The following is a 229810-nucleotide window of genomic DNA, read 5'->3' on the forward strand; positions in this document are numbered from 1 at the left end:
GTCCAGGCGGAGGAGGGTCTTGGAGAATGAGCTGCTGCCCTCCGAGGGAGCAGGAAGATCCAGAAGGAGAGGGGTCCAGGGTGGGCAGCCGGACAGAGCAGGTCCTGGCAGTTCTGTGTGGCCACGAGCCTTGATCAGCCCCCAGACCTGCAGCTGCTGGCAGGGGGACAGGGCTCACCTCCCAGATCCCTCCTGGGGGTCTTCACCTGCCACCAAGTCTGCAGGGCCCTCGGGAACCAGGGCAGGAGGAGGGAGGGCCGGGGAGCGCGGCAGGACCTGGTGCTGTGGTCCCCACCCTCCTTGTCCCCGCGGTCCCTTCCCCTGGCCTGAAGAGGCTTCCGTCCCTGAGTCTGAGTTGTTAAAAATAACCCGCCTCTTCATCATCCCGACAGCCACGCTCTGGGACAGTGTGTTCCAGGCCGGAGCCCATCTCTGGGGACCGAGCAGTGGGGCCAGAAGGGCTGCAGATGCGCCTGCCCCTGCAGAGCTCCGCGCCACACCTCAGTCCTGCTGCCCCTGAGAGCCTGGGAGCTGAGGCCAGGCACAAGCCGTACCGATTCCTGGGGGCTGTGGTGACCTGGAGACACCGGCCATAGGGTCCATGGGCCTCTCCTGGTAGCCTGGCACTCAAGAGGACCCTGTGGCTACCCAGGGCCACAAGGTTTCCTCTTCTGATTCCCAAAACTATCTCTGGCTGAGACTGCAGGGAGCTTGACAGGAGTCAGGAGAAGGAGGGACTTGGGTACACATGGAGCCTGTGTCCTTGTCCACTGTGGTCCCCTGCACATAGGAGAGAAAGAGGGCAGTGGCAGTGCTCAGGGAGGCAGAAAGACCTGGGTTCAAATCCTGGCACCGCCCTACTACAGTGTGACCCTGAGAAAGTTACTTAACCTCTCTGGACCTTCATTCTCTCATTGATAAAAATAAATAGATGCTCAGGGTCCCAATCTTGTAAGGTCGCAGTGTGGCCTAAATGAATTTAAGATGATCCTAAATGCAGTGTCTGAGGTAGAGTGAGAACTCAGTAAATAGTAGCATCATTATTTATAGCACCATGGTGGTGAGCCGTGGCTGTGGAGGGAAATTTCGGTTTCCCTGCCTCTCCTGGCCTGGAGCAGCTGCCTGACTTCTGATCCCTGATTTCCTGGACTGGAAAATGGACGGTGGCCACTCACCTCCTGGAGTTGTGGCAAGGCCCCTTGCGGTGGGTGCCCGTGGGAGGTGCAGGGCGGTGGGAGGGGAGGGAGGGCAGGCTGGAAGGGGCAGGGCCAGGGGAGGCCACCCTGGGGGCTGCAGGAGGCCCTGCCCAGCCCACGGCCCACCAGCAGGCCCTGCTTCCCCTCGGCTGTCCCACGGTCCCCAGGGCGAGGAAGGACGGAGGCAGGGCCAGAGAGTGACATGGGGCATCCAGAAAGGGGAGGCTGGAGACCCAGAGAGAAGGAAGAAGGGACAGGGACAGGGAGGGTGATGGGGGAGGAGGGGCCCAGGGACACGGAGCGGGACAGGAGAGAGAGCATCTCTGAGACCCGAGTGGACAGGAGGCAAGAAGGAGGGGCCAGCTGGGGACCCAGGGTCAGGAGCTCCACAGAGCCTGGGAGCTGGAGGCGCCCAACCCCACGGCACACGCTGGAGGCGCCCGACCCCACGGCACACGGCACACGGGGCTTTTATCTAAGGATGGCTGATAGTGTCGTCATGGCAACAAGGGAGCAGGGAAGAGGAGGGAAGAGGCGGAGGCCTCGGTGGGGCTGCGCCTGGGGTGGGGGTCTTGGAAGCCTCCCACCCCAGAGCCAGCCTCAGCCTCAGCCTCACTGGGGCCCCAGGGCTGACCTTGGGATCCACAGCTGCGTCCCCAGGTCTGCCTCCCCTCCCTCTTAACACCCCCAAGGCCCAGGGCTGGCAGCATTCCCAGGCACGACCAACAGCTCAACGCACCCCTCCCCACGACCCTCAGAGTGAGGTACAGCAGGAGCCTCTTGACAGACGGTCAAGAGTCAGAGAAGTCAAGTAACTTCTCTGAGGTAACATAGCATATCAGCCAGGATCTTCGCGCTGTTCTCTGCTCTGCATAGGCCCTCCCCAGGTGATTCCCAGGACCAAGAGACAGGCTCTTCTCGAAAACCTCGCCCTCCAGCACTGGCTGAAAAGGGTCAGAGAACACAACTGTGGAAGAGAGGAAAATGGGAGGCCCTGGCTCTACGGACATCATAGAGGCTCAGGCCATTTTGTCCCATGATTTCTATTGTAAATTCCTCCATGCCCCTCCCCCCCCGCATCTTGGGAGTCAGGGTGCTCATCTGCACAGTTGTGGGGCCCACACTCGGTTGGGCAGGGTCTCCTGAGTCTGAGGAAGTCAGAGGCCAAGGCTCTGATCCTGCCCCCCCCCCACCTGGACAAGCCCCAGCCACAAGCCTGGGGTGGTCACAGCTCTCCTCTGTGCCATCGGCCTCAGACCCTCAGAGCCTCTCGGACATTGGCCTCAGGGTGGACAGGCCAAGGAGGCAGTGGGACCTCCCAGCTCTCAAGAGCACACAGGCCAGGGATTCGGTGGCCTGGCCTCCCCCACAGAGTGCGGGCAGCCAGGAAGTGCCGGGCCTCAGCTGGAGGGGTGCTCCTTAGCGGATCCGGGTCTCTGGGAGGACAAGGCTCTGGCCTTTCACAGGCCGTGGGGCCCAGCCCTGAGCCCAGAGGCCTGGCTGGCTGGCGTCAGGCCAAGGGAGCTGGAGAAGGATAGGACCCAGACCCCTGGGCCTCCCCGAAATAACCCCAGGACTGCAGAAGCCCGGCAGGGTGGCCCTGCTGGAGAGGACAGAACCCAGGGCTGGGGCTTCCAGAGCTGCCAGGAGCAGGGCTGCTCAGGGAGGCTGAGGGAAGAGGCTGAGGGGAAGATTCCTGCAAAATCCAACTGCAGCCGGTAAGGCCAGGCGGAGGACTTTGAGCCCTTCTAGAACTTTGAACAAGAGGAGAGTTATGAAACAGGAAGAGGAGCCAGGGGCCCGAGGGCCACGCAGACTGGGCCCCTCAGCCCTGAACCTGAGAGTTGCCCCTCAGCCCCGGACCCCCTCAAGGGACCCCCTGGACAAGGCCTATCCCTGCAACTATGGTTGGTGTGAAGGGGCTCACTGCACTCTCCTGCTGCCCAGGCCAAGGGTGATCAGAGGGCACAGGCCCACAGGGGCAGGCACCCAGAGGAGAGGGCGCCAGTGGACAATGATGTCCAGGTGGTCAGGGCTCACCTGAGAGAGGCTCTTTGGAGTGAGGACGGAGAGAGAAGGACAGGAGGGAGGGAGGAAAATCAGTCGCTGGTCTTAGGTGCTCCCTAGCTGGGCCTGGGGCCAGGGGTGTGCTCAGGGGAGGCCAGAGGCCTAGGCAAGAGTACCTGGCACCTCCTGCGGCCCCCAGGCCAGGGTCAGCCCAGGGGGCCGTCTGCCTCCTCGGTGTGCTCCTCACGGGCCTGTCCCAGGGCCCGGGGCAGCTGCTTAGGCCTGCCAGGTGACCCCTGAGCCATGTCAGGAAGCCTGGTGGCAGCCCCCGGCACCCCCACCCCCACCACAGGCCTGTCACCACCGCACACCAGCCCTGCCCACCCTTCCTTCAAGGCCCTGCGGGCTGAGATGCTGCCAGGTCTGACTGTCACCAGGGCCCCAGCCATGGGACCCAAGACAAGTCCCTAAACTGCCCAGGGGCCACCTTCTGCATCTGCATGATGATTAGAAGGGCCAGAGGCGACCTTGGACACAGAAGGTTATTCTTATGCTCCAAAGCAGGCCTCCGACACCTGGTCCCTTTTGCCTTCACCCACAGAACCCCGGTCTCCCCTGCCAGTATCTCTGAGGGGTCCCCAGGAACTGGGCACGTAGGGAAGCTCCTGGGCACGCGGGGCCGCGGGGCCAGACCCAGGGAGCGGCAGCCCGAGAGATGTCAGCCGAGAGAAGAAAATAAACACACAGGTTTTTTGGACGCCTTCAGCTGTGATTTTGTCCCCTCCCGTACTCCTCCTCCCCGCCTGTCCTCCTCCCCCGTCCAGGCTGGCTTTGGACACTCAGCCCTCCTCCCTACTTCCTGGAGCAAAGGGACCCTGACATCCCAACTTATTTTTAGTCATCCACCTCTGGAGCTCCCCCGCCCCCTTGGCGGCCTCATTCTACCCTGTCCTCTGTCCCTAGGGGGCAGCCTGGAGCCAGAAGGCCGCTCAGGACCATCTGGTCCCCATATCCCACCCCCCAACCTGGACGGTATGCCCCAGCCCCCACCACGGTGGCCCTGTCCTGCCTGGGACACCTCCAGCCTCTGCAGGGCACCCCCAGCAGCCCCTTCTTCCTGCCTGGCCCAGGCCCACCCCGCTCAGTGCCTGGCGGGCCGCCTCCCCAGGTGCCACCCTCAGTGCTCCATAACCTCGGTGCGGCTGATCTTTCCTCACCGCTGGACGCCTGGCTCCTGCTGGGCCTGTGGAGCCAGCCACCAAGCTCAGCCACTGGAGACCTGGGGCAGGAAGGGACCCAGGGGTTCAGGCAGGTTCAACATGGAGCCCTCCAAATGGCTCCTCCTGGACCTACTGTCCACCTGTGTCAGGCAAGAGGAGTCCAGGGGCAGAGGACACCAACCCCTCCAGGGTCCCAGCTATGCCCCTCCAGCCCCAAACCTGCACCCCCACTCAGCCACACCAGAGCTGTGCTGTGCAAGTCAGCTGCTTGTCCCCCCCAGGGTGGCTCAGGAAATGTGTGACATCTGTTCTCCCTCACATCGGGACTGGAGCTTCAATAGTCCCCTCCCTGGGGACAGTTGTAGATGTGGCTTTCTGCACCTCACGACACTTCCTGGGAACATCCTGGCCCCCGCAGAGACGGCGTCGGGGCAGCGCTCACACGTTCACCACCTGCCAGGTGCTGTCAGATGGGGACACACTGAGAAGGAGACACACGGACACCTGGACGCCCACTGTGGGGACTCGAGATGGGCTACAAGTTTCACTCCTGGAACCTGGGGAGTGACAAGGTCCACCCTCAGCCTGGGGACGGAGGCACCAGCCGCAGAGGCTGGTCCACGTGTGGGTCAGGTGACTCTGAACCACCCTTCCCTCCTACCACCCTTGCTCCCTACCCTCCTGCCCATCTCTGGCTGGGGTCAAGGCAGGCCAGCCCGAGGAGCCCCCACCCATACCTGCCATGATGCCAGCCTGGGCCTGACCCAAACCTCTGCTCGCCAGCTGTGCCCAGATGTGGGGCTCTCCCCAGACTCCCAACACAGCCGTGCAAGAATCCTGGAGTCAACAGGTGACCCTCTTGACTGCCCACCATGGCTTTGCTCACATCACACTGCAATGGACAGCTCTGTCCCCTACCCGCCAGACAGGGCTGGGACTCTGCCCAGAACTGAGGGGCAAGGTGGTCTCACCTCAGGCCAGCAGCCATTTACAAAGGCCTGCCTGAGCTCGCTGCAGCCCCCTCTGCTCATGGAGAGCGCTCTGGGATCCATTGTTGATGTCTGTCATGGGCACAGCGATAGGAGGATATGGAGGCAGCGATCTGACACATTCGCCTGAGAACCTTCCTGCCCAGCTGAACAGGGAGAGAACCTGCTGCAGCTCCCCAGAGGCTTCGAGCCCAGAGAAGTATGGAGCACGGGAAGGTGGGTAGAGTAGGCCTAGAACAGAGCCATCTTCCAGGCCATGGAGTCCACTCTCCTCATATCAGGCCACTGAACAGTGTCAGGGGACATCTAGAACCAGAGACTGAGTCAGCTCACCTTAGAAAGAACCAGAGGTTCCAGAGTAGTCACAACGGCCTTGCCATGTACAGATGCCAAACTCTCACACTCCTGGGGACATCTAATCCGTCATCGCTACCTCCCAACCCTGTCCAGTCTTAAAGTAACCAATGTTATCCCACTTTAAATGTCAGGAAATGGAGCTCAGAAAGGTTGAGCAGTTGGTGTGAGGCTACACAGCCAATAAGCAGAGGCTGGGTAGACTGGCCCAACTCCTGAGCCAGGGTTCTTTTCCTGCTACCACCAGGATGACCCCAATTATGCCCTTTCTCTTCCTGTCACCTCTGTCCAGCCCCATCTCTACCTGCACTCTCAGGGCTGGACCCTCCCACCCCTCCATGTTCTGTGCTTCCTTGGATCTGTGGGATGGTTCCCCGGTTTCTAACTCAGCCAAGACCAGATGGAATCTCCCAGCAGAATTTCTCTAGGAAACTACAGAGAAAACAAAACAAAACAGAAAATGCAAAACCCCCATCAGAGCATGTCCCCAGAGCCCATGGTCCCCAGCCTTGGGTGACTGATGCCAAGCCGGTCCCCACATTGCTGGAAAACTCACCGATCCAATATGGCCCGTGGGGCGAGGCTGCCACGTCCCTGCTGGCTTGGGCTACCCTCTCCGGGGAGGCCCCCGGGCACACATCACAGCCCTGCCCCACTGGCCCCTCGGTGGCCAAGGCTGGGGTCGCACAGGTCATTCCAAGCCAGGGCGCCGGGGGAGCATGGCTTCCCGGAGCCCACCTCCCTCCCTGCCCTCCAGGGTCTCACTTCCTCCTCTCTGTCCCCTAGCTTCCCAGACTCGCTTTAGACACAATATCAAACCCAGGAAAGTGGCCTCTCCTTGTCCCTCCAGTTCCCACGGGCCCTGGTGACACCCTCCAGGATAGCCCTTTTGCAGCTCGACCACCTAGGGACACGTGTGCCCAAGGCAGGACCGGGAGGTGACCGAAGCATGTTCCTGGGGTCTGGAGGCTGAGTAGGCGCAGGGAGGACAGGGGAGGGGGCCTGGAGGGGGGGGCGGCCCAGTGGACGGGGCAGGGGACCTCAGTTACCCCTCCCTCCTCCTGCTCGGTGGCTCCTGGGCCAGCAACCGGGACATTATTTGAAGCCAGTCCCACGGCTTCACCTGACCTTGAAAATGTTGAAGCCCAGAGAGGTGAAGGGATTCGCCCTGGGTCACCCAGAAATGTGGTGGCCCCGCTGGGACGGCCACCAGAGCTTGTGATACAGCTAAGGGATCCTTCGAAGGCTGCTAGCTGGGTGCCCACTCTGATGCCAGCTGCCAGGCCAGCAGAGGAAAGGGGGCCACAGCCTGGACCTGCAGCTGGAGCCGCTGTTCCCAGACGACCTGACTCTGTGGTCACCCTGGGAGGGAACCCTGGGCTTCACCCTTGCCGTCCCTCCCTGCCAGCGTCCAGGGACTCCAGGCCCCAGCCCAGCAGCCTCTCACGCTCCCTCCTGCACAGCTGCAGCTGGGTCGGGTGGGAAAGGGACACCTGGGTCTCCCCAGGCCACAGCCCAGCCCTCTCCCCTCTTGAAGTGGCCCTGGGGAGTGGAGGGGTGGGCGGGGTGGGGGAGCTCCTGCCATCGCAGAATGGAAGCTCTGAGATGGAGGGACCCAGCCTTCAGCCCCAAAAGGGGCCTGCCCCTCCCTGGGGAAGTCAAGGTCAGGACCCTCACACCCGGGCCTGGCCTGGCACCTCCCCCACCTGCCCTGCCCAGAGCTGCCCCCCCCCCCAGGGCTGCACCAAGGACAGAAATAGCCCGACTTTCCGGGAGGAAGGCTCTTTTTCCATCTCCAGCCTGTTCCGGTCCCCTCACAGCCACCACTAGGCCACGAGCCTCTGGGGCCTGTGAAGATCCAAGCTCTGGGTGGGACAGAAGCCAGAGGGGCCACAGGAGGCAGTGGGGGACTCAGAGGAGGGGGAGCAGTCACCAAGGACGGAAGTGGGAAGGGCCAGGAGGAGGGAAGAGGGGGAGCCGCCATGGAGCAGGAGCCCAGGGTGCGGGGCTGCCGCAGGGGCCTCGGTGGAAGTCACCGCTCATCAATGGAGGGCTCCAAGGCCAAGCCAAGGGAGGAGCCCCGGCCAGGGCCAGGCTAGGGTGTGACACTATCAGAGCCCACAGGGAGGGAGCTGGGACTCCAGGCTCCCTCCGGACAGCAGCCTCCCCAGGCCAGATGGAAGGCCCCACGGTTGTGGAGCACCCAAGAATCCTGTGATCTAATTTTAGCCAGGCAGCACCCCCACCCCCGCCTCCCCTGCTGGCGGCAGAGCTGGAGGAAGAAGGCTGGAGCCTGGCCTCCCCAGCCTGGGCATCAGCCCACAGGGAGCTCTCCCAAGACCACACAGGGCCTCCACAGGAAAGACCCAGCAGCACCCACAGAGGCAGAGGGGTGTCCTGAGCCACACAGCTGGGATGAGGTTGGGTTGGGTGCACGGCTGGATTCAATGACCTCGGCTTGTTTTCTGGCCCCAAACAGGAATGACAGTCACACCACTAGGCCCTAAGACCCCAGAGCTGACCTTCTGTCCCCACCGCATGTCTCAGAAGGCCCCAAATAGACCGGTCACTCCAGACGTGGTGCCCAATTCTGCACTGAGGTACAGCTCTGTCCTGCCCAAGAACATGACTCAGAGGACAGCTGATGGGCTCCAGGAATCTCCATGTCTGTAGGGACTCCATAGGGACGGGGAACACTGGGAAGAGGAGAGAGGGAGTCCATGCTGGGGTCCCCGGGGACCCCAGGACCATCCTCCATGGGTAGTCAAGGACACTGAGGCCCAGGGAGAGACCAAGTCCTGACCAGGGCCAGCCCAACAGACGTGGCAGAGCAGGACCTGAACCCTGGGGTCCCCACCTACTGTGATTCCTAGGGGCAGAGCAGTCCCGGCCAGCTCTGCCACCTACAGCCACCAGGCCCCAAGAGCAGAATGGCCGGCCAGGGGGCCAGAAACCAGAGGTGGCTGGTGCCAACTGCAGCTGGGCAGATGCCTCTTCCCCAGCCACGAGGAGCCCTGTTCACGGGTGGAGCTGGGTAGGCAGGGTCCCAATCCAGGTCCAGCACCTGCAATGCATGCAGGTATGGACACGCACACGCACACTATATATATATATATATATATATATATATATATATATATACACACACACACACACACACACACACACACACACACACACACAAGATCATGCCGAGGAACAGGAGCGGGCAGGAGCTTGGCTACCCAGCTGTCCTCCACGTCGGGTCTCTGGAGCAGGCTCTCTGTGTCCAGTACCTTCTGAGTGGACGGTCAAGAGCTTCTCACACCAAATGCTCCAAAGAGAAATTCTCAGAGGTCCCCAATTTCTCAGTAGCTGTCTTGAAGCAGGGACTGAAGCGTATCCCTTGTGAACTGTGATTCTCCCAGAGCAGGGGTGGCTGGAGGGTCTCTACTCCCTCCCTCTTTTTTTTTTTCAATGTGTGTGTGTGTGTGTGTGTGTGTGCGCGCGCGCGCGTGCATACTAGGGCTGCCCTTTTATCAGGGATGTTTTTTTTTTTCCTGATCCCAGGAATTGAATATAAGGACACCTTGCATTGAAATACATCACCAGCCCCTTAAAAAAAAATGAGACCTTGTCTTATTAAGTTGCTTAGGGTATCGCTAAGTTGCTGAGGCTGGCCCTGAACATGTGATCCTCCTGCCTCAGCCTCCCGATTCACTGAGATTATAGGCCTGCTCCTCCACATCCCTCAGGGGCAGCTTATTAAGAAAGGGATCTACAGAAGGTCAATGTGCCAACCAAGGCATCTCACTGCCATCTGGTGAACTACCAAGGCTCCCTGCTCTCATCTCTTCGGTGTTTGGCAGGATTGGTCCCTAGGAAGAAAGGGCTGTCCCCACCCCACTTCCCCATCTCTGTCACTCTGGGCCCACTTCATCAATCCAGTCACCTTCAGATGGGCTGAGGGTGGAATCAAGAGCAGGTCTTACTAACAGAGAATTGCAGGAATGCAGCATGAGAGGAGGGAAAGCCACACTGGGAACCCAGGTTCCTTGATCCAGCTTTACCTGCAACCGTTTTTAGCTGTGTGACTCTGGACAAGTCTCTGGGATTCTGCCCCCCACCTTCCTCATCTGAGAACTGAATAAAGCAGCAAAATGAGAATAAGACTAGACCAGGACCTGACATAAGCAGGCTGCCAGCAGAAGTTTCCTGAATGCAGGAATGTTATTGCTTGAGTCTAGGTGCAATTCATTTCCTTCAGTAAGAAGGTGCAGTATGCTGGGCCACCAGGATTCTAGATCCAGTCCTGCCACCATGTGCCTGTGTGAGGCCACCTGAGGCACATCCTTTGTCTCTGGGATCCATCTCTTCTTCAATGAAATTCATGGATTGCGCTTAACTTTCAGAAATGGAAAACCTGAGACACACATACCATAGCTTACACCGTCTGTGGCCAGCACAGACATGAGCAATCGATCACAGCACTGATGCCTACTGACCCCAGCCTAATAGAGTCTCAGGACCTCCAGACAGAAGATGTCACTGAACGAGAGCTACTCACGAGATGGAACCACAGTTTTTCTGGACCTGAACTTTACAGTTTTATGGTTCGTCCATGACCCATCTGGGTGACCTTGAACCTCAGCTTCTTCTTTTGTAAAAACGACCACTCCAGCAAGGTTTTGAGGATTCAATGAGACAGTGTATTCAGAATGGGCTTCACACAGTCCTGTTCCAGCAAGGCTGACCTGCTGCTCCTGTCCAGAGTGGGACAGGGAGCCCACTCCCAAGCCCCAGGACCTACCCCTTCGGCCAAGGCACAGCAGAGGAGCCTGGGCTGACCTAAGACAGACTGAGATGTTCTGCTGTATGTGGCCTCAGGCCTCGGCACAGGGTGCCCTGGCCACTGGAAGGAGCTGGGAGCAGGGCAGGGCAGGTCTTTATCGTTAGACCTCAGCAAAGCCTATATCCACCAGGGTGGTGGGCACATTGGGGTCTCCGCTGGTCATTCCTAGCAGAGGCGTGGCCCCTACACCTCAGACGCTGGCCTCACGGCCCACCCCCTGGTCTCTCTCCCGGGGTCTGCCACGGGTGTCCCCCTGCCCATGGAGTCCTTGTAGCAGCTTGCCGTCACCTCCCCTGCTCATGGAGCCAGACCAGTCCGGTCGGGGCCCTGAGGCTGCCCTCCCTAAGGCCTAAGGACTGACTCTTACTCCCACTCACAGGACAGCATGAGGACCTCATATGTCCGTCAGGGAATGACCTCAGCAGGCCTTCCAGCTCCCAGGGTGGAGCTGAGTCTTAGCAGGGGACAGCGGAAGGGAAGCAGCTCCATTCCCCGCTCCTACCCCTTGCTGCAGAGAGCGGCTTAATGCCATTCCGCAAAAAATGGCCTTCCTGGCCAGGCGCCGGGGCACACGCCTGTCCTCCCAGCGGCTCTGGAGGCTGAGGCAGGAGGATTGTGAGTTCAAAGCCAGCCTCAGCAACTTGGCGAGGCCCTGAGTAACTCAGCAAGACCCTGTCTCTATAAAGGGCTAGGGAGGGGCTGGGGCTGGGGCTCCGTGGTAGAGCACCTGCCCAGCATGTGTGAGGCACTGGGTTCAGTCCTCAGCACTGCACATAAATAAATTTTAAAAAGGTCCATCAACAACTGAAAAAAAAAAAGGCTGTGTAAGTGTCCTGGGGTTCAGTCCCGGGGGAGTGGATGGCCTTCCTCTCTCCCTCCCTCTGTTCCTCCTACCCATGTGTGGTGGACCCTGGCCAGCTTGGGGCTGTCTCTCAAACCCTGTCACTCATCTAGCCAACCCCCACTTCCTACCTTGCCTCTTGGTGGACTCCTGCTCCTCACCCAGGACCTAACCCACAGGCCCCCTCTTCCAGGGAGCCTCCTTTCTCTCCCTTCCAGGCAGCCACAGTCAGCCCATTGCTTGTGACGATGAGGAAGGCTGCTGACAGGCAGGTGTTGGAGGGCGGGCGGGGGAGGAGAGGACGGTGGCCCTGGAAGAGAGCCCCAGCTCACTGGGCTAACACCCGGAGTGTGACGTCCCAGGGACAATGACGACACTGCTGGCTTATTACAAAATATCCTTTATTGATAAAATAGCTCAGACTCTTTAAAAATGCCTGCATGTCACAAGAGGGCCACAGGCCACATTACCAGGGGTCCCATGCAGCACACACAAGATGGGCCAGCAGATGGTCACATGTCAATCCCTCCCCTGGGCCCAGCCCACCAGCCACACCCCAAGCCCATGTCCTGGCCTCACAGCTGCAACTGGCCAAAGACCAAGCTCGGATCTTTTTGGTCCCCGCCATTCTCCCCCCGAAAACCTCTGCGGCACCTTCCGGATCTGGCAGGTTCGTCAGAGTGCCAACAACCTGTGCCACTCAGCCCACCCCAACCCCCACGCTGGCAGGCCACACGCCAAGCAGCCCTTGGGGAAGAAGGGGCACTGCGCTTTAGAGACTGTTCTGGGCACCAGGATCTCGGGTGGAGGAGAGGACCAAGAGGGACAGGCCCTCAGCCCAGGGCAGCGTGGTTGCCCGGTTCTCCATCAATAAGGCATGGGGTGAGTTACGCGCCACAGGAACCCAGCTGGAGGTCAGAAACCTGTCCACGCACGGCAGCTTGGGGCTCCCCCAGCGGTCCTCAAGGCCTCGCTGCCTGCTCCGGCCTCTGCACCCACTGGAGGCTCTGCCTTCCTCCTTGGGCTCTCAGCTCAGACTGCTTCCATGGTGTGGGTATTTTTAGCCATCTTTGGGGGGAAATCTGCCTGTTTGATGACAAAAGACTTATTCCCTCCTGGGGTGGGAGCCAAGCCATGCAAATCCTCTTGGTGTTGCAGGTGACACATCAAGAAGCTGTCACCGGTAATAATAACTCAAACCTTTGTGGGCCCAAGAACACGTTCTCAAAGAAATCCTGTGACTTCAAATAGCAGTACCGTGAGCTGCTCTCTGCTTCCAGTTTGGGGTAGGAATTCACACACCCCAGGGACAGAACAAAAGTCTACAGGAACTCGGGTGGCGGTAAGCACAGAGGAAAGGGGCTTTTACATCACCGGATAATCACATTTGACGGTTCTCTAGCATGTTCCCCGAGGAGCACAGAGCTTTCTGCAAAGCCTTTCATCTCCGGCAGCAAGTGGGCGGCGAGTTATTGTCACCCTGCGTTTTGCAGGGGTGAGTGCCAGTGATCGGGGATCTCCCATGAGGCAGAGGCCCGGCCTCCAAGCCTCCCCACAGAGGCATCCACGTGTCTACCTGCCTCCCAAAGGAGGGTCGGGTGGGGAAGCCAATGCACGGGTCTGGCCTTTAAAGGAGCCACAGATCCAAAAGCAGAGTCAAGGGGGAGAGATGGGCCCAGAGAATGCCATCCCATAACCCCATCCCAGCACCAGGGAGGACCATGGTGCCCATGTGGGTGAACAGACTTCACTTCTTCATCAGCCTCAGCATCAGGCCCTCCTGGGGGAAGTGGAAGGTGGACTTCCTGCTCTTTGGAGGGATCGGGGAATCAGGGGGTTCAAAAGAAACAAAAACACCCCAAGTGAATGACCTGCCAAGGCACCCAGGGTCCTCAAGAAAGGGAAGCCCATCCATCAGCCTGCAGGGGCCTGGCACAGAGGTTCTCTACTCTGACCTGGTCTCTGCCACATTCAGGAAGGTCCGAGCTTCACCCATCTGCCTGTGCCCGGGCAGGGGATGGAGAAGAGGTCCCCCCAGCAAAGCCAGCCAGGGGATGCCTCAGATGGACCCTCTCAACCGCACCTCTGCCCCTCCCCCTCCCCTCCAAGGGAACTCCTAGGATGAAACCTGTAGGAACTGCGCAGGGACCAGAGGGCCCCAGGGAGACAGCCACATAAAGGAGGGCAAGAGACAGGGTGGCGCTGGCACCAACCCCACACGGGCAGTGGCAGGCAGCTCACCAGGCCGTCTGGGTCCACTGGCGGCAAAGGATCCTTCGGAAGGCACGACGAAAGTCCTGGTTGAAGATGGTGTAGATGACAGGGTTCAGGGAGCTGTTACAGTAGCCAATCCAGAAGAAGAACTGGAAGAGGCCGTGGGGCACCTTGCAGTGCTGTGGGCAGATGGCACCCAGGCTGTAGCTGAAGAAGAAGGGGAACCAGCAGAGCACGAAGACCCCGATGACCACGGCCAGCACAAACGTGAACCGCTTCTCCCGGGTCAGCTGCGCCCGCCGGCGCCACCACTGCCCACCCACAGCACCCGCACCTCTGCCCAGGAGCACCTGTCCACGTAGGGTGGCCAGCACCCGGGAACCCTGTGGCTTCTGCAAGGGGGGACTGCAAACGGAGGCAGAAGATGCTGGCACTGACTGAGGGTCACACTCTTCCTCCTCTTCAGCGTCCTCCTCTGGAGATGCCCCACAAAGGTCCCTCTTCTGGCTCTGGTCTGCCTTGGGGAGGGCAGTCCAGCTGGGGGGCAAGGCCCTGCTCCCAGGCTCTTCAGGGGCCTCTCCTTCCTCTTTCTCCCCAGTGGGCTTGGGGTGTCCATTGGCCTCTCCAGTAGAAGACAGAGGAGAGGGCAGGGTTGGCACCTTGGCCGAGGCTGAAGTGCCCCCAGGGACAGGACCAGACGGCTTTGCCTCACCAGGGCCTGGCCCGCCTTTGGCCCCCGGCCCTCTGCGGTGGCTGCGTTTGGCAATCAGGTAGATGCGTAGGTAGACAAGGATCATGATGAGGCAGGGCGCAAAGAAAGAGCCGATGCTGGAGGCTAAGATGTACCAGGCCTCTTGGTTGAGCTTGCACTGGGGGCGCCCGTGGGGCTGGGGGCCCTGGTCGCCCTTGTAGATGAGGGGCGGCAGCGAGATGATGGCTGCGATGAGCCACACGGTAAGGATAATGCACTTGATGCGACGCGGTGTGCGCTTCGAGTTGTACTCCAGCGCGCGGCTCACCGCCCAGTAGCGGTCCAGGCTGATGGCGCACAGGTGCACGATGGACGAGGTACAGAAGAGCACGTCGAGCGCCAGGTACACCTCGCACCATGTGCGCCGAAAGTACCAGTAGCCCAGCAGCTCGTTGGCCAGTGAGAAAGGGATGATGAGCGTGGCCACGAGGATGTCAGCAGCAGCCAGGGACACCAAGAACAGGTTTTGCGGTGCGCGCAGCGAGCGGCTGGTCAACACGGCCAGGATGACCAGCGCGTTGCCGAAAATGGTGAAGAGGATGAGGAAGGTGATGGCTGCCGCGATGGCAGCTGTAGCCTGCACCGAGTAGGGCTCCTGGTGGTCCATGGTGGGGCCGGACATGGCCAGTGGCACCGCTGCTCTCCAGGCGGACGCACGGCGGGAGAGAGCACCACCTCGGCTCGGTTAGGCGAAGGGATGGTCCCCCCGGCGACGCTGAAGGCGCTGGAGCCCCATGGCCCGGACGAACGGTGCCTAGGAGGTCCGGGGACACCCGGGGCCAGCCACCGCCCTCCTACATCCTCTTCCACCAGCGCCCAGCGTCCCTGCCGTCTGCCCCAGAGAAGTTTTCCAAGTTGTCCCGCGGTCGTCCCCGTCCCGCCCGAGACTGCAGGAAAGTAGCGCTGTCGCACCGCAGGGTGGCCGGATGCACCGCTGGGCGCGGAGCCTGGAAGACCCGACTGGGTGTGCTCGGCGGTCCTGGGAGGAGGCGAAGAGCGAGGAGCTCGCTCCGCTGCCGGCTCTCGCCCGGAGCCGCGCCTGCAGGCACCCGCCGCGGCAGGGGAGTGGGGAGAAGGGCGGGAGCCGCGGGAGGAGGAGGAGACTGGAGGCGGGAGCGGGACGAGGGGCGGGGGCGGGCGGGCGGAGGAGGGTGGGTGGAAGATGCGCTTTGCAGGGGGGCGGACGAGTCCTGCGCTGCCTCCCCGCACCCTGGCCTCCGCCTGGCGCCCCTACCCCTTTTCCTCTCGGCCGCCACGCGGAGGGAGGTCAGAGGGGCCCAGCGTCTGGGACCTTCGGGACTCTGGGAAGGATGAGTGCCGAAGAGGAAGGGTCGGTACCTGCGGGGACCCAGGAGGCCGAGCTGCTCGTCAGCGGGCACTAGGAAGGAGACTGCGAGGCTGGGACCCGAGCAGCCAGATCAAGGGCGGAGGGTGCGAGCTGGTCTCCCCTCCTGTCGCCCAATAAGCCCAAAGGAGAGCGTGGGGGAGTGTTGGGGCGCTGGAGCATAACTAACCACACCCTAGCCATGAGGCAACCCAGCAGAGAGCGGGTGGGAGCGGGGAGACTGTCCCGAATCCCTCGCTCCACCCTGACTGGACTCCAGGGACCTGCAGAGTCCGAGGCGAGCGTCTCCGGGTTGCGAGCGCCCCCTGCTGCCGCCCGCGTGCTGGAACAGTCCGCGCTCCTGGAGGCCCTGAAAAGACCCAGCCCAAGTGGGAAGCTTGGGGGTTTACGATTTCAGTTTTCCTGTTGCTGCTTCACTTTGCTCCATTGCGGGCAAAGGTGGTAAGAAGGAAACTGGCGTGGACTCGAAGCAGCAGCTGAGACAGGCTAAGGTTTGCCAGGGGACATGGCGATCGCCAACATTTTGACCAATGGGAAGAGGAGGTCGCTGCCCTGGTGCACAGCGGGGAGATCCAGTGCCCATGAGGGATAGGGTCTTTTCCTGGCAGTTCAGAAAAAGCCGGTCTCAGGGACAACGGTGAAGGGAGGAGCTTCCCTGCTCCCCCATCCTGCACCCTTGGGGTGGCCGAGGACAGAGGAGTGGGTAAGAAGAAATTGCACACTAAGCCCCCGCCCCACGCCCGTCCTTAAAGAGCTGTTGAGCTACTGTCTGGCTCAGGTACCCTCCTCCCCGGGCACTGTCCCTGCAGCACCAGCACCAGCACCAGCCTGGGCAGCTCGGAGCGCTTGCTTTTTTGTAGCCCCGGAAGCCATAAACCCGGGCTGGACATAGTGATGTGCAGCTCATGGCCCTGCAGAGCATCGTCTGTGTGGGTAGGGATCAATCCATCTCTGAAAGTGGGGTCTCCCTCAAGCCCCCAACATGAGCCAGCCTACCCACCAGAGCTCCACCCCCCGGCCTGCCCACTTCCATGGGAACAAGATGTGTGGCCTCTGGGTGCCCACACAGTCTTGTCCCTACCCAGGCTCAGACAGGGAGCAGCCTAGACCAGTCACCTGGCCACATGCTGCCCGGAGGTTTCTCCTTGATCTCCCGCTGACCCACCCTCCTGCCCTGCTACCTTGCTGACTGCGCTGCTGCCTCGCCCCTGCCCACTCCAGGTCTCACCAGAGAGGTTTCAGGGGTGACTCACTAGTCACCACCCCTCCCAGGCAGAGGAAGGGCCCCTTGTCTCCAGGTTTCTTGATGCCATCACACAGCACGGCTTTCACATGAGCACATGGTATCCAGACAGGGTGCCACGGGGTCACTGCCTCTGCCCCCTCCATTAGAGCAAACGTCATTTCCCTGTCCTCACATCTGGCCCAAGGTTGTTGGGTGGTGTGGGACAGTGGCAGCAGGTATGATATACATGGGCACTGACAGGTCGTGCCCAAGGGATGGTGCCCAAGGGATGTCCTTGGAGAGAGGAGCCCCAGGGAAAAGGTGACCTAGCACATAAGCAATTGCACTTTTTCAAAGGATGATAAGACAGTTGCGGGGCATCTTAGGTGAAAGCCCTTCTCCAGGCCTGAGAGGCGAGGTGGTGGCCCAGATCTCCCCGGCAGCCCCAGCGGCTCCCAGGACTGACCCCCGTGGGGCTGCACACCCTACTTCCCCAGAGGTCCCAGCCTCTCCAGTCCCTGGGACCCCCTTCCCAGAACGCCCTGCGTGACCTTCCCCTTCCCAGCCCCTAGAGTCATCCTCTCCCTGTCATTAGTCACCTGGCGAAACCCCAACCCCCTCCGTCCGACCTCAGTCATCCTCCCGCATCCTGCTGTTGACCAGCATCTGCTTTTTCCGGAGTGAAACACACGGGCATCGACCGGCTTGGCTTGGAATCCACCACCAGCCTCTCCGGATTCCCCCAGGACGCTGCCCGCCCCCTCTAACCTCCCAGCCTCTCCCCACCCCCAAGGCATGCACAACCACCCCCTGCACCCACCTGCCCTGAGCTCAGACTCTTGCCTCTGTTAGAGGGGCAGGTCCTTTGGGGCCTCAGTCGCCCCCTCTCCTCTGTCACTGCCTCCCGTTCACAGGCCGGTCCTCCCGCCCCTGTGCCTCCAGGCTCGGTCCCTGATCCTCCTGCTCTCTCCAGAGCCTCCAGGGAGAAGCCCCTGCAGCTGGCCCTCCACATCCACTCCCGCTGGGTCACCACAGGCCAGGCCTGTTTCTGGCTTCTCTTGGTTTCTCAGCAGGACGGGATGCAGGGGACCACTCCCTTTTCTTGGAACACTCAGGGTTTTTTTTGTTGTTCTTTCTAGATATACATGACAGAGTGTTTTGACATATGGAGTATAACTTATCCTAATTAGGATCCCATTCCTGTGGTTGTGCATGATGTGCAGTTACACTGGTCACGTATTCACAGATGCACATGGCATAGTGATGTCCAGGTCATTCTACTGTCTCTCCTAGTCCTGTTCCCCTCCCTTCCCTTCATTCCCCTTAGTCCAATCAACTGAACTTCTATTTTTCCCTCCCAACTCCCTGACTGTGAGTTAGTATCCACCTATCAGAGAGAACATTCAGCTTTTTTTTTTTTTTCTGGGAGACTGGCTTATTTCACTTAGCACAATATTCTCCAGATCCATCCACTTACCTGCAAAAATCAGAAAGATCTTCTTTATGGCCAATATTCCATTGTGTATATGTACCACATTTTCTTTTTCCATCTGTTGAAGGGCATCTTGGTTGGTTCTATAGTTTTGCTACTGTGAATTGTGCTGCTATACACACAGATGTGCCTGCATCACTATAGTATGATGATTTTAAGTCCCTGGGGTATGTGCTGAGGAGTGGGACCCTGGGTCAAATGGTGGCTCCATTTCCAGTTTTCTGGGAATTCTCATGGTTCTATGTCTTCCTCAGAGCCCACTGCTTCTCAGCTCCCTCTCAGTGGTTCTGGGAATGACATTCCCGTCTCCCCACAAGGGACATTTGGCAACGCCTGGAGATGCCTTTGACTGTCCCAACTCCCTGGCGCAGGGAGGTGACCACTGGCTTCCAGCCAGTAGAAGCCAAAGACGTAGCTAAACATCCCAGGGTGCAGTGGACAGCCCGACGACAGGACCCTTGAGTGGTTTGTTCAGCCCGGTGACTCTGTGACTCCCATTTGCTGGAGGCTGACCACACTGCAGCCTGCTCTCCTGCCTGGCCTCCAGCCCAGCCTGCCCGCTGGGCCCACCTGCTCCCCACCCATCAAGGTCTTGCAGCCGACTCAGACCTAAGCACATCCGCTTCCCCATCCCTGCCATCCCTATGGCTCACAGGGCTGTGGCACTGCTGTCCCCGCAGGCTTGCGCCCTCACCCACTGCACACAGCTGCAAGTGCTTCTGCCTCCACCCACCACTACGCACGGCTTCTGTCCATCTCTGCAGCCCACGTCACTTATTTGCATGACTGCAGTGGCCAACTGCTCTGCTGCCCAACTGGTTTCCAAGGAGCTTCTGGAAGGACTTTGAAACCTCCTGCAGCGCCCCCTGCAGCTCTTGGAATAAAACCTTCCCCAGCTCCACCTGACCTGTCCTGTTCGCTCTCCACCCCTTTCGGAGGCCCAGCACACCTTGCATCTTCCTGCCCCAGGGCCTTTGTACCCGCAGCTCTTTCCTGAACCTTCACAAGTAGCCTCTTCCTGTCCTTCAGGTAATGGCTGAAATGTCACATCCTCAGAGGGCCCTTCCTGACCAACAACCTAAAGGAGGGCTCCTCCCCTGTCACTTGTCAATAGCAGATGCCTTACTTGCCAGATTATTCCCTCAGCCCTCTCTTCACCCTTGATGAGCTTCCTGAGAATATTAACACTTCCTTGTTAACATGGAACCCAAGAGAGCCTGCCTGGCCCCTAGCACTCAGTGTTTGCTGAATGAGTGAATGGACTGATGAGTCCACTAGCTCCATGGCTGGGGACTGTGGGAGGGGAAGCTAGCTCCTGGCTCGGTTAACCCCCCTGGGGCCTCTCATCACCCAGGCTGGGCCCAGAGCTGGCCGGCGCTCTGCAGTGGCAGGTGGCTTCCTGGAGGAGGGCATAATGGCAGCTTTTCCATGACTACCTCCAAAGAGGTAGGCCTCCAGCCTCCCCAGCCCCATCTTGTGGAGAATCCAGATGGAGACCAAGAGCCCCTTCCTACGGGGTCTCCCACCAGGCAGCCCGAGAGCTAGAGCAGGGGGCAAGAGGGCAGGGCTGGACATGGTACAAAGCACACCAACTCCTCTGAGCGGCTCCCAGTGTCTCCAGCCCCGTCTAGGGGCCTAGCGGCCACTCAGAGGCTAATAGATCGCCAAGCAGTCACACTTATTTCTGATCACTGGGGTGCTACCGCACTGCCTGTATCCTAGGGTGGCCCAGGGCCTCTACCTGGGGTCTCCTAGGGTGCTGCCACCTTCTAGGAGCACCCATTCTGATATCAACACTGACCCCTCACCCCAAGTCCAGAGACCTGAAAAGGGGCACCCCACCCTGCCGGGACCTTCCCTGAAGCTAACGCCCAAGACTGGGCCCCTGTTCCGTTTTAGGGAACTCTAGACTGAAACCCCCAAGATAGACTGGGGACAGAGGCTGCAAAGGCCCATGAACATGGCCCTATGTCCCCCGGTACAGCCTCAGCACTGACCACTCCAGGAGTCTGGCCACATCCAAGTTCTCCCCGGAACTGGAGGCCAGATGCTTCCTCTGTGCGCCTCCCTGAGCAGGTCCACAGCCTTCGGAAGATTCTTTCCTCTGGAAAGTGGGTCGACCCCACTCCGGTCCCTCCCAGGGCAGCCAGGAGGGTTGACGGTTCCCACACACGTGGGGTGATCAGCACAGCACGGCTTATGCAGCAAGCACCCAACTTTATTTCTGTTCCCCCCCCAAATAGCTGAGGCCCCCACTATCACTGGCTCCTGCTCCCCTCCCACCCCAACACGGACTTCTTTGACCTGACAGGCTCCAGAATGGCGCCCCTGGGCACTCCTGGCCCAGACCCACCCACTGGCACACAGACTTTCTCTGCTCCCGATGCAGACCTCCCAAGGAAGGCCCGGAGCTTGGGGAGGAGAGGGAAGCGTGGCTGGAGGTCAAGCAGCCCATGGCCACCAGGGCCTCCTCTGACCAAGCCCGTTAAGGGCGAGGCTCCCTGGAAACCATGATCTGGGTGATAAGCATCCAGTCCCCTCGGGTCTGGGTTCTAGCTGGGGTTCCCACTGTGTGGCCCTGGTGGGGCCTCACCTCTTCCTGGTCTTCCCACAGGTGGTGCCCCAAGGCCACTGTCCTCCTGCCCTTCAGGGGAGAGAACTGGGCTCTCGGAGCTTCCTGGAGAGCAGAGCTGGAGACCAGGGCTACATCCTCAGCCTCTGGACATCAGGGACGGGAGGCTGTTCCAGGGGCAGAGCCAGAGAACTCCCCACTGAGGCCTGACCAAGGCAGAAGGAGGGCAGCACCATCTGTCCATGGCGGGGGCCTCAGCTACAGGAGGCTCCCAGGGGCCTTCAGGGCTAGAACTTCCTCACCCCTCAGGATCCTGGCCCTGGAGAATGTCACCTCCCATTCTCTGCATCCTCCAGGACTAGAGCAAAAGTCGAGCAGAGCTAGGCCTGCCTTCCCCTATGACAGAACCTGAGGGTCACTCTGTCCCTAGGCCCTTGGGGAACACCATGGAGAGAGGACAGAGGGAGTAGCCTGGCCTCAGAGAGTGGCCAGGTTGGGGGATAAAAGACAGGGAGGGATGCTGCCCAGAGGGACAGAGGGTTGGTGAATCCATTCTTCCAGGCAGAACCTGTGCTCCCCATTTGGGGACAGAGGCCACAAGCTCAATCTCTGAACATTCCTCTGAAGGGACTTCTGGGGACATAGTCCCCTGGCAGAGCTGGGCTCCCCAGAGCAGACACTGGCTGGTCTCTGGCCTCTGGGAGTGGGTGTATGGTGGCCTCTGGGGCCAGCCAGGGCTGCTCTAGAGCAATGCCAGGCGCTCCTGCTGCGGGGCCTGGGGAAGCAGCCAAGGCTTCCACATGGAGCTGCCTCCAGGCAGGGAGCTGCCCACTGTGTGGGCTCTCCACAGACCCAGCAGCTACACGCTGTCCTCCAGGCCTCAGGCCGTGGGTATCAGGGCTCCTGGGTCCCGCCAACAGTGCCTCCAGAAGTCTTTGCAGGTGTGGCCTGGAATCGGGGGTGGGACTCCGACCATCGCTGTCCTCCTGGAACCCTGCAGAGGAGGGACAGGAGGTCAGGCCCAAGAATCAGAGCGAGAAAGTAGATGTTCAGCTGCAAAGAGCCAGAGTTGGCTCCAGCATGCTCCAGGGTGCCCAGGCCAGCTCACAGCTGGGCGATGACCAGCCAGTCCTGCTGAGCCGCTGCCTGATACCCTCAAGACCCACACTTCTGCAGTCCCAGGGACCAGGACAACAGAGCCACCCCTCCCTCCCCACACGGTCCCTGAAATCGCCACCAGGAGACCCCATTGTTCAGATCCACGACCTCCCCATTGTGCCCCAGGCCACCCTGACCATTAGCCCACCTGACTTATCACCAGAACCTTCGCCTTCCAGGCCCTTCCTTGGGCTGCTCTGTGTATGACCACCCCTGACCTCTTCCATCTGAAGGTGCCTCAAGAGCCATTATTGTAGCCATGGCCAAGCCCCAGGAGGACACCAGGAGGACATGGCTGAGTGCCCTCAGGTCTGGTCTGCACCAGGAGAGGGTCAGGTCCTCCTTGCTGCCCCATCCAGACAAGACCAGCTCCAGCCACTTGCTTCTGTTGGAGCTCTTCCCCACTCTAGGCCCTAGTGATGTGGCCTGTTCCTAGGCTTCTCTCCACCCTGTCACTCCTGCCCACACAAAGGCTCCCAGTCAGCCCACCCTGCCGTCCGTCCTTCAGCAACAGCCAATCCACACACACCAGCCACTCCTCCCACCCAGTCCTATTGTCCTCACAGCCCACACTGTCCCTCTGGACCTGGCCCAGCATCTGAATCCACTACCACCTCCTAGGCCCCCACTCCACTTCCATTTACATGGAAGTCTTGTACATAATGAAATTTGTACATGGTATGAGTTAGGAATTGATTTCTTTTCTTTAGGCAGAAACCTAGCTGTCCCAGAACCATCTAATGACCAAGATGTTATTTCCCTTGTGATCATCAATGTCCCTTATGGAGGTCCCACTTGAGTCAAAGTCATTTCTGACCTTTCCATTCTGTTCCCTGGGCAATTGTCTATCCTTGATCTCCATTTAAAGATACTTTATATGCTACGTATTCTATAACACATTTGGAAGCATATATATTTAAACATTTTGTATACTTTATATGAATACTTCATAAACTATGACAACATGTGTTAAGGCAAATGCCTCTGCTTATTTTTCTTCAGGACTGTCTTGGCTATTATTGGCCTTTCATATTGCTATATAAATTTTAGAATCACCCTGTCAATGTCATCAAAATTGTTGGAATTTTGAATGGGAATTTATTGAATCTATAGAGCTACTTGAAGAGATGTGAATTTTTGAAACATTTTCTTGGGCCGGGGATGTAGCTCAGTACTAGAGTTCTTTCTTGGCATGTGAAAGCCCTGGGTTCAATTCCCAGGAACACCAAAAAAAAAAAAAAATAGTTTGCTTATCAATAACTGATACTTACCTAAATTTGGGGGATTTTGTTTGTTTTGGTACTGGGGACTAAACCCAGGGGTACTGTACCACTGAGCTACATTCCCAGCCTTTTTTATCTTGAGATAGAAGGTCCTAAGCAATTTAGCAAGACCCTAAGTTGCTGAGGTTGACCTCAAACTTTCAACCTTCCCAACTCGGTCTCCCAGTTGCTGGGATTACAAGTGTGCACCATCAAACCAGTTTATGTATTTAAGTATTTTTAAAATGAGTGTTTTCCTCCATTAGAAGTTTTATATAGCTTGGTCACTTTTATTCCTCAGGGTCTTGTTTTTATTAGTAGTATCAATGCTATCTTTCTCGAAAGTTATGTTTTCTGAGGGTAAATAGAAGTATAATTGATTCTGATGTAATGATTACATTTACCTTTTAAAATTACCATAGTCACCAATGTAGATTTTTCTGTTTTTAATATAATTAGTATTAGTGACAATTTTTATTTCCCTTATAGTCCTCAAACTTCTTTTTCTTGCCATATTGCAATGGGATAAGACCACTATTCTCTATATATATTGTCCCACTAGATGGGACAATAGTGGGAAATTTTGTCTTGGTCCTGGTTTAATGTTTTAACATTAAAGATGGTTTTGCTCTAGGTTTTTGGTAGACTGCATTAAGTAGAATGTTTCTTCTATTTCCAGTTGCTAAAAGGTTTTAATCACAAGTGAGTGTTGACTTTTCCAAATGCTTTCCCTACATCAATTGTGATAGTCCCCTTGTCACCTCATCTTCTCCCCTCTGCAACCTCATCTTCTACCACTTTACCCTCCCTGACCCTACTTTAGGACCAGAGCCTTCTCCAGCCCAAGTCACCCTCCCGTGTCACTCACCTCTCCCTTGGGACTCAGGGAGACTTGGGCTGCAGTCATAGAGCCTGCGGACTCGTGTGATATCTGAGGCACTGAGGTTCCATCGCTGGCCAATGTGGACACTGGGGGCCCAGAGTGGTGTGATGGTAGGCTGCCCACGCCGGCTGAAGGCAAGCCTGGAACCCAGGGGTGGGGCAAAGCCAAGTCACACTAGGGCTGGGAGGACAGGGCAGGGGAAGGAGGTTCAGAAGAGGGATGCTCACCTCCCGTAGTGCAGCACCGACGAGTAGTCATAGGGCGCCAGCATGTTGCTGCTCCGAGATTTGATGAAGTTGATTTCAAAGCCTTATTTTTAAAAAAATGCAATCTGGAGATGTATAAAAAGAACCAGCGGCAGGCACTGACAACCCACTTAGCTGTGGTTTCAGACCTTCAGCTTAAGTGTGTAATTTCCTGTACTGGTTATGGCCTTCTGTACCCCTTCCTGCTCACCCCCAGCCCTGGGAGGGATCTAAACCCATACCAGGTGATGCAGAAGTAAGGGACATGTGGCTGGCCAGGGACATGCACCTACCAGTTCTCCCTACCTCTCCTTCTCAAAATCACCTTGTATGGGCCGAATCTTTGCAGACCCCCAGCTTCTATGAAGTCACATGCTGATCAGTGTCCTGGATGCCTTGCTCCATCTACTCCTTGACCCAGCGTTAAAGGTCTGCTATCCCACCCAGGGGTGGCCATGAAGCCCCATCCCAGCAGCAGCTCCACCTTGACCTCTGCCTCAGGTCACACACCCCTCACACCTGCTGGGCAAGTGTTCTACCGCTGAGCTACACCCAGCACCTCTCTATTTTTATGAATATGTTCACATACATCTACACATTTTCCCCAAGGTCGCCTGAGCCACAAACCTTTTAAAGGTTTCTATAATTTTGTTTTTGAGAATCCCCGAAGTTTAACTCCAGAGCCAAAAGGAAGACATTAAATGAAACACAACAACAACAAACCTAAGTGGGAGATGTTTCTGACTTTGATCTGCTATTGGTTTCTATTTTATGGTCATGACCGGAACCTTGTCTTAACAGCCTTTTCAAACGTGGCGTTTCTCAGGGCAAATGTTCACGAGTATTCCAGGAGCACGTGAAAGATGTGGTCTCAGATTGCTGGGTACAGAGTCATCTGTCACTGCCACCCCCCTACAGTGTCTCTCAATCCTGGTCCCTTTGTAAGGTGTTACCCATGTGCTTCTGTCTTGGACCTCAGGTACCTTCCCTGAGCCAACACCACAGCCCCAGGGGAGCTCCCACTTCTGGTCAGAACCCTCTGCCTTCAGGAAGCCCCCCCCCCCGACTCCTCCTGTAACCCCTTGGTACCCTTCTCATATCAGTCAGTTGTCCTTCATCCTACCTCCAGAATCAGGTCACCAAGCCACAAGAGCAGGGATTCCCCCATCCCTGGAACCAGATGCCCAGCTCGCAGCAGCTGCTCACGGGCAGAGCTGGGGCCCACTCCAACACCCGCCTCCTCAGTCCCCTGGGCTCCTGATGCACATCCCTGTCAACATCCACCTGCGGTACTGCCCTGGGCCCCCTCAGCTGGCACATGCACCCTGCCATCTCCCAGCTCCTCTCTTGCTCAGTTCACCCAGATGCCATGCTCTGACGGTGACTGACGGTACCAGTGAGGAGATGAAGATGGTGACACTCCTGCTCAGGCATGATTAGGGGGCAGGCGAAGGCTCAGAGCCCAAGGCAGAGGCAGCTGGACTACTCCTCAGGTATTAGAAGCAGGAACCCCATAGGGTCAGGTAGGTGGCCAGAGCTGCTGCCCTCCTCCCCCGGCACCCCACACCTCCAGGCCCAGCCTGCCTTACCTGGCAGGATCTCATTCCAGTTGACGCGGATGTAGTTATCCCTGTCGGCCCGCGAGTGCTCATGCCAGAAGCCCAGCACATGCATAAGCTCATGCAGGACGATCCCCCGGCCTCTCCGGAGACAGGCGGGCGCCAGGGACACCACCTGCATTCCTCCGCTGCGCCCCACACCCGAGAAGCACCTGCAAGACCAGAGAGACGGCTGCTGGGGCAGCCCCGACAGGGCCAGGGCAGGCCAGGCCCTCCCTCACACCCAGGCCCAGGACAGATGAGCAGATGGCCCTCTTCCTGGACCAGCCCCAGGTTTGCTGTCCTACTCCAGGTCCCTTGACTGCCTGGCCTTCTGTGAAATGGACACAATGAAGTCTCCTTAGCAGCCCAGGTGCCAGTAAGAGATGGGCACTGATGTCATGATGGAGAACACAGGCTGCACCCAGAGCCACTGGACCCAAGTCCAAAGCTTCCACATGCACCAAGGCCTGGTGAGCTAGGATGCAGGGTACCCTACCACCCCCATCTCAGAGGCTCAGAAGATAGGGGACTCAGTCCACCTGGATGCCCACAGCACATGTAACCCCAAGAAAGGACCCAAGACCTGCCCAGACTCACACCAGAGCCTCCGGCAGATGTGGGCTCTGCAGATGAGGGCCCAGCACCTACCCTATCACCAGCTTCAGTCCTGTGGGCCCAGAACCCCTGGGGCAAACCCCTGGGGTGCACAGGGGGAATCTGAGCCCAGGAAAAGGAGCCTGGAAACAGGCCATCAACCCCACCCAGGTCCTACTGTGCTGGCCACAAAAGAAAGCCGAGAGCCGCAACCCCAGAGCACTCACCCTGACATGGGGATGATGGAGATGAAGTCTCTCTGGCCCTGGTAGGTGACAAACCTGATGCAGGTGACACGTTCGAACTCCTCCAGTGCCTCCAGGATGACCTGGCGGCTGGGCTCATCTGGAGGAGACACGGCCTGACTAAAGCCCCAGCTGAGGTCCAGAGCCCTCCAGCCCTGTGACGTCCACATGGGGGCTGGGAGTGGTGCTTCCGGCTCACTCCCCCCAAGCTGTCAGACAGAAGCAGCCTCAGGGAAGAAGGCGGAGCTCCAGACAGACCCTAGCTGTGTGACCATGTGGCCCGCGGGGACCAGACAGTCCCATGTGGACCCTCTCCATCTCTCCCGGCTCAGGAGACCCTGGGAACAAAAGGACCCTCATAGAAGGGCCCTTTGGGGAGGAGAAAGGATGTGGCCACCCAAGGAAAGGGGGGGAAGCCAGACAGGAGCCCAGCGCACGAGGAAGGGGCTGGGCCAGCAAGGGGCACTACACCCCACCTACTCACCATACTTGCTGGAGAGCAGGAAGGGGACCTCCACAGCACCGCTGGCACTCTTGGGCCACTTGTTGCTGGTCACTGACAATAGTCGAAAGGGACTCTGAGGAGAGAGGACATCTCAGAGATGTCTAGGAACACAGGCCACCCAAGTTTTGTGCCCCAAGGGTACCTGACCCCCGGCCACCAGAACCCTAAAGATGTGACAGGTGGGTCATGGTGTGTGGATAGAGAGGCCATTGGAAGAGGGACAGAAGCACAGGAAGTGAACAGGCCAGCCATGTGGATTTTTTTTTTTTTTTGAGGGATTGGACCTGGGGCGCTTGACCACTGAGCCGCAGTCCTTTTTATTTTTTGAGACGGGGTCTTGCTAAGTTGCTGAGACTGGCCTTGAACTTGCCCTCCTCCTGCCTCAGCCTCCCTAGCTGCTGAGATGACAGGTGCCACCACCACACCTGGCACTAGCCATGTGAATTGTGATGCTCAACACCCAACCCTTGGTCCAGGAGGTCACAGAACTTGTAACTCATTCTATTAAGTAGATAAAAAGAAGATTGGTGCCCGAGATTGGCCAGGCGTCCCAGGGCTGTGAGCTCCAGCCAGCAGCCCCACCCTAGCACCCCAGCAGAGCACTCCGCCCTCAGAGCAGCCCTGACTGTGGAAAGCGGATGGGGACAGGGACATTCAGGGTAATGCTAAGGCAATACCCTGGCCCTGGCCATTCCCTCGTTTTCCCGCCAACCAGAACTCTTGCAAGTGTAGGCTCCACAGGTCCCAGCAGTCCTGCCCCAAAGGCCAAAGAAGGCTGCTTGATCTTGCTCGGGGTGGAGTGGGGTCACTTGACCAGCTCCCTGCCCCTGGGCTTCACGTAGCTGTGCTGGCCTCTGGCTCTCCAGCGCAGAGACCAGGTGGGCTTGCTTCCCACCCCACACTGCCCCACTCAGGAGCCTCCTGCTGAGTGGCTGAGAATACAGTGTCGCTCTCCTGAACCCTGTCCCCTCTCCCCCGCAGGCCAGCCCAGTTCCCACCAGCCCCTTCCCTTCTCACTTGGCCCCTCGTCCTGGCTGCCCCTCACCTGGGTCACCGTGGCCACCCAGCTCCTCCCACCCCAGTCTCTCAGCCTGTGCCCCGCCCCCCCCCTCCAGTGCTTCCCGAGTACCCCTCCCCGGCAGGGTACTGAGCAGGGCCCAAGGGCTCCAACCTCCTCCAGGAAGCCCTCTTGGGCTGAGGCTAGTGCCACTTGAGCTGTCACCTTCCCTCAGTTCAGGCTTCTTGTTCCCAATAGAGCAGTCACCCTGACCTTGGCAAAAAGAGGTGTCTCTCCAAGTATGAGAAACAAAGATGTCAAGCCCCCTGGACACCTCGGGGTGGGCACCGAGGGTGCTGTCCTCACATGGTCACACTCACCGGCCGGATGATGTCCCCCTCCACCAGGAAGCTGCTGTCTGGGGTCTCCTCCGGGATGAGCCCTGGGAGGAAGGGAGAAGGATGTGCGTTGGCCCAGGCGGCTCGGGACGGGCTCTGGCAGAGGCCTCCTTCAGCTTTGGAGCCAGAGTATCTCCGAGTGCTGAGACTGTGTGACCTCAGATTGGTCACACGGCCCCTGTGAGACTCAGTCTCCAGTCACACGTGTTGCCTCTTAGCCCGAGGCGTCCATCCCCTGCTCAAACACAACCCACAGCTCCCACAGTCCTTCGGGTCCAGACCCAATGCCAGGTCCTTTGCTGTTAAGAGGTGGCCCCCAGCTGTCTCCCCTCCCCCACTCCTGCCCAAGTCCCTCTCCTGAGGATCTGCTCCTCGTCTCCTGCTCACCTCATTTTCCTTGCTACCTCTACCCACCTGTCACACTCAGGCCCCCAGGTGACAGGGGGGGGAAATCCTGTTCACACCACCATGGATGGGGACCCGCGCCAGCTCCCATACGCCCCTCCCCACAGTGGCTGTCTGTGTTCCTCCTCAGACATGGTGGCTTCTGCAAGTGACCTAAGGAGGGAGCCATCTCCAGGGGACCACGAGGGAAGCAGGAAAGGGCTGAGAAGAACACAGGGGGCTGGTCCCCTGGCAGCGCTGGGCCACAGACGGCACCCCTGCCCTGTCCCAAAGTGGCTCCCTTTGGCCAACGTTATGCTCAGGAAACAGGGACAGCTGGGTGGCTCTGGTGGCCATCACTCACAGGTGCTGTCAGTAAGGGGTGCTGCCAGGGCGTGGGCAGCCATTAGCGAGGTGGCAGGTTCTCCATTAGCTGGTGCCACCAGCTCAGGAGAGTTCTCTCCACGGCCTCTGATAGTCAACGCCAAGAAAGACTCTTGGCGATGGTACCTCCAGACCACCCATGATGACAGAGCAGGAAAAGGTGCCAGGGCTCCTAGTTGGCTCCAAGATGGCGCCCACAGCCATCAGACTCCCACCCACCCCAGGGCCAGGTCACTAGTGCCTCCCCAATGCTTCAGCCCGCGACAGCTGTGACATGGGAACTCCGGTCTTCTTTTGTACCAGTTTTGTCCCAGGCTGCCTGTGTGCACTCAGTTTCAGCAGAGATCTCCAAATGGGGGGTCCTGAGTCTCAGTACCCCTAGCCTGGTTACGCCTGCAGCCTGTCCCTCACAGTGCTTGAGGCATTTTCCAACATGTGCTGATGATAAAGCTTAGCGCCCAGGTCAGAGAGCCCGGTAACCTTTACTTCCCTCAGGCCAATTTTTAAAAAGGCCTGTGGTGTTTACAACCCACTGGAAAAGACAGAGGAAAAGTCCATGTAAGAATTTGCCTTGAGCCAGGGGCAGTGGCACCTGCCTGTAATCCCAGCAGTTCAGGAGGCTGAGGCAGGAGGATCTCAAATTCAAAGTCAGCCTCAGCAATTTAGCAAGGCCTGAAGCAACTCAGTGAGACCCTGTCTCTAAATAAATTAAAAAGGGCTGGGGATGTGGCTCAGTGATTGGGTACCCCTGGGTTCATTCCTCAGTACCAAAAAAGTACCAGAACCTCTACCTACTTAGAGCCCACTCAGCCAGATTCTGCCCCTCGGCTCTTTCTGCAGATCCAAGTGTTGGGATCCAGGTGTTTTTATGTCACATGACCCATGCCATGCCCCTCCAGGCCAGAGAGGACAGTGTCCTTACCTTGGTTAATCGCAGGGATGTCCTTGACCCAGGACACCTGGGTCTCTTCAGAGGTGAGGCCTTCTGGGACCCCGGTGTCACAAGCTCCTGGACATCTGGAGGCTAAGGATGCTCCAAGGATCCAACCTGGTCCAGACAGAGGGATGCAACTGCTTAGCTTCCCAGAGTGCCCCATGAGTGAGGCAGAAGAGGTGACATAGGGTGACTCTGGGATGCCAAACTGTAAGACCCAGCCCTTCATGAAGGATAGGCCCCTGGTAGGAGTATCACCTGGCCTCCCCACTCAGCCCCAGTGGTGACAAGGCCTAGCCAACTTCAAGGAGGGAGGTCCCTTCCAGGACCAACACTTGGCTTAAAAATGCATGAGCTGCTATGTGGCAGAAGATGGCGGCAGGAGTGGGGCAGAACCGGGGCTCAGCTGCTAAGGACAGTGGCCAGGGCAGGGCTGGCCTCAGACCCGCTCTTCAGCTCCTTTTGTCAGCCCAGGCTTTCGGAAAATGGGCTCAGCATGGGTGATTCTTGCCCTGTCCAGGCTAGAGTGGGGACCCCTACCCCAAAATAAGTAGGTCTGTCTGCTGCCAGCTAGGGCCTCTGCTCCCAAGGCTTTCAGGAGGTCCCCACCACAGCCCCCAGGGGCTGACTTCCAGGAACACCCTGAAAGGTGCCATTAAGCTCAGTTAAGATCTCTGCAGCCGCCCTTACCAGCCTTCCCATGGAGCCCTACAGGCTGGGCCCATCAGGAGGGGGCAGGCAGCCAGCTTACCTGGCAAGGCCAGCAGAGCCAGCCCCCAAAGCCAGAGGCCTGCCATGCTCCCGGTGGTGGGTTCCTGCAGCCCCCACAAGCACACGGACTAACCCTCGTGGGATGAAACAGCCTGCTGGCAGGTCTTAGCCCACCGCCCCCATTAAATAGCTTTTCCAGCTCCCACCTGCAGCCCCTCCTCCATCTAGGGCCCCGCCTAGGCACCTCCAGCTGCAGCCCCTCCAACTACAGCCACCTTCACCTGTGGCCCTCCCCATAGCTTCCCCTGCAGCCCCTCCCACTCCTACCTGTGGCCCCCACCACCAGCCCAGGCCTGAGCCTCTGGACCCTGGCCCAACCCCTGATGGCTGAAGGGGATGAAGAGGCCTGGACGTAGACTTGGTGGACTTGGGAGATCCTCTGCCGCCAGCAGAGGGCAGAGAAATGCTGTGGGAAGGAGCTCCCTCGGGCACAGTGGAGGATCAGTGCTGGAAGGTCCTCCTCCTGCAGCTCCCCAGCCCCTTTCCTGTCCCACCCTGGGCTCAGACATGGAAAAGCCACCTGAGTCCCCAAGGTACCCCAGTGTATCTGTGGATGGAGGGAAAGGCCTCACAGGCTTTATAAGTTGTTTTTTTTTTTTTTTTTTTAATCATGAATGTAGAAAAGTGCACCATTCTAAGTGCGGGCTCTATGGATCAGCACACCTCAAACACCACATCACCAGCACCCAGAGAAGCCTGCATGCGGGAGGAAGGAAACTTCTAGGTACTCAGACCCTCATATGGACCCACAGCAGCCCCGCACAACCAGCCAGTGTTGCTATGTCACAGATTCAGAAAGTTCCTTACCTATCTTCCTCCTCTTCATCACTAGCAAGGTCACCCAGGGACCCCATCTGGATTGAAATCCTGCAACAAGTCAGCCCTGGTCAGGAACTGGTGGCACTCAGAACCACACTGATGCCCAAAGAAGGAAGTGACAGGCCTGAGGACCCTGGCTTGGTCCACTAGGGCTTCTCACATTCCCATTCTACCTGGAGTCCAGCGATTCTCAAGACAGAATGGGGATCCCAAGGAAGAGGAGAGAAGGCACCGCCCTGCTGCCCAGCAGGGAGCTGACAGGTGCCCACGCCCGGGATGGGTATGCTGACCGGTTTGTTGTGATCATCATTCACACTGAATCCATGTGGCAAAGCCCCGTGTTGTACACCTATAACAAATGTTGTCAATTACACCTCAATACTATTGGGGGAAAATAACATTAAAAAATGCATGGAGCTGACCGCTTCACCAGAGTGCTCAGAAAACGAAAAGAAGATTCACCCTGTTCGGGCAGAGAAACAGATTCTTGTAAGAAATGCAGCTCACCTGCAGGACATTCTGACAAATGAACTAAGCCAGTCACAACAAAACTGCAAGATCCACTTATTGATGGACCTAGAGTTGTCAAATCCATAGGCAGAAGTTGAAGAAGGGCCACCTGGGGCTGGGGTTGGGGACTTAGTGTGCAATCCGCAGATTTTCCATTTTGCAAGATGGGAAGTTCTAGAAGGCTGCACATGACACTGTCTGCACCCAACAACTACTCAACTCTTAAAAGGGTAATAATCAGTGGGATGACATGGACATCCTTACCCTAAATACATGTATGAAAATATGAATGGTGTAACTCTACTTTGTGTTCAATCAGAGACATGAAAAATTGTGTAATATGAATTGAATTGCATTCTGCTGTCACATATTGCTAATTAGAATAAATAAAATATGGGGCTGGGGATGTGGCTCAAGCGGTAGCGCGCTCGCCTGGCATGCGTGCGGCCCGGGTTCGATCCTCAGCACCACATACAAACAAAGATGTTGTGTCCGCCATAAACTAAAAAATAAATATTAAAAATTCTCTCTCTCTCTCTCACTCTCTCTTTAAAAAAAAAGAATAAATAAAATAAAGGTTAAAAATGGTAATAATGGTACACTGTTGTTTTTATCACCACTATTAAAAATAAGCCAGGTGCTGTGGTACTCACCTGTAATTTCAGCATCTCAGGAGGCTGAGGAAAGAGGATCGCAAGTTCAAAGCCAGCCTCAGCAACTTAACGAGGCCCTAAACAACTCAACAAGACCCCGTGTCTAAATAAAATACCAAAAAGGGCTGGGGATGTGGCTCAGTGGTTAAGTAGCCCTGAATTCAGCACAAAAAAATAAGAATAAAAAACTGGGTCCCTAACTATTGAACACAATGCCCCCCTCAAAAAAGCCAGACACTCAGAATGATGGAAGACAGTTTTGGGGGGAAGGGGCAGAGAGGTTGAGTGAGTCCTGGAGGAAAAAATGGAGTGGGCTGGGTGACACTTTGAGAGGCTTGAAGTGTCATGGTGAGGCTCCCGCATGGCCACCCCCTTGGGCTCAGCACTTCTGCTCCCTGGCAGATCACAGCACCGGCCCCAGCCTCAGCACGTACCCCTCTGCTTCTGGCTTGGGATGGTTCCCTGTTCCAGGTGTCCACAGACGCTATGTCCTGTGCTGGGCACTCACCTGATGTTCAGTGAGGACACGCTAGTGGGGTGGGTATGAAAGCTACTAATCCCTAGTGATATGTCCCCTCATCACACACCGGGCCACATCTCTTCTGGGGACAAGGAATGGCTCTGAAACGGGAGTTCCTATGAACCCCGGCCCGGGTGAGGCCTGGGGGCACAGCCCAGCCTGGACAAGCCCAGGTGAGGCCTGGGCCTGGCCAGGGCAGGGGGTGCGGTGAGAGTTGAGAGACTGCTGCTTCCTTCCAAGCCTTCCCCAAGAATGAACTTGAGACCAGACACTCGGGGAGTTGCTTTTTTTTTTTAACAAAACAATATTTTATTGACACATCCACAATGTTCTTATAAATATAAAGTGCTAAGTTTCCAACCCCCGCCCACAGGGCTGGGAGGAAGTGGGGGAGGGAGCCTTAAATGTCAGTTGAACACAAATAATTTTCCAGCACCAACATGGGCGGGCAAGAAACGCTCACGTATGCGTAAGCAAGAGGTCAGAGGTCCGGAACACGACACACGCCTCACTTTCCAAGTTCCTAGCTCCCCCAGGAGCTTGGCTTGGGCTCCAGGACCCAGAGTGGACACCCCTAGACAGGGCTCCCTGTTGTCACAGCTTGTTCCTTAGGGCTCTCGGGCTGCCAAGGGTTTCAACATGGTGAAGGGACCAGAGAGTCCATGAATGTAGAGTCCAGTCATTTCTACCACAGGAGTGGAGGGGAAAGCAGATGTGCCTCTGCTCTGTCCCCTCCTAAGGGCCAGCCCTTGAACTCCCAGCAGAAGAGCACCAGGTGGGAAGGCCAGTCCCCCAGGGGATGCAACAGGCCTCCAAAGACGAGGGGGATGCTCTAGGCCATCGGGAGCCCACCTGTCCCCACTCGGCTCCTCCTAGAAATTGTGAGGGCCAACGTGGTAGGGAGGCAGGCAGAGGGTCCCTGCCTCAGTGACACAGCACCTGAGTCTCAAACTGCAGCAACTGCCCCATGAAACTGAAGTTGGGGGAGATGACTCCGCGGCGTTGCTTAACAAAGTCGAAGGCCTCATCCAGCCGCACCCGGCGGCTCTGTATCAGGTACGCCAGGCAGATGGTGGCAGAGCGGGAAATGCCCGCTTGGCAGTGGACCAGCACCCGGCCTCCGCTGTTCTTCACCAGGTCTGCAAAGGAGATGGGGACGGGAGTCAGCTCGGAAGATGCCCAGGCGAGAAGGCGGCGCCCTCAATCTCCTCCCCTGAGGTTCCTCTTACCGATGAAGCCTATGGCCTCCTGGAACCAGGCACTGATGTCCACCATCTGGTTGTCCTCCACCGGGATGCTCTTGTAGAGGAAAAGGCCCTCAAAGTGGTTGGGGCAGCTAGCAGAGACGTTGAGGACGGCTGTGATGCCACAGGCCTGCAGCCCTTGTAGGTCAGAGGAGTGGCTGCAGCTGCCCAGGTACAGGTAGGGCAAGATCTCCACCGGTCCACCCTGGAGGAGAGAGGGGGTGGTGAGACCTCCTCAGCCTTAAGGGACAGTGTGAGCCCGACAGGCAGACACGGACTAGCCCCAGACAAGAGGAGCCCTTGGCCAGACCCTGACCAGAGACACATGTCAGGAATGTGAGAAGGACACAAGGGGACACCATACAGATACACACTCACAAATTAGCCCACCCACCTCATTCCCCAAAGCACCCATGAGAACATAACCCATGCCCTTTGCATGCGGCCACACACACACAGGCAGACTCCTCGCTCTCCCCAGAGGCTAGCCAGGGGAGGGAGGACAGTGACAAGAAGCCCTGATCTCAGCTCACCTGGTCATAGATGGGAACCCTGAGGTCGGAGCTACTGGTTTCGGTGGCTGTGGGGGCCAGCGCCGGGGCAGGGGATTCAGAGCACAGATCGGGACAGCAGGACTGGAAGCTGTCGAAGCCTCCTGCAGGAAGAGCGCGGGCAGGTTAGCCAGGAGGGCCGGGCAGGGCTGGCCAGGGCCGGGCGCGGGCAGGCGGGCGGGCTCGGGTCTCACCTCGCAGGAAGCATACGGCGGTGGCCCCGGCGCGGGTCTCGTGTAGCAGCGCCGAGAGCAGCAGGTGCGCGGGGCCATCGGGCCGGAGTTCTGCCACCGAGGCGCTGCCTTCGTCCAGCACCACCGCGCGCGCCAGTTCCCCGCGGGCCAGGCGCGCCAGCAGCGCACGATCCGGCAGCAGGCAGGCGAGGGCGGCAGCGGGCGGGCCGCGCGCGCGTCGCCGCAGCAGCGCGTTCCAGGGCACAGGCCGCGCGGCGCGCACGTGTCGCCGGCAGAAAGCTAGGAAGGGGCGGCAGTCGAGCAGCAGTGTGCGCTCGGCCTCCCGCGGCTCCCGCAGCAGCGCCCCCAGCGCCGCGCACTCCAGCTCCCGCGCCGCCTCCAGCCCCATGCCCAGCCGCTGCCCTTAGCCTCTGCCTCTCTCGCCTCTCGCTCGTCTTCCGGGCTCCGCGGCGCTCGCTCAGCCTGATCTATCGCCTCTGGGCACTCGCTGCCGCGCCCGGGCTTAAGTACTGGGGGGCCGGGCTCCCGGGTCACCATACAAGGGCAGAGCAGGAAGGCGCCGGCGCCGCCCCCGCGGCCTCTCGTGGGGCGCTGGCCGGGCGGCCTGGCGCCCCCGGGGCGGGCTGGGGAGGGGAGCCCCAGGGGAGGAAACCGGGGCCAGTTCCTAAGGCGGGGGTGTTCGCCGGAGTCTTGGGGTCCGAACGCGCCCCTCCCGGATCTTTGCACCCCAGCTCGGAAGATTGCTCCCGCCCTTTGACCGGCTTTAAGCCTTTCAGCCCTTGGGAACTCAGTTTCTCAGATGATGCCCTTCTGGCCTTTGGGGTTCCTTGGTCCCTGATGCCCTTCTGGCCATTGGGGTCCCTGGTCCCTGCTTCCTCTGCCTTTTCCTTTTCTCGGGGTTTTCTTCCTAGGAGTTTGTTAGAACAAAAATCTGTCGCAGATGATCCTACAAGGGAGAATGGGGCGTCCCTACTGGGAGACCTTAGGCAGGAGGGTCTTTCTCTCCCCTGCCCCTCTTACCCCCCACCCCAATTGCTTAGATGAGACCAATCTGCTTCTTGAGGCAGGTTAGTGGCCAGGCTAGCCAGAACATAGTCTCTTGACTCCAAACCCCTGGACTTTGGCATAGTGGGGGTGAGCTTGCTTTCAGAGGGGAAAGCAGGGGCCACTGATGAGTTTCCAGTTATGAGTGAGGCAGAGCTTCTTCCCCTGGGGCCCAGGGAAACCCCCAGGGGCCCAGAGAGAAGCATTTCCCCATGTCACAGGCTGGCTCTGAAGGGGAACTCTGCTGACGCTGCTGGGCTCTCCCTGGGCCTTGCCTGGTGGGAATTTCAAGGGGAAGAAGGAGAACCACTGACAGAGCCTGCCTCCTCCACAGCCCCCAGCCCATCAGCATGACACCCTCTCCCCAGATGGCAGGGGCCTGGGACCTTTGGCAGGAACACTCCAGCAATCAGAATGCAGAACCCAGTGATCGCACCCCTTCTGCCCTCCCCCACCCCAACGTTAGCGGATGTGGTGAGGCCAGGTGTGAAGGAGGATCTGAGCCCTGGGCTGGGGGCAAGAAATGCTGGTGGGTGGCTGAACTCCTAAGCAGAGGAGTTCAGGTAGGTGGGGACAGTGTGGAGCTGGAGCTGATCCAACCAGCCACCAGCTGCGTGGGATTTTAGAGCCCAATCCCCAGGTGCCTTTTATAAGACCCTTGCAGTTCCCCTGCAGGCCCCCATCTCCCCATTTTTCTTGGAGGGCTACATCTAGGACCTGTGTGGGTCCCCAGTCCCCTACGGAATTCCTCACCATGGTGTGTTGATGTGTCCCTGTGTCAGAGCATTATTTATGTGCAGTTCCTATGTGTTTGAGATGGAGCTTGAAACGTGTATGTGCTGGGGGGCACCAGGCATGCGGGGGAGAGAAGCCCGGAGTCGCCAAGGATTCCTGGGCTACCCGCCCTCTGGTGCCTCAGCATCAGATGGGAGCGCACAACAAACCAGCCCTTCTCCCACAGGAGCTCCGAGGCTGTGGGTGATGCAGCCGAGGCCCCTCGCCTCCCGGCTGGGCCAATCCGGAGGCTGATGCAGCAGGGCCCACAGCAGAGCCAGGGAGTCTGGGCCACAGATGCCAGTGGCTGATAGGGGCACTTATCCTTGCCATCGGCCAGCCAAATGACTTAATGCCCGCTTCCAGGGCAAATTACAGAGCGTGCAGGGGGAGCGTCAGGTCCAGTCTTGCTGACCTAGGGGGCCCGCGTCACCTGCCCTGCTGGAAGCCTCAGCCTTCCAGCTCTGTGGTGGGGGGGGGCGGGTGGGCAGCTGGGATCCCTGACACAGGAGTGAAATCTGCTCAGCCTGCTGGAGGCTCCAGAGCCAACTCCCACGCCTCTTACCTCCTGGGGCCTGGCGTGTCCCTTGCAGAGTGGGAGGGCATTGAAGAAGGCGATTTGCACCAATGGCACAGTCCCTGGGAGCCTGCCCAGGGCTGCGTCTATGAACTCTCTTTGAGACGGTCCCTCCTTCAGCTGTGGAACACAGGCTCAGGAGGCCTGATTAGCCATAGAGGAGGGGCTCCCCTTGGCTCTCTTCGCCTGTTTGCAAAGGGGAACCTCCCACCCCAACACCTGGGTGAAAGCCCAAGGCTGGGGTAGAAGAGCCCACGTCCCTTCCCACTTCTCTGACTAAAGATCCCCTGACCCTTGAGCAGGAGGTCTGCTCCCCACCTCCAAGACCCCTGTCACTTGGAGTTGACCTTTGGGAGCCCAGCAGAGAAGAGGCAGGGTCTGGGCACATGGTGGACAGCGGGAGGGGTTAGACTGGAGCCCCACAGGCTGCTGTTCTAGAGGGAGGACCCCACTCCTCATCCCCAGACGGTGAAGGGACCACCGCATGAGGTGGGGTGCCACACTCAATTTCTTCTGGTTTTGTTGGGTTTTTCCCAGCCTGAGTGTCACAGAGCATCTCTACCAAGTAAGTTTGAGGCACCACTTTTTTTTTTATTTTAAATTAAAAACCTGTGAGACACAGCTGGTCACTATGGTGGACGCCTGTAATCCCAGACTCGGGAAGCTGAGGCAGGAGGATTGCAAGTTCGAGACCAGCCTCAGTAACTTAGCAAGACCCTGTCTCAACCTAAAAATTCAAAAAGCTAATAAGTAAATAAAATTTAGATTCCCCTGAAAAAGAAAGAAAGAAAGAAAGAAAAGAAACCCGCGAGAGTCAACTGGACCTTGTGATGACGCTTTGTGATATCCTTTTGGTGACTGTCTGTTGAGAGTGCTTCATCGTCGCCCACCTCCTGCCTTTTGGATTCCCGGTATGTCCACCCAGCCCCACGCAAAGAGGGTTTCCCTTCCACAGTGGTGACGCTGAGAGTTCCCTGCTGATGTGGCCCGGAGGTTTCCTTCCTGCTCCTTCCTAACGCACCCCAAGCAGAGGCCAGGATGTGCGTGGCTTGGCCGAGGTGCCCGGGCAGAGCCGCCAAAGGTGAGAGGCAGGCGCTAGCCCCTCCTGAGGAGGGGTCAGGCCTCAGACGAGGATGCCAGCTCAGTGGCCACCCCCACAGGCTCCTGCCAGGCAGAGGCCCAGAGTCCCTGTGCCCTGCTCCCCAGCACATGAGGGGGACACAGAGGGTCACCAGCCTCCTCCTGGGGAAGGTGTAGAGGAAGCCTCCAAGGCTGGCTCAGAAGTGGACCTGCAGTGGCTGAGGCTGCTGTCACCTGCTGGGGACGAGCCCTGCAACTCCCCACCCACCATGCAAATGTCGGGAGAGGACCTCAGCACTTCCTATCCTGGCACAGCCACATCACTCATACCCATCTGCATTTATTCATTGACTTGGGCCTTCTTTCCAAACCTGGCACAGTGGTGCACACCTGTAATCCCAGCAGCTCTGGGAGGCTAAGGCAGGAGGATCGCAAGTTCAAGGCCAGCCTCAGCAACTTTGTGGAGCCCTGTCTCAAAAAGGTATGGGGATGTGGCTCAGGAAGAGTGCCCCTGGGTTCAGACCCCAGACAGGAAAAAAAAAATTGTATTCCAAGTCCCTTATGCCCTGGGATCTGTTCCGAATGCTGGAGGTGCAGGAGTAAGTCCCAAACCACCGCCTCTGGGGAGCTGAGCTCATCGTTTCCATCATATTTACTTTTGTGATTATGTTGTGTCCTGGCGAGTGATAGTAGTCATCCACTGAGAGTAATGATACCTTTTCCTTTTAAAATAAATTTTAGGTTTGTAAAAACTGAGTCGACTTCAGGAAGACCATTAGGGAATAATAACACAGAAGGTTCTGGAACACCTCGACAGGCTCAGATGCCGGCAGAAGACACCAAGTCGGAGCACCCTGCCCAGGACGGGCCCTGCTGCTCCTCCCGCCCTGGCATGGAGCAGCTCTGGGGTTGGGTGGGGTCTGCTGCTCCCTCCCACATTGGTCTCCTCTAAAGACAGGAACATGAGGCACCCAACGAGGAGGAAGCTGCGGCCGGGAAGGGACCCTGGAGGACAATCCCATTGGCAGGTGGCAAAGGGTCTTTAAGGTGCAAAGGAGCCAGAGATTGCTCCCTTCCACCTTAGGTAGCCACTGACCCATGCTGGGCCCTCTGACACTCCACTGAAGACCTGCGACAGCTACAGTGACAGTCACGGTGGCATGAAGAGGACAGCCAAGGCTCCTGCCCTCTGGGATGACCTTGCAATGGGAGCAGAGACCAGACAAAAAATAAATAAATGAGATCATGCCAGAGAGCGGCATCCCAGGGAGAAAAGCCATGGCTGGAGAGGGGACATGGGACACCCTCACCTTCTGCTGTAACTTGCAGGATGGCGAAGGGCCAGCCCGGGAGGAGGCAGGCAGGAGAGGGCCCCGTGGTGGAACACAGGACACAGCCCGGGTGGCTGGGTGAGAGTGAGCCTGCTGCAGGAACCCTCAGGTGCTGCTGTGTGGTTCAGGGACAGGGGACAGTGGCTTGGGCCAGAGAGCAAAAGAAAATGGAGGAGGGATCCAGGATCAGCAGGACTGTGGACAGCTTGGAGGGAGTCAAGGTGAGAGAGGAGAGGATGGGGCCTGGCCCTCCAGCCCCACCTCCTGGCCCGGCCTTGTGGCTCTGCTGTGCTCCCCCAGCCCCCACTGGGACTTGCAGGATCTGGGAGGGTCTCCCTTAGCACGGAGCAGAGGGCCAAGGCCAAGGTGGCTCCCAGCTCAGGCAGAGGCTTGGGATTAGAAGCACAGATGGGGGTGGGGGGGAGACGCTGAGGAGAGGATCAGGGTGGATCATGGTCCAAACCGGATTAGGCTTCCTTGAAGATGACAGCTCCCAAAAAAGCCACTGCAGCTCCCAGAGTTGTCCCTGGACGGGACGCCCAGAGAGAGTCACATGGGCACACGCACACCCAGGGGTGTGCACAGAGGCCCTCTGGCTCAGTGATCTCATCCTTGGCCCCATGGTACCACTCCAGACCCAAGCCCATCTCCATCACCCATTGGAACATGTTCACTGTGACGTGGCCTCCCAAGCGCCAGCACAGTCCACAAAAGCCCTCCACGAGTGGTCCTGCCATGACCCAAGCGCCCAGGAGCCAGTCCCCAGGTCCTCCGGCCCAACCCTCCTCACACACACCCTTCATCCCCTCTGCAGCCCACCGATCTTCACACCTGACCACTGGCCCCACAATGCCCATCTACAGCCTGTCCATCTTAACATGGAACAGGGCCCTGCCCAGGCACCTGCCTGCGTGTCAGGCCCTGCATCTGTTTCTCAGCTCAGAGTGACAGTCCCTTCTCTCCTCAGTGCTGCCCCATCTGTGCTCCCAGGGAGGAGCAGGCACTCTGTCTACAGGGCGTGTCCGGCAGGGCCATTCCCGAGGGCCTGGTCTCTGCCCTCTCCTCACACCCATACTGACACACGTACCAGACACACACACACCAGGTCACACCCACCACACATGTTCACACCCACCAGGCAAAGGGCGGGCCTCCAGCATCTGGGTCCTTCTATGGAGGGAATGTCACCCTGGGAGATCTCACAGCCACACACAACCGCCCATCACCTCAGTCTTTGATTCGGCAAATACAGCGGTGAGCCCCCAGCCCAGTGTTGGCCCTGTCCCCTACTCCAGGAACGGGTCACCATGAGCTGGCTTTGTTATCCCGGGGACGTACCCTGCTGCCCTTACTTGCTCTGGGAGACAGCCCTGCCGGAGTGCTGCAGCCCTTCCCAAGGACACTGCCAGGAACACCAGGAGTGGCTGTGCCTACTGTCCCCCACTCCTTGCTGACTAGAGGGGCATCAGACCCTATTTCCAGCCTGACTGGTCCACAAAGGGGCCTACCTAAGCAAGGGCAAGGAGTCCCTGCCTCAGTTTCCCCATGGGTTAGTCTGAAACAGAGAGGTCCCTGGAGAGGAGGCACCCAGTGCCCAGCAAGGGCCTCCCGGGCTAGGAGTGGGCTCAGTGGGAGCCGCAGGGTCAGCCCATGACAACAGTCACAGCCAAAGCCTCAGCCATCATGAGGCTCCTCCTGGCCTGGGTGCTGAGGCAAGGGAGGGACACAGGACATGGGGGGCTGGGTGCAGTGCCACCCCTATCCAGGCCCCGCAGGGGACCCCAGGGAAGGGGAGGTGGTGCCCCGGGCAGCCCTCTGGGCTTCAACTGGGAAGGCCTATGGCTGGGGCCACCCAGGCCGCCTCCCCTCATCCACCCACTCTTCTCCTCCCCACTGCCTCTCCCCTCCTCCTGGCCCCTCTCCCTCATGAAGCCCCCAGTCACCACGCACCCCAACTTAGGCTCCTTGGCTCTTGCACTCCCCACACCATTGGTGGCCTCTGCTGTGGAACTTCCCGGGTGCTCTAGTCCAGTCCTGCTGCCTTCTCCGCCCACCAGCAGTCCTCCAGGGGCCCCGCAGAGGAGCTCTGCACTGCTCCCCGACACTAGGTCTGCAGAGGGGCCTGTTTTTCCCCGGGCAGGCCTACCCTCAGCAGAGGCGCCTGTCCATTGGGGAAAGGGCTGAGAGCAAGCTGCCCAAGGAGGGGCCAAGGTCAAAATGCAGAGGAGCTTCTAGCCCTCCCTAGGGAAGGTGCCCAGAACTGGAGGAGTCTTCCCCCTCTGGGGAAGAAGCCCCTCCCTGAGGCAGAGGGATGGCCAAGATGACCTCAACAGTCCCTTCCAGCAGGGGGTGCTTACCAGGGAGCACAGGAGTTGGAGAAACTTCTCCAGGCAGCTCCCTGAACCCTTCTTCCCCCACCAGGCCTCCATGCCCAGGCCTCAGACCCAACCTAGAATGTCCAGGTGCTACTGGGTCCACCTAGGGGACTGCCCCACCTTGGGGACTGCCCCTGTCCCGCACTCCCCAGGCCCTAGAGGCCAGGCCAACCCTTACAAGAAGCCCCACGTGTGGGAGGCCAACCTTACGGGTGACTGAGTTACACTCCCCAGCTGGGTGCTGAGGCGCTCAGTCACAGAAATGGGTGTGTCTTGCTACAGCCCATGGGTGAAGCTATGCTCACCTGTTCCTTTGCAATCTAACCCCTTGCCCTGTTTAGGATAGAATCTTCCATGGAAGTGCCTTGTGTATGTCCCCTCCTCTTACTGTGCCCTTGGCTGTGGCCTACCCAGGTGTCAGTCAACCTGCTGACAGTGGACATCATGAAGATAGACTCAGCCCCCTGAAACCTGACCCCTGGCCTCATTTGAATAGCTTCTCCTCAATAAAAGGGGTCAGCGCGTGCTCTCTCTCTCTCTTCCTGCAGACCCTTAAGGTCAGAGGAGCCGTCACAGCAACCCCAGAGAAAAAGGTATTTGTGTCTCTTGTGTGGTTACTTCGTGCAGCCCAGTTAGCCCAGTTTAACTAGAGTGACCCCTGAGCCTTTTAGTCGCAAGAACAGAAACCCAGCACCCACGCCTGGCTGCAGCAGCCCACGCACAGCCCCCAGGTGTCCCTCGCTCCATTCCAGCAGCACCAGCGTGTGGAGGTCGGCTTGCTCTTGCCAAAATGAGAACCACCTGTCCCTGTGCCTAAAGCTCTCACAGCTGAGCACCTGCCAGGAGCCAGCGTACTCAGCACCTCCCGAGGTCCTCCTCGCTCTGAGAGAGGAGCTACCCATCCCGTTTGGCAGATGAGGAAACAGACTCAGAGACTGGCCCCAAGGTGGGCGGTGCAGAGCCCACCCTTCCTGGTGAGGTCCCTGTCCTCTTGGCAAGGATGCCCTTTCTCTGGCAGCCATAGCTCCTTCAAGGTGAGAGGGGCCAGACACCCCTGGCCCTGCATCCAGCACCTCCAGGGGGATGGTCAACATGACCTCATGGGTCATGGCAGGCAGCAGCCTCACTGGGCACCTGGCAGCCCCTGACGTTGGCTGGCATTCAGACCCCCACCCCACCCCACAGTGGCAGAGCAGAGGTGTGTGTCATTCTGGACCCCAGGTGACTAGAAATTAGGTGACCCAGACCCCACCTTCCAGAAGCGAAGCCAGACTCGGTTCTTCCCCCGCCCCCACAGCAGCCCTGTCTGTCCAATCTGCCCATCAGGCTGCCCCTCTCAAGCCTCAGACACCTTGCAGTCCCCTCCCCTCGCACTCCCCTCCCCTCGCTGTCCCCTCCCCTCGTGCTCCCCTCCCAGGGCCCAGGCCAGGTCAGCTTTCCTAGGAAACCCCCCCCCCCCCGTGGCCCTGGGGGAGCCACCTCCTTAGGGACCCCGCCTTGCTTCCACGGGGCCAGTGTGCTCAGGGCTGCCTCTGCCGGCCTCGGCCCTCTCTGGTGACCCCCTGTCTTTGCCCAGGGGCTGCCATCAGGCCTCCTTTACAGATGAGGGATCTGCAGCCCAGAGAGGGGAAGTGAGTCACGGCACAGGGCTGGCAGGGCAGAAGATGCATCCTGTTGGGGCTGCCCAGAGCAGCTGTCCCTCCCTCCCCCCCCCCCCGCCCCATCGCCATCACAGCCACCCAGGAGGGCCTGCGCTGGCCCAGGGGAGGCTCCTGCCAGAGCCATACCAGCAGCGGTGCCAGGGACAGGCTGGAAGAGCCACCAGGCCTGCCTCGGGGGCCTGAGGCCAGTGGCACCAGAGGGAGGGGGCTGTCATCGGGGCCACTGTAGGAATGGGACCAGGGGACAAGGCCGAGTCCAGGAGCCTGGAGGCCCTGCCCTGCAGGGATCAGAACAGCTGCCCTGGCAGGTGCTACAGCCGCCAGCGGAGGGAAGTAGAAACTCCTCCACAGCAAGAGCAGGACACGCAGAGCGCCTCCTCTTCCCGCCAGGAGGCCCTCTGTGCGGGTGGCAGGCAGGCATGAGTCATGTCACCCAGCCTGGGCCACCAGCACTCTGGGGAAGGGGCTGGAGCAGCCTCGCCTGTGGGAATCGAATGAGCCACCATCCGGGAAGGCATCTTGGAAAATGTGAGGGGCCATCGTGGGTACATCTTTTACATAACTAAGAAAAAACAGACACACGAGGGCAAGACAGTGGGCTGGCCTCCGGGACCTGGGCAGCCCCCACCTGGACAGAGACCCGGGAAGGGGCCTGTCTTTCAGGCCACCCCAGGCACAGGCTGCCTCCTGTCCATTGTGAGTTCCGGTCCCAGCCGAGGACAAACCTCTCCCTCAGGGCTCTCCTCTCAGAACCCCAGTCTCCTAGCCCCTGAATCCCCTCTTTTGGAGGCTCCAGGGTAAGACGAATCAGGGAGAAGCCCCCCATGGTCCACCTCAAGGCCATGGTCAGCAGAGGCTTGTTTTCCACAAAGACCAAAGGCTCCTTCTGTGGGCTCAGGCCCTGAAGGGGCCGGGACTAGGGAGAAATTGGGACTAGTCCATCCCCGTCACCTGTGGCAGAGAGAAGGCTCTCACGGACCCCACACAGCACATGACCGCCACAGGCTTGCTGGGCAGATCAGGGACCAGGCTGGCAAGACACAGGGAGGCCGGCCACAGGGAGGAACACAGGGAGGAGGGGTCACGGGGGAAGTGGTCCCACCCACCTCTGGCACCTCCCATGCACTTCTCTCTCATCCACCCTGAAGTTGTCCCAAGAAGAGCAGCGGACACCCAGGGCCCAGGCCCACGAGGTTCTTCTCCCAGGGGTACGTCTGGGGCAGCTCTTCAGTGCAGTGGCCTGTGGCTATCTGCCATCTGTCCCTCTCTCTTCCCAGACCATCTTCCTCTGCACCGGAATCTGGCTCAAGGCTGATCTGAGTGGACACATCGTCCACACTCCCTTGCCCTCTGCTTCCTGAGGGCTTGGCCAGGAGGCCCCTCAGGGCAAAGGGCAGAGAGAGTGTCTGGGTACTTCTGGCCCTTCCCTGTCCAGGTTTGGGCATGGGATGGGTTTCTCTTGGTCTCTGGATCCCACAGGAGAGCCACTCTGCATGTCCACAGATGTCACAGGGCTCTGATGACACTCTTCCCTCTCTTTATTCCTCTAGACCCCAAAGTAAGAATGCCTTGTGGTTCATTGCAAAACCAGCCTGATATTTTGCTATTTCCCACCTGAGGTGGAGTCCGATCCTCCACACCCTGTCAGACGAGCTGCAAGAACAGCCCCAATCCTGCGGCAGGTTCTTTCTCACACCCTCATGCTCTCGGTATCCTGTGCTGTGTGTTCTCTCCCGCTGCAAAGAAGCCCGACTTGCTCGGCTGCAGGTGTGTTCCCAGTGGTCTTTTGCTAGAAGGAATTGACAGACCAGACTTCACTATGGTTTTCTGCCTCATCCACTCTTTCTTAGCATCCAGAATGAGCTTGTGCTAATTTATGTACCACATCATCCCCCTGCTTGAAACCTGCATTAGTCCATTTTCTTGTTGCTATAAGAGAATACCTGAGACAGGATAATTTATAAAGAATAAAGGTTTATTTTGTCTCATGGTTCTGGAAGTACAAGAGCTTGGCACCTATGCTGCTGCACTTTGTGCTGCTTCAACTGATGGTGGAAAGCAGAAAAGCAAGCAGGTGTGTTCAAAAGTTGGGGACTCAACTCTTACACAAGAGCAAATCCACTACTCCACACCCACTTCCCCAGGCCCCGCCTCCCAACATTGCTGCACTGAGGAATTAAGTTTTCACACATGAACTTTTGGGTGACATGCAAATCATAGCAAAACCCTTCAATGGCACCCAGGTGTAAAGGGAGAGGATTGATTTGGTGGACAGAACAGTTGTTCCAGTTTAAATAAGGATGGAGGGACTCAGGGCTTTTTCCCTGGATGAGGAGCAAGACAAGGGAGTTCACCAGAATGGCTGCTGTGTCATGTTCTGGGTGTGCTGGCTTTTCACGGGGCAAGAAAAAGATGTAGGGGGAAAGTATAAACCCTCATAGTTTGGAGGAAATATAAGGAAAATCTAAGAAAGCCATCTGACAAATATCAGAACTAAAAAGAATTTGGCAAGATAACCAGGTACAAGATCATACAAAAATCATTGCTTTTCTACATGCCAGGAAAAAGAGAGAGAGAGAGAGAGAGAGAGAGAGAGAGAGAAATTGTAATAGAAAAAAATTTCATGCTTGTAATCCCAGCAGCTCAGGAGGCTGAGGCAGGATGTTTGCAAGTTTGAGGCCAGTCTCTGCCAATTAGCAAGGTCCTAAGCAACTTAACAAGATCCTGTCTCAAAATAAGACATTAAAAAGGGCTGGGGATGTGGCTCCGTGGTTAAGTGCCCCTGGTTTCAATCCCTTGTACAAAAAAAAAAAAAAAAAGAAGACCCAAACTATAGCAGGCCTGACAAGCTGGTTTTGGTATTCATCTGAAAGAGAAAATGCACAAAAATAGCAGAGAAATTTTTGGAAGTTAAGAACAAAGAGCAGGGAACATGTCCCACTTCATGCAAAAATAAATGATAAACGTGAGTGATTTTAAGAGGGTGGGGGCTGGGGATGTGGCTCAAGTGGTATCGCGCTCGCCTAGCAAGCGTGAGGCAGTGGGTTCAATTCTCAGCACCACATAAAAATAAAATAAAGATTTTAAGAGGGTGGTCCTGGAGTGGGAACAGACAAACGGACCCATGGAACCAATTAGAAAGTCCGCCACCACTTTCTTTTCTTTTGTTTTCTCTTTGGTGCTGAGGATCAAACCCAAGGCCTTGCATGTGCTAGGCGAGTGCTTCATCTGAGCTACACCCCAGCTGGGCTTCATCACTGTGAAAAAATGTTATCTACATCTCATATCATTTATAAAAATAGATTCTGTGGGCTGGGGTTGTGGCTCAGAGGAGGAGCGCTCGCCTAACACGCATGAGGCGCTGGGTTCAATCCTCAGCACCACATAAAAATAAAGGTATTGTGTCCACCTATAACAAAAAAAAAAATGTTTAAAAAATAGATTCTGGGGCTGAGGATGTGGCTCAAGCGGTAGCGCGCTCGCCTGGCATCGTGCGACCCGGGTTCGATCCTCAGCACCACATACCAACAAAGATGTTGTGTCCGCCGAGAACTAAAAAATAAATATTAAAAATTCTCTCTCTCTCTCTCTCTCCTCTCTCAAAAAAAAAAAATGCAAAATAGTGAATCAACATTCAGGTGTAATCTAATATTCTTTAAAAAAATAGATTCTGTGTGGATTAAATCACTTGAAATAACAAAATATACAAATATTAGGAAAATAGAATACATAATTTTGGGGTAGAGAAAGAAGGCCTTTGGCATAATGCAAGAACAGATAGATTTCACATAAATTAAAAGTTTCCATGCTGGGTGTGGTGGTGCACGCCTGTAATCCCAGCGGCTCAGGAAGCTGAGGCAGTTGGATCATGAGTTCGAGGGCAGCCTCAGCGACTTAGGCCCCAAGCACCTCAGTGAGACCCTGTCTCTTAATGAAATACAAAAAGGGCTGGGGATGTGGCTCAGTGGTTAGGTGTCCCTGGGTTCAATTCCTGGTATCAAAAAAAAAGAGAGGTTTCTGTCTGATCCCCTGCATTACAACCAAAGGTAAAAGACAACTGATGGGCATGGAGGAAATATTTGAAAAACGAAAGGCAGATGAAAGGTTATAATTCACTCATCCGTCAGTTCATTCATTCAACAATCAACTGGGAGGTGCCCACGACATGCCAGCCACCACCTCCCAGGTGCTGGAAACCTGAGCATGAGCAGATGTCAAAACTGCTGTCCTGCTGTTTCTCACAGTCTACCGAGGCAGGGAGGGACAGAAGTGAACACATGATACGTCAGATGGAGGTCAGGGGAAAAATCCAAAAGCAGGGACAGAAGTGACGTCCTCCAGGAGTGAGTGAGAAAGGGCCAGGTGCCGTAGAAAAGGAGGCACTGAAGGCCACAGAGAATTCACAGGACAAGGAATGCAAGTGTCCAGTACTCGTCCGGTAACTCAGTCTACCCACTAGGACAACGTGACACAGTGACGCCCCACCAGGCTGGCATGTTTGGGCACGGGCAGGGGCAGGCAAATGACAAGTGTGAGCCTCTTGGTGAGAGTGTACGTGGGGATCTGGGGATCACAATTCCCCAGAGGACAATTTGGCAGGACTGTCCCACGTTGGAAGCACATGCCCTTTGACCCTACGACCCCTTTTTTTCCTGGGCATCAACGCTGGAAAGACAGAAATTGGTACAAACATTTCCAAAGCAGTATTGGGAGCGGGGGACAAAGTGAAATAAGCCATCTTTACAGTTTTACCAAGTCTCTGCTAAAAATGAAAAGGAGGTCAGTCCAGGCGTGTTGATCTAAAAGGAGCTCCAGGCAAAGTGAAGAAAAGCCGCACAATAACACCCTCCCCCGACGCCCTTCAGGAAAAGCCAAACATGGAGGCTCTGTCGATGAGGTGGCCACACGCATGCACGATGTGCGCAGGAGGAATGACTCCGATGACAAGCCAAAGAAAAAGCACGGAACCCCTGGAGGTTGGCGGGGACTCCGTCAGCCTCCTGGGGTCCCTGGTTCCTTGGTGGAGGCTGGCACAACCCTCAGCTGAACGGTATGGGAATGGGCCACTTGCCCTGTCCCTCCTCCACATTCGGGTCCGCCCTGGAGCAGGAGGCCTCTCTCTGGAAGGCCACATCCTGACTTTCCTTCACCCCCCACCCCGCCCAGGACTCAGACTGTGCCCTGGTGGCAGCCAGGCAGCCGGGGAGGCCTGAAGCCGGATGTGAGGACTCCCACGCAGCCCGGTTCTTTTCCGTGGCTCAGAAGGCGCTGTACCAGGTGGCCGCCCGCCTCTGCTGGGAGACACCTTGCTTCTCACGGCCCCCTCTGTGCTCACATCCTGTTTCCACCCCTCTGACACCGCGGGGCCCCAGCCCGAGCCCCCCCCCACCTCCTGGGTTTCCACAGAGCCTGTCCTGGGGTACGCCAGGGCAGGTCCCAGCCTTCAGGACTTTAGGTTTCTTGGAGTCTGCCTTTCTGAGTGTTGAATTGGGGAGTCAAAACTGTTTTGTATGAGGTCAAATTAGAACAACAGAATAAACAGAAAAACCTATGTCGAAAGCTCTCCCAACAGTCCTAATTTTAAAATTTGAAAATACCATGACTAATAGGAAGTTTTCTTCAAGTTCTGTTGAGAGAGTCTCAAGTGTGTCCAGTGTGGACCCCTGGGCCGGCCTCCTCCTAGGCCAGGGCTGGGTGGGTGGTGGCTGGTCCTACCCTGCCACCTGCCAGGCACAGAGGCCCTCCTGAACAGGGGCTGAGCCATGCATGAGGACCTCCACCAGTGAGGCACCACTTCCCAGCTAAGGCCATCGGAACCCTGTGGGGTCTTCAGCTTGCTTCTAGGTCTACTGAATGTATTGAGTTGTGGCGACCAGCCATCACCATGCAGGCCTGACCCGCCCATCAATTATGGCAACTGTCACCCCAGCCCTGTGGACACAGCATAGCGAGGGCTCTCACCATCTGACTCAGGAACAACATCTCTGGGACAACCCAGCCTTTGCCCTGTGGAGAGGTGGATGCCGCCAGGCCTGACTCTGAGAGCCCCTGCCACTGTCATTCCAGCCAGAAGGGCAAGCTGTGCAGCGCCACAGCCGCACAGACTCCTGCTCCTGCCTCAACTCATAATAGTGTGAGCATGCCCCCATATTTCAAGCTGCTACTTTTTGATCTGGGGTCCCAAGACCCTTGCTTTATTGCGGGGGGACCTATGGATTGAACCCAGGGCCACATCCAGTGGCCACATCGCCACATCCCCAGCCCTTTTTATATTTTATTTAAAGACAGGGTCTCGCTAAATTGCTAGGGCCTCGCTCTGTTGCTGAGGCTGGTTTGAACCCACCATCCTCCTGCCTCAGCCTTGTGAGCCACTGGGACTACAGGTGTGTACCACTGTGCCTGGTCTGAGATCCTTGCTCTTTTTGTGTGTGTGTGGTGCTGGGGATTGGACCCAGGGCCTTGTACATGCGAGGCCAGCACCCTACCAACTGAGCTGCATCCCCAGCCCACGATCCTTGCTCTTGACCACAGCATGCCCATGGTCCATGTCACCTGATCCCCTGCCAAGTCCAGACCTTCCTTCCTTTCCTCCTTGCCCTTCTAACCACGTACTGGAACAACCCGAATACTGGCTCAACCCAGCTTTGTGCCAAGAAAGTTAAATGCTGCTGGAGAAAAGCACCCAACAGCTCAGTCCCCACCTCACCCTGGGGTCCTTGGGCCCCTCTCTTGCTCCTTGGCCGACATGTCACCGTGTGAGCTATGAGTAGTGGACAAAGCTGGCAAATCAGAATGGAAAAATTGCGTGGGACCCCACCTCACCACTCTTCCCTCGGGGAGTAAGATCCAACTGTAAAAAACAAAACAGAACCAGCAAGTCAGAGCCGAACACCGGAGGATGCCCTTTTTTTACCTTGAAGGAGCGAAGATTTTAAAAGCACAAATTATAGCTGAGAAAAATGATGATTGTAACCTCATAAAAATAAAAGATCTTTGTTCAATAAACACCAAAGTTAACAGGTAGGCAATGTATTGGGGAAAAAATGCTTGTAATGGCCAAAACTAGCAATGGTTATTGTATGTATATCAAATTTTATAAATAACAAACTATTATGGAATTCTGTTCTAGAACATACAAGGAATTTTATAAATCAAGAAAAAAACTAGAGGAATTATTAAAAAATAACAATATAAAAATAGACATAGCCAGGCAAGTGCTCTGCCCCTGAACCATACCTCAGCCCTCACTGTGGTTTTGATTTTGATTTTCCTAATGACTAATGCTGTTGATCACATAGTGGCACACACCTGTAATCCCAGCAGCTTGGGAGGCTGAGACAGGAGGATCAAAAGTTCAAAGCCAGCCTCAGCAATAGTGAGGCACTAAGCAATTCAGTGAGACACTGTCTCTAAATAAAATAAAAAATAGGGCTAGGGATGTGGCTCAGTCGTCAAGTCTCCTGAGTTCAACCCTGGTACCCAAAAAAAGAAAAAAAAAATGGACACAGCTATAACAGGTAATTCATATGAGAGAAGTCCAAAGGGTCAATGAATATGTGGAAAAACAAACTGTCTAATGATTAGAAAAAGCAAAATTAAAACTACAAGATATAGGGCTGGGTTGTGGCTCAGTGGTAGAGCACTTGCCTAGCATGTGTAAGGTTCAAGTCTCAGCACCACATATAAATAATGAATAAAATAAAGGTTCTTTTCTTTTGCTTAAAAAAAAAAAACTATCAGATACAGCCGGCACAGTAGTGCACGCCTGTAATCCCAGAGGCTTAGGAGGCTGAGGCAGGAGGATTTCTAGTTCAAAGTCAGCCTCAGCAACAGCAAGGCACTAAGCTACTCAGTGAGACCCTGTCTCTAAATAAAATACAAAAAGGGGCTGAGAATATTGCTCAGTGGTCGAGTGCTCCTGAGTTCAATCCCTAGAACTAAAAAAAAAAAAGAAAAAAAAAAAACTATGAGATATCTCTGGGCTCTCTGGGCTTGATGGCACACTCCTGCAATCCCAGAGACTTGGGAGGCTGAGGCAGGAGGATCAGATTCAAAGCCAGCCTCAGCAATTTAGCAAGGCCCTAAGCAATTTAGTAAAACTCTGTCTCAAAATAAATTATAAAAAGGGATGGGGATGTGGCTCAGTGTTGGAGCGCCCCGGGTTCAATCCCCAGGACTAAGAAGAAAAAACAAGCAAAGATTTGAACAGACAGTCCCTCAAAGAAGATTTTTTAAAAAGATCAATAAACACATAAGAAGATGATCAACAGCATTAGTCATTAGGAAAATCAAAATCAAAACCACAATGAGGGCTGAGGTATGGTTCAGGGGCAGAGCACTTGCCTACGGAGCTCAAGGCCCAGGGTTCAGTCCCCAGCACCCCCACAACGTGATCCCACAACCACAACAAAAACACAGGCAGTGTGAGGAGGTGGAAAAATTGGGACCCTCGGCCAGTTGCTGCTGTGAATGCAAGATGGTAGAAGGGGCTTTGGAAATACTCTGTTGCTTCCTCAAAAAGTAAACACAGAATCACCAACCATGTGACTCAGCAATTCCCCTCTGGTTAGAGTCAAGAGAATCAGAAACATGTGTCCACCAAAAAACCTGTGCCTGAGGGTCCATAATGGGATCATCCACTCCAACCTAAAGTGGAAGCAACCCCAGCAACTAATGAAGGGATAAGTGAAGGGTGGCCCATCCACAGAGCAGGAGAGGGGCCATTAGACAGTAGTAAGTATTGACACGCGCGACAACACAGACAGCCCTTGAGAACATGACGTCAAGTCAAAGAAAGCACAAATCCCACGGCAATGACCACTCACAGGACGTGACCAGGAGAGGCAGGGCTCCATCTAGACCTAGCCTGGGCTAGCCAGGCACGGTGCACAGGAAAGGGCACTAGCAGGCCCAGGGGAGGGAGGTAATAACATGTGTTGGAATTAGATAGTGGTGATGGCTCTACAACTTTCTGAATATGCTTCAAAAGACTGGATTTTATGGTATGTGAGTTACATCACTTTTTTTCCTTTTTTTTTTTTTTTTTGGTACTGAGGATTGGACTCAGGGGTGCTTAACCACTGAGTCACATCCTCAGCCCTTTTTATTTTGAAATAGGGTCTCACTAAGTTGCATGGGACTCACTAAGTTGCTGAGCTTTGAACATGAGATCCTCCTGCCTCAGCTTCCTGAGTCTCTGGGATTACAGGCGTGTGCCACCGTGCCCTGCTCTGAGCAAGAGATTTCAAATGGCACTTCACAGAAGATTTATGAATGCTTATTAGGACATAAAAAAGATGCTAAACATCATTAGTCATTAGGTAGGTGCACACTACAGCCATGATGAGAAGACTGAGCTTAGTAAGTCTGGGCAGGAAGATGGAGTAACTGTACTCTCACACACTGCCAGTGGGCACATAAAATGGCACAACACTTTGGAAATCAGTTTGGCAGTTCCTTAAAAATGCCTACACCGTCAGGTGTGGTAATCCCAGCCACTTGGGAGGCTGAGGCAGGAGCCTCAGCAACTCAGAGAGGCCCTGCCTCAAAATAAAAAGGGCTGGAGGCTGGGGATATAGCTCATAAGTAGAGTGCTTGCCTCTCACGCACAAGGCTCTGGGTCAGATCCCCAACACCACACCCACACACAAAGGGTTGGAGAAGTGGTTCAGTGGTTAAGCATCCCTAGGTTCAATCCCTGATACAAAAAAAAAAAAAAAATTAAACATACTCCTGCCATATGATCCAACCATTCAATTCCTAACTATTTACCTTTTCAAAAGAAACCCCAAATATATATTTACACAAAGGCTTGTCCATGAATGTTTATAGCAGCTCCCTTTGTAATAGCCCCAACTGGTAAATGCCCAAATGCCCCTCACCAGGCACGAGTGGACTGCATCACATCCACTCAAGGGAATGATACTCAGCAATAAAGAGGAATGAGCCACTGAGAAATGCAAGGTGGATGAATCACAAAATCAGGATGCTGAATGAAAGAAGCCATTAAAAAAAAAAAAACAGAGCCGGGCACAGTGGCACACACCTGTACCCCCAGCAGTTCCAGAGGCAGAGGCAGGAGGATCTCAAGTTCAAAGCCAGCGTCAGCAAAAGTGAGATCCTAAACAACTCGGTGAGACCCTGTCTCTAAATAAAAAGTAAAAGGGCTGGGGTGTGGCTCAGTGACTAAGTGCCTGAGTTCAATCCCTGGGAATGGAAAAAGAAAAAAAAAGGTATTTAAATTGTGAGTCTCGTGGTACTTTGATGACACCTCAGTTAAGTAGGGGGAATCAACTGCTTAAATAGAAAAGTGAGGCTGTAAGAGAGGACAGAATGAAAGCTGTTTGTGTTTGCTTTCTGTTTCCTGTGGTTTCGCAGTGCTGGAATCACAGCAGGCCAGCGCTCTGCCCCCGGCCACACCCCAGCCCCTCACACCTTTAACTTTCTCCCTCTGGAAACTCCACTTAACAGCACAATCATGGAGAAGGGACAACATCAGGGACAGTGTGGGAAATCAGAAGGCAGGAGGGCATACTGGCAGAGGGCTCAGATGTCTAGCCAGCAGTGGGGACGTCGGGAGCAATCCAGTGGCCGGCAGAGCGCCCGAAAGTCTCATGGGTGGGTCAAGGGCAGGGTCAGAATCAGAACCCCTGGGGCTGTGTGCAGCACTGGCCGGCCAGCCCGGGGGTGCTCGAAGCCAGTCATTGTCACTGACACTCCCAGTCTGGGTTTCTTAATAGGAACCAACAACCAGTGGCCTTCAGCCAGCAAGCAGGTGGGGCTGACGGGAAAGCAACCTGGAGAAGGCTCCCGCAGCCAGAGGACACTAGCGAACATCACTAGCACCTTAGAGAGGAGGCGCTGCACCCAGAGCCAAAGAGATCAAAGGGGAAACGGTCAGACAGTAGATCTGTGGGTATCAAAACAGCCAAGCCAAAATCAAAACCTCAATATCGCCAGGTGTGGTGGTGCACACCTGTAATCCCAGCAGCTCAGGAGGCTGAGGGAAGAGGATCACGAGTTCAAAGCCAGCCTCAGCAACTTAGTGAGGATCTAAGCAACTCAGTGGGACCCTGTCTCAAAGAAAAAGTAAAAAGGGCTGGGATGTGGCTCAGTGGTTAAGCACCTCTGGGTTCAATCCCCAGTACAAAAAAAAAAAAAAAAACCACACCTCAAACCAAGGTTAAAGATAGAGCTGAAGAATCTTCCAGAGAGGAGAACAAGTTAACAAAGGTTGAAAGAAAAAAAAAAAGGTAAAAAAATGAGAGGACACATTCAGGTGATTGAACCTGGTAATACAAAAGCCAAAGAGAGAAGAGGGAAGGTGAAATACTTGAAGAAAATTCTTCAGGACCCAGAGATGGGAATTACAAATGAGAGCCCAGTGACAGAGCCAGCAAGGAAAAGCCGCTCAGGGAAAACCAGAAATGATCTCCAGCCTTGGGGCTGGAGTGGGGTGGCTACTGATGATGATTGGCCGCAGTCTCGCTGTGCTGCCCAGGCTGGCCTCCAACTTCTGGGCTCAATAGGTCCTCCTTCCTGGGCCTCCCCGGGGGGCTGGGACCATAGCTGCTGCTGCGCCTGGTCTGAAGGAGGAGTGTTTCCACCTGGTATTTCTGTGCTTGGATCCAACATTTGAGGAGCTCAAAACTGTCCCTTCCAGTGGAGAGTTCTCCTTAGGCCACCAATGAGGAAATACACCAAAAAAAGAGGAAGATGGGGCCCAGAGAGCGCAGGAGACAGGGGAAGGAGTGGGGGGAGGGCGATCTCGGGCTGCCAGTGGCCCAGGCCTGCTCCTCCAGGGGGCGTTACACCCACCACCTCTGTACAGTGAGGATCCCAACCGGCAGCAGGGTGGGGTTGAACTAGTGACAAGCACACAACTAAACACACCAGAAGCCAAGTCTCGCTCTAGGAAGACAGGTGGCGCAGGAAGTGGTCACGGCGTGTCTTGTCTGTAGCATTCCCACTGCACGGTGACAACTAGGCTGGATCTCGGGGAGGCCAATGAGCCGTGACCAACGCCTCCTAACAACTCCAGTCTCCAGAAGGAAGGGGGGAAGGTGGGGTGGGGGAAAGGGAAACCTATCAAGCCAACAGAACAGCAGATGGTTTAGAGACCTGGAGGTGGTCACCCGAGGGTCCACCAGGAGAGATGGAACCAGCTGTCCCTGGGAGGGGACAGAGTGGGGTGGAGGGTTCATGGCCAACTCTGTAAGAACCATTCAAGTTTTTAAACTACGTGCACAGGTAAGCTCAAGGGAAAAAAAATAGGTTATGTATAGATTTAAGTATGGAAAAAGAGACATAAGGATAGTATTTTTCCCTTTTTTTTTTTTTTGATACCAGGCATTGAACCCAGGGGCACTTAACCCACGGAGCTACATCCCCAGCCCTTTTTATTTTGAGACAAGGTCTCGCTGAGTTGCTGAGGCTGGCCTTGAACTTGAGATCCTCCTGCCTCAGCCTCCCGAGCCACTAAGATTATAGGCATGAGCCATAATGCCAGTTTTTTCTTATATTTTTACATCTAAATGCATTGCCTTTGTAATTGCTTAATTATTGCTGTGGGAAACAAAGGCTAAGAAGGTAAAATCCAAAGGATTAAGAATGCTCTCAGGGAAGGGCTGGGGATGTGGCTCTCTGGTAGAGTGCTTGTCTAATCTGCATGCAACCTGGGTTTGATCCCCTGCACCACCCAAAATAAAATAAATTTTTAAAAAATTGCTGGTGGTGCACACATACCTGCATACCCACCTACTTGGGAGGCTGAGGCAGGAGGATCACAACTTCAAGGCCAGTCTCATCGACCTAGTTAGACCTTGTCTCAAAATAAAAAATAAGAAGGACCAGGGGATGTACCTCAATGATAGAGCGTTCCTGGTTTCAACCCCTAGTACCCGCCCCCCTCCCATAAAAAAAGTTCTTGGGATGAACTAGCAGGTGGCTGGTTTAAAGGTGCTGCTTCAAGCTTCCTTTGAAAGTCACCGGCCCTCAATGGCCGTGACTCAATGGCCCTCAGCAGACCCTTGTAGATCCTTTCCGGGCACCGAACACAGCTGACAGGCATGCGCTAACAGCAGGCTGCAAACAGCTGAGGAACAGCTGGCCCTCCCTCTAGGGTCCTGGCTCCTTCTGGGAGAGCCCACCCACACTCCTAGCTGGAAACCCACCAGACACCAGGAACAAAGAGGTGGTGACGAGGAGGCGGGTCCAAGCGGCTGTCTAGTTATCTCTGACAGTCTATCTGTCTGTCTCTCTCCTACCGTGAATAAACCCCTAGTCACCTGGCTGGAGCCTGTGAATCTCCCAGTTGCCCAAAGGGACAACCCCTCTTCAAACTACTTGACACACCCACGCACCCCTTAGTCGTCTGGCCCACTTCCTCTCATTTATTCAGAGGGCTTGATGCAAATCAAGGTGTTGAGGGGACGGTGGTGCCCAAAGAGACCCACAGTGACATTTCAGCTCTTAGAAGTTATCACATCCTTCCAGCAGCCGCAGGGCTGCCCAAGGAGGTGAGGTTCCCAGCAAGTGGCTCGGCCCTGCCCCCTGCTGTTCTGAACTGAAGCTGCAAGCCAGGTGGCCAGGCCAGGATGCCAGAGTAACACCAGCTATTTATTTTGAAAGGGTTTTGTTGTTTGGCGGTACTGGGGGATTGAACCTGGGGTCTCGTGGATGACAAGTACTGAGCTACATCCCCAGCTCTTTTTGAGACGGGATTTCACTAAATGACCCAGGATGGCCTCAAACCTGTAATCTTCCTGCCGGTCTCCTGAGTCGCTGGGAGTACGGGTCTATGCCTCCTCTGGCTGGAAAGTTTTTTCTTAAATTAGGTTCTCTGCAGATCTCTCCATGTTACGGGCTGAGTGGTGTGTCCCCAAAATTTGTATGTTCAAGGCCTAATCCCCAGAATCTCAGATTGGGTCTCACTGAGTTGCTTAGGGCCTCACTAAGTTGCTGAGGCTGGCTTTGAACTTGCGATCCTCTTGTCTCAGCCTCCAGAGCTGCTGGGATTACAGGTGTGTGCTTCATGCATGGCCTATACTTCTTTTTTTTTTTTTTAAATATTTTGTTTTAGTAGAAGTTGGACACCTTTATTTTATTTGTACATGGTGCTGAGGACCGAACCCAGCGCCCCGCGTGTGCTAGGTAAGCACTCTGCCCTGAGTCCCAGCCCCCGCCCCAGCCCACACTTCTTGATCATGAATGTCTTTCTCTTGGAGTCTGCTTGGCCCCCTGGGTTCAGACAACTCTGACACGATGGAGTTTCTGAACCCACAAATAGGTCAGCTCCCAGAACACAGCAGCGCCCAAGCCAGCCACTTGGAGCCACCTGAGAACAGCCACCTTGCTCCCAAATGCTACAGCCTGCCACTTCACTGTCTTCTGAGGGAAAGGGAAGACTGTGATATTTGAAAAGAGGAAATTAAGCCAGGCACAGTGAAGTACACATATGATCCCAACGGCTCCGGAGGCTGAGGCAGGAGGATTACGAGTTTCAAGCCTCAGCAATTTAGTGAGGCCCTAAGCAACTTAAATAAGAGCCTGTCTCAAATAAAAAGGTAAAAGGGCTGGGGATATGGCTAAGTGGTTAGCACACTTGGGTTCAGTGCCTGGGGCATTTGACCAAAAGAAGAGGAAGTTTCAAAGCAGCGCTTCTTCCTCTCCTCTCACCCACATTTTTCAAGTCAGTCCTGACCTCCAGATGTGGAGCCACCATGACCATAATCACTTGCACGTGGAACTGGAGATGCCTGAAGGACCTTGCGCTACAGAGAGCACTCAAAGCCCAGCCCTGCAGGACGTGGAGCTGGAGGATGGAAAAAGAAAGAGAAGCACAATGAACAAGAGCAGGGACGTAAACTGGAGCCAGGAAAGAGGGGAAGTGACAGCCCGCCCCACTGAGAGTCCTGTTCTGGACACCAAGACCAAAAAGGGACTTCTTCAAAGTCCTGGGTCAGCTGGAGGGGTCCTGAGGGCGGGGGAGACTGCAGATGGCCCAAGGTTCTTAGGGCCCCAGAATCCAGGCCAGCTGGCTCCATGTGGATGCCACATAAAATTCTAGACTGGTGAGCTCTAGGGTCATCGACTGAAACCTGAACTCTATAATAGCTACTGAAAGCTCTAGAATGTCTACTGGCCATTTTTGCCCTTCTCAAAGAACCACTGAGTCCTTTGAAACGATGATTTTGAAATTCTATCTGTACCTTGGCAAAGCCTGCCAGTTGACCCCATTTCCATCCACTCCTTCTTCCTCTGCAAAATCACATTTGAATTTTAGTTGTACATATCTTGTTCAAAATACAGAATATTTTCTAGTGGCTGGGTGGTATGCTGACTCAGTTCTGGCCATTAGACAGTGTGCAGAAATGGTGCGCATTCTGGGAAGTGTCCCTTTGTTCACCTCCACATGGAATACAGGCATAATGGCTAGTAGTGAAGCAGCCCCTCCGTAGGGCTGAGCCACAACCCCAGCCCTATTTTGTATTTTTTTATTTAGAGACAGGTCTTAACTGAATTGCTTAGCACCTCGCCATGGCTGAGGCTGGATTTGAACTAGAGATCCTCCTGTCTCAGCCTCCCGAGCTTCTGGGAGTACAGGCATGTGCCACGGCGCCTGGCTGGAGCAGCCCCACTGAGGCACTGAGAACACAGAGACCAGTGAGAGCCCAGCCCCCTCAGGTGCCCACCTTCCAGGGAACAAAGAGGTTCACATTTTACGAAGGGCATCGATAAACTACAGTGGGTCCAGAAATACAATCAAGAGAAAGTAAAAAAAATTAAAATTTATAAAAAATTACCTCAAATCTGACAGACCATAAATGGCAGTAGACAGGAATGTAAGTGAGGGTAAAGATGTAGTATTAAATCACAACCTCATAGAATTAGCTGTGGTGCATGCTGTCTGCTGTGGTGACTCCATAGCCACCTTCTGTCGTGCCAGGGCAGGCTCCGTGCTGCATCTGCCTCAAACACCCTTACACCATGAGCACTGTTTCTCTCCAGGAAACTGCCTAACAAAGTTTAAAAAAAAAAAAAAGTGATCTTTTGTAGCTTGTGGTCACGTTTCACCATAGATAGCACATATAACCTATGAACTGCATTACCTGTGTTACCAGGCTTCCAGGCAACAGCAGGCTACTTACTAGTCAAGTTTTGGGGGAGGCCCATGGATCTCCCATGTCAGCCACAGACTGGCTGCATTCAGAGGAGGCAACCAACAGTGGGCTTGTCCAAGCCATGTTCAGTTTCTATCCTTGAGGCTGAACATAATCCTCATGCACAGCTAAGGGGAAAAAATGCACTGTGAAAACACCCAATATTTCTATCACGCGTTTGCCCTGCCTCTTTAGCTGGGGTTATGCTTTTTAAAAGTAGATAATCAAGGGCTGGGGATATAGCTCAGTTGGTAGAGTGCTTGCCTCGCAATCCTCAGCACCACAAAAACAAAAAAGTAAAGATGAACCACAATGGAGCACACCTGTAATTCCACTGGCTTTGGAGGCTGAGGCAGGAGGATCACAAGTTCAAAGCCAGCCTCAGCAACTTAGCAAGGCCCTAAGTAACTGAGTGAGACCCTGTCTCTAAAAATAAAAAGGATGTGGCTCAGTGGTTAAGCACCCCTAGGTTCAATATCCAATACCAAAAAAAAAAAAAAAAAAAGTACACAATCAACATGTTGTTGAAAGGTTGGTCCTTGTCCCCAATGTCAATCCAATAACTAGGGCACAGTTTTGAGAAAAAGGAAGTTTATTGCTTTGCTACCAAAGGAGAAACGCTCCCAGAGGCTGTGATTCTGCTCAGCAGGGGGAATAGGGGGCTTTTAAAGAGGTCTCAAAGGCCACCTTCCACGTGTTGCATTAAAACTCTGCTGCAGTGGTAATTCACTTGTTAGTATAAGAGACAGTCATTTCTGAGATCTTCTGGTGCCATCCCCGAAGTCTGGATGACTTTGTTCTTATGGTGGGTGTGTGCTCAGGGACAGATAGCTCTGCCCAGAATGGAGAGAGAAGAAAGGGAGTAGATGAGAGCATGCAGCAGTGTCTGGTGTCTGGCACTCCAAGTGCTCAGAAATGACAGCCATTAGTGGCTGAGTCTAAGCTCCCTGAGTCAATAATGGAAGCCTGTCCCCTGAGACTGGTGAGGTTAGGGAGGAGCAGGGAGAGAGGAAGAGAAAGATACAGGTCCATCTTAAAAGTTAGATGCAGTGGCAGGGCCGCAAGGGCTCTATTCAAAGAAGGTGGACCCCTGCCACAAAGAAAAGACATTTATGATGTCTGAAAAAATTCCTTAGTTCCTGTGTGGGTGACAGTGCACAGCCCAAAACCTATCTGAGTGATGCTCCATCAAGCTCTCATGGAGGTTTGTGGAAACGTTTAGCATTAGGTCACTTTCATCCACACACTACTGTTCGATTTTTAAGAGACTTTTAAGTGGTATTTACTAGAAATAGACCTCAGATTTTATGACGAGCATTTTTAGACTTCTACCCTACCGTACTGGGTATGGAGACTGATCAAATACATCCTGAAGTTGAGTACTTTTAGAAAATTTAACTTCACGATGTCCCCAAAAGACTCCCCAGATAACTTTATGTTAAGCTGTTACTGGGAATGGTGTACATCCCGAGTTTTCAGGAGGAAAATGGCACTGATGATTCAGGTACTCACAGGAACAGCACAGGTGAAACAGAGCTGAGCCCTGAAGGGGCGTAGCATGAGCCACATAGAACCTGACACCGAGGGCGGGCCTCTGAGCCAGGCTGCAAAACAAGTCAGCGCCTAGGGCAGGGGCCTAGCACTGTGTTTGTGAGACATGAGCCTGTTTAAGCCTTACTAACTGGACTCTGCCGTCAAAGCTGGGTCGGCATCCTGGCTCTGACATCACACCCTGTGTGACCTTGAGTAACAAAATTGCTTAAGCCTCTGATGTCATTTCCTCTTCCACACAACAGAGCTGGCCCCGTGCTCACAGCTTGTGGGAGTAGATGAGAGCATGCAGCAGTGTCTGGTGTCTGGCACACCAAGTGCTCAGAAATGACAGCCATTAGTGGCTGAGTCTGAGCTCCCTGAGTCAATAATGGAAGCCTGCAGGCTGCAGCCTGCTTGTCTATGGTTACTTCAACATGCAACACTTCCACGTCAGGTGCAGACACCTGCGGTGTGGCCCAGGCTTTGGGGTTTGCAACCAAGTTTGAGAACTGCTCCATGACACTGTTTTGTATAAAGCACAGGGGCAGTGACATTACAAAGGACAGGCAACTAGATGGCAAGGGACAAATGCAATCAGAAACTGCACTGCAGTGAGGACTGAGGGGACTGCAAAAGTCATTTGGGAAGCAACTGGGTAAATTTTAATACAAACTGCATTATTAAATATTATAACACTGTCATTTATCTCATATGCTAATGGGACTGTTAACATCCTTATAAAAAGCACGCTCAAGGGGCTGGATATAGCTCAGTGGTAGAGTGCTTGCCTAGCATGTGGGAGGCACTGGGTTAGATTCTCAGCACCACATTAATAAATAAAATAAAGGTCTATGGAAAACTAAAAAAATTTTTAAAAAGCATGTTCAAGTGTTACAAAGTGGAATATATTTTGTTTGCAAGTTATTTTCAAATGATTGTGAAAAAAGGAGGCGCACACACCACGACCTGAACCAGTAAAGGTACAGATACAGGTGGTACAGGTAGTTTTGAAAACTGTCAACCTTTAATATATGAAACTTTTCTAAGTAGAAACTTCATGTTAATGCTCCATTCACAGATGCTCAATGAAGCACATGCTGGGTACAGCCATACTAGCTAGGAAAGCCTCACCAGATTCCTGTCAGGCACAAGCAGCAAGGTTATAATACATGTTCCCAAGTCCCTGCACTATTCAAGACCACATAAAAAGCCTATAGGAGCCAGGAGGGTTGGCAGATGCATGTGATCCCAGTGGCTCAGAAGACTGAGGCCAGAGGATCCCAAGTTCAAAGCCAGCCCCAGCAAAAGTGAGGCCCCAGCAACTCAGCCAGACCCTGTCTCTACATAAAATATAAAAAAGGGCTGGGGGTTTGTCTCAGTGGTTAAGCACCCCTGGACTTAATCCCGGTACCAAAAAAAAAAAAAAAAAAGAAAAGAAAAAAAAACCTCTAGGGCTTATAATAAATAAAATATACAAATAAAGCATTCGCCTTGAAAGGAACTTGCAGGTTGCTTGCAGAAGGTCTCAGCCTGCCACCCGGCTCCCACCTGCCACTGTGCAAGAAAACAGAAGAGGAGGGATAAAGGGAAAGAAAGGAAAAATGCAAAGGTGCCTCAAAGCAGTGAGGACAAGAAGTTGTGAGGGCCAGGGCCAGGTGACCACAGGAGGACTTCAGCTTGCAATTGTGAGATGAGGCCACAGGGTTCTCTGTGCAACCCCAGGGGGGTGAGACATGGGTGGAGCATGTGCCTCATTTGTGCCTGCGCAGCCGCAGCTCTAGCCAGACAGGTGGGATGCTTGTGCCTGTCCTCCTGGATTTTCCCACGGGAGAAACACACATAAACCCCAAATTCATGCTGTGCTCAAAGCTTTCAAAAACATATTGATCCTCCTGGAACAAAGCTGGGTTCTGGCAGAACCAGCTGCCTACATGCCAACCCACTTTCCAGCAGGCCTCCACCAAAGTTCCTGGACTGTCCTCAACTCAGCCTCGCACTTAAGACCATCCCAAGTTCCACCCTCTGCAAAGCCCCAACACACGACATGGCAGGGGAGGTTGTGCTCAACTGCTAGGCTGATCACCTACAAAGGGCAGGTGTAGCCAGCCACAACCGGACAGTTAAGACTAAGCCCTGCTGCTTCCCAGGTCAGCTCCTGGGGTCAGTTCACAGCTCTGTGATGTGGAAAGAAGGACAAGCCCAACATGCAGGCTTTCCTGCCACAGTCCATTCAGAGACAAACATTCCTTTGTACCAATCTTTATGTATTTATTCACACATTTGATAAAAATGTCACAGTTAGGAGTGAATTCATTACAATGACATAAGTAACTCTACAGAGTCAAACTGCTGTTAAATCAGAATATGGGGCAACCACAGCTGCTTAGCACCTGTGCACACGCACACAGGTACGCTCCCTCACACACACCCACTCACACTGGCAGGCACTAAGTTCGGACGTTAATAACCCAGGGACTCTTCCCTGGCTCCTCTGGGGAAGGAAAGAAATCCTCAATGCAAAGATGCTGGGACCACCCAGGACCTCTCTGCTCTGCCAGTGACTCAGGAGACATGAACGGGGACAGTTACTTTCTTGGCACAAAACTGGACAGGCAACAAGAAGGTCAGGAGGGGTTTAGGTTAGTTCCAGGTTTAGAGACCCTTTCCAACACAACAGGGTAGCAAGCAGGAAAAAAGGTAAAAATTTAGCCATTTGAACTCCAGAAAAGAAAGGAGGGAGGAGGATTTTAAAAATTTGATCCCTATTCTCCCAACACACTGTGACAGAACCATTGGCAAAACCAAGACCAAGCAGATACCATGTGGCTGTGACCTTATTAAATGGTACGGTTTGCCTTCATTTCAGCTCTCGAGAGAGGAGGAAAAACTTTTTAGAGGAACAAGAGGATCACATACACCACATCCCTATCATATTAGTATCTGGGACAAGATTACACCTGCTTGTCTAGACAGCAGCTGGTCTAAGTGCTGAGCACTCCAAGGGGGCGGCCCAGCCCCCTCCTCTGCCTTCTGAGGAGGACAAGTCAAACCTCGGGTGAGGAAAATAATGCCTGAACCAAAGAACTGTTTTCTATACTGTGTTACTATGGAGAAAACACCCCCAACTCCTTTTTGACATAAAGTTAAAAAAAAAATAAAATAAATTTAAATGTGATGTTTGAGCCTTTCTACTGACCCTGTCAAAACACTGATGATACAGAAACTCATCTCCAGTGCTCCCAGCGAAGTCTGGGAAGAGGAAAGGATTCGGTGACTACAGCACACGAGCATGGAGCTGGCCAGTTCCCATGAAAATGTCTGGGGTCAGGTGAGTGAGCCAAGGGAAGTATTTTGCAGGGAGAGAATTTCTTGGTACAAACTTCATGCCCCTAAAGATAAAAGCAAGGTGAGGACAAGGCACTTAACACGGCCAAGAGCTGTTTACACCCATTCACACCAAGACTGTTACCAAGAGCACTCCCAGTGACCCTCCTGAAGAAATAACTGGCCACCCAAACTTTCCAGGTGACCTTCAGAACTGGAGGAAATTCCAGCACTGCAAAACCCATGGCGGGATGTGGAATGTCAGCAAGGAACCATTCAGGGGAAGCCAATGGAGTCGTCCACTTCCAACCTGAGGTGAGAGGCTTGTTCCAGATCAGCTCAGTCAAATACTGAATTTCAAACTGGTCAGCCTGAGAACATGGCAGCGCCTCCATGGATCCCGCTTCCTCTCTGATCAAGAGCAGCACAGGGCTCGGAAGGAAATCAGACACTAGTCCTTGAATGATCTTGCACTGATGGTTACGCACATGCCTCCATGGCTCTTCCCCATTCTGTGGCAGAGGGAGGGACCAAGACAGGGCTGGAAGGACCTGTCCCATCTTCTCCTAAGGCCCTTTAGGCATACTCGATCCTAGCAGGGCTACAACTGCCCTCATTCTTCCGCTCCGATGACTGGGCGGTGGCCTTGGCCTCGCTGCTCATCTCCAGAGGCTTTGCCGGGATATAGTCCTTCACTTTGATTTCCATGTTCTTGGCTTTTAGAGTGGCCGTGTGCAGCTTCTCCAGGAAATCCGGCATGCCTGAGGGAGACGGGGGTCTAGTTAAGACGACCAGAAACCAACAAAAGACTCAAAGCTGCACGGCCCCCTCTTTGGTGGTGGGGAGCTGCTCTTCCTCATACCAAGGCAGCCTGAGTGGCAAACTACAAGTGACAGCTGCCACCAGAAGGTGTTCCCTCTGCACGGACTGCAAAAACACCCACAACCTACGATCCTTGCAGAAGGGGCAGTGATCAGGCCACTGAAATCCCAAAAGGCTCTTTGAGGTGATTAAAATACACATCAGTGGCATGTCAAAATAACTGCCAATTTAACTTAGATAAATGTCAAACAGAAACACTCAATCTTCTCTCCATTTCCCCCAAGGAATAAGCAAATGCCTATAGAAAACAATCACGAGGATGCTTTCTGAGACACGACGTTAGAAGGGGAAGGTGAAATTACAGCTGTGATGTGCAGCCTCTCTTACACGGGTGGTGGCCCTTTCCCTAGGTGACTGCCCAAAATCATATTTTCTAGGCCAGATCTTAAGAGTTTTCAACACTACTAAAGAAAAAATTTAAGCCTGGTGTGGTGGTGTATGCCTACAATCCCAGCGGCTCAGGAGGCTGAGGCAGGAGGATCAGGAATTCAAAGCCATTCAGCAAAAAGCAAGGCACTAAGCAACTGAGTGAGACCATCTCTAAATAAAATACAAAAAAAAGGAGGGTAGGGATGTGGCTCAGTGGCTGAGTGCCCCTGAGTACAATCCCCAGCTGCAAAAAAAAAAAAAAAAAAAAAAAAAATTAAATACATTAAAGTACACAGTCTATATTTAAGACATTGAAGCATATGTTTTAGAAACTCTCCTCTGGCCAGATGCAGTGGCACATGCCTTCAATCCTATCAACTCCGGAAGCTGGGCAGGAGAATTCCAAGTTCAAAGCTAGCCTCAGCAACTTAGTGAGACCCTGTCTCATTAAAAAAAAAAAAAAAAAAAAAAAAGGTTGTGATTGTGGCTCACTGATTAAGTGCCCCTGGGTTCAATCCCCAGTACTAAAAAAAAAATTAAAATAAAAAGTCTCGGGGCTGGGGATGTGGCTCAAGGAGTAGCGTGCTCGCATGGCATGCGTGCGGCCCGGGTTCTATCCTCAGCACCACATACAAACAAAGATGTTGTGTCTGCCGAAAACTAAAAATAAATATTAAAAATTCTCTCTCTCTCTCTCTCTCTCTCTTAAAAAAATAATAAAGATTGCTGGTGTAATGCTTTAGACCTGTTTCCCCATCTGAGAGCAGTGCTCTACCTGACCCCAGCTTTATCTTCAAGATCTGCGTATGTGACTCTTTATTTAAAAAATAAATAAATAAATAAATAAATAATAAAAAGTCTCCTCTGAGTACAAGTTCCTTTCTGAGACCCTGTAATTCTCATTCTTACAATCCCACCTGGAGACCAGAATGAACTGGGAAGGGCACTGAATCTCTGTAGCAGGGATTACAGAGATTCAGTGCTGCCATTAAGAAGACAGAGAAAAACAAAATGTTCACCCCAGTTCCCAGCCCTGACACACATCTCCACTCACCGCTGGAAACCATCCAGCTAACACAGTAGCGAGGAAACACAGTCTGGGGATTGTCACTGTATGTCAGCAAGTAGTCAAAGCCATTCTGGAAAAGAAACAGGGCAAAGATGAGGGCACCTGAGCACACACCACAGCCTCCACACCCAGCATCACCAACAGCCATGCCCATTCTGGAGTAAGGAGTGCCACCATTTTAACCTGTGAAGAACAGAGCTCACCTGATGCCTGAGACCAACTGTTCACAGCAAGGCCTGCCTACAGGGTGACCTCTAGCAAGCATGGCTCCTAGGGTGTCCTAGTCCCATTGGTAAGGGGGCTCCCTGTGCCCAGACAATGTAAACCGTTGTGACTTATGCCAAGCAGGTTTTCTTCCTGGGGGTCTGGAATGATGGTATTCACTAAGTAGAAGGTGCCATGAGACCAGCTCCCAATAAAACCTGTGGATGCTGAGCTCCGCAGGGCCTTCCCACACAGAAGCAAGGCGCACACACTCCTACACTCCTGCACTCCCTGCTGGAGAAGGAGGCCTCGGAGTCCGCAGACCATTCTTGTCTCTGTTATCACCGCCTGTGCAGACTTATTACATCATTGTCATAAAATCAGCTGAGAAAACAATTAAATGCTGAGTCCTATGAGTTCTTCAAATATAGGGCTATGTTTCAGCTTCAAGACCTTCATCTTCACCTGCACCTCCTACTGGTAATAATAGCAAACAACTATACAATAACTTACTGTGGGCCAGGAACTGCTGCAATTTCTCTCAACAATCCTACATTGTAGGTTCAACTATCCCCCATTTTACATGAGGAAATCAAGCAAAAAAAGCTTAAAGTAATGTTGCCCAACGTCACCCTCCTGCTCAGTGAGAAAACTGAGAATTCGGACCACTGAAATCACACACCCACTGTCTCTCTGGCTCAGCCTTCACACTAATACAGCAAAGGACGTGCAATTATTAAGAAAATCTGAAGTGCCTGACCCTGAGAAGCCTAGACTGATTACATTCCACCTGAAGGAGTAAAAGAGAGCACTTTTCCATCTGTACTTTGTCTGCTATATGTCTGGCCGTGTGTGAGGTGCTGCAGAGGAAACGATCTGCTCCAGTCTCTGACTCACAGAGAGAAAGGTGCTGAAAAGACACTGCGGTGCAGAGGGAAGGGAGGCAAAGGCTGTAAACAGGAACAGCGACAGAAGCCCCCAGAAGGGCTGGCGAGGGGACAGCATGAATCAGCACAAGCTTAAGACTTCAAATTATTCCACCCACAAAACACTTGGATGGGGACGTCAAGAGACCTGGACTTTCTTCCACTGCTACTGACATTATCAAAATGAAGCCAAAAATGCCATGGTTACTGTGGGGAAGGAAGAACGGGGTGGGGGGATGGGGGAAATCTAAATCACTTTGCTTATTATTTATAGATCTGACTTTGAACACAAATATTTCTCATTTATTAAAACTAAAATTTTCAGAGCAATACTAAAAATCCAAAGTAAATAAAGAACCTGTGGGGGAGTCTCTGGGGGCTGTGATGCAAGCTTGTGATCCCAGCTACTCAGAAGGTTGAGGCAGGAAGATCCCAAGTTCAAGGTAAGCCTAGGCAACTCAGCAAGACCCTGTCTTAAAATAAAATAAAAAGAGCTGGGGAGGCAGGCACTGTGGTGCATGTCTGTAATCCCAGCAGCTCCAGAGGAGGAGGCCCAAGGATCACAAGTTCAAAGCCAGCCTCAGCAAAAGCAAGGCACTAAGCAACTAAGTGAGACCCTGTCTCTAAATAAAATACAAACAAATAAAATGGCCTAAAACCAATAAATGACCCTGCAGCTGTGAGCCAAGCTGTGGTATTAAAAGGCCATTTTCCACTAAAGGAACCAGAACTCTAATTTCTAGGTTTAGAGCTAAAAATATAAAACATGATCCTGGAACATCTTTTAATACTAGAAAGCTCCTAAGGTCCTGAAGCCAACAAGAAGCCCCCATTACCCAAAACCAGGATTAATAAGATCATTAATATGATCATCAGTAAGAATAACTGTAATGTATAAAAACTAACCTAGTACATTTAAATTTGTGTTTCAAAAATGACACTTCCTGGGCTGGGGATGTGGCTCAAGCGGTAGCACGCTCGCCTGGCATGCGTGCGGCCCGGGTTCGATCCTCAGCACCACATACCAACAAAGATGTTGTGTCCGCCGAGAACTAAAAATAAATATTAAAAATTCTCTCTCTCTCTCCTCTCTCACTCTCTCTTTAAAAAAAAAAAAAATGACACTTCCTTAAGAAACAGAGGGCTGGGATTGTGGCTCTGTGGTAGAGTTCTCGCCTAGCATGCTTGAGGCACTAGGTTAGATCCACATAAATACAAAATAAAGATATTGCGTCTACTTAAAACTAAATAATAAAATAAAAATTAAAAAAAAAAAGAAACAGAACCTTGTCTTTGAGGATGTCTAATTGACAGAACAAACTTGTTTTATTTTGAAAACTAATAAATAAAGAAAACAAGTATTTCTCCTATCTCCCTTTCCTATGTGAACTATAGGAAACCAAGCAATTGATGAGGAACTGTGCCTATGAAGTATTCCACCCAATAAAGAAAGGAAGTAGGAAAGAACTACAATATCAGTATTCAGTAACCTCTAATGACACAATGGATAATCATTAACAACTTACAGGTTCACAAAGAAATTGCAAAGCAGACATTATCTGCCTCCCAATTAAAATGATCCTGCCCAAAATAACCTACCAACCTGAATCGCTCAAGCCTCCAGACCTAACTACCAGTATCCAGGAAAGACTATCTAACTGATATAAAGAGACACAAAAGGCAGCAGGGACAAATGTCAACACCTGATCTTATTCAAATTCTGATTCCAATAGCAAAATAGTTCACAATCAGGAAAATTTAAACACTGATTTAGACTTAAAATGGTTTGGTATTAGGGATTTCTGTCAATTGTTTTATGCATGATTATAACACAAGTTATGTTTTCAAGAATCCCTTTTTGAAATTTAAAAAAATGGGAAAAAAATCCCTTTTGAAATTACCAAAATATCTACACAAGAATTAGGCTCGGGCTGGGGATATAGCTGAGTTGGTAGAGTGCTTGCCTTGCATGCACGAGGCCCTGGGTTCACTCCCCAGCACACCACACACACACACACACACACAAAAAGAATTAGGCTCTTCTAATAATAAATTTAGAATATACTTCAAAATAACTAACGGAGTGGAAAAGGACATAGGAAGGTTACAGTCTGGGAGTGGGGTGGAGCTCAGTGGTACAGCACTTGCCCAGCAGTCAATCCCCACAGTGAAGGGAAAAAAACAAACCAACAAGCCTGGCCATGAGCTGGTAACTGTCGAAGTTGGGGACAGGTACATAGGATGTGTGTTACGCACTTCCAATTTTCCATTACAAAAAGTAAGACAAGCGGCTGGGTTGTGGCTCAGTGAAAGAGCACTTGCCTGACACATGTAAGGCACTGGGTTCGATCCTCTGCACCACATAAAAACAAATAAATAAGGCCTGTGTCCATCTACAACTAAAAAAATATTTTAAAAAATTTAAAATATAAGACAAACAAAATGTCCAACCTTGGCCAAAGGACCTACTTTCCATGTGCAAAGCCACTTCAGCTGCCTGGTTTCCAAATGCCCTCTGACTTACCGATACCTGTGATCAACCTGTGCTCCCTGGCCTCTGAGCACACAAGGGCTCATTTCTATCACTGTCTTTGCTCGAATCATGTCTCTGTCTCCAGTGCCCCTCCTAGACTCCTCTACTATCATCTGCCATTTTTACAAAGATCAACTCAAGCCAGGTGCAGTGGTACACGCCTATAATCCCAGCGGCTTGGGAGGTTGAGGCAGGAGGATCACGAGTTCAAAGCCAGCCTCAGCAAAAAAAAAAAAAAAGCGAGGTACTAAGCAATCTAGTGAAGCTCTATCTCTAAACAAAACACAAAACTACAAATTAGGGATGGGGATGTGGCTCAGTGGTCAAGTGCCCCCGAGTTCAATTCCCGGTACCCCCTCCCCCCATCCAAAATTGACTTGACTCAAGCCAGGGACAGCAGCACCTGCCTATAATCCCAGCTACTAGGAAGGCAGAGGCAGGAGAATTCAAATTCCAGGCCAGCCTCAAGAACTCAGTAAGACTTGTTTCAAAATTAAAAATTAAAAACTACACTAAGAAAAGTGCTGGGAATGTAACTAAGTAGTAGAGGGGCCCTGGGTTCAACCTTCAACACTATGCACACATACACAATAATTCGCACTATTCTCCCAATACAGCTAGAATATTTACTGGGTGCCTACTGGAGGCCACACTGTGCCACGTGCCAACTCTGCCTCAGCTATTTTGCAGTCATCATTTCTAAAGGCAGCAATGCTGGAACTCAAGCCTTTTTTTTCCCCCCCACACAGATAGCACAAAGTCATGATTCAAATTTCAAAAGCAATTTAAAAGGAATAAAGCAAGGTGCAGATCTCCTCCCCACATGGTTCCCAGCTGAGCCAGTCTCCCTGTCCTGGGGTAACTAGCCATCAACAGCAGCCTCACTGCTTTTCTGTCTTCTAAAGAAAGTGACTTTCAAATATTTTTAACTACAACTCGTTCTGTGTCTCACGCACATACTATACATACTTGGGTAACTAGACAAGTTCCATGAAATATGCTGACACTCATTTTCTACTTTTTCTTTTTAAAAAACTGATCATAATCCCCTAAATTAATTATGTCTCCCACTAATGGGTGGTGATCTGTGGGAGAATACCACTCTATAAATAGTATAGAGGAAAACACACAGATCCCCCAGGAAAAAACAAACATATTGACTGAGGTCAGCCACCATCTGTCATAGCCAAAGGCCTACTGCAGGTGGTAAAAATAGAACAACTTGGTAAATATACACACAATGGAATATTACTCAGCATTAAAAGAGAATAAAATCATGGCATTTCCAGGTAAATGGATGGAGTTGGAGAATATAATGCTAAGTGAAGTCAAGCAATCCCCAAAACCAAATGCTGATGTTTTCTCTGATATAAGGATGCTGATTTGTAACAGGGATTGGGAGGGGGACATGGGAAGATTAGACGAATTCTAGATAGGGCAAAGGGGAGAGAGGGCAAGGGAGGGGGCATGGGGATAGGAAAAGCAGTGGAATGAGACGGACATTATTACTCTAAGTACATGTATAAAGACATGAATGGTGTGACTCTACATTGTGTACAACCACAGACATGAAAAATTGTGCTATATATGTGTAATATGAATTGAAATGCATTCTGCTATCATATATAACAAATTTGAATAATTTTTTAAAATAAAAATAATAAACAACTTGATGACTAGTCCATGCCCTCTAAACCACACAAAGCAACAGGGAGACACAAAGCCATTATGAAGTAAAACAGAACTAAAAACAGAACCACTGTCACTAACAGGTACACTCAACAGATTAAGCTTTTTTTTTTTTTTTTTTGTGGGAGGGGAGCTCACTAAGCTAAAGAAAATACTCTTTCCTGATAAAAGTTACAGAATTGTAAAGAGAGACAGTGAGCAATAGTCTAAATCTCCGTTTTACAGATAAGAAAGGAGAAATCCAGAAGGGCGTGTGTGTTTTGCCCAACAGTGTCAAATGCTTTCAGAAGACTCGCTCTTGGCCCTGACAAAAGCTGCCAGGAGCCACGTCATCACTACTCTGTCTTTACGGATTTTCCAGGTATACGGCCCTATAGCAAGGGGTCCCAAAATACGGTCCCCAGACAAACAGCCTGAGACTCACCTAAGAACTTCTAAAAAATGTAAATTACCAATGGGCTCCCACCAGACACTGGATCTGTTGGTGCCTTGATCTTGGATTTCCCAGGCTCTAGAACTATGAGAAATGAATCTCTTGTTTATAAAGCCAAATTAAAAAAAAAAAGTGAACTTTCAAGCCACACCTCGGACCTGCTGAATCAGGTCTGAGGCTAGGGCCCAGCAACGTATTTTATTTTTTTTGTGGTGCTTGGAATTGAACCTAGGGCCTTGTGAATGCCTGGCAAGCGCTCTACCACTGAGCCACATCCCCAGCCCCCAGCAATGTATTTTAAAAGCTCCAGCTGGTCCAGGCATGGTGGCACAGCCTGGAATCCCAGTGGCTGGGGAGGCTGAGGCAGGAGGATCACGAGTTCAAAGCCAGCCTCAGTAACTTAGTGAGCAACTCAGTGAGCAACTCAGTGAGACTCTGTCTCTACATGAAATACAGAAATATAGGGGGCTGGGGTTGTGACTCAGTGGTAGAGTACTTGCCTAGCATGTATGAGACCCTGGGTTTGATTCTTAGCACTGCATATAAATAAAATTTAAAGGGGGCGGGGGCTGGGGATATGTCTCAGTGGTTAAGCACCCCCACCCCTGGGTTCAATCCACAATACCAAAAGAAAAAGATGTCTCCAGCTGGCCTGTAATCCCAGCCGCTCAGGAGGCTGAGACAGAAGACCACAAATTCAAAGGCAGTCTCTGCAACTCACAAAACCCTGTCTCAAAATAAAAAATAAAAAGACCTGGGGATGTGGCTCAGTGGTTAAGGGCCCCTGAGTTCAATCCCTGGGAGAAAACAAACAGGAAGCCTCCAGCCAATGTGACAGATGCCAGGTCTAAGAACCACTGCCCCCAATAACTCACTCAGCCTCTACCCCCAGTGCAGACTCTAGGCACTCCTCGAGAACATCCCAAAGCCATGACGCAGGGTCTCTTGGTCAAAGTGAAACTCACCTCATCAAATGACTTGTGGGGGCGGATGACCATCTGGGATTCATAGGATCTGACCCTGACGAACTCTGGAGACTCCGGCACGCTGGGGTGCTGCACAGCACTGGAGGGGGAGCGAAGGAAAACAGGTCAGTGACGCCTATCCACAGACCCCAGGGAGCGCAGCCAAGGCCAGGCCCTGAGGAGCCTGAAATAAACAGCATGCAGCTCACCAGGCCATGTCAAATCAACTATCTTCCCCTTTAATTACCAACAGTAAGGAACTGAAGAAATGTTTAATTAAAAGCTTGCATCCCTTCCATTTTCCTAGCCAGTCACAGCCCCTCCTCTTTCAGCTGGGAGGGCAGGACACTGGCTGTCCCTGGTAAGCCTGCAGGAGACTCGCCAGGGCACTAAGGGCAGGCTTACAGGTCTACACAAGCAACACTCGCGGCTGAAGAACTTGCCAAGGGCCACAGCAGCCATACATACCGTGACACCAACACCATCACATTGTTCTCCTGATCCACACTGTATCGCCGAACATACACGTAATCCCGAGAGTACATTGGGTACTAAAGAAGGGAGGGGTAGGATTAGCACTTGGTACCCCGCAGATTTGACAGAAGTAAAACCAGAAGGAAAATACTCACAGGAAAATGGGTTACCCAGTGGAGAACCTCAGAACCACTGACCACGTCCCTCTCGATCACCTCCAGCTTGATCACTAGGGCATCCCACTTCTTCCTGTACTCTGTGTCCAGCTGTGAAAGACAAGACCATGAAGACCCAAGACAATCCAAAGCAAAAATGCAGACGGCCTCTCCAGATGCCTGGACTGGACCTCTGACCCAAGGGCCCTATTATAAAACACAGACTTAACTGATGGGGCCTAAGCATGGGAGGCACGGCTCTGGTTAGTACATAGTCTTCCGAAGTCCTTTCACGTGTGTGAAAGGGAATCTTAAAAGGCAAGCCCCAGAAAAATATAAGAAAAAAAAAATATTGTAACAGACATGTCTGGGGAAAATATAGTATATGCAGTGACAGAAACATGAAGGGAAGAATTCTAAACAGGTTTAAACAGACAAAAACTCTCAGTATGAATAGACACCTCACACAAAGAAAACCAAAGTAGCATTTTTTTTTTTAATTTCTGGCATCACTAGTAACTAAGAAATTTCAAAGACAGACATATCCAAACTAACAAAAATGCAATACAAACTGACAAAATTCAGTGCTTAGGAGAAAATGCACTTGCATATGAACAGGGGGTATTATAATCAACAAACTAGCAACTGGTCTGGCAAAACAAGTGAAAATACCTATGTAGAACTCTTCTGTTTGAACACCCAAGGATAAAAGCAGTCCTTGAACATATTCTTTATTTTTATTAAGTAAATATATTCACGAGACTATTTCAGATTAAAGGAAGTTAAAGACACCTAACAACTAAATGGAATCCTAACTGGATCTATACTGAATGGACATGATTGGGTCAACTGATAAAACCAAAATACAAACACAGATTACATTGAAGTATGCTGCACCAATGCTGAATTTACTGACATGGTTAGTTAGAAGAATATGTCTAGTTTCAGGAAATACTCACTAAAGAATTTAGGGACAGAGGACCATGATATGTTTAATTTGCCCTCAAAGTGTTTAGGAAAAAAACAATAGGGCTGGGGATGTGGCTCAAGCGGTAGCGCGCTCGCCTGGCATGCGTGCGGCCCGGGTTCGATCCTCAGCACCACATACCAACAAAGATGTTGTGTCCGCCGAGAACTAAAAATAAATAAATAAATAAATGTTGAAAATTCTCTCTCTCTCTCTCTCTTTCTTCTCACTCTCTCTTAAAAAAAAATTCTAAAAAAAAAAAAAAACAATAAAGGCTTGTGAAATATTAGAATATCTTAATCAACCCTTCTATTTGATCTTCTCAAACAGTCTGAGGGTGGGTGGGCTTTAGGCAAAAATCAGTCCCACCCTCACAGGACAGATAGAGAAATTACAAGTCAAATGTTCCCCCAGATGCTATATGCCAAGGAACAAGAAGCACAGACACAGATGGATACCCCAAATCCAACATCATCAAATCAAAGAAATCATTCATGGGGACAGTAGTAAATGGCTTGTTAGGAAGCTCTGAAATCCACAGCAAAAAATTAACTCACCTGAACATTGAAGAACTGCCGGGGTGTCACATCTGTGTAGGTTCCAAAAACTAGAATGACAAGAAAGAATAAAGGATGCTTGCTGAGCTCCTGGCCCCATTCCTATCACTACCAGCATTTCAATTCTAGACTACTGAGAGCTCCTGAAGGCAGCTTCAGAAAGTAGAAGCAAGGCGGGGGCAGCAAAGCCAAAGATGCCATGTGTCAAGGAAGACACCGGGAGAGGAAAACCACCAACAGAAAGCCATGGTAAATTTCCTGAGAAACCACCAGAACAGAATAGTTTAGAAAAACATGAGGCCCCAAGTCCCAAGCACCTGGGCACCCAGGCACACACTTCAAAGGCAGCATGCCCAGCTCACCTCGGTACTGGTAAAGATGGCTGCCTTCAATTGGGCGCCGCCACAGTTTGAAGTGCTTCTTATCCATCACCATCTCCCATGGCTGTTCCTTGTCCTTCAACTCTTCATTCCCTTCTGTTTGGGATTTTGATTCTGGAGGGTGGCGCTCGACTCCTGAGCTCTGAAATACATTTGAGACTTCCTCCAACCGTTTCATCTCATTAATGGATCTGCAAAAAACAAAAACAGATCCGGTGCAGGTGGTCAGTCAGCCCTGTGAAATGAAATGTCCACAAAGAGACCTGCAAAGGAATGGTGTGGGTTTAATACAGTATAGTGTGGTGAATAAAAAAATCAGCTCCTGGGCTGGATGCCACTCATTAACCCAAATAACATAGTATTTAATCAGTACCCACTTCTACTTATATAAAATGGCAAGAATAGTACCTACCTCAAGATTGGGAATAAAGATTATCAACAAATTTATATATAAAGTGCTTAAGACCTAGTACATTATTAACCTTCAACATCCGCTATTAAAGTCTTTGACTACAGCTGGGAGTGGTGGCACTCACTGTAATCCCAGTGACTTGGGAGGCTGAGGCAGGAGGATTGTAAATTCAAGGCCAGCCCCAGAAACTTCACAAGATTCTCAGCAACTGAGAGAGAGCTTGTCCAAAAAAAAAGTGATGTGGCTCAGTGGTTAAGTGCCCACAGGCTCAATCCCCAGTACAAACTAAATAAATAAATAAAGTCCATGATTGTGAAATGTCATTTGGGACCTTTACAAAAGGCATCACCACTATCTAAGTGCAGAACATTTCCATCAGCCAAAAGAAACTGTACCATCACCAGTCCCTTCCCATTCCTGCCTCCCTTCACTTTCTGTACGGATTTGCTTATTCTGGGCATTTCAAATAAATGAGGTCACATAATAATGGGTTTTTGTATCTGGCTTCTTTCTCTTGGCATATTTTCAAGTTTCATCCATGAAAGTGTACTTTATTCCTTTTATGATTAAATAATGTTCCATCATAGGAATATATCACCTTTTGTTTATCAGGTAATAGAAACTTGGTTTCTACCTTCTGGCTATTACAAATAATGCTGCTAAGAACATTTATGTTTAAGTTTTTGTATAAACATGTTTTTAATTCTCTTGGGAAGATTCCTAGGAGTGAATGTGCTAAGTCATGGTAACTCAATGCTTCACTTTTTGAGGAGCTGCCAAACTATTTCCACAGCAGCTGCACCACTTTAGATTCCTACCACTATTGTATGAAGATCCCAACTGCTCCACACCCTTGCCAACATTTATTATCATCCTTTTTTTTTTTTTATTCCAGCCATACTGGTGGGCATGAAGTGATATCTCAGTGTGGTTTGAACTGATACAATTGCTAATGACTAATGATGTTGGTTACCTTTTCATAAGCTCACTGGCCACTTGTGCATTCCATGGAGAAATACCTCTATTGAAATTCTCTGTTTTATCAGATTGTCTTTTTTTTTTTTTTTTAGTACCTTTTTATTTTTTGAAACAGGGCCTCAGTAGGTTGCTGAGGCTGACAAACTTGCAAACTTCCTGCCTCGGACTCTCAAACCACTCGGCTTACAGGTGGACACTAATACCTTATCATAATAAATATAAATATTTTCTTTCTTCCTGTGGATCATCTTAACTTTCTTGTATCTTTTGATGATAAAGGTTTTTAATTTTTATGAAGTCTAACTTGTTTTTTCTTTGATTACTAATGTTTTGGTATTACATCCAAGAAATCACTGCCTACTCCAACATCACAAAGACTGATGCCTAAATTTTCATCTAAGAGTTTTAAAATTTTAGCTTACATTATGGTATTCGATCCATTTGAGTTAATTTTTGTGTACGGCATAAGGCAGGGGTCTAAATTCATTTTCTTGCATATGCCTCTTCAGTTAGCCCAGCCCTACTTCTTTCCCCATTGACCTGTCTTGATACCCTTGTTGAACCAACTGACCAAAAATATAAAGGTTCATTTCTGAACTTTCAATTTTATTCCAACACTCTACATGTCTATCCTAATACCAGTACCACAGTGTCTTCATTGTAGTAGCTCTGAAGTTTTGAAGTCAGGAGAGTGAGTCCCCCAAATTTTGCTCTTCTCCTTCAAAAGTGTTTAAGTTATTCTGAGTCCCTTTCATTTCCATGAGTATAACTGGCTTGCCAATTTCTGTAAAATATCCAACTACAATTTTGATAAGAACTATACTGAACATGTAGACTGATTCGGGATAGTAATTCCATCTTAATAATATCCATGAATACAGGCTGTCTTTCCACTTATTCATGTTTTTTCTTTTTTCTTTTTCTTTTTGAGAAGGCTCTTGCTATATTGCCCACGCGGGCCTTGAACTCCTGGGCTCAACCAATCCTTCTGTCCCAGCCTCCAGAGCAAATGGTTGGATTATAGGTGTACACCACTGTGACCAATCTATTTTATGTCTTTATAAAATTTCTTCCAAGGATGTTTTATAGTTTTCATTGTAAAAGCCTTATGTTTCTTTTGTTAAATTTATTCCTAAATATTTTCTTTTTGAAACTGTTGTAAATGGAATTTTCTTACTTTCATTTTCAGATTGCTCCTCTGAACAATGTATAAAAATGTGATTTGGGGGAGCTAGAGTTGTGGCTTGGCGGTATAGAGCTCACCTAGCACATGTGAGGTGATGGGTTCGATCCTCAGCACCACATAAAAATGGATAAATAAAATAAAGGTATGTATCCAACTACAACTAAAAATATATATATTTTTAAATGTGATTTTTGGGGCTGGGGATGTGGCTCAAGCGGTAGCGCGCTCGCCTGGCATGCATGCGGCCCGGGTTCGATCCTCAGCACCACATACAAACAAAGATGTTTTCCGGGGAGAACTAGAAAATAAATATAAAAAAAAAAAATTCTCTCTCTCTCTCTCTCTCCTCTCTCACTCTCTTAAAAAAAAAATGTGATTTTTGTGTACAGATCTTATATCCTGCAAACTTATTAGCTGTCATAGTCTATTAGCTTTAACAGTTTTTTGTGGATTCTTTAGTATTTTCTACACATAAAATCACATAAGAAAAAAAAGTAAAAACATTTTTTAAAATATAAGCTGCAAATAGTTTTAGTGCTTCCTTTCCAGTCGGGATGCCTGCTTTCTCCTTCTCTTGCCTAATTTCCATGGCTACAGCCTGTAACACTCTCCTGTAGCACTCTGTTGAAAAGAAAGGCTAGCACAGGTCTTGTTCCCCACCTTCCCACCATCAACTTGCTGCTGGCTAGTTTTTACTGATGCCCTTTATCAGTTTGAGGATACTCCCTTCTATTCCCAGGCTGAAAAGGGATTCTGTTTTTTTAAATCCTGAAGTGAGGTTGGATTTGTCAAATGCTTTTGCTACATCTATTCAGATGACCATGTGGCTTTTGTCCTTTCTTCTTTGCTTGGATAAATCCTACTTGTTCATGACTACAATCCTTTTTATATGTTAGGAGGCTTGGTTTGTCAGTATTTTGTCCAGGACTGCTTACATTTCTAAAATATACACAACAGTACCAGATATCACGCTATGAATCAATGTATTTTCCCTAGAGGCATATACACATGTACAATTTATACACATAAGGACAAAGATGGGGATGACACACAGCAAACTAAGACAATGGTTACATCTAGCGGAAAAAGGAGAGTATGTTAGAAAAAAGTACAGAAGATAATTTGTGGTATCTATGATATTTTGTTTCTTAAATGTAACATTTGTTTTATTTTTTAACACTTTTTATGTATCTGAGCCACTTTATAATAATAATTTTTTTAAGAGAGAATTTTTTAATATTTATTTTTTAGTTTTCGGCAGACACAACATCTTTGTTTGTATGTGGTGCTGAGGATCGAACCTGGGCTGCATGCATGCCAGGCGAGCGCGCTACCGCTTGAGCCACATCCCCAGCCCTATAATAATATTTTAAAAAAGTTTTGCTAGTATTTTAAGCAAATCACGGACAGGAAAGAAAAATTGGTGTGATTCAGACTGAGGAAGACCTCAAACACTGATACACTGAAATGACCTTCCATTCCTCTCCCAAGTATCAAATGAAACAAGGCTGAAGGGTAATTTTAAGGCAGAATTAACCATATAAATTTACTTTTGTTTTTAATGCCTTCATTTTATTTATTTATTTTTATAAAGCGCTGAGGGTCCAACCCAGTGCCTCAAAAGTGCCAGGCAAGCGCTCTACCACTGAGTCATAACCCCAGCCCCATATACGTTTACTTTTTATTCCCCTATAGAGACAATATCACATTGCACTATAGTTAATCTATCTTTATATCACCTTGTTGATAAAACTATGAATTTCCTAAGGGTAAGGAATCTTTTTCCTAACTGTAGTTCCAGCTCCTAGCATCTACTTTGTAAATAATAAACATTCAACAAATGCTTACTGAATAAATTAAGTAAATGAAGAAAAGACAGAAGTAGATCTCACTAATAAAAATTACATTAATATAGCTTGGGGGGGGATTTTGAAGCGGGATCTCACTATGTTGCCCACAGTGGCCTCAAACTCACAATCCTCTTGCCTCAGTCTCCCAAGCAGCTGGGATTACAAGCATGCACACCATGTCTGTAATAAATTGCTTTAAAAGCCAAAAATTACTGACAATCCAAGATTAAAACTTAGAGCAATCCAAAGTAATGCTGAGTCCATTTCTTTTCTTCTTTCTTTCTTTCCTTTTGGTACTGGAAATTGAACACAGGGGTGCATTACCACTGGGCTATACCTCTGTTGTTGTTGGTTTTTTGTTTGTTTGTTTGTTTTTTGGGAGAGAGAGTATCACTAAGTAGCTGAGGGTCTCATAAAATGCTGAGATTGGCCTTGAACTTGTGATTGTCCTGCCTCCACCTCCCAAGTCCTAGGATTACAGGCATGGACCACCACACCCAGTTGGACATTATTTCTTAAAATTCCAATTCACTTAATTTTAAACTTTGGACTTAGCTATTATCTTTTTTTGGGGGGAGGGAGGTGGGGCCAGTGGGCAGGGTACCAAGGATTGAACCCAGGGACAGAACCCAGGAACACTTATCCACTGAGCCACAGTCCCTTTTTTTTTATTTTGAGACCGGGTCTTGTTTAGAGCCTTGTTAATTTACTGAGACTGACTCTGAACTTGTGATCCTCCTGTCTCAGTGGCCAAGCAGCTGCGATTACAGGGGATTACAGTATGTGCCACCACGTTCAGCAGTATTTGTCATTTCTGACTGTCTGAAATCCCTCCATTTCTAGCCCCTAGCAGTTTAAGGGCAGCTCCTAATTTAAGTGAGGTTAATTAAAGACTTCTAGGGCTTTGGATCTTGAGGAAATAACCCAAAGGCACAAGATCTTTTGGAGATTATTCTTAGTAATCTTGAGGAGATCCAGCAGTGCAACCAATCTAGGGGAAAATCACCAGCAACACCAACATCTAAGGAGATGATTCCTGGAGCAAGCCTTGGTTGTTCTGATCAACTTGTACTTTCTGGCCTTCTTGTCACTGTTCTGAACAACCTGACAAGGAATCCACTAATGAATTCCTTTTGGTTTAAGTTAAACAAGATCAGTTTGTTTATTTACAACGAAGAATCCATGACATAAATTGAACCCAGTACAATTTATACTGATGTTCTGAAGAAAATTATTTTACTATTTGAAAAAACTTTTCAAGCTGCCAGGCTTGATGGTGCACGCCTGTAATCCCAGCAACTGAGGAGGAGGATCAGAAGTTCAAAGCCAGACTAGGCAATTTAGTGAGGCCCTAAGCAACTTAGTAAGACCATGTCTCTAAATTTAAAAAATAAAATAAAATGGGCTAGAGATGTGGCTCAGTGGTTAAGCAACCCTGGGTTCAATCCCCAGTACCAAAAAAAAAAAAAAAAAAAACCAACTTCTCAATTTAAATTAAAAGTTGAGCTTCGCGTAGTGGCACACACTTATAATCCCAATGGCGGAGGCAGGAGGATTGCAAGTTTGAGGCCATTCTCAGCAACTTAGTGAAACCCAAAGCAACTGAGAGATATCCTATCTCAAAATAAAAAATAAGGGCTGGGATTATGGCTCAGTGGAACAGAGCTTGCCTGACATGTGTGAGGCACTGGGTTCGATTCTCAACACCACATATAAAGAAAGAAAGAAAGAAAGAAAGAAAGAAAGAAAGAAAGAAAGAAAGAAAGAGAAGGTATATCGACAACTTAAAAATATTTTAGAAATAAATAAATAATAAAAAGGACTGGGGATGTGGCTCAGTGGTTAAGTACCCAGTGTCCAATCCCTGGTATGTATGTATAAATAAAAAGTTGAAATCTTGAGGCAAGTTTGAGGCCAGTCTGGGCAACTTAACAAGACGCTGTCTCAAAAAAATAAAAACAGCTGGCGATGCAGCTCAGTAGTAGAGTGCTCCTGGGTTCCATCCCCTGTACCAGGGGAGGAAAAATGCAAAATAAGATTAAAGACTGGCATTGCAAATGTCCAAGTACAGAAATAGGAAAGAAACCTTCTGGTAGATATTGCAGAAGAGAAAGCAAAAGCAAGGCAAAACCACAAGCCTGATTTGCTCAGAGAACAATTTAGACATCACATGGCACCAGTTAATAACATTTTTCAATAATAATTAAGCACCACTCCTAAATGTCACTCTTATCACTTAATAAAGAAGACAAGATCTGTTTCCATTGGTGGAATATTTTATCAAAACATCAGGGGCTCAGGCTGGGCTTATGGCTCAGTGATAGAGCACTTGCCTAGCATGTGTAAGGCACTAGGTTCAATCCTCAGCACCACATAAAAATAAGTAAATAAAACAAAGATATTGTGTCCATCTACAACTAAAAAAAAATTAAAACAACAAACAATCTCAGGGGCTCATAAAAGAATTATGTACCTAGAAAGGTTTTAAGAAAATTAATGACTGTAGGCAATATCTGTGTATATACACATAGATATGTGTGTATGTATATACACATACATATATTTATATATACTTGGGGGAGCACTACTAGGATTGAACTCAGGGGTACTTTACCACTGAGTGGCATCCCAAGCCCCCTTTTTGCCTAGACAGGGTCTCACTAAATTGCCCTAGCTGATCTCTAATTTGCCATCCTCCTGGCTCGCCTCCCAATTTGCTGGGATTATAAGTATGAGCCACTAAGTCCAGCTTCCCCCCCGCCTTTAGATAGCATCTTACTATGTTCCTAACTTCTAGGTTCAAGAAATCCTCTTGCCTCAGCCTCTCCAGTAACTGGGACTACAGGCCTGTGCCATCATGCCCAGAAGTAAGCAATGGCCTTTTAAGATGCAAGGTGGTATAGAGCTTCTAATCTATACTACTTAATCAGGTTCTCCTATATAATTAAAATTCCATGTAAATTGATTAAATTTGAGACTAAGTCCACCTGAAGAGGGATGAAACTGTCTTATGAAAACAAGACATTCCTCCGCCCACCCACCCCAGGTACTGGAAATTGAATCCAGAGGCCTGAACTACATTCCCGGTCCTTTTTTAAATTTTGAGACAGGGTTCTGCAAAACTGCCCAGGCTAACCTTGAACTTGATCCTCCTGCCACTGTGCCCAGCTGATGTTCTTTTTTATTTACTTTATTGTCATTTTTTAAAATGAGGTCTCACTCAGTTATCCAAGCTGGCCCCAAACTCCTGTGCTCAAGCAATCCTCCGACCTCAGCCCTCTGAGTAGCTGGGACTGCGGGAGATGTACAAGTGTGCCCAGCGCACCCAGCTGACATTCATTCTTTGAACAGCATAATACAAATGCTGGAGAAAGACTGCTGTGATGGAAATGTATGTGACCATACAATCTTCTGTAGGCAGGTGTAAAAGTTCTTGAAGGGTCCCACCTTCTAAATTGGACAGACATAATTAACAGAGGAGCACAAACGCTGTTATATGTACTAAGTGGAAAATGATAAACCCTCTCACCACGTATCTCTTTAGCCTGCTGTGCCAAATCCTGTTTGGGTAAGATAGGCTTCTAAACCTTCCTATCTAAGAGACTTAAATTAATAAGGACAGAAAAGGACAAAAGAGATTATTCCCCAAATAGTTACAAAACCAGCAGATTAGTCAAAGGATCAAGAAAAGATGGTCTATGCTTCCCTTTCTCCAAAGGAAAATCACCTGAATATTTGAGGAAGGCTGGAATGAAAGCAGTGGCAACTAAAGACTTTCAATGAAAACTAAGTAAGTATACAAATGCTTGACTCAGGGTCCTGTCCTCTGCATGAGGCAAGATAGTCTCTAAAATGATTCAAATGTATCCATCAGACAATTAGGAATTTCAACAAGACAACCTTCGCCTCACATCATCTCTTCCTTCACATTACAAACTTACTATTAAAGGGAGGGATTTTCAACTGATTTGGGACACATCTTGAAATAAAGGACATAAACTAGTTAATGCTAAAAGAATGAAAACTATATATATATGTGTGTATGTTCCTGTAAGCCAGAAAGTTCACACTGATCATTCATCCAGTTAATAACATACAGAAAACGTGAATGTATTCCGTTTTAGGGCTAAAGCACAGAATTGGGAAAATGGCCAATTTCCCTTTGAAACCTTACTGGCAATTATTTTATTTTACTCAAGTTTATAGAGCAATGAAGCGTTACAAAAAAAAAAAAAAAAGATAAGGTCAATGGAAAATTTTCCCCTAATTTTCATATTTCTTAATATCCTTCCTCTTTTTGTTCCTGTAATTTTTTTTTAACTGTTTCAAAGCCATAAAAAATTACTACTGTATTCTTCCAGAAAATTTGCCCTGGGCTCACAGAATGCCAGCTAACACCAAGAATAGTGAGCAAAATTATTTTGTTTGTTTAATTGAAACTAATTAGATAAGAACACTAGAGCAAGGATTAAAAAGATCTGATTTCTACATGAGGCCCCAGAAGCAAGTCAAAATCACTTTGTACAGGTTACTTCTTTGCTAAATAAGTTCAATTTCTTACTTGGTAAAATGTTCTCATACACAAAAGAATAGAAAGAAAAATTATTTTTATTCGGGAAAGAAACACACGTAAGAAAAACATGCCAATCTAAAGCTCGGGTTCTAAAAGATATATTTTGCACACTTCCCTGTGTAACCAAGATGGAAGGGTCAGAATTAGTTTACTTCAAGACAAGTGGGTACAGAAACAACACAGGAGAGACAAAGGCTGTAATTTAGGGGTTACTGGACAATCATTCTCTTCTTCCATTAACAATGAAAGAATTGTACCTGACCTGAGACAACTGTGTTCCATTCTGGAAACTACCCAATATCTCTCAACCACCTCACTAAAACAAATAAAATCCAAATGTTCTAAGCTAGGTGAAACAACCTCAGCAGTACTTATTCTAAAGCAAATACAATACCTAAACATCAAGCAAAAAAGTTAGACTGTATCCACATTTTATTCAATAAAAATGTAAACATTATAAGCTATTAGAACTGAGACAGAAGGAACCATTCTACAATCAATAATATATAATCTGTCTCCCTATCAAGGTAACAAACCTTGATCAAGATTAACAACTTGATCAAATTTTAATAAGAAAAGCAAAATCCAGGAGAGGGTTGTGGCTCAGTGGTAGAGTGCTTGCCTAGCATGCGTGAGGCAGTGGATTCAATCCTTAGCACCACATAAAAACAAACAAATAAAATAAAGGTATTGTGTCCATCTACAACTAAAAAAAGAAAAGAAAAGCAAAATCCAAGCATGAACTAGACAATGAAGTATTTAGCCAGGCTGGTGGTGTACACCTATAATCCCCCAACTCAGGAGGTTGAGGCAGCAGGATCACAAATCCAAGGCCAGCTCAGCAATTTAGACTCTAAGCAACTTAACAAGATCCTATCTCAGAATTTTAAAAAAATTTTTTAAATGTAAAGGGCGTGGCGTGAGGAGATGTAGCTCAGTGGTAAAGAAACCTCCCTGGATTCTATTCCCAATAACCCCACAACAAAAACAAAGGCAATGAAGTGTTAAATATGGTAGTAACTGGAGGAAGACCAAAACAAAAGGCAGCTCCCAAGTGCTCTGTAGACTGGGGTACTGCCCAGTGGAGAGTGATGGTTCAATTCCCAGCACCCAAACAAACAAAAAAGAAGTGGTCTGACTGGACTTCACCTAAACTCCTGAACTGCAAAGCAGACTAACCCTAAGCAATCCCTCTTTGGGAGCTGGATTAGAACCAAGAGTGTTTCAACAGATCCCGGTTTCAGAGACTGACTGAAGAGCAGGAAACAGGATGAACACCTGGGTCAGCAACTGGCCCAATCTCATGGTCAGAGTGGGACTGACTTATTACCTGAATGTTCAATACATCCATTTCTTAAATTGTTTTCCATTCCAGCTCCCCTAAATGGGAGAACTGCCATCCAGAGCTCCAGGATGTATCACCCATAAAAGTACATTAAGTAATCCAAACAATGTCATCTACCACTAAACCCCAACACTGTTCAACTCCCAGCGCCCCAAATTCCTTCCCTCCCTTTTGTACCAACTAACCCTTTCTCCTCCTTCCTGAACAGATCCACCTGAGGATTTTCTTTTCAAGGGTCACCAGTATGGAACACAGGAAATTCATCAAAAATAGAATGAAGAGCTGGAGTTGTGGCTCAGTAGTAGAACGCCTGCCTGGAATGTGTGATGCCCTGGGTTCAATCCTCAGCACTGCATATAAATAATTTAATTAAATAAAAGATTAGTTGACAACTAAAATAACAGTAATAAAAAAAATAGAATGAGGGCCGCTGGGCAAGGTGGCGCATATCTGTAATCCCAGGGGCTCAGGAGGCTAAGGCAGGAGGATTGAAAATTCAAAGCCAGCCCCAGCAACTTAGCGAGGCACTTAACTCAGTGAGAACCTGTCTCTAAATAAAATATAAAAAGAGCTGGGGATGGGCTGGGGTTGTGGCTCAATGGTAGAGCTCTGGCTAAGCACATGCAAGGCCCTGAGTTCGGTCCTCAGCACCACATAAAAATAAATAAATTAATTTATTAAAGGTATTATGTCCAATTACAACTGAAAAATTTTTAATATGTTTTAGTTGTTGATAGACCTTTAATTAATTATTTATTTACTTCTTTGTGGTGCTGAGAATCAAACCCTGTGCCTCACACATTCTAGGCAAGTGTTTGCCACTGAGCTACAACCCCAGCACAACTGAAAATTGATATTAAAAGGAGGGGGCTGGGGATATAGCTCAGTTGGTACAGTGCTTGGCTTGCATGCACAAGGCCCTGGATTTGATCCAGTACCAAAAAAAAAAAGGGGGGGGGGGGGCTGAGGGGAAGTGGCTCAGTAGTTGAGCACCCTTGGGTTCAATCCTTAGTACCCGCCCCCCTCCAAAAAAAAAAAAAAATAGAATCAGGGCCTGGCAAGATAGCACACACCTATAATTTCAGGAGGCTGAGACAAGAGGATTGTGAGTACAAAGTCAGCCTCAGCAAGGGCAAGGCACTAAGCAACTCAATGAGACCCTGTCTCTAAATAAAATACAATACAAAATACGGCTGGGATGTGGCTCAGTGCCCCTGAGTTCAATCCCCAGTACCAAAAAAAAAAAAAAAAAAAAAAGGAAAAAAGAAAATTAAACAGTTAATTGGCAATTTTCTTCTCATTTTTTTTATTTCTTGCAAGATTAGCACAAATATCCAAATAGCAAAAGAATGCTAACAGGAACTAGGCAAAATTGCTATCATGCTTTGATTCTTTAATTTTTTTGAACGGGGCTATGTGCAGTTATGATTTTAGTGTTTTTGTTGTTGTTGTTGTTGTTGTTATTGTTTGTTTTGGAGGAGGGTTGTTTAACAGCTCTGGGGATGGAATCCAGGGCCCTGTACATGCTAGGCAAGGGCTCTACCACTGAGCTACACCCTCAGCCCTGTGGTTCTGATTTTAAATTGCATTATAAAAGTCATCCTTCCTGCTAGGAAAAGCATTCCCAGTTCTTAAGATAGACTTGCATTTACCCACAATTCAGTGTTGCACAAATAGCTGCCTGGCATCTGGGTATTACACTTCCCACACAGGCCATGGTACAAACTTTACTGCTGTATTTCCATTTTCAATCTAACCAAAAATGTGGAATAACAGGTGGTCTCCCTGTTCAAGAAATATCTAGAATAAAGATACTCTGTGGGATCTATGAGGAGGAGGGAACTGTCCCTGGTTCCTGAAATCACAGTTTTAGAATTTAAAAGACTGCTTATGTAGAGGACACAGTCTAAAAATATCTGTCAAAAAATGAAAATCCAAGCCAGACTTGGTGGCACATGCCTTAATCCCAGCTCCTGACAAGGCTGAAGCAGGAGGATCACAAGTTCAGGGCCAGTCTTGGCAACTTAGAGAGACCCTATCTCAAAACAAAAACCACCACCACCAACAACAACAAAAAAGAGTAGCTGGGGATGTAGTTCAGTGGTAGAGTGATTGTCTAGCATGCATGAGGCCCTGGGTTTAAACTCCAGTAACAGTGGGGAAAAAATAAATAAAGTAAATAAAGAGACACTATAATTCAAGCGCTAAAACAAACCTTTTTTAAAAAATGTTTTTAGTTATACATGAACACAGTATCTTTATTTTATTTATTTTTATGTGGTGCTAAGGATCGAACCCAGTACCCCACATGTATGAGGCAAGTGCTCTGCCACTGAGCCATAACCCCAGCCCTAAAACAAATCTTTAGATTACATAAAATCTGAGATTTAGAACTACAGAGTAGCAAATACAATCAAGGATATTGGATTTTCACCCAGAAGTTTTAATGACAGCATGACTTCTGACCTTAATGATACCCAAAGTTCTCAAGTAGCAAAAATCTCACTTAATTCTTACAGGATAAAACGTCTGGGTTATTGGTTTGTGCAAGCAGGGCAAAATCCCTCCCAGCCTCTAAATTCCTTTCAGACGGGAGTCACAATGACAGAGCTCTCTCGGGGCACTTCTCCCAAGGCTTGAGTCCCATTTGGATGGCAGTCATTTTGTAAATGCAGAAATACAGCCTCAGGTCGAGTTTAAAGTCGTTTTGAATTTGCATTTTTTTTCTGGGAACGTTAAGATTTCGTGAAGAAGGGCCTGCACGCCTTCTGTATTCACTTTTACAATGTGGTTTTTCTTTTCTTTATCTCTAGGGCTGGGAATCCAGCGCAGACCTCGCGCTTGCCAAGCAGGTGCTCCAGCACTGAGCTACCCCTGTACTCCTAAGGTTGTCTTCAGGGTCATACTACCCATCCAAAGTCCCCCTCCTAGAAAAACACACACTTCCAGTTCTTGCTTCTAACGCAACAAACCGCAGAAACACACGGGCAGCAAGGTGAATTGCTAAATCTGCTCCAGTCTGCTGCACCGCTACTCACAGGAGCACGGGGTAAACGGGACCCCGAGGGTCGCAGGTCCGCACCTCCCGCCCGGGCCACCCCACCCCAAGCACAGGGGCGACTCGCTGCAAGGCCCACCTCTGCAGCTCCTCCTCCTGGATCCTCTCCTCGTCCCACACGAAGACTCCGGCGAGCGCCGCCATCAAAGCAGAGGCATGGCCCGGGCGGCCGCGCAGCCGGCGCCAGAGGCGTCCGAGCAGGACGCAGCGCGAGCTCTCGGAGTAGAGGCGGCCGTAGAGCTGCGCGATCTGCTGCGTGCGCCGCACACGCAGGCCCGTCACGAAGCGGCACTGATTGGCCAGCAAGCCCAGCAGGCCCCCGCCCCGCGCCCCCGCTAGCCAGGCGGCCAGGCCGGCCGGCGGCCTCCGCGGGAACATGCCGCCACCGCAGGCAGAGCAGCGGCCCCGGGAGGGCGTGGGCGGCCGTCAGCTAAGTCCCCTAACTGGCCGGCCCGGAGTCCGTCTCCCGTTGCCCAGGCCAGGCGCCGCCTCTCATGTCTCTGCAGCAGCCGCTGAGAAGAGCCCCCTCAGGGGAGAGCGCCGCTGCAGGAGACGCGCGGGCTCGGACCCCTCGCTCCCCCGAGTGTCCAGCTGGCGGCGGAATCGCGGTGCGGGGAACGCGGAAACTAGCGAAGCGGGCGACCCCGGCTCCGCAGGAGGAAAGGTCCCGGGAGCTCCGAATCCACCACACGCGCGGACTGCCCGCAACCTACCCGCGTCTCCGCTTCTCGGGCTCTGATTGGCCACGATCCCGACGGTCTGGCGCTCATTGGCGGCGCCAAATGCCCGTCACCGCTCTCTCCGCCCTTACGCGCCGCACGCCGCGGCCGCCTGTTAGCAAGATAGGTGGCACCGCGGCGTGAACCAGTCAAGGGCGCCTTGGAGAATGACCCTGGGACCCCGTAGCCGCCGCCATTGCTGGCCGCCGCGCCCCCGCCCCGCAGAGGGGCGCGGCCAGGGGCCGTGGAAGTCCTGCTCGGTGGGCAGATCCTGGAAGAGGCGAGGAACCGTTCCTCAGTTCCCTAGAGTCCGGGATGGGAGCGTCCCAGGCTGGGGGGGGGGGGGGGGGCGGCCCAGGAGCACCTGGCGAGGACCCTGCTCAGGCCTGGCGGCGCCTGCCCACCGAACCTTCCTCGGCCTCCCCGCTCGTTCTCCCGGATCCCTCCTGAACGTTCGCGGCGCGGAGGCGGTCCCCGAGGGTCGAGGTTCTGAGTGGGCATGAGACCGCAGGACTCAGTACAGAGCGAGCCACGTGGGCAGTGTCCTATCGCAATCTGACAACGCTTGGGTAAGCAGCCACATTTCCTAAAACCTGTGCATCACCCGTGGGCAACCTGGCTAAATGGCTTCCAAGGGCATTAAATTATTATTCTGTGTCCCAATTTCATTAAAACGAAACCGCTGGATGTCTGGTAGGAAACCCTTACTCTAAATTGCTTATTTTTTCTCTCTTTTTTTTAAGCTTATAATTAAGGATCCTACTGACAAAAAGGATTGTAAGCGAACACAGTGGGTCCGTTCGCCCCTTGGTGATCGAGGAGCCAGTGAGCACAATCAGAAAAGATCAGAGTGAAGAATGGTTTACTTATGAGTAAGTAAAGGAAAAACGAGAGGCAGAGGATGTCTTCCCAAAGCCGTGTCTCTCCGAACAAAGGTAGCAGGGACGCTTACTGAGGATACTTGTCACCCACAGAGGCACATTGCCGCACCAGGGTGGTAGAAGGCATGCTTCTTAATGCACATGTTTAAAAATGGTGGACAGTGCCGCCTGGGGGTTTTGACATTATAAAGAGCAGAGTTCATTCTAGATCATCTAGAAGAGGTGCTGGGCAACTTTGGTTAAATAAATTCTTGTGGTCGTTTTTGGAGGGCTGGATATGAAACAACAAAAAAAAATTTGAATATGTTAGCGATGCTGAGAGGTAGAATGCCATCACCACACCCCCAAAAGCACTGATGCTTAATGCTGAAAGTTTGTCTAATGGGCTGTCTTGGTGTGAAAGGGGCTCTGCTTCTTCCAAGGCAGTTAGGAATTTTACTGTAGCTAAATGTATGCAGTTTTAGGTAGTCTTAACAAAAGTAGACATTTCTCCAAAGAAAGAAAAAAAATTGCCTTGCCAGAAGGTAAAATGTAGATCTCTCCTGACCTGTCCAGCCTGTCTGATCTTACTTTGGAGATTGGTATTGACATTTATTTCCCTTTCAGAGTAGGTAAGGAGAAATGTGTAGGTAACAAAATAATATTTGACAGTTAATTGAGCCAGGTGTTTTTCAATGATTGTAGGATGACCCCGAGGTGGGGAAGGGGGAGTTGAACTTTACTGCTGTCCACTTACTTTAATTGAAAGGAAGCCATTGAGGCCAGCGCAGACCCCAACCCATTCATGGTTCGGGGTTGCTATCTGCCTCATAGAGCAACGTGGAGGATTTATCCTCTGGGAAGACAAGAGTTGTCTTCTCCTCTAAAAAAGCCTCCTACATAGTTGGCTTTGGCGTTTGCCAGGAATGTTGAGGTTATATGATCCTGGGTTTTCCATTGAGATCAAGAGAGAAAACAGGGCTGGGGATGTGGCTCAGGCGGTAGCGTGAGGCCCGAGTTCGATCCTCAGCACCACATACAAACAAAGATGTTGTGTTCACCGAAAACTAAAAAATGAATATAAAAAAAAGAGAGAGAGAAAACAGTGATTGTAACTAGGAAATCCAGAGCCAGGATAGTTACCTCCAAACTTATTCCTGCTAACTCACCCAGGGCTTCATGACAGTCATGGAAATGGATTCCTTAATTTTAGAGAAAAAAAAAATTTGTTGTTGTGTTGTTTGTTTTTATCAAAATAATTCCTCAGGCCGGCCTGGTAGTACATACCTGTAATCCCAGCAGTGGCTTGGGAGGCTGAGACAGGAGAATGGCGAGTTCAAAGCCAGCACCAGCTATGATGAGGCACTAAGCAACTCAGTGAGACCCTGTCTCTAAACAAAATAGGGCTGGGATGTGGCTCAGTGATGGAGTGCTCCTGAATTTAATCCTCGGTACCAAAATAATAATAAAATTATTATTATTATTATTATTCCTCAGGGTGGCACACACCTGTAATCCCAGCCACTCGGGAGCCTGAGGCAGGAGGATCACAGGCTCAAGGCCAGCCTGCACAATTTAGTGAGCCTATGTCTCAAAATAAAAAGGACTAGGGAAGTAGCTCAGTGATTCAATTCCCAGTACTTTTTGGGGTGGGGAGGGTACCGGGGATTGAACTCAGGGGTACTCGACCACTGAGCCACATCCCCAGCCCTATTTTGTATTTCATTTAGAGACAGGGTCTCACTGAGTTTGCTTAGGGCCTTTCCCTTGCTGAGGCTGGCTTTTAACTTGCAGTCCTCCTGTCTCAGCCTTCCGAGTCACTGCGATTACAGAGGTGCACCACCCGGCCTGGCTCCCAGTACTTTTTTTTTTTTCAGAAGCAGTGGGGCTTGAACCCAAGGCTTTGCACATGCTAAGCACATTAAACCACTGCCACTGAGCTGGGTCCCCATCCCCTAGCATAAGTTCTGGGTTTTGTTTTTTTTTAATAACTTTATTTATTTTGTGGTGCTGAGGATTGAACCCAGTTATTCACACATGCTAAGCAAATGCTGTACCACTGAGCCACAATCCCTGTTCCCTAGCATAAATTCTTTGTTAGTCATATGCCTTTGAAAACAAAATGGAAATTAAAATTTTAAAAAATTTCTTATGGGGGCTGGGGATGTGGCTCAAGCGGTAGCGCGCTCGCCTGGCATGCGTGCGGCCTGGGTTCGATCCTCAGCACCACGTACAAACTAAGATTGAAAGACCCCCGGACCCTCAAATCCCCCGTCCAAAAGAACTAGCGTCACACTGGCTGCAAAAGCAAGAGGCAAGTTTATTAATACACAGGCGCCTGCGGGTGCACAGCAAAACCTCAGCCGAAGCTTTGGTGAACTGGCACACCGGGCTTTGGGGTACAGATCTTTTATAGGGAAAAAGGAGTTGTTTTCCACCTAGCACAATAACAGGTATTTTTGAATCCAGCATACACGTCACTTAAAGGGTAAACTTGTTTTTCACTATGATAAACTTGTTTTTCACTATAGGTTCCCGAAAAACTCATCAATCTTACAGGTTTACATTGTGTTTCCTCCCTGTTCCCGCTTATGATCCCAGTTTGCTCAAGCATGTCCTGTGATGTGGTCAGGGTGCCCTTTCTAACAAGTCATGTGGTGAGCTCACCTGTTTACTACATACTTTCTACTTTTTATAATCAAGCCTTAGGTTATGGGGCTGGGGTCTTTCATTCCCCCCTTTTTCTGTTTCATGGATATAATCCTATATCCATTGTCCTGCCTGTTCAGATTCTTGGACTAAGTTTGTGGGTGACCCTGTCTGCTGTTGGTGTAGATGATATTGTTGAGTGAGAACCATAGTTTGAATTATAGAAAGCCTTTCTTTCATGAACTGTACTAGTCTGTTAAGTATGCAGGGCCCAAACGTCAGAATTAACAGTAAAATAACTAAAGGACCCACTAGGTGGATAGCAAAGTAGTCAGCCATGGGGATTTATTAAACCATCGTTCAAACCATCCTTGCTGTGCTTCAAATTCTTTCTGCCTTTTTGCCAACCTTTCAGTAACCTTTTTCATGGTTTCGCGGACCACCCCTGTATGGTCTGCATAGAAGCAACATTGTTCTTTTAAAACCACACAAAGACCTCCTTTCCTACTTATTAACATTAGTGTCACCAAAAATGAAAGACCCCCGGACCCTCAAATCCCCCGTCCAAAAGAACTAGCGTCACACTGGCTGCAAAAGCAAGAGGCAAGTTTATTAATACACAGGCGCCTGCGGGTGCACAGCAAAACCTCAGCCGAAGCTTTGGTGAACTGGCACACCGGGCTTTGGGGTACAGATCTTTTATAGGGAAAAAGGAGTTGTTTTCCACCTAGTACAATAACAGGTGTTTTTGAATCCAGCATACACGTCACTTAAAGGGTAAACTTGTTTTTCACTATGATAAACTTGTTTTTCACTATAGGTTCCCGAAAAACTCATCAATCTTACAGGTTTACATTGTGTTTCCTCCCTGTTCCCGCTTATGATCCCAGTTTGCTCAAGCATGTCCTGTGATGTGGTCAGGGTGCCCTTTCTAACAAGTCATGTGGTGAGCTCACCTGTTTACTACATACTTTCTACTTTTTATAAACAAGCCTTAGGTTATGGGGCTGGGGTCTTTCAAGATGTTGTGTCCGCCGAAAACTAAAAAATAAATATTAAAAATTCTCTCTCTCTCTCTCTCCTCTCACTCTATCTTTAAAAAAAAAAAAAGAGGACTGATAATTCTTTTCAATTAATATGATTGGTTATATAGCTAAACTAAAAAAAATAGAGTGTTAATCATCAAATCTATTATTTTTCATTTTTATTGAAAAAAAATCACATACATAATGTGATGAGAGAGTCTTTAAATTGTGTGTGTGCGTGTTGTATTGTATTATTGTCACCTTGGTCAAGCTGGGTATTACCTAAAATTCCCTTTCATATATTATAAGTCTAGTTACAGTTGGACAAGAAGAAACTTGTAGGCATTGTGAAAGGTAGAATTGAAGCAGGGCTATTACTTTCTGAAACTCTGCAGTCAGATGAGGTGATGGGCAGAAGTAACTGGTAGGTAGGTTCCAGCTTGCACTCACTCTCCTTTGCTCTACTTCCAGGGCTGCTTCCTGTTTTTGACCCTAATGACCTTCAAGGATCCCAGAGCCACCGCCCAGCCGCAGACCCACAGGGGTAGCAGCTTCTCAATCCTCTCTGACTTTATAACTCCATGTCTTCAACTCAGGGAGTCTGTGGGGCTCCACTTGGATTCCTCCTTCCTGTGCTGCACAACGGAACCTTTTTCTGGGCAGTAAACTAGGACAAGTACTGGGTTTGCAACCACAGTCATGCCATAAAACATTTCCATCATATCACCATCATTCTGAAAAACTCTGGGCTCCTTGCAGCCAATCCTGATCTTTAGCACACATTGATCTGCTTTCTATCATTGGAGGTTTGTCTTTTCTGGAATTTCATATGAATGAAAAAATTGACAGATATTTTCTTATGTTGTGTCTGGCTTCTGTCCTTTCCCATAAGGCTTTTCTGTGTCAGTACTTTGTTTCTTTTTGTTGCATAGTGTTCCATTGTATGGATACACTGAAATTTGTTTATCCATTTGATGGACATGTGGGTTGTTTCCATTATGGGCCACTCTGGATATTGGCATGCAAATCTTTGGGGTAAACACTTAGAAAAAGAATTGCTAGGTTGCACAGTGTTTGTTGAACCTTTTAAGAAACTGCTAAAATTGCTAAACTGTTTTCCAAAGCAGTTAAGGTGTTTGTGTTCCCACTCGCAGTGTAGAAGGTTCTGGCATTCCACATTCTTACCAGTGCACACATACCTTGTATCACTCTTTATTGTATTTCATTGGTGTTGTGTTATGTACAAATATGTATTATATAGTGTTAACTTTCTTGTGCACTGAAAAACAAAAAAAAATTCATGTGAGTCACTTCGTTGCCATATTTTATTGCGATGATCTGAAACCAAACCACAGTATCTCCAAGGTACACCTGTACTTGGTATTGACAATCTTTTAAATTTAGCTATTCTAATTTGCAGTATTGGGGATTGAATCCAGAGGCGCTCTACCACTGAGCTTCATCCCAGCCCTTTTAAAATTCTTTTGACTTTGAAACAGGGTCTCCCGTGAAGTTGCCCAGGCTGGCCTGGGACTTGCATTCCTGCCTCAGCCTCCAGTCGCTGTATTACGGCACATGCCTCTGTGCCCAGTTAGTGTTTGGTTTTGATAAGTCCAGTATATCGATTTTTCTTCTTTGTGTTCTTCATGTCCTAAGAAATCTTTGCTCACCCAAATGTCACAAAGGTCATCTATGTTTTCCTCTAAAAATGTTATGGTTTTTATTTTTATACTTATGTTAATGGTTTTTTGTTTGTTTGTTTGTTTGTTTTTAGCTTTTGATGAACCTTTATTTTATTTATTTATATGCAGTGCTGAGATTCAAACCCAGTGCCTCACACGTGCTAGGCAAGCACTCTGCCACTGAGCCACAACCCCAGCCCTAATGGTACATTTGGAGTTTATTTTTGGGTATAGTGTCAGGTAGATTGGGATTCTTCCCCTCCATCCATATAGATACTAAGTTATTCTAGCACCATTTGTTGAAAGACTATTTTTTCCCTGTTAAATGCCTTGGCATCTTTGTTGAATTTCAGCTATCCGTATGTATGTGACTCTATTTCTAGCCTCTGGATTCTGTTTCATAGGTTGTTACACTAATACCACACTGTCTTGATTAGTGTAGCTACAGAGTAAGTACAGAAATCAGTGTCAGTCCTCCAAACTTAGTTCTTATCTTACAGAATTATTTTGGCTACTTTCAGTACTCTGCTTTCTTATATAAATTGTCTTCAGTTTCTACCAAAAAAAAGAAAAGATTTGATGGAATTTTTCTTGGGACTTGGGATTGCATTGAATCTTTAGATTAATTTGGGAAGAATTAATATCTTAACATGGAGTCTTCCCAACCCACAAATATTTTATATATGTCCGTTCATTTATTTATTTATTTATGTCTCATTTAATTTCTCCTAGCAATTTTTTAAGTTTTTGGTATACAGATTATACAAATGTTTTGTTAAATTTATTCCTAAGGGGGCTGAGGATGTGGCTCAAGCTGTAGCGCGCTCGCCTGGCATGCATGCGGCCCGGGTTCAATCCTCAGCACCACATACAAACAAAGATGTTGTGTCCGCCAAAAAAACTAAAAAATAAATATTAAAATTCTCTCTCTCTCTCTCTCTCTTAAAGAAAAATATTTATAAAAAAAAATTTATTCCTATGGGGCTGGGGATGTGGCTCAAGCGGTAGCGCGCTCGCCTGGCATGCGTGCGGCCCAGGTTCGATCCTCAGCACCACATACCAACAAAGATGTTGTGTCCGCCGAGAACTAACTAAATAAATAAATAAATAAAATTTTTTAAAAAAAATTTATTCCTAAATAAATTTTTAGGAAAACAGGAAGTTTTAGTGCTATTGAAAATACTTTTAAATTTCAATTTTAATTCTTCATTTCTAGTATATAAATGCAATTGTTTTTATATTGACTTTGTATTCTGCAATCTTGCTGAACTAGTTTATTAGTTCTAATAGCTTATTTTTCTAGATTTTTAAGAATTTTTTACTTAATCATGTTTTCTGCAAGTAAAGACAGTTTTATTTCTCTTTCCAATCTGTGCTTGTTTCTTCCTTGCCTTATTGCACTGAGTAAAAACTCCAACACAATGTTGGGTGGAGGTGGTGAGAGCAAGCACCCTTATCGTGTTCCCAGATTTAAAGGGGAAACTTTCAGTCTTTTACCCATTTCCAGTCATGCTCCTTCTCTGTTTTGTTTTGTTTTGTTCTTTTTGGGGGAGTGGTGTTGGTGGAGGTACCAGGGATTGAACTGAGGGGCACTCGATCACTGAGCCACATCCCAGACCTATTTTGTATTTTATTTACAGACAGGGTCTCACTGAGTTGCTTAGCCCCTTGCTTTTGCTGAGGCTGGCTTTGAACTTGTGATTTTCCTGCCTCAGCCTTCTGAGCCACTGGGATTATAGACATGTGCTACTGTACCCATCTCACACTCCTTTAGTGTATAGATCTACAGCTCTGGCCAGCTCTCGTCCACAGCAAAATGAACAACCGGATGGACAGTTCAAAGTTCAACCCACAAGAAGGGAGGATTTCCTTTGAACACTGTCCTCAGGACCTCTTCACATAATTTTTTTTGTACCAGGGATTGAACCCAGAGGGCACTCCCACTAAGCCACATCCCCATCTGTTTATTTTTTTTTATTTTGAGACAGGGTCCAGCACAGTTGTTCAGGGCTTGCTGAGTCACTGAGGCTGGCTTTGAACTAGAGATCCTCTTGCCTCAGCATGCTGAGCTGCTGGAATTACTGGTTTGTGCCACCTCACCCAGCTCTCAGGACCACTTTCCCATTGGTGATACCAATATAACACTGAAACATCTGTAAGCAGGAACCTGACTTGAATTTTTCCTTAGATGATGAGCTGGTCATAGGGTACTCCCTAGGAGATTGTTGAGGCAGCAGGAGCCAATGCTCTTGGAACTTCCTGTTTTCTGCAAATAAAGACATGATTAAAATTTAAAGACATGATTATCATTAAAATTAAATTAAAATTAAAGACATGATTAAAACAGAAAAATCCAGTGAGTGTTCGTTACCTCCAAAATCCAGGTCATCTCTGTTTAGCCAGGCAGTTCAGAGTAAGGACCTAGTGGGCTGTCCCATCTATACCATTCTATATAATGATGGGGTGCTGCTCGAGACACACAATATATACCTTTTTTAAAAATATTTATTTTTTAGTTGTAGTTGAACACAACCCTTATTTTATTTATTTTTTATGTCGTGCTGAGGATTGAACCGAGGGCCACATGTGCTAGGCAAGTGCTCTACCGCTGAGCCACAACCCCAGCCCCACGATTTACACCTTGATGGATCAAATAATACTAGGTTTGTCTTGGGCAGCTAGTAATCTGTGGCCCTAAAACAAGTGTTCAGTCTCTGCTAGGGCCCGGTAATGTTCTAGAAGCTGTATCTCTAAAATACAGCAGTTCCCCCTTGCCTGCAAAGCATATGTTTCAAGACCCCCATGGATGCCTGAGATCACAGATGGTACCAACTATTCTGGAATTTTCTATTTAGCATTTTGGACCCCAGTTGAGCAAGAATAACAAACCATAGAAAGCACGAGAATGGAATAAGCTGGATGGGGGGAATTGCAGAGCTGTCTGTAAAGCATAGTGTTGTATTTTTCCTAACTTGGTCCTGATGTCTCTGGAGGGTGGCTGTACACTGTAGCCCACCCTGGCAGCTCCAGGGATTTGGTCATGGGTGTACACAGTGTGCCATTCACAGCATCCTTCTTTATCCTGGGACACAGTTCAATGCCTGTGTCTGGCCCGTGACCAGGCGTCTCTCCTACTGAAAACTTGTTTATGCTGGCAGATGCCCTTGTGACCAGTGTCCAGTTATTTCCACCAAAATTGCCCCTCTAGGGGTGGCCTGACTGGGAGGAGAGGTTTGGGTGTATTGGTCAGGTGAGACACAGAGGAGGCAACACAAGGCACATGGGATGACAGAAGAGTATGTTACTGTGGAAACCAGGGGCAAGAGAGCAGCATGCTTCAGAGGGCGAGCAGGGAGGGGACACTCTCCAGGTCATCTCCGTTTAGCCAGGCAGTTCAGAGCAAGAGACCAAGGTCCTGCGTCCTCAGGCCTCTCTTACGGTTCATGGTTTTGCCAGGGTGGTTCTAATTGGTGGACTCAGGGCAAGCAGATACAAATTCCATGGAGTCACACTGTGACGAACACATGGTCACTGCAGCAGACCTGGACAGTCTATGCAGAGTAAAGGTCAGCAGGCCAGTCAAGCAGGTTGCATCCAACTGTCCCATCAGGAGGTGGTTACATAAGGCAGATATCTACTTCTGGTAGGAGAGAATTTAATATAATATAATAATCTAATATAATCAAAATGGATCTACGGTGGCCACATATAAGAATTCACTGCAGGTGACATAACTCTGCTTCAAAGTGCTAAGTGTCTGCACAGTGATGCCCTCAGCATCATATCTATGCTGATATTTCCAGCACCATCACTTCCACTGGCTCATGGCCCAAGGGGCAGAGAAGATTGGTCAGCAGGCAGAACCGGTGACAATGCCTTCTTTGGTTCTGGGCCCTGCTCAAAACTGACAGCCTTTTCTTCAGAGAAGAATTCTACAGAGAAAAATCTAGTGAGTGTTCATTACCTCCAAAATCCAAACCCACTGGACATTGTGAAGTGCGTGCGTGTTGCTGGAAATTGAACCTGGGGCCTCACATTCCAGGCAAGTGCTCCACCACCAAGCTGTATCCTGAGCTCCTCCCTGGACACTACCTATTTCATAGTGTGCCTATTTCTAAGCACTGCCAGATGCAGCACCTTGAAAAAATAGCTCAACATGCCCCAGACCATTAGACCCCTAGAAATCTTAACTGAATTTTTGTGTGATCTCTTTCCCACCCTTTGGAACACATTTGTTTTCTCAAGGTGGCTAGAATAATTACTACTTACCATCAGCAAGATGCTGTGGATATATCTGCATTGTGTGGAGCACAGAGAACAAGTTCTCTGAAGACTAGATTATGACAGATAACTGAGGAGTTGATAGGTGAGTGAGTATTGCTCTGCCAGCTCAAAACAGCAAATTGCTTTTGATAGTCTTTAATAGAAGTTATTGAGGACAAAAGCCCTCATCAGATCAATACCTATATGCTTCATTCCAGGGAATGCATTGATTTGCTCTGGCAATGAAACCTCATCTGGAATAGCTGCTGCAATTAGAGTCACAATTTAATTAAGCTTATGATAACCCACTTCATTGTCTGAGATCCGTCTTGGGTCAGCACCAGCCAGACAGGCCAATTGAATGGGAATGCGGTAGGAGTCATCGGCTCTGCATTTCTCAGATTTTATTTGTGTAGTGGAGACATTAATTCTACCACGCGACCTGCGCAGTGGTTTCATTAATGAGGTTCTGGCATTAAGTTAGTTAGAAGAGATCAAAATAAAACACACAGACAGTACCTTATTTTATATTGCTAGGTCTGAGACGGCTCGCCTCCCTGATTCCCGCCTCTAGCCGCCCAGCAGGGCAGCGAGGATTACTCTGGGCTAGCAGGAGAGAGAGAGAGCGAACACGCCGGGGAGTAGCCTTTTATTTGGGGGGACAAGAGATTCAGGGGAGAATTCCATCCAATGAAGGTTGAGGGGGGGCTGTACTCCAAGGTCAGGGTCAGTGATTGGGTCTCCAGGGTCAGTGGTTACGCACACCCCCACACGGATGGGCTCTCTCATCAGGAAAGGGTCGGGATAACTCCGACACAGCCAGAGTGCCTCAGGCCCTTAATGGGAGTCACCCAATCACGTGTCAGCATGGCTCCCCACAATTAATCTCTGTGATCTCTTCAGGAATGCAGTTACCTTTGGGTTATGTTTTGGTAGTTAAAGGGTAATGTTTATATGGTTGGTCTTCTTCCATCATTTATTTTAAATTTTTCTTTTCCAATTGAGTGCAATTTATATGTTCTTTGAAACTTTACTTCCTCATCTGTAAAATTCAGATGGTGATGCCAGCTGTACCTGTGATCGTGGGTCATTTAAGGCTCAAATGAGATTATGTAAGTTACAGTTCGCTGGAAACTGTAGACCCTCTACAGGCTATAAGGAATAATGACTAACTGTCATTAACTCCTCCCCTCCCCACCTACATAGAAAAATTGAGATTATAGTCTTCATGTTAGTATTTCAACCAAGGTTCTTTGTTTGCTTGTTTTGTTTTTGGTTGTTGTTTTTGCAAATATTTGGAATGCACTCAAAGTGATTTATGCATAGATAGGAAACAGATTTGAAAGATACAACAGTGTTTCAAAGAACTCCAAATTTATGGACCATAAATATACTTCATGAGGTACTGGAACAAGGAATTGGAAAGGCACTGGGAACTGTAATGACCATGAGAAAACACTTCTCAGATCTCTTAAGAAGAGACCAGACATGGTGGTGCACACAAGCAATCCCAGCAACTCGGGAGGCTGAGACAGGAGGATCGCAAGTTCAAAGTCAGCCTCAGGAACTCAGTGAGGCCCTAAGCAACTCAGCAAGACCCTGATTCTAATAAAACATAAAAAAGGGCTGGGGATGTGGCTCAGTGGTTAAGCACCCCTGGATTCAATCCTCAGTACGAAAGACAGAGAGATAGAGATAGGGAGGGACAGAAAGATGCTCCCAGAACTTACACAAAGGAGTGGGTCAGGGTAAACTGGGGTGGTAGGAGTGTTGCTGCTGGGAGTATTGCAGACAACAGTTTTCAGCTCTCTTCAGTAGCCCCCAAGGGAAGAGCACACCCTTGCCCAAGGTTGCACCCCCCTCCCTGGGAACAGTATCCATATCTCATGCCTGGCTGAACCTGGGGTATTAGGACAACTCTGAAGTCCCTCCCAGTTCCAGAACTCTGCAGAGTCAGCTGAGGTCTTTGTCCTGACTATGCAATCCGACCCCCACACACCAAGCTCCTCTTCTCCTCCCTCCTAGGTGTTGCCTGGAGCGCATACCGAGTACCCTTCCTAGGTGCTGGTCTCCAGCTCCGCCTGCTGCCCAGGGAGATGACCCACCACACACTTCCAGCAGCCAGCAGCACAACCCGCCCTGTACACTGTTCTCTGGATGTCCCTCAGCATATGCCCTACCCGCCCTGGGCCCTTCCTCATAGCCTGCAGGTTCCAGATCCCAGACTAAAGACCATGGTTCCCACTTTGAGGCCATGGCAGACAGTTAGGAGAAGCACCTGTTCTTGTCTTAGCAGCATCATGTGTAGAGATCATCCCCCAGGACAAGCTGGAGGGCCCTGAGCAGCCGGTGGCTGTCAGCTTCCAGGTCTGTGTTCTGATCTCTTTCTCCCAAGTACTGTTTTTTTTTTTTTTTTCTCCCAAGTCTGATGCAATCCCTGGGCTCCAGTTACCAGCCAATGCACAGCAGTAAGTGCTTTTCTTTCCTTCAGAGTGTGCATTAGATCCAGGCATCTGTTATTCAGGATGGAAAGCGCTTCCAGTCTTCATCAAGCCCCTCAGTTTGGGAAGCCTCTTTCCTCAAGGCAGGCAGGGTCAGGGTCATCATGTTCCACTTTATGCTTTGATACAGCCCTTGCTGATCTGCCACTGCAACTTTTTTTTTTTTTTTTTTTTTTTTTTTTTTTTTGGTACGGGGACTGAACGCAGGCACTGAACCATTGAATCACATCCCCAGCCCTATTTTGTATTTTATTTAGAGACAGAGTCTCACTGAGTTGCTTCGTGCCTTTCTTTTGTTGAGGCTGGCTTGAACTTGCAATCCTCCTGCCTCAGCCTCCTGAGCTGCTGGGATGATAGGCATGTGCCATGGTGCCTGGCTGCAACTTACTTTTAAATGGTCATGCTTCTGTGGATCAAGGACCTAGGAATTAAACGAGACCTTGCACCTAATGGAAGAAAAAGTAGGTCCAAATCTCCATCATGTCAGATTAGGCCCCAACTTTCTTAATAAGACTCTTATAGTGCAAGAATTAAACCACGAATCATTAAATGGGATGGATTTAAACTAAAAAGCTTCTTCTCAGCAAAAGAAACACTCAGTGAGGTGAATAGAGAGCCTACAGAATGGGAGCACATCAGATAGAGCACTAATCTCTAGGATATATATAAAGCATTTAAACCTTAACACCAATAAAACAAATAACCCAGTCAATAAACGGGCCAAGGAACTGAACAGACACTTCTCAGAAGAGGATATACAATCAATCAACAAACATATGAAAAAAATGTTCAACATCTCTAGAAATTAGAGAAATGCAAATCAAAACTAAGATTTCATCTCACTCCAGTCAGAATGGCAGCTATCAAGAATACAAACAACAATAAATGTCGGCGAGGATGTGGGGGAAAAGGCACATTCATACATTGCCAGTAGAACTGCAAAATGGTGCAGCCAATCTGGAAAGCAGTATGGAGATTCCTTGGAAAACTGGGAACAGAACCACCGTTTGACCCAGCTATCCCACTCCTCGGTTTATACCCAAAGGACTTAAAAACAGCATATTACAGGGACACAGCCACATCAATGTTTATAGCAGTACAATCTACAATATCTAAATTATAGAACCAACCTAGATGCCCTCCAGTAGATGAATGGATAGGGAAACATTGGCATATATATACAATGGAACATTACTCAGCATTAAGAGAGAATAAAATCATGGCATTTGCAGGTAAATGGATAAAGTTGGAGAACATAATGCTAAGTGAAGCAAGCCAATCCCAAAAAAACAAAGGCTGAATGTTTTATTTGATAAGAGAATGCTGATCCATAATGGGGATGTGGGGTGGAGGAACTTTAGGGCTAAGGGGAGGGAGGGAGAGGAGGGGAAAGCAGGTAGGAATGATGGTGCAATGAGTCAGACATCATCACCCTAAGTACATGTTTGAAGACACGAATGGTGTGAAAATAGTTTGTGTACAATCAGTGACTTGAAAAAATGTGCTCTGTGTGTATAATATGAAATGAATTGCATTCTGCCATCATGTATAACAAATTGGAATAAATAAATAATTTAATTTTTAAAAATAGACATGTTCTTTGTCTTCCTCTCTCCTAGTTCCTTCTTAATCTCTCCCCTTTCCTAATCTCGGGGGAAACAGGATTGCCTTTTTTCCTCATCCTAGGCAGATTTATCTGTCCGTGAGTGCACATCCATCACAGGAACAAAGTAATCCAGACTTTGGAAATGGAACCAGATGATCTCAGAAATGACTCTCAAATTAACAAGTGAATCAAACTCCAACACAGAACAGTGGAATGTAGCCCTTGAGTCACCTCTTTAAAAGCCCCGTTTTCCTGCTGATGGGCAGAATCACAGCCTTAAGGACACAAGTCCCCTGTGTTTCTCCTTTGCTAGCAAAGCAATAAACCTTCTTTTTCCTCTTTCTCAAAATTGGACTTTTGGCAACACTCCCAGATAGCAGCTCAAAACAGTTCATGAGAACACCTGTCATTGTCATCAAGACCAGGCTGTATGTGAAGCCACAAGGCCAATGACATCCCGGGTCAACTTTTCCAGTCCTCAATCCTGCCAGCCATCAGACTAGAACGTCCCACTGCGGGCTTGCTCCTCTCACTTCCTGATCCTGCAGATCTGGGAGCTTGTCAACCTCCACCATTGTGTGAGCCCATTTCTTAGAATAAGTCTCTTTCTGAATGTATTCACATCTTAGTGGTTCTGTTTCTCTGGAGAAACCAAAGTAAAACAGCAACATCCCAAGATCAGCAGAAATTTCAGGAGTTCTGAGGAATTAATGCAAAAATGTACCCTAATGGAGGCACTCGATACCAACCCCACTGCCTGGAGTCTACTCCTGCCTTTTCCCTCCCCATCCCCTCAGGTTGACTTCAGGATGGAGATATGGAGTGGGGCTGGTGTTAGGTGGGTGGTTACCCCAAAAAGCCAGGATGTGTGCCAAGTTATGTCTTCAGGAATACCAAGCACTACTCCAACAAAGCACTGAGCTTAGAGAGAACAAGTCAGGAGAGTCAGAGCAGGAAGCAGGGGCTAGGGGAGGAGAGAAGCAAAAGAAACAGTTCCTGAGACAGGATTGGTGAAAGCAAGGCTCGGCTTGCCCACTGAGAGGGGTAGGCCTGACTTTAAGGTCCATTTCTATTCAAGGATAGGTCTTACAGGCCGTCATCTCCATTTCAAAGGCTCCTGCCAGCCAGGATTTCTGCTTCCTTGAGGCCTGGCCCTTGTGCTCACACATCCCAACCACAAACAGTGGTATTGAATCCAAGATCCCACAGGCAACCATCAACCAGGACACAGGATGATAGTCCAAGTCCTCAATCAGGGAAAGTTGGGCAGAGATCAGTCATTCCAGTACCTTAAATAAAGAGGTCAGTGTGAGCCTAGGGCCTCTGTCGGCCATGTTTGGGGAATTGGCTTAAGCAGAAAAATGGAGCAAAAGCATGTGAGAAGTCATGTCTCCTGTCATTGCTTGAGTCCCTGGACCCAGCCAAACCTCCTGAACCACGCTGAGCTTTGCAGTTATAGGAACCAATAAATCCCATTTACATGAAGGCCCATTTGAGTTCTGTGTCTTGCAGCTGTTAGTACCTGGCAGTAACTCTGCAGTTCCCAGCCCTCTGGGTCCTTCCACCTAATGACCTGTTCCACCTCTCCAGTGGATGTCACTACTGCTGAAGGGCAGCAGCTCAGTACTCCCCAAAGCCACACCCTTCCCTCTTCTACTTCCCCGCCATGAATCCCAGCATTCTCTCAACAAATCTCACCCATTCTTCAAGCCCCCATGAAGTTTCTTCTGCCTCAGGAAGCCCCTTCCTTGACTTTCAGGTTTCCTGCTGCCTGGCATCTGGATTGGAAAGCCCTCAAGGATGGGGCTGTGTGTTAATATCCTGCACCCTCCGCATTGGGTCCAGTATATTTGGTGAATGAATGTTGACCCTCTGGCCTAATGAACCTAAGGACAAGAAAGGCCTGTTAACATAATAGAAATTGTATATGTGTGCTCACATGTGCAAATTTCCCTTGCCCCAAGTCGATCATGAGGCAAACAAGTGGGAAAGAATAAGGAACACCCTCTTCCCACTACAACAAAGCCTACACCAACCACCCCAAGGTGATTCCGGAAGCTAACTCTCCACCAATAGGGGAGGCACTGGAAATCTGAACGACAGCGCCCCAAGACAGGTGGAACACAGCAGGCAGGTGGAACACAGCGGGCATCATCGGGGCCATCTCACCACAGAGAAGGTTCCTTACAGGGCCAGTTGCCATTTTCTAGAGACAAGGACAGGAACCTTTCAACAGGGCTGCCTACAGGCTCTGCACCCCTCAGGTCCCACTCTCAGGGACCTGTACAGCTCCTGAAACAAGCCGTAACACAATTAACCATTCCCACATGCTTAAGCTGACGAGTCTCTCCACCTGTCCTTCACCACCACATGTCCTGCGCAGTCAAATGTGCAGGCCAGTCCTCCATCACTGGGATCAGTGAACTCGTTGCTGAGGGAGCTGTCTTCTCCCACAGCAGTGAAGTCAAGCACTACAGTGAGGAACCCAGTAGTTCTTAGTTCCCAAACCTCTATCCCTAACAGAGTGCCTTCACGCCCGTGCACCCATCAAAAAGTGGTCACGTTCTTTCTTCCACACACTGCCCAACCTCCATCAAAGTGCTACTCCCACAAAAAACTGCACAAAGAGGAAGACTGCAGGCTATTTGAAAACAAGGGCCAGGAAGTTTATTAGTTCCTTTGTGTCTCCCTATAGAACCTTGTGTCTCATTAGCATAGTGACCCAGAGCATGTACAACTGTGGGTGAGATGCCAGCTGGAGATCCTCTGGGTGTGTGGTGAGGACATCCTTTCCCCTTGGCAACCACCACTTCCTGTTTCCCAAGGGCTTTTTAGTGCCCCACCGAGGTCCGCAGTTGACTCCACCTTCCAACTGTGGAGTATGAATGCTAGCGGATTTGCAAGGACTGGGGTTATTGGGTCCCTACCTAGCCCCTGGCTCTGACTGCTGCTTCCCCTCCTACTGGGGTGTCAGTCCCATCTATCCCACCTTCTCACATTTTACACCACGAGGCCCTCCTTCACACTGTCATGCCCAGGGAGCTGGGTGCCCCCCTTCCCTCTCCCTGTGGCTTTTAGGGCATTCCATGGGCCTTCGCCCCTTCTCCCACCAGATCCTGGTCCCCAGTGGGTGTTGTCCTTGCCATCCCCTTGGTGGGAATGTCCTCTCCCCCTGAAGCTGCCTGTCCTCTCCTCTGGAACGGCGCTGTTTCTAGCTGTCCAGCAGACACCTCATTTCCCTCCACAAGGCACAAGGCCATCTCCTGAACTAAGGACATCAAAATCCCGGGAGACAGGATCCTGCCAATCACCGTGTTTCTCAGGGAGGCTAATGGTGATTTGTGCATAACACAAGGGACCCTTCATATGAATGTCTGAGCAGGCAGAAGAGAACAAATTCCCAGCTCCTAATAAAGATGTGTACTCTTCGCAGAAAAAAAAAAAAAAAAGACCACCTAAATCGGTCGCTCCCCAAGGAAGCCCTAAGCCCTCTGACTGTCACATACACTGGGGCCCAGGCTGTGGGTGGAGAGAATGGAGTGTGAGCAACACTAGTTCCCAGCACCACCTGGAAACGCCTCCTGCAGGTCATCCTGGAACCACTTACTCCCAGGCCTCCGTCAGCATTGCATCCTATGGCATCAATGAAAGGGCGGCTCTTCTGCAGCCACAGCTGAAGCCTTCCTCCCCACAGTGAGGTTCAACAGCTCTCCTGCAGCACCCCAGGGGAGGCAGGGAGAAAGGGCTGGGGGGCCATCGACTGTGTCTAGCTGAAGGGCTTGGAAGTTCCCTGTGAGAAAGGTGTCAGGGCTAGGAGGCCCCTGGAGGTACAAATGTCATGAAGCAGGCACACGCCAAGTCCCTTCTCACTGTTTTAAATCACAAGCCTCATCTATGTCCTCTGCTTTTCCGAGAGGAAGGGAACAGATCAAATTGGGAAAATTGTGACAGAAAAATGACAGGCAGTCATTGGCACTTACATTCTTATCTGTAGTTTCTGTTTTTTGTTTTGCGTTTTAATTTTTTTTTTCCTAGAAAAGAAAAACACAACCAGAGGGCTTTTTATGACAAACTATCAGTGTCAGGATGGCAGGGAAAGAAAGGCCAGAGGCATGGGAAGCCAATAAAGAGTGGGTTCCAAATCATGTGGAACGGTCCATAGGGCCGTGCCCAGGCCTTACAAGATGACCGTTCACTTTGGCATGCGAGTTTGGTGCCTGGCCTTCTGGCCTGCTCGCTCAGACACCCACACTCAGAAAGAGCTGGCCACACCTCAGAAACCTGCCAATGACAAACTCAGGACTTGACAGACTTATTAATTTAGCTCCTTGGCTCTGTGCTCAGGCATCACTCGGCAGCCTCTCCTGCCTACGGGACGGGTGTGCAGGAGTGGGGGCATCACCTCAGGGCACGCTTTGGCATCACAGCAGTGAACTCCAAGCAGCCACTCACTCGTGTGCAGACATGGTCCTCACCCACACAAGCATTTGTCCAGACATCCCTGGTCATTCTGGCCAAAGGCGGCCAGGGGCATGACAGTCCCCTTCTGCCACAGCTCAATGGCAGCATCCATTCTGCATTCTTGCTCCAACTGCTTATCACCTCAAGGATGGGAGGAGACTGGAATATGTTCCCTTTTTAGCTCAGCACTGGACATGGCTCCAGAGAACTGAGTACGGAAGCTCAGTCGTCTGAATCCAGGCTGGGGGTGTCTCCCATTTTCCCCATGTGATACTCCAGGTCTCAGGCAGAAAATTCTGCTAGATCTAGAGCAAACAGCGTAGCCAGAGCGATGGAGGGCAACAAAGAGCCAGGAGCACACTGCGACCAGAGTACATTCAAGAAGGGGGCAGGGGCATGCAGCGAGCTGTAGCCCAAGTCACATTCTAGGGGACACACGGAGTCTGAAGGCTGTAGGCAGGCCTGTTGCCTGGTCGGAGTTCCTATGTGGAGACAGGAGGGTCCTGCCCTGCTGTGGCCCCTGTTCCTGAGCTGAGGCCAGGTTCCGTCTCAGTGCTGCAGTCCTGAGGAGCACCACGCTGGCCAGCCAGCCAGGCCACAGTCCTCAGCCCTCTGAGGCGTGCAGCAATGGTTCCACAGGAAGGCCCCAGGGAGCCGCCATTACTGGGAGGAGGGAGCCAGGAGAGAGGGGCTGCATTCTTCTGGGAGATACTCAGGGAGGGCCACCAGGGCTCAGAAGGAGCTGTGGTCCAAACTATTGCAGAGCCAAAAGGGATGGGATTCATTTCTGAAAAATGATAACAGCCTTGTCCCTATTTTAAAAACAGAATATGGTGGTTGTTGCTTGGTTTTGTTTTTTCCTTTCATTTTAAAAGGCGAAGGGGCTGGGAGATGGAGTCCCCTTCACGCTGGTCCTATACAGGCACCAGAAGGCGCGGGCTCCTGCCAGGTCCTGCTCTCCTTGCCTGGCTCCCACCACAGAAGCCAGGGTGGGCAGGGAGGGCGGCCCTCTACTCCCCGATGATGGTGGTTCCTTCTCCCACAAGGAGAAGTCCAAAGACTAAAGTGCAGAGAATCCAGGGAGTGGACAGCCTGGGACTAGGGCACTCCAAGGAGGAAGGAGGTGGTCAACAAGGAGCCACAGCTGCGGAACAAGCTCAGAGCCTGGTGACTCGAGTCTGCCAACATGGTCCCCTTTCTTTCTTGGGCCCTGTTGACAATTTCTCTCTCTGGGAATGTCCACTATTAGCAGCTCCCCAGGGAGTCCTGGTCCCAAAGATGTGGCCCACAATGGGGGAATACTTGTCTGACCATCCCTGGTTGGTAGTGACTAGTGAACGGAAGGGAACAGAGGGTGGCAGAAAGGAGAAGGCATTATATAAAGTTGCTGAATCCCAGCTTTTGGGAGGAGGGACACATGGACAACCCTAAAGGCAGAATCTCTCCTGGGGAAGGTTTGGTGAGGATGGTCAGGGTCCTACTGGTGAGGCCTATTGGGGAAGCAGGCCCTCTGGGTGTGAGAGGAGCTGCAGCACTGGGGGAGGGGCTGTGGAGGAAGAGCCCAGCTGGCATTAGGGTGTGTAGGCAGGGGGTGGCTGGAATTGGTTGATGACTTCATACTCTGCGGGATAGGGCTCGTTCTCCTCCATCTCAGACAGCAGCTCCAGAGCCTGCTCTTCTTCCTCTGTAGGGTAGTGGCGCAGAAGATTGGCTGCGGTGGCCAAGATTGAGGCTCCACCAGCTCCTGCCACCAGGTAGAAGCTAACTGCAAAGGTGACGTAGACCTGGGAGCCATGGTACTTCTTATGTTGCTGCTGCTGGGCCAGGATGAGTTCAGAAGCCCAGTAAGAAAATCCGATGACGGTGGCACACTGCAGGACTGGGGGACAGAGGGACAGCAAGAAGGGGGATTAGCAGATGCCCTGTGGCTAGGATGCTTGAGGACCAATCACAGCCTCTTGCTCCATTCTAAGTAGGAGCCTACCTGGCCCCAGGCCCTGCAAGGAGTTCTACGGCCCAGGGCTAGGAACAGCTATCTGACTCCGACTAGACCAGGCAGATTCTCTGTCTAAAGAATTTGCAGTTGGGATACTAAGGTGCCTGGGTATGCTGGGGACCTAAAAAGAATATATAAGAATATAAGGGCTGAGATTGTGGCTCAGTGGTAGAGTGCTTGCCTCGCATGTATGAGGCACTGGGTTCGATCCTCAGCACCACATAAAATAAATAAATAAATAAAATAAAGGTATTGTGTCCAACTAAAAAAAAAAAAAAAAAAAGAACATAAAATGTGGGAGCTACAGTTGGCTGGCACTACCATTAAACCAAACACACACACCAGCCCAGCCTCCTGCAAAGGCCGGCCTGCAGAGAAGGAGAGCCCGCTGTGCTCTCAGGGGAAGTACAGGGCTGTGGCCTGGTTCCTTCCTTGCTCTTTCCAGGTCCTAAGCTCGAGTCAGCTTCAGCTGCTATTTTTGGAGAGCTGAGGGGTTTCTCGCAGGATTCTAACACTATCCCCTGTCTCCAGCAGTGCCCAGCAGGCTCGTGCTCCCTGCAAGTCCATCTGCAAATGGCTGGAGCAAGCTGCTAACACCCAGTGAGTGCTCTGAGGGCAAGAGCTCGGCACTCTAGAGCACCTGGAGTGATGTCTGCTTGCAGAAGTGAGTCCCACCTGCCATTCCCACTCTGGGCCGGGTCCTCCCCTAGGACAGCAGGCCCTGGGCTTACCAGTGAGGATATGGGCAAAGGCATAGCGACGTGTGATCTTCAGGGCTGGATGTTTGGGTCCAAAGACATCCAGAAGGAAGGCGGAGAGGCTGCACAGAATGCCCAGGAAGCAGAAGGCAGCAATGACCCGCAGGAGCAGCACTGTCTGGGGGTTCATGCAGAAATCTGTGGGAGGAGAACCAAAGCTTCAGGCCCCAATCACACCCTGGCATGGGCAGCACCCCACCCCCACCATCCTGTGAAGCCAGGGAGCCCTAGAGGACACTGGCTTGGCTCTTGCATGAACTGGTCTGCAGAGGGACAACCTCCACAGCTGCAGACAGGAACCTTGGGTCCGTGTTCCCATGCACCTTTAAGACTCTTCGTGCAGCATTCCCCTGTACTTCTCAGTGTTTTTAAAGGTCCTGGCAATTAATGAATGTGGTATGTTAACCCATTCTGCTAAAGGATGCTTGGGGCTTGTGGGGAAAGCCCACTGTCACCTGAGCAGAGACAGAAAGGCTAAGGCCAGAGATCAGTCAATATTGACCCTCTACTTACTTATTCCTTCCCTTTTGTACCAAAAAGAAGTTGAACCTGAAGATAGTAAGTGAAATAAGCAAACCCAGGACAAATACTGTCTGAGTTCCCTTATATGAGACACCCGAAATAGTCAAATTCCTAAAGACAGAAAGTGGAATGCCAGGGAGAGTATCGTGTTTTATAATGTGTAGAGTTTCAATATGGGATGATGAGGAAATTCTGGAAAGAACAGTGGTGATGTTTGTACAACGTGTGAACATTCTTTATGTCATTGAACTGAACACCAAAAATGGTTAAAATAGTAAAAAAGAATTTTTTATTTCTTTTTTATTTTATTTTTTAAAATTTTTTTTAATATTTATTTTTTAGTTTTTCGGCGGACACAACATCTTTGTTTGTATGTGGTGCTGAGGATCGAACCCGGGCCGCAAGCACGCCAGGCGAGCGTGTTACCACTTGAGCCACATCCCCAACCCCAAAAAAGAATTTTTTATACCAGGGATTGAACCCAGGGTGCTTAACCTAACCACAACCCTAGCCCTTTTTTATATTTTATTTTGAGACAGGGACCCATTAAGTTGCTTAGGAGCCTTGCTAAGTTGCTGAGGCTGGCTTTGAATTTGCAATCCTCCTGCCTCAGCCTCCTGAGCTGCTGGGATTACAGGTGTGCAACACCATGCCCAGCTAAAATGGTAAATTTTGTTCTTTTAAAATTTTACCACAATGAAAAATAAATAAAATGAAAAGGGGGAAAAGTTGAAGGTGTTTAGAGAAATCAGTAACTAAAAGAAAGTATTAAATGATGCAGAAAGACAGTAGACAGCACTGGCCCATTTGCTTTCACTCCCTCCCTGAACCCTACAGAACAAGACTTTTTAACAAAGCATAGACCCAAAGAGAAGGGGGCTGGGAAATGAAATTATGAAACTAGATTCACACCACAAAGCCCCAAAAGGCTCAGAAATTAATAGACGTCGCCAAGGTGCACGCATGCTCCCCCTAAATGAGAGAGAACAAAGGAAAGAGAAGATGGGGAGGCAGAGCAATATTCAGAGCCATGGTGAAGGCAGGTCCCAGGGTGACGACAACCAGGCGTCCGAAACAGGGATTTACTCTTCCTCACAGAACTTTAGCATCATTTGTTAACTACACAACACTGTTCTGATAGCCATGCAAACTTCCAAAGCTTCTAGAAGCACAGAATAAAATACAGTCTGATCCCAAAAGAAGTCAGATCTTTATTAAGTATTTTAAGTATTAATAAAAGTTGAAAATGACCAGGCATAGTGGCACATGTCTGTCATTCCAGCTTCTTGGGAAGTTGGGGGCAGGAGAATCCCAAGTCTAATGCCAGTCTCAGTCAGTGAGAACCCATCTCAAAATAAAAAGGGCTGTGGATGTACACCAGTGGTAGAGCACTTGCCTACCACATGAGGCCCTGGGTTCCATCCTAAGTACTGGGGGTGGGGGGAAGAAAATGGATTTTGCTGACCTATCTGTAATCCCAGCTACTTGGGAGGAGGATTGCATGTCTGAGGCCAGCCTGGGCAATTTAGCAAGACCCTGTGGGAAGCCATTCTAACACGTGATTGGGTGACTCCCGTTAAGGGTCTGAGGCGCTTTGGCTGTGTCGAAGCTTTCCCAGCCCTTTCCTGATGAGAGAGCCCATCCGTGTGGGGGTGTGCCTGACCACTGACCCCGGAGACCCAATCACTGACCCTGACCTTGGAGTGCAGCCCCCCCCTCAACCTTCATTGGATGGAATTCTCCCCTGAATCTCTTGTTCCCCAATAAAAGGCTACTCCCAGGCATATTCAAACTCTCTCTCTCCTGCTAGCCCTGAGTAATCCTTGCTGCCCTGCTGGGCGGTTAGAGGAGGGAACCAGAGAGGGGAGCAATAGAAATAAGGTAACTGAGTCTGTGTGTTTTATTTCGATCTCTTCTAACTAACTTTATGCCTAGAACCTCATTAATGAAACCACTGCGCAGGCCGCGTGGTAGAAGACCCTGTCTCAAAATTTTAAAAATAAAAATAAAAAAATAAATTAAAAAAAAAAAAGGTTAGGGAGCCAGGTGCAGTGGCCCATGTCTGTAATCCCAGCAGCTCAGGAGGCTGAGGCAGGAAGATTGCAAGTTCAAAGCCAGCCTCAGCAATTTAGCAAGGCCCTAAGTGACAGCAAGACCCTGTCTCAATATTTTAAAAAACTAAAAAGTGCTAGGGGGGCTGGGGATATAGCTCAGTTGGTAAAGTACTTGCCTCGAATGCACAAGGCCATGGGTTCAATCCCCAGCACCACATACAAAAAAAAAGTGCTGGGGATGTGGCTCAATGGTTAAGCACTCTTAGATTCAATCCCTGGTACCAAAAAAAAAAAAAAAAAGGTTGGGGTGTATGGATGTACCTTAGTGGTCGAGCCCCACTGAGTTTAATACCCAGTACAGCAAAACTAAAGAAAGTCATGGGCCTTAATTTCCCCTCCCCACTCTTCCAGGTGTTGGCCAGCTCTTTCATTCAGGCCACAGGTCAACAAACGATTTAAAAAACCTGGAAAAGGCTGGCCAGACTCAGGGTACAGGATCTCTTCCCAAATCTTGGTCAGGATGAGTCTATGGGTGGTGATAATCAAGCCCTCATACACATCGATGTATCTTGGGTGCTGGTTGAAAGCATGTTTCCAGGCCCCCAGAGGTCTGATTTCTACGTCTGGAACAGGGCTGAGAAATCTGGATTTTGACAAGCAGTGCAGGTAACCCTTGAGCACATGGTCCAAGCCTTCTCTCCAAGAAATACTGTCCCAGATCCCAGAGGAAGGTGGAAGGATGAAAGAAAAGTCCAGGAGTGAGGGGCAGGGGACCCAAACCCAAGAAAGCCGACTCAACCCAGCAGTTGCCCCATCATGGGGTCTTGGGCAGAGGGAGGCGCTGGACCTTTGTGACTGACAGGTATACCCTACCTCAGGCTCAGAATTCTTCATTCAAATGCTAGCTGGACCAGGACAAGGTTCATGTGCTTCCATCTGGCTTTGGGTCACTCATTGAGCTGCCTTTAGGGATGTCATGATCTCATCTGCTGACCATCTGTTTGGGGCCTGAACAGCCAGCCCCAGTGACGGCGGCACACTGCCAGGGAGCGAGAGCTCTGCCCATAGCTGGACCAGCCTGTAGTGCATCCAGCCCCTGCACAGCTGAGACAGCGTGGCAGGGCTGCAGGAGTCCCAAACCCCACAGCCCTCCATGAAAGAAATGCCTAGGAGGCAGGGGCTGCCCCTGCTTTGCTCTGATTACTGCTAGTAGCTGAGATGGCTCTCCTCAGGGTCTGTGCAGTACTTGGGGGGATGTGGCCGGACGCGAATGTCCTCTGCTGCTTCCAGGAATGCCCTGGAAGAGGTAGGCTGCTCTACAGCAGGTCTCATTGGGTTCTACTTGCCGTTACTCAATGCAGCCAGGCAACGAGTGAAGAAAGGGATCTGCGGGGCTTCAAAAAGACTGCTTTGCTGCTTCTGCTCACTGGTGAGCATAGGATGCTCATTTTATTATCCTCAAAAATGTGCACCTATTGGGGTTGGGGATGTGGCTCAAGTGATAGTGCACTCACCTAGCATGTGTGAGGCACTGGGTTTGATTCTCAGTACCACATAAAAACAAAATAAAGATTAAAAATAAAGGTCCTTTGACAACTAAAAAAATTAAAAAATGTGCACCTATTATATACATTTCTATATGCCTGGGGTTCAAAATACATTTATTTTAGTAATAAGGAAAATATGCACGTGATTAAAGCTTCACAGAGGATTCCCCCCCTTCCAGATATCCACCAGCCCCTGGCCAGAGACAAACACGGAGGGAGGTGCCCCGCATACCCCTGAGGGAAGAGCCAGCACACCCAGAGTCTAATGTTTTCTTAGTTCATCCTGCCACCACCTGGGGGTGGTTCATCACCCAGCTCAGATGAGGAGTCAGGGCCCCAGGAATTAAGTGATTTTCTCCAGGTCAGAGTGACTTCACACCCTGCCCTGTGCTGCTTGGAATCACTGAGCCCCAGTCAGCTACTTTATTTTCCCTAACGGAGATAATCAATCAAATCCTAAAGAGGCGCCTGGAGTGAAGGGGTCAGGGGCTGACAAATGCTGCCAGAGCGTCCTCAGCAGCAGCTTGCTGGGCTGCTAAAGGAATAGCTTGCAGCAGGAAAACTCAAGGAAAAAAGAAAGGCAAGAAAGGTTAGGGTCATTAAATAACCGGAAGTGCTCATATGGGGACGTACTGGGCAGAATCTGCTTCATGTGGTGTTTGAGCCTCTGCAGCACTGTGGGCCAGGAGTCCAGTTCTGGGTAATGGTCAGGACACCAGGAAGATTCTGGACCTGCAGGTTACCTTGAGCAAGTACTTGACTGCCCTCAGCCTCTTTCTCTCATGGATCAAATGAAAGCAATAATATCTGCTTCTGTCCCAGTCACAGGGTGCAATGAAGGGCCAGCTGATTCCTTGCCAATGACAGAGCAGCCACCTGTTCTGTTATTGTCAGGGGCTGTTACAACTGGGCCACAGCAACATCACCCAGTGTGTTTTTCTTACACCAACTTTTTGGACCACACAGTTGTCATGTGTGGGTCAGAAGAGGTGTCCACTAAAATCAGACAGAGGGCTCACTCATCAGAACCACAGCGTGGCTCAGAGAAGGGGCTTTCCATCTGAACCTCAGGCAGATTTGCCAGCTGCCTTTCTACACCCCAAAGCTGTGAGGAAGCCCTAAGATTTCATGTACATGCTTATCTCCACTGGATAGCCTCCTAAATTTCCTTAGTTTTTTTTTTTTTTTTTTTTTTTTGCAGTGCTGGGGATCGAACCCAGGGTCTTGTGCATGTGAGGCAAACACTCTACCAACTAAGCTATATCCCCAGCCCATGCCCTAAGATTTCAGAAGAAAGAAATTGTGAACTTCCTTTTGCATGACAATAATGGATGATCCAGGAGCCTGCTGCCATGTCTCTGATGGGACTTTCATTGAGAGGTCTCGGCACACAGAAAGGCAGCAGAGTTATCCCAGACCATTGAGGACTCAGTTCAGAGTTTTCCCTGGGGACACGGCCTTACTGTGTCTTGCTTCCCTTTCTACACAGCAGCAGGCAAGGCAGGCAACTGTACCTGCTCTCTCTCCAGAGGAGGACTAGAGACACAGGCCCCAAGGGTTATGTAGGTGTGACTTTATTTGTGGAAGAGGAAGGCACGTGGGGCAAGGCCCTGACTTTAAATCCAAGCAGTGGTTAGGTCCACCATACTCTGGTGAAACACACACCCCGTCTTCCAGTTGTGCTCTAGCCTGTTTATTTTGTTAAACACTGCTTGACTGTCCCCTCGAATCACCAGGAAAGAAGGCAGCTGCTATGTAATAGGATCCCAGGGAGCTGACTTTGCCCAAGGTCACTGGTGAGTCACAGGGCTGGATTTGTTTTGAAGGCCCTGGCTCTTCCTGTCTACCTGCCCATTACTCTAACCCCCTCCTGACCCATGTGGGCTGTAGGCAGGAAGGCTATAGTGGCTTCTGACCAGCTTCCTGCTGTTGTCCCACCTCCCTCCTCCTCCTCAGGTCCCTGTGAGTTAGAGGCACTTCCCCACTGTCCCAGTCCCTCTCTGTGTGCATGGTCCTACCTGCCAGCCTCTCCTCACTGACTTTCTTAGCTTCTAGACACATCTCAGACAGGCCTCCAACAGGGCCCTCTAGTGTCCAGCCAGGTCTTTCCCGTAGACAGCAATGATGCTAGTCCAGATGACTAAGGTCAGGCCCTGCAGGGCCTTGCAGTGCCAGCTGCCTCATTACCACCCGCAGGTACACAGGCCCTCTCAGGAAAGCCCTGGATCCTCCAGTGGCTGCTGTCAATCGTGAGTCACCTGATTCCAAATTCCAAACTTCCTCATTCTCCAAAGATGCTTCCTGAGGCTCTTCATGGAGCTGTCCTTGCTGGCCTCACTGGGGAGACAGAAAGGGGGTATGGGTCACCCCTTCCCCAGGTCTGAATATTGCTCTGAACCCAGAGCCGAGTTCAAGAGCTATGTGTTGAGCAGGCAGCCCTTGGGGGATGGAAGAATTTAGGACAGAACCTTCTGAGCTGGGCTGCACTTGGTAAAGCCTCTTTGGTCGAGTGGAGGATGAGTGGCTTTGCCTTGGGATCACCAACCTGAGCCTGATCACTGAGGCAGAGGGGGACAAAGAGCACAGCTCTGGCTGGGCTTTTGATCAAAATTCAACCAGAACTGGGAAATGATAAGCCTTGGGCATCTCTGACTGAAAGAAACAAAACTGAACACACTAAGGCGGGTGGTAATAGAGAATGGATTTCGGCATTAATGCCACCCAGGTTAGCTGTGTGTTCCTGAGCAGATTACCCAATGTACCTGAGCTGAGACGGTTGTGAAGTGGGGCTGATGACCGTACCTACCAAAAAAGATGTTTAGCAGAAACCGAAAGGTGACACAGAGTGTACTTAACATAATGCCAACACTGGCGCTGGTGCGGCCAGCTGGCCTGCCCCACTCCTCATGGCACGAGGAAGCCTGGCAGGTCTGTTCTTCCCCTGGAAGCATCTATCCATCTGTGCCCAGCAGCTCTGCTCCTCTTGAGATGGGAAATATCCCCAGGTCAAGTTTCGCTATCTGTCAGGTCCTGAGGATCAGCATGGTCGCCCAGGATGCGACATGTCTGAAAGCTCACTGGATACCAAAACCAACAGGTAAAGAAAAGGGAGAAGAGGAGCAATCAGGGACTTCCTGATTCTTTGCCTTCTCCTGTTTCTATGACAGCTCACAAAGCACCACTGCCAACTCTCCTGTGAACAGACACCATGTGTTCCTGCTTGCACTGGACAAGGAGACAGCCTCGGGCAAGCCACAGGGGCAAGCCACAGAAACAAGCCATGGGCTAAGACCTCTAAACACACAGCAGAAGTAATGTAAAGGTTAAGGTAACAGATTTTATGTAAGATGAAATCTGTTCTGCATAATTTCTTAGAAAGGGTAAATACATATGTGAACATAGGAGAACATACACCAAGAACTTCTTTTTATTTTTCACATGCCTTTGACAAGGATGCACACTAAGGCAAGGTCATTCTTTTTTTTTTTTTTTTTTGGGGGGGAGGGGTGTGCCAAGAATTAAACTTTGGGCACTTGGCCACTAAGCCACACCCCAGCCCTATTTTGTATTTTACTTAGAGACAGGGTCTCACTGAGTTGTTTAGCGCCTCGAATTTTCTGAGGCTGACTTTGAACTTGTGAGCCTCCTAAGTGATCTTCTTATCTCAGCCTACCCAGCCACTGGGACTACAGGCGTGTGCAACCACGCCTGGTTTGTGAGATTATTCTTTGACAGTTACAGTAAAACAGAATAAAAACCTTAAATGAGAGACAGAATCACTGTACATTGGTGTCACAGATCGGAGGGAGTCTCGGCTAGGCACCCAGCTGGGTCGCCTTGAGGCCACTGTTTTGAGGCACAGCTTCCTGGATTTCTGAAATAAGGATGTGGGACCAGACTGCCTCTCCCTGGGTCATGTGAATTTTATGAACTCCCACACCCAGGATGATCTTCAAAGAGGAAGCACCATGAACTCTCCCTGTTTGTAGGTGACACAGAACCCCTGAAACCCCATGGGGTGAAGTGCAAAAGGCCTGGAGGAAGTGGTAGGAAGGTGGCAACTGTACTTCCCAGAAGGCAGATGCAGGGGGAATGTGCTGAGGGGAAGATCATGCAGATTCACTTAAATTTGACTGCCCTTGTGCCATCAGCTACACGACATGGAAAAAGCTGCACACCCCAGGCCTCCATTGGTTTTAAAGAGCCAACCCAGGCCAGGGCACCATTCAGGGTGAAATCTGGAAGCAAACCAGAAGTCCCCAGCCTGTTCTCTATAAAACCATCCAAAAGCCTCTAAAACTCAAGAGAAGCAAAACATTAAGAGAATGATCAGAGGGCTGGGGTTGTGGCTCAGTGGTAGCGTGCGAGGCCCTGGGTTCGATCCTCAGCACTACATAAAAATAAATAAATAAAATAAAGATGATTCATGTCCAACTAAAAAATAAATATTAAAGAGAGAGAGAATGATCAGAGAAAGACAGCATTAGGCTACTACAGAATAAGATTTCTCAGCATAGATCTGCAGATATGATATATGACCCTATGCACAGAGGGGAAATAGGACCTTTTCACCAAATTCCAGGGCTTGAATCCTTCAGGAGACAACATACAGATATCTAACAGGAAGGGCTTCTAATACCGGGGCAGCAGATATCTGGAATACATCACAACCAGGGAGAGGCACAGAAGGAAACAGGAAGACTTTTAAGAATGGTTGATAAATGGGGTGATAAACTGTGATATTTATAAGGGATGTTTGGGGGTTCACTGACCATTTTTAGCTTAGAAATCAGATAGTATAGTCCTACCCTCAGACTACACAGCCTTTACTCCCATTATAATGGAGGTAGGACAGGGCAGGATGAGCCACAGAGCTTCTTGAGACAGGCCCTTCTGTGGGCTCTGAACTCCTGCCTTGCCAAGTAAAGAGAACAGTCACTTTCTTCTGCCTACCTGAATGAGAAAACAACAAAGCAACTTTACCTCAGTTAGGCTACTTATAAGAGTTTCAGGAGCCAAATTCCAACTGTTTATTGGCAATGGAACTGACTTCTGATGACCCAAAATGCCATGGACCCCCTTTTTCTTTGAGAAAAGTACAAATACCATAGAATTAAAATATTTTTAAAAACCTAGTCATATTAAAAGTTCCTTTTTTTCTCCATCAATCAGGCTGACCTAAAGCTGCTTTCCTGTATCTCATAGGTTCCTTAGAAGAGTATGGCTAATCATGACCCTTAGCACCCTTATCTTTTCTCCACATATAGCGCCCTTCCATGGGCAGAATCCTAAAATAACAAGGAGTCCGGATTAGCATGGCTGTGAGGAGTAGGTGCTTAGCTGAAGAACATTAGAATTAATTAGAGGTCGGACCCCATACAGAGCCACCTGGTGGGCATGGACACCAAGTAGGAACGGGTTGTTTCCTTCAACCAAGTGCTACCCCCTCCCCCCAATTATCTCTGCTTCAGCTAGTCCCAAATACTGCACGCCCCTTGGCCCGGAGGGCAGGAGCACGGCGCCCTCACCTTTCAGCAGGTCCGGGTGCACGTAGCCCAGCACGTCCGAGACCCCCAGCTCCTGGCGGGAACAGGTGCCTCCGTGGATGTGCAACCAGGCGGGCTCGGCGAGGGCAGTGCACAGCGCAGTGATAGACAGGGCGCCAGGCAGGGCAGAGGCCAGGCTACGCTCCGGCTGCTTGGGCAGAGCGCTGCCTCCCGGACTCCTCCGCCGGCGCCCGCCGGGCAGCCCTGCGCCTCCAGGGGCATACATGCCCGGGGCCGCCCACCGTCGCTCTGCGGTCGCTGCTGGTCGCCGCCGACCTCCGCGGGGCGCGCAGAGCCTGCCTGTCCCTGTCCCGGGAAGGAGAGCGATGCACTGGGTTACCGGCGCGAGGCTGTAAGAGCCGACACCAGGGGGTGGGGGGTGGGACCCAGGGCGGAGCGGAGGCTGGAGGACTGCGGGATTCGGGGGGCGGGGACGGGGGACTCTGGATTAGAGATGCGGGACCCAGGCAGAGAGACGGTCGGGGACCAGATGGGGTCTGGGCACACCGGGACAGGGAGGGCGGAGGTACTGGGGATCGACCACTGGTGATGGGATGTCTGCACCCCGCAGTCGGGGCCAGAAGGTGCCCGGGGTCGGAGGACGCGGCTGGGCCGCGGGGATCCGGCACCGATGGTCGGGGACCGGCACTTTGGGGTACAACCTGCGCGGAAAAAAAGACCCTCCCCATTCTGCCCCCTGCTTCTCACCGGTTAGCAGGCCTCAGGGCTGGAATGGCGCCGCTCCGCCCCGTCACGGGCTTCTCAGCTGCCCGGGGCCGAGCTATCCCAGGCCCCAATCCCGCAACGCCCAGACCGACCCGGTCCGATGCACTTCCGGCTTCCTCCTCCTGGGCCACCACCTCCTCCGGCGTCGGGCCCCGTCCCCCGCGCGCGTCACGGCGTGCGCGCGCCGCCGGCTCAGCGCAGGGCCTCACGGGACTTGCAGTTCGCTGCGGGCCCGCGATTCTTCTGACGTGGGTGGGGCGTAGCAACTACAATTCCCAGAGGGCCGCGCGGCCGCGGGCCCTTCAGTTCCCAGGACGACCCCGGCCCGCGGGCGGAAGCCGGAGCTTCGGAGGCTGCTGGAGCCTGGAGCTGGCTACACCGAGACGTGCGCCTTGGGACCTGCTGTCGGCGCGCCAACTCTGCCCACCACCTCTTGCCCCGCGCCGCCATGAAGGACTCGTTGGTGCTGCTTGCCCGCGTCCCGGCGCACCCCGACTCCCGCTGCTGGTTCCTGGCCTGGAACCCCGCAGGGACCCTGCTGGCTTCGTGCGGTGGAGACCGTAGAATCCGCATCTGGGGCACCGAGGGTAAGGCCTGGCCTGGGCTGCTTGAGCCTGGCGCATATGTGAGTGCCCGGGAAGAGGCGACTTTCGAATGGCTATCAGGAGACGAGCTCGTCAAAGGAAGGAGTCTGCACGTACTGGCGCGTCTGCAGACGGCCTGGGACCGCTGCCGAGGGTGGTCGGATGATAGCCTGTGGAGTGATTTGCAACTGGATGGGAGCGTTTAAATTTTATCTTGAGGTCATTGGGGAATGTTGGCAGTTTCACAGTGGGAGGGTGAAGCCTCAGATTTGATGTGGAAGGCTTCTTCCAGAGGAAGTAGTCAACTGCATCTTCATAAAAGCACATTGTTAAACTACACCGATTTGGCCTGGTCAGACAGCAGGCTCCAGGTATAGCTTCTGTTATTGAATGGCAGTGACAGTGCTCCAACACCTTCTTGTGCATCCAGCTCCAGAGCCTGTCTTGTCCTCTGCTTGCAGGTGACAGCTGGATCTGCAAGTCTGTTCTTTCTGAAGGCCATCAGCGCACTGTGCGGAAGGTGGCCTGGTCCCCTTGTGGGAACTACCTAGCCTCTGCCAGCTTTGATGCTACCACTTGTATTTGGAAGAAGAACCAGGATGACTTTGAGGTAACCAGGCTGCATGGGGCTGGAATCATTGTGTGCTCTCCAGGGCAGGTTTAGGAACCTGAGCCAACCTAGGTCAGTCAGGCTGTAACAGTCAAAAGGCTACAGCCTTCACTTAGAAAACTGTGACCTTAAGTTTTGGCTAAATTCTAGGAGTCACAACTGCTGTTAATTCTCATTCCTTTCTCTTTTCAGTGTGTAACCACTCTTGAAGGCCATGAAAATGAGGTCAAGTCAGTGGCTTGGGCCCCCTCTGGCAACCTCTTGGCCACCTGCAGCCGAGATAAGAGTGTGTGGGTCTGGGAAGGTGAGTCCTGGTCCCTCCAGGTTGGACAACCAGCTCATAGACATCCCTGTGTCCATGACAGGATCACATCTTGGGCTCCTTTCTGTTTTTCTCCCATAGTTGATGAAGAAGATGAGTATGAATGTGTCAGCGTCCTCAATTCCCACACACAGGATGTCAAGCATGTGGTTTGGCACCCGAGCCAAGAGGTCAGAATTGGGCCAGGTCTCTTGGTGGGAAGGAACTTTGGTATGCAGGCTTGTGTCCAGCCTTCCTCTGCTCTGCAGCCTCTACTTGGCTTTTATAGGAATTTCTGTGGCCAAAAAGATTAGTCTCTGTATATAAACAGATCCCTGGACCTGATCTGGCAGGGGGAGGTATTGTAAATGATAGGTATTGCATGGGCCATGCAGACAACTGCTGGATCTCCTTCCCTCCTCCCCCAGCTATTGGCTTCCGCTAGCTATGATGACACAGTAAAGCTGTACCGGGAAGAAGAGGATGACTGGGTATGCTGTGCCACCCTTGAGGGCCATGAGTCCACTGTGTGGAGCTTGGCCTTTGATCCCAGTGGCCAGCGACTGGCATCTTGCAGTGATGACCGTACAGTGCGCATCTGGCGTCAGTATCTGCCAGGCAACGAACAAGGTGAGGGTCCAGTAGTAGAGCTAAAGGGACAGACCCCTCCATCTAGAGGTGTGCCATCTGATAGGACACATCCATGAACCATAGCAAACTCAGGTAAAAAGCAATGTGCCGCAAGAGGGCTGCAGGTGGTGCTGGGAGAAAGGGGGAAGGCTGTGCAGAATGGCCATCTTATCCAAATCTGAAAGGATAGGTAGGATTTTAACACAAGAATTTACCATGAGAAGAGAATGCACAGTAAAAGCCCAACAGCACAAATAGAGTTTGGTGGTGGGAATGCCTAAACTTACATGAGGAATAGTGACACAGGATTTGGGGAGAAATAAAGGGGGCTGGCTTGACTCTTGGTGGCCTTAAAAGGCCAGCTAACTAGTCAGAGCCTGCAGCAGAATAAGGAAATTTTCTTCTCATGAGTCTGCTTTCTGGCCAGTGTGTAAGGCAGATAATGAGGGTGGGGACAGGATTAGAGATAAGGGCAAACGATGGTTTGAAGGTTGGGGTGAGGGAAGGCAGGATAGGTTTTCCTCTGCAGTGGTGCAGTGACTCCCCAGAGGTCCCCAGGACCTAGACACATCTGGGGCTTAAGAGAAGTCTGTCATGCAGGGGTGGCATGCAGCGGTTCCGACCCCAGTTGGAAATGTATCTGCACTTTGTCGGGCTTCCACTCCAGGACCATTTACGACGTTGCTTGGTAAGATCTCCATCCCCGACTTCTCCATCTACCATAGCAGGGGTTTTAGAGATGTCAGAACCCTGTGCTGCCCTCCACCATTTTGGGAGTATGTGGGAATAAAGAGCAGCTACCCTAATGGCTGTCAGATCAGGCCTGTCACCTGGGTGCAGTGGTACCTGTCTGTAATCCCAGTGATTTGAAAGGCTGAGGCCCTAAACAGCTTAGCAAGACCCTGTCTCAAAAATCATCATCATCATCATCATCATCATCAAAAAGGTGTTGGGTATGTAGCTCAATGGTAAATTAACTCTAGGTTCAATCCCCAGTACCCCCCACCCCCCCAAAAAAAAAAAAAAGTTAGGCCTATCTATGTGTTGGCTTGAAGTTGGCTGGCCAGGCCTGTCCCAAGATTAAGATCCCAGACTGTGAGGGCAGCATCAGCCCTTAGGGCTCACATCATCCTGGAATTTGTGAATTTGTGAATGAGGTCTTTATAGTTTGGTAATAATGGAGGCTAGAAAAACCATACCATTCCTATAGGAGAAGAGGTCAGAGAGCAATTCTGACCATGAGAATTAGATCTAGGAAATAATTCTAAACCATGAAGAAAATTGATGTGCATCCAAGCTTTATGTATATTAGCAAACATTTGGGAATAACAAAATTCAACAAAAATGGATTTACATAAATTATGGTAAAATTCAATAGTCTGTTTAATAACTGTTTTTAAAAAGGTTAAGAATACTTTATGACATGGGCAACTGCTATGCTACGTGAGAAAAGTTCCATTAAGAATTGTGTGTAGGTTATATACTTCAGGCTAATTATACCAAGGGAAGCTGAGCAAAGTGGTGCACACTTATAATCCAAGACTCAGGAGGCTAAGGCAGGAGGACCACGAGTTTAAGACCAGCATGGACAATTTAGGGAGACCTTGTCTCAAAAAGTAACAAGGGCTGGAGACAGAGCTCAGTGGTAGAGCACCCGTGGGTTCAATTCCTAGTTCTACCAAAAAAAATTTTTTTTTACTGAAAGCTAAATCAAAGCACCTAAAGAGGGCTATGGTTTGGCTCGTAGTTGGGAAAGCTCTTCCAGAAAAGTCTTAGTCTTCCAGCTAAGGCTGGAGGTTTGGGAAGACAACAGGTACAGGAATTGCCAGGTCAGGGAAGCAGGAGCAACCTGCAGACCTACTGGTGCCTCTGTTCCTCCCAGGTGTCAGCTGACAGGGGCCCTGGCCACCGCTTGTGGGGATGATGCCATCCGGGTGTTTGAGGAGGACCCCAGCTCGGATCCACAGCAGCCCACATTCTCCCTGGCTGCCCACTCACGACAGGCCCATTCCCAGGATGTCAACTGTGTAGCCTGGAACCCCAAGGAGCCTGGGCTCCTGGCTTCCTGCAGTGATGATGGGGAGGTGGCCTTCTGGAAGTATCAGCGGCCTGAAGGCCTCTGAGCTACTACAACTTTAGAGTAAAGGTTCCCCAGGAAGTTGAAAGACTCCTAGTCCTCAGGGACCTGGAAAAGCTTGCTTGACCTTCATTTAGTCTGGCTCACCTCTCCTGAGACCTGCGTGGCAGTGTGGAACCACAGGACTTTCCCTCCTTGGTCCATAAGGACCTTGGTAAAGAGCCACAGGATGTCAGTACATTGTTAGCCAGAGTTTTTTTGCTTTAGGGGACAGTGTGTTACATTTGGGGGGATGAATATAGTATTTATAATCATGGCATACGTGTGTGTGTTTCTGTATGTAGGTGTGCAACAGGGAGTGTACTTCAGACCTTCCTGACAGTGTGAGCTTTATAGAACTAATCCAAGTCCAAAGTCCTACTTCATGAAGACATTCAATCTTTCCCATTGTGGATTGTCTAAGTCCTGCTTTCCCTCAGAAGACCTCACATACCTCTTGTGCCATTATTCTGATGCCAACAGAGGAAATGAAAAAATAAATGGGAAAGACATGAGTCCCAAAAGGGAGAATTATATTTGGCCACAAGCCATACTTTTTCAGTAAAGATGAAAATTGGATCTCAACTTGTTGAAAACTATGGGTTTGGATGTGCTGGTTGTCCCCAAGGCACAGCCTTCACTCCACTTGTTACACTGTAGAACTTGTAATCTTAGATTTTGGAAAGGTATCTAGAACACTTTCTCAAGATCCTGGAGATCCTGAGACTCTTTTGGGGATTGGTACTGAGCACAACCATGGCAGTGACCCCTAACTAGTAGTAGTAGTTGTCACTGCCTGGCACCTACAGTAAACACACTGCTGACTCCAACTAGACGTGGCCTTGATAGAAGCAGTAAAAATGGTTAACTGTATTAAATGTTACCCTTGAGAACATTTATAACACTGAGAAAATGGGAAAGAAGCATAAAGTACTTCCTTCCACAGTTTCAAGTGTGGCTGTCTTGAGGGAAAGCACGTGTATAGTTGAGTCACAAGCTGTTAGCTGCAGTCTGCATGGCCTTCCATTTTTACTAGGAAGACTAGCAAATCCTAGTATTGGTACTTGGTTATTTGGCTGACATCTGGAAAATGAAAAGATGAACCATTTATTGTTAGTAGTCACTGCCGATGATAAACTGAAAGCTTATGTCAGAATAAGAATTTCTGAAAACTTTTAGAGCCACCACCATGAGCTTTACTAGTTATTTGTTATTGCTTAACAAATGTGATTTGTGTAATGAAAGGTATTGACATTTCAAAGATCTGTCATTTAACAAATTAGCATTTTTCTTCTCCCTGATTTGTTTTGGAAGTTTTTTTTGTTTTTTGGGTTTTTTTTGGTAAAACATGTAACATTGGGGGGGCTGAGGCTATGACTCAGTGGTAGAGTGCTTGCCTAGCATGTGTGAGGCACTGGGTTCAACCCTCAGCACCACATAAAAATAAACAAATAAAGGTCCATAATCTATTTATTTATTTTTGTGGTGCTGGGGATTGAACCCAGGACCTTGTGCATATAAGGAAAGCACACTACCAACTGAGCTATATCCCCAGCCCAAAGTCCATACATCTAAAAAAGAAAAAAGATATAACAACGATGAGATTATTTTTAAACAAGTTGTTTTAAAATTTTAAATATAGCAAGTAAAAAAAGAACATAACCTCAATAAAAACAAACAAACAAACAAAAAAAAAAACAACAACTTTGGTTTAATTTTTTACAGTGTAAAAGGGGTTTTGAGACAACTGCCAATCTAAGGAAATTGCCCTATGGAATCCACCCTCATTACTGGGGCTGGAACCCAGGGCCTCACAAGTGGCAGGCAAGCATTCTACCAGAACTACATCCCTAGTGCTTATCTTAACACAGGGTCTCCCTAAATTGCCAGGCTGACCTGAAGCTTGGAATCCCCCTACCTCAGCCTCCCCAGTAGCTGGGATTACAGATGCACACCACCACAGCCAGCTACCTTTTATTATTTTTTAAAATATATATATTTAGTTGTTGATGGACCTTTATTTTATTCACTGATTTATGTGGTGCTGAGAATCAAACCCAGTGCCGCATAAGCTAGGCAAGTGCCTTGCCCCTAAGCCACACCCCTCAGCCCCAGATACCTTTTAATTTTGATCACATTTATTCCTAAAGAACAGAAGGCAAGAATTTGAAGAGACTGAGGTGTGCATTACAAAACCAGTTTACAAGCCTGTTTTGCGCCCAGCTGTGCATTTTAACCCCTTCTGGGACTGCAGATCTGAGACCCCTGAGTCCTACCTGCTGGATGGAGGGGCTCCTGAAGCTGGCTGCTGTGTAAGGAACTGGTGTGTGTATCACAGCCCAACTGAAAAGAAGCTACCTGCCCATGTTTCTTCCTCTAGACTAAAACCTAACTAAAAGGCAGGTCTGTCCTCCACAAGTCCTCGATTATCAAGTTCAGTGGCTAGAACAAATCTTTTGGCCAAGGCACTTAGGTTGGAGAAAGCAGCTTTTAATTTGGAACTACTATAAGGACAAGTGATCTCTCCAAGTTATTTATTAGACTGTCTGACACAAAAGGAACTACAAAGAACATGCCCCAAAACGCTGGACATGGTTCATATTGAAACAACATGTGCCAGATGCTGGACCCAGAGCTTGGACTTCAAGGTGGAAAGGGGAAAGTGCAGGTGGGCTGGGACAACTCCAGCCCTGACTGGCTAGACCTCAGGCAAGACCAGACACCTGGTCTCACAGCCAGGATCCCTCAACTGCACACATTCTTGACTCGGGCTGAACTCTCTCTGAAGTAACCACTCAGGACTCAATCAGAGTCACTGTCTGTCTCCGCTTCTTTCACATCCACACTGAATTTGTACTCCTGGTCACAGCCCATGTAAGCATCACTCATGAAGTAGAGAGTGTAGTTGTGAGCACCAGTGGCTGGGGCCACAAAGTCCAGCTTCACCTAGAAAGAGCAGCAGGGAATCAGGACATGGCCCCAGGGGAAAGTGTTCTCACCCTGCCCCCACCCAAGACAGATGCAGGGCCAGTGGCCACTCTCACCTTGGCCTTCTGCTGCAGGGTCAGTCTCTTGATGGAGATGAGGCTGTTGGACTTGGCGTCTCCGATCACCACCCACCAGCCCTCTTCACGTTTCTGCAGTGACCAAAACCCAAGAATTTCAGCATGTCAAACTGGATGGCTATAGGCAGCTATGAGAATGGTCACAACACCAGACACATTCCCAGTGTTCCTTCTGGTAATGCCAATAGATAAAAATAAGATTTTGAAACCATCAAAAGGTGTTCCAGGGGTTTGGAGGATAGTTAATGGCTTGCCTACCACTGTAAAGCCCTGGCTTCAATCCCCAGCACCACAAAATAAAGTGTCTCAAAGGCTTTCATCCTGCAGTAGACAGATAACCTCATCTGCTGGTCCTAGCTCATTTCCTCCCCCAGGATACCTCCTCATTTAGTATTTGCCTTTGAATCCAATGCCACCACCAGAAAGCTCATCTTGGGGGGGATTTGTTCCTCAGAGTCCTTTTTAAGCACAAAGCAAACAGGCCAGAGGAGAAATCTTAACCTGGAGACAAACCTGCCACAGAGGATTCAAGGCAGATTCTTCTGAAGCCCTGCCTGGGGGAGACGCCCTCCCTGCTGGCCACTCTACTGTCAGAGCGCCCGTGGCCTAGTTTTAATAAGCTCTCCTCACAGCCTGCTGAACAAATCAGCCACATAAATAAAAGTGAAGTTCATCTGGCTTCTGTGGCCAGCCTGCAATAATTCTCCCACAAAAAGAGGATCAGATTTCCTTTCTGGTGGTAGAGAAACAAGCAACTAGATGCAGAGTGAGTAGGAATAACATACAAGAAAAGTGTCCTGGAGCCATTTAAAACACAGGAGATAATATTCAAGAGACTGACAGCACTACCCCAATGTTTTTAATAATGATGTTGTCTAAGTTGTTCCAAAAGCAAGCAGATAACCCCATGGCCCCTAGAGGAGTTTTCAGCCTTGTGAGTTAATTTTCACTCACTTCCCTCCCGTAATGGGAAAGCACACCATGCCCAGAACAGGGCCTCACCCTAACACCAGGACGTACCTGTGGGAAGAGAGGCGCAATAACAGGGCCTGTGACTTCCTCCTCTCGCTCCAGCTGCACCAGAACCACCACTGGCCCACCGCTGTGGGGAGAACAGGGCAGCACATGAGTGATGTGGCCGTGGCCTCTCAGCATAGTGTCATGCCGTGCCCACGGGGACCCAGGGTGGTACCTGGCTCACCTGCGGATGCTGTCCTTGTCCACCACCTCATAGGACAGTTCGATATTCGGGTAGCGGTTGCAGAAGCGGGCTACATCAGCGATCTGGCCATCCGTCAGCTGCAGCAGCGCATTCCGCTCCTCATCCTCCATCTCCATAATGTCAAAGACGCTCTCCACTCCCTGCCGTGGGTGCAGAGGTCAGAGGAGGACACAAACCACAGCAAATGGCCCTAGCTCCAAGGACCGCTGTCTTGACTTCCCACACTAGCCATGTCTGAAGGTGCTCTGGGAAGAACAGCCCATGGCTGGCAGCCTCCAGCATCTGGAAGCTGGGCCCTCAGGGAACCACAACTGCACTTCCCCTACTGAGACCTCCCACAGCCCTCCCAGAACAGGATTCTGGGCTCTCGGGCTCACCCCCCAGCACTCCAGGCCACCCAGCCCACCTTGTCTGTGCAACGTTTGATGTGTTCTGAAGTGAAGTGTGGCAGCTGCTTCAGATATGAGTCCTTGGACCACATGGCCTGAGTGACCATCTGGGCCAGTTCCATGGCTGCCAGAGCAGGGCTGAGCCATCCATTGCTGGACAGCACGTCCACACAGGCCTGAATGAGCCGGATTGCCTGAATACGGGCAGAGTACAAGAGCAGGCGGGGTTGGAAGCGAGGCTTCCCAGGCTGCCAAGGGCCCACCGACCCCACCCCAGCAACGCCATGCCACCTTGCTAAGGATCTCCTCAGTGTCTGACTGCAGCTCGGCACTCAGCTGCATGCGGGACAGGTGAGCCTGCAGAAGCAGATTGGTCTTCACGTGTGGATCATTGAATTTAGGGTTATTCAGCTTGTGGGGGACCTTCTGAGCCAGCTGCAAAGGAAGAAAAGAGGTGGTGCTGAACAGATGACCCTGCCTCAGACACTTAGGCCAAAGGCACTATGTGGTTTAGACCATGGAGGGTGAGGGTGGGGAGGAGGGTGAGGGTGGGGAGGAGGGTGATGTGCGGGGAGCCAGGTGATGTGTGGGAAGGCGGAGCTGTATGGGGGTCTCGGTGGCACTGCAACAGGTACACAGGCCAAGCTTCAACTCCAGGTTGTTCTTCTGAGCCTGATACTTACCTGACGCAGAAGGTTGTCTTCGTGGTGCCGGATGGGAATGTTCTCGTACTCTGCTGCATTGGAGATGATCTCGATTAGCCCTCGCACCTTGGTCTTGGCATTCAGGGACATGCTGAAGAGCTCTGCCAGGGAAAGAGGAAACATGAGAGGAGCCAGGAGCAGATGGAAAGCAATAGGAGGAACAAGAGTCAGCACCCAGGACAGACTGAGCTGTGTGGCCCTCACCAATAGTGGTGTAGTTGATGTAGTAATAGGCAGCAATCATGCCCAGGTTCAGAGGCGCCACATCCATCTCGTCTTCGATGCTGATGCACTTGGACTGCTCCAGGTCACTCAGGGTCTGCTCCACCAGCTCTGACAAGTGGTCAGACAGGTGACGATGAGAGATGCCTATGGAGGAGAGAGGTGGGTGGGGAGTCTCAGGCAGGGAGATGCCTTGCGAGGGCTGGGAACACCAGCAAGGACAGTGTGTGCTCCCGAGTCCACTGACCCTGCAGGTTGTAGTAATTGGGGTTCTGTGTCATCCGGCGGTACAGAAAGGTCCAGGTGAGGTAGTCCACAGCATCCTGCTTGTTCTCAATGGTCTTGGTGACAATCTCAGCATTGAAGTGATCATGCATACAGTGGTCCAGGTGAGATTCTACTGGCAATGGCTCATATAAAAATTTTTTGAAGAAATCCTATGGATTGGGGAAAGGGAAATAGTCGTAGGGAATCAATGACAACATGGTCACAAAAAAGGTCAAGGGCAAACCAATAAGGAGTAACCCTTGTGTGAAACAACCAATAGCAAAATGAAAAAAACACACGTTTAGAAACATAGAGTAGGATCAGGGAGATACTGAGTCACAGAGGCAGAGCAGTAAGCAACGCATGAGGGGACAGAGCCAACCAGAGCAGGAAGACCTCCGTGGAAACAGAGTCAACAGCAGTAGCCAAAACACGGCAGCCGCCTTCTGTGTGGCTTCAGGCTCGTTATAAAAGCAATGGGAAAATAAGAGCAGAGGGGGAAAAAACCTATGAGAAGTTTACTAATGACATCCATCAGGCTGATGAAAACTGTTTTGAGGCTCAGAATCTCAATCTCTGCCTGAGCCCAAGACTGACCTTTTTGGAGCCCTGACACATGATAACGCAGCGCCCCTCATCATCTTGCAGAGGGCGGTTGGCATGGCCCACCATCTGAAGCACATCGTAGATGGGGTAATCCACGTAGCTGGTGGGGGAGGAGGGGAAAGAAGGAACAGCATCATCAGAGACCACACTCAGAGGCATGGCCATCTTCCATGGCGAAGGGAGACCAGGTCAAATTCCAGCACAATTCTGAGTTCATGAACTCAGGCACTCGGGAAGTCATTTCACTCGCTCACCTACACATCACATTAGCTTTTGAGTGTGCAGGTCAGGAACTAGTCATACAAGGTCCTTGACCCAGTGCTACAAACCCATCTAATGCCAAAAGCAAAATAACTCTCCATTGAAGAATCAAATGTGTAAGTCAAGCTTTCCAATTTTGAGAGCTGCACCTTTCACAAGTTATAAATCATCTAACTTAAATCCAAACCAAGAACCAGATTCAGACATTAAAAATAAACCCATAAAATAAAATTCATTTAAAAAATTACCTGCATTTTGGAAAAAGTTAAATTATTCAGGCTTTTCCTAAGACTGAACCTTTGACTTCTTGTCACTACATAGGTGTATAACCTTGATCAGATCATTTTTCTAATCTGTAAAATAAATAGGCTAGTGACTTAATTAACATCTGACACTTTTAGGCTCCTGCTTCTCCAACATGCTAAAGTACTGAGGGAAAATGAGCAAGAGGCAAATGTGAGCCCAGGTCCTGAGGCTCCCAGGTCCTGAGGCTGAAGACCTCTAACACCTGCTATGGTGGAACCAGGGCTGCAGGTTTATTTGCAGATGTCTGTGCTGGCAGCTGTACGCTTGTTTTAGATGGGAGGTCTGTGTGGACGCAGAGCACCAGCTATACTCACGCGTGGATCTTGCCATTGTAGTACTGGGTGTCCATGATGATCACCAGATGGGCAGCCACATTCATACCCCAGCAGAGACTCCGGGAAGCCACCACCACCTGGATAGCCCCTGAGCAACAGAAGGGAGCAGACTGAGGGAGGGCTCCCTGTCTACCCCCAAGACAGTCCACCTGGCTTCACCCAGGGGCCGCCCAGCAGAGAGCTCCCTCTCACAACCCAGCATGAGCTCTCTTAGAGTGAGGCTAGCTGGAAAGAAGTTTTGACATGACCAAGAACTAACCACGCTCCTGTGTACTATCTCTCTCAAGTCCTACCCACTCCAGGAGCCTGGCATCCACACAGAAGCAAGTCTGGTGGCCAACAGTCCAGATGCTAGAAAACCAGGTTCTGAGACAGTACCAGGTTGTGCACCTGCCCGTTGCCTCATCTAACATACAGGGTGCTCTCTCTCTACCTGCATCACAAGGGCCTTGGGGGAATAAATGAGATAACACAGAAATCCTAACAGTATGGTGAAGAGGGCTAGTACTCCACCCAGGAACAGCACCAGGCCCTAAAATTTTAGACATACTATTTGCTTGGGGAAGCCCTGGATGGCATCTCACTCTGCCAAGAGGGTTTTATTCCAGTGCTGGCCACTGAACACAGGGGTACTCTACCCCTCAGCTCCATGCCCAACCCTTTCTGAGGCAGGGTTTTGCTAAATTGGCAGCTGGCCTTGAACTTGTGATCCTCCTACCTCAGCCTCTAGAATTAACTGGGATTGCAGGTGTGCATCACCACATCTGGCTCCATGAGGTATCTTTACCTGAGCTGAAGAGCTGCTCCACCAACCGTCTCTCCATGGGGCTGAGCCCCTCGTGCAGGTAGCCCACCCCATTCAGTAGTGTTTCCTTGAGGGTGCTGTCACTTAGCTTCTCCAGGTATGGGATCAGGTCCTTCTCAGTGCAGTGCAAGAACCTGGGCGGCACAAGCACTGAATCAGTTGGGAGGGGACACCCTGCCAACTGCAGCCAGGCCCTAAGCCATAAGGATGACCTGAACCCACCCCAGAAGCCAGGCCCCACCGACCTCTGCCGCTGTATGTCTGCCGCGCAGGTGGTGAGGATGTCGATGGCAGTGAGGCGGGTCTGCTTGCGAGACGGGACAAAAACAATGACAGGCTTCTTGGGCGAGTGCTTGGTGATGGCGTGGTACACAGGCTTGGCCATGGAGAGCAGGCGAGTCTGAGTGTGGCTGATGTTGAAGCCCTGGACACCAAGGCAGAAGAAAGGACACCAGTCACCTGACCTGGCTAATGGCATCTCGGAGGCCACGGCAGGAGGAGTGTGGGTCCCACCTGGATGTGCAGCTCCAAGGGCACAGGGCGCACGTTCGGGTGGAAGTTGAAGGTGGAGGTGGCGCTGCAGCCCAGCCAGTGGGCCACATCCTTAGCATTTGACAGGGAGGAGCTCAGTGCCACGATGCGAATGGGCCGCTCAATCTGGGAGGAGATGTAGCGCATCCGGGAGCAGATCACTTCTAGGACAGGCTGGGAAAGAGGGGGGAGGGCGTCACTTCAGGCCCAGGCTCCCCAACTTCTGCCTGAGTTCTGCCTCACGCATCGCCCTAAGACTCAAAAATCATCCAAATTCCTTCCTTCTAACTAGGGCTCTCCGTGTTTGGTTCTGCTGCCCCATGGCAGCCAACTGCCACTGAGCCATGCTATTTACCAAGAGTTCTAACAAAAACCCCCATGTCACCCACTTGGGTAAGGCCACATGCAGGATCCTGTGGAGAAAGAAGTGCCTTGTCTATGGCCTCAAACCCAAATACCAGGCCCAGTGCCCAAGTCACTTTGCCAGCCCCAGCCCCTCATCTGCCGAAAGGTCCAGCCGTACCCCATTCTCGCCCCCAATCAGGTGGACCTCGTCCACCACAAAGAGGTTGATGTTCTGCACGTTCTTGCGCTGCTTCCACCGCCGGGAGAGGATGTCCCACTTCTCGGGGGTGCTGAGGATGATGTTGCCCTTGCCCAGGAGCTTCAGGTCCGTGCTGGTCTCCCCGGTCAGCAGCACCACCTTCTTGTTGAGCCGGTCCTGGAACTTCTCATACCAGTCCATGTACACCTAGCAGCAGGGAGGGAGCGTCACAACAGCAGGCCACAATGGGCATCTTACACTTGCTATGAGGAAACTGGGAAGCCAAAGACCTGGTGTTCTGAGGATCTCAGGCCACTTTCTGTTTTGGAGATGGGGTGTCACTGTGCCCAGGATGGCCTCAAACTTCTAGATTCAAATCATCTTCCTGCCTCAGCCTAGAGAAGCTGGGGCTACAAGCACAGAACATGGTGCCACCTCACACTACTTTCTGATTCCCGTCCAGCCTTTAAGGGACGAGGAAGCTCTTAGGAAATGACTCTGAAAATGCCACCCTGAAAAAACTTAGATCCAGAATCACAGATTAAATGATTTCTGGGGAAACTCACAAAGGTCACAGCACGTCACACACCTGCTCTGCCAGGGCCTCCATCGGGGTAATATAGACACAGCGCCCCTCCGAGTTCTGTAGCAGCATCCGCAGGATGGCAAACTCTGCACAGATGGTCTTCCCACTGCCCGTGGGAGCCCCCACAAAAACGTTGTCATCACTGTTGTACACGGTGTTAAACACTGGGGACCGAGAGGAGTGGTATGCACGTCAGGAGGGGAGAGGAGACAGGCTAAGAGGCAGACCACTTGTGAAGACCAAGGAACCAGAGACACAGGCCAGAGTGTCACAGTCGAATGACAGAGCCAGAGTCCAGAGTGATGGCCCAGCCTGATACACCTTACTTCTCCTCCCACAGAACAGGAAAGGGAGAGGCCAGGATCAAGCTCTGGTCCCAAGGAGATCTGCAGGACAGCCCAAGCAGGAGAGGCCAAGCATCCTCCTCTGTTTCTCAAAGCCAATGATGCACAACTGAAGTGCCCCCTCAGTACTCTCCTGCATTTTCTAGAAATAATCTAATATAGAAGATAACAGCCCAAGTCCTAGATTCAAGACTGAGTTGAAATCTAAGTTCTGCTATTTATTAGCCAACTCAATTGGGGCACTTCCCTATGCCTATTTCCTCATGTACAAAATGACTGTAGCACCTTAAAAGTAACCCAACAAAGCCGGGCACAGTGGCACATGGCTGTAATCCTAGTGTCTCAGGAGGCTGAGGCAGGAGGATCACAAGTTCAAAGCCAGCCTCAGCAGTGGCAAGACACTTAAGTAACTCAGTGAGACCCTGTCTCTAAATAAAATACAAAATAGAGCTGGGGATATGGTTCAATGGTCGAGTGCCCCTGAGTTCAATCCCCAGTACCAAAAAACCAAAAAACCAAAAAAAAAAAAAAAAAAAAAAAAAAAAACCCAAAAGTAACCTAACCACAGGACTGGTGGGAGGAACAGAGGGAAAACCCTGGTGCTATTCTCGGCCGAGTACTTAGAGCACAGCCCTGCTCTGTGAACCTCATCCTTGTTTACGATGACAGAGGGAGGTCTCAACCAATGCCACACCCCAGGTTCCATGCTGGGCATCAGAAGCAGACAATTAGCACCGCGAGAGTGAGAAAATAACAAGGTGCCATGGTAAGGCCTGCTCTCCTGATGCTCCTCAGGGAACTACACAGAACAGCAGAGTAAATCTAGCAGTGACCAAGGGGAAATGTCCTGGAGCTCCCAGGCCTGCCAAAGCACCCGAGCACCCTCTTCCCTACCTGCCACAAAACACACGCTCTCCAGGTGACCTTAAAAGGCCCCTAAGAGAACCAACTACCTGGCATCCCAACACATACCTTGGGTCTGGATGGGATTGAAGAAAGGGAATTTATCCTGGTAGAGGCTCTCAAAGGCACTATTCCTCAGGGCAGACACGGGCAGGGGCTGCAGGTCCAACAGTTCAGTGGGAGGTGGGTACTTCTCTGGTAGGATCAGGTGCCGGAAAGAGACAGGCAGCTGGGTCTCACAAGCTACAAAGAGGAGACAGGGAGGATAGGAGGCCCTCCTCTAACGCACCTCCAGAGCCCCCAACACCTCAACTGTGGAAGCCCTAGGTAGCATGTGCCTCTCTCCCCCCACAAAGGCAAGAGACCCATCCACTGTTCTTGGAAGACCTGTTCTAGGGGACCCAGAGAGGAGACACTCACAGAGCCAGCGGTCAGACACCACTCGAATAAAGTACTGAGGGGGCAGCGGCTCAAAGACGGGAACAAAGAATGTGATGAGGTGCTCGTCCTGGGCGTATTTGGCCTTGAGTAGAAAATACTCATGGTGCAGAATCACCTCGCTGTCCACATCCTCCACCAGAATCCAGAATGCCTCTGATGAACCATGGACCTGGCAACCCAAGCACAGGGAAAAGAACATGAGCCAGCATAGGGACGCAGCATCTACCATGCAGTCCCCTCTGCTCAGGGAGGCCTCACCTTCTCGTCCCACTGGAAATCTGGAGTGATGGTCAGCTCCACTTTCAGGGTGGAGCGTGTGATAGGCTGTAGGTGCACCGACAACTCCAGCTTGGGGAACAGGTGGACATATTTGTGGATGGTCTTCCCCATTTTTGGCATGCGGATAAGCTCCCCTACAAGGAAATGAGAGAGTACGGGGGCTGCAGCCCAGCTGGCCTGGCTGCAGATGCAAAGCGGGCCTGAGGCCACCATGGGAAATGGGAAGATTTTATGCAATGGGCAGCTTCTTCCCTTTGGCCTCAGTGGAGCCCAGAGAATTCAGGCCCAAAAGCAAGCCTGTACTTCAGTGGATGCGCAGGGTGAACACAGGTTACGGGGCCTGAGGTTAAGGAACTGCAGCGCATGGAGGTTCTGGCTCCTGGGTGTAGGACAAGGACAAAAGCTCCCCACACACCTATTTCATTATGATTCAGGTCATACAGACGCTCAAAGGGGAAGTTTTTCTTCTCAATCTTCTTCACCACCTCCTCAGGGAGCTTCCGGAACTGGCGCAGAGGACACATGGACTGCCACCTACCCAGAAAGGATACAAAGCTATTGGTCCCTTCTAAGGGCTGTAACAAGCTGCCCTCATCACAGCCTCCAACAGTTTAGCCATAACCACACAAGACACAGTCACCAGAGGAAGATGTCCAAAACTCTCTGCAGTGACACCAGAGAGCTTACAGTGGCGGACTACCACCAACTCCCTTCCCCATGCCAGCAGGGCATCCCTCTCCAACTCTCACCCAGGTTCAAGTCATACTTAGAGGTCAGAGGCACTCCTAGGCTTTCCCATCACACCCTCAGTGTGAGGACCCCAATTCATGGTGACCAGCCCCCAGATCACTGGGCCCTTACATGCGCTTGTCAATCATCTTGCAGAGGTTCAAGGTCTTGTCTGTAAGCTGTGCCCATCCTCGGTTCAGGACAATTTCAAAGATTGCTCGCATCAGCCGGCCCGCCGACTGAGGAAAGATGAAGCATTCCTCTGTGAAGTCTCAACTGCCCCCAGGCCTCCCTACCACGCTAACTACCTCAAGCTCAGATGCAATTACCCACACCAACTCAAAGACAAAGTCCCCAGAGGCTTGGGAAGCTAAGGCAGGAGGATCATAAGTTCAAAGCCAGCCTCAGCAACTTAGCAAGACCCTGTCTCAAAATTTAAAAAAATAAAAAGGGCTGGGGATATGGCTCAGTGGTTAAGCACCTAGGTTAACACCCCTGGGTTCAATCCCTGGTGCCAATAAAAAAAAAAAAAAGTATCCTCCATAATTACTCCTTTCTCCTGTTCCTACAGGTAAAGAGACAAAGAGTCACTACTAAAACCCTCTGCCGTTTCTGAATTCATTTATGAGTCCTGCAACCACAGTGGGGAAGAACATCTTGTGTTCGGCAGATCTGCCCATCTCTCCAAGGGCCCACAGAGCCTCCCACAGTCCCCTGTCAAGGCCTGTCCTTCCCACATGCTTGGGCTTAGTACAGTGCAGCTGGGGCCACACAGGTACCAACCAACCAGCCAGCCAGGACAGTGCTAGGCATTCCATCTGCCTCATTAGCCTTTCTTCAAGACATAGCACACAAGGCACGGAATGCCAGCCCCAGTTCAACTCTGCCCTCACCTGGGTAACATACACCATGTCAGCCATCAGTGCAAAGCCCTCCAATTTCAGCTGTGAGATGAAGGCTTGAAGAAGCACATTGATCTGGAAAGAAGTAAGGTCAACCAGCCAGAGGTCAATCACTGGACAGTCCCACAAAATGAGTTATATTTCTGCTTTGGGAACCCATACCAGAGAAGATCTCCCACAGCTCTTGATTTACAGATATTAAACAACTATTGCTCCATATAAAAAGCATCAGAAGACCTGGGAACTGATTGCCGTAGGGTTCAATGACCCCTGACCCCAAAGAAAAAGTGGACAAGCTGTGCAGATTTACACGCACGAGTCCAGACTCAAGGTTCATCTTTTGGACCATTATGAAAACCCCCAGCAAAGAAAAGATGGGCTCACCTTTGCACTGGGCTCCTCAATGCTCTCCTTCACGGGGATAGGCACCCTCTCCAGCAGTTTCTGCAGCTCCAGTTTTTCCTCCTGCCACAAGGGGGAGATAGGTCAAGAAAAAGCCAAGTGGCCAAGGAAAGGAGTCACTCAGCAACTTGGTGGTGCACACAATGCTCCATCCTGGGGTGCTGGACAGACTCACCTCCCTCACAGTGATGTTCTTGAACTCTGAGGACAAGGAAAAAACTCTGAAAAGCTCAATCTCACTCAGGGTGGGCTTCAGCAGCTGGTTGTAGGTCTGCACTGTATCATTGGTGATGTAGTAGTGGCTGGCTATGCGGCCCAGTTCTGTCACCTAGAAGAAAAGAGAGATTCGATGCAATGCTGACTACTGACAAACTCCAACCACAGTAGGATCTGGTCCTACAGATCAAGTGCCTGAACAGTACCACAGCTGAATGATCCACCTCAACTCAAATTACAAAAGAGGTGTATCACGGTAGAAGTTCGTAGTTCAAAAGGTATAATCCAAGGCCTGCTCCAAGCAATCAGACAGATCCAGACAGCAAGCCGAGGAATTTTCACCCAGGCCTACAACTTCTGCTGAGACCTTCATCTCCAAATCCTCACACCACTCACCTGGAAGTTGCCTGTCTTCTTGTCATATTTGACCAGATTGTTCTTGTCCAGCATCAAGGCAGCAGTGTGAACCAGGTCGAGTCGGCGCTGGTCCAGCAAGGGATCTCCCTTGAGGTCATCATGAGAGATGCCATAAAGGGTTGGGGATCGGAGCATTCGGATATAGAGGTAGGCATAGCCCAGCCAGTTCACCGCGTCCTAAGAGAGATGGCCAAACTTCTCAGCATGGAGAACTGCTCATGTCTAACACAAAGTTCCCACAGAGGTCTCAGAGATCAACACCCAGCTAAGAGGATACATAGTTTATCACCTTTTGAATGCTTATGATATTTCATTAATAGAAAGATAAAGAATCCTCTCAAAGATCTTGGACACGAGAGGAACGGTGCCAAGTGACACAGATCCAGGAAGCTTGCACTGAAGAGGTGGGTGTGAGGTAGGGGACGTGGGATGCTGACACCTCAAGCACCACAGCAAGGACCATCCAACTCCTGCTCCCTCAGGCTCTGGGGCACCAGGGTAAGGCACAGAGCCCAGTCTTCCCTACCTTTGCATTCTGGACGTTCCCCAGCACAATTTCTGCATTAAGCATGTCGGGCAGCTTGGATACCATCTGGCTCTCAATAGGAAGCTGCTGATTGAGGAGAGACAGGTAGTACTGTAGCTCCCCGTGAGATGTGATGAGTATGCCTTCACCTTTGGTGTCATACTGGGGTCGACCAGCACGTCCCAGCATCTAAGTCAGAGACAACAAACAAAGGATGCAACAGAGAAAGGACTTCTGGATCTGACTCAGGGATCTGACAATAGAGAACACGGCCTTTGAGCTCTTTCCAGCACCCTTGCATTTCAGGAACAGGGTACTTTTCCCACTGAGAATAAACTCAAAGGCTCTGTACCTGCAGAATGTCCAGTGCTCCCAGTTCTGTCCAACGCCCCTTCTCTGGACTGTACACCTGGGTGCCTTTAATGATGACTGTGTGGGCAGGGAGATTCACACCCCAAGCTAGAGTTGCCGTGGAAACTAAAACCTAGAGAGGCAAGACAAGACAATGAGGCAAACAGGCAATACCACAAAGGGAGAGAATCCCTGACTTCTCTGGCCTCAGAGCTTCTATGGGAACTATCAGGAGGGCAGGAGGAAACTGGACTGGGGTATGTCCCAGTACTTGTCAATGTGACACCTGAATAGTGAGGAAAGGATTCCTCGGGCTCCTCATCTATTCCGCAATTAACGTTTCAGTTTCAGAGAAACCTAAGAGTCAGAAGTATAAGCCTATGTTAATAAACTTATAGTCTTGAGAAAATGCAAAATCAGGCTACCCTAAAAGAGTGAAGGAACACGGGCGAGACCTTAGGAGGCATGTTTGGAATTGGTGGAGCTATAGAGCGCTTGCTCTGCTATACTCCTCAGACACTTCCCTAAACGCACTCACCTTCACGCCTGCAGGGTGTGGTGTGTTGGGAGAGATGGAAGGAAGTTACATTTAGTGTGTCCATCATGACCCTCCAACCTCAGCCAGCTGGGCCAGAAAAAAAATCAAGTACCAAGAGCCCACACATGGCACAACTGTTGACACAGCAGGTCTTTTTAAGCCTGCATCACCTGCTCCCAAAGCCTTGCCCACCCTTACCTGAATATGTTTATCAGCAAAAAGATCCTCCACAAGTGTTCGGTCAACTCTGGTCATGCCCGCATGATGAATAGCAAAGCCATAAGGCAGAAGATCCTTCAGCTCCAAGTTCTGTGCACAGAAAAGACCAGGGGATGAGGTGAATCTTCCGGTGGAACTCTCCCGGGAAAAGGAACTCTCTTCACGTGAGACCCTGCCCCTTACCCATCCCCATAACCACATCCAATCACCATTCCTACATCAAACAGTGCCCTGGGGCACTCAGTCCCAGCAGAGCTGTCTGGGACCTAACTGGTAAGGGAGGCCAGTTACCAAGCAGGAACGAGAAATGAGCAGAACCCTCCTCACCTTGCACTGTTCTGCTTCTGTCCGAAGGACCTCTGTGGAAGCTGAGCCCTCTCTCAGAAACAGACCTAGAGTGTCCTTCTCTAGGCACATGTCCCGAATGGCCCTGGCCGTCTTGCCAGTCTCCTTCCGAGAGTGGACAAACACTAGGACCTAAGAAGAAACCACAGTTTGCTAAAGTTAAGAGAGACAACTGTAATAGCCACTCCTACAGCCCCAGGGCACTAGCAGTAGGAAAAGATGCTGCACTATATAAATCAGAATCAAGTGTCTTGCAAAAAGGAGCAATAGCAAGAAGGTTCAGAAGCCTAACCAGGGCCAGAAGGAGCCCACCTAATAACTAACAATCCCACAGGTGGGAAATTAAACCAGCCCTAGTACCCAATCTTGCACAGCAAGTTTAAATATGCTATGAATGCAAATTTAAGGGTCTTAATTAAGAATCTGTGTATGTATCCAGACATGGTGGTGCACACCCTTAATCCCAGCAACTTGGGAGGCTGAGGCAGAAAGATGGCAAATTCAAAGCTAGTCTCAGCAACTTAGTAAAGCCCTGTCTAAAAATGAAAATAAAAATTACTGGGGATGGTTGAGCACCTAAGTTAAATTTCCTCCATGAGTGTTAATCACCTTGAGTATCTGCCCCCCCACCAAAAAAAAAAAAAAAAAAAAAATGTGTTCAAGCTCCTAAACAAGAGTTGAAGACTCTTGAAGACACATGAAGATGTATCTGCAAGTTAACAGCTAAAATATTACATTATTTATAAAGAAAAAAAAAGGACTTATAAGTACATCTAGGACTAGCACCACATTATAGGAAATAGTCTTAGTATCTATGAGGAAAAACAAACATATTAAGTCTTCACTTAAATTCATTCACTTTTTTTTTTTAATCAGATTAAAAGAAACACATCTTACTGCTTTTCCTTATTTGTCTTGGTTAACATTGCTAAACTCTGCTCAATTAAAAAATTCTGGCTGTGACTAGGAGGTTGAGGCAGGAGGATCGTGAGTTCAAAGCCCACCTCAGCAAAAGCAAGGCACTAAGCAACTCAGTGAGACCCTGCCTGGTTGAGTGCCCCTGAGTTCAATCCCTGGTACCACCCCCCACCCCCCAAAAAAATTCTGGTTGAAGACAGGTGCAGAGGCACACCACATCTATAATCCCAGGGGCTCAGGAGGCTGAAGCAGGAGAATTTTGAGTTCAAAGCCAGCCTCAGCAACTTAGTGAGACTCTGTCTCTAAATAAAATATAAAAAAGGCCTAGGGGGGCTGGGGATGTGGCTCAAGTGGTAGCACGCTTGTTTGGCATGCGAGCGGCCCGGGTTTGATCCTCAGCACCACATACAAACAAAGATGTTGTGTCCGCCGAGAACTAAAACATAAATATTAAAAAGCTCTCTCTCTCTCCCTCTCTTTAAAAAAAAAAAAAATATATATATATATATATTTTTTTTTTTTAAAAAAAAAAAGGGGCCTAGGGATGTGGCTCAGTGGTTAAGCCTGGGTTCAATCTCTGGTACAATCCTGCAAGGATTACAGGGATGTGCCACAGCACCTGGCTATTTCTTCTAATTTTCGAGTGTAAAGTTATTTAGTATATTCCCTAATTATCCTTTCTTTCCCTAGTGGGGTGGGACATGAAGTCACACGCCCATTCCCCTGATTACCCTACTAATGGCAGGTTTTATACTAATAAGTTATTTAATTCCAGATATTTGGGCTGGGGATGTGGCTCAAGTGGTAGCGCGCTCGCCTGGCATGCGTGCGGCCCGGGTTCGATTCTCAGTACCACATACAAACAAAGATGTTGTGCCCGCCGAAAACTAAAAAATAAAGATTAAAAAATTCTCTCTCTCTCTCTCACTCTCTCTTTAAAAAAAAAATTCCAGATATTGGTGATTTGTATTTTCACAGACCTGATTTTTTCCAGCATGTTCCATAATTTTCTCATAGACTATTTCATTCATGATCTGGAAACGCTTGATAGCTTTTTTCTCTGTGATGCCCACATATGTCTGTTCCAGAGGCACCGGACGGAAGCTGGAAGTTCAACAATGAGGACAAATGAGGCTTTGGCAGGGATGCAGCAGGAACAAATAGTACTTTCCATGCCCTGGAAGCAATATTTGTCTTTTTGGATTGACACACAGAAACCAAAGGCCCTTCTAAAGCTCAATCCAGAAGTGCTCCTTAGAAAATAGAAGGAAAGTAAGAAGGTCACTTTGGCTATACATTTCTTCCAGCCTTTCTTATACCTGTTGTCAAAATAGAAGAGGCCCTTGGCAGGGTCGACACGCAGAAAGGTGGCCACATCTTCATAGTTGGGGAGGGTGGCACTGAGACCAATCAGTCGGACATCCTCTTGAGTCATCTCAATGTTTCGGATGGCTCTGGCCACCAAAGCTTCTAAGACAGGACCTCTGTCATCATGGAGAAGATGGATCTCATCCTAAGGAATGGGAGGGCATCAAATTACCTCTAGGTCCAGAGAAACACAGCCCCCCTTCCCGAGACTACCCCCATTTTATACACATGTAACCTAAGATGCCAACAAAGAAGACAAGAGGGGGCTGGGGATGTGGCTCAAGCGGTAGCGCGCTCGCCTGGCATGCATGCGGCCCGGGTTCGATCCTCAGCACCACATACCAACAAAGATGTTGTGTCCGCTGAGAACTAAAAAATAAAATGTTAAAAATTCTCTCTCTCTCTCACTCTCTCTCCTCTCTCACTCTCTTTAAAAAAAAAAAAAAGAAGACAAGAGGGCGGTGGCTGGGAGGCAGGAAGATAGCAAAGCAGGAAGATGGCAAAGCAGAAAGATGCCTAGCACATGTGAGGCACTGAGTTCAATCCTTAGCATCACATAAAAATAAAACAAAATAAAGGCATTCTGTCCACCCACAACAACAAAATTAAAAAAAGACGACAACGACAAGAAAGGTAATTTTAAGCTAAAGAAATCCGAAGAATGAAGACAGTATTCACCATGAAATACCCCAGGAAAGAGCATACCGTGAGCTGCTTTGATGCAGCACTCTATGACAAGATACTTTAGGTGAGCGAATTCCTAACCTTCACATAAATTTCCTTATGGAAAAATGAAGCTTTTGGTCAGACCATATGTATATCAAATAAGACTTCATATTTATATTAAATAAGAACAAAAGCTCTCACGCATTGCATGAGTTTGCATGGCCTACAGTGGCACTTCTCAAACTTCAGCAGCACAGGAAGACCAAGAGATCTTGCTGGTACTAGAAGGCAAGAGGTGGGCCCAGGGATCCAGCATTCCTAATGTCCCTGCTAATGAGGCTATTAGCCAGGCTCCAATGTGGGGCTTAGCAAACTGTTTCTTTAAAGGCCAAGTGGTCAATGTTTTAGGCTTGTGGGCCACACAGTCCCTATTACAAATACTTAACCCTACTCTGCAGCACAAAAGCAGCTGTAATCAAGACATTAGCAAAGGGGTGCAGCTGTGTTCCAATAAACAGAATCCAGCAGCCACAGATTGCCAATGCCTGCTCGTGCACTCTCCTTTCTTGCTCTCCCAGACACCTCAAAGAAATGACACTCAGACCTTCCACACTGCTTCTGTGCACACGGAACACGATGTCCTGACTCCCTACTTATTGCCTCTGAGAACAGATTATTTATTTATAAAGCCCTTCTATGTTCCGGGAAAATACACACACACACACACACACACACACACATACACACACACATATTTTTTTTTTGGGGGGGGGTCCTGTTTACATTTATTTCAAAATTACTTCAAACATGAAGAAAGATATGAGAAATACAGCAAACACCATGCTGCTAAGTTTTTCTACTGAATTGTAACAACAAAGCTGACAATGGCTGTCATTCAAAGGCTAGTGCCTACAGAAAAGGCCCTGAGGAAATGTTCACCATTAAAGCCCAACAACATTCCTGATCCCGACTGCCTCCGGGTTTTCTCATGCTCCCCTTGCTCACCAGGATGATGAGCCGCACCAGCTGAGTGTAGGTGCGTTCACCACCCTTCCGAGTGATGATGTCCCACTTCTCAGGGGTGCAGACAATGATCTGAGTGGCACTGATCTCTTCCTTGCACAGCTGGTGGTCCCCAGTCAGTTCAGCAACAGTGATTCCGTAAGTGGCCAGGCGCTAGGGGGAGAAGAGGTACATTAGGCAAGAATGCTTGAAGTGGGCTGGGGTGTAGTTCAGTGGTAGAATGTTCTCCTAGCCTGCTCTAGGCCCTGGGTCCAATGCCCAGCACTGGAAATAAGGAAAAAAGGCAGCAAGCTTGAAGGGGCCTAGATACCATACTCTGTCTGGGTAGTCTCAGTGTCGGGTACTGGGAGTAGGTAAGTAATAAGTCTATATGAACACACACTCCTAAAACAAATCCAAGTTTCACTCAAGCACATGAAGCAGGCAAAGGATCTCTGGGAGCTCTGCATGTAAGGGTGGGGAAATGGACTTTACAGATAATAGACTTAGAATAACACTACGAGGTCTACTACCAACCATATCAAGACACTTTATAAATACTTAAAAATGCAATAACACCAACATCAGAAAATCACTATGCAGGGCTGGGGATGTGGCTCAAGCGGTAGCGCGCTCGCCTGGCATGCGTGCGGCCCGGGTTCGATCCTCAGCACCACATACAAAAAATAAATAAATATTAAAAATTAAATAAATATTAAAAATAAATATTAAAAATAAATATTAAAAATTTATTAAAAAAAAAAAAAAAAAAAAAAAAGAAAATCACTATGCAGAAGATGAAAGAAAGGTAGTAAACCCTTCTAAAAGAGAGTTCAAGACATTCTCGCCCCGGTAGCTTTCTGTACCTGGGTCAAGTTCCATTTCAGAAATGGGAAAAGCACCACAGAGGCATTCAGACATGCCCCACATAAGCAGTAGAGATGCCCAGGCCAGCTCCCAGTACTTGAAGAACTGCGGCCAGGATCTTCTGGAGCAAAGATCTGACCCTTACCTTTCCAAAACTGCCCACCATCTCCTGTACCAAGGACCTCATGGGAGCAATGTAGATAATCTTGAAGTCATCCACATTGATGGTGCCATCCATGTTTATGTGTTTCCCTATCTCTCGGAGCATACACATCAGGGCCACGTTGGTCTTCCCAGCACCCTAAGACAGAGGTCAGGGACAAGCAGCCCATTTATAAGGTTATATTCGCTGCCCCAATTTCCCCAAGCTTATCTCCAAACCAGAAAACAGCATGTCATGGCATTTGATCTACCACTTAACAAGTCTCTTATCAAATAAAGAATATAGGCTAGGGGCAAAGATTAGGAAATATGTCAGGGTCAGAACTCTAGACCACATTCTGTAAGAAAAAGCAGCAGGGCAGCCCTTACAGTAGGAGCACACAGCAGCAGGTTCTCATCAGTCTCCAGGGCTGCGCGGTACAGTTTACTCTGGATACGATTCAGTGTTTTGAAGCCCTCAAATCCAGCCTGGGCATACTTGGGCAGCTTTTCCACGGGAAGCAGTTGCTAGGAAGAAAAGCCAAGCACATCACACCGACAGCATCCTTCAGCAGACTGCCCACTGCCGTGGGACTGCCAGGGTCTCATTCCCTGGCCATCGCCCTACATGACTCTCCACTAAGACCCAGTCCAGAGAGATCAAAATAATCCCCTGGGCTCAAAATTAGAACAGGAAAATTCTGAAGCAGCGTTCATTTCAAAAAGAAGCTATCTAACAGACAAGGCTACATCTTAGGCAATGGTTGGAATCCAAACTGGAGGAGAGATGAACTGAGCACGAGAACTGAGCAAAACACTACACACACCTCTTCTGAGCCAAAGGGCTTGGGCTTCAGAGCAGGCACATGCACCTCTTCATAGCCCTTTCGCTGGCGACGGAAGGACCCATCAGGAAGCTGACAGCGCTTGTTGGCCATGAAATGGCTCCCTTGGGTGAAAACCAGGTCCTCCAAGTCCAGAACTTGCCGTGGAGCCAGTGCCTGGGGATGTGACAAACAATAATCCACGGGAAGTAAGCTGACTGAGCACGACAGTTTTCCACCCATCATGGCCTAGGAGATGGCCCGACTCCCACCTCTCCGCCCTGGTCCAGATCCATGGTTTCCAGATCTGTGTCCATTCGGGACTGCCGAACCCGCTCTCTCCGGGACCTTTCCTCCTGCAGTGGGAAAAAGAAAAAAACAGGATGGCTCATCACCATGCTCAGTACCTGCCCCTTCCAGTCTCTGCTTAGCTGTGCTTGACTCACTGGTACTATTAAGTCCCCAAAACAAAAGGTGGCACTTCACATTCAGACACCTGCCAAAAGGCCACCAAAAAGATCCAAGGAGGGGCTGGGGATGTGGCTCAAATGGTAGTGCGCTCGCCTAGCATGCGTGAGGCACTGGGTTCGATTCTCAGCACCATATAAAAACAAAATAAAGATACTGTGTCCACCTAAAACTAAATAAATAAATAAATAAATAAATAAATAAATAAATAAATAAAGATCCAAGGAAACAAATGATATATAGAGAAGAGGAGCACACAGAAGAGGGACCTCAGCACCTAGGAGCACATAGAAGAGGGACCTCAGCATCTAGGGAAGAGGCAGCAGTGTTGAGTCCCATGTTTAAGCATGGGTTCTGTTCCTGCATTCAAGTAAATACCGTCTTTATGGTGAAATCTGTAAAGGTCCCCCTGGTGCTGCTGAACAAACAGTCTCTAGCCACACAAATGTGAATGTAATAATTCTAATCAGTACTCACTGAGAAACCCCAAGGAATTTAGAGAAATGCTTCACTACTCTGACATCTGTTTTTTAATCTCTAGCCAACTGTCCATTTTTCTGAAGCAAACACTCCAATTGAGGAATGAGACAGAACGATCAAGCCAGCCCTTACTCGGATCAGATCCTCCTTCTCAGTCTCGTGGAGCTGGTAGAGGAATTTGGATAGCTCTGGGTCAGCTTCCATCTTTCCCATGATCCTTTCTTTTTCAGCTTCACTCTGAGCACTTGCCAGCAAGGTACAGTACAGAACTGCCAATGACAGGGAGCAGAAGGAGGAGGTGGGGGGCACAGGATGGGTAAATCAGCCTTCATTCTTGGGGTGCAGAGAAAAATCATTAAGTGCAGAAGCCATGAAAGCAGCACCCCCCTGCCTGGCTCAGGCCACACACGGGGGAAGAGCTCACGCATACTCACTCATCATCCTGTGCTGCCTCAACACTTTAATAAAGTCGAACGTGTTGAAACCGAGGAGCAGAACCAGCTGGTTCTCACATTCACGATCGTCACTGGCCGTCTAAAGAGAAAGCAATGCCACCATCAAGGACACAGTTGTCTGTTGCTCCACACCATTTCCATCTGCTAAGATGCACTCGACAGAGCTGCCATCTCGGCCATACCTTCAGAATCTCCAACACTTCATCTGCCTTCTTCTGTGACACGATGGCATCATCATAAAAACGACTGAGCTGCCGCTGGAGCCAGAACGCGTCGATATCCCGAGGGTGCAAATCCTTCTTCTTGGAACTCATCAGTTCACCTGAGGCTACAAGCTAAAATAATAGCCAGGCCCTTAGCTCACCGGGTCCCAACCACGCTTTCACTGCCCTACAACTAAGCTCCCTGCCACCCCACAGCCAGCCTTCTTTCGGGGCCTTTTGAGAGAAAAAAGGGCTATCCTGAGTTCAGGAGCACCAGGCTGATTCCCCACCACATGCCTCAGGGTAGGAAGGCGACCAGCTGAAATCTTAAGAATCAGGACACTAAATGCTTATTATGGCTCACTCTGTCAAAACACGGCTCACTAAGTAATGCAAAACCAGACCAGGCACTGGGAAAAGGCTGCACCCAGAAATCAGCTGGCCGTGCAGCCAGGGGACGGAGACCGCACTCACGTTAGCTGAGAGGGTGCAGCGCACAACGGCCTCATCGCCTTCCATGTCATCGTCAGACGCCTCTTCTCGAACCTCCCCATAGACATCCTCATCACCTTCCTGTGGAAACAGCCCCAACCTCAACCATACTCTGGAACCCATCCTGTGCCACCACAGAACCGCTCCCCGAATCACCCTCAATGACCCCCTTAGTTAGAGCAACAGCTTTGTGGTGAAATCAATGACTTATTGGAATCAGGTCAGTCTTTGTTCCTTTTAGGTACACATGAGAGCAGAATGCACTCTGACATATCATACGTACATGGAGTATAACTTCCCGTGCTTGTCACTGTACATGATGGGAGTTTCACTGGTCTTGTATTCATATATGAACATAGGAAAGTGACATCCTATTCATTCTACGGCTTTTCCTTTACCGTCCCCCTCCCAGAGCACATTAACAGAATGACAACCTGGTAGGGATTCCTTAGATGCTTCTCTCCTCTCTTCTGCTTCTCACTTTAGCTGCCACAATGGCAACTGCCTCAATCACAATCTCTCATACATACACAGTCCTTAGACACAAGAGCTGCTGGCTAACGGGAGAAAAGAGCTGTACAGAAGCAGGCCGGGGAAGCAGATGGTGATCCACAAATGCAAAGACCACAACTAGCTCGCTCAGCACTGTGCTTACTCACGAAATAAAATGTGCACTTAAAACAGCATCATGGGGCTGGGGCTGGGGCTGAGTGGTAGAGCACTTGCCTAGCATGCGTGAGGCACTGAGTTCAATTCTAAGCACCACATATAAATAAATAAATGTCCATCAACATATATATATCATGGTCAAAGTGGGTACTTAATAAATAATAAACATTTGTTAAATGAACTACTATGAGCAGTTTGATAATCTGTTGCTACTTAAAATCATAAAATCAAGTACAGTGGCATACACCTATAGTCCCAGCAGGTTGGTAGGCTGAGGATTTTGAGTTCAAAGCCATCCTCAGCAATTTAGCAAGAATTTAAGCAACTCAGGGAGACCCCATCTCTAAATAAAGTATAAAAAAAGGGCTGGGGATGTGGCTCAGTGGTTAAGAACTCCTGGGTTCAATCCCTAGTACCACCCCCCCCAAAAAAAACTGAAACAACACCGAAAAACAAACAAACAAACAAATAACTACACTGATATTTCATCTCACATGAGTCAGAATGGCAGCCATCAAGAATATAAACAATAATAAACACTGGGGGTGGAGTTGTGGCTCAAGGGTGGAGTGCTTGCCTAGCACGTGTGAGGCCCTGGGTTCAATCCTCAACACTGTGTATTAATACATAAAATAAAGGTTTGCCTACAACTAAAAAACATATTTATTAAAATAATAATAAATGCTGGAGAGGATGTGGAGAAAAAGAAACACTTTTATACTGTTGGTGGGACCATAAATTAGTACAACCACTGTGGAAATTAGTATGGAGGTTACTCAAAAGACGAGGAATGGAACTACCACATGACCCAAATATATCTTGCCTCAGTATTTATCCTAAAGAATTAAAGTCACTATAGTGACACATGCACACCCATGTCTATACCAACACAATTCACAATAGCCAAACTACAGAACCAACCTAGGTGTCTATCAAGCGATGAGCGGATAAAGAAAAATGTGATACTGATACACACACACACACACACACACACACACACACACACACACACACGAGTTCTATTCAGCCATAAAGAAAAGTGAAACTATGGCATTTGAAGGAATATGAATGGAACTTGAGGACACTGTTAAGTGAAATAAGCCAAACTCAGAAGGTCAGGGGTCATAAGTTTTTTCTCATATGTGGAAGCTAGAAAGAAAAAAGGAAAAGAAAAGTGGGCAGGGGGTGTCTCATGAAAATCAAAGGGAGATAAATTGAGTAGAGGAAAGAGACCAGGGAGAGAAAGGAGAGGCGTGAAATGGGCAATACTAGGGAATAATATTGGCCAAATTATAATATTGTATGTAAACATGAATATATAACAATGAATTCCATCCTTATGCACAACTGAAATGCACCAGTAATAAAAACATGGAAAAAATTATATTAGTTTATATTTAATAACTTAAATTTGTTTGGAAAACCTGAAGATAATATTTTTAGCAAAATAACACTAAATTTCTGTTACTCATAAAACACCATAAAATCTATCTGGCTTAAGCTAGGGGACCTCTTTACACTAAAAGGGGTCCTGTCACCTAACAATTAAAAAAATGAGTTAGTCCACTTGCTTAATTGCTCACCTCCTCATCAGATTCAAACTGCACGTTTACACCATAGGTCTCATCAATGTTGTCATCTGAAATGATGAAGAGCAGTGAGCAGTTAATGAAAAGAGGCACAGAACTGGGGTCTAAGGACACATAAGGATTTAGGTGATCCACATGAGAGCGCCGTCTGTGCTGCCAGCACTGAGACAGTTTCCCACCCACCAATTCTGGATTCCACCCCTTTTATCCCACAGGCTCTGCCCAAGTTCTCTTCCACATTCTACACAATAAAAGGGCCTCAGAGCTGGGCACAGTGGTGCATTCCTTAATCCCAGTTATTTGGAAGGCTGAGGCAAGAGGACTGAAATTTCAAGGCCAGCCTGGATAACTTAGCAAGACCTTGTCTCAAAATAAAAATAAAAAGTGCCAGGGTGTAGCTCAGTAGTAGAGCACCCCTGGGTTCAAGCTCTGGTATAGGAAAAAGAAAAAAAAAAAAAAGCGGAGAAAGGCTATCTTGGTAAGAAATGGCTGCTGGAATTGAGGGAATCTGGTGTCTGTTAGTCATTAATTTTTTAAAAAACACAAAGTAGGAATGTGGAGATTCGAGGAAAAAAATTCTTCTCTATCTTCCTTAAAGCCAGCTTTGAATAAAATCTGCCAAATGCCTCAAACAAACAACAAGAAAAAAGAACCCACCAACTCTGGTTGATGGGAAATCACTGACACTCAGATTCATTATCAAATGATGCTAGAAGATACACATTTCAGAGTCAACAACAATCAGAACACAAACAGTTTAGTTACCCATATTTTGGATTTCCTTATCTCCACCATAGTCTGTGATCTTTTTCCCCAAGTTGACTAGCACATGGTATCTGGTATCATCTGTCTGACCCAGCAGCAGGTCAATCTCCTTTCGTCTCTCCTTGTCCCGAAGCTTTTCATTCTTTAAGACAGCTAGAACTTCATCAGCTGCCCCACAAAGGATATCACGTGGCTGGTGGCAAAAAAACAATCAGCTTTTAGGTGGGCTGGGGATATAACTCAGTTGGTAGAGTGCCAGCCTCATATGCACAAGGCCCTGGGTTCAATCCCCAGCACCACAAAAGAAAAAAAAAAAATCAACTTTTAGAACAATAACATGCAGAACACCCCCCAACCAGCTTTATGTGATGCCAGGATGTGATGAGCCACATTGCTTCAAAATTGCAGTAATCCTGGCTGTAACAATTTTTTTTTTTTTTTTTAAAGAGAGAGTGAGAGACAGAGAGAGAGAATTTTTTTGATATTTATTTATTTTTTCTTAATTCTCGGCGGACACAACATCTTTGTTGGTATGTGGTGCTGAGGATCGAACCCGGGCCGCACGCACACTAGGCGAGCGCGCTACCGCTTGAGCCACATCCCCAGCCCAACAATTTTTATTAATGTTGATAAAAACTCCACCTAGAGCTAGGAGGGTTGCAAATTCAGTGGTACAATGCTTGCCTAGCATGCACGAGGCCCTGGGTTCAATCCCCAACAATGCAAAAAAAAAAAAAAAAAAAAAAGGCACATTATTGAAGTAAAAGTCATCTGTTTTAAAAATATTAGAGAAATTGGAGATATAGCTCAATGGTAGAACACTGTGCTTAGCACACATGAGGCCCTGGATTCAATCCCCAGCACTGACAGGGGGGGATAAAAAAGATTGGATAGGTAGTCTCCAGAAGCAGGACACAGCTTTCACAGTAATCTGCCTCACATTCCTAGATGACAGAGGCACTTAGCAGTCTTCTTCCATCTTGACACACTTTTGGTAGTTCTATGTCCATACTTTCTCTAGCATCTCACAGAGTCTCTCAAAGACTCAAAAAAGCCCACAATGTAATCATGCATGGGAAAGAGTTAAGAATAGATCTGGAGAAAATCACCTGAATTCATATCCTGACTCTGCCAAATGCTACCGCTGCAACTTAGGAAAATTACATAACTATTCTGTGCCTCACATTTCTCTTCTGCAAAATAGGAAATAAGTATTAATAGCTGATGTGTTGTTCCATATAAACCAAGTGCTTAGTAAGTATTAGTCTAATCTGAAAACTGGTATGAACCAGACAGAAATCTAAAGATAAGGTTCTTCTGATGTCTTCCAAATGTAACATTCTCCCTTTCCAAACACATGGCCTCAGCCTCTCGCTGCCTTACCTGGTCCCCAAGAGCAGCCTGGATGAAGCTGAGCAGCACCTCATAGGTCTCTCGGGTCTCCTTAGTTTTGGGCTTATAGATAATGCCCACCATCTCATCTATGCCCTCTGACAGCAAAGTATAACCCTTCATCTTGTTGATGTCATGCCGGTCCTCATCACGTTTTCTTCGCCTGATGAAGACATGATATGAAATGGAAGAGAAGAACTTTCCCACCCCCAGGCAAGACTAGATCAAGCCCATCCTCCTTTCCTTTTCAGTGTCATGGCATATAGACATCTGATATTTGAGAACAGGAACCTGTACTCCATCAAATGAGTCGAACTTGTTCTTATTCATTTATGGGAGCATTTATTTACAGGAAACAGTGACAAAGAAAATCCCGGGGCTGGGGTTGTGGCTCAGCGGTACAGCACTTGCCTAGCACATGCGAGGCCCTGGGTTTGATCCTCAGTACCACATTAAAATAAAGCTACTGTGTAAATAAATGAATGAATGAATGAATAAATTAATAAATAAGAAATCCTGCCATCCTCTCACTAGATGGACAAATTGATATAAGACAGGTTCCCCATTAAGGCTCCCCATTAATTTAAGATTACACAATGGAATTTAACTAGTTTTTTCACCTTTCAGATACATTACCTTTCTCTAGACAAACAAACTAGTTTCAACAGAATCTACTTCTAACCTACTCCCAACAAATTATAACAAAACTAAAACTGTCTTTTTTACTATGGATGCTTGAGTTAGTTTACAACCAAAAAATAAACAAGAGTAGAAAAAAAGGAAAAAGCAGTAATGGGGAGTCAGTAGTGAGGGAAAAAAAAAATTACTGAGACAAGGGAATACCAAGGATCTTGAAAACCTAAAAGAAAATTAAGATCTGTGGATCAGAAACACTTATGTTCAAAAAACTTATTTTCCAGTTTACTTGCACTTAAGACCAAAGAATCTTTAAAACTCTCATGTTCTAACAAACTTTCTGTAAATTTCCACAGTATTTTTAATGACACTGATGTCTGACCTTCCACCACACATTGCAGCAAAAATGCTGCTCAACTGCTACAAGGGAAGGCAGACTTTGAAACTGAAAAACCAGCGTCCCCTTGGTACATACTTGGCTCTTCTTTCCTCCTGCATCTGCGGTTTGGTCCGCTGAGCCTTATCTCCCATCCGGGTGCCCTCCAGCTTCCCAACCAGGGACAGCACCTCTCCTGTGGGTTCATCCCGGCGGGTCCGGTCAATGAGAGAGCGGTCAGCTTGGAGCACAAGATTCGAGTTCTGAAAAGATTATACATTACCAAAACTTCGACATGAGACCACCACAATCATATCAGCTGATGAAAGAACCACAGCAACTAAGGCTAATAATGATTAACTGGATCTAAAAACGTTTTCTCGGAAAAGCAATGGTGTCATACAACGTTGTGCATGAGCCTAGAGCTGAGTCCCATGTCTAGTATCAGCGGTGGACAATCCCTGCTCCTAACAGGGCCCGCTGTTAGAGGAGCATCACATGGAAGGGGGCGGACTTACAATGAGAACTGCAAAAAGCCTCCTGAGAGAGCTCTCGGCCTATCCCACCAGCCCCCGTGGGGGCTGACTTAAGCGTCGTCGTGTGATCCCACCTTCCCCAGATCGACTTCCCCCTCGCCTTCGCGGCTGTCCTGGAGGCCTTCGACTGAAACCCCCTTCCACAGCCTCCCGCTTCCCCCACCACACTCGGCCGCCCGGAGTCCTCCCCCGAGATCCCACGCACCGCCTTGTACTCGTACTGCAGGCTGCGGGCGGTCACATCCGCCATGGCCGCAGCAGCTCGGAGACCTCAGAGCACCGCACTCTGCGAACAGCCCCTCGGAACCGCTCCCGGGAGAAGCAACCAACGCAGGAGAAACGCAATGGACAGAGAAAAGAGACGGACTCCCTTCCGCTTCCGGGTCGTGTGCAGGAAGGGAAGGCTTCCGGCTACCGCGCGCCGCTTTCCAGCAGCCTTCTAGCGGAGTGGGCGGGGCTTGCTCACTCCGGTTCCCGGTCCCGGGACACACGTTCCCCTAGATTCTGGTTCCGGCCACCTCCTGGTGCTTGGTACTCAGGACCCGAACCCACAGATTCTAATCCAAGAGCCTTTCTCTACCGCTGCTTTCCTGACGCCGCACTAGGCTGTGAGGGAGGCAGCCAAGAAGGGCTAATTAGAGACGTTTCTGGAAGAGAGCAATTGAGCTCGTGTGTGTGCGCGCATGCGTTTGGGTTTTCTCCTGTCTTGGGCAGTCGGTGGAGAGCTCGCGGTCCCACCCGACCCGCCCGAAGCCCACGTCCGCACGACCCGGGTTCTCCGCCAGCCGCCTGCACAGGCGCGGGGCGCCCTAGGAGCCGTGGGGAAGGCGGCTGCTCTCCTGGCGGGGCCAGATCCCCAATCGTGGTGACTTTATGTTCCTCCGCAGCTCCCAACGCAGCCTCCCTATTCCACCCGGTTCCGCGTCAGTCCATCGCTTCCCTCCAGGGACTGGCAATTCACGGCGGAATGAAGGACTGAATGATGGCCCTCCTGCAGCACGTTTTCTTTGGTGGTGGTGGGGGGGGGACTTGACTGAGTTTTGAGCCAAGAAACCCGTCCACGGCGGCAGTCTCCTGGGTCAAATTTGACCTGTGCTGTTGTTTTGTTTGGCTCGCTGTTGCTCCTTATTTAAAATTTCGGATAATTCACACAAAATCTGTATTTCCCTCATCCTTGCTCAGAGCTACTCCGCAGCAGCCAAAGTTAGAAGATGGACATGCTCCTCCCACTGCGCCTGTCCTCCCAAACCTGGCCATCCGCTGCTTGCAGGTCCCTGTAGGCCTGGAGTTGCTACCCTGGACCATGTTACCATGTGTTTTACTTTTTTTTTTTTTTTTTTAATGATGCTGGGGATTGAGCCCAGAGCCTTATGCATGCAAGGCAATCACTCTACCAACTGAGCTATATCCCCAGCCCTTTTTTTGTTTTGTTTTTAAATCTAAACCTTCCAAGAGACAGTCAGGTAAGCCTTGTAGCTTGAGACAATAAAAATTTCCACATAGGACTGTTGTGATTAAAGACAGTAGAATGTTTGAAAGCACTTAAGGAAGTGTGTGGACTCAAGGTGGGGGCTCCCTGAAGGTTATTTGAATCCAAAGCCTTAAGGCTGACTTATAATCTTTGTCCATGCTGACACATGGACACAAAAGGGTTGGAAAACTGGGCCCAGTGGCAACTCCCAGTGACTCAGGAGGCTGAGGGAGGAGGATCACAAGTCCAAGGCCAGCCTCAATAAGCTAGCAAAACCCTGTCTCAAAAATAAATAATAAAAGGGCTGGGGATGTAATAATGGTGGAGTTCCCCTGGATTCAATCCCCAGTTCAAAAACTAAATGTTAAGTGAAAGAAGCAAGTCACAAAAGACCTCATATGATTCCATATATATATAAAATGTTTAAAGTAGGAAAGACAGAAGAGAGATTAATGGTTGCCTAGATGGAAAGTGAAGAAGAGAGAGAAACTGATAATGGGAAAATTTTTCTTATGAAAAATGTTCTTTGGGTTTTTTATGATTCTAGGAGACCAAACCCAAAAATGTTACATGTGAGCTAGGCACGGTGGCACATGTCTGTAATCCCAGCAGCTAGGGAAGCTGAGAGGAGGATCGTGAGTCCAAAGCCAGCCTCAGCAACAGTGAGGTGCTAAGCAACTCAGTGAGACCCTGTCTCTAAATAAAATAAAAAATAGGGCTTGGATGTGGCTTAGTGGTTGAATGCCCCCGAGTTCAATCCTGGTACCCCCACCCCCAAAAAGAAATTCCATGTGATGTTAATCATTGGTGCACAGTTCTGAATATAGATGGAAAAAATATTAAACATTTCTTTTTTTTTTGGCGGGGAGTGGTACTAGGGATTGAGCTCAAGGGCACTAGATCACTGAGCCACATCCCCAACCCTATTTGGTATTTTATTTAGAGACAGGGTCTCACTGTGTTGCTTAACGCTTCCCTTTTGCTGAGGCTGGCTTTGAACTCACAATCCTCCTGTCTCAACTTCCTGAGCTGCTGGGATTACAGGACTGCACTACTGCACCCAGCCTGAACATTACTTTTTTTATATCTACCTTTATTTTCATTTATCTATATGTGGTGCTGAGGATCGAACCCATGGCCTTGCACATGCTAGGCGAACACTTTACTGCTGAGCCACAACCCCAGCCCGGAACATTACTTTTTTAAATGAAACAATCTTATGACTTATAAATTATATCTCAATAAAAGTTTTGTTGTTGTTGTTTTGTTTTGTTGAGGTACTAGGGATCAAACCCAGGAATACTCTACAAAGGAACTACATCCCCAGCCCTTTTATTTTTTATTTTGAGACAACGTCTCACTAAGTTGCCAAGGTTGTCCTTGAACTTGAAATCCTCCAGCCTCCACCTCCAGAGTTGGGTTCAAATTCCTGGCATCATAAAAAATCCAAAGAAGGGGCTGGGGATGTGGCTCAAGCGGTAGCGCACTCGCCTGGCATGTGTGCGGCCCGGGTTCGATCCTCAGCACCACGTACAAATAAAGATGTTGTGTCCGCCGAAAACTAAAAAATAAATATTAAAAAAAATCCAAAGAACATTTTCATCACTCCAATAAGAATTTTTTCCCTTGGGGGCTGGGATTGTTGCTCAGTGGTAGAGTGCTCACCTCACATGTGTGAGGCCCTGGGTTCGATCCTCAGCACCACATAGAAATAAATAAAGTGAAGCTGTTGTGTCCAACCAAAACTAAAAAATATTGAAAAAAAGAATTTTTTTCCTATTACCAGTCTCTCTCGTCCTTACATCCCACCTAGGCAGCCATTAAACTCTTTTCTGCTTTTCCTACTTGGACATTTTATATACATACATGGAGTCATATGCTATGTGGTCTTTTGTGACTTGCTTCTTTCACTTAATGTTTAGTTTTTGTACTGAGGGTTGAATCCAGGGGTCATAGGTAAGCACCAAATCTGGTTTAAACAACTTTTAAAAGGATTATTCTCTTAAAAGGATGTGAGGGACTGGGGCACCCTGGTAGACCAAGACCCCTGGAGTGACTTTAGTTATCAGAGTGGATTCAGAGCAAGGACTTTGAGCTTCACTCAGGTCCATGTGTGCGCCATTGTGCTGCCTCTTCCTACAGATCTTCAGAATTCCCTGCTCCTCTACCTGGGCCTGAACAGGTGGCTCAGACATCTGCTTGGGCCCTGCATAGAAATAGTCCCTTCAGACTAGTCACTTTATTTAGTTACCACTTGAACATATGTGAACTATATTCTCAAGACCTTGGGATGTCACAGCCTTGCAGGAGAAGCAAAACACAGATAACTGCAATAAGAAGCAGGATGCAATAGAGTATAGCTTAGAGGCAGAACTTTTGCTTAGCATAGGAATTTTTTCCCATTACCAGTCTCTCTCTCGTCCTTACCTCCCACCTAGGCAAACATCAATCTCTTTTCTGCTTTTCCTACTTGGACATCTTCCATGTACACATGGAATCAATCATATGCTATGTGGTCTTTTGTGATTCTTAGATCCCCAGCATGCCCCCCCACACACACACACACACACTCACAAAAGCAGGATGTATCAGTGCCACAAGGAAAAGATCAGAGAAATCACTTCTGCCTTAGGAGTCAGGGTGAGTAGTGGTTGTGACATAAAGTCTGGCTGTATTTCAGTAGAAGCTAGAGGTAGGAGGTTTCAAAGGGACACAGAAAAAAAGTCAAAAGCATGAAGGTGGGAAGCCCAAGGCATGTTTCAGGAACTGGGAAGAGCTGGGTTCAGCTAACTGCAGGGCAAGTGTAAGGAATGGAACAAAGCCAAGAGAGAGTCTGTGATCTCTTTATTGAAGAAAGAATGCCATTATAAAGAGTTTTTACTTTATTCAGGAGACAATTGGAAGCCATAATTTTCTCTTTTGGAAGAATTTTTTAACAGTATTTCAGCATGTATTTGGTTGTAGGGACTAGAATTTAGATTAAACAAAATCTTACAGAGTATTTTTTTTCTTTTGTTATTAATTCATGTCTCTTATTTATTTGGTACTGGGGATTGAAACAAGGGGTGCTTTACCAATGAGCTACACCCCTAGCTCTTTTTATTTTTTATTTAGAGACAGGGTCTCTCTGAGTTGCTTATATCTTGTTAAGTTACTAAATGTGGCTTTGAACTTGTGATCTTTTTGCCTCAGCCTCCCAAGCTGCTCTGTTTAAGGCATGCTGTCTTCTGGTTTGTTGCATCAGTAAGTCAGACAACACTTGCCACAATAATGTCTGTCACAGTGTCTGGACATGAAAACTCATTCATCTGAAGGACACCCCTGGCGAAGACAATGAATGTTGCCATTTTCATTATTTCAGGATAGCCAATTTAACTTTCTTTCTCCTAGACTATTCTTCTTGGGAGCGGTCTAAGACTTGTTCCTTTTCTTAGCACCACCACAAAGCCTCGGCTCAAGATGAAGGGTGGATTGTTTCTCCATGTCATAGTCAGACAAAGTTCATCCATCTTCCCGTTGCTTACCAACAGAGATCAGTCTCTGCTGATCAGAAGGAATTCCTTCCTTATTTGGGGATCTTGACCTTTACATTTTCTATAGCATCCAAGAGTTCAGCCTTGAGCATGACAGTCTTCCCTGCAAGATTTTTTTGTTTTTAGAAAATCTATCTCAGCAGCAGTTCCACCGCAGATGGCGGATCAGAAAGGAAAAGCTTAGAGTATTTTGCATGTAACAAATATTTGCAGAGTTCCACTTTAGCATGTTTTATGTGTTATGATACTGACTGCATTCTGTTTTTAAAAAAATTGAGAATGTGCCTCAAACTTGAGATCCTCCTGCCTCAACCTCCCAAGAAGCTGGAATTACAGGTATGGGCCACCATGCCTAGCTTGCATTATGCTTTATAATTGCAAATACTTCTATGTTTCATTTGTCCTGTAAGACTATAACTTCTCAAGGATCCTAATTGATTTTTTTGTTCTCTGAGTCCTTAAAAATAGTTATGGAGAGCTGGGGTATAGCTCAGTTGGTAGACTGCTTGCCTTGCATGCCCAAGACCCTGGGTTCAATCCCCAACACCAAATTTTAAAAAATTACTTATGCAGTTTAGTGTACATGTAAATACTTGAGAAGTAACTAAATGAAGTGACATGGTTCAAGGTACATAATTTCATTTAATCCCTATAAAATCCAGTGAAATAGGACTGGGGTTGTGCCTCAGCATCAGGGCTCTCGCCTAGCACGTGAGAGGCCTTGGGTTCGAAACTCAGCACCACATAAAAGTAAATAAATAGAGGTATTGAGTCCAACTAAAAAAATAAATATTAAAAAAAAATCTGGTGAAATATACTGGTGTTTTCCATTTTACCAGTGAAAAAAAATCGAGGTTCCAAGAAGCGGTATGACTTGCCTGACTTGGTCTGCCTCCAAGGCAGGCCTTCTCTTTCCAGACCCTATGGACAGGAGTTTCTCACAGAGCTGAGCTTAGGGAAGGGGACAGACCTGGTGCTAGGCAAAATGGATAGTGGAGGAGTGGGAGGACCAGGGACAGAGTACAGCTGGAAAGCCACAGCCTGTGGAACCAGAGGTCGCTCGTGCCTGATGGAGGTCAGGTGGCCAATAGTTATGGAATGCTGGACACCTAGTGAAACTCCTGGGGACTTGGTGATTGTCTTTGGTTTTCCCAGGAAGCCCCGAAATTGCCTGAGCTCTTGGGACTGGAAAGGCAGGGTGCCGGTTTCCCCTAAAGCCTAATATGACCTTGTAATTTGCATATTGAACAATGAAACGCTCCTGATCTAGGATAGAATATACTCTTACAGGGTAGGACTGAAGGTAAACCAAATGATTCTAGTGAGTATAATTTGGTTTCTTAAATGGAGAAGGGACCCCATAAGTGGTAGTTCTCTATTTGCCTGGGATATCAGTTCATCCAGTAATGCACTTTTTTTTTGGGGGGGGGTACTGGGGAATGAACTCAGGGGCACTCAACCATTAAGTCACATCCCAATCCCTATTTAAATCCAGGGTCTCATTGAGTTGCTTAGTGCCTCGCCATTGTGAGGCTGGCTTTGAACATGGCAATCCTCCTGCCTTGGCCTCCTGAGCTTCTGGGATTATAGGCGTGCTCCACCGTGCCCACCTTGGTATGGAGTGTCTCCTGTGTTCCAGGCACTGTAATAGGTTCCAGGGGTGCAATAGTAAATAAGGCAGACATAGCCAGGTGCAGGGATGCATGCCTGTAATCCTAGCAACGTGAGAGGCTGAGGCAGGAGGACCTCAAGTTCAAGATTAGCCTGGGAAATTTAGCAAGATCTTGTCACAAAATTTAAAAGGAGGCAGGCTGGACATGTAGCTCAGTAGCACAGTGCCCCTGGGTTCAGTCCCCAGTACCACAAAATATTTTGTATTATATATATAAATATATATATGTATATATGTATGTAGTGGCAAAGTTGATTTTCTAATTAATTCATCTGGTACAGTTTTCTAAACAGGCTTCTTCCCCTTCAAGTCTGCATCTTAGAGGGTAATGCTCTTTTGTTTTAACCAAGAAGCAGTTTGATGTGGTGATAAAAAGCATAGCCAGGGGGACTGGGGTTGTGGCTCAGCAATAGAGTGCTCGCCTAGCTCGTGTGAGGCCCTAGGTTCAATCCTCAGCACCACATAAAAATAAAATAAAGATATTGTGTCCAACTACAACTAAAAAATAATAAATATTAAAAAAAAAAAAACATAGCCAGGCATGGTGGCTCACTCCTGTAATCCCAGCAGCTCGGGAGGCTGAGGCAGGAGGATCATGAGTTCAAAGCCAGCCTCAGCAATGGTGAGGTGCTAAGCAACTCAGTGAGACCCTGTCTCTAATAAAATACAAAATAGGGCTGGGGATGTGGCTCAGTGGTCAAGTGCCCCTGAGTTCAATCCCTTGTACCCCTTCCCCCCAGAAAGTGTGGACTTTTGTGACAGACTGCCTGAGTTCAAATCCCAGCTTTCACCCCTTATGAATTGTATACATTTAGGCAGGTTCCCAGCTCCTCTATGCCTAACAGAGATGGCTTTCCCTACTCTGTAAGGTTGCCTGGCACCCAGAACTATGCTAGGAAATAGTGAGTGTAAGGTATTGTCCTACAGTGCTGCATTTCTCAAAAACATTTCTGAAACCTTCTGTGTTTGCAGGAAGTTCGTGACTCACTAAGGAAACATGCCTCTTTGTTGTATCCATCCTCTTTCACATGGTCTTAACCCAACCTCACGGCCCTTCCACCCAGCAAGCTTGTTCTGGTTCCCCAACTCCAAACCTCATGCTGAAGACAGGTCACAACATTGGGCATATTCAACAGCATCACTACAGATGGGGTGACTCTTTGCAGAATGCTCTGAACTGTGATTGCATTCTTAGAATAAGTACCATTACCTTATCAGGTGACTGGTTTACAGTGACCAAGAATTCATTTTGGTGTGCAAGTTGTCATACCCTTGTTTTGGTTTTTCTTTGTTTTTTGGTAACAGGGATTGGACCCAGGGCACTTAACTACTAAGCCACATCCCCAGCACTTTTTTTTTTTAAAGAGAGAGTGAGGGGGGAGAGAGAAAGAGAGAGAGAGAGAGAGAGAGAGAGAGAGAGAGAGAGAGAGAGGAGAGAGAATTTTTAATATTTATTTTCCAGTTCTCGGCGGACACAACATCTTTGTTGGTATGTGGTGCTGAGGATCGAACCCGGGCCGCGCACATGCCAGGCGAGCGCGCTACCGCTTGAGCCACATCCCCAGCCCCCCAGCACTTTTTATATTTTATTTAGAGACAGAATCTCACCAAGTTGCTTAGGGCTTTGCTAAATTGCTAAGGCTGGCTTTCAACTTTCGATCCTCCTGCCTCAGCCTCCTGAGCTGCTGGAATTACAGGTATTTGCCATCATGCCTGATATACTTGTATAAAAAGAAATAAATATATATTCCCTAGGAGGAAAGTCACTGTCAAGTGTGGTTCACACTGGTTCCAGGATGAATCTGATTGTAACCAGGCAGCAGGTGGCTTGCAGAGTTGTGAGAACCTGCTTCTGCCACAGACATGGACAACCTTGTGATAAGCTGAATCTCTCATGTAGACCAGGCAGCTCCTCCATTAGGCTTCCCCTCCCCCATCCCATTTCCTCCAATTTCTCTTGTAGAGAGGAGCCTTAAAAAAAAAAAAAAGTCGGGGCTGGGGATGTGGCTTAAGCGGTACGCACTTGCCTGGCATGCGTGCGGCCCGGGTTCGATCCTCAGCACCACATACCAACAAAGATGTTGTGTCCACCAAAAACTAAAAAATAAATATTAAAATTCTCTCTCTCTTGCTCTCTCTCTCTCTCTTAAAAAAAAAAAAAGAATGTATTAACTAGCAATATGTATATAACAATAACATAATAAATAAATATGGTACAAATAAACATAATTAATAAATGTTATATGATTTATAAAAAAAAGTCATTATTGCATGTACAAATATGTAACAACAAATCTCACCGTTATGTACAACCAAAATGCACCGATAAAATTGTGGAAAAAATAAAAGTAAAAGCTAAACCATTAAAAAAATAAACAGATCATGCTGTAGTGTACTTTTTCTTTTTTTTTTTTTTTTTTTAATGTACTGGGGACTGAACCCAAGGGCATTTAACCACAGAGCCATATCCCCAGCCCTCTTTACTTTATTTTGAGACAGGGTCTCCCTAAGTTGCTTAGGGCCTCAACAAATTGCTGAGGCTGGCTCTGAGCTTGGTGATCCTCCTGCCTCAGCCTCCAGAGTCGCTGGTATTACAAAGCCTGTGTCACTGCCCCCCCCTCCCGCTGTAGTGACTTTATTGCACTTCCTCTTTGGGCTATAATTTCCTTTCATCTTGGTAGCTTCAAGTCCCTGCCTATTAGTCTCTCTCAACCTCAGACTGTGGTTTGGGATGACATCTAAGTCCCAGGCTCTAATTTTTTTTCTCCCTGAGGCCCCCTAGCCTTTCCAGCTGTGTATCCAAGAACCAATCCCCACCCCACTGCAGTTCTGGGGATCAAGCCCAGGGCCTCATGCATGCTAGGTGAATACTCTACCATTAAACCACGTCCCCAGCCTCCCAACTTTTTAATAAGCTGATAAGCATGAAGCAGAGCCCCCCATGCACTCAGGACTGTGCCTATTGGAAGGAAGGTGGCCAAACATACACTCTTCTTGGGGCAGACACGGGCAACTGAGGTCAGGCTTAGTGACGGCTTAGACAGCTACTTCCTGCAGGAGCCCAGGGTGAACAATCTTAGAGCTTCCTGTGTTAGTTCTCCAGGCCACATGCCTGGCACCCCGCAGTTGCCTCTCACGATGGACTTCCCCACTCCACTGACCAGTGACAAGCATGACAAGTGGCCCTTTAGCCAGCCAGTGGTCTAGGGGCACTGCTGCCGCCTTAGCCAGCACTGTGGCCCTGGAATCGTTACTATTTTGTTACATTTTACCCTATTATTAAATTCATGAAAAACTTTTCCAAATGAAAATTGCTGACAGTAGTGATACAAAGCAAATGCTTCATGACATACTATGGTTGGATGCCAACAGGTGGGCCCAAGGCGGCAGGTCTTCTTCCATAACTGGTTAGGGGTTCACTGGACCTGAGCCAATGGATTATGAGTTCAATTGGAAAATAAAAGAATATGGACAAATGATCTGGAAGTGCCACTGAAAAAACATCTAAAAGGCAAGATGTTATTAGATATTACATACAAATTTGTATGGTTGGGAAAATAGGATCCCTCCTACCTTATAGCATTTAAGTTATTATTCAATGAGTACACATTCACCTTTTGCACATGTTAAAGGTGTGTTAAGAACTGCTGGACTGGAGTTGTGGCTCAGCAGTAGAGCGCTTGCCTAGCACATGCGAGGCCCTGGGTTCGATCCTCAGCACCACATAAAAATAAATAAAATAAAGGTATTAAAAAAAAAAAAGAACTGACTATAGGTGGTGCACACCTATAGTCCCAGCTGCTCAGGAGGCTGAGGCAGGAGGATCACAAGTTCAAAGCCAGCCTCAGCAATTTAGCAAGGCTCTGAGCAACTCAGTGAAACCCTGTCTCTAAATAAAATATAGATAAAGGACTGGGGTTTTATATTCAATACCCCCCCAAAAAAAAAGAAAGAAAGAAAGAACTGCTTCAATTTCATTAATAATTAATGTAAATATTTATTAATCATTAATAAAGAGTTAAGAACTGCCTTAACTTTCATGACCAACTCTGATGCTGATGTAATACCTGATATTGTGGAGTGTATTACATGCAGGTGTTCATCTCATTTCATCTCCTCAACCACCTGGGGTAGGTGATTGACCGTGGCAACCTGCCATAGCCTGAGGAATCCCTGCGTCTTCTTGCTGGGGATACTAAGCGGTAGCGAGAAACCTTGAGGGATGAGGTAATGTCTCCTACCAGAACAAAGAAAAGAACAGGCGTGAAAGAGGTCCTTTTCCCAAGATCAGAATTCCTTGCTGCACTGCAAGCCATCCGGGCCCCTCCGTGTTGGCCCTGTGAGTCTTGGAGAGCAAGGAGAATTAGCTGGACTGGGTGCTTGTGCCATGAGTAAGGCAGCCTTTTGTCTCTGACCGGGGGTCCTGTGTCTCGTGCCAGCATCCATGAACAGTAAGGGGCTTGTCAGTAGGGTCACATTCCTGACGTCCACAGTTTGGATGGAAAGGATTCAGTGTTGTCATGACAACAGTGCAGCAAGCCCTGCAGTCACAGTCAAAAGACCATGTGATTGTGGTGCTGCGTCAATGGCCCTTGAAACTAACTGTATCAGCGATGAGGACATGGAGCTTCGAGTGGACTAAAAGTGAAAGAAAATGCAGGGCTTGGGGCAGCCGGTCCGTGGCAGAGTGCTTGCCTGGCATGCCATCCCCAGCACTACGTGCACACAGTAAAGTCTAAAAAGAAATGCAAAACCTGTCTACAGTTCCCTCTGGCGCAGCTGATTCTTCCCTCCCACCTTCCCCGACCTCAGCTGCCTTAAGGAAAAAAGCTGAGCTTGGCGGGGAGCTTTGGGGAATGGGTTCTGCTACGGGAACCCAAGTCACCATCCTCCCCAGTCCTGGGGCAGGAAGTGGTAATGGATGCAGCCAAGTGCAGCCAGCCTGGGATGACAGAAACTGAACCCTCAAGGGCAGGTCAGAGTAGGTTGTGGCCGGAAGGATGCCACTTACTGGGTGAGCGTGAGGTCAAACCTGAGCAGGCAGGCAGGCAGGCAGGCAGGCAGCTAAGAAATCAAAACAAACAGGAAATCCCACACCAGTAACAAGAGGGGCTGCCATCTTGGTAGAGGCAAAGACCAGAGCCCTCAAGGGTAAATGTACAAACAGACAGACAGATATATGCAGGTCACATTCTCCACATCCTTTTCCCCTATCAAGAACTCAGGGCTCCAACTTTTATATGGTTTCTGTGGAAACAAGTCCAAATTAACCAGCTTCGCCCCAGGGAGCCGGCCACGGAAGTACTTCAATAGGTTAAAGCCTTGTAGGCTCCAAAAGGTCTGCCTGCCGGTGACCTTGGTCCTCCTTGTCTCCCATCTGCACCCAGTTCCTTTGTCTTCTCTCTATCCTGTCTGCCTACCTCTCTTCTATTGGTTCATTCATTCATTCATTCATCCATCCTTTATTGTGGTCCTAGGGATTGAACCCAGGGGTGCTGTACCACTGAGCTACATCCCCAGCCCTTTTTATTTTTTTTCTTTTGCAACAGGTTCTCTCTAGTTTACCCATGATGGCCTCAAACTTGCAATCCTCCTGCCTCGGCCTCCTGGGATTACAGGGGTGTACCATCACATCTGGCCTTTACCTCTCCTCTTTAGATGGGTATAATATAAAACTAAAATATAGACTTTTGGTAGTCACAGGGTTTTGAGTCAAGTTTTCATTTCCAAATTTGTTTTTCAAATGCCATCAAGTTGAACACTTGATCTGTCTTTAGAAAACACTGAATTGGGTTGCTTCATTCTATCTGGGCCTTCAGTTCTTGTCTATAAAATAAGTGTTGAAAAGACTAAATTAATTGGACTCTGTGGCCCACGCCTGTAATCCTAATGGCTCGGGAGTCAGAGGGAGGAGAATCTCGAGTTCAAAGCCAGCCTCAACAACTTAGCGAGACCCTGTCTCAAAGGGCTGGAGATGGGGCTCAGTGGTTGAACACCCCTGGGCTCAATCCCTGATACCAGAAAAAAACTAAATTAGTTTTCACACATAAAACACCTACTGTGGTGATTATTTTTATTGCTCTTCCTTGAGATGTGATCTGTGATGCATTTTCCCCAGTAACTCAAGACCTCTAACTGAACAAACCTTCTCTCCTAGAAAATCCCTAGGCTTTGGGCAATATTTCTTGGGAAACCCATTCAGGGAGTTAGAAAGCAATACCAGCGTGAAAAAAAAAAGTAGAAGAAAAAAAAAAAAAAACGCCACCAGGCGCGGTGGCCCACAACTGTAATCCCGCTGGCTCAAGAGGCTGAGGCAGGAGGATCAGAAAGTTCAAAGCCAGCCTCAGCAAAAGCTAGCTGCTAAGCAACTCATTGAGACCCTCTCTCTAAATAAAATACAAAGTCCGTCTGGGGGTGTGGCTCAGTGGTAATGTGTCCCTGGATTCAAACCCCAGTATCAAAAAACCAAACCAAACAAAATCACAAACAAAAAACACACGTGGGTGATCCTTGTCTTTGAGCCTTGCATGACCCAGACTGTTTATTGTACTTATTCTGCTGTTGGGCTGAGTATAAATTCCAGACTAAAACCACTTTCCTTCGCAGTTTTGAAGATATTGCTCTTTAGTCTCCTTGCTTCCAGGACTGTGACAGGGAAGTTTGATGTCATTTTTCTGATCCTGTGTATGTCATATTTTTTCTCTCTAGAAGTTTGTAGATACTCTGTTTGTCCTCAGTGTTCTGAAATTTTGCGATGATGCACCTGCCTTAGCACTATGGTTTGGATCTTAAATATCCCCCCAAAACTCATGTGCTGAAGGCTTGGTCCCCAGTGATTGGGTCACTGGGGTTTTGACCTGATCAAGGATGAAGCCTTTGGTGGATTCATGGCCTAGTGGGCTCCTGGAAGGACATGGAGACCTTAGGAGTTGGGGTTCAGTGAGAAGCAGTCATAGTCACCAGGTGCACGACCATAGAGGGGACATTTTGTCACCTCCCCCAGCCGTGTTTCTGCCCCCGCCTCTGGACCACCATGAGCTAAGCAACTCAAGTTCCCCACCACTCCTGCAGTGATGCTCTACCTCACCACAGGCAGGAAGGAACATGAAGCCAAGGGACCACAGACTGGAACCTCTGAGGCAGTGAGCCAAACAAATCTTTTCTCCTTTTGGTTGATTTTCTCATGTAGTTTGTCACAGTGACAGTAAGCTAACTAACAAATTTGTTATGGGGTTTACTTTCAACCATGTGCTGGGCATTCAGTTTTAATCTGAACACCCACGTCTTTCACTTGTGGGATACTTCTTTTGCCACGGGGAGGTGCCAGGGTTTGAACTCAGGGGCACTCAACCACTGAGCCACATCCCCAGCCCTATTTTGTATTTTATTTAGAGACAGGGCCTCACTGAGTTGCTTAGTACCTTGCTTTTGCTGAGGCTGGCTTTGAACTCAAGATCCTCCTGCCTCCGCCACCCAAACTGCTGGGTTTACGGGTGAACACCACCACATCTGGCCTAAGAACTCTTTTTGATCTCTCATTTTATCTGGTCTAAATATATCTTATATGGTGTGTTAGCTTTCTGTCACTGTGACAGAATACCTGAGGTATAAGAGGAAAGTTTCAGTTGAAATGGATTGGCCCCATGGCTTTGAGCCTGGGGTGAGACTGGACATTATGACAGGAGCTCATCTTTGTATCCAGGAAGCAGAGAGAGAGAAGAAGGGGCCAGGGTTCCAGTTTCAAGGGCACCCCCCGCAATGACCTAACTTCTCTCAAGTAGGTTCCACTTTTAAAGTACTATAGTACTTTAATAGTACCATAGGCTGGAGACCAAGCCTTTAACACTCAGCTCTTGACAGAGCATTTTTGATCCAAACTGTGGCACATAATTATACAAACCTTTCATATATTTGTTAAATGAACAAGTGATTGGGACAGACGCTTGTTAGAATCTGCTGTCTTTTGAATCCTCCCACAAGGAGAAGGTACAAGTGGTGCATCTGAGAGAATCCTTAATTGTGTTTCTTTTTTTTTTTTTTTAAAGAGAGAGTGAGAGAGGAGAGAGAGAGAGAGAATTTTTAATATTTATTTTTTAGTTCTCGGCGGACACAACATCTTTGTTGGCATGTGGTGCTGAGGATCGAACCCGGGCCGCTAGCACGCCAGGCGAGCGCGCTACCGCTTGAGCCACATCCCCAGCCCTTAATTGTGTTTCTAAGGGAGTTAGCCAGGCATGTTGGTGCATGCCTGAAATCCCAGCCACTTGGGAGACTTGGGTAGGAGAACGCAAGTTCAAGGTTAGCTAGCAAGTTAGTGAGATCCTGACTCAAAATAAAGATTAAAAAGGACTGGGGATGTAGTGTAGTGGTAGAGCACCCTAGGTTCTGAGAAACTGATATGACTCCATTTTTGAGAAACCAGCCTCTACCTCAGAGCAAAGCCTGTCCAAGGAAGGGGGCGTGACCCTTGTCCTTGGAAAAACCCACAGAGCCTTTCTAGGCACATAACAACCCTGCTGAGTTGTTTGTCTGTAAATAACAGGAGAGATCTGAGGCGGCAGGTGTCCCTGACTCAGTTAAGCTAGGTGAGGACCCATAGCAACCCCCTAACAACCACCAATCAGCATGAGACAGGGAAAATACCTGGGATGCCAGATGACCCCCCCCAGTAGTTTATGGTGGTTGATAACATGTTGATAACACCCCTCGTGGCCTAAACCAATCAGTTCAAAAGAACCCCCCTCTTGTACTAACCAATCACCCCTACCCAACTTGTTCCCGCCAGTGAATGTGCTAATCAATGTTAAGAGTTGTTGTTTGACTTTCCCATGGTATGGAATGATTTGCTGTGTGATGTTGTGAGGCATAGAGGATCCCTCCAAAACCTATAAAATCTCACTGGACAAAGGACCAGGACTCATTCCCTGGGACCACTGCGTCAAGAACCGTTGTGAGTCCAGGCTCGAGCTTGCAATAAAGACTCTTGTGTGATTGCATTGGATTCGGCTCCTAGGGATCCCACGAATCTGGCATTACAGTTTAATCCTTAGTACTGAAAATATATATATGTATGTATATATATATAAAATGAGAGGTGAGAGGTAGGTAGTAGGTGTTGATATGCTATTCAGATTCTTAAGCAATAGTGGTGCATTCCATGTATAGGTAGCCTCTGTGTTAATTTTCTACCTCCACACAACACTGAAAACAAGGCAGCAAATTTTTTATTTTCCCTTTATGTTCACAAGCAGGGACAATGTAAAAGTCTGTGTCCACACAAGTCTTGATTGCATAGCAGACTTCACAAAATGTTTGTTACCAGAACAGGATACGTTTTTGATCTTGTGATAACAAGAAATCTATTTGCTAAAATCTTTTTTTTTCCAAGCAGGCATGTGCTACCATGCCTAACAGTTTGCTGAAATCTTGCAGTTGTAGAAAGATTTTTTTTTGAACTTTGTTGTTTAAAGAAATGGTTGGTGATGTTATTATTTGTGGTTGATTATTCTGCCTGGTTATCTTGATCTCTCACCCCTAAACCCAAACCCAAATATTTAAGATCTAAGAGTGTATTTGCTTGACTGATCCAATGTCTGCATCCTCTTGGTCTGGATTCTCTGAGGCTCTTAGCCTTGCTTCCCGCAAGTTCTCCCCAACAAACACACTGTACTAAAAAAAAAAGGTGAAATCCCTACCCTACTCCAAATGCTCCCCACTCGTCTCATAGCTGTCACAGGTTCAGTTCATTCAAAACCAGTTGTTGCACATTGATTTTTGCCTTTGCCCTTAAAGATCTAAGAATTTTAGAGACAAACCAACAGATAACCAAAACCCAGAAAGCAGGGCGATGCAGTACCATATTTAGTCACGTGAACACAGATGACAGACACATCCAGCCCAGGAGGGGTGGGTGAAAATCGTAGGAACCAGGCACTCTTCATACATAGGGCCATTGAATCTGAGCAATAACCTTAAACCCGGAGCTCTCTCCCGCTGTACGCGCGGGAGAGACGGACCACGATGGTTCAGGGGATGGATGGAGGCAGAGGGGGTTTTCTCTGCGGTGGGGGAGTTGAGCAGGCTGAGCCCAGGTTCCCAGTCCCAGCCTCTTCTTTCCTCTGCTCTGCCGGTAGGGCTTCTGGTGTCCTGGCCTTGCGGCCCCGGAGACTCACTTTCAGATTGGCCAAATGAGGAAGTATTCCCTTTAGAGCAGGAACAACCCGCCGGATAGGTGACCGCCCACTGGGCGGAAACCCCGCCTCCTTTTTTCAACCAGAAATGAAATTCGTAGTTGATTAAAACGTCCCTTGCCCACATAATTTACAGAAGCACTAATTGTTACCAAAGGAGAAGAAAACCAATTTACTTCTAAGGCTGGCCTCGAACTTGCGATCCTCCTGCCTTGGCCTCCCAGGTCGCTAGGATTACAGGCGAGCACCATCGCGCCTGATACCCAGTACCAAATTTTTTTAAAAAGTAATTTATAACACGATAAAGAGAGCTTCGATGTGACCGCTCCCAGGACCGACTGCAGGATTGCATCCCTAGGAACGTCTGCGAACGTCCCAACTGTGCAAAAGAACTCTGCAATCGGTGCAAAGGAGTGAGACGCTGGCTCACATCCTCACGCACCCGCTCACCCCTTTTGGGGAGGTCCCGAGCGTCTTGCAACCAGATCCGGATCTTTGCGAACCTCCAACTCGCCCGCGTTGACTGACGAGTCCTGGAAGGGTGGGGGCGGTCCCTCGGCGGAGCGCCTGCAGGTGGAGCGAAGGGAGGGAGGGTGAAGGTGGTGGGGACTGCGGCGACAGAAGTAGATCTGGGGCAAGGGCCCAGAAAGCTAGTGGGAAGGAGCCCTTCCCCTCTGCGCGGACCGCTAGGGCGCCGCCCAGCACGAACCCTCACTGCGGTCCCGGGTAAACTTGCTGTCGAGGGCGCGTCTGTTTCTTTGGAAAACACTTTTTTGTGCTACTGCAGCGAAGTCGCGCGAGGGCCCTGGGTACATAGCCCATTCAGAAACTGGACACTGAATGCTTATTTTTGTATGTGGAAAAAGGACCTACTGAGTGCTAAGCAGAAAGTTAAAAAAAAAAAAGACTAAAAACTTTAAAAGTCACTTGCAATCAACCCCTCCACCCTCAGAATACCATTGAAACATTTTAGGACCCACCCTTCAAAGCTTTTTTAACCCAGGCATATAACGCGTGCACACAAATACACACACTAGATGAAGCATCTCCCTTCCTAACTTGCTTTCTTTCACACAGTAGGTTATGGTCTATATTCTAGGTTACGCCCTCTTTTCCCTGCCCTGTGCCTGGGGGCACCGATCCAGGAATTCTGCGTGGAGTGGTTCCGTCTGGATTTGACTACTGAGAGGCTCAGCAGGGCATAGGAGTGGGCTTGAGAGAACCCATTCTCTTCCTGTGGTCCTAGGGGGTTGACGGGCATTCTGGTCTTCCAACTGAAGACCACTTTTTCTTATTGTACACCCTGTCTAGGTAACTATGTTCTTCAAGTTCTGGTGATACATCACCCCCTCCCACTTACACCCCAGCCCAGGTGAGTTCCCCACTGGATGATGTCAAGACATATGCCCACCCTGTTCAGTTTTCCTAACCCTTGAAACTTTCATGTCTCTGATTAAACTCTCATCAATCACCTAGCTTGAGTATTCGTTCCAGGAGTCCTAACCCAAACCACTTGATTAAGGGTGATTTTTTTTTGGGGGGGGTTACTGGGAATTGAACTCAGGGGCCCTCCACCACTGAGCCACATCCCCAGCCCTACTTTGTATTTTAATTAGAGTTAGGGTCTCACTGAGTTGCTGAGGACCTCGCTAAGTTGCTAAGGCTGACTTTGAACTTGCAATCCTCCTGCCTCAGCCTCTGGAGCTTCTGGGATTACAGGCTTGCATCCCGGTGCCCAGTGCAAATTTCATTAAGTTCATTTGAACACTGGTGTTTCAATGGGGCACTTTTCTGGAAATATGGCACAAACCACATCTAGAAGTGTTCCTCAAATTTCTAGTAGGCATTTATACAATACATGTGTTTTGCTGTTCTGGTGTGGTGGTGGCAGTAATCCTAGTGGCTCTGGAGGCTGAGGCAGGAGGATCACAAGTTCAACACCAGCCTCAGCAACCTGGCAGGCTGTAAGCAACTTAGCAAGACTCTGTGTCAAAATAAAAAATAAAAAGGGCTGGGGATATAGCTCAGTGGTTAAGCAGCTCTGGATTTAATCCAAGTACCAAAAGTAAAAATAATTTTCTGTGACAAATGTGTACATTTTGATATTTAAAAAGCCAAAGTCAGCTCACTTTTCCTATAAATGGCTGGAGAGTGAATGCTTTGATGTTTATAAGTCTGGGAGAGAAGAGGAATGACTCCTTTCCTCATTAAAGTTCAATGGCCTACGTGCCTCTAACAAAAGACAAGCTAACAAGAGAAAAGCATAAATTTATTTAGTTAATCATACCTTTACGAGATATGGGAGCCTTAGAGTAAAGATCCAAAGACACGTGTGGAAAATGTCCACTTTATTTTTATGCATAAATTCAATGAAGCAGTGCCTGATGTGTAGGCATTCCTACACATTCAACAAGAAGGATATAATTTAATAGTAACCAGACAGGTGGGGAAACCTAGCAGAGCCTGTCTGTTCAGATTCTTCTTGCCTACTCAGTGGGAGACCTGCTATTGGACAAAGGTAGGTGAGGGAATTTCCTTATGGCCAGCTTGAGACAGAAAGACTAGAGATAGTTAGAGTAAGCATTCCAGGTCTTATGGCTGACTTTAGAAACAGACCTCTATAGTTTCTATGGCTCAAGTTGGAAAAGAGGAATTCTGGTTTCTATGACTTGCTTTAGGGGAGAGAATGACCGATGAGGGATGAGACAGGAGAGGTTATAGAGACCTTGGTTTTAAGGCTGCTTCAGAGGTCTTTCAATGTCCATTAGCTCAAACTACTCAGCATATCAAAGTTCCATATTTTGGGACATTTTTTTTCTGAGCCCCAATATAGACCAAGAGGCAGAATGAAGAATATTATGTAGGTATGTACATAATGAGACGAAATTTGCACAATATTTTTATTATTAAAATTCAAAATACAATAATAAATTGAGCAATATTTTATCTGAGTCTCCAAATAAGAACAGAAATCTCTTTTAATTTAGGTTTGATGTGTGTGTTTCCTGTCATCCAAACTGATTGTAAATGTTCATCTGCTAATACTGATCTATAATGAGATTTGATTAAGCTTTGAAAATGTCTTTTCATACAGATAGGTACTGCCAAGAACTTATTTGTTTTTCACATACTGGAGATCAAACTCATGGCCTCACACATGCTAGGCAAGTACTTTACCTCGTAGCTACATCCTCAGCCCCCAAGTACTTACATTAATCCACAAGCATATGATTATGGTTTTCCACAAGCAATTAATTCAACATATTCATTGTTTGGATTTTTTTTTTTTTTTTTTTTTTGGTACCAGGGAACTTAACCACTGAGTTACATACCCAGCCCCCACCCCGCCTTTTTAAAGGTGAACACAATATCTTTTATTTATTTTTATGTGGTGCTGAAGATCGAACCCAGTGCCTCCCCATGTGCAAGTCGAAGGCTCTACTGCTGAGCCATAACCCCAGCCCCCCAGCCCTTTTTAATTATATTTTTTGGGGTACAGGAGATTGAATTTAGGGGTACTCGGCCACTAAGCCACATCCCCAGCCCTATTTTGTATTTTATTTAGAGAGGAGACAGGGTCTCACTGAGTTGCTTAGTGCCTTGCTGTTGCAGAGACTGGTTTTGAACTTACGATCCTCCTGCCTCAGCCTTCTGAGCCTCTGGGATTACAGGCATGCACCACTGTGCCCAGATCCTTTTTTATTTTTTATTAACAGCATCTCTCTAAGTTGTTTAGAGCCTCCCTAAGTTGCTGAGGCTGGTTCTGAACTTACACTGTATGTCTCAGCCTCCAAAATCGCTAGGATTATAGGCATGTACCACTGTACTCAGCTTGGCAAACATTTTATCATTCAAGTTTCTCTCCATTTTTGCCCTTTAGTATATCTTTGCATTGTGGATTAAACATTTCTAATTGAAAGTTAGATGAAAGCTCCTCAAACACACAGAGACGAATTTTGAAATATGGAACTGTCCTTTCTACTTCTACTGATTTCTGATAAACTGTGCAATTTGAGCTCAGAAAATGTATCTGCTGCAGTTAACTGGGAATGGAGATCTCACTTCTTGTTTGCCAACATTGGAAGTGTTTTAAGTAGCTTGCCAGTTTGATGTTGCTTGTGCATAAAACACACTTAGTTGTTGAAGTGACTTCATCGTAGTATGCATTTCACACATAAGCACCATTTTGCCTTGTAATCTTAGGTTGAATTCATTAAGAACCAGTATCAGGTCTGCAAGAAAAACTAATTTCAAAGCCCTTTGGTGTTTGGTAACAGTGGTTGAGGGTAGTTCTTCTCATTTAGAAAACATTTAATCTCAGCCTCGAACTAAAAACACAAGACAAAACTAAATCAAAAAACAGGGCTGGGAGTACAACCCAGGAGTAGAGTGCTGGCCTAGCATGTGTGAGACCCTGCTTCAGTCCCCAGCGCCACCAGAAAATAAAACTTCAGCAATGCCAAACCACGGAATTGATGTGGCATAGAGTAAGTCCAGCTACTCTGCCTCACAGAACTGATGGTTCTCACCTCCTGAGTGTGAACAAAATTCACCATTAACATTAGTGCTTCACTGAACACATGGTGGATTCAGATAATTCCCACACAATGTCTGCTGATGAATAGCACAGGAATACCAGAGTAGGTTTTTGTTGTTGTTGTTTTGTTTTTCTTTGTACCAGGGATTGAACCCAGGGGTCTTAACCAGTGAACCACATCCCCGGCTACACATCCCATCTCTCTCTCTCTCTCTCTCTCTCTCTCTCTCTCTCTCTCTCTCTCTATATATATATATATATATATATATATATATATATATATATTTAAATTTAGAGACAGGTGTCCCTAATATTTTAGGAGCTCATTAAGTTGCTGAGGCTGGCTTTGAACTTGTGATCCTCCTGCCTCAGCTTCATGAACCTCTGGGATTACAGGTGTATGCCCAGTGCACTGTAGGTTTTAAATGCCTTACATTTTCACAATCTTTGTAAATTTTCCATCTAATCCTTTTTCTGCTCCACATAAATTTTCAGTTGCAACACATGCAGTAGGTTCCACCTCAGGTCGTACTGAAGTGGTATACTTTCAACCTCTTTGAAATATCCTAGCCTTAATCATTTCATCCACATTATTCGTGTCTAATTCTTTTTTCTTTTAAAAATGTGTCAAATTGTTTTCCAGTGTGACTATGTTACTCCCAGGATTTTAGATCTCTAGTTTTCCACATCCTTTCAACACTTGGTGTGGCCAGTCTTTTTTTTTTATTTTATTGTTTTTTTTTTGTTGTTGTTGTTCTTATTAGTTATCATGAAAGTAGAATGTATTTTGACATACTATACATATATGGAGTATAACTTCTCATTCTTCTGGTTGTACATGACGTAGAATTACATCGATCGTTTAATCATATATGCACATAGGAAAGCTATGTCTGATTAATTCTACTATTTTTCCTATTCCCACCCCTCCCTTCCCTTCATTCTCCTTTGTCTAATCCACTGAACGTCTATTCTTCTTTACCCACCCCCATTATGAGTCACCATCTGCATACCAGAGAAAATATTAGGCCTTTGGTTTTTTGGGGGTTGGCTTATTTCACTTATCATGATAGTCTCTAGTTCCATCCATTTACCAGCAAATGCCATAATTTCTTTACAGCTGAGTAATATTTCATTGTGTAAATGTACCACATTTTCTTTATCCATTCATCTGGTGAAGGGCACCCTAGGTTGGTTCCCATAGTTCAACTATTGCAAATTGAGCTGTTATAAACATTGATGTGGCTACATCATGTAGTATGCTGATTTTAAGTCCTTAGGTATAAACTGAGGAGTGGGATAACTGGGCATGGCTGATTCTTCATTAACTGAAAACTCTGTACTGTCTCCTGGAATAAGTAGCAACAATTGAGCAGTGTCTATAACATCTTTTCACTAATCAAGAGCTTAGGAACATTATTAGCCTTCTGTTCTAAATTGATTTTTGATGTTCCAATATTATCTAGTATTTGAACAACTGTTCTCACTCAAAAAGACTTATAGTTTTCAAAAATTTTAGATTTTGCAGGCAAACAGAAACAAGGCTATTACACAGGGACTTTCTGGGCACCCTTTAATGTTCTTACTTTTTTTTTTTTTTTTGTAGTATTGGGTACTGAGTCCAGGATGCACACAAGGGAAGCACTCTACCATGAACTACACTTCAACTCTGCACTTACTTTTTAAAATGATGCAAATAAATTTATTTGGGGGAAAACTACCATATTTCCTTGCTTAATAAGGGTAGATAGCCACCACAGTGAGTGAAAGTGTTAGAATGACCAAGGGCATGAGCGTACAATCACCCATCAGCACACATGAGTCCAAATTATTCGATTATCTCACTGAGTAAGCCAACAGTTGCTTCACGTCAGGCTAAAGAAGAAAAAAACACCAAAGAACAAGATAAGAAATCTCTGCTGCTAGAGGGCTTTTTTTAAAAATTTAAGTATGATATTTAAGTGAATTAGTTTTCTAGCTTAGAATCATTAATTCGGTATAGCAGCCAACTTCATCTCTTCTCCCCTCCCCCTCTTTCCCCCCTGTATTGGGGATTGAACCCTGGGTGTTTTAACCATTGAGCTATATCCCCAGCCACTTTTTTTAATATTTATTTTTTTAGTTGTAATTGGTCACAATACCTTTGTTTTATTTATTTTTATGTGGTGCTAAGGATCGAACCCAGGGCATCGCACACACTAGGCGAGCCCTCTACCGCTGAGCCAAACCCCAGCCCTCCTCAGCCATTTTTATCTTTTCTTTCAAGAGGTCTTGCTAAGTTGTTGAGTCTGGCCTCAAACTTGTGATCAATCCTCTTGCCTCAGCTTCCCAAGTCACTGGAATTAAGGTGTGCACTAGTATATCTGGCTGAACACACATTTTAATTTTTTTTATATTTTACTTTTTAGTTGTAGTTGGACATAATATCTTTATTTTATTTATTTTTATGTGGTGCTGAGGATCAAATCCAGGGCCTCACATGTGCTAGGCAAGCGTGATACCGCTGAGCCACAACCCCAGCCCGAACACACATTTTTTTTAAAAAAATATTTTTTAAATTGTCGATGGACCTTTACTTTATTAATTTATTTAAATGTGGTGTTGAGAATCGAACCCAGTGCCTCACACATGGTAGGCAAGCGCTCTATCACTGAGCCCCAGCCCCAGCCCACATTTTTAAACATATTTTAAAAATTATTGTTATTGACACTATGAAATGTGTCATCCCAACACTGTCATGTCATAATTGCAAAGATAACAGAATTTCCACAGTACCACTCAGTAATGACGTGTTAATCCATGCTTCAACATTCAAGTTTAGAAAAAAGTAAACTTTGGAACTTCAGTCATGTCAAACAGCAGGGTCTATCCTGATCCACGGTTTTTTTTTTTTAAGTTTTTTTTTTTTTTTAAAGAGGGAGAGAGAGAATTTCTTTTTTCTTTTCTTTTCTTTTTTTTTTTTTTTTTTAAGAGAGAGTGAGGGGAGAGAGAGAGAATTTTAATATTTATTTTATTTTTTAGTTTTCGGCGGACACAACATGTTTGTTGGTATGTGGTGCTGAGGGTCGAACCCGGGCCGCACGCATGCCGGGCGAGCGCGCTACCGCTTGAGCCACATCTCCAGCCCCGAGAGAGAATTTCTTAATATTTATTTTTCAGTTCTCGGCGGACACAAACATCTTTGTTTGTATGTGGTGCTGAGGATCGAACCCCGGCTGCACGCATGCCAGGCGAACGCGCTACCGCTTGAGCCACATCCCCAGGCCCTGATCCACAATTAGATAAGTCAGTAGTTCTGGAAATTCTATCCAAGTTGTGTGGAGGTTCCCTCTGCATTGCCCGGGATAACGAGACTTGGAACTTGACCTGTCTTTCAGCTGATTGGTTTCAGTTAGTATATAGTGGTCATCATTTCCTTTGCTCCTCAGACAGCTGACAAAGGACAGGAAGACTGAGGGCTTTTTCTGATACTCTGCAAATCCATTTAAGGAAATTCATCATGGATCCCCCACCACACACACCCCTTTACTGGGTTTGCAAATCCAGGGCCTTGAGTATGCTGGGCAAGTGTTCTGTCACTACACAAGTCCCCAGCCCTGTTGCCCATGGGGGTTTCTTTTTTTTTCTTTCTGTATGTAGGTATGTTTTTATGTATATATTTGTTTTTGGTACCAGGGATTGAACCCAAGGGCATTTAACCACTGAGCCACATCCTCCATCTTTAAAAAAAATTTTTCTTTAGTTGTGGATGGACACAGTACTTTCATTTTTATGTGGTGCTGAGGGTGGAACCTGGTGCCTTACTACTGCCAGGAAAGGGCTGTACCCCTAAGCCACAACCCCAGCCCCCACCCCTGCCTTTTTTGAGACATTCTCCTGCTTCAGCCTCCTGATCCATTGTGATTACAGGTGTGGGCCACCTGGAGCAGCCTGTTGGCATTTCTTAATGAGTGATACAGCGTGTCCAAGCCTCCATACTTTATTACATTCTTTTATATAATTGTGTCATCAGCAGAGCTGCCCCTAGGTTTAGGATTCTTTTTTCCTCTCTAGTGCTGGAGATTGAACCCAGGGCCTCACACATGCTAGGTAAATCCTCTGCAATTGAGCTACATCCCCGGTCCTTTTCATTTTTATTTTTTTTCCTTATTTTATTCGTGCATTATAGTTATACATGATGGTGTAATTTGTACTACCTACTGTTACATGCCTTCTCTCTCTCTCTCTCTCTCTCTCTCTCTCTCTCTCTCTCTCTCTCTTTCCTCCCCCAAGAGAGTATCTCGCTATGTTGCTGGCCTCAAACTTGTGATCCTCCTGCCTCAGCCTTCCAAGTATCTGGGATTACAGACGTGGGCCACTGCCCTGGCTTGGTTTAGGCTTCCTCCTCCAAGATGGCTAGAGTGGCAAGCTTCAAAGTGCCTCTCATGAAAGGACCAGACCAGGGCTCTCTAGTCCTTCCTTGAGAGTCACTTTGAAAGAGAAAGGGGCTGGGGAAAGACACCTGCGCCTGGCGTGGGCTGGGAGTTGAAAACACCATCTCGCGTCCTACTTTACTCAGAGCCTGGCCGGAGTGAGAATGGCTTTCCCGTCAATCCGCAGCTTCGCCACCACCATCCTCACCCCTAACTCCCAGCGAGTTTCACTCCACGAACTGAGCAGAGTGAGTCTGACTGCGGACCCTCCAGTGCCCGCTGGCCACCTAGAGAGGCCAAGCGGCAGCGGGCGGCGCTGCAGCCCCTCTGCGGTCCCCCAGCTGTTCCCCAGCCCCCGGAGCCGGCCGACTGAGCTCGTGCGCCGGCGGAGATCCCCAGGCGCGGGCGCGGGCCTGGGCGGGGAGCAGCTCGCAGGGCTGGGCGGGGCGGAGCCGGCGGCGGGAGCGGCTGCGGCGGGCCGGCGCCCTCGGAGCCCGCTCGGCAGGGCTGGGGTGGCCCGCGCCCGCCGTGCGCAGACTCGCGGACGCTCGGACAGGCATGGTCAGTGCGCCGGGAGCGGGGAGCGGGACCTCTCCGGCATGTGGTCCGGGAGGTGAATCGGGAGCCCACACCCCGCCAGGAAGAAGGCAGGGGCGGTGGAGGCGCCCTGTCTCTTTAAGACCGTGTTCCTGCTGACACCGACGACGGTGAGCAACCTGGCCCCAAGTCCCGGCTGAAACCCAGGGAAGGGATGGGTCCTCGGTCTAGTTCCGAGAGGTCGATCATACAATTCTCTGGGCGTGGATTTGGAGAAGTCATCAATGGTCGGAGGGCTCCACTTTGGGTCAGAGCCCCCAGATAACCTGTAAGTTTTTCAGGGCTCCTGGAGAGGGTGGTGAGAAAAGCGAGGCCAAGTGCCCAAGGGAAGAGGGCCCCGCACCAGGCTTCGGCGTCCTAGGCACCTGGGAGGCACAGATCTTCATGAATCTGGTAAGTCCCTTAGCTCTTGGGCTTGGGTGTTGGGTGGGAAGGCAGGGGAACCTACCCGGGCTGGCTGTCAGGGCCTTGAGCCTGTTTCCTGGACTGAGCAGTGGAGCTGCACTGATGGGGCATCTGGCAGCCCCTCTGGGGACCTCAGAGGGCACAGCAGCAAAGAGCTGGTAGCATTGTGCCTCCAGGTGCCCAGTGGGTCAGAGGGTGAGGCTGAGTGGTCCGATGATACAGGGTAAGCAGCATGAGCATTGTGAAGTCACAGAGGAAGTGGGATGCTACAGCTGGGGCCTCAGGCTGTAGGAGGAAAGGTGTGGCCAGGCCGACTTAGGGCCCTCTGTCTGTGGAAGGGAGCCTCTAGGATCAGCAGGGCATCTCTGGTGCCCAAGGTGGACTGATGAATAGTTGGGTGAGGCCACCCCACCACAAGGGTCCCCCTCCCCATCCTACATTGGAATGAAACAGTCCCTTGTCTGCCCACCGGAAGCCTAAATACCACCCACATCATGTGGAAGGAAAGCAGCAGAGAGACTGAATGGCACATCCTGCTGTCCCCCTTTCTCCCAAACCTCTTCCCAGGCAGACCACCCTTGCTCTGTCCAAGCCTGGCTCTGTGAGCTTTCTGTTCCTCCTGAGTAGTTGACTTCCAGGATTTGGGGTTACCAGGGCTCTGGGGAGCATGCGCTGGAGAGAGATGCCTCTGGAAGATCATCACTGACTCCCATCCTCCCACTTCTCCAGATGCAGAAGCCTCCATGGCTGTGATAAGCCTGCTGTTCTTGGCAGTGATGTATATTGTACACCACCCCCTGATGGTCAGTGACCGGATGGACCTGGACACACTTGCCAGGAGTCGGCAGATGGAAAAGCGAATGAGCGAGGAGATGCGGCAGTTAGAGACAGAGTTTGAAGACAGAAAGCGAGCGGCCGAGCAGAAGCAGAGGGCAGAGAGCTTTTGGAGAGGAGATACGTCCAGTGATCAGTTAGTGCTGGGGAAGAAAACTGCGGGGTGGCCATTCCAGGCCAATGGCCAGGAGGGTCCTTGGGGCTGGCTGCTGGGGAACCTGTGGAATGCTGGCCTCTTTTGCCTTTTTCTCATCTTTGAGTTCCTGCGACAGAACATGCAGCATGAACCGGCCTTTGAGTCCAGCAGCGATGAGGAGGAGGAAGTGCGTGTTGTGCCTGTCACTTCTTACAACTGGCTCACCGACTTCCCCTCCCAGGATACCCTGGAATCCTTTTACAAACACTATATCCAAAATGCTATCCGGGACCTGCCATCCACCTGCGAGTTCGTGGAGAGCTTTGTGGATGATCTCATTGAGGCCTGTCGGGCACTCAGCCGCCGGGAGGCTCACCCACAGTTGGAGGACTGCCTGGGCATTGGGGCTGCCTTCGAGAAGTGGGGAACCCTCCATGAAACCCAGAAATTTGATATACTTGTGCCCATCGTTCCCCCAGAGGGTACCATGTTTGTCCTGGAGATGAGGGATCCGGCGCTTGGCCGTCGCTGTGGCTGTGTATTGGTGGAGTCTGAATGTGTGTGCAAGCGTGAGAAGCTCCTGGGGGATGTGCTGTGCCTTGTCCACCACCACAAGGATCACTCAGTGGCCTTGGGAAAGTGTAGCAGTTCCATTAAGGCAACTCTCTGCACTGGCAGGCACCTGGATGTGTGCAAGACTGTGCAGTGGTTCCGGAACATGGTGGGCAATGCCTGGGCCCTGGTGGCCCATAAGTATGACTTTAAACTCAGTCTGCCATTGTCTACCACCTCCTGTAAGATCAGGCTGGATTACCGCTCAGGCCGCTTTCTGTCAATCAGCTTGATCTTGGGGGTGCAGCGGGAAGATACCTTGGTCTACCTGGTGAGTCAAGCCTCTGAGCAGGAGCAGCTCACCAGTGTGGACTGGCCAGAGTCCTTTGCAGCCTGTGAGCACTTGTTCTTGAAGCTGGTAGGGCGCTTTGCCCCTGAGAACACCTGTCACCTCAAGTGCCTACAGATTATTTTGAGTCTCCAGGACCACCAGAGCTTGCCCCCTGGGGCATCCCACCCCATCCTAACCCCCTACCACTTCAAAACGGCACTCATGCACCTGTTGCTGCGGCTGCCCCTGACAGACTGGCAGCAGAGCATGCTTTCTCAGAGGCTGCAGGACCTCCTCTGGTTCTTGGGCCGTGGCCTCCAGCAAAGGTCCCTCAATCATTTCCTCATTGGTAATAACTTCCTGCCCCTGACCATCCCCATCCCGAAAACATTTCGGAATGCTGAGCCTGTCAATCTCTTCCAGCACCTGGTGCTTAACCCCATGGCTCACAAGCAGGCGGTGGAAGAGTTCCACAACCTTCTGACCCAGGTGAAAACGCTGCCCTGTGCCCCTTTGGCTGGGGCACCTTAATGTAAAGGCCATTAAAAAAAAAAAACACAAAAATGGAAGAAGGTATTTCTAATTCCTCAGGCTGCTAAAGAGTTTATCTTTTCACATATATCACTGGTGTATATGTATGTGACCTTCACCTTGCCAGTGGGGGCTGTGGATAGAGTAAGGCACCCTCCGAGAAGTGCCTGAGTCCCTGAGGATAGATGCAGCCTGCAGGGTCTAATCTAGGGGGGGCTGAGGTCTTTTCCTGACTTAGCTTTCATCATGACCCAAAGAAGGTCCAGGGAACTGGATGTTACAGGAGGATCTTGTAGCTAAGGAGCTGAGATCCTGTGAAGTTGTGTTTCTGTATCAACACTGGAAGCAAAAGAGAACCAGAGAATACCTCCATCCCAGCCTCCTCTTTTTGTGAATGGTTCCCACACGTTGCTTGTGAACTGGGTCCCTGTTGAACTATTAGCTGGATTTCCCTCCCAGGGTATTCCACCTTATCCCAAATACTGTGATGGCAGCTTCTCATACTTTGCGATCTGATTTTTCAGACCTTTGCTGTGTTGAAAATATAATCAAAATGTTTTTTCCATTTTCTTAATTAACCCTGTTTTCATGACATTATAGTTTGTTTTATGAACTGAGAGAAACTCCAGTACTGCCCAAATCATTTTAGCATTGACTCACAAATATTCAGTTAATGGTGACTTGTCCCATAACTGAGATAATGTATTTCCTATATTTAATTAAAGTGCCAACATTTTATGACCTTGAAAGCAACATTTTAAAACCCCTCAGGGACATTCTAAAGGCTGAGGGCACTCTTTCTGTAATTATCAATTACTTTGTTTCTGAGGAAAAGCCACTTGTGTGTTATATGGAAAGGTCTAGCTACCATGTGTAGCTGGAATTTTCTGGTCATGCCTTTGTGTTTTCATCAAAGATGACAAAGGGATTACTTGAAGTATGTTTGTGGTTTTGAAAAGGGGGATATCACAATCCAGGCCCACTGCCAGGACTGGACAGGAAGGGACTGTGAAGCCGTTCAACTCCAACAGAATCCTGATTCTAAGAGATATTGTTTCAAAACCTTGAGCACCCTGAGGAGGGGCGTTAAGAAGTAGTGGTGGGTGTGGTTGTTTTGGAAAAGTTAAGCTGTTCCTACCCAGCCAGGGAAGATCTGTTAGTTCTGAATCAATAAGGAGGCTATTTTCTGTATAAACTGAAATCTGCAATAATACATTCAGCAGATCAGCATTCTTACATGTCTGTTCCCAAGAAGTTCATGTTACTGACAGCTCCATCATACATCCTGGTATTTCTCAATGTACCTTAAACCAGTCTGCCCTGTGGTTTCCCAGTGGCATGGCTAGTAGCCAGGAAAGAGTAACTCAAATGGTAAGGAACATCTAGGTTATTAATTTTCATGGTGCCCAAACCAAAATATCAATGACATTAAAAGATCTTAGTGGCTACAAACAATGTAAGCACTAGAAGTCTACCCAGGTAGAAAGAAGGTGCGATCTTTAGGTCTACATGGCTGTTTCTAGTCTAACAGGAGACAAGAAAATATGAATTTATGAGTGGGCAGGCAATTACAAAGGGATCAGTCAGCAAAACTTGGGTGGGGCAGAAGGTACAAGATAGAGTACATGAAACAAAAAAAACAAAAACAAGTAGTAATGAAAAGAACAGACCCGTAGTGCTCTGGGAATACTTTCACAATTAAAGGGGAAACCTCTGCAGATAGTTAGGAAGCTAAGCTTTATTCTGAAACAAAACCTGGTGAGCCCCAGGATACAACAGCATTTCTAGTTAATGGGACTGCTTGGCCCTGACCTAGTGGTCCGGGCACTGTTCTGCTTTACATCTGGTAATTCATTTAATCCTCACATTAGGACCCCACTAAGCAGGTCTTTTATCCCCTCTATTTTACATATGAGGAAACCGAGGCATGCAACTTTTCCAAGGTCACATAGCTCAGGAGGTGGCAGAGTCTTGAAAGTACCTGTCCTTGCAAGCTTTCAGTGGTTTTGGAATGAAACAAGGTTTAGGGGTTAAAGTGATTTGAAAAGAAAAAAAAAGTGCCATGTTAACTTTAAGATAAAGAGAGTTATAGTTCTGTTTGGAAATTCTAGAAGACAGAAATTGTTGATTCTTAGTCCAGTCTTAGGAGGTCAGGAGTTTCATATGGCATACAAAAATTAAAGGCATTTGCATAGAGGCCAAAATGAATGCTAAGCCATTTCTACTATATGTATGTTCCAGTGCTTGATGGTTTAAATCAGGAACTACATTGTGATATAAGTCAGCTACAGGATGGAAAGGCAGCACAAACTTCTTTTTAGTATGGGGGGATTGAACTCAGGGGCCCTCTACCCTGAGTTACATCACTAGACCTTTTTACTTTTTTTAATATTTTTTAGGTGTAGATGGACATGCCTTTATTTTTATGTGGTGCCGAGGATCAAACCCTGGTCTAGCCCGTGCTAGGCAAGAGCTCTACCGCTGAGCCACAATCTCAGCCCGACCTTTTTACTCTTTGAGACAGGGTCTCAGTAAATTGCTGAGGCTGGCCTCAAACTTATGCTCCTCTTGCCTCAGCCTCCCCAGTAGCTGGATTACAGGTCTGTGCCACAGGGCCCAGCTGGTTAGAGCAAATTTGAAGCCAAAAGGTAGCTTGTTCAGGTAGCCAGTTGATACTCCACTGTTCTTCACCTAAACTTAGGCTGCTGTCCATGTATTTGGGGGAATCCCAGAGAGGAGCACAATGTGGGAGAGGGCTGGCGCCAGCATCGCTTTTCTGGCAGCTTGCGAGTGGGGGGAGGGGCCTGCCACTTTTATACAGAGGAACTGAGCTTTGCATACTGCTGATAAATCTTGCAATCTTTTGGCACCTTCAATAGCCCTAACTCCAAAACAAAGACAGCATTCAGAGCAGGAAGAAAGACCTGCTTGCATGGGGTGTGTCTGCCCCACAGAGACCTGGGATGAAGCTGGCTCTGCCCCCTGCACCCAGCCCCAAGCAGTCAGCTTCGGAGGCTCCATTATCACCAAGAACAGCCTCAGCCTCACCTAGTGGGCTACCAAGAGCCTGCTCTCCAGAACTCTAAGCTAGTTCCACAGTGCCACCTATCACCCTCCCAGCCCCGCATCCTGAAGATTACAACTATTTCCTCAAGTGTGCTCAGCAGAGAGAACCAGTTAAGCAAAGGAGATAACAGGGACCCTAGTACATACTGAGCCCACATGCTCACAGAGTTGACTCTATTACCTAATTCTTCATAGTATCCAGTGAAGGGGGATCATCCCCATTTTATAGACTGGGAAGAAATGGTGTCCAGAGAGGTTCACATGCCCAACCCAGGATGGCACTCCATGCCCAGGGGGTAAACCCAGGGCCTCAATCCAGGATTTAAACTTGTCCCACTAGGTTCATTCAATACCCATTTAAATACTTGCTGGGTTAGGTTAGCATCAAGCCCTGGGAAAACAATGGTGAACAAAGACTGATTTGTCCCCATGGAGTTGACAGTCTGGAGGGGACAGACAAGAAAGTCACCCAGCACATGGAAACTGCAATGTGGACTATTCTCTTTTTTTTTAATAGAGAGTGAGAGAGGAGAGAGAGAGAATTTTTTTTAAAGTATTTATTTATTTTAGTTTTTCGGCGGACACAACATCTTTGTTTGTATGTGGTGCTGAGGATCGAACCCGGGTTGCACGCATGCAAGGCGAGCGCGCTACCAATTGAGCCACATCCCAGCCCCAAGAGAATTTTTTTTTTAATATTCATTTTTTAGTTCTCGGCGGACACAACATCTTTGTTGGTATGTGGTGCTGAGGATCGAACCCGGGCTGCACGCATGCCAGGCAAGTGCGCTACCGCTTGAGCCACATCCCCAGCCCTGGACTATTCTCTTGAAGCCTCCAGTAAGGAGATTTGAGTATTAGGGAAGGCCTCCATGAGAAAGTGACAGGAGCTGAAACCTAACAGCTAACTGGGTGAAGGTGAGAATGAGGTTGTTAAAGGAGGAGAATGCACATAGGGAGGCCCGAAGTGAGGGGGGCATGGGGAGGGCAAGTCTGAAAGAAGGCCCAGTTGGCTGGAGGGTAGGGACCAAGGAAGGCAAGGTTCAAGATGGGGCTGGGAGGCCACGGGGGCCAGACCCTGCAGGGCCTGGAGGCCCCTGCAGAAGTTCCCAGGACAATGGACCCTTTCAAAGGTTTTAGACTTCTGGAAGTGGTGGGGAATAAGTGGGAGTGACAGATCAGATTTATACTTGGCAAACACCACTCTGGGCCCAATGAGGAGGCCAGACAGAGTAGGGCAGCAAGAAGGTCATGTGGATGAAAAGGAGAAAGGCCAATACTGAAAGAGATTTTTAGGAGATGAAAGCTGGATAATGGATTGTGTGGAAAGTGGGCAACATCCAGGATGACTCTTGGGTGCTGACTCTGGCATCCACAAGGTGAAGAACACTGTCAACTTTTCTTTGCTTATCTCACACTGCCTAAATTTGAAAGTGGTCACTGGCATACAAAAACCAAATAGCTTTAAAAGTGACTTTTGACAAAGTGCAGTGTTTTTTGTTGTCAAAAGGATTGAGAGGCAAGATGGCATTTAGTGGGCAAATGGTGTCAGGGATGCTCAACAGTTCTACAATGAAGGTAAGGGGTGCCCGCATCAAGAATTGTTGCACTCTGAATGCCACTAGCAGCCTTGAGGAGAAACATACTAAAAGACACCATATGTGTGATTCATAAGAAATTATAGGTTAGGTGTCCAGGTATAATCCAGGGACTGAGGTTGAGGCAGGAGGATGGCAAGTTCAAGCCCAGGTCAGCAACTTGGTAAAGCCTTGTGACAGGGGATGTAGCTTAGTGGTAAAGCGCTCTTGGGTTCAATCTCCAGCACATTTCTCTCCTTGTTCCCCAAGAAAAGTTATAGGGTGTTCTATGGATATTTGAGGGAATTGTCCCATCTTTCCTCCTATAATACCATTCTTGGGGTTCAATGAAGCTCAATGGACACGTAGCATTTTATACTAAGCTCTGTTAACTTTTCCAACTTTTTTTTCTTTCCCCGTTGCTGGGGATTGAACCCAGGGCCTTGATGCTAATTAAGCACAAGCTCTACCACTGAGCTACACTCCAGCTCTCCAACCTTTTTGTAGGGGGGGTGGAGTAGAAGATGGTTTCCAGGAATTTTTTTCTTTTAAAATATTTTTTAGTTGTAGACGATACGATACCTTTTTATTTTTTTTATTTATTTTTATGGGGTGCTGGGGATCGCACCCAGTGTGCCTCCTCACACGTGCTAGGAAAGCGCTCCACCACTGAGCCACAACCCCAGCCCTCCAGGAAGATTTAATCTGAATTAAAACGACGGCCTTCATTTTCTACACACACATTTTGCCTCCGTCCTTTCCCTGCTTGGAAAGCGCCTCTTAGGGTCCCTCTCACTTCGGTCCCACAGCTGCTCTATCCCTTCTCTGCCTTTGCTGGTCTCACCACAGGTCTCCAAGGAGACAGTCATCTCCCTCCCCATTACAAAGCCCGTGTCCGCCCTGCTCGACGCTGGCTCCTCGGTGCCCAGTTCGAACTAGCGCTGGGGAGGAGAAGGTTCTCATACGGACCGCCTGACGTCCACTCACAGGGCGCTGGCCACGGGCTGCCAACTCAGGTGGCCGCGATCCCGTATAGCCCGCGGACACCCTTTTCCGTGACGGACCAAAGCGGTGTGCGCAGGCGCAGGCCCCGCCCATTAGTGACGTCACACGGCCGTTTGGGCGCTGGGCGTTTCAGCGCGCGCAATTTAAACCCAGTTCCGGAGACGCTGGAGGCGAGATGGGACCCCCAGGCCCAGGTGAGGCCTGGCGGACAAGGCCTGGCGGACAAGGCCCGGCGCGGAGCGGCGGTCCGGGTGGGCAGGCGGCGGGCGGTTCCGAGAGGGAGTGTGGACCCTCTCAGCCCGGTTCTCGGTCCGCGGGCTCCGGCAGAGGCGGGCGCGGGGTGGCAGGGAGGGGAAGGGAGGCCCGAGCGGGAGCGCTCGGCCAATCAGGACGCGAGTCGGCCGGCGTCGGGGGCGCGCGGGCCACCCAGCTGCTCGTTCCTAGGCTCCTGCACCACGCTCGGTGTGTTTCCGTTAAAAAGATTTCCTTGGATTAGAAATTAGTTTCATGGAAGCGTTGGGAAGCTCTTGCTTAGCGTTCATGCATTTGTTTTTGCATTCATTCAAAAGTATTGGTCGCTCCCTTTGCGCCAGGTGCTGGAATAAGGGACACAGCAGATAAGATCCCTGCCCTCTTGGATCTGTTTTCTAGTTTAGGAGACACACAATACGCTAAATAGTTAACAGATGAGGTTTAGTGCTGTGATCGAGACTAGAACAGTGTGGGGTTTCTGTAGATTAGGGAAATTTTGTTTTTGTTTTCTTCTACTTTGTGGTGCTGGGAATTGAACCTAGGACCTTATGGAAGCTAGGCAAGCAGGCAAGTACTATGCTACTGAGCTACATCCACAGCCCCTCAAGAAAGATTTTAAGTGTTCCAGGCAGAAGCATGTGCAAAATGAACAGGGAAGTTTGATCCTGGCTTTCACTAGCACCTAACTAAAACATTGTGATTAAGCTTAGTGAATGAGGTTGGACAGGTGGGCAGGTCCTGGAAGGTCTTTGTAAGAAGATTGGAAATAAATTAATATTTTGGACATAGTAAGTGTGACTTACCCCAGAGACACTGAAGTCAAAGAATCCATAGTCACTTGGATAAGGATTTGGCATTCAGAGGTGTGACTGATGGACTGAGAAATAAATCCATACACGTATCATCATCACCGTCTAGATCATAAAACCATATGGGCAGGTGAGATCACTAGGAGAACCTTGTAGAGAGTACACCCAGTACCAGCATTCAGAAACTGCACAGGAGAAGTGCTGGAAAAACTCAAAAGACAGTGGTATCATAGAAGCTAAGAGTGTTTAAAGAAAGAAAGGATCATCAGGTATTTCAAATGCTGCTCGGTCTCAAGAGCCATGAGGCCTGAGAAGTGCCACAGTGTTTGACAGCATGGGTGTTGCAGCTGACCATGGCAAGACTGTTTTCATGAAGTGGTAAGGATGGAGTCTGACCAGAGGGGTTGAAAACAGATGAGGATGTAAACACAGGAAGTATGTGCACTTGGTAACGATGCATTGAATGGATGGATACATGTTAGAGGCAAAGAGAAATCAGCGAAAGAAGATTAGGAGAATTAAAGCATATTTCTAATTTTCAAGTTTTCCTCTTTATTTCTGCTACGATCTCCTCTCCCAAGGTCCAGTTCCCTTCCTTACTCTGCAGTGCCCACATGTAAACAGTCACAAGAACTTTTTTTAAGTATTGGAGGTTGACCCCAGAGGCACTTAACCACTGAGCCACATCCCCAACCCCTTTAATTTTTAAATGGAAGACAGGGTCTCACTCAGTTGCTGAGGTTGGCTTTGAACTTGTAACACTCCTGCCTCAGTCCTCCTGCCTCAGTCTCCCAAGCCATTGGGATTATAGGCGTGCACCACTGCTCCCAGCTCATCACGAGTACTCTTGATTTTGTCCCTAAAAATGTTTCTTATCTCCTTTCTATTTTGACTTTTGTTTTGGACGCAGGTGATAGTTACATTAATTATACTCTCCAACTTGTGGGAAGCCATCAGGGGAGCATCTGAGATTCTTTTTTTTGTTGTTTTTTTAATATATATATATATTTTTAGTTGTTGATGGGCCTTTATTTTATTTATACATGGTGCTGAGAATCAAACCCAGGGCCTCACACATGCCAGGCAAGCACTCTACCACTGAGCCACTATCCCAGCCCAAGAGAATTTTTTTTTTCTTTGTGGTGCTGGGGATTGAACCCAGGGTCTTGTGCATGCTAGGAAAGCACTCTACCAACTGAGCCATATCCCCAGCCCGGGAGATTCTTGTATTTATTCCCTTTTATACCTACTCATCAATCCTATTCCCTCCTCGTCACATGGGCAGCTATTTCATGTTTATTGTATATCACTTTGGAATCATCAATTTTTAAAAATATTTTTAAAATATTTATTTTTCAGTTATAGGTGGATACAATATCTTTATTTTATTTTCATGTGGTGCTGAGGATCGAATCTAATGCCTCAACACATGCTAGAGGAGCACTTTACCTCTGAGCCACAACCCCAGCCCCGGAATCAGCAATTTTGAACCAGCTAAGATGGGTGTGTGTTGCTGGGGATGGAACCTTGGGCTTTTCACATGCTGGGCAAGTGTTCTACCCCTGAGCTACACTCCCTGCCTGCTCTGTGTTCTTAGTCTTATTTGGGGAGGTGAACAAGTACATTCTTGGAGCAATTGCTTGCTTAAAATTTCACCAACTAGTCAGTGATGAAGTGGGGATAAAGCAAGGCCTTCTGATTTTTAAATCTGGAAACTTCCCACCTAGAAACATCTTCTGAGTTCCTTCATCTTTCTCTCATCCAGGGGTCATAAGCCTGCCCTAATACAGTAGGTCACAGCCACTCACTACCATAGTCACACCCTAGATCTTGTCATTAACAATAACTTCGCCAGCCCATCACCTCAGTTTTAAGTACCTGACTTTTTTTTTTTTTTTTTTTTTGGCAGTACTGGGGGTTGAACTCAGGGACAGACTACCACTAAACTGCATTCCCAGCCCTTTTTTGTTTTGAGATCACCGTGGATCAGGGTGGCCTTGAATTTGGCAATCCTCCTGCATCAGCTCCCCAGGTAGCTGGGATTACAGGCATGCCACTGTGTGGTACTGGGGTTTCAAACCCAGGGCTTTGTGTATCCTAAACAAAGGCTCCACTGCTGAGCTATGCCCACAGAAAGTACCCCACTTCTCAAGTACCACCCTGTCTTTTTAGCCTATGTTCTTTTATGCCCCTGACTCTAACCGTCTTTTTATCAAGTGGCCCTGTGAGCTTCTGCTGTGTACCATCCCTCAGCTTTGCCACGCCATTGTTCCCCTCTTTACCTTGGTTACCTCCCTGTCAGTCCATATAATCGGCACCTTCCCCTTGCCTTCCTCCTGCTTCTGTACACTGCTCCACAAGGTCACTCTGCTGATTAATTCAAGCTCGGCCTATTCTGCGCACCTGAGGATGGCACCTGCCTCCACACACCGGGCAGTGGTAAGAGAACAGCAGGGCTGTGACCTGCTGAGTGGTCTCAGGGGGACCCTGAGCTGCCCAGCAGTCATGCTGTATTTCCTGGTTCATTCACTCTCCTACTCCTAGATGACTGACTACTCAGACCTTCCCTTCTCCTCAGATCTCCAGCACCCTCTTCCCGCCCTCCCCTTGGCTGCTAAATTTTTTGATTCTACTTGTCCCTATTGTACAGGGAAGATAAGGGCGATCAAGATAGAATGAGGCAGGTCCACCACTGCTCCTGCTCTCCTGCATGCTCCTGCTCCCCTGCATGCTTCTGTGTACCCTGCATGCTCCTGCTCCCTTGTATGCTTCTCGGTACCCTGCATGCTCCTGCTCCCCTGCATGCTCCAGTGTCCCCTGCATGCACCTGCTCTTCTGCATGCTCCTGCTCTCCTGCATGCTCCTGCATGTGTACCCTGCCATCCCTCCTATGATGGGGCTGGACTCGCTCTGCTCTTCACAAAGCCCACTCCTTTGTGTATTTGAGAATGTCGTTCAGTCATTTTTACCCTTCCTTTTGTGATATCCGTGTTGTAGGCGAGTAATGCCCCCAAGGTTTCCAGACCCTGTGAATGTGTTATCGTCCATGTCTGTGGAAAGGAACTTTGAAGATGTGATGAAGTTAGAGGTCTTGAAGTGAAAGGACCCTGGGTCATCTGGGTGGACCTAGTGTAATCACACTGTCCTTATAAGAGGAGGTAGAAGGGTCAGAGTCAGAGAAGATGTGATGATAGGAGCAAGGGATTGGAGTGATAAAAGGAAGGAACCAGGGACTGGGGTTGGGGCTCAGAGGTAGAGTGCTTGCCTAGCATGTGTGAGGCACTGGCTTTGATCCTCAGCACCACTTAAAAATAAAATATTGTGTCCACCTATAACTAAAAAATATTTTTTTAAAAGAAAGGGACCAGGAACCAAGGGATATAGGCAGATTCTAGAGGCTTCTTGAAAAATGTAAGAGAACAAATTCCTCATTAAAGCCTCCAGAAGGTGTGCCACCCTGCTAATACCTTGATTTTAGACTTCTGACCCCCAGACCTGAAGAATACGTGGGCTTTTTTTTTTTTTTTTTTGGTGCTAGGAATTGAACTCACTGCACTTGACCATTGAGCCACATCCCCAGCCCTATTTTGTATTTTTTATTTAGAGACAGGGTCTCACTTAGTTGCTTAGTGCCTCGCTATTGCTGAGGCTGGATTTGAACTTGGTATCCTCCTGCCTCAGCCTCCTGAGCTGCTGGGATTACAGGTGTGCACCACTGCGCCCGGCTATGTGTGGTGGTTTGTTTCAGTAGTGCTAGAAAACTGGTACTGTCTTTGCTTTATTCTTTCTACCTTGTTGAGTTTGGTGGTGGTTTTTCATGTTGAAATTGCTTTCTTGACCCCTTTACTAACCTCCCTCCCTCCTTTGTTTTCCAGTCCTGAAAATCTCATCTGTTGGCTGCCTCTGGTTCCTCTTCTCCTACCCTCTCCTCTATCCACCCTAGCTTCTTCCCTTTTCTCTAGGAAAACTGCTCATGTCAAGATCTCTAGCCAGGTATGATGGCGCATGCCTGTAATTCCAGTGGCTCAGGAGGCTGAGGCAGGAGGATCGCAAGTTCAAAGCCAGCCTCAGCAACTTAGCTAGGCCCTAAGCAACTTAGCAAGACCCTGTCTCAAAATTTAAAAAAAGCACTGCTTGGTTCAGTCCAGTGACCTCTAGGTTGCAGACACAGTGGTCATCTGAGTCCTCATTTAATCTGACCTGTCAGCCACAATCGACGTAGCTCATAGCTCCTTCCTCTCCTCGACCTCTTCTCGCCTGGCTTTAGAAGGCTCCCTCCTCCTGCTCTCCTCCCTCCTCGTAGTTGCCCCTTCCCCGTCTCTTGCTGTTTTTTTCTCAAGTCTGTCTTGGACGCTGCTCGTCTTTCTCTTCTCTTACTTCTTCAGTGAGCATCTGGTTTCATGGCTTTGAATACCCTGCGTGTGCTCAGGACTCCCAACTTCACATATCTAACTGGGGACTTTTCCCTGGACTCTGGGTTAGTTGTCCAGCGTCTGGCCAGTGGATGCCTCGTAAGCATGCCAGGCCTGGCGCCTCGGCCCCCCTCCCTGCCCTCAGTGTGCTTCTCCGTCTTCCCTCTCAGATCCTGGCAAGTCCGTTTCATTGGTTGTTCAGAACAACATTAGAATTAGCCTTGGGTCTTCATGCCCCACACTTAATCCGTCAGGAAGTCATGCTGGCCCTGTCTGGACACGCTGTCCAGTGTCGGGACACTGCTCAGCTCACTGCCACCTCTGGTTGTTGGCAGTTGCCTCCTAGCTGGCCTTCCTTCCTGCTGCCTGTTCTCACTCCCCGCTCAGTCTGTCCTCTGCATGGAGCCAGAATGCTCCCCTGGAAGCCCAGGTTAGGTCACTTTATTCTTCTCTACGTCCCATCCCTTTCCACTTCCTCCACATGGCCTGTGAGTAATTGTCCTTCCCTTGTCCTGACTGGTGCTCCTGCTCCCCAGCCCTGGAGGGTCTGCTCCTCGCTGCCCATGCGGTGCCACCTTTGTGTTTGCTGTTCCCTCTGCTTTCATGAGCTTCCCCTAAATATCTGCATGGTCTTGGCTCAGCTTATTCCTCAACCCCTGTTTTCCTTATGAACTGGAAGTTAGATCTGAAATTTGGTTAGATTTAGGTTCAACAACTTTGGCTGGAGTGTTTCCGGAAGATTCTCTGAATTTCATGTTGTACAGCATCAGGAGATGAATCAGCTTCAGGGTGTCAACGTGGTGACTGCTGATTGTTCACTGTAAAAGACTTCCTTTGCAGTTAGCAAGGGACCTGTGGGCCCTTCTTTGGAATGTTCTATTTGTTTTACTTATTTGTGACATCCTCTGTCCCCCATCAGAACTTGGAGGAGCTGGGATTGGAACCCAGCCTGACAGTAGCCTGTATTTCAGCCTTGCTAGGCCCCTGTGTCTCCCTGAAGTCCTGCCTGTAGGCTGATCAGAAGTAGCAGCTTTGTCTTATCCACCTGCACCGGGCTGTGGACACGCCTGGCAGCGCTCTGCCACCGTCCTGCGCCCAGTTCTGTCCCCTCTTTATTTGCTGTTCAGTACTTGGATTCACAATAGCTGCAGGGGATGTTTGTCCTCCCACCTCCAAGCCCCACCTCTGAGGTCTGGCATCACAGACTGGAGGCAGAGTTCTTGTTGGGGTGTGGGGTGGGCCTCTGCCCTGAGCCAGATCAAGTCCCCCCAGGCCCAGACAGACATTCGTTCCCTCACTGCCAACCACAGTGAACGGCTCTTCCTCAGAGACCCGTGGACACACCCACAGTACGTCCTCACCTTTGGAACGGGCATGCCCCATGCCTCTGCCCAGAAAGGCCCCGCTCAGTACTCCTGTCACCCCGGTCCTTGAAGACTTCCCTCAGAATGATGATGAAAAGGAGCGGCTGCAGCGGAGGCGCTCCCGGGTCCTGGACCTGCAGTTCAGTGCCGACTCGCCTCACCTGTTGGCCTCCCCCATCAGCAGGTGAGCAGTGCACATCTGAGTGGGCTCTCCTGGGAGGTCCTTGGCTTGTGGGTCCCAGCGTCTCATAACTTATGGGTTCTGGGTTGTGGGAACTCATGGTGTCATGAGTCCTTGCCAGAGTGTCTGGTTGTTTTCCCTTTAGGAGTGTTGATGCTTCCACTACAGTACCGAAATTCACAAACACACAGATCACAGAACATTACTCCACTTGTATCAAACTATCCACTGAGAACGTGAGTATTTTCTGGCTTATCATTGAACATTTTGCATTTTTTTTTTTGTACTGGGGATTGAACTCAGGGGCACTCGACCACTGAGCCACATCCCCAGCCCTATTTTGTATTTTATTTAGAGACAGGGTCTCACTGAGTTGCTTAGCACCTCACTTTTACTGAGGCTGGCTTTGAATTTGGCAATCCTCCTGCCTCAGCCTCCTGCACCACTGGGATTATAGGTGTGCCCCATTATGCTGGCGAGATTTTACATTTTGATCACAGCAGTCTAGCTCTCTTGATTGCATGGAGAATGCATGATAATTTTTTAAAAAAATATTTTTTAGTTGTAGTTGGACACAATACCTTTATTTTACTTATTTATTTTTTATGTGGTACTGAGGATTGCACCCTGTGCCCCGCACATACTAGGTGAATGCTCTGCCCCTGAGCCACAACACCAGCCCGTGATAATTCTTTTATTCTCCAGTGCTTTCCTAGTGCAGGCGTTTCTTGCTGTGGTTTTACTGTCTCCTGTGGGCCTTGGTGCTCTCTGGCAAGTGGCCTGCTGCTGCAGTTTCTCTGGAGAGGCAGCTTGGCCTAAGGGTGAACGGGGAGCCCCCAGAGCTAACAGTGTGTCCTGGGGCCCCCACCACCCATTGTTCAGTGGGAATGAGGATGGCACCTGCCTCAGCAGAGTCCATCTGAGCATGACCTTGCCCCTTGTGTATAGGAGGCCTCAGGACGCATGCGCTCTCACTCTTCAGGCCCCAGAGGAGGAGGGTGTGTGTGGGCTTGGTTGTGTCATCACGTGTTTGTATAGTTGAGATCCGTGGCAAGATGTGGGTTTTCCTGTATGGAAACTTAGCTTCCTATGTTCAGAGTAGGATTATTTATATAAGCTAGTCTATGAATAACAAATCTTCCTACAATTTTCTCTTTTCAGAAAATCACTACCAAGAATGCTTTTGGCTTGCACTTGATTGATTTTATGTCAGAAATCCTTAAACAGAAGGACACGGAACCAACCAACTTTAAAGTAAGAAGGACATATGCTTTTTCTCCTGTCTAGGTTAATGGTGGTTTTTTGTTTTTGATTTTTTTTTTTTTTTTTGCACCAGGGTTTGAACTCAGGGGCACTCAACCACTGAGCCACATCCCCAGCCCATTTTTATATTTAATTTAGAGACAAGATCTCCCTGAGTTGCTTAGTGCCTCGCTAAGTTGCTGAGGCTGGCTTTGAACTCATGATCCTCCTACCTCAGCCTCCTGAGCTTCTGGGATTACAGGTGTGCGCCACCACGCCTGTGGTGGTCATTTCTAATGCTTAACATAACACAGTGTTTGCAGATACACAAGAGCCTCCTGATTAGACATGATAGTGGTTACCTTACCTTCATTCCTCAACTGATGAAATTCAGAGAAGGCAGATGTGTTTAGTCCTATCAGTGTTGGGGGCATCTCTTGTCATTTTTTTTCCACAGGGCAAGTAAATATTTAATGAAACTGTTCAGAATGCTTTTCTCTGCTTCTTCATGAACGTAGCTCTGCTTATTTGGCTAGGTGGCTGCTGGCACCCTGGATGCCAGCACCAAGATCTATGCTGTGCGGGTGGATGCTGTCCATGCTGATGTGTACAGAGTCCTTGGGGGACTGGGCAAAGATGCACCTTCTCCGGAAGAAGTGGAGGGCCGTGGTGCAGGTGTGTGGGTTGGGATCTAGACTTAAGGTGCTTCTTTTAGGGTATACCAGGTAGTTATTTGAGTCACATTGGAATGAAGTTGCAAGAAATTGGTTACCTCATTTTATCGAAGACATGGACATTTCTAGAAGAATATATATGGACTTTCATGAGAAGATCACAAAAAAACGTAGATAGTACACCAACCAGGGATAATTACTTTATTCACTGGGAACTCTTCTTATTGCTGGTGTTTTTGGAATCATTTTTCTTTTTCTTTTTTTGGGAGGCAGGTACCAGGGATTGAACTGGGGGGCACTTGACACTGAGTCACATCTCCAGCCTTATTTTATATTTTACTTAGAGACAGAGTCTCACTGAGTTACTAAGCGCCTCACCATTGCTGAGGCTGGCTTTGAATTCTCAATCCTCCTGCCTCAGCCTCTCGAGCTGCTGGGATTACAGGTGTGCACCACCACACCCAGATCATTTCACTCTTTCTTATGGGCTTTTGGTGCTCCCCTTCCACTTGGCTGCTTTGGGCTGCAGTGGAGTTATTTTTCTTTGTAAAGGAGAAGGACCTTCTAAAAGCTTTTAGGTTTTCCTTAGGAAAGGTTAAGTAAATATCACCAGCTAGGAGCTTCTCATTGGGCGTCTTTGGAAGTTAACTTGTATTAGATGCCAGATACTTAAATCTGGTAATTCAGTTTTTCCATCAGCTACGGATTTAGATAAGTTGTTGCTTTGAGAGAATTTTATGTTTAAATATGAGCAATTGTTATGGTTTTGAAGAACTTGACTTCATTAGTTTGGCCACATGCTACAAAGCAGTTCTTGCGGTACAGTCTTCTTCCTTCTTTCAGATGAAAGTGCTACTGAAATAGGAACAACCAAAAAAGCTTCAAAGCCAAAGAAGAAGCATTCGTACAAGACCATTGAGCAGAACATAGACAACCTTAATGTCTCCGAAGCAGATCGAAAGTGTGAGGTAAGGAAGTGTCTGAGTGTGGTCTCTGACTCATTCAGTACCTCCGGCTGAGACTAGGTACGGCCCAGCCTCCCTTGCTGGTCTATGCTGGCTTAAGCCTCCAGGGAGTAAAATATTTAGCTGGCATCTCTGCATTATTGTCCCTTAGCTTTATAATGCATACTGAAGGTGGCAAGCTTCAGTAGTTCAGAATTACTGAGTAGAAAGAGGACTCTAACAAAAAACCGAATTTTACTTCTAAGTATGTGCAGTGGCATTGACGATAGCTAACATTTACTCTACACACCCTGGGTGCCGTATTCCTCCCTAGACCTGTCCTCACAACATCCACGTTCACTCTTAAAGAGGTGACTGAGGCACAGGGCTCTTCGGTAATGGGACTGAGAGGATACCTGTGGTGAGAGAGCTAGGCTTTGAAGCCAAGTGTCTCTAAATGGCCTTGCTGTTTAGCAAATCCTAAATAGTATGCTTAAAGAAATAGTTTTGGATGACATATTTGTGGTTGGAACCATTAATTTAAACAAATGGTGTTGCTCCAAAGAAATTGTTGTTGGAATGCTGCTGTTACCAGCGTTGTTCCAGGCCTGGGAGCATAGCCCAGCATGTGTGGCTCCCTGAGTTTGATCCCCAGCAAAACAAACAAAAACCTTTTTGTTTCAGCAACCATTTTTATTTTTGTTATCTTTGAACCTTTCTGGGAGTGTATCTATAAGAAAATTCTGAAACATCCAATTTCAGTTGTCCTCAAGAATGGTTACCAGTTTACTTTCCCACCAGCAGTGGCCTGGGCTGCTTCTTTCACTACCTTCACAGCGCTCATAAATGGTAGTTAATGTTATAAGACAGGGGAAAGGGCTGAGCTCTGGGCTACCCTGCTCTCAGGACTTCTGAGAGCGGAAGAAATACCCAGTAGGAGGACAATGGAAAGTGTGGTCTCCAAATGAGAAAGTGTTGCCCTTTGGGGAACGGCTCTGACCCAGCGGCAGCCTGAGCCCACTGGTGCGCTTGGAGGGGGGTCCTCCTGGAAGGGTTCTGTGGAGCCAGTCTCTGGGTTTGGAGGAGGGGCTGGGGCCCAGGACCCAGACCTCTGAGGAGGGCATTGCTGGCCCATGCTAGGAGCTCTGAGGGTACACAGTAGGCCCGCTCTCTGAGTCTGAGAGACGATTGGACTCAGCTGCTGCTGTGCGGAATAGCATTGCTGGCACATCAGGTGAACAGGGCTGTTCACGCCCCGCAGGCTTCCTCCTAACGCCCCCTGTTGGCTGAGCCTGACAGCTGCTGGCAAAGCCAAAATGTTCCAGCCCTGCATGAAAGAGGAGAAAAGGAAGGTCAGAGCTGAGAGGCTATAATCGCTTAGTAACTGTCCACAGGCCAGTGTCTTGTGAGCATTTGTGAAATGTTATCCATTGGGGAATTGAGGTGGAAGTGACACAGATTCGTGTTACTATTCTTTTAGTATTCTTTCAGGAAAACAAATGGGGGAGGCGAAGGAAGACACTGAGTACAGGTGGTGGTTTTGAAGAGTCTTGTGCAAACGGGAGCAGAATAAGGGGTGGCAAATTGAAGGAAAAGTAGAGTTAAGAGGTTTGTTTTTAAATGGTTGAGTTAGGTGGGTGCAGTGGCTCAGGAGGCTAAGGCAGAGGATAGCAAGTTCAAAGCTAGCCTCCGCAACTTAGTGAGGCCCTAAGCAGTTTAGCAAGATCCTCTCTCTAAATAAAAAATAAAAGAGGACTGGGGATGTGGCCCAGTGACTAAAGAACCCCTGGGTTCAATCTCCAAGAACAAAAAAAAAAGAAGAAGAAGAAGAAATATTTCTGTTCAGAGCAGCAGTAGAACCTTGTGACCAGCTCTGTCACAGGCTTTTTGAACTAACAGAATTTGTTGGGATACTATTCTTTCGCACTGGGCATTTTAGAAGTAGCTTTTGGGAGCGGTGGTGACTGGTAGTTACCTGTCCAGGTGTCCTGTGTATGAACAGGTGGACACATGTGCCTGTCACCACATGTGATCACCTGGAGCAGGTTACATTTAGCCCTCTGACTACACAGAGCCCTTTCTGGGCAACTGGGACTTTAGCTGATCAGTTAGGGAGCCGCTGTACACTTTGATCCCCGTGCACCCTCCTGCAGATGAGCAGGTCCCATGCTGAGTCCTGCTGCTTCTGGCTGCACAGCTGATGCTTGAGTGTCTGTGTTCTCCCATTCAGGTTGATCCCATGTTTCAGAAGACTGCAGCCTCATTCGACGAGTGCAGCACTGCAGGGGTGTTCCTCTCCTCCCTCCACTGCTGCGACTACAGGAGCGAGCTGCTCTTTCCTTCTGACATCCAGAGCCTCTCCACTGCAGAGCCTCTCGAGTTGCCAGATTTAGGCTGGGTAGAAATGACAGACCTCAAAGGTAAGTCTGAGTTGTGCTTTTCCCCAGGGCCTTCAGCCTTCTCAGGAGCTTCTCCACAGCAGTGCTGAGAGCACCCATGGCACTCTGATGTCACTTCCTTACGTTACTGTAAGGTGCCTCTGCAATGCCAAAATGGGTGTCCTTTAGGCCGTGCCTGGCGACCTACTCACTGTTCCCCTCCCAGCATGGAGTCTGAACAGTAGCCGTTGCCACTCTGCCCTGTGTGCCCGCACCTCAGGGGCCCACTGTTTGCAGCAAGCTCCCACGGTCACGGGCTCACCCTGGAGTGTGACAGAACGTGAGAAGGGGGCTTAACGAACGGGCACTCTGTCTAGCCAGAGAGGCCCCGTTCTTGTTTATTACCAGTCCAGGGGGTCCCAAGGAGAAGAGGGCATTGGAAATCGTTTCCAGATCCTGTGGCAGTCTAAGAACTGACCTGCCCTATTACACTGACTTGGCAAGTTTTAACGCCCTTCCCGCTCCCCCCATCCAGGGGTCTCCTGCAGACATAGTGGGGGAGCCGGCTGTGTGCAGGGCAGGCCTATGCTGGTTTCTATGGGTTGAATGTGGTCGGTCCTCCCTGTTTGGGAAGGGCTTTGCGGCTGGCTCCCCTGTGCTTGTTCTTTCTGTTCTTTGCCTACATTTGGACTAACAATCTCTTTTCCTCCTTTATACTCTCAGCTGGGGCTGTGGTGCTCTGGGGTAGGTCATCTGTAACTAGTTTAGCTTGGGACTAAAAATAAGCACCATTACATGATTGTTCATGTACTTGGTGTGTTTTAAGGGGAATGGTGGGACTGGGGTTGTGCTCAAAGGTAGCGTGCTTGCCTACCATGTGTGAGGTCCCGGGTTCGATCCTCAGCACCACATAAAAATAAAATTAAGATGTCCACCTATAATTAAAAAATCAGTATTTAAAAAAAAAAAAAAAAAAAGAGGAAGGGTGTTCAGTTTCCCAACTGAGCTCATTTCATAACCAGACATCTGTGCTTTGGGTTTCTCTTCAGCATTTGACTAACTCCTGGAAGGCAGCGTAGCCTGACCCTGGTCTGGGCATGCACCTGTGCACCTGCTTGCTCCATGGAGCGTGCACCCCCAGAGGCCAGCAGCCAGCCAGCACTGGCACTCCAGCTTCTGCTGGGCAGCAGTGAGGCGACCGCCTCATCCTGCTGTGCCACTCAGTGTCATTCCAAAGGGACTGAAGAATGTGCTTGACCCCCTCTAATCCTGATCTCGGTGTCCTCCCCAGCGCCTCTGCAGCAGTGTGTGGAAAATGGCCAGCTCTGCCCTTCCCTGGCTGGGTTCCAGTTCACAAAGTGGGACAGCGAGACACATAATGAGGTATGTTCAGCTGTGGGACTTCGAGGGCTCTGGGCGTGTCTCCAGCACTTGTGGTTTCAGTTAGATGGCCCAAGATTAGTTCTGCCCCGTGGGAACCAAAACTGTGGCATCATTTTTATTTAGCCAGGAGTACAGAAAATATTTCCTTTGGCACTTCTCTAGGGAAAAAAATTGGGGTGGGTCAGGGTGGGGCTGAGAACACCATGGGACCCTGCTGCAGCTGGGTGAATTCTGGGATCCACTACACTTTCCCTTGCTGCTCCCTGGAGTGGCCGCCCTGCCATTCATGAGTGAGCACTCTTTACTAGTTGTGCTCTTGAACGTGGTTGTTCTGTGGCCTCTGGGCTCTCAGGCAGCCGTCAACTCGAGGCATTTCCTGCTCTTTGGGGCTGAGTCCCTTGGCACGCAGTTTCCTGAGAAATGGTCATGTGTACAGCTTCCTCCGTGTATTTTTAGCACGGCTGCCTTTAGCCTACTTACTACAACTTCCAAAGTAAATGAACTCCAATGAAAACTGTTTTTCCAAACATGCAGCTGATGGTTGCAGATTCCTGTTTCATGTTTTACAAAATGTGCCCGCAGCAGTACGGCTTCATCCTGCTGCACAGGCTAAACTTCTTCAGTGTTTCTCTCCTGTGAGGACGCTGGCCCCAGGAAGTGGGGTGGGGGCATGCTGGGGAGAAGGCTGGAAATGAGTTTGGGGGTGGGATATCTCCTTTTCCAGGGGTGAATTTGGGTGGCCAGAGGAATGAGGGGAGCTTGAGAGCCCTCTTTTGTCCCTGCAGTCTGTGTCAGCCCTGGTAGACAAGTTCAAGAAGAATGACCAGGTATTTGATGTCAATGCTGAGATGGAGGAGAGTGGCTGCGGGGACTTCCTTGATGGGCCCCTGGAGGACAACTTTGATGCCAACGATGAGCCCGAGCACACCTCAGCTGGGGACCACGAGGAGCTCCGGAGCTGGAAGGAGCCCTGCCAAGTCCAGAGCTGCCAGTAAGGCTCTCAGGGTCCCAGACGTTCCCAGGCCACGGCCGCCCCTTCCTCCGGGTCTCCTGTGGGGCATCTGACCTCTTCCCTGATTGGCTGAGCTGGCGTGTCCGGCTGCACACATCAGCTGAGCCACAGAGCTGACTCAGGTCACATGTGGCATTGTGTGTTGGCTAAGCCACTTTGGTTACAAAATCGATGTCCAGGAGTTTGTAAGGATTGGAACGGGCATGCAGCGCTGGAGAGTGCCCCCTGGCTCTGGGAGCTACTGCCTTGTGTCTGTCATCACCACCTGCATTTTGGGAGCAGATGGGGCACTTCCTTTCTCGTTGCACCTAGGCCAGCTTTTGGCCATGTCACTGTGGATCAGTGACAGGTAGAAGCAGGTATATGTGTTGCTTATGGACAAAGGCACACAGAGGGGGCTGGGTAGTCACCTTCCAGGTAGGCGACTGGCTGGGCAAGGGAAGGACAGAATAAATACAGCAGTGCCCGTGTGGGGAGGGCAGAGGCGAGGAGGAGGGTTGTTGGTAATTTGGACTTGTGATTATCTGAGTAAGCATCCTAAGATAAGCCTGTCACGGCGGAGGGCTGTTGGAGGTCCCAGAAGAGCCTGGAGAGACCCCAGGATTAGTGGGAATGGTCCCTCTACGAATTCCTGTGCCTACAACCACAGCTTGCCAGCCTGGGGTTGGGGACAGCCAGGTGGAGTATTTGGATGACACCTCAGGATCCTTCGGTGTGATTCTCTCGGGGCAGGCATCCCGTTGGGAGCTCTGCTTGCCTGACTGAAGGGTGAGATTTTCCTTGAGTTTGGTTTGTCAGTCACAAATAGTTAGATTGATAATGTCTCTCAGAACCTGAGTAGAAGTCTGGGGGCTCAACATGTGGCACCTTGAGGCAGAACCACCATCTCCGTCTGTTAGCCTGCTCTTCTGACTTGTGGGGTTGACTTAGCTGAGGCTTGTGCTGTTCCTACCCTGTCTTCCCCAAAGTGAGAAGTGGTCCACAGGTCAGTGGGATGAGCTCTCAATGTCATTGTTATGTCAGAGAAAAGCTGTCTTGTTTTCTGAACAGTGAGGTGACATCTGAGGGCCTGAGGGTAATGGGGGCTGCCTGACTCCACTTGGTTTTGGAAGGTGTTTCCTGCTGTATTCGGAACAGCTCTGTTTCTCACATGGTGTCAACAGCACCGAACCTTAGACTGTCCTGCTGAGTGAATGGGGGCAGGAGGCTGTGGCTCTGGTCTGGGTATTTTCTGTCCTTCAGTCCCCTCCCCTCGGCATGAGGCTGGCCTTTCCCAGGAGCTCATCAGTGTTTGACTGGACTAAATCTGGGCCTGCCATGGAGAGCTGTGTCACGTGGCAACGTCATTGCCTTCTGGGGCTTTTTACTTCTTATCCATAAAATGAAGGGCTGGGACTGGGTGATAATAGTCATATTGGGCATGCCAGTGCCTCACCTGCGTTATTCACACCATTTATACGATAAATAAAATGAAGTCCTTCTCAGCCCTGTCACTAGGTCCTGCTCTGCCCATGTTACAGATGAGGACACAGACTCTGAGGCGACGTAATGGGGTGGAGCTGGTCACTAGCCGTGCATTTGTCCCATGCCTGCTGTACACAGTGAGCTCCGGGTGGCAGGCTCCACTGCAGACCACCTGACAGGGAATCACTGCATCAGACACCTCTCCAGGTGACTTGTGCACTCAGGGTTCTGCAGTGTGCCCGGAGGTCTTCAAGGGCCTCCAGCTTGAGTGGCAGGGGCGGGGCTGAATGGTAAACACCTTGTCAGGTGGGATGCCCGTGGGTGGCGTGGGTGGCAACAGCTGTGCCCGGAGTCAGAAGCACAGCTTTCTGCACAGCCTCTGCCGAGGACTCGCCTGTGAAAGCACTGGGTGCCTGTGAGCAGCTCGGTGACCCCTCCTTCTGCACGGTGGGGCTGCGAGCTCTCCAGCTGGCCCCTCTGGGGCAGTGTGCTTGTAGAATGTGCCGACAGTGGCGGCAGACCTAGCCGGTGCTGATCCAGAGCGCGCGTACTGTGTGTGGAAGAGTGAGGTGCAGCCAGGCTGGCCCCTGCGCTCCTTCCCAGTGGGAGGAGCCCTTCAGCCTGCTGCTGGTAGGACCAACCAGGGCTGCAGGGAAGGAGGCCCAGATGTTGGAGGAGGAGCCAGAAGAGAGTCTTCCTGGAGGGGTTGGAGAAGTTCAGAGGGGCAGGCCTTGAGAAATGGGCAGACCATGGGCTTGGTGGTCAGTTGCTTCAGGATGAGGCCGGGCAGCAGGGTGAAGGAATTGTTGAGTGAGTGAGCTCAGGGAGCCCTCGGGCCTCTGTGCAGCCTTGGTCCAGACTCTCTGGAAGGGAGCCAAGCTCCCCACAACCTTTGCCTGTAAATGTCCAACACCAAAACTAGCAGCAGAATGTCCAGGAGATGCTCCTGAAGCACTTTCTGCCTAGAGTTGATCACACAGCACATTCGTTACTTGATGGCATAAGCGAGGCAGCAGGTTTGTGCAGCACAAACTTATAACCAGACACACTAGACATGTAATTTTTTTAATTTAATTTTTTTTGGGGGGGTACTAGGGCCTGAACCCAGGGCACTTTACCATTGAGCCATATCTCATAACCCTGCCCCCCCTTTTAATATTTATTTTTTAGTTGTAGTTGGATACAATACCTTTATTTCACTTATTTATTTTTACGTGGTGGTAAGGATCAAACCCAGGGTCTCGCATATGTGAGGCGAGTGCTCTACTGCTGAGCCACAACCCCAGCCCTGCCTGGCCCTTTTAAATTATTGATTTTTGAGGTAGGGGCTCACTAAGTTGCTTAGGGTCTTGCTAAATTGCTGAGGCTAGCCTTGAACTTGCAATCCTCCTGCCTCAGCCTCCCACGTCTCAGGGATTATGGGTATGGCCACTGCACCCAGCAAGTTTATTTTAATTTTTTTTTTTTTTTAAAGAGAGAGTGAAAGAGGAGAGAGAGAGGAGAGAGAGAGAGAGAGAATTTTTAATATTTATTTTTTTTTTAGTTTTCGGCGGACACAACATCTTTGTTGGTATGTGGTGCTGAGGATCGAACCCGGGCCGAGGATCGAACCCGGGCCAGGCGAGCGCGCTACAGCTTGAGCCACATCCCCAGCCCTTATTTTAATTTTTTAAATTAAGTTTTAAATACATGATAAATATGTGAATACAGTTTCCTATATTTTTTACTTTTTTATTTTTTATTTATTTATTTATTTATTTTTACAGGTTTCATATTTTTAATCAGGTCTGTGAAGAATATCTTAAATACTACAAGAGACACAACAGAATATTTTTTCTTCCAGCATTAAAAAAAATGACATTCACAAACATTTTAAAGAGGCTTGTCTGTATAATCAGGGTGGTGATTGTTTATAGGTACATTTAGAAATTGCTTTCTAGTCATGATAAACATTGTGTACAAGTTTTTAAAATGCCCCAACTTTAGCTTTAAAAAAAATTAGTCTGGCTAAACTTTTCCTTTTGCCAGAAGCAATGATCCTGAGAGTCCAAACTAAAACTTGGTAAAAAGAAAAATACCTGGGGGACTAACAAATGTGCTATAATTTGTCTTTAAATGAGAAAAAAATTTTACATGGAGCTTTTTAAAAGGTCTTTTAACAAGCTACCTTGGGAGCTCAATTGAAAAATAGAAGTTGATGTACTAAAACAGATGTTTCAGTGCAGCTCCAAAAATCTTTATAAATACAGCGATTTGGAAGGACGATCCTGGATCAGAAGTGTTATTCCTTGTGTATCTACTTAACGTGTGCATGCCTCAACTCAGTTGTCGTAATTGTCTCGATAATTTCCTCCTGAGTAGCGGTCATAGCCACCCTGGCTTCTGCCACTATAGTCTCGGGACCGTCCGTATCCATATCCATAACCTCCAGGTCGACTGTCATACCGGCCACTCCCATAGCCCTGGTCCCCGCCACCTCTAGAGTAGCTGCGACCACGCCCATGGGCCCCCTCTGGTGCCCCGGGCAGACTTGCCTGCATGGTCCACCCGGATCTGCCAACCATCCAGGGACTCCCCATTCATGGCTTTTATGGCATCTGAGGCATGTTCTGGATTGGTGAAGGTGATGAAGCCAAAACCCCGGGATCACTGAGTCTCCCCGTCCTTGACAACAGCCACCTCAGAAATAGGCCCAAAGCTGCTGAAGTGGTCTTCCAGCGCCTGCTCATCAGTAGTGAAGTTGAGTCCTCCCACGAACAGCTTCCCGTCTTCAGAAGACATGGCAGTGAATTTGAGTCCTGCAGGGAGAGTTTGGGGTGGAAAAACAGTGAAGGTGGTAGAAGTAAAAGACGTTGGAGAAGTGAGAAAAAAGAGTGAAAGGCAGAACAGAACATAGACAAGAGGATGGCAAAAAAGCTCCTATATTTTTTAAAGATTGTGAATATAAGGCTAATGTCCACTTAAAGCTTCTATTCACGTACTCTTCAGGGCTTGTTTTAAAAGAGAGTGGTTCGACACTAGTGTAAAGCCAGATCTGAAGCCTCCTGGCTGCCTTTACTGTTAGAGGGCAGTGCGGCAGCACTGAATGCTTCCCAGCCCTACGGAGCCCTGAGAAAGCTCTCTCACATATTTAGTCCTCTTCCAAAGGTGAAAAACCAAACCAACCCACACTGCCATGTTGGCAGGACACGTAGACCCACCCCATACAGCCAAGAGTAAAGCTGTGTAAACTAACAGGTTATGAAGGGGGTCGCCAAAGCTTTTGCGGAGCTAAAAGTAAATTGGAATAACATTTCTTTCACTGTGAGTAGGAGCACAGCAGTGTCTCCTGAACGCTGATTAATGGTGAAGAATTAACAAACACTGGTCATCTTGCACGGCAGGAAGCCTTGTGTGTGCAAAGACCCCAAGGCAGGTTCTGCTGGCAGGTCGGCTCCCTGCTCTGGCATTATGCCAGCTGCATTGTCTGTGTATAGAAACTTGATTTCTCTGTACTTCTGTGTGATGGTCTCTCAAAGGAGTAGGTTAGCATTTATGAAACTCTTATATAGATACAAATATTAAAAATATGTATATATTATCAAAGTAAGAGAAGCAGAAGTACTTGAAATAAAACTAAGGGATTGTTAATAATGACGTGTTTATATTGGACTTAGCCCTAGAAATGCTCATTTGCAGAAAAGTGTGTCTCCAGGGACCTGCTTTGTATGTAAATACAGCATTGTACTGCATGTACTATTGTGCAAATAGGATTTCATGTGCATTACAGGGAAGAAATGATTTCCCTTGGGGACGGAGACATCCAGACCATGTGCCCTCTTCTCTCCATGAAACCTGGAGAATATTCCTATTTTAGTCCCCGGACCATGAAGATGTGGGCTGGCCCAGATCACTGGCGCTTTAGACCTCGACACAAACGTGCGTACAACTAGGTGGAACTTTAAGACAAGATGCAGAGTAGATGGCAGCTGCTCAGCACTAGCCAAGGAAAGGAAATGTCAAGCACTGTCTTCATTGCCTCCCAACGAGCTGTAGAAACGCACAGAGGAGCCAGCCTCCTGGTTGCAGGCAGCTGGCCTGGCCTGGGATGAAGGGTTCACAGAAAGGGCTGGAGGGAGAGGAGGTGGCTTATGGCCAGTTCCTGCACAAGGAACTGGGACTCGATGGGGAGAGTGATAACCATGTCAGGAGAGCTGGACTCGGGATGTCGCTCTGCCTGCTAGTGTTGGCATGACTGCACACAGCAGAATAACCACCAGGCCCTGTGCAGCCCTCGAAGCGCCTGCCAGCCTTCTGTGTTTGGCCTTGTAGATTGGAAGGAACTTAGCATACATTTTGGATGTGTTAACCAAAGCACAAATTCTAAGTTTAGGATAGAAATGAGCTGTGTGAGTGAGTATTCTGACTGCAGTTGCAATGTCATTTGCAGATACGATGTCATTTGCAGATGCCATAAGACTATCCATAGAGTTTGTAAGATGAAATGATTTGGCCACAGGTGACATTGACATCTGTGTTTTCTATAGAAGATGCTGTTTCCCAATCAGAGAACAAGAAGAGGAATTCAAAGAAAGATTTTGAAATGGACTTTGATGATGATATTGATTTTGATGTATACTTTCGAAAAACAAAGGTTTGTGCTGGATTTGCTGGCATTGTGTTTTCTTATATTATTATTTGCACTCCTCTTTCTGTTTTTGATGTGATTTTGAAAACTTATTATAAATTTAACTGTTAAATAGTTTCATTCTTCTTTGTTCCTTGAAGGGACTGTTGAGAAATAGACCCAAACTCAGTGGCAGAAAGAATTGAGTTTAGAGTAAAGAGAATAATGTCTATCAAAAACCACTCTTTATACAGAACCAGGGGCTCTCTGATGGTAGATTAATGCTGCCCAGCCCTTCCTAAGCTCCTTTCAAGAAAACCAAAAAGAAACTGGTGTGGTAGTGCACGCCTATAATCCCAGCAATTCCAGAGGCTGAGACAGGAGGAAGGCAAGTTCCAGGCCAGCCTCAGCAACTTAGTAAGACCTTGTCTCAAAATGAAAAAAGGGCTGGGGATGTAGTTCAAGGGTAAAAGCATCCCTGGATTCAATCCCCAGTGCCAAAAACCCAAACAAAACAATCACAAAGATATTTGACCGTTATTAAAAATGCCTAAAAACAAGATTTATATATTTTTTAAATTAATAGGCTGCAACTGTTCTGACCAAGTCCACTTTGGAGAACCAGAACTGGAGAGCCACCACTCTTCCTACAGATTTCCACTACGAGATCAACACGCTGGTCCAGCTGCACCTCAAACCAGGTTTAAGGGTAAGACCACCGTTGGCAGCCTTCAGCCACGGTCAGCATCAAGCCTCCTGAGGGCCCTCAGTGGCCAGTGATGGGTGGGGCAGTTGGTAGTGCCTCAGAGATGGGTGGGTGAGGGGCCTGTGGGGGAGATGCACACCAAAGTCTGGAGATGCCTGCTTAGCTCGAGCGCAGAACAGCGCGTGGGGTGAGCAATAGGGAGTCGTGGCGGGGTTCAGAAATTCTTGTTTCTCGATGCTCTCGTGCTCTTGTTGGAGTTCGGATCCACCCTGCAGGTACTCTGTGCAGTCCACGTTGCCTTGCTCATGGTCCAGGTGTAGCAGCACAGCCATGATGCCACTTGGGGCCACATCCCTAGGAAGTTCCCTAGGGCTACACATTCTGCCCCGACTGTTCCCAGCACCTCTGGACCACCGGGGTTGTGCTTGGCTTTCTCTCCACATTATTCACCTATGGCTTTCCTCACGGTGCTAGTGACAAACGCATGCCCTTGTGGTCAGGGGACCCAGCAGTGGCCATGCGAAGCTTCATTCATTTGCCCCTCTGCCCACCTGCATTCCTGATTGTCCTTCTCTGGTGATATCAGTAGTAGGAGCAGTGGGTAGTTTCCTTTCTTTCTTCTGCCTGTTTCTCTGCAGCCTCAGTGTTATGTATACATGTACGAGTATCTCCCTGAATCCACTGATGTCTCACATTCTGCTTTTACAGACCAGCCATGATGTATTTTTCTTTCTGGTCACTATTGTCCACTCAGCAGACACGTTCTTACACACAGAAAGGAGCAAAGTGGTGACAGTGGGGTCAGCACTCCTCAGGTCCCGGAAGCAACTGGGGTTGAGGTTCAGCAAGGCCCTGTGGACGAGAGAGGTTTGAGGCCGAGCCAAGGCGGGTGCAGTACAGGTTCACCACTGGGCAGGACCCTCGTGAAGGAACTGGCCATAAGCCACCTCCTCTCCCTCCAGACCTTTTTGTGAAACCTTTTGATAATGGACTAGGCAAGACTTGCTTAATGAGAAGCATCTAGCTCTTTCCCTGACTGTATCCACTTCCCTGACCGACTCTACTCAGTGGGAAGAGTGGAGAAGAGTGAAGACGGAAGTCACCATGCTTGAGCACTGTTTGCTGTTTTGTTTTTCTCCATAATTGTTCCTTATAGAGGAAAGAGCCTGCGTTCCTGCCCATCCTCAGGAATCCATTCCCTGGTGCACAGAGCGACAGGCGATGGAGATCTCCCCCTTCCCAGCAGAGCCCCCCAGGAAAAGGACTCTTAGGCCCTGGAAGCTTGGCAGGGACAGGCCAGCTGTGCCCAAAGGGGGGTGTTCTAAGTGGAGAAGGAGTTGTGTCATGTGAGGGACAGTGCAAGAAAGTGGGTGTTTCTTAACTTAGTAAATATTTTGTCATTTCATATAATTTTTGGATTGTATAACAAAAACACTTGAGTTTTTGTGGATGTTTTCAAAGTATAGAATTATACTAAAATATTCAGTGTGCTTTTGTAAACTGAACACACCTCCCCCAGCATTTTTCTCACCTGAGAGACATATATCCCAGCTGAAAACCACTGGAGTAAAGACCAGTGGTTGGGAAGGCTGTGGTCCACTGGTATTTCCTACAAAGGAGGCCCCGTTCTGTGAAGCTCCGGAAGGCTGAGCAAGACCCTGTGGATGCAGTCAGGGAAAGAGCTAGATGCTCTCGCTATTGCTGTCTAGGGAGCAGGGTTGCTTCCAGGGGTGGGTCAGGCTGCCTGTGAATTGTGATCATGTTTTCTCTCAGAATTATTATTATTTTTTTAATTTGTTCTACTTAGTTGTATATGACACAGAATACATTTCACTTCGTCGCACATAAATGGAGTGCGGCATTTTGCACGGTGTAGACGCACCATTCGTGCAGCCAAACCAGGATTATTCTTTCAGAAATCTGCAGGCAGGGTTTCCAACTTTTGTTTTTAGTGAAGAACCTTTTTTTTTTTTTTTTTTTTTAAATTGTGCAGAAGACATAATTGCAGACCAGAAATGGAGCTCCTCCAATTGGATTGGAGGCTCTGAGCCCTGTGCCCCAGGCTGGCTGTGGCAGTTGAGAGTTGCTGGACTAGGGGACCTGTCAGGGCCCTTCTAGCTCTAGAACCAGGGAATTATAGGAGATGGAACATGGGATGTAAACTTTATTTCTCCAACCTGGTGCATTAGCTGCCTTTCTAGGACTTGATTTTGAATTTGTTCTTTTTTTAATTTTAGTTATTAAAGATGGCCCCAGGCCAGAAGACAGAGACTGAGCATTATGAAGAAATTGAAGACTATGATTACAACAACCCTAATGACACCTCCAACTTTTGTCCTGGACTACAGGTAAAGTGGGGACAGCTCTGTCCTTGCTTCTAAGTGGAGGGTGCTTTCTTCCCATCTCACCACCCCCCACTGTTTTTTGATTTTTGTTTTTGGCGTTGCTGGGGATGAGACCCAGGGGCTCGTCCATGCTAGGTGGTCCCTCTGCCCCTGAGCTATCCCCCCGCCCCCCTCCCTATGTTATGATGGTGAGGGTTACAGATCATGCCTTCAGTGTTCCAGGGTGCTTTCTGTAAAATGAGGTCCTATGTTGGCTGGATGCTACAGGGGCACCGCGGCCATGTGATATTGAACTCCTGCTCTGGGGGTCTTAGGCTGATAAGAGACATGTCCCTAGCAGGGTTTGTGTGAAACAAGAAGGAGCTAGAGGTCTGTCCTGACGTGACCTGCTTCACCACTTCTCAACTAGTTCTTGCCTCCCTCATGAGGAATCTGTTTCAGGGCTGTTTCTATGCCCCAGACATTTCCCCTAAACTTGAAGAGCTTTTTCCTTGTCTAGGCTGCTGACAGCGATTATGAAGAGTCAGATGACTTATGTTCAGGAGACGTTGGGACCTTTGACCACACATCCGATCCCTGCCACACACCTAAGACATCGCAAGAAAACGAAGACGCTTCTGAAGGCCATGAAGCAGATATCACAACGTATGGGGAGTCCAACCTGGTGGCTGAGCCTCAGAAGGTGAGGCAAAGCAGTTGAGAAGTGCATTGTGTGTCTGAAATCTACTTAATTTGCTGCTGCTGCTTTTTTTTTTTTTTTTTTTTTTAAGTTGTACATGGACATAATACCTTTATTTTATTTTTATTTTTTTGGTGGTGCTGGGGATTGAACCCAGGGCCTTGTGCATGCAAGGCAAACTCTCTACCAACTGAGCTATATCCCCACCATCTTTTATATATATAATTTTTAGTTGTAGATGAACACAGTACTTTTATTTTTATTTATTTATTTATTTTTTAATAGTACTGAGGATCGAACCCAGTGCTCTACCACTGAGCAACACCCCCATCTCCTAATTTGCTTCTTTACATGAATCACATCAGCCTGGGCCTGATTTTTTTTTTTTTTTCCCCCATTTTCATTTACAATCTGTGGCTCTCTGAATGACAGAGTCTTTAGAGTCCTAAGGAGTAAGCTGGTGCCAAATAGGTTTCTCCAGCGTTCTTTTCTCTAAAGTCCTTTTCTTTAATTGATTTCTAATATTTATTTACTTTTACTTTGTTGTTGTTTGTGTCTGAGGTGCTGGGGTGGGACCCGGGGCCAATGCTCTGCCATTGAGCCATGCCTCAGTTCCTCAAGTCTAGTAAGCTGATCACCCAGTGGAGCATGTGAGTGAAGGCTGCAGACTGCACATACAGGGGGATAGCTGTGTGGACCCTAAAGTCTTGTCACCTCTTGTCACATTAAATTAAATCGCCCCATGCTGTGCCCTTATCTGTGGCCGGGGGGAGGGGGGGGGCTGGCTTGTGCATCTGTTAATTCCTGACCCACGTGTCTCTGTACTGGAATTACAGGTTAGTGGTAATGTAGATTAGTCCTTTTAAATTTTTTTAATGCTTTGAGATTGACTGTTTTTATTTGGGGGGGGGTGGGTATCTGGGATTGAACTAACTCAGGGGCACTTGGCCACATCCTCAGCCCTACTTTGTATTTTATTTAGAGATAGGTTCTCACTGAGTTGCTTAGCACCTTGCCTTGCTGAGGCTGGCTTTGAACTTGTGATCCTCCTGCCTCAGCTTCCTGAGCCGCTGGGATTATAGGCATGCCCCACTGCACCCGGCTCTTTTCTTTCTTTTTCTATCAGAGCCTTATAGTTACACATAGTGTTGGGTTCATCCCTACAAACTTATATGTGCATGATAATGGATTTTAATTCGTGATCCTTCCCTTTTCCTTCCCCCAATGTAGATTAGCCTTTTGTTTATTTGTTTTTCTTTTATTGGGGTAAAATTGAAGAACAATAAATGCACATATTTGAAGTATGCAGTTTGATCAGTTTTGACATGTATATAACCAATACAATCAATATAAAAAGCATTTCCATTATTTTTTTTTTAAATTTGAAATCATGTGGACTGTTTCTTGCATGATTTATTACATTCAAAATCAATCACTTTGGGCTGGGGATGTGGCTCAAGCGGTAGCGCGCTCGCCTGGCATGCGTGCGGCCCGGGTTCGATCCTCAGCACCACATACCAACAAAGATGTTGTGTCCGCTGAGAACTAAAAAAAAATAAATATTAAAAATTCTCTCTCTCTCTCTCTCTCTCTCCCCTCTCTCACTCTCTCTTTAAAAAAAAAAAAATCAATCACTTTAGGATCTATAGTACCCCACCCCCACATGTCAACTATTTCAAAATTAAATGGCACACTTATATATATATATATATATATAAGAGGTCAAGAAAGAAAACGTAAGAAAAGTCAATAAAAAGTGCTTTGAAGTAAGTGATAATTAAGGCTTAAAATATAAGTATTTCTGGGATGAAACGGTACTCAGATGAACATTTGTAATTTAAAGTACTTGTATAAAAAGCTAGAATAACAGTCAAATTATTTTAAAATTATATAATAGAAAGGAAAAAATAAGAATAGGAACTGGGGCTGAAGCTCAGTGGCAGAGTGCTTGCCCAGCACATGTGAGGCACTGGGTTCCATCCTCAGCAACACATAGAAATAAATGAGTAAAACTAAGTATTTAAAAAGAAAAAGAATAGGAACAGAAATATATGGAATAGAGAAGAAATCATACAGCTAAAATTTGATAAAAATCAAACAAGTCTGATTAAGAAAAAAGCAAAAACATAAAAATTTATATCAACGGAAAGGGAGCTTTCAAAATAACCTATAAATGCTAAAAATATGTTAAGGTAATATTACTGTTGCATGCCAGCATATGTGATAGCTTAGGTAACATGGCCTGTGTTAGTGAGGGATCCGTGTGCTGCTGAGAAGAAAGTGTATTGAGTCATTGATGGATGAAATAGTCCACATATGTCTGTTAAGTCTAAATTATCAATTATATTCTTTACTTATATAACTTCTTTATTTAGTTTTTGTTTGGAGGATCTATCCAGTGGTGACAGAGGCATGTTAAAGTCACCCAGTATTATTGTGTTGTGGTCCATTTGATTCTTGAGATTGAGAAGGGTTTGTGTTTATGTATGTAGATGCTCCATTGTTTGGGGCATAAATATTTACAATTGTTATGTCTTGTTGATGTATAATTCCCGTAAGCAACATGAAATGTCCTTCTTTGTCCCCTCTGATTAAATTTGGCTTGAAGTCCACTTATCTGATGTGAGGATAGAGACCCTGCCTGTTTACGAAGTCCATGTGAGTGATAGGGTTTTTCCCTTCTTTCACCTTTAGTTTTTGCCTATGAGGTGAGTCTCTTGGAGACAGCATATTGTTGGGTCTTTTTTTTTTTTTTCCTAAACCTAACTCTAACAAGGTTATACTCTTTAAATATTTTTTAGTTGTAAATGGACACAATACATAGTTAGTTAGTTTTATGTGGTGGAGAGGATCAAACTCAATGCCTCACAAGTACTAGGCAAGTGCCCTACCACTGAGCTGCAGCCCCAGTCCTGGATCTTTTTTTTAATCCAGTCTTCCAGTCTGAGTCTTTTGATGGATGAGTTTGAGCCATTAAAATTTAAGGTTATGATTGCAATATGATTTATATTCCTGGTCATTGGGTTTATTTCTAGTTTTTGTTTTTAATTAGTTTCTCCTGTGGTTGATTGTTTCTTTAGTCTTCCCTTTGCTGGTTTTCACTGTTTCTTTTTTTTTTTTTTTTTAACTTCATCTTCATGAAATATTTTGTTGAGAATGTTATGTAGTGCAGGCTTCTTAGTTGTAAATTCTTTTAATTTTTGTTTACCATGGAAAGTTTTAGTTCATCTTTAAATCTGAAGCCTTATTTTGCTGGATATAGAATTCTTAGTTGGCATTCATTTTCTTTCAGAGCTTGGTATATGTTATTCCAGGATCTCCTAGCTTTGAGGGTCTGGGTTGAGAATCAGCTGAGATATGAATTGGTTCCCCCTTTGTAAAGGGTTTCCCCCATTGTAGGATTGTACGTTCCTTTGGTTTGTGTCTCCATGTCTTCATCTATCCCCATAAATCTTAAATTTGGTCTTTTCATGTTATCCCATAGTTCTTGGAAGTTCTGTTCATGGTTTCTTAACATCGTCTCTCCGTGGTCAACTCTGTTTTAAGATTACATATTTTGTCTTCATTGCCTGAGGTTCTGTCTTCCAGTGGTCTAGTCTGTTGGTAATGCTTTCTATTGAATTTTTTTTTTTTTTAAAGAGAGAGTGAGAGAGGAGAGAGAGAGAGAGAGAATTTTAATATTTATTTTTTAGTTCTCGGTGGACACAACATCTTTGTTGGTATGTGGTGCTGAGGATCGAACCCGGGCCGCACGCATGCCAGGCGAGCGCGCTACCGCTTGAGCCACATCCCCAGCCCTCTATTGAATTTTTAATTTGGCTTATGGTTTTCTTCAAATCCCTTCCTTCAAAAGGATTTCTGCTTTTTTTGTTTTGGGGGGATTTTTTTTTTTCCACAATCTTTGCCTTTTTACTGAAGTGATCTTTCTCTTCCTGTATTTTCTCTCTGATTTCATTTCTTATACCATCCTTTACTTTGCAGACCAGTTTAACTCTATACATTGTAAACTCCTTCCCTGACATTTCTTCCATGGTGGTGTCAATGGATTCTGTTTGTTTGAGGCGATTTGTTCCCTTGCTTTATCATGTTGTTTATGTGTCTACCCATGTAGATTAGTCTTGATTGAAAAGAATTTGGCTTTGACTTGAGGGACTGGGTTTTACCGTGTCCAAAGAGGACTCTATAACTAGGCAAAACTGGATTCCTGCTTTATTTGAACACCAGACTTGGTGGGTTTTTTTTTTTCCCCCTTGGCTGGGGGTGGGGGGAGGTGGTACCAGGGATTGAACTCAGGGACACTCGTTCACTGAGCCACATCCCCAGCCCTATTTTGTATTTTATTTAGAGACAGGGTCTTGCTGAGTTGCTTAGCACCTTGCTTTTGCAGTGGCTGGTTTTGAACTCATGATCCTCCTGTCTCAGCCTCCCGAGCCGCTAGATTACAGGTTTGCACCACCATGCCTGGCTATCAGACTTATTTTGCAGTAAACTGATAGTAAATTTGTCCCGCCCTGGGATTGAGCCCAGGGGTGCTCTGCCACAGAGCTACACCCTCAGCCCTTTTTATTTTTTGAGATAGGGTTTCACTAAGTTGACCAGGTTTGGCCTAGTATTTATTTGCAATCCTGCCTCAGCCTCCCAAGAAACTGGGATTACAGGCATATTCTACTGTGCCCAGCTTATAAATGTTTTTATCTTCTGCTTAGTTTTACTTTGTCATGTGCTTATTTCAGGTAAATAAAATTGAAATTCATTATGCCAAGACTGCCAAAAAGATGGACATGAAGAAGTTGAAGCAGAACATGTGGCGTTTGCTGACAGAGTTCTCCAGTAAGGAGGCAGACGCAGAGGTAACGGTGCTCCGTGGCTCTCTAGGAGCCCAGCCTATGGGCAGGAGGGCTGACATCTGTGGCTCCAGGATGCTTGGGAGTGGTCAGTGGTTTCACGGCAGAGATGCACTGAGAGCACAGGGAAGACCTCATACCTGTGAATAAAGTGGACCCAAGCAGGCCACACAAAAGACAGTTCAGAGGGCAAGCTGGCCCCTGGGATGTGGCTGTCACATAGCACTGTGTAGCCATTGACCAGTGCTGCCAAGAGGAGCAAATGAGCATCCATTCACTGCTGGCAGCAATTTAGGTTGAAATGTGGCCTTTTGGGAGGATAAATCATAACCATATTTCAGGTGCTATTCACTATTTTGATCTAATACTTTTTAAAGTTGCAGATGGACATAATACCCTTATTTTATTTATTTATTTTTTTAATGTGGTGCTGAAGATCAAACCCAGTGCCTTACACATGATAGGCAAGAGCTCTACCACTGAGCCACAGCCCCATCCCTGATCTTATACTTCTGATTTAGGGAATGTATTCTTGGTGGGAAAGTAGTAGAAAAATACTTATGCTGTCAGATTCTGTTTCTCCTTGAGACCAAGTTGAAGCCTTGATTAACTTGGTCCAGGTCAGTTTAACTCTCAGCTAGTCTGCTTTCCTCCGCTTTTGGATCTTGCTTGCTCAGGGAATATTCTGAACCATACAAATTCAGCCTCCTTTTCATACCTTCTCCTTGCTGAGAAGTGAAAAATGTATGTAGTTGTGAATATATCCAAAAGTTTCACTGTATTAGTCAGTTTTTCACCATTGTAACAGATGCCTAAGATAATCAACTTGTGAAGACACAGGTTTTCTTTTGACTCACAGTTTTAGAGGTTCTGTCCACGGTGGGTTGGCCCCATTGCTTTGGGTCATGGTGACGTATCAGGGCCAGGCATATGGTGGAGCAGACCTCTCACCTTGTGGCTGGAATGTGAACAAGAGAAAGAATAGGGCTTAGGATTCCAGTGTCCTTCAAAGGCATGTCCTAAAGTCCTGAAGGTCTCCCACTAGCCCCCCTCTAAAAGTCTCCACCATATCCAGTAGAGTGAACCTGGGAATATTAACACTTTGACCTTCGGGTGAACATTAAGATCCAAACTATGGCTGGGCACCGTGGTGCACACCCGTATCCCAGCACTTGGGAGGCTGAGGCAGGAGGATCTTCAAGGCAGCCTGGGCAACTTAAGAGAGACCCTGTCTCAAAATGAGAAATAAAAAGGGCTGGGGATATGGCTCAGCGATAGAGTATGAGTTCTTGGACTCCATACCCCGCCATATCACAAAAATTTAAAAAAAAAAAAAAAAAAGTGAGCCAGCCTTTAACATCTGATCTCTAAATATGCTTCTTCTGTCAGGCAAACCATAGTGAAACCAGAAAGGAAGAGGCCTTTGTAGAAGTGGCTAACAAGAAGATGCTAAGCGGGCTCACAAGGGACTTGCAGAAAAGGTGTGTGCTGGCAAACTTGGGGGCCCACAGGGGCTGAGTGCTTGGCGGGGCAGTTTGTGGAAGGCCCTCTGCTCACAGCCTGCCATGGGTGTTTCTCCATAGCAGCTGCTGCGTCCGCTCCACGTTGGAAACCAACATTAAAAGCCCCTTCTCCTTGCCAGTGGCTGGAGTGCGACAGAAGATATTTTATTTCCAAATACAAAACTAGAAAACCTGCTTCTAGGATGCAGTTGACATGTTTCTGGGTCTCGGTAGTGTTGTCATCGTATCTGTCTGTCGTTCCTACCCACGGAGAGCAGGGACCTACTAAACACTGCCCCTCTTTTCCAGCCTGCCTCCCCTCATGGCCCAGAACCTCTCTATACCTCTGGCCTTTGCCTGCCTCCTGCACTTAGCCAATGAGAAGGTAGGTCACCCGGCGCAGCGCGGAGAGCCTGAGTGTGCTGTTTCTGTGACGCGGAGTGGGGGTGGGGGGCTTCTCATGAGCTCTCCCATGGGCGACGGTCGGGGATCCTGATTACACCGCGCCTTCAATTCAGAGGGTTAACCAGACACCTGAATCCACACAAAAGGCCATCAGATTTGACCTGCAGTGGAAACAGTGCTCAAATGGGGAAGTCTTGTGATGAAATCGTGAGCAGTCCCTGTCCCCAGGAACATAAATGCTTTGTCCTTCACTGGGCGTTAAACACTTCAAAGCCAGCCCCTCTCAGAGCCAGAGTCAGGACATGTGGAAGACATAGCAGAAACATGGTGACAGTGACAGGAAGCCACCGCAGGAAGGGGCAAACATGGGGGAATGGCCAGGAGAGTGGAGCTGAGCACAGCGAGGAGGCCTGGGAAGGAGCTCTGTCACAAGCAGAGGGTTCTCAGGTGCCCCTGGCTCAGCGTGGCAGGCTCCTGGTTGTGCCACACCGGCTGCAGCTAGGCAGCTGGGGAGTCGAGAGCAGAGGGTGCCATCTTCTCAAGCCCACAGCTTGGGCACTGCTGGACCCTTGGCATCCTGGTCCCCTGCCAGCTGGTCCACACCCATGAATTTTGGCATGGCCAGGGCTATAGGCTGGGCCATGGCATGTGGGGTGACACCACTCCTGGGCTGGGGTGCCACAGGTGTCCTCGTGTCCCACCACCTCAGCCTCTAAACCTCCTTTAGGATAGTGCCCTGCCCAAGGGAGTGGTGGACCCTGGAGGGTGGTGCTGGTCAGAACACTGAAGTGTGGTTGAGAGGGGCCGTTAGATTTTAGTGGAATGACAGCACAAGTGGGGTGTGGAGGAGGCACCCAAGCTCTCCTGCATGCCAACATGTGACCTTTGGCCTCGTGAAATGAGCCTCGAGGATTGGCTCCGTGCCCAGGCCAGAGAGAGCTCCCCTTTAGGGTCGGGGTGCCTGGTAATGCAGCTGCCCCCACCCCAGGTGCACCACCACTGGGAGTCTGGGCCTGTTTTTCTCTTGCCCATTCCTAAGCTCACGACCTCACTGAAGAGGAAACTATCCAGTTGGCAGAGCTAGTTGTGGTTTCAAGTGGAGAACCGGAAAAGCTCAGGAGAGCCTGAGCCAGGCCTGAGCCCTGCTTGTCTCCAGGGCTAACCAGCAGTGCTGCCTGTTGCTCCATAGCCACTGAGCTGGGTGCAGGGTACACACCCATGAATGATCTTAGATACTTGGGAGGCTGAAGTGGGTGGATCTTCAAGGCCAGGCTAGGCAACTTGGTGAGACCCTGACTCAAACCACAGAAAGGGCTGGGGATGTAGCTCAGTGGTAGAACACCCCTGGGTTCAGTCTCCCACACTTCAGAAACAAAACAAAACAAAACTGAGGCCTGAACAGAAGAACCCAGCTTAGCTCCCAAGAGGGACTGATGATGCACCCAGCCCCTGTGGATGGCCATCACCCGGGGAGCATTGAACTCCCATGGCTGCTGGGTGGGAATACAGCGGATGGCAACTGGTTCTGTGGAGAGGTGCTGTGTCCTGTTCAGAAGCCTGTGAAGGGAAGGGTGGCAGTCACACTGGATCTGCCCCAGGTTGTGGGAGGTGCTCCGGGAAGTTCTCCGTGTGGTCCTGATACATTCTGAGCTATCTAATATCAGATGGAAGCTTGTGAAGAAAACAACAGATACATAGTTACCATTTCTCCAGTAAGAAATCTGCATGTGGCTCTGAGGAGGATTCCCCATCTGAGGGCAGCAAGCCACTTGTCTGACATTGCAAAGCGTCGTGGCTGGGCTGGTCAGGCGGGGCTAGAATCTCATCCTGCCTGTCTCCTTGGAGGGAAGCACCTGAGGATCTACTGGATGTGTCCTTCCAGCACCCAGGATCCTAGAGCCCAGGGTGCCTCCCAGGCCCAGAAACCCTTCTGAGTCCCATTAAAAAGCTTAGCAGCCTCCAGTCCCCACTGCTCAGGAGGCTGAGTGGGGAGGCTAGCTTGAGCTCAGGAGTTTGAGGCCAATTGGGCAACATAGTGAGACTCCATCTCAAAAACACAAGAGTGTTACTGATTTCACCCAATTGCCCCAGTCCAAGGATCAGTCCTAGGTCGAGCGTCTGCCCAGAAATCTGCCCTTCCCTGGAGAGCAGCTTTACGGCGGGCAGCACTTCTGACTGGGTCGCTGCGGCCTCCACTGCTCTGCCCCCAGCTCTGCTCCCTCCCCAGGCTTTGTGCAGTGTGCTGGGGCCTGGCTTTGGACTTTTGAGATTAAGTTTGTAACATTGGCCGTGACATTTACAACGGTAGTCCGTAGGGTCTGTGATAACTCAGAGCTTAGAGATACCCAGAGGAACATTCTCAAAACCCTTCACAGCAGAGCGTGACCTTGGCTGTTCTCTAGCCTTTCTGCCTCTGGACTCTTCATCTACCACCCTGGTAAAGCCTCCCCTCAGACACACAGTGTGGTGGGGCTCGGGGTGCGGGTTTGGACTGGGCCCTCTGCCTCCAGGGCTGGCTGGTGGGCTTAACCTGAGTGACTTGCAGATGCTGAGCTGAGATCCTGCAAGGTGTGATCTAAGCTCCGCATCTTAGTGCACAGGGGCAGGGACGCTAGTGACACTAGGTAGGAAAGGCTTTGGACAGCTATTTAGGCCTGAGGGAAAAGCTGTCTGGGGTGGTGGTGAGAGAAGGTGGGTGATGGGTGGGAGGAGAGTTGGGGTGGCCTGTGCAGACGGGAGCAGGACGGCTGCCGCGGCTGAGGCAGAGGCGGATTGTGCGTCAGCGGGCGCTGGAGGAGGTCCTGGTGGCCTCCCTTCTACTTCTCTCGGCTCCTTCAAGGTGCGTAGCCCAGATCATGGGCCTTTTGCAGTGATGGTGTTGCAGGAACCAGAGCCAGAGAAAGCTGGCTTTCTGCTTTATCCCCTGCAGGTGGTAAGGACCAGGAACCAGCTTGATCATGCAAATTACACTTGCCGTGGCTTAATTGTCCTCTGACTGTGGGACAGACCTTGTTTTTTGTAATCACGATCTTGTCACTGCAATTAGATTTTATTTCATGATTCTTTATTCTCAGTATACCAACATCTGGCTTGATCTTCCCTCAGAACCTAAAGCTAGAAGGAACAGAGGATCTTTCTGATGTTCTTGTGAGGCAAGGAGACTAAGTGCCCTGTGGAGGTGGCAGCTGGAGGCCCATCAACCCCTCAGTGGCCAGGACATCTCCACTCCAGTGGAGGAAGATGCCAGGGTTTGTACCAAGCTGGAGCCAAATCTGCTCTTTATGTCTGTGTGTAGTTTTAATCTCCTAAATTGGTCTGTGATCTTCCACACTTTACTCTTGTAGAAAATTATTTTTCAGTAGGCACTCAATGTTGTCCCTGAAGAGCTGCCTAATCTGTGTACATAGAACACACCAGATATGCACTTATAAATGTATATACGATGCTTAAAAATAAAATCATTCTCGCAAAATGTGCCCTAGATATTTGACATCAGCATGAGACCTGGCACTACCCACGGGGGATGCTCCCGGTGGTCCAGCCACCCACATTTTGGTGTGAGGCAGGAGCGCTGAAGGACAGCCAGGTGGCCTGGAGGAAAGATGAGGTTGGTGTTTAAAATCATGACTCTACTAAAAGATGGTGACAGTGGTTAATGACAGCTGGGTGCCCACTGACCCCTTCTGTGGGCCCCTCACTTGGCTTCTCTGCATCCCTGTGGGAAAGGGACTGACATCATCCGGGTGTACCCAGGAGGAACAGGGAACACAGGGGCGGCTGGCTACCTGTCAGAGCTTGGCCTCGACTGGGGTGTGGCCGCAGAGTCCTCTTTCCTGGGCTCCCGCTCAGCCGTGGATGAAGATCAGTGCCAGAGTTGAGCGCCCAGCTCCCCAGAGTCTACGTGCCCACCAATGCAAAATTTCTTCCCCTACTCTTGGGGACTTCTTTTGCAATTTGGAACAAGGTATTGATCCCAGTAACCTCAACTGGGCCAGGCCCAGTTATGCACCAGCACCCGTCACCTCTCACTAGCAGAGCCGAGATCTCAGACTCCAGGCCAGGAGCGGTGGAGTGTGTAACTGGCAGTTATTCCTGATAATAGCTTGCTCCTCTGCCAAAGCCACATCACAGTCCCCTTGCCTCAGGGATGTGCTTTCCAGATCGTATTTGAGCTCTTGCCCACTCAGCTCCACTGAGTTGGCTAGGGGCTTGTGAACGTGCTACATAGAAAAGGCCACCGTGCCATGGGGGCAAAGACCCACTGGACCTGGGGGGTTGGGGACTCCACCACATTGCCCTGCCAGGTGTCTTGAACTGCTCACTTGCTTTGTAATTCTGGGAGTAGAACTAACGTCCTCCCCCACCGCCACACACACCCTCAGAGTGGCTGCTGGGCTGGGCCTGAGCTGCCTGTGTCTGTCTGCCTGTGTCTGTCTGTCTGTCTCTCTCTCTCTCTCTCTCTCCCCCCTCCCCCTCCCTCTCTTCCTCCCTCTTTCTCTCCCCTGCCCTACTGCCAGCTTCTTTCATGACTCCCCTTTCTTTTCCCTCCACCTGCTTCTCCCAAGCTTCCCTCATTTACATGCTTGCTGCATCCATTACAGTGAGTCTGGCCCCATATAACAGGAAACCCAAGTAAGTGGGCACTGAGGTCTGAATGTGTCTGCTCCAGAAACCACGTCGTCGAAACCTGGCCCAGAGCATCAGTGTTAGGTGTGCACTGTGCAAGTGCACAGCTCAGGAGGTGGCGCCCCTGGTGACCGGGATTGTTGCCCCTATAGAAGAGACCCAAAAGTTCGCCAGAAGGTGGGAACACAGCAAGAAGGTGCATCTGGGGCTCAGTGGGAGAGCGCTTGCCTAGCACGTGTGAGGCACTGGGTTCAATTCCCAGCACCACATAAAAGTAAATGAATAAAATAAAAGTCCATCAACATTTTAAAAATATTTAAAAAAAAAAAAAAAAAAAAAGAAGAAGGTGCCATCTGTGAACAGGAAACAGACTTTGCCAGCCAGCGAATTTGCTGGTGCCTCCATAATAGACTTCCAGCCTCCACAACTGCGAGCCTTAAGTTTCTACTGTTCTTCTAGTATAGCGGCCTGAACACACCAAGACAAGCTCACGTGGCAAAATCTTCATTTCAGTTACTAGAGTTTTCAACCATAGGATTTTCATTTTAAGGTTTTTATTTCTCTTTATATTCCCAATTTCTTCATAGATTTCATGTTTTCCTTTAATTATTTGGTATTTGTTTTTTGGTACCAGGGATTGAACTCCGGGCCACTCGACCTCTGAGCCACATCCTGAGCCCTATTTTGTATTTTATTTAGAAACAGGGTCTCACTGAGTTGCTTAGCGCCTTCCTTTTGCTGAGGCTGGCTTTGAACTTGTGATCCTGCTGAGCTGCTGGGATTACAGGCATGTGCCACTGCACCCAGCAATTATTTGTATTTTAAATTCATTGAACATGCTTATAATAGCAACTCTGAAGTCTTTGCAGTTTCCTACACCTGAGCCTTGTAGCATCATTTGGTAGCTTTTTGCTGAATATGA

General features: G+C 49.0%; 9 protein-coding genes, 1 long non-coding RNA gene and 1 pseudogene across 21 annotated transcripts; 4 read left to right on the forward strand and 7 right to left on the reverse strand.

The window, feature by feature from the left end:
- Positions 1-629: 629 nt before the first annotated feature.
- On the reverse strand, positions 630-17898 carry ADRA2B (adrenoceptor alpha 2B). 5 transcript variants are annotated; one of them, XM_081264262.1, is made up of 3 exons: positions 17794-17898; positions 13680-16349; positions 630-780 (listed from the first exon to the last, which is right to left on the reverse strand). In XM_081264262.1, exons 2-3 carry the CDS (start codon positions 15023-15025, stop codon positions 645-647), a joined length of 1482 nt encoding a protein of 493 aa, XP_081120388.1. In that variant the 5' UTR covers positions 15026-16349; positions 17794-17898; the 3' UTR covers positions 630-644. The 5 variants fall into 5 exon arrangements, 4 of the variants coding, with proteins under 4 accessions (XP_081120388.1, XP_081120389.1, XP_081120390.1 ...); XM_081264263.1 differs by lacking the exon at positions 17794-17898 and having other exon boundaries at positions 13680-15382; positions 15742-17340; XR_014018496.1 differs by lacking the exons at positions 630-780; positions 17794-17898 and adding exons at positions 11827-12918; positions 13015-13243 and having other exon boundaries at positions 13680-17340.
- Positions 17899-21639: 3741 nt separating this feature from the next.
- ASTL (astacin like metalloendopeptidase) lies at positions 21640-31424 on the reverse strand (the record flags this gene model as incomplete). Its single annotated transcript, XM_081264561.1, has 9 exons — positions 21640-22031; positions 24326-24480; positions 24568-24649; positions 26175-26356; positions 27008-27125; positions 27510-27603; positions 28908-28969; positions 30616-30741; positions 31379-31424. The coding sequence occupies 9 exons, from the start codon at positions 31422-31424 to the stop codon at positions 21640-21642; spliced, it is 1257 nt and encodes a 418-aa protein (XP_081120687.1).
- Positions 31425-34239: 2815 nt separating this feature from the next.
- Positions 34240-36766, reverse strand: DUSP2 (dual specificity phosphatase 2). The gene is made up of 4 exons (XM_081264783.1): positions 35890-36766; positions 35678-35799; positions 35130-35349; positions 34240-35039 (listed from the first exon to the last, which is right to left on the reverse strand). Exons 1-4 carry the CDS (start codon positions 36275-36277, stop codon positions 34825-34827), a joined length of 945 nt encoding a protein of 314 aa, XP_081120909.1. The 5' UTR covers positions 36278-36766; the 3' UTR covers positions 34240-34824.
- Positions 36767-64667: 27901 nt separating this feature from the next.
- Positions 64668-91451, reverse strand: STARD7 (StAR related lipid transfer domain containing 7). Its single transcript, XM_081265509.1, has 8 exons — positions 90833-91451; positions 77334-77542; positions 76972-77021; positions 75448-75558; positions 75287-75369; positions 74819-74918; positions 68054-68138; positions 64668-66509 (listed from the first exon to the last, which is right to left on the reverse strand). The coding sequence occupies exons 1-8, from the start codon at positions 91129-91131 to the stop codon at positions 66325-66327; spliced, it is 1122 nt and encodes a 373-aa protein (XP_081121635.1). The 5' UTR covers positions 91132-91451; the 3' UTR covers positions 64668-66324.
- Positions 91452-91658: 207 nt separating this feature from the next.
- Positions 91659-96858, forward strand: LOC308633062. The gene is made up of 3 exons (XR_014018691.1): positions 91659-92041; positions 92216-92344; positions 96478-96858. It is a non-coding gene; the product is annotated as an uncharacterized lncRNA (long non-coding RNA).
- Positions 96859-110039: 13181 nt separating this feature from the next.
- On the reverse strand, positions 110040-123816 carry TMEM127 (transmembrane protein 127). 3 transcript variants are annotated; one of them, XM_081265515.1, is made up of 4 exons: positions 123651-123807; positions 122925-123248; positions 113247-113411; positions 110040-112398 (listed from the first exon to the last, which is right to left on the reverse strand). In XM_081265515.1, exons 2-4 carry the CDS (start codon positions 123166-123168, stop codon positions 112091-112093), a joined length of 717 nt encoding a protein of 238 aa, XP_081121641.1. In that variant the 5' UTR covers positions 123169-123248; positions 123651-123807; the 3' UTR covers positions 110040-112090. The 3 variants fall into 3 exon arrangements, with proteins under 3 accessions (XP_081121641.1, XP_081121642.1, XP_081121643.1); XM_081265516.1 differs by having other exon boundaries at positions 122925-123292; positions 123651-123804; XM_081265517.1 differs by lacking the exon at positions 122925-123248 and having other exon boundaries at positions 123651-123816.
- Positions 123817-123974: 158 nt separating this feature from the next.
- On the forward strand, positions 123975-129106 carry CIAO1 (cytosolic iron-sulfur assembly component 1). The gene is made up of 7 exons (XM_081265508.1): positions 123975-124255; positions 124714-124862; positions 125055-125166; positions 125266-125354; positions 125592-125793; positions 126394-126481; positions 127676-129106. The coding sequence occupies exons 1-7, from the start codon at positions 124117-124119 to the stop codon at positions 127914-127916; spliced, it is 1020 nt and encodes a 339-aa protein (XP_081121634.1). The 5' UTR covers positions 123975-124116; the 3' UTR covers positions 127917-129106.
- A 1272-nt stretch (positions 129107-130378) lies between these two features.
- SNRNP200 (small nuclear ribonucleoprotein U5 subunit 200) lies at positions 130379-158591 on the reverse strand. The gene is made up of 45 exons (XM_081265502.1): positions 158417-158591; positions 157775-157938; positions 156655-156826; positions 155272-155464; positions 154501-154556; positions 152231-152329; positions 151736-151888; positions 151533-151632; positions 151231-151367; positions 150423-150506; positions 150154-150327; positions 149717-149854; positions 149331-149486; positions 148322-148492; positions 146602-146795; positions 146263-146386; positions 144347-144496; positions 143999-144109; positions 143264-143395; positions 142912-143100; positions 142365-142562; positions 141928-142080; positions 141735-141815; positions 141342-141425; positions 140581-140687; positions 140135-140253; positions 139699-139853; positions 139420-139609; positions 139069-139242; positions 137756-137916; positions 137146-137373; positions 136605-136796; positions 136337-136515; positions 136074-136225; positions 135266-135374; positions 134376-134484; positions 133759-133948; positions 133494-133658; positions 133269-133390; positions 132877-133020; positions 132603-132779; positions 132176-132336; positions 131995-132076; positions 130954-131046; positions 130379-130855 (listed from the first exon to the last, which is right to left on the reverse strand). Exons 1-45 carry the CDS (start codon positions 158459-158461, stop codon positions 130712-130714), a joined length of 6411 nt encoding a protein of 2136 aa, XP_081121628.1. The 5' UTR covers positions 158462-158591; the 3' UTR covers positions 130379-130711.
- A 26014-nt stretch (positions 158592-184605) lies between these two features.
- ITPRIPL1 (ITPRIP like 1) lies at positions 184606-189593 on the forward strand. 2 transcript variants are annotated; one of them, XM_081264992.1, is made up of 2 exons: positions 184606-184733; positions 185758-189593. In XM_081264992.1, exon 2 carries the CDS (start codon positions 185772-185774, stop codon positions 187410-187412), a length of 1641 nt encoding a protein of 546 aa, XP_081121118.1. In that variant the 5' UTR covers positions 184606-184733; positions 185758-185771; the 3' UTR covers positions 187413-189593. The 2 variants fall into 2 exon arrangements, with proteins under 2 accessions (XP_081121118.1, XP_081121117.1); XM_081264991.1 differs by lacking the exon at positions 184606-184733 and adding an exon at positions 184905-185016.
- On the forward strand, positions 184705-227728 carry NCAPH (non-SMC condensin I complex subunit H). 4 transcript variants are annotated; one of them, XM_081264988.1, is made up of 19 exons: positions 184705-184733; positions 184905-185016; positions 199862-200081; positions 200224-200314; positions 201240-201332; positions 201857-201995; positions 202838-202962; positions 205169-205358; positions 206608-206699; positions 207485-207690; positions 212945-213093; positions 213702-213808; positions 214368-214490; positions 216725-216835; positions 217332-217514; positions 222245-222361; positions 223745-223836; positions 224167-224242; positions 227368-227728. In XM_081264988.1, exons 3-19 carry the CDS (start codon positions 199915-199917, stop codon positions 227425-227427), a joined length of 2121 nt encoding a protein of 706 aa, XP_081121114.1. In that variant the 5' UTR covers positions 184705-184733; positions 184905-185016; positions 199862-199914; the 3' UTR covers positions 227428-227728. The 4 variants fall into 4 exon arrangements, with proteins under 4 accessions (XP_081121114.1, XP_081121115.1, XP_081121113.1 ...); XM_081264989.1 differs by having other exon boundaries at positions 184712-184733; positions 199844-200081; XM_081264987.1 differs by lacking the exons at positions 184705-184733; positions 184905-185016 and adding an exon at positions 193012-193254.
- Positions 211154-211970, reverse strand: LOC308632706 (RNA-binding protein 3-like; annotated as a pseudogene). Its single transcript has one exon. The product of its transcript is annotated as an RNA-binding protein 3-like (transcript).
- Positions 227729-229810: the final 2082 nt, after the last annotated feature.

Source organism: Spermophilus citellus, assembly GCF_964194105.1.
Source record: "Spermophilus citellus genome assembly, chromosome: 13".
Taxonomy (NCBI): Eukaryota; Metazoa; Chordata; class Mammalia; order Rodentia; family Sciuridae; genus Spermophilus; species Spermophilus citellus.

Excerpts from the sequence above, each read along its gene's own strand:
- ITPRIPL1 (XM_081264992.1), top strand. The coding sequence starts at position 185,772 with ATGGCTGTGATAAGCCTGCTGTTCTTGGCAGTGATGTATATTGTACAC.
- ADRA2B (XM_081264262.1), bottom strand. The coding sequence starts at position 15,025 with ATGTCCGGCCCCACCATGGACCACCAGGAGCCCTACTCGGTGCAGGCT. Across the intron at positions 781-13,679 it reads CAGTGGACCCAGACGGCCTG|GGGACCACAGTGGACAAGGA; the intron begins GTGAGCTGCCTG and ends TCCTATGTGCAG.
- NCAPH (XM_081264987.1), top strand. Across the intron at positions 213,809-214,367 it reads TATACTTTCGAAAAACAAAG|GCTGCAACTGTTCTGACCAA; the intron begins GTTTGTGCTGGA and ends TTAAATTAATAG. Across the intron at positions 224,243-227,367 it reads TGCACTTAGCCAATGAGAAG|AACCTAAAGCTAGAAGGAAC; the intron begins GTAGGTCACCCG and ends ATCTTCCCTCAG.
- STARD7 (XM_081265509.1), bottom strand. The coding sequence starts at position 91,131 with ATGTTCCCGCGGAGGCCGCCGGCCGGCCTGGCCGCCTGGCTAGCGGGG. Across the intron at positions 75,559-76,971 it reads GGCAGTTCTTCAATGTTCAG|CTGGACACAGAGTACAGGAA; the intron begins GTGAGTTAATTT and ends TGTCTTTCACAG. Across the intron at positions 66,510-68,053 it reads TAGCTGGATGGTTTCCAGCG|GCATGCCGGATTTCCTGGAG; the intron begins GTGAGTGGAGAT and ends CGTCTCCCTCAG.
- SNRNP200 (XM_081265502.1), bottom strand. The coding sequence starts at position 158,461 with ATGGCGGATGTGACCGCCCGCAGCCTGCAGTACGAGTACAAGGCG. Across the intron at positions 151,368-151,532 it reads GAGGCAGCACAGGATGATGA|TTCTGTACTGTACCTTGCTG; the intron begins GTGAGTATGCGT and ends TGTCATTGGCAG. Across the intron at positions 141,426-141,734 it reads TTGAGGAGCCCAGTGCAAAG|ATCAATGTGCTTCTTCAAGC; the intron begins GTGAGCCCATCT and ends ACTTCTTTCCAG.
- TMEM127 (XM_081265515.1), bottom strand. The coding sequence starts at position 123,168 with ATGTATGCCCCTGGAGGCGCAGGGCTGCCCGGCGGGCGCCGGCGGAGG. Across the intron at positions 113,412-122,924 it reads GCACCCGGACCTGCTGAAAG|ATTTCTGCATGAACCCCCAG; the intron begins GTGAGGGCGCCG and ends CTCCTCCCACAG. Across the intron at positions 112,399-113,246 it reads CTTTGCCCATATCCTCACTG|TCCTGCAGTGTGCCACCGTC; the intron begins GTAAGCCCAGGG and ends TCTGTCCCCCAG.
- CIAO1 (XM_081265508.1), top strand. The coding sequence starts at position 124,117 with ATGAAGGACTCGTTGGTGCTGCTTGCCCGCGTCCCGGCGCACCCCGAC. Across the intron at positions 124,863-125,054 it reads AGAACCAGGATGACTTTGAG|TGTGTAACCACTCTTGAAGG; the intron begins GTAACCAGGCTG and ends TTCTCTTTTCAG. Across the intron at positions 125,355-125,591 it reads TTTGGCACCCGAGCCAAGAG|CTATTGGCTTCCGCTAGCTA; the intron begins GTCAGAATTGGG and ends CTCCTCCCCCAG.
- DUSP2 (XM_081264783.1), bottom strand. The coding sequence starts at position 36,277 with ATGGGGCTGGAGGCGGCGCGGGAGCTGGAGTGCGCGGCGCTGGGGGCG. Across the intron at positions 35,350-35,677 it reads GGGTTCCCATCTATGACCAG|GGTGGACCGGTGGAGATCTT; the intron begins GTGAGCTGAGAT and ends TCTCTCCTCCAG. Across the intron at positions 35,040-35,129 it reads GGAGGCCATAGGCTTCATCG|ACCTGGTGAAGAACAGCGGA; the intron begins GTAAGAGGAACC and ends TCTCCTTTGCAG.